Below are 288,358 nucleotides of genomic sequence, written 5' to 3'. Positions count from 1 at the left end.
CAATGCGGGCTCTTTTTTGGTTCCATGTGAACTTTAAAGTAGTTTTTTCCAATTCTGTGAAGAAAATCATTGGTAGCTTCATGGGGATGCCATTGAATCTATAAATTACCTTGAGCAGTAGGGCCATTTTCACGATACTGATTCTTCCTATCCATGAGCGTGGAATGTTCTTCCATTTGTTTGTGTCCTCTTTTATTTCATTGAGTAGTGGTTTGTAGTTCTTGAAGAGGTCTTTCACATCCCTTGTAAGCTGGATTCCTAGGCATCTTATTCTATTTGTAGCAATTGTGAATGGGAGTTCACTCATGATTTGGCTCTCTGTTTTTCTGTTATTGCTGTATAGGAATGCTCATGATTATTGCACATTGATTTTGTATCCTGAGACTTTGCTGAGGTTGCTTATCAGCTTAAGAAGATTTTGGGCTGAGACAATGGGGTTTTCTAAATATACAATCATGTCATCTGCAAACAAGGAAAATTTGACTTCCTCTTTTCCTAATTGAATACCCTTTATTTCTTTCTCTTGCCTGATTGCCCTGGCCAGAACTTCCAACACTATGTTGAATAGGAGTGGTGAGAGAGGGCATCCCTGTCTTGTGCCAGTTTTCAAAGGGAATGCTTCCAGTTTTTGCCCATTCAGTATGATATTGACTGTGGGTTTGTCATAAATAGCTCTTATTATTTTGAGATACGTCCCATCAATACCTAGTTTATTGAGAGTTCTTAGCATGAAGGAATGGTGAATTTTGTCAAAGGCCTTTATTGCATCTATTAAGATAATCATGTGGTTTTTGCCTTTGGTTCTGTTTATGTGATGGATTACATTTATTGATTTGCATATGTTGAACCAGCCTTGCATCCCAGGGATGAAGCCAACTTGGTCTTGGTAGATAAGCTTTTTGATGTGCTGCTGGATTCAGTTTGCCAGTATTTTATTGAGGATTTTTGCATCGATGTTCATCAGGGATCTTGGTCTAAAATTCTCTTTTTTTGTCGTGTCTCTGCCAGGTTTTGGTATCAGGATGATGCCGGCCTCATAAAATGAGTTAGGGAGGATTCCCTTTTTTTCCATTGATTGGAATAGTTTCAGAAGGAATGGGACCAGCTCCTCTTTGTACCTCTGGTAGAATTCGGTTGTGAATCCGTCTGGCCCTGGACTTTTTTTGGTTGGTACGCTATTAATTATTGCCTCAATTTCAGAGTCTGTTATTGGTCTACTCAGGGATTCAACTTCTTCCTGGTTTAGTCTGAGGAGGGTGTATGTGTTCAGGAATTTATCCATTTTTTCTAGATTCTGTTTATTTGCATAGAGGTGTTTATAGTATTATCTGACGGTAATTTGTATTTCTGTGGGATCGGTGGTGATATCCCCTTTACCATTTTTTATTGCATCTATTTGATTCTTCTCTCTTTTCTTCTTTATTAGTCTTGCTAGCAGTCTACCAATTTTGTTGATCTTTTCAAAAAACCAGCTCCTGGATTCATTGATTTTTGAAGGGTTTTCTATGTCTCTATCTCCTTCGGTTCTGCTCTGATCTGAGTTATTTCTTGCCTTCTGCTAGCTTTTGAATGTGTTTGCTCTTGCTTCTCTAGTTCTTTTAATTGTGATGTTAGGCTGTCAATTTTAGATCTTTCCTGCTTTCTCTTGTGGGCATTTAGTGCTATAAATTTCCCTCTACACACTGCTTTAAATGTGTCCCAGAGATTCTGGTATGTTGTGTCTTTGTTCTCACTGGTTTCAAAGAACATCTTTATTTCTGCCTTCATTTCATTTTTTACCCAGTAGTCATTCAGGAGCAGGCTGTTATTCAGTTTCCATGTAGTTGTGCCGTTTTGAGTGAGTTTCTTAATCCTGAGTTCTAATTTGATTGCACTGTGGTCTGAGTGACAGTTTGTTACAATTTATTTACTTTTGCTGAGGAGTGTTTTACTTCCAACTATGTGGTCAATTTTGGAATAAGTGCAATGTGGTGCTGACAAGAATGTATATTCTGTTGATTTGGGGTGGAGAGTTCTGTAGATGTCTGTTAGGTCCGCTTGGTGCAGAGCTGAGTTGAAGTCCTGGATATCCTTGTTAACATTCTGTCTCATTGATCTGTCTAATATTGACAGTGGGGTGTTAAAGTCTCCCATTATTATTGTGTGGGAGTCTAAGTCTCTTTGTAGGTCTCTAAGAACTTGCTTTATGAATCTGGGTGCTCCTGTATTGGGTGCACATATATTTAGGATTGTTGGCTCTTCTTGTTGAATTGAGCCCTTCACCATTATGTAATGGCCTTCTTTGTCTCTTTTGATCTTTGTTGGTTTAAGGCCTGTTTTTGTTTTATCAGAAACTAGGATTGCAGCCCCTGCTTTTTTTTTGGTTTCCATTTGCTTGGTAGATCATCCTCCATCCCTTTATTTTGAGCCTACATGTGTCTCTGCAAGTGAAATGTGTCTCCTGAATACAGCACACTGATGGGTCTTGTCTCTTTATCCAGTTTGCCAGCCTGTGTCTTTTAATTGGGGCATTTAACCCATTTACATTTAAGGTTAATATTGTTATGTATGAATTCGATCCTGTCATTATGATGTTAGCTAGTTATTTTGCCCATTCGTTGATGCAGTTTCTTCCTAGCATCGATGATCTTTACAATTTGGCATGTTTTTGCAGTGACTGGTACCAGTTGTTCCTTTCCATGTTTAGTGCTTCCTTCAGGAGCTCTTGGAAGGCAGGCTTGGTGGTGACAAAATCCCTCAGCATTTGCTTGTCTGTAAAGGATTTTATTTCTCCTTCATTTATGAAACTTAGTTTGACTGGATATGAAATTCTGGGTTGAAAATTCTTTTCTTTAAGAATGTTGAATATTGGCCCCAACTCTCTTCTGGCTTGTAGGGTTTCTGCCAAGAGATCTGCTGTTAGTCTGATGGGCTTCCCTTTGTGGGTAACCTAACCTTTCTCTCTGGCTGCCCTTAACATTTTTTCTTTGATTTCAACCTTGGTGAATCTGACGATTATGTGTCTTGGGGTTGCTCTTTTCGAAGAGTATCTTTGTGGTGTTCTCTGTATTTCCTGAATTTGAATGTTGGCCTGCCTTGCTAGGTTGGGGAAGTTCTCCTGGATAATATCCTGAGGCGTGTTTTCCAGCTTGGGTCCATTCTCCCTGTCACTTTCAGGTATACCAATCAAATGTAGATTTGGTCTTTTCACATAGTCCCATATTTCTTGGAGCATTTATTCGTTTCTTTTCACTCTTTTTTCTCTAAACTTCTGTTCTCGCTTCATTTCATTAATTTGATCTTCAATCACTGATACCCTTTCTTCCACTTGATCGAATCAGCTACTGATGCTTGTGCATGAATCACATAGTTCTCGTGCCAAGGTTTTCAGCTCCATCAGGTCATTTAAGGTCTTCTTTACACTGTTTATTCTAGTTAGCTATTTGTCTAACCTTTTTTCAAGGTTTTTAGCTTCCTTGCCATGGGTTCAAACATCCTCCTTTGGCTCTGAGAAGTTTGTTATTACCAATCTTCTGAAGCCTACTTCTGTCAACTCGTCAAAGTCATTCTCCATCCAGCTTTGTTCCGTTGCTGGTGAGGAGCTGCAATCCTCTGGAGTAGAGGAGGTGCTCTGGTTTTTAGAATTTTCAGCTTTTCTGCTCTGGTTTCTCCCCATTTTGTGGTTTTTCAGCTTTGGTCTTTGATGATGGTGACCTCCAGATGCTATTCCTTTCTGCTTGTTAGTTTTCCCTTCTAACAGTCAGGTCCCTCAGTTGCAGGTCTGTTGGAGTTTGCTGGAGGTCCCCTCCAGACCCTGTTTGCCTGGGTATCACCAGTGGAGGCTGTAGAACAGCAAATATTGTGCAATAGCAAATATTGATGCCTGATCTTTCCCCTGGAAGCTTCGTCTCAGAGGGGCACCTGGCTGTATGAGGTGTCAGTCGGCCCCTACTGGGAGGTGTCTCCCAGTTAGGATAAACAGGGGTCAGGGACCCACTTGAGGAGGCACTCTGTCTGTTCTCAGAGCTCAAACACCATGCTGGGGGAGCCACTGCTCTCTTCAGAGCTGTCTGACAGGGACATTTAAGTCTGCAGAAGTTTCTGCTGTCTTTTGTTCAGCTATGCCCTGCCCCAAAAGGTGGTGTCTACAGAGGCAGGCAGGGCTCATTGGCTGAGGTGAGCTCCACCCAGTTCAAGCTTCCTGGCCACTTTGCTTACCTACTCAAGCCTCAGCAATGGCGGAGGCCCCTCCCCAATCCAGGCTGCTGCCTCGCAGCTTGATCTCAGACTGCTGCACTAGCAGTGGGCTTGGGACCTGCTGAGCCAGGTGCAGGATATAATCTCCTGGAGTGCCATTTGCTAATACCATAGGAAAAGCACAGTATTTGGGTGGCAGTGTCCCGATTTTCCACCTACAGTGTGTCACAGCTTCCCTTCTGTATGTTTCATTTCTTTGGCAGGATGATGGGTACCTGAGTGTTGGCTATACTATTTCTTATACCTTATGGTACATCTTATGTATTTTATAACAGTTTAAAAATATAGAATAAATGATTACATGAAATCATTTTAAGGAATGAAATGGAATGGAATTAGCTATAGCCAGAAATATAATGTTTACCTCTTGATGGTAAGAATGAAAATGAGATTTTTCTTCTCTCTACTCTTCACCATTTGATAAGCAAGTACTATCTGGAACATATATAATTTATTTACAAATAAGGAGGCACCAGTCAGAGCCAGGAACTACAGAGACAACAGACATATAGGATAATGTGTCCAAAGGAAGGACAAAAGTGCACCCTTTTTCACTCCCAACCAATAAGTCCCTTACTCTGAGAAACCACTGTCTCAATTAGTTTGAACTGACCAGGCCCAGAATGCCACAGGAATTTTCTGCAGCTCCTCTGAGCTCAATTCAGTTAGTCAAAAATACGATGAAGGCCTACTGTGTGCCTGACACAATAGAGAAGTCTTGCCTTGTCTTCCTCCAAGCACCTACTCATCGCAGACTAAAGGCTCAGTTTTTTCTCTACCAATCTGCCCCCAGTTCCTTCCATAACTTCCACAATCAGGCCATCCCTGTCCTGAGATAGGACCTAGTGATTCAAGACATACCTGCTTCTACCTAGCAATGCAGTGCAATGGGAGCTGACCCACAGGCCTTATTCCCATGTAAAGGGGCACAGGGAGCTCCACCTGATATCACACTACTATGGGCTCTTTTGCAAACCAAATAAAATACTCCAAATACCAGCTGCTCGCCTCCATTGGCATTCATGTTTAGACTTCATCAATTTTACTCAACTGTTTATTGTTGCTAATGAGTTTAGAAAGAGAGTGTTCTGAAAACAGCCAAAAGGTCATTGAAGAACAGAAGGAAAAAATTAAAAGTGTGCACTTCCAAACTTGCTCTAAGGGAAAAGCCACTCACCAACTAGCCCGTTTATCTCACTGAACAAACGTTTGTATAGGGCTTACCATGTGCCATGTACAGCCCTTAGTGCTTCTCAGATATTAACATGTTCAGTCATCATAACAACCCTGTGAGGTATCCATGATTAGTATCCTTGTCATGTTATCAATGAGGAAACTGAGGCACAAGTTCACATAGCTGCCAGGTAGTGGTACCAGGACCCAGGCCCACGCAGCCAGCCTTTAGAATCCCAGCTACTCACCACAATGCTGGGCTGCTGCCCCCATGCAAACGAGCTTGTAAGGAGTGGGAGTTGCTTTGTCAATGGCCAGACAGAAATAAACCTCTATATTCCATTATTTTTTCCAGGAAATCACTGCTTTTTCACGAATCCAGAGTTTTCCAACCTGAACCCAGTAGTAAGACCCATCTCCTCTCCCTAAGGACTCACCAAAGATCATGAGGCTTACCTGTCCTAAAACCACTTACTTACCCTCTCAGGACCCAGCCCCCACACCTCACCAGTCACCACCTTTTGTTCAAGTGGCTTATTCTGGGGAAAGGTTGAGTGAGGAAACTAGTTCTCGGTACAAGAATCTCCAGTCAACATCAGAGGAGGAGGAAGCGACTCTTGCTGGGAGCTGCAAGTGCTTAATAAAGTTTTCAAGATTCAAAATCAAAATAAGAGCCTAATACCTGACTTGGAATTTTTGCCAGAATATCAAATGTTTTATTACTGAAAATACATACTTTTTTATGATAAGTGGGCAATGGGCATTCTCATACACTGTTGGAAAGGATAAATCAGTACATTTCAGGTGGGAATGTTTGGGGAAAATCTGTTAAAATTTTTTTCAATGTGTATACTCTAACCCTGCAATTCCACAGCTCAGAATATAAACACACTCACATAGAACTGTAAGTCACAGTGTTGTTTGCAATAGAGAAAATAATCAGGAAAAAATTTAAAATCCATAATTAGGGGTCCAGTTAAATAAATCATAGCATATCTAAACAATTGAATACTTCACAGTTCTGACGAACCTTAGGTAGATCTAGTTGATATGGACTGGAAATATCTTTAAGATACGTTATCAAAAAAACAAACAAAAAAGACTCACAAGAGTTGTTGTAGCATGTTCCATTTGTATAAATGTTTCAAAGCATATGCCTGCATACACATGGGGAAATTTTTTTAATTTTTTAATGTTTAAAAGACTACATGAGAAGCTGACAGTAATTCCTATGGTTGAGTCATATAGAGAGAAAGAGTTTTATTTTTCATTTCATACCTTACTATGTTTTGAGTTTTCGGGGAGAGGAGGTTGTCGTTGTTGTTGTCATTGTCATTGTCGTGGTTGTTGTTGCTGTTTGAGATGGAGTCTTGTTCTGTCACCCAGGCCGGAGTGCAATGGCATGATCTCGGCTCACTGGAACCTCTGCCTCCTGGATTCAAGGGATTCTCCTGCCTCCTGAGTAGCTGGGATTACAGGTGCCTGTTACCAAGCCCGACTAATTTCTGTACTTTTAGTAGAGACGGGGTTTCACCATGTTGGCCAGGCTGGTATTGAATTCCTGACCTCAAGTGATCCACCCGCCTCAGCCTCCCAAAGTGCTGGGATTTCAGGCATGAGCCACTGCACTCAGCCTTGAGTTTTTAACATGTGTATATATTAGCTTTAGCTATTGTTTTAATTTTAAATAAATTTATCTGACTTGTTTACAAATAAGTAGCTTTAATTGTATTTTTCAAATATATATAGATATATATTATGTACACATATATATGTGTGTACTATGTATGTATGTACATATACATATTTAGACTAAGATAGTAAACAGAAAAAAGATGTGTCATTGGTTCTGCACTAATAGAGACATATAAATATTACACAGTATTATTGTCAACATTAATGATACTGATTTTTAAAACTTGAATATACAATTCAATTTCTTAAACATTCTTTCTACTTATCTTCCTACCACCTCTATCCATTTTGTTTGCACTTTTCATTAGAAGGACAAAATGGGTTTTTTTTTGTTGTTTTTTTTTTTGCTTTGTTTTTTGAGACGGAGTCTTGCTCTGTCACCCAGGCTGGAGTGCAGTGGCACCATCTCAGCTCACTCCAACTTCTGCCTCCCAGGTTCAAGTGATTCTCTTGCCTCAGCCTCCCAAGTAGCTGGGACTACAGGCACTTGCCACCACACCCAGCTAATTTTTTGTATTCTTAGTAGAGATAGAGTTTCTGCATGTTAGCCAGGATGGTCTCGATCTTCTGACCTCCTGATCCACCCACCTCAGCCTCCCAAAGTGTTGGGATTACAGGCGTGAGCCACTGCGCCCGGTCAGGACAAAATGTTTTTAGTGGATAATATAAAGCACAATCCAACTGTCACAAATTTCAAATAAATAATTCAAATTAATCATGCCACAAGGTATCCATTATTATGGAGGGTTTTTGAAGAATAGGAGTATTCAAAACAACAATTGATGACTAAGTAGAGGGGCAGTTATAGGAGGAAGACAGAATATTTAGGCAAGAGGTGAAAAATTGAAAAGAAAAAACTGGAAAAGAAAACAATTCTGTGTCTGCAGTGAAGATTTGTGAGAAGTAAATGTAATTACAAGGGAAGCAGTGCTTCTCTGTAACTGAAACTTGACAGGAAGGACATTAAGATATGACAGGGTTTGAATAGACTAGATTTGGAAAGGTAGAATCATAAAGCTGGAAAAAACTCCAAGAGACTTCCCACGGTCTTTAAAAGAATAGCAATTATTTGATGATATAAGACACTGAAAAGATGTTAGGTGAAATTATCTATTAAACATCATGGGATTATAAATCTACGCCCTGGGTAGATCAGTAAAAGCAGTCTCAGTTAAAAGTGGACAAAACTGGATCTCTCCACCGCATTTTTTAAAAACCTCTTTGAATAGGATCATACATTTACACACACACATGCACACACACACTTACACAAATCAGGGTGACCAATCATCCCAACTTACCTGGGACTGAGGAGGTACCTGGAATTCAGGACTTTCAGCTCTAAGACTAAGATAGTCCCAGGCAAACCAGGAATAAGTTGGACACCCTAACACAGAAAGGATAGATAGAAAGATAGATGGATGGATAGACAGAAAAGATAAGTAATGAATACAGATAACCTTAGAGACATGTCTCTGAAATGTATTGTGGAGCATTATAAAATAAAATTAAGATTCTTGCTGTAGTATCTATTACTTTTAATAGAAACAATAGAAATTCAACATAGCCATTAATTACACCATTTCCATATTGTGTCCCTCGAAGCGAAATGGCATGGGTTAGTGAGACTTTGTGTACTCTGCGGCTAGAAGAAAACTCCTGTAACATGCCAGTCAAGATGATTCCAGTGGAGTCTACTTAAGATCTAATTTTATCCAAATCGATAGTGGAGTTAGAAAAAAGGCTGTGCAACACTCCTATATTAACCGTTTTGATTATATTATATTAACAGTAAATGTTATACAAACTAGATGTTCAGTAACATCTAGTTTGTAACATCTAGATAGAGCTGATGTTTCATAGTATTTTTATGTTTTCTTTAAAACTAAGTAGGGCAATTTCTGGGATATGAGAATTATCAGAGTTCATTCACTTATTCAAGAAATATTTACTGAACATCTAGTTTGTATAACATTTACTGTTAATATAATATAATCAAAACTGTTAATATAGGAGTGTTGCACAGCCTTTTTTCTAACTCCACCCTGCCAAAAAAAAAAAAACTGTAATTTTTAACCCAATTTCCCCTCCTCTTCATTCCGAAAGAAAGACTGATCTACACAGCAAAGGTTTGGAAAGTGAGGTGGAAGAAAAGAACAGCAGCCAGCTGGACTGAGGAGGAGGTTTGAGGTGACTTGTGGAGCTGGAGATTGCAAGAGAATTGGGTGGGAAAGGAAAGGGGATTCTAAGAAGTGTTTTAGTGAACTACATGTGTGAATCCCTTCCACATTTTTTGGAAATGCAAGTAAAGGATCTGAGCTATTCTGAGTTGGTGATTACTTGACTGTTTATTGGCCATTCCAAGAATGAGCTACATGGGTGCTTTGTTTATAAGGGTTACATCAGAAACAAAACACTGTGATTCTCATGGGAGGTAGGGAAACTGAGCTGTGGGCCAAGTTATTCCAGAGGTGAAAATTTCCCCCACTTAGCGACCTTGTGTCCTCTTAAGCTCCCCACCTCCTTTTGTTTCATAGCAACCTCTGCCAAAATTATTCCATGTTGTAAACATATGATCAAAGAAGCAAGTATTACTTATTTGCATTTTATTTCTGGTTTACAGAAAAGACATTCTATAAGATGATTGCAGCCCGATGTTCTTCATACCACAGTGAATACACGTGTGTTTTGAGGAATTAGCTCATCAATCTAAGTACCAGAGCACAGGCATACTGGCATCTCAAATAAATGATTTTCACTCAGGTCCAAGGGGTGAAAAGAACAAAAATAAAATGGTACAACTTATTTAAAATGTAAACTGTGGGTTTCAGATCAGGAAATGCGTGCCACAGTATTTTTTTTAATTGTCTACAACTTTTTCACATCAGCAAATTAAATTGTGTTGAAGAAGGCAAATATGCTACACGATTTAAATCGCAAGACTAAGGATTCAACAATACACATCTGCATAGATTCAGAGACATGCAAAAGAAAAGGAAGCTAGAAACTATTTGGCACAACTCTCTCACTCATGCTACAAAGAAAAAATTGAGATCCTGGGAATTAAACAAGTCTTCTACAGCCACACAATTCCAGAGGCGATTGTAGTACTTGAACCCCAGTCTGCTGACCCAGAATCTGTGTCTCACCATAACAGGTCACATCTCTCACAACACTTTCAATATATTTTTCTAAGGGATTATTTACATTCAACTTAGATATTTTTATTTTAAGAATAATTTCATCATAATAGAAATTAAAACAGACTGCAATTGAGTTTTTCTTACAGAAAAAGATAAAAACATATTAACTGGAAGTGTCTTTTGCCAGACTCTGTATTTAACAAGAGCACTTGATGAACTACTGACAGAGATCTAAAAAGAAATTAAATCTTGAGGATTAAATAACGTAAAAAAATTACAAAGTTGGAATGAGGAAAGCCCTTTGAAATGATACAAATTTCAAAAGCTGTAAAGAAAAAGATAAATTCGCTTACATACAAATGCAAAAAGACTGATAATGACATACTTTTTTATTTTTTATTTTATTTATTTATTTATTTATTTTGAGAAGGAGTCTCGCTCTGTCGCCCAGGCTGGAGTGAAGTGGCGCGGTCTCGGCTCACTGCAAGCTCCGCCTCCCGGGTTCGCACCATTCTCCTGCCTCAGCCTCCTGAGTAGCTGGGACTACAGGTGCCCGCCACCACGCCTGGCTAATTTTTTGTAGTTTTCAGTACAGACAGGGTTTCAGCGTGTTAGCCAGGATGGTCTTGATCTCCTGACCTCGTGATCCACCTTCCTAGCCTCCCAAAGTGCTGAGATTACAGGCGTGAGCCACCGCGCCCAGCCGACATACCGTTTTCTATATCAGACTGATAAAGATCATTAGGTTTAAAGAAATAAAATGTGAGACAGTGTTACTAGATGTTGTTGGTAGGAATATAAACTGAAGCAACTTCTTCTCAGTGAAAACGGACAATATCTGAAATTAAATTATATGTATAACATTTAACTCAACAAAACTTCTTTTAACCTCAACTTGATAAAGAGCATTCACATTGAAGCTATAGTTAATATCATACTTAATGGTGAAAAAACTGAATGTTTTTCCCCTAAGACCAGGATCAAGGCAAAGAAATCCACTCTCACTATTCTTATTTAACATAGTACTAGCAGTACAATGATGTAAGAAAAAAAAATTAAACATACAGATTAGAAAGGGAGAAATAAATATGTCCATATTTACAGATGACATGCTTGTCCAGAAAATCCCAGGGAACATAGAAAAAAGAGTGAGAGAAGCAGAATGTGAATTTAGCAAGGTCACAGGATACAAAACCGACACATAAAAATGAATCACATATGTATATACTCACAGTGAACATGTGAAAACAGAAAAATGGAAAAACAAGGCCATTTATAATCATCACAAAGAAAATGAAATTTTTAGACCGAAACTTAAATTTGCACAGGATCTTTATGCTGAAAATTACAAAATGCTAATTAAAAGAAATCAAAGGAGATTTAAATAAAGGAAAAGAAATACCATGGTTATGAATTGGAAGAATCAACAAAGTAAAGATGCCAAGTCTCCTTAGGCAGGTAGAGAGGCTTAATGCAATTTCTATCAAAATCCCAGCAAGATTTTGTAGATAAAAAGAAGCTTATTCTGAAATTTATAGGGAAAGATAGAGGCCCCAAAATAGACATAGAGCCTAAAACAATCTTGATCAAAAGTATAAAGTAGGAGGAACTATTCTACCCAATTCAATTTTAAGGCTCACTGCGCAGCTACAGTAATCAGAACAGTGTGGTATTAGCTGAAGAATAGACACACACATCAATGGAACAGAATAAAGAACCCAGAAACAGACCCAAATGAATATGCCCAAACTAATTTTTTATATTTCTATCTTTGGCATATTTAACCATCTGCAAAGCACATATCATGCATTACTTCTTAAATTATTTGCATTGAAATATAATTTATATATCATAAAATTTATTCTTACAAATGATACATCAGTGGTTTTTACTATGTTCAGAAGTTATGCAACCATCATCACTATCTAATTCCAGAATTTTTTTTTTTTTTTTTTTTTGAGACGGAGTCTCGCTGTGTCGCCCAGGCTGGAGTGCAGTGGCCGGATCTCAGCTCACTGCAAGCTCTGCCTCCCGGGTTTTTACGCCATTCTCCTGCCTCAGCCTCCCGAGTAGCCGGGACTACAGGCGCCCGCCACCTCGCCCGGCTAGTTTTTTTTTTTTTTTGTATTTTTTAGTAGAGACGGGGTTTCACCGTGTTAGCCAGGATGGTCTCGAACTCCTGACCTCGTGATCCGCCCGTCTCGGCCTCCCAAAGTGCTGGGATTACAGGCTTGAGCCACCGCGCCCGGCCTAATTCCAGAATATTTTTGTCACTGTAAAAAGAAACTCCATACCCATCAGCAGACACTCCCCTTTCCCCCCTATTCCTAGCCCCTGGCAACCACTGTCTATAGTCTGCCTCTATGGATTTGTCTATTCTGGATATCTCATGTAAGTGAAATCATTACAATTCGTGACTTTTTGTTTCTGACTTCTTTCATTTAATGTTTTCAAGGTTCAGCCATGTTAAAACATGTATCAGCATTTCATTCCTTTTTATTGCTGAATTATATTTTACTGTATATAGATATATATGTTTTGTTTATCCTTTGATCAGTTGACAAACATGTGGGTTGTTTCTACTTTTGGGCTTGTTTTTTTTATTTTTTTATTTTTTTTTTTTTTTGAGACAGAGTCTTGCTCTGTCGCCAGGCTGGAGTGCAGTGGCGGGATCTCAGCTCTCTGCAACCTCCGCCTCCTGGGTTCAAGCGATTCTCCTGCCTCAGCCTCCCGAGTAGCTGGGCTATAGGTGCATACTAGGCTTTTATGAATATTACTGCTGACAACACTCACGTACAGATTTTTGTATAAACATGTGTTTTCAGTTCTCTTGGATATACACCGAGAAGTAGATTTGGTGGGTCATATGGTAACTGACTTTTTAAGGAAATGCCCAACTGTTTTCCAAAGCAGCTGCACCATTTTGCATTCCCACCAGCAATGCATGAGGTTCCAGTTTCTCCACATCCTCTCCAACACTTGTTATTGTCCATCTTTTTCCTTATAGCCTTCCTAGTGGGTGAAGTAGCATCTCATTGCAATTTGGGTTTACATTTTCCTAATGACAAATTATGTTGAGCACCTTTTCATGTGTTTATTGGCCACTTTAATATCTTCTTTGGAAAAATGTCTATTCAAGTCCTTTGCCCGTTTGTTTCAGAAGAATGACCCACACTTGGAGACTAATTAATGGTCAGAAGAAAGGGAAGGTATTTAGGCTACATCTGAAACTTCAATTAGGGCGAGCAATATAAACTTGCCCTTTTTGCAAGTCAAAAATTATTGAACTTTGTCATCTTAAAAATGTTTCAAATAGGAGATTCAGCAAATAGTAATTCTATTGAGCAAGATACAGTAAACAAGTGGAACAGCTTGTTTGGGAGTTAAGACATGATTTTTATTAGACAAAAGAATTGAAGGTTAATTTCCAACTTTCAAAAGGCAAGCTTGGAGAGAAACTTTGGCAAGTGTGAGTATTCTCTACTGCCTTTCTTCTAAATCCAAGATGGCTTCAGAAAAGGTTACAGGATGAACTAAGAACTCAAGAGAAGGGTCTTTCAGAAGCAAAGGATGTGTATCTGCCTAGGGGCAGTGGCTCATGTCTGTAATCCCAAAGCTTTGGGAGGCCAAGGTGGAAGGATCATTTGAGTCCAGGAGTTTCCATACCAGCCTGGGCAAATAGTGAGACCCTGCTTCTACAAAAAATTGTAAAATTAGCTTGGCGTGATGGTGTGCACCTGTAGTCCCAGCTACTCAGGAGGCTGAGGTGAGAGGATCATTTGAACCTAGGAGGTCGAGGTTGCACTGAGCCATAATCAGGCCACTGCACTCCAACCTGGGCAACAAAGCAATAACCTGTCTCAAGAAAAAAAAACAAAAGACCTGTATCTAATGCTCACCGTTTTTCCCTTTTCCTCCTAGAAACAAAGCTAAACTCCTTTCCCTCTCCTCCCTTGCAGTTCGATGTGGCTGTCTAATGGAAGTGATGTGTGGCATTCCTGGACCTGGCCCATAAAACCTCCCATTCATTCTCTTCCCTATCTTCCAAGTCAGTGCAGAAGCTCCATCAGAGGACACCAGGCTGGAAAGTGCCTGTGTCCCTGAGTGACCACAGTGAAGGCTACCCAGCAACCAAAAACTAACCATGTTAGGCTTTGCTTGAACAAAAAAAGTAAACTTCTATTGGGGAAAGCTATTGTAATTTTTGAGGTTAGTTTGTTACAACAGATAATCTACCTGACTGATAAAAGATCTTTATTAGAAAGCAAATGACTTTGGGAAACCATTTCTTTGCCACTGTGCATTGGTATTGCCTCCTTCACAGTCACCGCGGGAAGAGTAAATCTATAGTTATGTTCCAGCAGCAATTTCCTCTCACATGAGTGTGCTCTTAGGGTTTTCTGAGCACAGGCCACTCTCTTCCCTGTCAGAGTCTGATCAAACTGACACATTACAGCATTTTAACGAAATTCCTAAAAACAATAAACAAATACTTTTCAATGTAGGATCCTCAGAAAAACAAATTAGATACAGTATACCACACAGTGATTTCATAATTCGCTATATCCATTTCACTGGTTTCACAGCAGTAAACTGACCCATGATGGCTTCACTGTCTTTTATCATCTCTCACAGGAAGAAATGAGGACATATAAAATGCTCCTCAAATGTAAAATGTGAAATGGGGACTATTTCCTCCTCTCTCACCTTCTCAAAAGAATACCCTGCTCCTCCCCCAGTCTCCTCATCTCTGTAAAATGGCACCACTATCCGTCGGGTGGTTTCAGTCAACCATCTAATAGTTATCTTTTAAATTGTTTTCCCTCACTGCCACATTTCCAATTCATCAACAATTGCTATCAGCTCCACTTCTGAATCATATTCCAAAAATCTCCATTTTTCTGCCTCTCCACTGCCATTACCTTAGTCCGAACCATCCTTCCTCACCTAAAGCTGCAGTCACCCCCTGAAAGCTTCCCACCCTTGAACCTCCACATTCATTCCGCAGGGAACAGCCCAAAAGTCTTTTGAAACACAATTACAAACTGCCATCAGAGAATACTGTAAACACAAATAAACTAGAAAATCTAGAAGGAATGGATAAATTCCTGGACACATACACCCTTCCAAGACTAAACCAAGAAGAAGTTGAATCCCTGAATAGACCAAAAACAAGTTCTGAAATTGAAGCAGTAATTAATAGCCTACCAAGCAAAAAAAAAAAAAAAAAAAAAAAAAAAGCCCAGGACCAGACGGATTCAGAGGTACAAAGCCTAGTTCTACCAGAGGTACAAAGAGGAGCTGGTACCACTCCTTCTGAAACTATTCCAATCAATAGAAAAAGAGGGAATCCTCTCTAGCTCATTTTATGAGGCCAGCATCATCCTGATACCAAAACCTGGCAGAGACACAACAAAAAAAGAACATTTCAGGCCAATATCCCTGATAAATATCAATGGGAAAATCCTCAATAAAATACTGGCAAACCAAATCCAGCAGCACATCAAAAAGCTTATCCACCACGATCAAGTTGGCTTCATCCCTAGGATGCAAGGTTGGTTCAACATACCCAAATCAATAAACGTAATGCATCACATAAACAGAACCAATGACAAAAACCACACGATTATCTCAATAGATGCAGAAAAGGCCTTCAATAAAATTCAATACCGCTTTATGCTAAAAACTCTCAAAAAACTAGGTATTGATGGAATGTGTCTCAAAATAATAAGAGCTATTTATGACAAACCCACAGCCAATATTATACTGAATGGGCAAAAACTGGAAGCATTCCCTCTGAAAACCAGCACAAGACAAGGATGCCCTCTCTCACCACTCCTATTCAACATAGTATTGGAAGTTCTGGCCAGGGCAATCAGGCAAGAGAAAGAAATAAAGGGTATTCAATTAGGAAGAGAAGAAGTCAAATTGTCTCTGTTTGCAGATGACATGATTGTATATTTAGAAAACCCCAACATCTCAGCCTAAAATCTCCTTCAGCTGATAAGGAACTTCAGCAAAGTCTAAGAATACAAAATCAATGTGCAAAAATCACAGGCATTTCTATACACCAATAATAGACAGAGAGCCAAATAATGAGTGAACTCCCATTCACAATTGCTACAAAGAGAATAAAATACTTAAGAATACAACTTACAAGGAATGTGAAGGACCTCTTCAAGGAGAACTATAAACCACTGCTCAAGGAAATAAGAGAGGACACAAACAAATGGAAAAACATTCCATGCTCATAGATAGGAAGAATCAATGTCGTGAAAATGGCCATACTGCCCAAAGTAATGTATAGATTCAATGCTATCCCCATCAAGCTACCATTGACTTTCTTCACAGAATTAGAAAAAAAATAAATTTCATATGGAACCAAAAAAGAGCCCATATAGCCAAAACAATCCTAAGAAAAAAGAAAAAAGCTGGAGGCATCCTGCTATCTGACTTCTAACTATACTACAAGGCTACAGTAACCAAAACAGCATGGTACTGGTATCAAAACAGATATATAGACCAATGGAACAGAACAGAGATCCTCAGAAATAACGCCACATGTCTACAACCATCTGATCTCTGACAAACTTGACACACACAAGCAATGGGGAAAAGATTCCCTATTTAATAAATGATGCTGGGAAAACTGTCTAGCCATATACAGAAAACTGAAACTGGACCCCTTCCTTACACCTTATACAAAAACTAACTCAAGTTGGATTAAAGACTTAAATGTAAGACCTAAAACCATAAAAACCCTAGAAGAAAACCTAGGCAATACCATTCAGGACATAGGCATGGGCAAAGACTTCATTACTAAAACACCAAAACCAATGGCAACAAAAGTCAAAACTGACAAATGGGATCTAATTAAACTAAAGAGCTTCTGCACAGCAAAAGAAACTATCAGCAGAGTGGACAGGCAACCTACAGAATGGGAGAAAATGTTTGCAATCTATCCATCTGACAAAGGGCTAATATCTAGAATCTACAAGAAACTTAAACAAATTTGCAAGAAAAAAACAAATAACCCCATCAAAAAATGGGCAAAGGATATGAACAGACACTTCTCAAAAGAAGACATTTGTGCAGTCAACAAACATATCAAAGAAAGCTCATCATCACTGGTCATTAGAGAAATGCAAATCAAAACCACAATGAGACCATCTCATGCCAGTTAGAATGGTGATAATTAAAAAGTCAGGAAACAACAGATACTGGAGAGGATGTGGAGAAATAGGAACACTTTTTCGTGGTGGTTGTTGTTGTTGTTGTTGTTTTTGAGATGGAGTTTCACTCTTGTTGCCCAGGCTGGAGTATAATGGTGCAATCTCCGCTCACTGCAACCTCCACCTCCTGGGTTCAAGTGATTCTCCTGCCTCAGCTTTCCTGAGTAGCTGGGATTACAGGCATGCACCAACATGCCTGGCTAATTTTGAATTTTTAGTAGAGACGGGCTTTCTCCTTGTTGGTCAGGCTGGTCTCGAACTCCCAACCTCAGCCTGCCTCGGCCTCCCAAAGTGCCAGGATTACAGGCATGAGCCACCGTGTCCTGGGAGGAATGCTTTTACACTGTTGGTGGGAGTGTAAATTAGTTCAACCATTGTGGAAGACAGTGTGGCGGTACCTCAAGGATCTAGAACCAGAAATACCATTTGACCCAGCAATTCCATTACTGGATACATACCCAAAGGATTATAAATCATTCTACTATAAAGACACATGCACACATATGTTTATTGCAGCAGTATTCACAATAGCAAAGACTTGGAACCAACCCAAATGCCCATCAATGATAGACTGAATAAAGAAAATGTGGCACATATACACCATGGAATACTATGTGGCCATAAAAAAGGATGAATTCATGTCCTTTGCAGGAACATGGATGAAGCTGGAAACCATCATTCTCAGTAAACTAACACTGGAACAGAAAACCAAATACTGCATGTTCTCACTCATAAGTGGGAGTTGAACAATGAGAACACATGGACACAGGGAGGGGAACATCACACAGCAGGGCCTGTCAGGGGGTAGGAGACTAGGGGAGGGATAGCCTTAGGAGAAATACCTAATGTAGATGATGCGTTGATGGGTGCAGCAAACCACCATGGCACGTGTATACCTATGTAACAAACCTACACATTCTGCACATGTATCCCAGAACTTAAAATATAATTTAAAAAAAGAAAGAAAGAAAATCTTAAAACCTTTGATGATTGTAACATACAGCAAATTTCAGATTTTTTAAGGTGTTACAATTTTACCTAATATTTTCAATGAAAAATATAATTCAGTGAATAAACCAAGAGTTTAAAAAAAAAAAAAAGGCTTCAAGGGCTTCTATTGTATTTGGACTACAACACCAATGTTTTTATCATGGCCCACATGATGCCATCTTGTCCAGCCTCTGCCAACTCTCCATTCCTGTCTTGTGCCACTGTAGCCCTCAACTACTATGCTTTAACCATCGAATTAACAGACACGTTTATTGATTTTGAGCAAATATATTTCAACTTTGCTGGAATCAGCAGAAGGAGGGTAGTATGCTGTCTACATCCAAAAGAAATGATTATCCTAATACCTTCCATCTCTGTCCTTTTATTTAAATCTAACATTTATATTCCTTTATTTTTGCCTCATAGATAAAATAGGAAACTGGCAGATACCACTTTTCTTTTCTGACAATTGGAAAACTGAAATATGCAGAGAGATCATAATGCATAAAATGGCCATGTCTACCTCAACTTAAGTGTGAATTAAGGATTAATGGAATATCAGGGTACAATTCATCCTACAGAGTTATATTAAGTCAGCATCAAATATATGCCCCATTTTGCAAAAACTCTTAAGAACCTAGAATGTTACATCTCTTAAATTCATTTTTAAACCGTGCTTTAAATGTCTGTGTCATCCTCTAATATCCCTGAAAATTGTGATATTATTCCCATTCAGGGTTATCTCCACTGAGAAAAATTTTATTTGCATTGTCATTATGGCAAAGAAGGTCTTGAAATACATAAACCACCTGGGTCAATAAGAAACTATCACTAGTTTTTCCTAGTGTCAAATGTCTAATTAGGAATCTTTAACAATTCAAAACAAAAATAGAAATTCAGAAAATCAAGTGGAATATGTTTACCAATATGGGTCAAGATTTATTTTTGCATGGACGCTAAAATTACTTTGTAAAAGAGAATTTTCATTGTACTTTCTCATTTGCTAGTAACCACAGACTTTCCTAAAACTTGGGAGAACTAAATTACCCAGACATGCAGAAAATACTGATGACTTACAACCATTTCAGTTCAACCAAAATAGTACTAAACTGATTTCCTATTGCTTTGGGGGAAAAGTATATACCCAAATAAATTCATGCCCAAAATATTTTATAAAATAGAAGTACTCTGGTTTGAATGGGGGTAAAAATCCAGAGCTCCACCTGCTGAGCCATCTCCTCACACCAGGTTTTCTAAGAAAAATCTAAGGCTTATAAGATTCACTCTTTATAATCCCTAAAAGTTGCTGGAATTTTACTTTGGATCCTGTTTAAAATGACAGATTTTATAACACAAGTTTAAGAAGCATCAGATGTTTAATTTTGTTTTTGACTTACAGTATTAGTTCTATTTCTATTACTATTTCAATGTGACTATCTTTCTCTCTATCTCCTTATACTATTTACTCTGCTTTTAATCTGCTTCCAGGCACTACAACTGCAGTGACAATGAGTTTCGGATTCCTAAAACACAAAGGAGAAAGAATGCATATTTGAAAGGACAGATTCAGTATTTTTACATATTCAATATTGTTTTTAGGAGGATGACTTTGTTTTTAATCAAATGAGCCATATGACACTACCCACTGTAATATACGACTAGACAGTGCACTTGGTAATGACAATAAAAGTCAATGGTTTGAGGCCAAACTCCCTGGTACTGAAATAAGAACAACAATAACAGAAAAAGGCATGTGAACACAGCTTCCTACAGCTTTCTACAGATTTGGGGATTTCACTATTTTATATCAATAAATCTAAAATGGAAGAGGGTATATCACAACAGAAAAAATAATGTTATAAGTTTCAAAGGAACATAGAAATAGATAAATCAAATTCAAGCACAAGAGAAAACCTTGCCAGGCGCGGTGGCTCACGCCTGTAATCTCAGCACTTTAGGAGGCCAAGGCAGGCAGATCACAAGGTCAGGAGTTTGAGAACAGGCTGGCCAACATGGTGAAACCCCTTCTCTACCAAAAGTACAAAAAAAAACTTAGCTGGGCATGGTGGTGCATGCCTGTAATCCCAGCCATTTAGGAGGCTGAGGCAGGAGAATCACTAGAACCTGGGAGGCGGAGGTTGCAGTGAGCCAAGATCATGCCATTACACTCCAGCCTGGGCAACAGAGCGAGACTCCATCTCAAAAAAAAAAAAGAAAAGAAAGAAAACCTTAATTGCATGCCTTGTGGACAAGATCATTTAGAGCACCCTCTCCACTAAGCACTTCCATTCTTTTCAGTGGATACATAACAGTCTTCATCACCTTTACCCCCACCTGGATGCAGACCTGCCTTAGTGAGCGGCCTGGGTCAGTCTGGGTCAGCAGACGTTTTGTGTAGCATAGATCTAAAGAGCATTGCTCAGCCCAATTACACCCAATACCTTCTTTATTAAGAGAAATTTTCTTATGTCTCCTTTGCTATCCTAAAGTAAAATTCATTGATAATATAACCCTCTGATGCACATACTTTATAAGGCTCTAACAGAGATGTAAGGAAGAAATAAAAAGCAATTTATATTTTAAGAATATATACTTGAAAATGTAAATGCTCAGTCAGACGTGATGTCTTAGTCCTTTTGTACTGCTATATTGGAAAACAGAGACTGGGTAATTTTTAAAGAACAGAAATTTATTTTGCTCATAGTCCTGGAGACTGGGAATTCCAAGAGCATGGCACTGGCATCTAGTAAGAGCCTTCTTACTGCATCATCTCCTGGCAAAAGGCAGAAGGGCAAGAGCAGGAGCAAGGGGTGGGGGGGACAAACGTAATTTTATAACAAACTTATTCTCATGATAACAACATTAATCCATTTATGAGGGCAGAGCCCTCGTTACCTAACACTTTCCATTAGACCTTCCCTACAACGCTGTTGCATTGGGAATTAAGTTTCCAACACATGAACTTTAGGGAACATATTCAAACCACAGTGGCTCACGCCTATAAACCCAGCGCTTTGTGAAGCCAAGGTGGGAGGATCACTTGAGGCTAGGAGTTCAAAACCAGCTGGGCAACATGGGGAGACTTTGTCTCTACAGACAAAAATTTAAAAATTAGCTGGGCATGGTGGTGTATGCCTGTAGTCTCAGCTATGTGGGAGGTTGTGGTGGGAGGATAACTTGAGCCCAGTCTTTGAGGCTACAGTAAGCTGTGATCATGCCACTGCAGTACAGCCTAGGTGACAGAGTGAAACCCTAGCCCTACAATTTTTTTTTTTTTTTTAATGGAGTCTCACTCTGTCTCTCAGGCTGGAGTGCAGTGGCGTGATCTCAGATCACGGCAATCTCTGCCTGCCGGGTTCAAGTGATTCTCCTACCTCTGCCTCCCGAGTAACTGGGATTACAGGCATATGCCACCACACCAAGCTAATTTTTGCATTTTTAGTAGAGATAGAGTTTCACCACGTTGGCCTGGCTAGTCTTGAACCCCTGACCTCAGGTGATCCACCTGCCTCGGCCTCCCAAAGTGCTGAGATTACAGGTGCGAGCCACCAGGCCTGACCTAAGTTTTTTTAAAGCACAAAACTATATTAAAATACCTAATGAAGCAAAGAGGAAATATATTCTTTTGATTGAGTTATTAATAATATAAACACACTCCTTCCAGGATTTTCAGAATTTAGAATCTACTTTCAAAGTTTGTAGGGGTTGTATCACTTAGAAACATATTCAACTTCCAGTAACACATTGAAAAAAGACCTAGATAAATAGAAGCCTGCGTCTCTCTCATGAAAAAAATCCAGAGATATACACCAAGGGCTGAAATGATGGCTCCATAGTCATCAGGAATGAGGCTCTTTCTATGTTTCTGCAGGGCCATCTTTAGCACATAGCTTTTACCCTGAAAATCATCTCTTACTTGTAAGATGGTCACTGAGGCTCCATTCATCAAACCCATGATCCAGATATCAGGATGAAGAAAGGGGCAAGGACCAACTCACACATTCTAGCTGATTCGTACTCCTTTAAAGTACTTTTCTGGCATTCTCACAATACACCTGCTTACCTCTCATGGGCCACAACATCTTTCTGCAAGACAGACTAGGAGATAACAGTTGCATATCTGGGCACATGGCTACATCCAACAATACAGGAGTTTTGTTAATATGGAAGAACAGGAATATGGATGTTGACTTGGCAGTTCATTTGCTCATTACTTAGAAATTACAGATTCCGGCTGGGCACGGTGGCTCAAGCCTGTAATCCCAGCACTTTGGGAGGCCAAGACGGGCGGATCACAAGGTCAGGAGATCGAGACCATCCTGGCTAACACGGTGAAACCCCGTCTCTACTAAAAAATACAAAAAAACTAGCCAGGCGAGGTGGCGGGCGCCTGTAGTCCCAGTTACTCGGGAGGCTGAGGCAGGAGAATGGCGTAAACCCGGGAGGCGGAGCTTGCAGTGAGCTGAGATCCGGCCACTGCACTCCAGCCTGGGCGACAGACCGAGACTCCGTCTCAAAAAAAAAAAAAAAGAAAGAAAAAATGAGAGAGTAAGAAAGAGCAGAAGAGTGGAAGAGCAGAGCATGAAAGAGAGGGGGAGCTATCCAAGGACAGTCTCTGCTGTCTGTGGCTCCCACCTCCTGCCACTCCCTGTTACTTAGGAAGTAGTTCCAGCCAATTTCTTGCCCTTTTCCCGTTATTTTTTCTATCTGGGCCTTTCCACTGCTAACCAAAAAGGAAAAGGAAAATTTGATTTCCACCAAAAATCAAAACTATGTGATTTTACTAGGATATTTAGTCTATCCAGATAAATATATCTCTTCTCAGTAGTAATGAGTATATTACATTAAGTGGTATTTATTTTGTGCTGGCAAACACAAAGAATAACTCAGAGTTTCTACTCTCTCTGTAACCAGCAACATCCCGCAAGTTAAGCCTGTTTTTCTCAGATGGAGAAATATTCTCAGAATAAAATGGCTTATCATTCCAGTGTTTCACATTTAAATTGTCTGAAGCTTCTTTTCCTTTTTTCAGCTATTGAATGTTCAGCATCTGCAGATTCTAGTTCCAGAGTTAGATCAGCCTGGAGAGCTTCTAATTTCTTGAACTCTCAGTTCTGACCTGATTCCTGCCCCCAGGGAAATATAATGTAGCTTCTGGAATCTTTCTAAACCACACAAGGACTGTTGTGGAAGGACATTTCAGTCATCAGAGTTTATGACTCAGAGCTTTTGATCATCTAAGTTCCAGTATCTGTTTTTAAACTGTCTCTTGCTCAGAGTTTAGGTCTTCAAGTTTCTCCCTATTTTACATTATAGAAACTAAATCAAAGGATTAATAAGACAAACAATGCTTGCAAATATAAAGTGTTATTGCAATGTTAGATTATGATAACAGGGTATTTTAAGGATGACAAGAATAAATATAAGGGGAGAGAAGGATCCATGAATTTGGGGCAGTCATTTAGGAATTAACCTAATGTTTATTGTCTACTATATGCCAAGCAATTTCACATACATTCTCGCATTCAATCTTTTACTCTATGGCATAGACATTATCTCCATTTTAAAAGAGAAAACTGCAGTTCTGAAGGGTTAAATCCCTTGCCCAAGAGTCCCACTGCTAGCGGGTGCTATAGGATTTGAACTTAGGTTCTTTGACTCCCGGTTCAAAATTCTTTTCACTGCATAACTTTTGCTGAAAAGACTAGCACAGTCCCTAGTTAGAAATTTGCTATCCATTATCTATGACCCACTTCTAGGGTTTACTAAAATAAATAGTTCCATTCTACTACAACCTTGAAAGTGTCTCAAAAAATGAAATTGAGAGGCTCCCCCCTTCTTAGAATGGTCTCACTTAAGCAAGAACCAAGAAAGGTGGAATTTGTAGAGATGTGTAACGGCTCCCAGGATCCTTTACAAACAGGAATAAACCCCTGCCTAATGCAGACTACTCAATGCTCCCTCCTTTTGGACTAAATGGGGCTCTTTTACCGAGGAAGCGCTAATATGGCATCAGTCTATTAATGGGAAAAGCATTTACTTTAGATTAAGAAGAGTGTAAAGCAGTAGGGAGGGGGGCTTTATGGCTGGCTATTAGGGATGTTAATTAAATATTTATAATGTCTAAATTAGCATAGTGAAAGCTCAATTCATCAATTTGTTCTGGTCTGTTTGTGAGGGGAAAAAAATAACTCCAAATGCCCCTGAAGAAAGACACTACGTGGGTCAATAAGAAGATGACTGAACAATTTATTATGATTGTGGTAAACTTTTTATTTGATTTTATTTAAAGGTACTTGTTGCAGCACCTCACCTTAAAGACCATTTACCACAGTCAATATACTGGAGGGCCATGCATTATTCATTGTTATCCAATGAAAATTTTTCTAAGGTGCTTCAATGCTGAATGCCTGATTGATTAATTGATTGCTTGATAGTTACTTCCAAAAAGTAAGGACTAGATTTAATGTTTAGAACCAGGCGCTGGAAGCTAGAAGCTCTGAGTTCTTCCTCTATTGCTAACTAGCCTGCTGAAGGACTTAGATTTCCAAGCCTCGAAATGATATCTTCCTAATATAGCTGTTTTCAGGCTTCCTGGTTAATAATTAAGAGGACTAGTTGGATCTTCCACTGAAAACTGCTAGGTGTGTGGCTGCTTCTCCTCAGATTAGTGCGGAAAAGCCAAGCATATTAATACCTAAATGCCCACAGCATGTGGGTATTACATACATGCTTAATGAATGTACTTTATGAATTCCATTAGTTACAATTACTTTTACCTCATTTTATTATAGGAATGTCTCAAAAGGGAAAAGCCAACTGTCTAACTTATTTTCAACTGTAAATGAGACTGGCTGCAATGGAGACTTCATCACGAACACATAAATGGAGTTGTCTGTAGCTAGCAGAGTCTCATCACCATTCACACACATTTGGGTAAACACAGTTACGGGAAAACGTCGGGAATATTTTACAGACTCTCTCCACACTGGCCCAGCAGTTTCACGGTCATATTTAATAAATGCACTCCTTTCCCCAAAACTAAAAATTTAAAAGTAAAACTTTCTGAGGACTTTTCGTTTGTTTTGGCTATCATGAACGTTTTTCTATCTTGTAGGTATTTTGTCTGCTATTCCTATGAAGAAAGGAGAACAAAAAAAATTTTTGAACCCTCTTTATAGAGGTGCATCTAACTTCCCTCTCTTACTTTCCCCCTTTGGACAATCTGGCCTTCTCTAGAGGGAGGGCTGGCGTGAAAGGGTTAAAGGTTCTCTGGTCAAAATAGCCCAACAGAAGGAGCTGGGCCCAGAGCTGAAATCTAAGTGCTAATGACCGCTGCCCTTCACCCCGCTGCTGTCCACCGGCCGGACCTGCGGCCGGGTGGGGCCCCGGACTGGGAGAGAGCACAATGTTCTGCATTTAACATTTGAACTTCTCCTATCCGAGGCAGCAGGCCGTTTTGTCCTGGGGTCGCTGACCCTGGCTCCCCCATCAGCTGCCCTGAAACCTTAATTGAATGACAGATGGTCATTTTCGGGGGCGCCAGAAGCTGCGGGCGGCCAGCGGCACGGGGGCTGCGGCCCCAGGCCCCGGCAGTCCTGCCCGGGCTCTGCCAGCAAGGGGCGGGCGGCAGAGGTAGCAGGCGCCATGCGGAGCTGGCCCGGCCCGCGGGCGCGACGGGGTCTGCGGACGTCGGGCTAACGCCCGGCAAGAGCACCTGGAGGAAACCCCGGCCTAAGAGGCCGCGCGGGCGATCACTGGGTCCTAGCGTCCCTGCCAATTCCCAGACCGAGGGCCAGACGCAGACTAGGCCAGAGCTAGGCCACCCAGGAGCCAGGCCCGGCCTCCGGCCCTGGAAGGCGGCAGAAAAGGGACAAAACCTCTGTCTTTCTAGGCCGAAAGCATGAGTTCCAGCATCCCGGGTCCCCACGCGTCGTGGTCTGGGGCCAAGACCGCTCACAGTCGGCGCCCAAGCCCAAGACGCCCATCCTGGACCTGGGCCTCCAGCCAGGACCCGCGCGCAGGTCGGGAAAAGGCCAGATTCCGCGTGCTGCCTACCCTACGTGCCCAGCAGCGCCTTCTCGTCAGTGCCATGCCCGGCCGGAACCCACGTGGGCCTCCACGTCCCGGCGGGCCGCCAGGTGGGCCCTGGCTACTGGCCACCCCGCCACCACCCGGCTGCCCGGAGCTTTCTGAGCTCTGGGGTAAAAGATGGGCGCCCCAAAAGGCCCCCGGAGGCACCGCAGCCCAACCGTTCTGCCTCAGCCGCCTGCCGGCGCCCTAGTGTCCTATTTCTTTAAAATAAAAGCTGCGAGCCCTACAATTACTGGGATTACAGTGAGCGGGTATTGATCCGCAGCCGGCATTGTAGGATCAAGCAGGCGGGCGGAGGCAGACATCGCCGCCCCAACCCCCAGCCGCCGACGCCTCCGCCTCGTCCGGCAAAGTGAAAAAAAAAAAAATCTAAATGTTTGATTTCAAACGCACCATCAACACCTGCTGCAAAAGAACGAGCCCCCCCCCCCCCCCCAACACACACACACACACCCTCCCGTCCACACCTCCTCCCCTCTCCGCCCGTGGGCCTCCCAGGCCCTAGCGAACTACGCCACCACCTTCAGTCTTTTATTTTCTTTTTTTTTCTTTTTTCTTTTTTTTTTTTTTTTAATTACTGAGGGAAAATGTACACATAAGCAAAAAAAAAAAAAAAAAAAAAAAGCCGCCCCTGCAGGCGCGAGCGGGGGTGGCGAGGAGGCAGACGAAGGCGGTAATGCAACCCTAATGCATAGATAGCTGACATCAACTTCCGTCAGGCAGCTCCTGGAGATCGAACCTTTCGATTGTAACTGGGACAATTTGCATAGTGATTCCCTTTCAGAGCTTTCCCGGGTCCATAACAAGCCCAGGCAGCTATTCAAATGCAAGTTGCATCCCCAAATGCGAGGCTGGCCTGACCAAAAAGAGCCACTCGGCGCCCGGGAGAGGCGAGACTCGCGCTCGGGTTCTCAATCCTTCTCTTTTCTCCTTTCTTTTTCCCTTTCTCCTCTCCGGTTCCTGATTTAGCTGGGAGCTGTTTATTTATGGCTGCAAATGTGTGTGTGCAAGAGAGAGAGGGAATTGATCTTTGCCTGGACTTAAAGATGGAGCCGAAGGAGCTGGAGGGAATTTGGGCTTGTGCGTCTGGCCCAGACCCTGCGCGCCTAGAGGGGCCATTGGGCGCCGAGCCTGACGTCTATCCTCCCCGCACCTCTCACCCCGCGACCTTGCGGGAATCCGCGGGCCCGGATGCTGCCCGTCTGACCCTCCTGCCCCAGGCCCCGGCTGCAGAGAAAGTCTTCGGGCAGGAGGCCATCCTGTCTCTGTCTTTAAAATGAGCACAATAAAAGGTATCACCTGCGAAGTGTGCGGATTACTTTTTTTTCCTGTGCACGGGGCGTGTTGTGGGGGTGCGGGGTGACTTATAGGTTCGGGGGGAGGGAGGAATTAGGGGGCTTGAAATTCAGTTCCCTGTTTCTCTATTTATTTCTCATTTGAAATTATGCAGATTGACTCTCCTTTCCTTCCCTCCTAGGGGGCAAATCCTCGAACGCGAACCTGATCTCATGTCACAGAAGCAACTTGCCATGAAATCCGCTAATGCGCCGCGACTCGCCCACCAGGGTAAGCCAGTCTCACAGGCGTATGAAGGAGCGGGGGCGTTGGGGTGGGGGGGAGAAGTAGGGGGCGGTAGACCGGAGCAAGGGCTCCGGGGGCCTGGCCACGCTGGTCCACCGCCGCGCTTGTGGCCATGCAGACAGGGTGGAAGCCAGGGGCGGAGGGCAGTGGCCGCGTCACGGCCCCGGGAGCCGAACGGGGGCGCCTCCTCCCAGCCTGCCAGTCCCGCCACGGCAGCTAACAGTTCCTCCCCGCGAGTTTAAAGTAACAAATGAGAGGGGGGCCCCCCGAGCAGGGTGTAAATAACACGGGCGTGCCCCGAGCTAGTGGCCACTACGCGAGCACGCGTCTGCGGTTTGTGCGTTTCTCCTGCCAGGCAGCGTGCGGCCGCCAAACTGCACCTGCGTTTGTTAGCCTTGTAGAAATGGAGCTCGCCGGATTCCCTCACCCGGAGAAATCCCCAAACTGAAACTTAACTACACTTTCCTGGGCTGGTTCATGGTTTCATAATCTCCCAGGTTTGCTGGCTGTCTCGCCAAATCCAAGCTAAACCTGCTATAAACACAGGCCACTGACTTTGCAGCACTGACCGATAACTCGGTGGCAAAATCAGCTCCTCTGGTCAGAGGGCATTAAAGCAGCGGCTGAATTCGTGTTTGTTTTTTTGAAGTGGTCAGAAAAATGTAGTCTTCTTAAACCTACAAAAACAGCCAAACACATTTTCAAATGTGCTTTATTTGTATCGGTTCGATTGCTGGAAGCTGTCTGGCGGTGAGCTTTTCCGTTGCGTGTGGTTTATGCAGAGCACCCGGAATGTTTTTCTCATCTTTTACGTCTTGGTATCTTTTAAAAATGTAGAATGTGTCTCTGTTTCACAGTATGTTCCTTAACAACCAGATATGTAAGAAAACGTTTGGGATTGAGTGGTGAGAAAAGCAAACTGGAAAGTGCAAATAAACCCAATCCAAATTGAAAACAAATTAAACATGAAATGATTATGAAAGAAGATGGGGGAATTAACTTGTCTGGAAAAATCGAGTTTAGGGTCTGATCTTTACAGATTTAATGACAACACAGAACAAATTCAAAGGAATTAACTCTATTCTTTTGCCCTCTTAGGCATCTGGGTCAGATGCACATTTTGAGGCATTTCAAAGGACAAATCAGCTTTGGGACACTTGCATACTTTTTTGGTAAACTGCAACCAGTTACGTGACCTTTAATCCTGGTGGAAAACAATTTAAAATGTATTCCCGGCTTTAGGAAACAAAAGAAAAATTTTAAACCCTGGCAGTTAAATTATTACTGGTCTCTACAGGGTTAATTTGATGTAAATCATCTACTCTCCTGAGGCAGAAGGTGGAGGCCTGGCATTCTGGAAGGGTCAGTCAAGTGGTGACAAAACTCTCTACCTTGGGGTTTTGAGGGGTATTGGGTGGCTCTGAACCTGGCTTTGGGTTTGTTACATCTCTCGCTCTCTTAAAACAGTAACTCAAGATGTAAGTAAAAGTGTTTTCATTTTTTATTGATCCCGCTAACATCTTTCATTATCCAGCATGTAGCCACAGCAAATTATTGCTCATTTGATACTGAGAATTCTATTGACCATCGCTTTCGTTGGAGAAAGAATTCTAACTACTCGGCTGCTCTGTCATCAGTCAGAGCTAAGGCTGAGGACTTTCCACGACTAAAACCAAAATAAATTGAGCCTTCTGCCTCCAGAAATTGATAGAGATGTGTTCATTACATTGGGCCACATGAACATGCATAGAAATCTGCTTTTTACTCTCCCAGCCTTGCCCCTACTCAGGCAATAGGTCAGCCCCTTTGGAACAGAACTGTCTATTTGAAGGACTGGGCATTCGTTTGCTTTTCCTGTATCCCTTCTGGCAACTTCTTTCCAGCTCTGGCCAGGTTGGGGCAATGAAATTAAGCAATGGGAGACTCCTCCTCAGTCCTGTGGTCAAAGCCACCTCGACTTGCTTAAGCTTACAGAAATCATTAAAATCTAAAAAAAAAAAAAAAAAAAAAAAAAAAAAAACCTCCTAAAATGTCCAGATAAGTGACTTTACGGTCTGGATATAATTTCCTAAATTAAACTGCTCCACCCCCATCAAGACCCCACATAATCAGAGAGCTAAGTTGGGAAGTGAAGGTTAAGCTCTGAGATATGCGCCTGTTCTCTCTGGAAATGGGCGTCCAGCGGGAATGACAGGCCTGGGCGACTCGTGCACTCACACTAGCCCAAGCGAAAAGGAAGTCTGGGCCTAGAGAAGGCCTGACCTTTGACCCTTGGCCCGACAGCTCCGGGGCGCTAGAGTCTGCAGAGGGAGGCGGATTGGGAGACAAGGCTAGAGAGGGCCCCGCAGGGCAATAGGAAAGGCTGGGTTTCTTCCCCGGGAAGCTAGTGGAGGAATCTACCTTGACACAGAAAGGAGCTGGAGCTGCCCCACAGCAGGGACCACCCGACGCCCGACCCTCGGGCTGCCTTCACCATCCCAGAGGCGGCCAGGGCAGGCCTGTCTGTTGGAACCCACGCTCCCTTGCCGCCTCCCTTCCAGCATCTGGGGAAAAGGCTCCCTGACTCAAGGGCGTTCTGGCCCTGCACGACAAGGGCGAAGAGAGACAAAAGTCGAACCCAACAGCAGGCGGCGGCTGAGCTGGCGGGTCTTGGGCCACTGCTAGTCCAGCGTTGGCGTGCAGCGGGGCCTGTCACATTTACAAGTAACAAGGGACCACGTCCGCTTCTCCTTAAGCCCTGGACCCCAAGAGGAGGCCAGGACGACCTTGCAGGAGCCATGCCCCCTGGGGATTCTATGGAGGAGATGGTTTGGTTGGGTTTCATTTGCACCAATACCAGGAGATGAACCCTCTCGGTTTGGTTTCAGAACAAATGGAGGACCAATTAACGCCTGTACAAATTAGTCCCTGGCGTGTGCAACCCGCCGAACGACACCAGTTCCAAATCCGAAGGCTCATTTAGGGGCTCTCAGGGACCCGGCTTGGTAGTTATTTTTCCAGTGGTGCTGTTAAGTGTGAGTGAAGGTATTTGCACTCTCGCGGGCCTCGCTCCGAGACCCCTGGCGCAATGGGGAGCCACTTTGTTCCGGAGGAAGGCAGCGGATGAATGGGAGCCCTGGCTGCGCACGCTGTACCGTAATCCAAGAGCAGCAGCAGCAGCATCTGAAAGACGCGGGTAGTCTGATCCGGCCTGGGGAGGGGAAGGGGAGTGTAAAATGAGATACACACTGGATTTTTTTAGTTTTTCCTTTTTTGTTTTTAACGTAGATAAATAACCCCATCGTCCGTGTAATTAGCCCGTTCCCAATGAAGTCATTTTCCTCGAATGCACTCTCTGCTTGCCACACTGGAGGAATCCAGCCCACAGAGGTTTCGGAAACCCAGTTTGAGTGATTCCAGCCTAGACTGAAACCCTGCGAACCTCCCAGGAAAGAGAGCCCGGCCCGGGCCAAGCAGTCGGACACACACACACACACACACACACACACACACACACACCCCGGCGGTGTAGCTCTTCACAGGATGGAAGGCTGGATGCGGATCTGGGAGGCTGTGGCTAAGCGAACCAGGAAGACTGTGAGGGAAACCAATACAGCAGTGTCATCTTGAAAGTTATTTGGAAGAACAGGACCTGGAGTCTGGGTTTGAGTCAAAAAATTATGAGCAAGGGACAGATTACCCAGTATTTCTTTGGAGCCAGACAGAACTGAGACCTGCCCAGCTGAACCAGCTTGGTTTGGATTAGGAAATTATTCTCAGACACAGTAGCACACACATCCTCTGACAGCGAGCTCACTCCTGGGCAGTGGGCTTCTGGCTCTGCCACTGCTCTCCACAACCACCCTACAGGCCTCCTCCAGGTTTTGCCAGGCAAATGAAACGAGCAGAACTCGATAGTAAATTATTTTGTTCAGCTTTCTCTCTTTTTATGAAAATAAAAGGCAACACTTTGTCATTTTTAATCACATAAGCAGACAATAAATCTAATTTTGATATTGATTATTTTCCAGAATCCGGTGATTTTTTGTAGTGGCTGTTGTGTTTCCTTTCTGAAGAACGGCTGTTTTCTTGTAGACAGTGTGGCAATGAGGCTGCCTCTATGCAGGCTGGTGCTTATCTGAAACACGTTGTGGACTTTGAAGCCAGATAGCTGACAAGGGATTCTTCCTGAGTGGCAGGAAGTTTGGATTTTGTCTGAGACAGTGATTTGAATGGGCCGCCCCGGTGCCCTAGACTAGATGTAAGGCTTTGACAGTGCTTTTAGGGGTTACAGCATTTGAGATTGACAGGTTTAAGTTTTTCTCAAAATAAAATCAAATAAATAAAAATAAAAACAACCCCCAAATCTTGCTGATGTCAGGGGCCCAGATGGCACCATGGGAATATTACTTAGCAAGAGGAATGCATCCTCCACGGATGTCAGAAACGTACCAGGCTCAGGAAAGGGGCAGGACCCTGCACGGGGTAAGGACTGAAGCCTAGCTGAGAAACATTAGGAAAGGCCAGTTACTGGGAAAAGGTCCCAGGAGCTTAGGTACCGCCTCTGCATCCTGAGGCTTACCTGGCGCTCTCCTTTCTTTCTCCTTTTTTTCAGGAACAGGATTAGTTTGTTGTGTCAAATGGACTGGCACCTTTCATATGAAAGTCTGGAGGTGCAGAGACCTGCACGAGGCTCCCCTGTGGAGAAGGAGGGAGGGGATGAGAGAAGAAAGCTAGGGAGAAGGAAAGAATAAGATAGGGGTGGAGAAAAAGAAAGAAAAAAGGAGGGAGAGGGGAAAGAGAGAAGAAAATAAGAAAGGAGTGGTAGAGAAGGAAGAAAGGAATGGAGGGAGGGAACCAAGGAGAGAGAAAGGAAAGCAGGTAGGAAAAGGAAGAGAGAGAAAGGAAGACTGGAGGGAGAGAAGGAAGAAAAACAGATCTTAAAAGACCTAATAAAAAAACACAAAATTACCAGGTCTTTTCTAGGAAATTGTAATTGCCCTGGTGGACCACCTGGGCCTTTGCGTGCAGTACCAGACGGCCTCTCCTCCCTTCTGAGGCACAGAACAAATGACAGCCCGGGCGTAAATTAAAAGCCCCTCAACTTCCCACACCAATCCGAAAGACTGAACTCAGGGCACCCCGGACCATACCGCCAGGCCGGGACACCACCGGCTACCCTAGCATTGCCGCACCGCCCCCATCCCACCGCGGCCAGGGTTCGCCCCACTCCCTCACCCAGCTTCGCCTCCAAGGACCCAGGACCCTAGCTCGGGGGAGGGGACCTGGCGGCTCTACCCCCAGCAGTGGGGGATGGGACCTCGGGCCTGAGATTGACCCTCGGGGTCGACCTTTCCCGGGGTCCTCCGGATTTAGCCTTTCTCTCCCCCACCCCCTCCGTTTCTCCTCCTCCCTTTCAGTGGCCCTCAACTAGGGGAAAACGGAGAGTGGGTCGATATTTGGGGCCAGCGGGTAAGTGGGGGCGGCGCCTGTGCGGAATTACAGGAGAACTGGGCCCAGACCTGAGCGCTCACTCTCCTCTAGCCCGGGAACAGCTAGCCTGGAATGTCCTGCGCTTGCTGGGAGCCTTATGCCAAGGCCCAATTAAATCCTGGGCCTGGTAAAGAACCCACGGAGGCACGGGGGACGGGGGAGGAGGGTGAGCGCCTTTTCCGGTTTTCCTACAGTGTTTAGAACGGTTTCTCTTCATATAAAGCCTTCCCTCTCCTGCTCAGGCACCAGGCACCGTTTGCATTTGGGGGATCCCGAAAGCCTTGGCCAGATGGGCAGGAGGCCACAGTGCAGAGTCCGACCTGGGACCCCAACGAGGCCACAGCATTTGAGCAGGTGCCAAGAGAACCCGTGAAGAAAACGAACCCAAATCCTAGACCGCTGGTCACCACTAACCAGGCTTTCTGTCCCCGCCTGGACAGCAGGGACTAACCCTGTCCCTACCCCATTCCACCAACTTCCCAAAGCTTCTGCGACCAGCGCCCCAGAGGGCTCTTCCGGCGGGGACGGAGGAAGAGGGGCGGCAAGCCGGAGGCTGCATAGGCAAGCGGAGCGCCCCCCGCCCCCCAGCTCCCCGTGGCTTGGGGTTTTCGCGGTCTCCCCAGCTGGAGCCGGGGCCGCCAGGAGCCGAGAGCGTTAGGTTCAAATGCATCAAGGCTCTGAAGTCATTTATCCGGTTTCATAAATAATTTTCTTATTACACTTAAGCCCGATTCCTGCCCCCTTCCCGTTTTTATTGCGGGGTTTCAGCGGCTAAAAAGTTTCTAAGTCGGGTAGGACGTTGTTTTCCTTTTTCCATCATTAACATCATTAATATAAGCTATCAATAACCCTGTCGTTGGGAGCCGAGTTTCACGGTATTGATCCACGCAGCTATTCATCTCTGCCATGCAAGACACGGAATAATTTTCGCATTACAGTAGCTTGGATTTGCTTTTAATTCATATTTAAAGCTGCAACCGGCTCAGTGGAGCGCTCTGCGAAAGACTAGAGGCGCCTAATTAATAATAAGTTAGAAACGAAGGAAGGCACCAGCGAATAAATAATTAATACAGACATCTATGTCTCTTTGAATATTGCTCCTTTAAAAATTTAGACTTACCAGGACCATACTATAAGTCTGCAATTTATATTGTGGGGATGATTTAAGAAAGCTATATTTTTTTCCTTGAAATACAATACTAAATTATTCACAGTGTTTTGCAAACCTAAGTTCCTTCATTAGCCAGCCCTTCCGGTCTGTTCCTTCCAGGTGGAAAACACCAATTTTTAAAAATAATCAAAATCAGAATCATAAACTTTCAACAATAACTGCCAGCTGAGATTAGCTGCAGGTGGCAGCTACGTGAGAGCAGAGTGTGGGGTCTCCTGCCCTAGGGAGGTGCTGGTGGCTGTCACACAGCGGAGATTGTTAGGGAAGGAAAACAAAAGCATAAGTCATTGGCCAGTGACTTTGGGCATTCGCTGGTGCTGGAAGGGACGAAGTTTGAGGTAAACTGGAGGTCTTCAAATGGCCCAAGAGAAAGGAGGATGGCATTTTGAATGTCCCAGATTCCACTCATGGCTGAAAAAAAATAAAATGAAAGAAAGAAAAAGAAAAAAAAAAAATCGGGAGTTTTAGAGAAGGGCTGTTGACAGCCAGCCAGGATTGGATTCCAGACTAGCCAGGGGCTGCCAGTAGACTAAAGGTGAATAACAAAATTCGAGGGGGTAGGAGTGACTGAAAATCGGAGGAGGTTTTTGTGTGAGGATTTGTTTGCAATGTTGTTAGCAATATTGATTTTTTTTGTTACTCAGATTAATGTATGTTAAACAGGAAAATACAGGCATTAGTCAAATACATTATAATCATCTATTGTTGAGAGCGAAGTTTCTCAGGTGGGTGATGGAGACCAGGGACTGTGAGGCAGTTCTGGGGGCGCATAAACATCCCAGGCTCAATTTGGGGCAACCAGAGCCCCAAATGTGGAAAGGAAGACGCAGTTTTACCTCCAGCACACTCCCCCTCGCCCCCTTTTAGAATTACAGCCTCTTATTTAACCAAGGCACTACCCGAGTGCATCAGCCTCCAACCTTGTCCTCCCTGCTGAGCTAAATAATTACCAGAATTAAGGAGTGGAGATGTTCTTGGCCACTCGGGTGGCCCAAACTTCCACAGTCCCACCTCCAGGTCTCTTGGCCCTGGTAAGCATCCTTCCAACCCTGTGGAGCCTCGATTCAGGGCTGGGGGGCTCCTGCAGCCCAGTCGTGGTGGCCTGAGGACCAGGCATGGCGCACAACCAGACTGTCTATACATACACAGGCGTCCACACCTGTTAGGCCTGAAAAAGACACCGGGTGAGGAGGGAGGCGCAGGAGCAGCTATTCAGAAGCACCTGGAGAACCTCCTAGCTGCAACCCCTGGACCTTGGAAGCTAACCTGGCCCAGAGAAGCATGCATCAGCGAGTGCAGTCACTACAAAACAGTCAGCTGGGAAGCCCCCCACGAATTCTCCCCCACAACGTCCTCCCTCCCGCCCTTAGACCCAATTCCCCCGAGCCCCACAAACGGGTTTTAGGGACCAAGGCTATACTCTCAGCTTTTCCTCTCAACCCCCGTCCTGCACCCTGGGTCACTGCATTTACCGGGAGAGACTCAGGCAGACCCCCGCAGGTAAAGGTATTTTCCAAGCTCCACAGAAGCTGAAGAGCTCGCATAGGATCCCCTCGGGTCTTGGGCTGGTTCAGGAAGGGGTAGGAGAGTGAGGGTCGGCGCTTGGCGACTCCCTAATTCTACGCCCAGATGGCTCTTAGTCCAAAAGGCAGGGGCGCTCGCCCAGAGTCCTGGGTGTCCGACAATCAGAAGCCGGTTCTCGTGCCAGCCACGGGGGTAAAGAACTGGGGGATGAGGAGACCGAGACTCGGAAGGCCGACAGGGCCGGAAGGGCAAGAAAACAAGGTAAAGTGTGGAAAAGTATGAAGGGGAAGGAGGACTGAAGAGGGAGGCAAAGAGGAGGTTAGGCCTGGAGAAAGCAAGAGCCCCGACCCGGCCTAGCAGGCCCCGGAGGGAGTCTAAGGCAAGGGGTTGGGAGCCCGGAACACCGGCGTTTCATTTTTAAATCTTCCAGGTGTCTGCGGGTCAAATAAAGACAAGGGCAGTAACGATTATTCTGTTAAATCTGCGGTACTTGACTGCGCAAACACTAATTGATTAGACACCAAAATGATTTGTTTAAAGAGTTTTCCTTCCCAAGTGCAGCTGCTGCTCTTGGGCCGGGGCCGGCATTACCCGGCATTAGCTAAGTGGACGGCAAGTTCGGCCGCCCAGTCCTCAGTTGCCGTAGGGTGGGGTGGCTGATCCAAGTCCCGTGGATCTGAGGCTCCCGGATGGCCAGCGACCCTCGGCTTCCGCCCTTCCCTGGAGCCAGCTCCAGGACTAGAGAATGCTGCGCCTGAAGATCGTCCTGGGCCGACTTTGCCCTCCGTCCCCCCGTTTTCGGGTCGCTTGGAACGACATCAGTCAGTGCAAGAGTTCTCTCGTCCTTCCCCTTGTCCTCTCCAGCCCCTAAACTTGGCACTCTCTACCCTAGCGCGTGGCTAATGGAACTCAGAGCCCCAGCGGGGAAGGCACCAGAAGAGGAGCATTAACCGCCACCCCAAATCCGGACAATTCAACGCCCTCGTGGCCTGAGCTGGTGTCCTTGGTAGACTATTTCAATTATATGAAGTTATGACCAAGAAAGAAAACCTACTGAACTGTTGGCTGGACGAGGCCAGCTCCTCCGGAACTGGGCTGGCCCTGGCCAGCGCGGGGTCCTGCTGCGGGAGAACACCCCAGGAGCCTGGAACCCCTCCCTCAGCCCTACGGCGTCAGTATACCCTTTCTCCCTTCAGCGCTCTTGGCTTGAAGCCGTGAAAGAGCCCTCGCGGAAGTAGGCGACCGCCAAAACGGATTCCAACCCAGAAGAAGCCGCCTCTAGTTTACCGGAGGACCCAGGAGAGCAAGCGTTTTTTTCCCTCAGCGCAGGAAGTAAGCAGAGATACGAGCGGAGTGGTCTGGTGTCCTTGGACGGCCGCCCAGGCAGCCCTCGGCAACTTCCAGAACCTGGCAAGTCGGTTGCGGATGGCATGAGCTGACAGCCCTTTGCCAGAGCATCTTCTCTTTGGGATATGGAAGGGCAAGAAGTAGATAAAACAGAGTAAAGTGCAAAAAAAAAAAAAAAAAAAAAAAAAATACCCAATTTAAAATATTTTCTTGGACAAAAACTATAACTTGAGAAAGAAAAATGGTACCGAACGTATGAATAAAATAAGCTAAACAGAGTATCAAACATTGAAGCAACGGGCCAGCATAATTAGCTACCACTTCCGTGGTCCCCAGAGAGTGAAGACATTGAGTGATTTTTAAAAATGGTTTTCAATAGTAAATCACCAGGCCACCCCATTCTGAATTTCTTGGTGTTCTACTCTAAGCCTACAGCAATTTTCTGAATAAAATTTCTGTAGAAGTGGAACCGGAGAGCTTGCCAGGAAGCACCCAGGACCAAATCCTTCACTTTCCAGTTATCTAGTGCTCTACTGTAGCCAGACACCAAAGAAATGGTTCCTTCCCAAGAGTTTAAAGTTAGACTAGCTACAGGCATCAGAAATGCTAGTGAGCATGTCCTGGGGTTCTAGCCAAGGAGTCAGCCTCCCCCTGGATCCCTGGGTAGAAGAATTTGCCCTGACACCCAGGATCTCGCTCTTTGTGGGTCCAAAAAATGGGAAGTAGACATTTCATGGTTCGGAGGAGCTAGAAACATTTCTTTGGAATGGTCCTGAGAACTGGGACTGGGCCATATGTTACATCTCTACTACTCACAAAAATAATCAAAGCATTAATTCTGAAACCGATGGAAGGTTTTCAGAGAAGCTCATGTGGCCAGCATTTGGAGGAATGGTTTTATTCTCTTCGCACTTTTTCTTTGCTGAACCTGGTAGCTCTAGCCTACCCAGCATAAGAAGGATTGCCCCTGTCCATCCCATATCCCAGGTTCTCCTCCTGACGTTTACAAAATAAACATCCTCAATTCCTTGTTTTCACGCTGAAAATATTGTCAGCAACAAGCATCCAGTCATAGTCTTATTTCCTTTTTTCTTACATATATACATGTATGTAATTTTCTGCTAGTGGTTGACACTATTTTTTCTTTAAATTTCCTGCAGCTACTCAAAATCTAAGCAGCTAAAAACAAGTTCTCCCCCTCAATCACACACATTGACCTACACCTACCAAGTTTCCAGGGACTCCTCTGTGGGCTCTAATTCCTTCAATCCCCGTGGTGTACCTAATGGGTGCCAGGCTTTGTTCTGGTCACTGGAAGGGGGAAAGAAGGAAAGGGACAAAATGACAAAAAGAAGTCCCAGCCTTCCAGCAGTTAACAATCTCTCTGGTGCCCCTCCTCCCTCCATACATACAAACTCACCTTAACTAGGCCTAAGAAGAGCATTCTTCCTACCCATCACATTCTTGGTAAGAAGAAAACTTTTGAGAGGTCAAATAAGAATACAGTAATGTGTTGTTTCTGACTGAGAAACCACTGTAACTCAGTCAATTAGGGAAGAACAATGGTTAGATAAACGGTGTGAATAGCCAAGAAAGATTAGGGAGATGTGCAAACCAAAGCAAACCCTGCACATACAATTTTTTTAATGTTTTAGAAAAAAATCAAAAATTACTGAGCAAGCCCAACACATATGGTGCTTCTTCAGGTCTTTTCCTTGGCTCCTTCTTTAGGGACCAACACAGAGCCAGCCCCCCTTTCATAAATGCCCTTGGGGGAGGGGGAAAGTTGAGCCCACCTGATGCCAGCCTTCTTCAGGTGGACTCCAGAGGCTCAGCTGAGTGCCTCATGTAAAGGAGGGTTCCCAAGATCAAGTTCCTAATTAGCTACACAAAGAGAAAACCATGAACAATTTGTGCACTTGGTGGTATTTACTTCTTTCTTTCTTTTAACAAACTGCCTTTTGGGAAGAGAGTTGTCATAAGGGCAAATCAATCATTTCAGTGGGATTAAAATATTGGGGGGCGGGGGACAACTGTTTAGGTGAAAGACTGCCTGCTACTTTAACCCATTGTTTGGTCTCTTATGCTGTGGGAAATGAGAATAGAAACAATTAAAAACCAAAGATGCAGATTTCCACCAGCATAATGTAATCTACTAGGCAGGAAATATATGTTTTGTGCTTGTGTGTACGCATGTATGAATAGGTAGATATAGATACAAGTTTAAAGAGTTAATTGTGTTTTCTGAGTTTCTTTACATCGGTGTATTTTACCCAAAATACACCTTCTGTGGGAGTTCCTAAATTCCAAAATGTTCTTTATGCAAGTAGACATGAAATCCATTGAGATGAATTATTTGCAGGGCCTCCATATGCATTGTTTGGACAGGATGGGAGTGTCTCTGGTGATAAAACTAGCCAGATTAACCAGTCCCAAGACATGGCGCTTTCAAGGAAGTCATGTTGACTGTATCCACTGAACTTGACCTACCTGGATTAGGATGTTGCCCTAGTGGTAGCAAGGACCTGGGCAAAGAGATAGGCCTACTCATTCCTGAACCGGTGGGGACTTTTCCCAAAGGGTTGGCCAGTCCAAACTTTTGCCTTGGGAACCCAACTACCACCACTGCCACAGCCTTGGCCTCTCTGAGGGCTTAGGAGCATTTGCAGTGGAAACACCACGGGTGGGCTGCAATTTGGAGCCCCAGCAAGCAAACCTACAGTCTGAGTCTGGCCCAGCACAGGCTACACACACTTTATTCCATATCTGAGTCCAGATACCCCGGCTCTGAGAGGCTATTCTCATTGTAACCACCGCTTGCCTGGGGCTGAGGCTCGGCGCTGACCCGGCCATAACTGCCACGGGCTGGACAATGGGCACATCTGTCCTTTCTCCGAGGGATGAAAGCACCTAAGCGGACACGGCTCTGCCTTTTGTTGCAGATTTTTTTTTCTTTCTTTTGTAAATGAAAGAAAGCCGCGGCATGTGGCGGCCGGGTGTACGTCTCAAACTGGGGGCCTACGCAAGCGTCCCCACCAGGCCCAAAGACCAGGTTCGATTCCGGATTGGAGTGTGACTGTGGGAAGGGCGAAATTACTCCCGAAGCTGAATTGATTTTCAAATCTGGAGGCTTCTCTCGGGGACGCCGGGAAAAGGGCGTCCCTACGAGCCAAGCGGAGACCCGCGCGCCGGCGTCCACCCTGCCTGCGTCAGTACTTCTGGAAAGCAACCGCCTCTGGGTGCTTTAGCAGGAGGGCCTTGGGAGTAACCGGAGGAACCGCCTGAGCCTCCACTGCCCCACCAGCACCCGGAAGTTAACACGGGTACCCACCAGGGCACTCCCTCCGCTCTCCCTCGCCCCCCTCCACAGGCCGAGTCATTGGCGAAGCGGACGCACAGCCTTAATTATGAGCTGAGCGGGAGAAGGAGCCAGGCGGCGGGGGACAGTGAGGTATGGTCCTAACTGGGACTCTAGGCACTGAGTGCTCCTCTCCCCAGGGCATGGATGAGAAAGGGTGGGCAAATATGTATCTGGGAGAACGAAGGGTGCCGGGTCAACGGCCGCCAAACGGACCCAGCTCTTTAAGCAATTTGCACCCCACCCCACCCCAACCCCCACCCCTCCCAATAGGCCGTGTATTCAGGGGTGGGAAAACGCACTCCCAGCAGCCCCCCGGGAAATAAAGCTTAGTGGGCCAGAGCCGACGGGGTGATAACACAGTCCCCAGCTCCCAGGGCGACCTGCACCGGGAAGCAGCAACTGGAGAGAGAGGGGCGATGTCTCCCCAAGCATAGCACACCAGCCGCTAGGAGCCGGACAGGAGCGTCCCGGGGCTGGGAGGAGAGAGCCCACCCAAGCAAGGGAGGCGAGCCAGCCAGGCGCGAGTCTCCTGGGATTGCAGCGGCGGTCCCAGGTCGCGCTCTGCGCCAATCTTTCGAACGTGCGCGCAGCTCCCTGGCCATACCGCGCCGCTGGGAAGGCGCTGCGCCCCCCTCCTTCATTTGTACGGGACGTCAAGGGCCGGGCTTGCGGGGACTGAGGGGGCGGGGCCTGGCCTTGCGCATGCGCGCTGCGCCTGGCGGGCGTGAGGGCGGGCCGCGGCGGCGGCGGCAGCGGCGGCTACCGAACCGCGGCCACAGAGTCTGCAACAGTAACAGAGCCATGGCTCAAGCTGGCCAGCGGCGCTGGCAGGCAGCAGCCGCGGCAGGCGCGCGGGCCGCGGCAGGGGAGCCGGGGGCCTCGGAATTTTAAGAAAGAGAGGGGCGAGAGGTGGCCGGGGCGGGCGGGCTGGAGCACTGCGCTCTCCCAACGGCGCGGATCCTTTTTGGAAATTAATATTAAAAAAAAAAAAAAAGCCGAGGACGCAGAGGGGAAGGTGGGGGGTAAGAGGGAAGGAGACACACACACACACACGCGCGCACACACAGACACACACACACGGAGAGAGAGAGACAGAGACAGAGCCCCACAGTGAGAGGAAGGAAGGCAACAGTCGCCAGCAGCCGATGTGAAGACCGGACTCCGTGCGCCCCTCGCCGCCTCTGCCTGGCCACATCGATGTTGTGTCCGCCGCCTGCTCGCCCGGATCACGATGAACGCGCAGCTGACCATGGAAGCGATCGGCGAGCTGCACGGGGTGAGCCATGAGCCGGTGCCCGCCCCTGCCGACCTGCTGGGCGGCAGCCCCCACGCGCGCAGCTCCGTGGCGCACCGCGGCAGCCACCTGCCCCCGGCGCACCCGCGCTCCATGGGCATGGCGTCCCTGCTGGACGGCGGCAGCGGCGGCAGCGATTACCACCACCACCACCGGGCCCCCGAGCACAGCCTGGCCGGTCCCCTGCACCCCACCATGACCATGGCCTGCGAGACTCCCCCAGGTATGAGCATGCCCACCACCTACACCACCTTGACCCCTCTGCAGCCGCTGCCGCCCATCTCCACAGTATCGGACAAGTTCCCCCACCATCACCACCACCACCATCACCACCACCACCCGCACCACCACCAGCGCCTGGCGGGCAACGTGAGCGGTAGCTTCACGCTCATGCGGGATGAGCGCGGGCTGGCCTCCATGAATAACCTCTATACCCCCTACCACAAGGACGTGGCCGGCATGGGCCAGAGCCTCTCGCCCCTCTCCAGCTCCGGTCTGGGCAGCATCCACAACTCCCAGCAAGGGCTCCCCCACTATGCCCACCCGGGGGCCGCCATGCCCACCGACAAGATGCTCACCCCCAACGGCTTCGAAGCCCACCACCCGGCCATGCTCGGCCGCCACGGGGAGCAGCACCTCACGCCCACCTCGGCCGGCATGGTGCCCATCAATGGCCTTCCTCCGCACCATCCCCACGCCCACCTGAACACCCAGGGCCACGGGCAGCTCCTGGGCACAGCCCGGGAGCCCAACCCTTCGGTGACCGGCGCGCAGGTCAGCAATGGAAGTAATTCAGGGCAGATGGAAGAGATCAATACCAAAGAGGTGGCGCAGCGTATCACCACCGAGCTCAAGCGCTACAGCATCCCACAGGCCATCTTCGCGCAGAGGGTGCTCTGCCGCTCCCAGGGGACCCTCTCGGACCTGCTGCGCAACCCCAAACCCTGGAGCAAACTCAAATCCGGCCGGGAGACCTTCCGGAGGATGTGGAAGTGGCTGCAGGAGCCGGAGTTCCAGCGCATGTCCGCGCTCCGCTTAGCAGGTGAGCCGGCCGAGGAGCTGGGCGCGCGGGAGATAAGGTACACGAAAGCCGAAGGGACCAAAGGAGGGAGGGTAGGAGAGAGGGCTGGGTGCGCTTCATTCCGCCCACCCCTACCCCCAGAAGGGGTACTCCCTGTGCCTGGAAGGGCCAGCACAGGGCTGTGGGAGCAAATTTCCTACTCTAGGGCTCAGTGTGTTGGGCTGTGGAAGGCTCCGAGAGCTAAGCGGCGGGCCCTCGGCGACTGAAGAGGCGCATTTGCGCTCAGGTACAGCGAGGGAAGCTCGTACGGCCTGAGGCGGAGAGAAATCCCCGCACGTGGTGAGACAATCTGCGCCACCTCTCAGTTCAGCGATCCGGGTTTGGGAAGAGGGAGGCAACGCGTGCGTGGAATCGCACGCAAATGTTCCTCGCAGGTACCTCTGACACATCCCAGGCGCTGGGCTGGAGCGTGCCGGAGCTGCGTTGAGGTTTAGCTGAACTGGCTGCTGTGATCCCCTCCCGCGCTCATTCTTTTGGCGCTGGCTGGAGTGATCTCAATCTAAGAGTATGGGCAAAAAGTTTCCAAGCCACTGGGCGATGGGTATGTAGCACAGACGAGGTGTAAGGGTTAGGACGCTCTCTGCGCATGAAATTGGCTGTGGAAAGGAGAGGGAGGCTGACCGTCCCAAGGTCCCAGTGAGAGTTGCAAAGCAATAGCCAAGTCCGGGGACCGCCTTCGCTGCCGACTCCCTGAGGACTTTGCATTTTGTTTTTTGATTCCTCTTCGCGATTTTAGTCTGAATCCCCGTGCGGGAGGGGGATTTGGGGGTGGGAGTGTGTAAATGACCCCCAAGTCTGCGAGCAGAGGTCTCCTGCCCAAAACCCCAAACCCCGGGTGTTTCTGAGTTCAGCGGGAAGGTCTCCTTGGCGCCGCGCAGACACCGCGCCTGGCTCCCCTAGACCGCGGATAGGCGGAGAAGACGGCTGAGCCCAGCCCGAACCCCACCGGGGATTTCAGGAGGATTCGGCGACCCTTGAGGGTGGAGAACATGAGGGGAGGTAGAGCTAAGGACAGCGGAGGGTGGCTAGGGTTTGATGAGATCCGGGCGGCGGTTGCCAAGTTGATTGACTCCTGGTTCATGCCCCCTTCCCCCCGCCCCAACTCCCTAACCCCCACCTCCTTCTCAGCCCGGCGCCCGGGCCTGAGCCTTGGCGAAGAGAAAAGGTAAAAGCCGGAATGAGGGTTTGTTAATTAACTGATCGTTCTCCATTAATTCGTCCCTGGAGAACGAGAGACAGTCAATCCGCTCTGAGCCGGGGGCACTGAGCCGTTTCACAGTCTAAAATCAAAGCGTGAGGCCAAAACCCCCTCCCCCAACTCGTGCCTGCCAATGAGAAGCTAGGGGGTGGCAGGTGCCGACCAGCCTGTGATTCGTGCCCCGAAGCGACCCAAAGCGTTCTTTGGGTTTGGGCCCTCCAGGCCTCCGGTCCCAAAGCACCGCGCTGGCTGAGACTCTGCCCTGCCAGGTTTTCCAGCCCAGCCCTGCCTTCGTTCGCCCCAGGCAAAGTCCTCATGCAGGTTCCTGCTGGGCGCCCCAGCGAATCGCAGGCTCCTGGGTTTCCACTCTCTAGCCCTTGTGCTAGAGAGTGAAATATCTCCATATATCCACCAGTGGGCTGTCCGCAAGCAGCTGAGGTTCCGGAGGGAGTGGGCGAAGGGGCTGCTCCTCGCCTTGACAGCTTCGTCTCTCCAGAGCCCAAGGTAGTGCCTTTTCACACACCCACACCACCCCAGAGCCGGGCTTCAGGGCCTCTTACCTAGGCAGTGCCCGCTGAAGCCAACGAGTGGGGCAAGGGAATGTGAGAAGAAGATAGAAATGGAGAAGGCTACCCCTCCAGGAAAACTCGGTCCCCATCCCCCACCCCCGCCCCCTGGAGGCTCTTGCTCTGGACTTCAATGTCCCTCCTCCCCCCACTGCCTGCTGTCGCCCCCTGGAAGGACAGACGGACACGTTCTGTTCAGAGACGACCTCTGAGCCATGGAAACCTGGCCGCAGGAGCGCCCTCTGACCTCCAAGCGTGGAGAGCTACAGAGCCGAGCTCAGGGGACGGCACTGTGGAGGGGGAGGGAGCCTGAGGGCTGGGACCCGCACGCTGGAGGCGCAAACCTAGTGCCTGGCAGGTGTTCGTGGCACCCAGGAGGCTATCGAAGGAGCGCCTGCCTGGGCATCCAGCAACCTGTGGAGAACCATGCAGCCCTCGGCCCCAGACCCATGACCTTTTCCTCGAAAAAGTGAAACATTGGAGACTCCAGCAGGGCAGACATTTGGCACCAAACACCCAGCCCACTGTGTCCTGAGACCCTGAGGAAGCATGTCTATTACATTTTTGTTTCCTTAACTTAAAATTGATGGTGGAAAGGGCTAGGATTGAGGGCGCTGTGTTGGTCCAGGAGGGCCTCCTGAAAGGAACCAGGAACAATCTCTTCACAATCTATTTTTAAGTTACTGAAGAACGAGCCTTCTCATTAACATTTCCATATTGTAAAAAGAGTGGGGTTATTTTCTGAACTTTCCAAATGATCTCTAGCGGGCCGAGTGTAAGAACCTTAAAACGAATTGCAGAGCGCCTTGGCCGTTCCTACAGGACATTAGTGCGCGCCCCCCACTACCAGCTCCCATGTGGGGAGGAGCCCCTGGCAGCTTTCCTTGCTGTTGCGCTCAGAGACCCTCCCCCAGTCTCTTTCCAACCACCTTGCGAGGTCAGGGCTCACTGAGCCAGGTTCCTTCGCTCCGCAGCGGGAGAGCGGTGGCTTCTCCACGCCCCTCTGGCCTCCAGGTGCCGGCCGCCTGTTGCAGAGGGTCAAAACCCTCTGCTCGTGGCGCTGTGTTTGAGAAGGCGCCTTCCGGTCACGAAATAACAGCGGCTGGTGGAAGAAGGGCGACAGGAGAAAATTCCCACCAAATTAACTACCTTTTAAAAATCAATATATGTTCCCTCCATGTACTACTTGCTGCTGCCCCATTAAAGAGCAGAGCGACAGGGTTCTCGCCGCGTCTCCTCCTGGATGAGGCGGGCGGGTGGGTGGGTGGCGCGCCTCTGACGTGGGCACCTATCAAGACGCAAGATTAGTTTCCAATTAAAGATTCCAGAGAGCTTCGGCCGTGTGGCGGGGGCTGCCGGCTCAGAAAGAGACTGCGACACACAACCACCAGCAAGCGCAGCACCGCGGACCCAGAAGAAGGCCGGGCGCAGGCCCGAGGTTCGGGCGGGGGTGGGTGTTGGGCACTCCGATCCTGTCCGACTTGGAGGGGAGGAAACCTCCAAACCCCGCGGGGGCGTTGGCGGGGCCTCCAGCACCCGGACTGCGCCCCCTTCCCGTCCGGTGTTTGCCCCAGAAAGACCTGAAGGAGGACCTGAGCCAGGGGGGAGGGGTTCGGTCGGGAGGCGGCCATGAGAAAGTCTCGCCCAGCCCAACCTGGGCTGTGTTTGCCCTGAGTGGCCTTGCGGCCTGGTTGATTGATAACTGGCCCCCTCACAAGTCCATTTGCTTTTTTGTTAATATTTATCCCAGGGGTGACATTTCAAATGTCCCCCCGCTTTTCTGGGCCTTGGGAGCCAGGCAGGAGTGCGGGGCCCTAGGCAGCGCCCTTCAATCCTTGAAGACTACTGGGCCGGGAGAGAAGCCAGGACTGGGCGTGTGGGACGCAGGAGCTGGAAGGGTTTCTGGGCCCAAGAGTTGGGGGAGAAGGCGTCAAGCGCAGCGATTTCCTCACGCTTCGCGTCTTGGCCCTGCGGGTCTGGTGCCGCGCAGCTGCTCCCAGCCCGCTGCGGCGCGAACAAAGGGCCGGCAGGGCGCGACCGACCGTGTCCGCCTAGGAGCCCGGGGCGAGGGGCGCCGCCAGCGGGGAGCGCCTCCTCCGAAGGCCTGGGATGGCCTGCTGCGGAGACCAAGGAGTCCCAGAGCCTGCCAGGCCGAAAAGTGGCAGTGCGTCCCGGTAGTCGGCTGGGGACCCTCACACACACACACACACACACACCAGCAGATTGTAAAACCAAAAGGTCTTGCTCTTGCGGACAGTCACCAGAAGGCTCTGCGTGGTGCCTGTCTCACGGCCGGTGTCTGTCCCCCCCGAGGGTGTGGGACCATAGTTCCCTCTATGTAATTCTCTCAGTGTAACGGGCATAAACCGGGCTGAGGAGAGGGGGGTGCCCTTGGAGATAAGAAGTGGGCTTGTGGCAACGACTGAAGCAGGGGAAACCTACTTCTGGGGCTTGAGAGGGGCTGATGGCTGTTGTGTGGCGACCTTGGTGTCAGCGCAGCTAGGATGCCTGCCAGAGACAAACTCCACTACCTGTTCGGAGGTATGTGGCTATCCCGTCTGGGGGTGCAGCCCCTATAGCCTTGGAAGCATCCGGAGAGGGATCCCGGTAGTTGGGCGACCCGCCTGACCCAGGGCACAGGGGTTGCTAGAGACCCAGCCCCGACATCTCCGCTTACAACCGACACTTGGGTCGGACAGTGCCAACAATAGCACGGTTGTGTTGTAGCAGCAGAGGACTCAAATCCCAGGATGCGCCTCTCCTTATCTGCAAGCCTCGAGCCCTCCGCGCTCCCTGCTTCCCTCCATTCGGCTCCCTTTCTTGGGGTAGCCGGGCTGTGCTAGGGGAGCGGCGCGCGCCCCCTGCGGGCAGTCGGGGCCGGGCGCCCCGCGAGCGTCAGTGGTTCAGCCCGCGGCGGAGAGAAAAGGGATGCTTGCTGCGTCTTTGTTTTTAGAACGTCGTTGTCCTAGTGAATTTCAAAACAATAACTATTTTGATAGAAAGAAAGTGTGAAGGAGGAAGAGAAGGCTATCTAGAGGGTATGTCGAGGTCCCCAACAATGCCTGGGTGTTACCCAATTCATGAAAACAAAATTTTCATCCCCCGAAGTACACCCCAGCTCTAACCTCCCCAAACAAGATGAGTACTTGGATTTTGTATCCAAAGTATGCTTTTGTTGGCATGTTTTCATTTAAGAAAAGCGGGGTCAGAGTAGAGAAGGTGACCCTGGCGGTCCGAAGTCGGAGGTTGGAGCTGAGGGATATAATACCCGGCAGATTGGCGGTTCCTTTGTTTTGTTGTTTCCTCTTCCTGCAAACTGGCCCGAGTCAGGAGGCAGCCTTGAGGCCTTGAGCTGGGAAGTCTTTGTTTCCTCTCGTGTGGGGTGGGTGAAAGGGCCTTCGGAGGCCGACTGGCCTGGAGCCCTGGCGCGGCGTCAGGACCCTGGACAGGGTCCCACCGCCCTGTCGCCTGGTCCCATTTCTCTTTGCCCCTGGTAGGCGGATAGAATGTCTTTCGGAAGTCATAGTAAGAAAACAAAAATTAACAGCTAAAGTTCCGAAGTTTATAATGGCGTAGGGCCCAGTCAGGAATATACACTGGCACAGTGAGGTAATCGAAAAGATCAAACCTATCCTCGTCGATCGGGTGGTTGATCTTTTTGTCCCTCCACGCGGCTTTGTGTGAGTATCTGAGGGCACGTGCACACCTGCTTATAAAATCGGAATTCGCGTCCCTGTGGGTGTGACAGGGGTTGGATCATTAAGCTAAAACGTTCAATTCAGTCCCTTTGATCCGCGCTGGGGAAAATCTATAGTCATCTCTAATCTACGAGGTCTTTAAGGAGGTTGTTACTCGAGCTGTTTTGATGTCATTATTTCCACATTCATGGCAAATTCAGCTAATCAAACAAATGCTGCTACCCCAAGTTATCAGAAGAAATCGTTCTTACAGAGCATACCAATAAAATTTATTTCTGATTTTCTTGTAAGACAGAAAATCCTCAAGTCTAATAAAAGTGGGTAATTAAGAAGGAGGTTCTCCAGTATCCTGCTCCTCAGCTTGAGGCCTTGTTCCTCAAGTGACATTGCTCGTGCTCTTTGTAAAGTCCATATATTGGAATATTTAAACACTGACTTAATATTTTAAATCAATCTAGGAGTCTTGATGGGTTGAATGAAAAATGACTAGTTTCATTTCAGTCCCCATTAAAACAGCAGAATTTCCACACTCTTGGTAAAATTGAACGGCCCCCAACCTAAGGTAGCAACAGAAGGAAGGTGTTACTGAAGTTGTGGTTGTTAGAGGGTGCATTTCTTATAATGCTGGAGAAAACATTTAACAAATATTTATTAAATAATATTCTCATTGTGTCTCTATTTAAATAAGATGGATAAGCATCTTTGGGAGAAGCAAGCCACATTATTTCTACATGAAAAATGTCAGTCTCATAGAGTCCAGTAAAAAGAAAAAAAAGTATTTCCTATGTGAATGGATTTAGTGCACAATCATAAATTCCTACCTTCTATCAATAGGTTTGTATAGGTTCTTATTTTAGCATAAGTATGTTAATACTAATGAAGCTTAATTTCCTCCTGAGATAATAAGATTGGGCTAGGCAACTAGACCAATCACAAGACAGTCTGATTATTTTGATACAAACATAAAAATTATTTATCACAGGGTCTTGCTATAGAAGCATCCACATTTGTCTCTTCCAAGAGATATTACAGTATCATAAAATTGGAACAAATTAACTTCTAGAAATTTTCTTCTCTTAATAGCTAATGGATGCTGGGCTTAGTACCAAGATGATGGGTTGATCTGTGCAGTAAACCACCATGGCACATGTTTATCTATGTAACAAACCTGCACATCCTGCGCATGTACCTTGGAACTCAAAATAAAAGTTGAAGAAAAAAAAGAAATATTCTTCTCTTTTAGATGAGGCAATTTAATAAGACAACAGCTGGACAGAACTAGACCCTAAAGTACAACCCATCTCATTTGTCATAGTAACTGATAAGGAAGAAGCTTAAGTTTTTTGTGCACATTCTATTTGTTGGGTACTGTGATAGGAACATAGATGTTCTCATTGAAGACTCACCATTTATACCAGTGGTTCTCAAATCTTACTATACATTGGAATCACTTACAGACCTTTAAAAAACTGATGCCTGGCTGCAGCTTCAGATATTTGTATGTAATTGGTACAGGGCGTGACATGGGCATTGGGATTTTTATAAACTCCCAGGCGATTTTGATGTGCAGCCAAGTTTGGGAACCATTAGTCTATGTGGTAGTTACCACTTTTTTCCCTGTTGGTCTCTTCAGTGAAGCTAAATAATTTACTTGTGATAACACGTCTGAAAAACAGTGATGCCCTGAGCTCAGCTTTCCCAGTTCAAAGCCCAGAACCTTTTATCCTCCATCCCATGCTTCTGTTGCCAGGACAGACGCACCAGGTTAGTGGAGCAAGAATGTGGAAATAACTGATTCGAAAGTCTCTACATAATAAAGCTCTTGAAAATAGAGAAAGTGTGTCTTTCATTTCAGACTCTCAAAGAGAGTCACTTAAGAAAACTTGTTTCTTTTATACTCAAGACTTGTAAAAGAGATTTTTTATTATTCTTTTTTTGAAGAAGCAGCCAGAAAATGCAACGAAGTGCCAGAGGTAGATGTGGAATCCCAGTCTCCCCATCCATTTGTTCACTTAAACAATTATTGATGGACAAGACCCATCTCATTAGATGTGCCTGTAGGTGGAACTGGTCCATTTTGTCCCTTGCCTTGGAAGGGGGCCCAAGGGCCCAGATCTTCCCATACCTTCAGGCATTGGCATTCTGATCTGCACTTGGACAGCAATTACACTTCTTGGCTCCACGTCAGTGCCTGCCTTGCTATTTCAAAGCTTGTCCGTAACTCGTATTTTAGGGCTCTGCACTAAAAAGTAATAAATTGACCAAAACTCAGTATATAGGCTGGCAGTTGTCTAGAGGGCATCTTGCAATTTCTGTCAAACACTGCGTGTTTCCAGTCTCCATGTGTTTCTCATCTTCCTTTGCATATGCCGCCGTGGGATACTCAGAATCGACGGTTTCTGAAATCACTGCTTTCGTTTTCACATCTGGTGATGATCTCATAGTCCCAAAGAGAGGTTATCGAAGGAACGCAATAAACTATATGCTTTTTGCTTTCTTTCCTGTTGTCTTCTAAAACGGATCAATGGGGAAAATTAAATAAACAAACGAGCGAAGCGCGCCACCTAGTGACCTCTGTGTTCGCTGCAGCTTCTACGACTGAAGTGCGTGAGAGGAGTGGCTAACGCGATTCGAGTATTGATGGAGTCACAAAAATCGTTCATTAAGGCAATTTAATCTTTGCTATTAAATGTCTTTTCAATTCATTTGGGGTAATTAAGATGCAGTTAAAGTGATTAAATTCTAATTACTTATGCTAGACAAAGACATATTTGTCACACTAATGCGGTTAACTAAGGACTCAGAAAGAAAGTTAACATTTACTTCAAATGATGCAACTGGAAAAATCAGTTCCTCTCTTCATCATTAATCCAGTGAGCTGGGTGATTATGTAATGGCACTACGAGCTCATTAAAAGGGGAAGTGCTGATTAAAATGACTGCTCGGAGGAAAACTGGAACCAGAAGTACCTCAGTACTGTTTGGTCAGCATTCCTGCACAAAATTGCTTGGTGTTCTTTCCCTCCAAGCCCCCTACCCCAGAGTAATAAACAGCTCCTGAGTTTCATCCTGACATTAAAAAAGGGCTGCCCCACAGAAAGCTTTTAGCATCTGCCTGCAGACGTTGTTAAACCAAAAGATATGTTTAAATGGTAAAAGGCGACTTGGTGTAGAGAGGACCAGGCAGATGGGAAGGGATAGGGAGGAAGAGAATTCCTGAAGGACACAGCTCCAGAAGGAAAATTTCCACTACAGGCTTCGAAAGCCCCCTTTGTTCACACCAACACCCACCCTGTTAGGAGGGACTCCTTCACCTCCCCAGCTCCACATTCACTGTCAGATGGATGGAGACAGATGCCTCTGCCCTGGACTCATACCACACACGGTTATTATGCACACTCCAAAGAGCGCTAAGTACCTCTGCTGTAGATTGCTCTCTCTTCAGCATTTTCCCACATTCACATGTGGATTAGAAACCATCAAGTCACTGAAGCTATTTTGCAATAATCTCCATAGGTCATTCCCAGAATCTTAGTATAGCCTAATTATGAGTGCTCCTAAGGGGAAGATGATTTTAAACTAAATGAATTTAAAGTTTTCCTTACTCACAAAAATGGCTTTTTAAGGAAGTGCCTAGTCTTTGCCTGGTGGTTATGGGGAATGATCCAAGGACAAGAATGATCAATCAGATAATTGGGGACTGTTTTTCCCCCAGGAGACCAGTATCTCTTAGTATAGTTAAATTTGTATATTGAAGCTGTAATTGTGATTTATTTATCCCATCGAATAATATCACCCCTGTTTATAACCAAAGAAATGAAAGTTATCAAATTTACATCACTTAAGTTAAACAAGTATTTTCTTTTTAAATAAACTGGTCGGCTGGGCACAGTGGCTCATGCCTGTAATCCCAGCACTTTGGGAGGCTGAGGCGGGCAGATCACGAGGTCATGAGATGGAGACCATCCTGGTCAACAGGGTGAAGCCCTGTCTGTACTAAAATACAAGAAAAAAAAAAAGTAACCCAGGTGTGGTGGCCTGCGCCTGTAGTCCCAGCTACTCAGGAGGCTGAAGTAGGGGAATCACTTGAACGTGGGAGGCAGAGGTTGTAGTGAGCCAAGATCGCACCACTGCGCTCCAGCCTAGGCGACAGAGTGAGACTCCATCGCAAAATAAATAAATAAATAAATAAAATAAACTGGTCAGTTATTTGAATATTTACAGAGTCATTGTTAATGTAATGGATCATATTATACCATCTTCAATTACAAAAAAAAAAAAAAAAAAAACCCTCTCTGGATTAAGAATCAAGTGCCCCGGAGAAAGGTTCCTGTAGTAATTAGCTCTTAGATATTGTCAAGTAATTTAACCTTTCTGGGCCTCAGTCTCAATAAATGTGGAATGAAGGATTTGGCTTTAGGGTCCCTTCCAGGTATCACATTCTATGGTTGATTGCCTTCTATGATGACTGTGTATCTATCCATGGGGGAAGCTTAGTTGAGACCCTAGTCTCTTCTAAGTTTAGTGCCGTGTCTGCAGTTTCAGGACTCAACAACGTGTAAGGCTCAGGGGACCAGTCCCTTGTCAGGTGGTCAGGAGTAAATTAACCTATCCAGGCAGGAGCTCTGCCTTCTGGCTCCAAAGTGCTGCAGCTTGAGATTCCATTGCTTGTGTTCAAGACAAACGTGTTGGCAAGGATATGGGTCATTAGGAACTCTTAACCACTGCTGGTGGAAAGGAAAGTAAATTGGCACCTTGACTACAAAAAAAAATAGTGTCAATAACTTGGCATCATCTTCTCAACCTGCACCTACATGTATCTAGCAATTCTACCCTTTGGCATATCTTATAGGTAAATTCATAAATGCTCTTAGAGACACGCAAAGACTGTTCATGTCAGCATTATTCCTAAGAGCAGAAAAACAGAAAAAGTCTAAACGTTCACTGACAAGGAATGCATAAATAAATCATGATATAGAAAAACTATTTTTTTTAAAAAATGAGTAATAAACATAAATTTAAAGGAGTAGTTACCTCTGATAGGGGAAGGCAGGAAGATAAGAGACAAGAACACCAAGTAGCTTCACAAGGCTACTAATGTTCTAGTTCTTTTGTTGAGTGGTGGGCTCATAGCTGCTCATTTTGTTACTGTGCTTCATATCTTACATATATGATACATATTGTTTGGTGGGCAGTGATTATTTATTTTTAACATTAGGGAGGTAAAAACATTGTTTTTGTCTGATTCCCCAACCCAAGCAATTCAGACCAAGCAAACCTCAAGACATACTCTATTGTCATTTAAGCAGGTTTTAGCTCCATACTAAATGTCAGCTCTCATAGGAATTATATTCAGCCAATGTTAGACAGGAGGATAAAATAAGTAAAAGAGAGAATTTCGTTAAATATGGAAAGAAGAGTTAATTCTTTCACACATTTGAGCTCCTGCTGTAGCAAGTTCCATGCTCAGGACTGGGAATGGAATGTATAACACGCTTTTTCTTTGGAACTCACAGTCTAGCAGGGAAGAGAACAAATAGCTGTTTACATGTTTCGTGTGTGTGTGTGTGTGTGTGTGTGTGTGTGTGTGTTTTCCAGGAAAGACAAGTTTAAGGTGTGATGAAGGGACAGTTTTGAAGATCTGGAGGATGAGTAGGACTTGGGACAGAAATGGAGGAAGAGGTTTCCAGGCAGAGGGAACAACAGCATGCGTGGGGGCCCTGGCTAAACTCCTTTTGCAGAAGAGTTCTTAGGTTGGAATTACTATGAAGCTAAAAGCTTGTTTCTTCCCCAGCACAGCTGAGTGACACAAAACATTGCCATCAATTACAAAAGCATTCTCCAAAGCTGTGGTTTTCAGTGGTGGGAAGCCATGGACTGAGGATTTCACATTCCTCTAGAAGAGCAAATCAGATTGGAGGGGGAGAAAGGGGGAGAATATGTGCCGCTTAAAAAGTTTCCCAGGTGATTCTAATATAAATTCAAGTGGTGAATTAGAATAATGGCATTGAGAATTTAAGGGCAGACGACTCTTACTTTTACTCCCTTTTCTTATTTATTTCTGGAATAACCTATAGCTCCGTAGCTTACTCTGTGTATAACTGTGTGTTTGTGTGTGTTTATAAAATCTTTTACTTCTTTTGATCTTTTTGAAATCAAAAGTTCACTCAAACCTCAAGATCCTTAGAGAAATAATTGATTCAACCTGCTCCTCCATCTAAAAAAGTTATTAACGTTCTATAGGTCCTCACTACTCAAAGTGTGGCTCCCTGAACAGCAGCATCGACCTCACGTGGGAACTTGTAAGAACTGTAGACCCTCAGGTTCCACCCTAGACCTACTGAACCTGAATCTGCATTTCAACAAGACCCCCAGGAAATTCTTGTGTCCATTAAAGTCTGAGAAGCACCACTCATGGCCATGTTATGTCACTCAAAAGGTCTATTTTCCTTCATTCACCCAAACACTGATCGGGTGCCTCCTATGTGCCAGGCACTAGGCTGAGTACGGGGGCACAAAAGAGGAATGAGGTATCTATTGTATCCTGGAGGAGCTCACAGGGAGGAAGCATGCAGGAAAATAAATACTGACAATGTCTCTGATCTGGGTAGGAATAAAGTTCTATGGGAGCAGGCAGGAAAACTGGAAAGAAGACTGAAAGGAGATGACAAAGGACCTGGTGTGTTTGTACAGCCCAAAGGAAGTTGTGACCTGTCGTGGAGTGAAATGATCAGATTTGTGTTTTTGAAAGCATGCTGGAGATGGAGATAATGGGAAGAAAAGTCGCAGGGGACTAACTAGAAGTAGCAATAGATTCTGAGGGTCTGATTATATGTCATTGTCAGCAAAGGTGGAGAAACTGGGTGGCAAAATTTGAAAGCTATTTCTAAAGTCAAGTAGACATGGTGGAGAGTGAAAATGGAAATGGAACAGTCTCCTTGCTTCTGGCATGGGAAGCTGGGTGCTTGGATATACCTTTCACTGCAGAGTGGCTATGTGGATGTCAATATAAAGATGGAATGTTTCAGAATAGCCCACCCTCTCAAACACATTGCTACGATAGGCGGGCTGTCTGGCTTCTGTACAGATTTGAGGTATCCAATCAGTTAGATTGTTTCTGTCTCACCGGAACCTGTTACTTACTGGGAGAGACACGATGTGAGCACGATGCTAATGAGGTGAAGACTGTGGGTCCTTTGGGTCCAGTTTTCACTTCCTGGTGTAGGTGGGCAATGGTAGTTATTCACATTCCAGCCAGCCACCTCCCTGGGTACAAGGAGCCCTGAAGAACCAGTGGAAGGAGTTAGCCCAAATCCATCCCTGCTGTTAGAGAAACAAAAGTAACTCCCCAGTAATGGTAGCTCAAGAGCTGTCTATCTATAAACAAAGAACACCGCAGAGTAGACAGAAGCATAGACATGTGGGTGGGGCAGACAAATGTTGGAAAGTCCTGGTTTGAGTCACTTACAAATCTGACTGTGATGGAAACTAATCAGTTTAAAGGCAAGCATATTTTCATATGAAAACACATTTTGCTTTCCTCCAATCTAGTTATTTTCACAGCTGTTCCACGAACAACAGATTTTTTAAAAGAATTGTTTTTAATTAATAAATATTTTGAACATATACTATATGCATATCACTTTTTTTAAGTTGGACAGCATGAAAATGTATACGGAAAAAAACAAGTTTTCCTCCCAACCGTGTTCCCTAAGTCCCCAAGTCCCCCTCCCTTAGAAGAAACCCCTGTTACCAGTTTCTTGTATATTCTTAAGATAGTCTATGGCTTTTTAAGTGTGTGTGTGTGTGTGTTTGTGTGTGTGTGTGTTCCTCTTTAAAAATAATCAAGGGCCTCTCCCATCTCCCAAAAGATAACTTTCTAGGGAAAGTACTAAATGGCTCTTACTTTTTTTAATTATTTTGCCAGAAAATTGCCTCCCTAGAATATGCTGCCCAGTGCAATTATCTGAGTAATGAAATTAAAAGAGAAGTAGCACAGGGTGACTACCCCTCTAGGTAGGTTGAAAATGCTCCCAAGTGCTTCAATGGTGGTCCCCTTATTCTAGCTCTATTTTTCTTTTTGAGACAGTCTTGCTCTGTCACCCAGGCTGGAGTGCAGTGGCGCAATCTCGGCTCACTACAACCTCCGCCTCCTGGGTTCAAATGATTCTCTTGCCTCAGTCTCCAGAGTAACTGGGATTACAGGTGAATACCACTGCACCCAGCTATGTTTTGTATTTTTAGTAGAGACAGGGTTTCGCCATGTTGGCCAGCCTGGTCTGGAACTCCTGACCTCAGGTGATCTGCCCACCTCAACCTCTTATTCTAGCTCTTTTATGAAAGACAATTCAATGTGTGAAAGATGTTCAAAATGCAAGCTTATAAAACATTCAATCTACCATACAGTTTCCTCTTTTAAAGTAATACCTACACTCAGACGCAACTACAATATCATTTTAGAGCACTACCTTCAATACAAGGGTGGAGATTTTTTCCAAAAAGTTAATTATTGTACCATTTATATGTATTTCTTTGAAGTCTGCTTTTGTCATGACATAGCCTTAGTAAATTTTTTTAACATTCGTTTGATACTTACCATGTTCAAGCACCTTGTATCTTATTTCTTAATTTATTTTTTAATTCCAATGCTTTTTTAAAAAGTAACTTCTGGCCAGGTGAGGGTGGCTCATGCCTGTAATCCCAGCACTTTGGGAGGCCCAGGTGGGTGGATCACCTGAGGTCAGGATTTCAAGACCAGCCTGAGCAACATGGTGAAACCCCGTCCCTACTAAAAATACAAAATTAGCTGAGCATGGTGGCGCTTGCCTATAGTCCAAGCTATTTGGGAGGCTGAGGCAGGAGACTCATTTGAACCCTGGAGGGGGAGGTTGCAATGAGCCAAGATCGTGCCATTGCACTCCAGCCTGGGCAACAAGAGAGAAACTCTGTCTCAAAAAAATAAAATAAATAAGTAACTTCATTTCTTGTTGTAAAAGTATTAGTATTATATACATCCTTTGAGCTGGAGCTGCAGGGTAAAATACTAATAAAGAAAAAAAAAAAAAAACAAGAATCACCCACAGCACCCCATACAGATAACCCTGTGTGTGTGTGTGTGTGTGTGTGTGTGTGTGTGTGTGTGTCCTTCTAATCTTTTCCCTATGGGATGGTACATACTACTATTTTGCAACTTTTTAAATTAAAAAATCCTGTTATTAAATTTATGGTAGAGTATTTGAAAATACACAAAAGAATAATGGAGACAATAAAAAAAAAACTTTGGTAATTCCATCATCCCTGTCCTTTCCCAAATACATCATGAATAGCATTCATTTATTCAACATATAGAGAGAGAGGATATTTGCAAGGTAGCAGAGGAAGAGGCAAAAGCTATCCCTTTGTTCCTGGAGCAGTCTATATTAGAAAATATTCTACAAGTCTTCTATTTCAGAGCTATGCTATGCTATAATTTATTTAACCATTCCCCTATCTTTAGGCACTTGGTCCATAAATTGGTTGGGAATCAAATTTTTTTGATTTTATAATATTTTAGAAATATCTTTATTTACATAGTCTTTCCAACAACCTTTCCTATCATTGGATGTTTCAGGTGTTTTCCAGGGTTTTTCATTTTGTTTTGTTTTTGCCATTATTAACTAATGGCACAGCAGTCAGCAAAAGCATACATGAAACTCTATCGAATAGTTTTTTTCCTCTTTCAAAAATAATTTTTCTTAAGCTATTATTTGAGAAATTATTTCTCACATTATTAAAGGAATACATTCTCCATGTAGAAGCTTTGGAAAATATGAAACGTTATAAACAATAAAACAGAATCAAAACACCCATAATCCCACAACTGAGAGATAATAGCTACTTATATATTGGTTTGTTTCCTTCTAGCTTTTTAAAAGTACACGTACAAAATACATCTAAAATTTTTATTTTTCACAAAATTGAAAAAACTGAATTTACAATTTAACTCAATGTCATTAAACATTCAAAAACATGATATTTAACATTTTTATTTGGAAATTATTTCAAATTTATAAATAGTTGCAAAATTAAAATCCTACAGAAAACATTGGTATACTCTTTACCCCATTAACATTGAGCAATTGACCAATTGTTAACATTTTATCCCATTTGCTTTATTATTGGCATGTGTGCTCTTGCCTTCATTCTCTCATGCACAGCCTTTCTTCACTGAGCCATTTGAGGGTAAGTTGCATATGTCATGGCCCCTTACCCCTAAATACTTGAATATATTTCCTAAGAATAGGGATATTCTCTTAGATAGCCACAGTTCAGTTTTGTGAATTGACCCAGTCGTGTCCTTTCTAGCATTGTTTTCCTCCAATATAGGATTCAGTCTTGAGGTTAGTAGTCACATCTCTTTTGCTGCTTTTAATATGAAACATTTCCACTATTTTTGCCTTTTACAATATTGACATGCTCTTTTAAAATAAGATTGTTCTCCTTTCATGTTTACCTGATGTTTCCTCATGATTAGTTCGAGGTTGTGCTTTCTTACCCAGAAAGCTGCATAGATGACAGTGTCGTTTTTTCGAGGGATCACATCTGAAAGCCCACAGTGTCTGTCTGTCCCTCACTTAATTGGTGAGTTAATTTTGATCACTCAATCAAGGTGATCAAGGTATTGTCTGATTTCTCTACTGTATAATCACTGTTTTATTTCCTTCCTTACAACTTATAAGCAGGCTATGGGGAAATGCTTAAAGATCATGCAAATGTCCTACCCTTCATCAAAATTCCCCATAGATTTAGCTGCTATTGATTCTTGCCTGATCTAATCTTTGTCATCATGGTTTTAAAATGATTTTCCCTCTCTAGGACTCCTGCCATGTTTAACGGTCAGCCTTTAGCTTTCTACAGTAAACAAGAGCCTTCCTTCTCTCTCACTATCCATTTATTATTGGAGTGGACTCAGGCGTTCCTTTTTTTTCCAGTGGCTTACAATTCATTACTGTATTTAACTCTTTTGGTGCTAAATTGTCCCAGATTTGACTGATGAGAGCCCTTTCATTCTGACTCCTGTGTGCCTGTGACATGCTCACATTTTCTTTTTAACTTTCTGGCATCATAAGATGTTCCAAGCTCATTTGGTACATATTCTGCCCCAATCCTAGAATGTACCACTTCTTTGATGAGCCCTGGTTTATCCTGGTAGGGAACAATGTTAGAGTCCAAGATGGCCTGGGCGCTAAGTGTGCTCATGGCTATTAGGGTGACTTTGGTTTTCTACCCTTTCAGACAAAGCCCGGAAACGGATACATATACATTTATTTACACACACATACAAATATACGTATACACATTCATACATACATAATATCCATGTACACATAAACATGCTTATATACATGCTCATGTACGTACTTCTAAACTCATTAGTTCATACTAGTACCTCCACCTCCAATTGCAATATACCCTCAGAGGATTTTTTCCTGCCTTCCCCCATTCCCTATTTACATATCTTTTCCTGCACAGTGAGGACTCTGGTACCCAGTCACCTACCTCTCTCCCTCTCTCTTTCTCTCTCTCTGTCTCTCTCTCACACACATTTACTCATTTGCGCAATCCTGTAATACATCTAAAATCATTTCAAAATTGCTTTGCCCATACCCATAAACTAAACAAACCTGTTTAAAACTGCTTTAGTTAAGATTCTTTTGCAGTTCTCTCTCCCCACCCCATCCGCCATATCCACACCCCAGCATCACTTGGGAGCTTGTTAGAAATCCTATGGAATCAGAAACTGGCTGGAAACTCTGGCTTGTTACGTTTTAACAAGCCCTGGAAGTGATTCTAATGCATGTTACAGTTTGATAAGCACACCCCAAAATATGCAGTTTGGGTTTGTTTTATGTGTATGTGTGTGTGCACTCCTGCCACGTGTTATTATGTAAAATAACACTTTAAACATGCTCTAAATGTAACAACCCTAAAACAAGCCCAGTACAAACTAATAGGGGTCCTGTCACAGCATGGGTGTGGAGGTGCAGAAATTAAAACAAAAACAACAAAAACCCTCCAGTTCTTTAGTTCATCTCTTGGTGCCAGCCCGGTGGATAATAAGGGGTGGCACAGAAACCTTGTTCTTCCTCTTTCTGGGCATGAGATACCCTTACTTGCCCACAGGGATGCCCTTCAGTCCCACAGCTCCCTCCCTCCCATGTTAGGCACTTGGCAGTAAATTCGGACAAGTCAAGATGAAGGAGGCCCTGTCAATTAGTGCTAAAAACGCACAGTCATTACTGTGATCTTTTCCTCCATTCTCACCCAACTTCCTCTTTCATCATAATCACAGAACAAAACCCTCTGCCTCCAGCAATGAACTCCGTGGACACTTCACACACATCTCGCTTTTTTTTTCCTCTGCCAGACTGTCTATGACAATCAATGCAGCTGGGTTTGACAAGCACAATTTCACTGTGGGGAGAGAGGATGGTTACCTGGGCCTTGCCCAGTCCCACAGAAAGACCCCACAAAGCAGGCTTTCCTGGACCTGAAATCACAGGAATTACCTGGTATACTTCTCAAAGCACAGATTCCCAGGCCACTCCTAAAATTCTGATTTAGTCAGCCTGTGTTTTTGCCAAAGTATGGAGTAATTCCTTTGATCTTGGAAAGGTCTAAAATACAGTCCTAGGAGCAAGTGGCTCTCCAATTTATTGGGCATTCAAATTACTGGGAAGCTTGTTTAAAATATCTGCTTGTGATGGATGCACCAAACTCTCACAAATCACCACTAAAGAACTTACTCATGTAACCAAACACCACCTGTACCTCAACAACCTATGGAACAAAAATTTTTTTAAAAATTGTGATTATCAAAATTACATCTATTAATACCTGCTCAGTGTAAAAAAAAAATCCAGACGTTACTTAACAGCATAAATAAGAATGCAAACAACATCTATAATCTCACCATTTAGGAAGAATCACAATTTATATTTTGGTATATATTCTTCTAAACTTTTTTCCATAGATACACACACACACACACACTTGCTTTTTATGCAAAAATGAGATGATTCTATCTATGCAGTTTTGTCGTCTGCTTGTCCTTTTTGTAAGATAGGATGAATAGTTTTCCACTGCAATAAATATATATCTACATCATTATTCTTAATGGCTATAGAATTTTCTACTATATTTATTTGTTCATTTATTCAATAAACGTTCATATATAGACCAAGCACTGAGCTAGATTCTGGGGATGTAGTCATAGGTAAGCAAGTCTTTGCAAACACAAATTTACCATAATTCATGAATTAACTCCCTATAGTTTTCACCACTATAAAAGGATCTATGATGAATGTGTACGTATATTTTTGAGCACTTGCCTGAAGATAGCCTTAGAATAAATTCCTAGAATTGTTAATTACTTGATCAAAAGTAAATATATTTTAATATTGATGTAAATGTAGATTGTCTTTCAGAACAGTTGTTCCAACTAATGTTCCCATCAAAAGTGCCTATTGCTCCTTATTCTTGTCAGCATTGAGGATTACTAAGGTTTTAAATCTTTGCCAATCTGTTAGACAAAAAATCAAAATAAATGTTCTCTCTCTCTCATAAACTGAGAGAGTTCATATCCTTTGCTGTGGATGTTCGTTTATTTCTGAGTGATTTGTATAAAGAAATTATTGTGTATTTTACAACTGCTTCTCAATTTTTGTCTTTGGATTTGGTTTGTGGTATTTTTAAGCCATATTAAAGTTCATTTTTTTCCACGTTAAAAAAATTAATTAGAAAACAAAATATCTGCTTGCGAACCTCACTCTCAGAGACAGTAGGTATAGGATGAGGTTCCAAAATGTGCATTGTGAACAAGCCACCCCTTTGTGCTCCCAGGCGATGGTGATATATTTGGGCCACACCTTTAATGGAGTTCACGGTCGGGACTCTCAGCCCTTGTTACTCAGAGTGCGGTCCTGGACCAGCAGCTAGACATCACCTGGGAGCTTGTTAGATGGTCAGAATCTCAGGGCCTACCCTGGCCTGCCGAATCACAATCTTCCTCTTAACAAGATGTCCAGGTGATTTAAGTTGGAGAAGACTGATTTAGAGGAGTGGTTCTCAGCCTTGGCTAAGTATTAGAATCACCTAGGGAGCTTTCAAAAATCCCAGGCTTAGGCCTCTGCGAGACTGAATAAATCAGTATCTCTGGAGAAGGATCCCAGGCACAAGTGTTTTTAAAGTTTCTCAGTGGTTCCCATTTACAGAGAAGACTAAAAACTTCTGAGGGTCCTTCCAGTCTCTCCCATTGCAGAATGCAGGCCAGCCCTGAAGCCCAGGAGAAAGAAATGATGTCCTAACCCATGGATCCAGGGCTCTATAATAGCCAGAGGTCCTACTCAAAAAGCCCAATGGCTTGGCAGTTGCCAGAAGAAAAAGAAACAAAATGGGATAGCATTTCACCTTATTTACAAAACATTCTTTGAGTCTTTCATCCCTTGAATTTGAACTTCTTCAAGACTATTCTGCTGGGGTCATCTCATGAATTTATTGTTAAGGTTTCTACCACACAGACTCTCTGGATATTTGCTGACATTATCCATAAATCTGATCCTTATCTCCTCTCTATTTAAGGCAGATATGGACCAGTCACCACCCAGACTTAGCAAAAACGGACACAGACAGTACACCTCTGCCCTCTGGTACTCAGTGGCCCCACCTGAGCACCTAACCTTGGGAAAGGGGGGCTGATTTCTTACTCCCAACTAATTTCAATGTCCCACTCCAAATGAATTTCCTCTGCGCCTTCTGCTCCTCCAGCTCTGTTGCTCCAGCCTGCTCCTTACCTGTCCCTGAGCTCCCTTCAGACCCAGTCATAGGAGTGGTGGCAATACCAAGGACTCAGCCAACCTTCACTGACTCCCCAGTTAGTGACATTTCAGATATATCACCATATATTCCCCATATATATCCCCATATATTTCTGATATAACATTTCAGAAATATCCCCATGGTGCCATTAAACTACTGCAAAAATCACTATCCAGTAAAGGTATTAAGGCTGTCTCATGGAACTTCATTCTATGTACACATTTTCAAAACTTAAAAGACTTGTGTCTTTTGCATGTCTATTTTCTATGGAGCCATATCCAACTTTTTTTTCCAACAAGAGTGCTGAGTATGCCGAGGAAATAATCCATGGTCTAGTGTTACGGACTGTGTGAGAGAGATGGGTAGGTAACTGATTATATTGTGGGGAAGGTGCTCTGTGGGCACAAAAGACAACAACTCTCCGTAGAAGGGAGAGGGGATGGAGAAGGCTTAGCAGAAAAGAAGATGCTCGAGGTTGGCCTTCATTGCATAGGGAGTTTTTGTATGGAAAAGAGAAAAGGAAGGACATTCTGGATGCAGGAAACATCTTGGGCAAAGCAGTGGGTGTGTGGAGGTTCGTACCTAGGAATGACTTCTGAGCAGTGTGGCAGGAGTGATTGATATTGAGTGGGCAGTAGTAGGAGGTGACATGGGAAACGTGGTTGAGGCCAGAGTGTCAAGGTCCTTGAATATCATGGGAGATCAGCCGCCAAGGGCTTTCATCTTGGGCTTTTGGGAGACCCCTGTGAAACTAATTGTACAAAATGCGTGTCATGGGAAGAATAGCATTTACAGTTTGATTCTACGGACAACTTTCCAGAAAAGCAAACTAGGAAAACTTCACTCATTGGAAATTAATTAGAGAAAATGTCTGATGACTTAGTGAAAACTCAAGATTGTAGGTTTTTAAAAGAAATTCTGTTTTATAACTCTCAATTACTGTAAATACTATAAAGTAACATATACATCTATTAATTAGAAAAACGAGGTCGATAAGCTAAGACTTACAATTCACAATAGGCATAGATGAGGTAAAAATAAGCAGGTAATTCATCAGGTATGCTTTTCGTTTTGACTGTTTTGTGGAATCACCATTATAACTAGAGCATCCATATCACAGATTTCCTATTATTGGAGGCAAACTATTGAGAGTCTTTTTTAAGTGAGGGGTACTGATGTAATAAAACTCCAACTGATCAGCCATTACCAGAAGTTTAGGAATTTAGAATTCTTAAAGAATTTAGAAAAATCCTTCTTTAGTTTTAATTTTTAGTTATGGATGCATAATAGTTGTATATATTTATGGGGTACATGTGATATTTTGATACAAGCATACAATCTGTAATGATAAAATCAGGGTAACTAGGGTATCCATCACTTCAAGCATTTATCATTTTTTCATGTTCGGAACATTCCAATTCAACTCTTTTAGCGGTTTTGAAATATACAATAAATTATAATTAACTGTAGTTGCCCTATAGCGCCACCTAACACTAGATCTTATGCATTCTATATCACTGTATTTTTGTACCCATTAAGCATCCCCTCTTTATCCCCCACTCCCCACTACCCTTCCCAGCCTCTGGTAACCATCATTCTACTCTCCATCTCCATGAGTTCAGTTTTTTTTTGTAGCTCCTACCTGTGAGTGAGAACATGCAATATTTACCTTTCTGTGCCTGGCTTATTTCACTGAACGTAATACCCTCCAGTTCCATCCGTGTTGCTGCAAATGACAAGATTTCATCCTTTTTATGGCTGAATAATATGTATATATGTATATGTACCACATTTTCTTTATCCATTCACCTGTTGATGGACCCTTAGATTGATGCCACATCTTGCCTATTGTGAATAGTGCTGCAATAAACATGGCAGTGCAGATATCCCTTCAATATACGGATAGAAATCAAAATTCTTGAGCCAAACTTGCAGAAAAGAGCCATATTGCCCTTTGCTACAGACCAAACTAGCAGGTGCAAGGCTGCAGCTTCTCACTCCCCTCCAGTTCCTTTGAAGCTGCAGTGCAGGGGGAGAGCTTCATGGAGGGAAGGGTCAGGTTGATGGGTGTCTCTTCCTGTGAGTATGAAAACTGATGAGCCTGTGCTCAGGAAAATGTGTGCACGTGAGCGTGAATGGCCAGCAAGAGGACGATGCCAGTGTCATTGGGTACTAAATGCATTCTTTCGACAAGAATTCTCAGCTACTATTCTAATTCAGGTTTAGCCTCTATCACAGGGAAAACAGAACAAGGAATGGAAGACAATGTTTGTGGAGAGAAGAACTGAGATAGTCTAGAGTCACACCAAAATAGCTGTTGGCAGGGTCAGAGAAAGCGAAAGCTGGTATGGTTCTGTTTCCCCGCAGTCTGTGCCTGAGGAGGAGCGGGGCCACACTTCCCGATGTCCTCCAGTGCTGTCATGGGGGGCCTGCGCTGGCTGAAATCCCAGCTGTACCATTTTGCTGTTGGGGTGATGTGGGCCAGTCCCTTAACCTCGCCGAGCTTCAGGCTGCTCATTCATCGACTAGCGAGAATAACAGTATCTCCCTCGTGCCCTTATTGTGAGGTCTGGTAAGGTGATTCATGAATGGGGCTTAGCTCAGGAGATGCTGTCCACCCCTCCTAGGCCCAGGCAACCTTGTCCAGGGTTCCCATCTCTCCTGGGATGCAGCTGTGGAGCTTCACCTGGAGAAGACAGGTCCATCACCACATTTGATTCACTGGCTCAGGAAGGACTCCAGGCAGCAGACTATGGGATGACAGGATTCTGTCCTGGACACCTCCGCTAGGGAAGCAGACCAGGGGCAGGGAGAGGCTGCAGTGACTTCCCTGGCCTGGCTTTTGCCAAGGCCCTCTGCTCCCGCTCTTTCCTTTTCCACTGGCTGAGCTGCTTCCTTCAGCTTCTTCTCAAAGCTGATACACACAAGGAAACAGCCATCCCATGCTCCCCTGCACCCTTCCTGACATGAGGCTACGCCAGCCCCTCTCCCAGGCCAGCATGGGTGTGCTGTCTGCTATGCTACCAGAACTCCCTTTGTCTCAACTTCCATCCAGCCCACTTTCCTGGAAGGCCAAACTGCAGTCCTTTCAGCCACAGCAAGACAGGTCTGGCTGACAACTGACAACTGCTTGGCTGACCAACTGCTGCTGCTCTTTGGGTGTGAGTCCTCTGAGCTCCACTTCACCCGCTGCTTCAGCTTCCGCCCCCGTTTCACCATCCTGGGGAAAGTTTCCATGATGTGTTCACTGTTGCTGCCCTCTGCTTCCAGGGTCCAGTGAAGCTGGAGGCCCAAGTCCCCTGCTAACCAGCCCACAGGCAACTTGCCTAACCTCTCTGACAGGGTTTCACCTACAAAAACAAGAAAGAATACCCATTTCTACCTAACCTGAGTTTCGTGGGGATCACATGGTAAGGTTTTATGGAGGTGTTTTAACCCCTGTAAAGCAAGACACAAGGGTGAGTTACGGTGATTATTCCCCACTGGGAATGTCTACTCTTTGCATGTTCTTGTTAGAGCTTCCATGTGTGTGGCCGGAAGAGTTTCCATAGTTGCTCTGGCTACCCACAGAGACAGCAAACACAGCTCATGTCCAGCAGGTTGTTTGGGCTCCGCTTCCCTCTGCTGGCCGTCAGTTTCCAGACAGTCTGGGCGGGACTTTGCTTCCCATGCAAAGACTGTCCTTGGCCATATCAGTTAGAGCTCACTGGTGTTGCTTTGCGAATGGCACATTGGGCTGTGCCCTCTGAATTTGCCACTTAAGAGCTCCTTTATCCCCCAAACAACTGGGGATGCAGCTTATAAAAACATACACAGCACAGTAAGATCACTCAAGGCAAGGCAGATAACATTCTGACCTAGGACTCCTGGAGTCTGAGCTCTAATCCTGACTGTCTCAGTCAATCCAATGGCTCTTTAATCTCCACAGTGTAGGTACTGGCCTGGAATACAGGCTCAGGAACAGTCCTGCCACGTTTACTTGCATAGCTCCCCCTTCATGTGTCTCTCCCCACCCCCATTGCATTTTACCGAAATCTGTTTATTTGTGTTCTCACTTGTCCACATATATTGTCTCTAAGAGTTTACTTTGAAAAACAGCTTCAGCTGACAAGAGAGGGTCTTCGGGGCTGAATGCACATGAACTACCTCTTGTCCTTTGCCACAGCCCAGAAAACGGTCTCTCTCAGTGGCAGGTAGGGGTGAGAGCAGAGGGCTCACCCCGTGTGCATGCCTGGCTGTCGCTGCTCTTACAACTTAATAGAGATGTAATTCACATACCATAGAATTCACCCATTTAAAATTATCCAGTCAGTCACAGAACTTTTCAACCACAGTCAATTTTAGAACATTTTCATCAGCCCCCAAAAAAGAAGCACCTTACCTATTAGTCACTCCCATTTCCCACCACCACCCCTTCAGCCATAAGCAACCACCAGACTGCTTTCTATCCCTATGAATTTTCACATTCTGGCCCACATGCTTTTTGATATTTTTGTTCCCTACCCCTGAAGCCCCAAGCTCTCCTGAGCAGGGTTGGCAGGGATGTCATGGCCAAGCCCATCAGGAATCTGGGTAGCAGCCCTGGGCTGGCTCTTGAGAACTTCAAGACGTGTCTTGCCTTACCAGCACACCACCATCTGACCCAGAGGCACTGGAGCAGCAAAGGGGCTGAGGGCCGCCTGGACGTTTCTCTTCTAAATCCAGGCCAGACCCCCCTCGCGTGACTCAGACATCACAGGCTTACCTGTGCAAGAACAGTTGGCCCTGCAGGCTGCTGAGGGGTTGCAGTTTTCAGCATCTACATCAGCCTTTAGGGTGAAGATGCTGCATCTCCAGCAGGCCCTTATGAAAATGCCAAGTTGTCTTTAGATGTCAAGGCAGTTTCATGGTGTTCTGGACATCTCAGCCCTTCCCCTTTACTGCTTTCTAGCCCACTTTCCCTGCGATGATGTTAGGACAACATACTCTAGGGCAGCTATTTCGAGGGGGAAAATACTTGGCTAGAGTCCAAGGACTCACAGAGAGCAAGCCACATATGAGTGGATAAGCTGCCGGCACACAGCTCAAGCCCAGCTCTGTGGCCATTGATAGTTGTGTGATCTTGACCAAGTCCCTCACCTTCTTTGAGCTTAGTGTCCCCAGCTGCAAAATGGAATATGATGGCTTCTCTCACCTCACAAAATGGTACTAGGAATTAGTAAGATAATATCTTTTATGGTTTGAATGTGTCCCCCAAATTTCCTGTGTTGGAAACATAATCCCCAAATTCATAAAGTTGGTAGTATTTGCAGGTGCATATCCACGGAGCTGGGCCAGAGCTTGCATCTTCTGAGTCCAGGCTCATTTAAGAAGTTGTATCATAAGTTCATCTGGCTTTATTAATGCCTCCCAGGCCAAAATGTCTGTGCCCACATATTCCCAGACAAATTCTTCACAGACTTTTGCATAATTCAATCAGCACTTCATATGTTGTAAAGTCCTTTGTATCGTTAAGTCAGGAAAATGGATATAAGTTGGTATACAAATGCTTGAGTGACAACTGATCCTAAGATGTTACTATATACTATGTTTTATAAAGTGTGTTCTAAGACAGGGCTTCTTAAACTCTAGGTAGTGAAGGACTAGTTTGTTGGTTTGTTTCTAACTTCCATCTGTCCTGAATGAATAATTTTGATAATACAATAAAAAATATATTACTAGAAAAATAATCACACATTTGAATGTTGCAGCAATGTCAAACTGCCATAAACATTTCTAATTGCTTATTCTCAATTTTTTATACTGACCTTGTTGCAGGTCAGTAATGGTTCACAGACCAGCACAGGTTTGCCAATCCTGTGGCACACAAAGTCATGCTCTGACTTTTACCATCTTTCAGGCCTACTTCTACCTCCTCCATAGTACTCACTTCCGGTGACCTCACCCATAAACATCAAAGTCTGATACGAGCCCCTGCTGCCCTTTGCCAGTGCATCCTATAGATCTGTCTGCTTGCCCACCCCCATGGAGGTGACTCATAACGGGTCTTCATCATCAGTACTATCTTTCACCAACAATGGCCATCTCCTTCCACTTAATCCAGTTCACTGACAAGTATTTCTCTATTTTTAATGGAAACCGTACCCCTACATAAAAAATATTATATTCACATAAAACATGTGTGTTGCTGTTCCCCAAGCAGCACTACCTCTTGTCATACTCCTTCTCTCTCTCTCTCTCTCTATATATATATATATAGAGAGAGAGATATATATATAGAGAGAGAGAGATATATATATATATAGAGAGAGAGAGAGAGTGTATATATATATATATATATATATATATATATACACTCACATGGACTCTCATAACCTCCAATTGGGAGTTTCCTACCTTACGATGGTAAGGTAGGAATTACGACGGGTAATCTCTACTCTGAAATCAACTCCGTGGAAATTTCAGCTCTCACAGCTATGGTCTGGTGAAAGCTTCTAGAAGTATGACTTGTTTCTATAGGTTGCTCCTCCTAGCCTCCTCTGGTCATTCAGTGACTCTCAATAAGCTTTAGTCTACTCTCCATTTTACTGATATCTCTGATTTCTTTTTCGGCACCTCCAACTTTGGCAGCATTTCCTCCAGATCTAATCACATCCACTTATTCGCAGACATACCTCTGTCCCATACCCACATGGATACTGATCTGCCCTTACAACCAGGCCCTAGGCCAGGGTGTCCTGGAGATACAGAGTGAGTCAGCCAGGGTCCCTGCTCCAAGAGAACCTCACTCCCCAGGTTCTGGTATTGTAACGTCTACGGTACTTGAGGTCCCGGGGCAGGAACTTCCAAACTGCATTTCCCCAACATTAATATTGTATAAGACATTAATCGACAGTCTCCACCAAAAAGGGTTCTGGGGTCAAACAAATTTGAGAAACAGAATTAGGTGTGCTTACATATATTATGAATCTTGAGGAAGAGGCAATATATAATAGATTTTTTAAAAATGTCCTTGATCTGCAAACCATCTTTTCAACGAACCCGTGTTTGAGAGAGTATCATTCTTCTGATGCCATTTGGGAAATGCTGGCTCAGGGGTAGCTTCAGCAGACAGTCCTGCCAAATGCCAAGGACCAGACTGAAGTCATTCAAACATACAATCTGGCTAGATGGAAGATGAATATCTCTTTCTGATTTCCCTTAGCTCTGCCTTTTGAATGATAAATAAGTCAAGTCTGCACCCAGTGCTCTGTTATTTACTTTCCCGTGGGTGTGTGTTCTGTGTAATTTACCATCTAGAGACCTAATGACTTCCAAGTCTATATTTCTAGCCCAGACCTCTTCCCTGAACTCCAGATCCCATACATCCTGCTGTCTGCTGGACAACCACCTATTGGAGATCTTTAACAGAATGTCCAGCAAACACATCCAATGCAATTTGTTCCATACAGAAGTGGTTACTACCCTCATAAAACTCACTCTCCCTCTGTATTTCCTAATGGCCCCATTGCTATCATCCAACCAGAAACCCGGCAGGTGTTCCAGACTACACCTTCTTAGCCAAGTACTCAGTAAGTCTTCTTGATTTGACCTCCCAAGAAGTTCTTCTCCATTCTCAACTGCCATTGTCTAATTATGGGTCCTCATTACAGTGGTTTTCTTTTCTTTTTTGGAGATGGAGTCTCGCTCTATCACCCAGGCTGGGGTGCAGTGGTGCGATATCAGCTGACTGCAACCTCCGCCTCCCAGGTTCAAGCAATTGTCCTGCCTCAGCCTCCCGAGTAGCTGGGATTACAGGCGCCCACGACCACGCCCTGCTAATTTTTGTATTTTTAGTAGAGACAGGGTTTCACCGTGTTGGCCAGGTTGGTCTCGAACTCCTGACCTCAAGTAATCTGCCTGCCTCAGCCTCCCAAAGTGCTGGGATTACAGGCATGAGCAACTGTGCCTGGCCCTACGGTGGTTTTCTGACTTCTATTTTAGGTCTGTTTCTCTGCAAAACAGACTCTGAGTTTCTGAGATGCACAAGCAGAAAGGTTTTTGGAGCAAGTTAAGGAGAATAACTCCCCTGGGGGTGGTGAAGGAAGTAAGATTGGGCAGAAGGAGGAGTTGAACAGCAATGTAGGTGCAAAAATACCCTCAACCAATTATATGGAGTGCTCTTGAACCAGATGACTCTTTAGAGTTGTCTCACTTGATGCAAGGGGTTGGGTTGAAGGTCCTTAAACCAACTCATTTCCACTCTCCTAGACCACCACCTTCCATAACCGTATCTCCTACACCCCCCCCACCCACCTCCACTAGATATGGGCAAACCCCCACCCCACCCCAGGGTGGCATAACCTTTGGCCAAGGGCGATTCCAAGAATGGACCTCACCTGAGAGCCACCTGTCACCAACCCTTCCAGCAGCTGGAGGAACAAGTGCCTCAGTCCTGAAGGGGGATCTGGGTGGTAGACCACAGCACCGACTGTAGCATTCTTGTTCCTAATCTTGCTGCTTTCCAGTTCTCCCTCCACAACGCCACCAGAGGGGTTTTTCTAAGCCCAAATGTAATCACACTACACCCTTACTCATACCTCTCCATACCTCCTCCTTACTTACGAGATGATTCACATCTGATCTCTGTCTAAGCACGAAGCCATCTCCCACAGCCTTTCCTTCTTGTGTGCCCTCTTGCCTCACAAATACCAATCTACTAATACTTATCAATCCTTCACAGTGCTGCTCCCTCTGCAGGGAACGAGCTTTCCCACTCTTCCCACTCCTCTCATTGGCAAGCCTCCATTTATCCTTTAGGGCCCATCTGAAGCACCTTCTCTATAATGCCTTCCTGAATATCTTCAAGCAGTAGACTCTATACACTCTTTTTACACTCTTGTAGTTAATTGCTTATATGCAGTTATTTGCTTAAATCTGGCATCCTTAAGAGCAAAACCTGCATTGTAGTCTTTTTATTTATTTATTTATTTATTTATTTTATTTTTATTTATTTATTTTTTTTTTTTTTCAGATGGAGTCTCGCTCTGTCGCCCAGGCTGGAGTGCAGTGGCATGATCTCAGCTCACTGCAAGCTCCACCTCCCGGATTCACACCATTCTCCTGCCTCAGCCTCCCGAGTAACTGGCACTACAGGCATCCGCCACCGTGCCCGGCTAATTTTCGTATTTTTAGTAGAGACAGAGTTTCACCATGTTAGCCAGGATAGTCTTGATCTCCTGACCTAGTGATCCGCCCACCTCGGCCTCCCAAAGTGCTGGGATTACAGGCGTGAGCCACCGCGCCTGGCCTTGTATTCATTTTTAAGTCAATGAATCAGCCATCGGCATCAGTATTGTATGAGGCTGTGTCTACAGGGGCTGACTCAAACTAACTGGAGTTGACTTTAGTCATTTTTTTCTGGGACTTAATCTGGGTGCCCAGTGAGGGCTGTAGGCCCCTGTGAGGAGGAACTCTATTTGGAGACTCACCTGGCTCAGGATGTATATAACGCGAGGCTCTGAGGGAGTTGGGCGTTTAATAACCCTGCCCATTAGGTTGACGCCGCCCCCCATGGTGGGCAAGAAGCATAGCAAGTGACCTACAGGACATGTTACAAAAGGCCATAAGGCCTGCCTTGCCTACAAATCTCTCTTTCATGACTGAGCCCTCCCTTCATGTTCATTCTGAAATTCTCACTCCTATATTTACTAATAGTTGGATCAGTGGCCCCGTAAGTGGGGTGAATACACTGCAGCGCCTGGGCAAGCAGATGCATCTCTAGAAGAGAATTTCATGTCTATTTTTATTTTATCCCTTTAAAAATTTTAATATTGTGGGCTGTGGGCAGTGGCTCACACCTCTAATGGGAGGCCCAGGTGGGCAGATTGCTTGAGCCCAGGAGCTCAAGACCAGCCTGGGCAACATGGTGAAACCCCATCTCTATAAAAAATACAAAAAAAAAATAGCCGGGTGTGGCAGCATGCACCTGTAGTGCCATCTACTCCAGAGGCTGAGGTGAGAGGATCGCTTGAGCCCAGGGAGGCAGAGGTTGCAGTGCACTGAGATTGCACCGCTGCACTCCAGCCTGGGCAACAGGGTGAGATCCTGTCTCAAAAAAAAAAAATGTTTTTGTATTGTGTGTGTTTTATAATGTGCACAATACAGTAGTCTACTAACACATGTATATGATTTATAAATAAATAATATAAGGGAATATATACTCAGAACTTTTTTTTTACTAAGTAGCACATTGTTTTAAAAAATTGGAGCCCTCTGGATTGGACTGTAAAGCCTTGAGCCCTCTCCAGCCTTCACCTATGAGCTCTGCAGCTGATCTGTTGCTGAGCTAATTTCTACCAATGGGCACCTAAAGTTTTACAGGAACTCTGAAGTCCAGGATCTACCCAGCTGGGAATGAAAGGGAAGGGGAGGCTGAGGAGACCACAGAGGCTGAATCTAGCCAGAGCTGGTGAACCATCAGGTAAGGAATTGAGAACCTGGAATACACAGATGCATGTGGTGAAACAGAGGGCAGCAACAGGCAGGACAGCAATGGGAGGGATGCGATATGGAAGAGTGGCAATCCCTCCCTCCACCACGAAGCATGCCCCATCCATCTTCCACTATGGTGGGGATGAGAGATACAATCAGCCAGATATAAAGGTGGCAGTGGCAGCTCTAGAACACCTACATACGGGGCTAGGAGGCAGCAATCTGATTGCAGTGAGGGCATAGGAGCCTTGTCTTAAGGCTGCATACGCATATCAGAGCACCTGGGTTATGTGGTTATTTGTGGATGGTTGTGGGGATTGATTGATGGTGGAGATTGGGTGGAGGGGTGGTGTGCATTGTTACCAGTGCAGCCCTGAGAGTCCTTTAGCAGGTGGAAACTAGTGAGCCGCATTAGGATGGAAAGAGAATTATGGCATCTAAAATCAGGAGAGACCCTGATCTGGCGCCAAACCCTGGGGCCTGAGGGCTGCATTGGGATGATATGTTAGAATAGCTCTAGCAGCCAAAAAGCATCTTGGTAATACAGGACCAAACATGCATGGGTAGGGAATGGGCCCCTCAGTGGGAGACCAGGTAAGGGATGAGGGGGACTCCAAGAGCATGGCTTGCAAAAAGGAGGCACAGAGAGAACCCAGAGATGAACATGGCTAACTTGGCAGGTTTAGTCTCAATGTCGAGGAAGAGTGGTTCACACCTCCACAGTTCCCGGTTCCACTAGAAAATCGGTAGAAGACTGATGGCCACGATAAAAAACTATATACTGAACTTTCTTATATACAGATTTTCCTGGAAAATAAAAAAGATCAGAAGGGAAACAAATGCAATTCCTTTCTACTATGTTTTCAGACTCTGATTAGGCTCTTAATATTCTACGGGCAGCAGACTATAAACCCTTTGAGGGCTACAACTGCTTCTTGCTGACAAGGCATTGCATTTGTAAAGTTAGCATAAACTTTTACGTACACTATTTCATACCACAACACGGCAAGGTGGGTATTCTTATATGCATTTTCGCAGATAAAGAAACAAAAGTTCAAAGTGATAAGTTCATTTAGCCAGAAACTTACATTCTACAGGTGAGGAATCTGAGGCCCAGATGGAGTTAACTGACTCACCCAGGACAAAGAGCAAATACTCATCAAAGCCACAACCCACGCCCAGGCCTCACAGAACTTCACCTATATCCCAATTCTCCATTCTCTTATTACACTTTCCTCCCAGCCCCCCATGGTGCTTAAAGCAGAGGTCAGCAAACAGAAAGCAGGCCATGAGGAATGGCTAACAAATTTTTATGAGCTCTGTCTTTCTTACTATTGATTCTCCCCTAGATCATTTGTTCTAACATCTTCTGTGTTTCTTCACAGCATGTAAAAGGAAAGAACAAGAACATGGGAAGGATAGAGGCAACACACCCAAAAAGCCCAGGTTGGTCTTCACAGATGTCCAGCGTCGAACTCTACATGCAATATTCAAGGAAAATAAGCGTCCATCCAAAGAATTGCAAATCACCATTTCCCAGCAGCTGGGGTTGGAGTTGAGCACTGTCAGCAACTTCTTCATGAACGCAAGGAGGAGGAGTCTGGACAAGTGGCAGGACGAGGGCAGCTCCAATTCAGGCAACTCATCTTCTTCATCAAGCACTTGTACCAAAGCATGAAGGAAGAACCACAAACTAAAACCTCGGTGGAAAAGCTTTAAATTTAAAAAAAAAATTTTTAAAAGACCAGGACCTCAAGATAGCAGGTTTATACTTAGAAATATTTGAAGAAAAAAAAAGTGTTATTTATAGTCCAAAGAAACCAAAGACTTAGCTCACCTGCATTCTGACTTTGTTTGGAGACACACACTTCAGCGGGGCGGCGACTTGGCAAGACAAATGATGAGCAGGAAAACACCACTGGATCTCACACCTTCAATCCATGACCATCCTCGCTGTGCTTGGCTGTTTAGTGGTTTGGAGCATAGTGATTTTGAGCCATTGAGCGGACATCTTTTAAGATCGAACTTTCTCATCTGTTCTACCATGCCACGAAGGTGTATGATGTCTCAGTACTGTGTGTGAGTGTGTGTGCATGTGTGTGTGCGTGCACGTACATACACACGCACACACACACACACAACCACCACCACCAGTGGTTAGAGACTTAGGCAGAGCTGGTCTTCAGAAATGGTTGTGCTATAGGAGTGCAACCAACATGGTATGGGGTTGTCTGAGTTCATTGGATTAGTGATTTTGCTCGTCTAGCCTAGCGTTTGAACCTGCCAGGCCCGCAACCTAAATGCAGATTCAAACCCAGCAAAGAAAATTTGAATGACACCTAAACCAGTGCATTCTCTTTGTTTGTTAAGGAATGTTCAGATATTTTTTAAGAAATGAAACAAGAGTCCATCCATTTAAAAAATCACCTAGGTACCAAAGAACACACTTAATATTATAGTGCAGGTATTTTATTGCAATGATTTTAATAACCAAAGCTATTTTTACACAAGATACTATGTAAAGTTATACGTATGAACTGATCTAGCTGTAATACACATGCCACATAGAATCATGACTATTATTTATGACTCTTGAAGCATTTGAAATATGAGTTTTCAGAACTGGCAAGAAAGAATGTAGCTTCAGGGAAGCAATTAATATCATGGCAGAGAGGTCGATGCAGTACACGTGTACATCCAGATGGCACACTCCTTTTCAGGATCCATAAATGTCACTAAAGTAGAGAGATAGACATGATTCCATAATCTGTTCCTAGCTGAGAAAACCTGAGGATCTTTCCAAAGTAGGACCCCATTTTTACACTAGAAAACTAAGTTTAACAGGGAAAGTAACTAAATTAGAAAATTCGTTCAAAGTAATGCTTTTTATAAAAGGTCACTAAATGAAGAACTATCCTTAGATTAATTGACTTATATTTGCTTTATGCATTTGGCACCAAAAACCTCTTTTAAATACTTTACAAATACAAATAAAGTAAAAAAAAAAAAAAAAAAAAAAAAAAAAAAAACATTATTATTCAAATGAACTATTCAGTACTTATAAGTATCCTAAAAAGTAATCAAACTAACTTATTGCCAATTCCAGAAATTTTATCACTTGGACATCAGTAAAACAGCAGAAATGGTAAAATTGGTGGAACTGCATAGAAAAAGCCAGTGTTCTGGTGGATGACAAGACTTTTGATCTATTGGTATTAATCAATTTATTGAACTAAGAATAGCCTCCAAAGCATTCTGCATTCTTTCTTGCTACTGCATTAAGCTGGAAATTTTATAATATAGATTTTGCTCTCTAACAGGGACAGATTAAAAACTAGACCTGAGCTTACAAATACAAAATTTTAAATCTCTATTTTTCCAAATCACTTAACCAGAACTGTAGAAATCAAAGCCAAAAAAAAAAAAAAAAAAAAAAAGAAGTTGTATTAGTGGTACCCCAGCGAATCACTAGATTCCCAGAAAAATTCTCTCTGAATTCAGTTGGACTGTAACTTATGTAAGTGGATGCCTATTATGCCATTAGGTAAAGAATTGGATACTCTTAGTTAATTACCACCCCTACTTAGAACTATAAAATTAAATGTTATCCTAATGATAAGTTGTTTTATTGAGATTCATTAAAAATGCCAAAGAATAAAACTGAACCATCTTGACACAAAACATAACTCCTTAGCATCAAATCTCAGCACCTTGTCTAGGTCTGTAACAGGCAGGCAACTAGAGAGGTGAAGCAAAACGAACAAGCCATCTATCTGTGTCTCCTTCATGTCTGCTGCCAAATGAGAAGAGGAAACCAACATATACTTCTCTTTTGATGAAATACTGCATTTGCCTTGACATGTTTTGTCTTTTTTAAAAATTTTCACCCATAATTCCAGCTTAAAAATTTCCCTTCTAAATATGGCACAATTATAGTTCAGCTATTGAAAGAGACCGTTTAAATGGCCACCCTTCAAGATTTACTAAAAAATAGAATCTTGTCAATGACGTAAACAAAAAGGAAAAAACTGATTAACATTTTCTCTCTCTCCAGGAATGGAGGGAGCCGGGGATACAGCTACATAATGTATTTATAATTTAGGAGGGAGGAAAGCCTTGTTTATCTAAAACGTGATAATTCTAAATGCAGGGAAATTCAAGCTGTGTCTACACACAATCTTACCAAATTCAATACTCCAAGAAAAGAAAAGCAGAATTCAGACAACCATGTTTTTTATTTGTTGTTACTATATGTTAACCCCAAAATCAATCCAACACGCATGTTACCTTTTTTTTTTTTTTTTTTTTTTTTTTGAGACAGAGTTTCACTCCGTCACCCAGGCTGGAGTGCAGTGGCGTGATCTCAGCTCACTGCAAACTCTACCTCCCGGGTTCAAGTGATTCTCCTGCCTCAGCCTCCCAAGCAGTTGCAATTACAGGCGCCACCACGCCCTGCTAGTTTTTGTATTTTTAGTAGAGACAGGGTTTCACCATGTTGGCCAGGCTGCTCTTGAACTCCTGACCTCTGGTAATCCATCCGCCTCGGCCTCCCAAAGTGCTGGGATTACAGGCATGAGCCACTGCACCTGGCCCATGTTGCATTTTTGACCAATTATTTTGGTACTGTGTAGGCACAGTCTCATAGAATATTGCTTCATTTTCAGTATCCCACCATAATGGTTTTTTAAGAAACTCACCAGTTATCCTGTTTGCTAACACCAAAGATAACTTTCATACCAGCATTGAATTTGCACCCATTATGCAATTTCAGGGCTTAGAGATATATTTTCTCATAAACAGATGCACAAATCAGAGCCTGAAAAGCAATTTTTTTACTCGACTGTTTAAGCATACTCACATCGTTTGCTTTTTAGAAATCGTGATGGACAAAACTCAGCTTCTCACAAGCAATACACTTATTACATCATGTATGACCGATTCTTTACTTGCTCCTGAACTGGAATATAGAAAAAAAACACAATGCTTCCATTCCTATTGAGTGTAACATTAATTTCTGGCTTGAGTTTTTTAATCTACATTCCACAGAGCCAATCATGTGCCATTTGTTCACCCATCATTTCTCAATTCTTTTGCAAAATTCACCAGAAAAAGGTATCTATCTTACTGTTTTATTTGTATGTGTGTTTATTCCAAAACTGCACTTAAAGTAATCCTTTTTTTTTTTTTTTTTTTTTGGTAGAATGGAAGTTAGTCTGTTTCTGGCCATAAGTCATTCAGGTCCTGTCATCACTGGAAGCTTTCCTGTAGAGGGCAGGGAGGTGTGACATCTGGACACCCCAAAACCCCAGACGTCAATAAATGTTCAGGTAAAAGAGCTCTGGATGTCAGGAATTGAGTATTCCAGTCCCCGGATGCACCTGGAATAGACTCCAAAGACCAAAGAAAATGTGTGGGAAATCCAGAAGTTCTAAATGAACATGTCACTCACTGTGCCCCCGCAAAAAAAAAGCGAAATTATTTTTCCAGGAAAATATAAAAGCACTACACTACTTTTGGATTCATTCCACTCCCATTGCTACCCCAGGTGAATGACCGTAGTTGCAGGTTAAATGCAAACTTTGCTATACCAAAGAGTCCTAGGACATTTTCACATGAGCTGTAAAGGCATTTTCCCTAAGAAAGGTCCTCCCTTCTTTGTACATAAAGGATGAAAACTATGCATTTAGCAAACAAAGAGAAAGCACTTCTCCTTTTTCTATCTAGTTGTTTAGGGTGCATTCAAACACCAGAGGCTGTTTTGAGACGTGTTTGGCCTTCTGGGTTATTACTGTGGTGTGGTTAGCTTTACAGTACATTTGGTAACTACTTCCTAAATAGTAAGGACAAAGAAGCAGAAGGTAAAAAAATAGCTACTTCCACGTGTAAAAAAAAAAACAAAAAACAAACAAACAAAAAAAAAAACAAAAAAAAGAAAGAAAAAAAGAAAAAAAAGTGTAAAGATCTACTATTTATAGTGTGAACCAAAGACGCTACCTCACTCAATTTCCATTGGTGATTTTAATCACATTGATGATACCAAAGAATACCAAAGATATTTTCATGCACGGTCTCAGTCTGCAGAGGGAACTCCACCCCTTCCCTTCCCCCACCACCCTTCCTCACTCTTCACTCAGTGTGTAAACTTGTCTTCATTCTTAATAATGATACGATAATGACAACAACAACATTAGGAAATACTACTCTTATTACTGCTAGTTCTACTTGTAAATCTCTAGGCAAACATGTTGCAAACTTTGTAAACTCCTAGGACGAGTGCCTTGCTTGAACCAAAGTGTTAAACCGCTGTTGACCTCTTTCACCTTATACTCTTTGAATACCTCAGCCTCTTAGAAAGGCCACTAATGAAAAAAAAAAAAAAAGGAATAATTATTCACCGTGGTGCTTTTTCCGTGCAACCATGCAATGAAACTTTCTTTGATACCAAAGGATGACTTTTTTTTCCCAATTTCTTGCTGATAAACCAAAGCTCCTCCTCCTCGTTCCCTCTCAAGTTCCCCCCACCTGACTTCACCTGTCCCTCCACAGGCAGGCCGTGCGTAACTTTTACCAATTCCTCCAAATACCTCATAGTAATAACGTTTTAGGGTTATGTTGTATAGAGAGTCTATGTGATAAGGCAGAACTTACTAGTTTGATAATTGTTAAGGTTACTTTAAAAAAAAACTTTATAATTCTTATTTATTTTGTAGTTTGTATGTTTGGGATGTCCCCCCTCCCCTTTGGTTTGGGGTTTATTTTCTTGGCAGAACTGCTCTGTTGCTCAAGGAAGACTTAATTTCTGGAAATGTTCCCCCCGGTGAGTTAAGGGTTGTGTAAAAAAGCAAGAATGGAATAAGAAATGATTTTTGTTTTGATGGTTACTTATGAAGTTTTTGTGTTCCGTAGAAAATTTGTTTCCACAGGGTAAAAAAAAAATACATATATATATATATATATATAAAATCTCTTTTTTGTGAAGCTGGTTCCTATTTTTCTCTATAACGTGCTGTGATTTTTTTTAATTTAATTACATTTTATATGAGCTTATTTAATCATTGCTTTAATTTATGACTGTGTAGTTTTTAAAATGTATATAGTAGAATCGAAATGGCCAAAGCTTTATGTTACAATCTTTTTGTTCTCGATGCTAAGATAAGCTGAAGGCAAGAGCTTCTCTTAACTGCAGGGTGTATCTTTAGCTTTTTCTTAGTAGGTATTTCAATGTGTGCTGTAAACACTGCCAGGTCCCCCCTCAGAAACTTGTACATGCCAAAGTGAGTGTTTCAAGATAGTCCTTTTTGTCATTTAGAAAGAAAGGCATTATTCGTGTTCTTCCTTTAATTTATTAATTTTTTTAGAAAAGATTACTTTGCAGGTAAGACCTGAAATTCCAAAGAATTTAAGACTTTTTAAATATTTCAAAGCACCGGCATTTGTGAGATACTTTGCTACTTTTTTTTTTTTTTTAACCATTCGCACGGGTATGAGAAGTAGAGTGTAAAAACTCAGAGACAAGCTAACTTGAATTTGGAAATCCTCTAGGTTTTCCCAAGTTTCTGAATTGCTTCAAGGCAGGGGGCAGGGCATGGAGACACAGTTCCTTTTGCAAAGCTGAGAGGAGAGTGTAATGGCCTCATGCCCTTAGACAGAAAGTCAAGGCTGGGGAGCAGCTTGACCCAGCCCCTTCCCCTCTGGCCAGTCCACAGTAGATGCAAAACACCATTGCTTGGCCTCAATTATCAATAGAATTTAAGGGAAAAAATCAAAGTTACACATCCCTCTCCACATCAGTTTCTTGGAATCTGCTACTCACGACTGCCCCTCCTCTCCCTACACATCCCTACCAAAGTCACAGGAGTCATCCTCAAATGTCAGGGTCCTGGGGTGAATGTACTCCATGCCTCTCTGAGTTTGTCTCCACTCACTCTTCATCTTCCGACTGGTTTCTTTTCTGCACTAGAGATGATCCCTGCCCTCAGCTCCCTTCATGGAGGCAGTTCAGATACTTGGCCCTACTTGTGATGAGCACACACACGGAATTCTCAACTGACAGTGGCATCCTCAGAAGAGTCGGTGCCCACTATTTTGTTTTATTATGCTGAAAGAAGTTGCTCTGACTACACGTCATAAACCCATAGATGTAAATACTTTCCCTCTCAACATACAAATTTTGCCTTATTTTTTATTTTTATTTTTCCCCTCCACAGGGGTGTTTGTGATAGGGAAGGAAAGAGAGGGCTTAGACTTCAGGTCAAATGTTACATTTTCTTAGGAACATTTTTATACTCATTATGTGTTTTAATAGGGCAATAAATCTGCTTTGGGTTGCAGGATCACTCAGTGTGCTGTTGGAAAGCATTGACCAATTATTTGTTTTTAATACCAATGCTGTGCGATGAGTTATGGAAACCTAGGACAATTGTTGAGCAGTGAAGCGCTGAGCGGCGTTGTATTCACAAGGTCACATCCGTTTCCATGTTAGTCTCGATTTGTTGTGGTATGTTCTGCATTTATTACATAATCATTGTGGGCTCATTTTAGATTTGCTATCTGAACCAAGTGACAAGTATTTTTCAATACAATAAAGTTGAAAACCTTGTCTTCCACTTGCTTTGGTAGTTGTCTTCATATCTCCCTGTGCTTATTGTCCTGTCTGAATCAGCCTATCTGTCACTCACTTAGACCTATCCCTTCCCCCTTTTTCTATTTTCACTACACTTTTGACCTTAGCTATTGTTTGAGTGTGACTCAGTTTCCCTGTTCAAGTTAGCTTGATGGTTTATTACGTAAGGAGGGTGCCTAAGACAATCATCAGGTAAAAATAAAATAAAATAAAAAAGATCAGTAGAGTAGAAAATCTTCCAAGAGCAGAGGGAGTTCTTCCTTAACAATGAAAAAAAAGACAAAAAAAAAAAAAAAGGGTAAATACATAATTAAATAATTAATTAAAACCCTAACCATGAGGGGCTTAGAAGATTTTTTGATAAAAGACAAATGTTGCTGTCATTTTCTTTGTCAATTAGAAAACAGTGGTAGTTTCTACGTTGCATCTACATTTCAGACTAAATGATTATTGTACCCAGTTATGGTTGTTTGCTAATATTTTGTCTCTCTCTCTTTCTCTCTGTCCAATGCTTCTTCTGTATTTTTGTGTGTAGCAACAAAAACGTGTAATGCATTAGGCATTATTCTGGTTTGTTTCTGAGTATCTCCTGTACTGCATTAAGGTTTCTTTCATTTATTTTAAGCTTCGCTACTGTTCTCACTTTATGCCGTGCAATATCATCTGCTGTGTTTGCTAAGCAAAAAAGAAAAAAAGAAAAAAAAGCAAGTGATGATGCCATCATGCTTTTCAGTGTTAAAATGTTTCAGCATTTATGTAGTCACCAAAATGTAGTAAATAAAATGTTGGATTTTCCAGCACTTTAAATTTAGACAATTCTTGCCTTCTTTTGTTTTTATTCTACCTGAAATCCTAAGCAAGTAGCTCATCGATTTTCTTTGGAGGAAGGGTGAAACGGAGAGGACAACACACTTGAAAACAAAAGCCAGTGCCATGGTCAAAGAAAGATTAATTCAGGGAAAATAAAGAGATGTTGTCTAGTGGAGCAAAATAATGCTTTTAAATGAAAGTGGAACATTCTATTTCTAGAGATTAGCCATTTATATTAACCTGATTGACTCTCAGAAGAAGTAAAAATTATAATTAGAGAGGATCGTCCTTAAAAGGCCTCTCCAGTAAAATAACTTGTGTGGGTATTTGTGTGTCTCAGAAGCTGGGGGGCGGGGCAGGGAAATTAAGGTCCTTTTTAGTAGAATGTAGTAACCAATCAAGAGGCCTGGCTCAGGCAACAGGGAAACCAGGTTTGGCTTTCCTGCTGTGCTGATTACTAATTGCAAGACCTTGGGCAAATTACTTAACCTCCCTCAGTCTGTTTCTTCATCTGTAAAATGGGCATAAATATCTACATTACAGGGTGGTTGTGAGGATTAGACACTAGAAGTAGGTAAAGCTTAGCCCAGTGTCTGGTATATAAATCCTCAATAAATCTTAGCTATATTAATTATCAGCAAATTAGATAGATGATTGATAGATGGATGGATGGAAAGAAGATAGATAGATAGATAGATGATAGATAGATAGATGATAGATTTAGAGACAGGGTCTTGCCCTGTTACCCAAGCTAGCATCAAACTCCTAGGTTCAAGTGATCCTCCTGGGCTTCAGCCTCCCTAATAGCTGGGATTACAGGCTCAGCAAATATCTTAAAATGCAGATTTTTTCCAGTTAAAAAAACTATTTACGGCCGGGCGCAGTGGCTCATGCCTGTAATCCCAGCACTTTGGGAGGCCGAGGCAGGCAGATCACGAGGTCAAGAGATCAAGACCATCCTGGTCAACATGGTGAAACCCCGTCTCTACTAAAAATACAAAAAAATTAGCCAGGTGTGGTGGCGCATGCCTGTAGTCCCAGCTACTCGGGAGACTGAGGCAGCAGAATCGCTTGAACCCAGGAGGCGAAGGTTGCAGTGAGCCGAGATCCTGTCACTGTACTCCAGCCTGACAACAGAGGGAGACTCCGTCTCAAAACAAACAAGCAGACGAACAAAAAAAACCATTTTCTAAGGTGTTTCATTTTTTAAATACAGGAGTAGGACTGTTTTCCCTTTTTAAATTATTTATTTATTTTGAGATAGGGTCTCCTTTTGTCACCCAGGCTGGAGTGCAGCAGCGTGATTACCACTCACTGCAACCTGGACCTCCTGGGCTAACGTGATCCTCCTGCCTCAGTCTTCCAAGTAGCTGCAACTACAGGCACATGCCACCATACCCCACGTGTGTGTGTGTGTGTGTGTGTGTTTTGTTTTTTGTTTTTTGTGTTTTGTTTTTGTTTTTGTTTTTGTAGAGACAGGTTCTTGCCATGTTGCCCAGGCTGTTCTTGAACTCCTGGCCTCCCAAAGAGCTGGGGTTATAAGCATGAGCCACGGTACCCAGCCTTGGCTACTTTTAATGAAGGTGATATTAATGTTCTTCTACAAAGCTTTTTGTGGACATTTTCTAAAAAGTTTTATTTTGAAATAATTTCAAACTTACAGAAAAGTCGCAAGGATGCATAAAGAATTCCTGTGTACGTACTAGCCAGATTTAACAATGCTTTATATTTTGTCACATTTGCTTTATCATTCTCTGTGTATATGTTTACATAATTATTTTCCTGGAACCTTTGGAGAATAGGTTGCATATATCATGCCCATTTATCTCTCAGTACTTTCACATGTAGAGTCATGAATGGGCTTTGGGGCATACCAGTGGGATGGTGGGAGGTATGCTGAGCTCTGCCCCAAGGATGATTAATACCGATTTCAATGCTATATAAACATTTTGTTTATAATGTTCCTATATAGCTCTGTTCCTATATGGCTCTGTTCTGTCTTGTGATGATCAGTTTTATGTGTCAACTTGACTAGTCTCTGGTCCCTAGTTACTCAATCAAACACTAGGTGTTGCCATGAAGGTATTTGGTGGATGTGATTGCTGTTCATAATCAGTTGACTTTAAATAAAGGAGAAGACGTCACACAGGTGTGAAGAGCAGTCCAGATTCTCAGGAACACATTGCAACTTTCCAAAGCCCTCAATGGGGTAAAGCAAAAAGTATATCTGAGACAGGTCTCGATCAATTTAGACGTTTATTTGGCCAAGTTTAAGGACATTCCTGGAAGAAAAAAACACAGAATCACAGAAGCAGTCTGTGGTCTGTGCCTTTCTCCAAAGACGAATTTGAGCACTTCAATGTTTGAAGGGGCAAAGTGGACTGGAGGGGAAAGAGGGAAGGCATGGTCATCCACACGTTGCAAGAGAAAAGGAACGGTAGGGGAAGAGTCAATTATATATTCCTCTCACTCTCAGTAAATCAGCACATCATATAAGATAACGTGAACATAGAGTAGCTACCTGTAAAGATATTTAACCTTTTATCTGTAGCTATCTGGTTAGGAACAAAAGAAAAGGCAGCTTCTTGCATGACTCAGCTTTCAGATTAATTTTTTCCTTTTGGCCGAGTGAAGTGGGGTCCCAAGTTTTTACTTCCCTTTCACATTTCATATCTCATTCCCCAAATTTTCCTTTAAGATTTTTGGTCAGCTTTTGAGTTGGTCTCAACTGTTGTCCCTGGCTCCAGCAACTGCAATATTAAACAATCATCCTTGATTGTTTTTGTTGTTTGGTTTTTTGGTGGGGACAGTCTTGCCATATTGCCCAGGCTGGTCTCAAATTCCTGGATTCAAGCAATCCTCCTACCTTGGCTTCCCAAAGGGTTGGGATTACAGGCATGAGCCACCACACCAAGCCCCCTGATTGTTTTTGACAAATGCCTCAGGAATTGATGGAAACTGAGTTGAGACAGGAATAATACAGGGTGGTCACAAGAGAACAGAATATTACAGGCAGTAGTTTCACATGACTAAGCAAAAGGAAACTATCAGAATAGCTGCAAAAGTTAGGGACTGAGCCAGGGTGTGAACCAAGCTGGCTAAGACTGACTGGACCCAACATGGCACCGGATTTGACCTCGGTTTCTCCTAGGAATTCATTATATGCTCATTAACATACTCAATCACATGCCCACCAGTACCATGACAGTTCTGGGAACACCTGTATTTGGTGTAAAAATGACTGGCACCAGAGTTCCAAGAAATCTCTACCTTTTTCCAGGAATCTTCATGAGTATTCCACCCCTTTGGTGAAAGAAACCCATGAAGATAGAAACCGCAAACCCCACTGTAAGACTCTCTCTTGAGTATGCACACTCTCCCCCTTTTTTTTTTTTTAGTTTTCCCTTTACAATAAATCTCCGCGCTTTCCCTGTTTTCTGACTCATCCTTGAATTCCTTCTCACGATGATGTCAACATCCTGGACACTGGCTGGGGTCAACGTGCCACCTGCTTTTGGGGGCCTCCCTCAGCCTACTGGCATCAGAACCAGGTAAAATGTTTAAAAGCCCTGTGAATGGAGGTTCCCAGAGAACTTCCTGATAAGTCAAAGAATGGCAATGATCTGAGAATGGTGTTTTGAGAGAGCATCAAACCTTTCTGCCCTCCTATTCCCCCTCCAGAGGTGGCAGAGCTGTTCGTTCTTAAGGAGACTGCAAAGCTGGGGAAGAGGGTGTATGAGTCCATCCTCACACTGTTATAAAGATAATACCCAAGACTGAGTAATTGATAAAGGAAGCAGGTTTAATTAACTCACAGTTCCACATGGCTAAGGAAGCCTCAGGAAACACAATCATGGCAGAAGGGGAAGCAAGAAAGCAGGCACCTTCTTCACATGGTGGCAGGCAAGAGACAGAGGAGTGAAGGGGGAAGAGCCCCTTATGAAACCATCAGATTTTGTGAGGACTCACTCACTATCATGAGAACCGCATGGGAGAACATCCCCCATGATCCAGTCACCTCCCACCAGCTCTCTCCCTAGACACGTGGGGAATATGGCGATTACAATTCAAGATAATATTTGGGTGGGGACACAGCCAAACTGTTGAAACAGCTCCATTGTCTGGAGTAAATACCTGGAGTTCATTGTCTCACGCCAAGAAAATTAAGGACGCAGTCACACACAAGGAGTGGGTTTAGGACTGCAAAGTCTAATAGACACAGAAGAGGAAAGGGAGAGAAAGCTTTCTCATGTTGAGAGAGCAGGTCTGATTGATTTTGCAGAGAGGCTCCAGGAGGCAGTGATCGTTTTACATAGGGCCCGGGGGATTGGGTTGACCAGGTGTGTCATTTACATAACCTGTGAAGAAACTGGCCCTCCCAGCCTAATCGTTTATTATGCAAATGTGACTTCTACCTGGCTGTTGCCACGACACCTGCACACGTGGCTTTACCTGGCTGCTGCCATGAAACTGGCACATATGGTGACAAGGAAAGGGAGCGGGAATCACCATATTGAATGTACCTGGCTTCCAGTTACACCCGCTGTCATTTACATATGCAAGCGTCTAGCTTGCATATCTATGCTTGCAGCTTGATTTTTCAGGATACTTTCTGCTAGTGAAGAAGTGGTTAGGAGGATGCTTTTTATTCAAGGAAAATTCCACTGAGAACTCTTTTACCTGCTCTAACTGACTAAAATAATTTCTTGGTAACTCCTGTATTACCATATCAGGGGTTGTAGGAATAGCCCAAGTTAAAATGTCACGAACCTGGCTGTTCTTACTGAGATTCAGGCTGTTTTTCTTAAACATTCCTCCAACTGTTGCAAGCCTTTGGATAATTTCCAGAGTTCTGAAAAAGTTGATTTTGACCATTTTTGCCAGTGTTCTCGTCGCCTTTGTAGAGGAGATGCTTTTCAGACTTCCTTCTCTGTCATTCCTCTCTGCCCAAGGATGAAAGCACCAAGCTGATGTTCACATGCCCTCTCAGGAAGGAAGCCAGCAGCCATACATGTTAGTGGTTCAGAAAGCTTCAGAACTCAAAGATTCTTTTTTTGAAACAGAGCCTCATTCTGTCACCCCAGGGTGGAGTGCAGTGGCACCATCTCAGCTCACTGCAAGCTCCACCTCCTGGGCTCAAGCAATTCTCCTGCCTCAGCCTCCTGAGTAGCTGGGACTACAGGCGTGCACCACCACGCTCAGCTAATTTTTGTATTTTTAGTAGAGACGGGGGTTCGCTATATTGGCCAGGCTGGCCTCTAACTCCTAACCGCAAGTGATTCACCTACCTTGGCCTCCCGAAGTGCGGGGATTACAGGCATGAGCCACCGCACCCACTCTTTTTTTTAAACTTTTGTAACTTCTTCATAATTGCTACTTTTGTCATGCCAAGTCTATTTCTCCACAGGGTAAAATGCCAAGGTCCTGAGGTCCTGGGTTGGATACTTCTGATAATTGGGTAGTAATTGAGTAATTGTGCTCAGGAAAGGCGATTTCACATGCCCTTTTCTGAGTTCACACATTGAGAATAACATGGTGTGGTCTGTGAGGTTCCTGAGAAAGCTGATATATATACACACACACACACACACACACATATACACACACACATATATATATTGTTATACAGTGTAAATTAGCACAATTTGTACTTGTCAATTATACCTCCAGAAAGCTGTTTTTTAAAAATTATGGGGCATGTCAAAGGGCACAGAAGCTAGCTTGAAAGAGCTTCCAAAGCCTAAGCTTGGATAATTTGAACAACAAAATAAATAATGATAATATTGGATTATAGTCCACGGAATAAAATATGCATGAGTCCATACTGAGTTAAATATATAATTGAATAGATAAATAAATGGGGGAAAGGGACAGCTCTTCCTTAGAGTAGAATTCCTGTTTTAAAATGTAGGAGAGATGAAAATAGGTAATCACAACTACGCAAATGAATACCACATTAATTATTGCTGCAGGCAAGAACCATCCAGGAATTCTAAAGTCAATAGGTAAAGCATGGTAAGAAATAGGATATTTGCATTATCTCAAAGCATTTTCCTGCAATACTTATTAATTACAAAGGAAAAATAGCAACGTTAAACAGGAGGAACTTGACAGTCCCCCGCTTAACCAAGAGATGAAAGTTAGCAACACTACTAATAAATCAGATGTATCAACATCATGCATCCCCTTATATGATGCACTAAGAACATGGTAGTATTCTCCCCAAGGACAGATTACCTCAACCTAATCATGAGGAAATAGCGGAAAAACTGAGGGACATTTCACAAGACAACTGACCATTACTCTTCAAAGTGTGAAGGTCGTCAGGTGCAGTGGCTCACGTCTGTAATCCTGTAATCCCAGCACTTTGAGAGGCCGAGGCAGGCAGATGGCTTGAGTCCAGGAGTTCAAGACCAGCCTGGGCAACGTAAAAAAATACTCTGTCTCCACTATATATATTATATTATACATAATAATATTATATATTATATATAGTGGGGACAGAGTTTTATATATTATATATAATATATACTTTATATATTATGTATTGTATCATATATTATAATTATATATTATATTATATATATTATACATATGTATTAGCCGGGTGTATTAGTCCATTCACACACTGCTATAAAGATAGTACCTGAGACTGAGTAATTTATAAACAAAGGAGGTTTAATTGACTCACAGTTCCCCCAATGCTAGGGAGGCCTCGGGAAACTTACAATCATGGCAGAACGGGAAGCAAACACATCTTACATGGCGGCAGGCAAGGGAGAGCCAGCAAGGGAAAACTGCCTTAGAAAACCATCAGATCTTGTAAGAACTCACTCACCATCCCGAGAACAGCATTGGGGAGACCACCCCTGTGATCCAATCACCTCCCACCCAGTCCCTCTCTCAAGACATGGGGATTATGGGGATTACAATTTGAGACTAGATTTGCGTGGGGACACAGAGCCAGACCATATCACCAGGTGTGGTGGCATGCACCTGTGGTCCCAGCTACTCGCGAGGCTGAGGTGGGAGGAGCTCCTGAGCCCAGGAGGTCGAGGCTGCAGTGAGCCCTGATGATCGTGCCACTGCACTCCAGCCTAGGTGACCCTGTCTCAAAAAAAAAAAAAAAAAGTGTGAAAGTCAAGAAAGATGGAGGAGCCGTCATAGATTAGAGGAGTCCAGGAGACAAGACAACTAAATATAATAGAAGATAATGAATCATTGGATCCTGGATAAGAAAAAGAGCATTAGTGAGAAAGCTGGCAAACTTAAAATTATGTCTGTGGAGTAGTTAACAGTATTGTACAAATGTCCAGTTCCTGCTTTCAATTATTGTCCTGCAGTTACTCTTAGGAATGTTAATATTAGGGAACACTGAGCAAAGGCCAAGCAGAACTTCTTGTACCATTTGTGCAACTTTTCTGTAAATCTAAAACTATTTCAACATAAAAAGTTTTAACATTCATTAAACAACTGTGTCAAAATTCGTTTTTCCCTGAAAGGTCAGTTGTGAACTCTTTCTTTGCCTGATAGGTTGCTAACAAAATTATGTGAAAAGCAGCAATCCAGTCATTTGTAACACAGGCACCTTGGGCCTTAACCTTTTCCAAACCACAGCTCTTTAGTAATATACAGGTTGACCAGTAGGTGGCAGCACTTGACCAGTTTACCATCAGCAAAACCCAGGGAAAAAGGGAGCAGAGAGAGGGAGGTAAAACAATGAGATACCCGGAACACAGGAGCAGAAGGTGACAAAGTCATGATTTGATGGACAGTCACTATAGGGAGATGCCATTTTTATGGGGATTTACATGATGAGGCAGATTGGAATGAACTTGTAAACAGTGATGTAAGGTTTGGAGGTAAAACTACCAGCCCACACGCCATCCCCACCCTATCCCCTACCCTGTCTATCCCCTAGCCTGGGGCATCAGGAAGGAGCTCTAAGCATTATCTCTGGGTAATCACTGGGTGATTAATACCACACTGGTGAAAGAACAATAAAGGGCGACTTGCAAATGTTTAACACTTTCAAAAAATGAATTACAAAGAAATTATAAATTATATGCTAGTATAGGAAGTTCCATCATTTAAAATATATTTTAAAAATAAAACTACAACCAAATTATATATTTGTGTATATATCTATGTACGTATACTGGAGACAATCTTGCTCTGTCACCCAGGCTGGAATGCAGTGGTGTGATCACAGCTCTCTGCAACCTCAAACTACTGAGCACAAACGATCCTCCTGCCTCAGCCTCCCAGGTAGCTAGGACTGCAGGTGTGTGCCACCATGCCCAGCCTCCAAATTTATAATTTTTTGTTGTGGGCCTGGAAGGAGCTTCACTCAATTCTCTTCGGTCTTCTCTCACAAGCCCCAGATCTGCTCACCATGTACAGTTTCCCGAGCCTGTACCTGACCACAGTTATCTCAGTTATCTGTTAGTTGCTGAGCCCCAGGGAGGCCAAGAAACTTGTTTTTGTTGTTTTTTTCCGTTTGTCTGTTTGTTTATTTTGTCACCCAGGCTGGAGTGCAGTGGTGTGATCATAGCTCACTGCAACCTTGACCTTCTGGACTCAAGCTATCCTCTCGAGTAGCTAGGACTACAGGTATGCACCACCACACAAAACTAGTTTTAGGCCGGGCGCGGTGGCTCAAGCCTGTAATCCCAGCACTTTGGGAGGCCGAGGCGGGTGGATCACGAGGTCAGGAGATCGAGACTATCCTGGCTAACATGGTGAAACCCCGTCTCTACTAAAAATACAAAAAACTAGCCGGGCGTGGTGGCGGGCGCCTGTAGTCTCAGCTACTTGGGAGGCTGAGGCGGGAGAATGGCGTGAACCCGGGAGGCGGAGCTTGCAGTGAGCCGAGATCACGCCACTGCACTCCAGCCTGGGAGACACAGCGAGACTTCGTCTCAAAAAAAAAAAAAAACTAGTTTTAAATTTTTTTGTAGAAATGGTCTCACGGCCGGGCGCGGTGGCTCACGCCTGTAATCCCAGCACTTTGGGAGGCCGAGGCGGGCGGATCACAAGGTCAGGAGATCGAGACCATCCTGGCTAACACTGTGAAACCCCGTCTCTACTAAAAATGCAAAAAATTAGCCGGGCGAGGCGGCGGGCGCCTGTAGTCCCAGCTACTCGGGAGGCTGAGGCAGGAGAATGGCGTGAACCCGGGAGGCGGAGCTTGCAGTGAGCCGAGATCGCGCCACTGCACTCCAGCCTGGGCGACTAAGCGAGACTCTGTCTCAAAAAAAAAAAAAAAAAAGAAATGGTCTCACTAAATTGCCCAGGCTGGTTCCAACTCCTGGGCTCAGGGGATCTCCCACCTTGGCCTCCTGAAGTGCGGGGATTACAAGCATAAGCCACAATGCCTGCCAAGAGACTTATTTAAAACACCAAGATTAACAAGTACCAGAGCTAGGACTTAAAGCCAAGATGTTGAATAAGTCTATTCCCCCTTCCACAGTGCAGAAACACATTCCAAACTCATGTCTTTTGTCTGTGAAGGACAGGCTCAAAGGTGACAAGGATCTGAGTTGCATTTCAGCAGCAGATACCAAGGATTCCCTGATAAAGCTGAGTTTGCCAACTAGGCCGAACCCTCCCAGCCATGACTAAGACATATGAAATATTAATATGTATTTCAATAATGTTTCATATTCTGATTTTCCTAGGCTGGGAACTTCTGGTCCTCGTTTCTCTACCCCCCACCCCCCAACTAACCTTTTCTTTCCCCCAGTGGAAGGATAATGGTTGTGAAATGTAAAACCCAAAGTTTCTGACCAGAGCTTCCTGAAGCTTTTCCCAGAGTGACCTCAATCACTAGGCCTCAAAGCAAACAAACAAACAAAGAAATCTATTTAAAGATATCCTTTCTACCACTCCTAATCCATAGCCTACGGCTAATGGAGAGATGGGCATGTGGTGCCTGCTCAGAGAGCTCCCCAGCGCTATCAGAATACTCAGTCAATGCTCACTGCCCAGCAGGCTGCACCTCCTCCCAGCCCACTCAGCAGAGCAGCCGCTTGGAAGGATGTGTAGGACATGGCCTTCTGAATCAGCCAGAATCCAGCAGGGATCCCTGGGGCCTCGGCTTGAGGGATATTAGGACAGACAGGAATGAGCTTAAAGAGGCAGTTCTAATGGGAGCTGTTCCTGACTCTCAGGTCCAGGCTCAGGTTGGGGGCCACTGAGGGCAGCTGCCTCTATAGGAACCTCAAGGTCTAGTCCAAATCTTCCAGCCCAGGAAGCTGGAGTGCCCAGATAATAGTTGGTTCTTCTCACTGGTTCCTCCTGAGGAAGGATTCTTAGAAAGGGGAGACTCAGACAGGATTCTGAGGTTTCTATGCTTGGAGGGCCCTGAAGCCCCAAGTGACTTACCTCTGCCTTCCCACCCAACAGGGAGTCTTTATTGTTCTCTTTAATTCATAATATACTGAGACCCAGAGTGCAGGTTGTAGTCCTGGGACACGCTTTTTTTTTTTTTTTCTTTCTTTCTTTCTTTGGAACTTCTTGCTACATCTGCAGCTGAATGTGATAGGATCTGGGTAAGAGGGCTTGAATACTGTGATGCAAGAACCCTGGCTTTACATAACACATGTCCTGCCCTGCTGATGGTGCAAAACTTAATACAAGAACTCAATACCCACAAAGAGGTAACTCAAGAAAGACAGCCGTGTATGGCTGCAAACATTTTGATTAGCTGTAATTTCCTCTCCACACACCCCATCCCAGTTGTTAATAATGACACTTGCTTCTGAGCAACCAACACAAAAATGAAAACGTAGCACAGCCATGTTTATCCTGGTCTGGTAACCTTTATTTTAAGAACTCAAAGTTCAAGGGGAGGAAAAACACCATTTTTTTAACTTCAGGGTACATCTTTTGCAAATAAAACTTTTTTTAGAGTCAAAATAACATTTTTACATTTAGCCAAATGGTATGATTATAATCCTTTCTGCATAAGGATTTTCTGGGGAAGAATTAAATAAAATAATTATATTCTTTAATGTATAATTCCTAATTAAAACTCAAATTTCCCAAATTGTCCTGAAAATGTCCTTTATACTTGGTTTGTCTAAACTAAGATCCAATACAAGATGATACATTGCATCTGTTTTTTAATGTCCCTATAGTCTCTCAATCTCTAACAGTCTCTTTCTGTCATGCTACTGACTGTTGACACGGCATCAGTTGACCTGCCAAATGGCAGGCCTCCTGGATGTGTCTAATGGTTTCTTAGTGATGTTATTTAGCTTTTTCTCTATTCTTTCATGTTTTTGTAACCTGGAAGTTAAATCTAAAAGTTTGAGATTCAGGTAAAAATTTCTAAACTGACAGAATTCTAAGTGTATCTTATAAATGGAGAAAGTGTCACACGGAAAAGCTGAGTGACATAAATGATAATTATACAAGTTATATAAAGTATCAAACATGTATGAAACTGGTACTGCTCAATTAGACCACATTTATCTTAATCTCATGAAACACAAAACCTACTTACTTATTCATTATATGGATGGAGTCTACTTAACTCCAACCTTAGAATCAAGTAAGTCACAAACATGAAATGTTTTATATAGAAATCAGAATGCTTCAGGCTTCTACAGGAAACTCCCCTGTGTTCTCCTGGGAAATGGATTTGTCTGTCTTTATTTTTAACTTACACCCCTACCCTGATCTCACCCCTCGTTCTGGGCAAGGTCCAACCCCTTCTACTTTCACAACTGCTCTGCCTGGTCTCTACCTGCACCCTAAACCCATAAGGGACAAAAGCAGGAGTAGCAGCAACATATTCAGGTAGAAGAAGGCTGGCTGTGTGAAGCTCTACCTCGCTCTCAAAGTTTATAAGCACTTCTCATGGTGAAACTTAACTTACTCCCAAAATATTTTACCAGGTTTCATTGACTAAAGACTGTTTTATGAGCTTACGTCTTACTAAAGCAAGCCACCTTAAGGTGACCTTGGCATTTTTTTGTTTGTTTGTTGAAGGAAATATTGAGCCTCTCGATCATCCTTGAGCCAGGTCAGCTTCTGCCCTCTGTTGTGGTGACCACGGAACACAGGGCAGCTGCTGAGAAGGATGAAATCCCTCTCCAAGTGCTAAGTTACCCTTGGAGCAAAAGCAAGGAGGCAAAAAGAGGGAGGGCTATAAAGGGGCATATATTATACATATGCCTGAAAATGTACAGAATATTTCAGGAAGCCCAGATAAGGCTGCTGAGTATGATTGCTGGGAGATGGGGGTTGGAGAGACGGGGAATAACTGGGGTACTGAGGGTACTGGGGAGAAAGAAGACTAATTTTAATGTATACTCTTTTTTTTTTTTTTTCTTTAGAGACAGGGTCTAACTCCACGGTACAGGCTGGAGTACAGTGGTGGAGTCATAGGTCACTTCAGCCTCCTGAGTAGCTGGGACCATAGGCACGCGCCACCATGCTGAGCTCATTTTTGCTTTTTGTAGAGTCAGGGGTCTTGCTTTTTGCCCTGGTCTTGAACTCGTAGCTTCAAGTGACCCTCCTGCCTCAGCCTCCCAAAGCGCTGGGATTACAGGCATGAGTCACTGTGCCCAGCTATACACCCTTTTGTACTATTTGAATTTTGTTTTACTATATGCACATATGACTTTTTCAATAACCACAAGTTGTTTTGTTTCATACATTGATGGATAATGTTACCATTCTTGGGAGGATTACATTCGAACATGACTTCAGCTAAAGGAATCTGTCCCTGATAGAATTTCAGGTGGCTGGCCAAGTGGGGTGGCTCACATCTGTAATCCCAGGACTTTGGGAGGACTAGGCGGGAAGATCACTTGAAAGCAGGAGTTCAAGACCACCCTGGGCAATATAGCAAGACTCTGCCTCTTTTTTGTGTGTTTTTTTAGGGAAAAGAATTTCAGGTGGCTGACTCTCTGGCTATTAAGGCAGAGGAGGTAGTTTTTGCTAGAAGAAAGTCCTTCCCAATATTTCTGAAGTCATGATGACAGTTCAAGAAGGAACCAACCATGCTTCTGGGAGAAATTGTTTGGTGGGCTATACTTGTATTTGGGCAGGTCTCCAGCAAGAGAATGTCCTAGTCAAGCAAGTGTGGCTATGGCCTTTACTGTCCCTCTACAAGGTGAAGCCTACTCTCTCCCCCAGCCAGAGGAGAGAGAGGTATTTTTAACCTTGGTGTTGGCTTACACAGGGTTTCAGGTATTCTCCGGGGTGTACTATGAGACAAGAAAGCCACGATATAACACTTAGACTCATTGGCCCTATCTCAGTGTGCTGGTTTTATGCACCTTGGAGAATTGGACCACAAAAGCTGTAATAAGTGAAAACTATTTATTTTGCTTCTCCAGGCCGGGCGCAGTGGCTCAAGCCTGTAATCCCAGCACTTTGGGAGGCCAAGACGGGCGGATCATGAGGTCAGGAGATCGAGACCATCCTGGCTAACACGGTGAAACCCCGTCTCTACTAAAAAATACAAAAAACTAGCCAGGCGAGGTGGCGGGCGCCCGTAGTCCCAGCTACTCGGGAGGCTGAGGCAGGAGAATGGCTAAACCCGGAAGGCGGAGCTTGCAGTGAGCTGAGATCCGGCCACTACACTCCAGGCCAGGCGACAGAGCGAGACTCCGTCTCAAAAAAAAATAAATTAAAAAAAATATATATATATTTTGCTTCTCCAGTAACCCTTTGGCTATTGTCTTTCTTTTGCTTCTGAAGCAGAAGTGCAGCGCAGCGGTGGGTTGCTAACCTTACCCTCACATCCTTAGGGAAGGGGATAGAAAAATTACCTCCATAGCATTTGCCTTAACTAGACCAGGAAGAGAAACCAGATTTGGGTCTATTACAAAAGAACTAGAATTACAGGTAGGTTATTTAGGTTCTCTTCAGAAGGTGGCATGCGTTAGTCATAAGATCTAATGGCGCATGCATGAGACAAACCAAGTCAACAGGAAATGGATCATGCCGTCTGTGAGGAGAGGACAAAAGTGGAAGCATGTGTGCTATGCAGAGCCTTTGTAGATTTGGGGAGGGTGGATTTTTCTCTCACCAAAAGAAGGAGTGGAGGGATGTTGATATGCAGAACTGATTAACAGAAGAGGATGCAGACACTTAAGTAAATATATCCCCACAAGCTACCAGCTGAGCAAGTGCCGGGCTAGAAAGTAACTTGAGTTTAGACCCATTTGGAGATAACTGTCCCTTCCATAAAGAGAAAAGAAGGCTAAACTTAAGCAGGTAGTGAGTTTGGTTAAAAAAGAAAGGCAACAGGATGATACGTCTACAGAAACCACCAGCATTCTGATTACAAGACTATGCAATCCTTTCAGAAACTGGAGCCTGTTCAAGAATCTAAATCAAATTCAGTCTAAGTTTTTGGGGTTCAAACTGGTCTAAGAATAATCCTGACCTCCTAGCAGTCTCTCAGTCAATAAAGAATAGGCTTCTCTTATATCATGGATATAGAATACACCTAGTTGCAAGGCAGGGACAGGGGATACAGTTTATAGCTGTCCAGACTCCAAATGCTTGTTGGAACCCCTCAAGAAGCCCTTTGGGGCTGGGAGGGAGGAGGGCCACTTCCAGATTTCTGAGTCACCTCAAAAAAGTAGCCTTGGAAGCCGACACCTCTCTGCTGTGGTCTCTGCATTTTAAATCTCTATTCTCCTCTTTCTACCCCTTCAGCTTCCTAACTACTCATCGTCCCTCTTCTTCCTGACTGGGATTCATGTGTTAGTTTTTAAAAAATGAAACCCCAAGAATTGCTTGAACCCGGGAGGCGGAGGTTGCAGTGGTCCGAGATCGCACCACTGCACTCCAACTTGGCAACAGAGTGAGACTCCATCTCAAAAAGAAAAAAGAAAGAAACTGTAATATAATAAAATTGTTGGCCGGGCGCGGTGGCTCAAGCCTGTAATCCCAGCACTTTGGGAGGCCGAGACAGGCGGATCACTAGGTCAGGAGATCGAGACCATCCTGGCTAACACGGTGAAACCCCGTCTCTACTAAAAAATACAAAAAACTAGCCGGGCGAGGTGGCGGGCGCCTGTAGTCCCAGCTACTCAGGAGGCTGAGACAGGAGAATGGCCCGAACCCGGGAGGCGGAGCTTGCAGTGAGCTGAGATCGGGCCACTGCACTCCAGCCTGGGCGACAGAGCGAGACTCCGTCTCAAAAAATAAATAAATAAATAAAATAAAATAAAATAAAATTGTTATGACCATGTGGCTATATGACCATTAAATATTTGTTTTGCACTTCATTCCTTTTTATTTCTTCAGCAAAATGAAACGACCCAATTAATTGCAGAACCCTGAAATCTCACTAATTTTTAAAATCAGAATTCATTTACAGACTCTGATCCCTTATTGTAAGTGACTTTATGTAGTTATGGTCTAATAACTATTACCAAACAGACTTAACTAAACAATCTTGGTTCTTCTGCCCTGCTTTTTAATTGGAAGAGGAATCTGGAAACCATTACCAAATAGAATGCAAATGAGTCCCAACAGGTGACTGTGTTTTCCTTTCCGGTTTGAGGCAGTGCAAGATAAACTTAGTTTCCATTATTTTTGCTGTTTCTCAGGCAGATCAGAACTTGCTAAATAAATGAGGATTACTGACCTGATGCCTTCAATTTTCATTTCCCTTCAGGGGTGTTTCTGACCAATAATGAAAGGTCTCTCATTAACTACCCAAAGGCTCCCTGTGAATCCGGCCTGAGATGTGATCTCTTTGTTGTTAAAACGTGTTTGGGACCGGGCGCGGTGGCTCACGCCTGTAATCCTAGCACTTTGGGAGGCCGAGGCGGGTGGATCACGAGGTCAGGAGATCCAGACCATCCTGACTAACTTGGTGAAACCGTGTCTCTACCAAAAATACAAAAAACTAGCCGGGCGTGGCGGCGGGCGCCTGTAGTCCCAGCTACTCGGGAGACTGAGGCAGGAGAATGGCGCGACCCCGGGAGGCGGAGCTCGCAGTGAGCCGAGATCACGCCACTGCACTCTAGCCTGGGCGACCAGAGAGACTCCGTCTCAAAAAAAAAAAAAAAAAAAAAAAAAAGTTTGGACCACTTAACATCCACAATCACCTCTATGGTTCATGCAGTCTTTTTAATGTCATACTAACAAGGAACAGGTTTCTGACTCCTGGTTTTTTATTTTATATTCCCTCATTCCAGAAACATGAAATCAGCACACACTGTGTCTAGGATTGTCCTATGAGCTGCATGAGGGAACAGGTGTAAGAACTGACCTCTGTTTTCAAGGAAATAGTTGGTAACTAATTTTTTTTTTTTTTTTTTTTTTTTTTTTTGAGACAGAGTCTTGCTCTGTCTCCCAGGCCTCAGTGCAATGGCGTGATCTCAATTCACTGCAACCTCCCTCTCCAGGGTTCAAGCACTTCTCCCGCCTCAGCTTCCCCAGTAGTTGGGATTACAGGCACCCGTCATCAGGGCTAATTTTTAATTTTTGTAGAGACGGTGTTTCACCATGTTGGCCAGGCTGGTCTAGAACTTCTGACCTCAGGTGATCTGCCCACCTCGACCTCCCAAAGTGCTGGGATTACAGGTGTGAGCCACAGCGCCCAGCCGGTGACTAATTCTAAGGTAGCCTAAGTGACAATAAATAATGCATTAAGGAAGTGCTAAGAGTTTAAGGAGGGAAGTACTCCCGTGGGAGAAGATTTCTCAGGAAGATATCACAGAAGAAAGAAGAGTGAAATCAGCACTTAAGGAAGCAGTGGACTCTAAGGCACTTCAGGCAGTGTGGCAGACCAGATACTCTGAATACATACCCCAACAGAACAACTAGACCTGCATGGAAACATACTTTTATTTGCATCCGTGAGCTTGTAGGAAGTAAGAGGAATTTCCCAGGGGCAGGGATGAAAATATGAGCTGAATCGAAATGAGGAATAGTAGGTATACAGGAAAGCTGCAGTTACTCTAAGGGCAAACCCTAACGAACTGCCCTATGGAGGCTGTATTAGTCTGCTTGGGTTGCCATAACAAAGTACCACAGACTGGGCGGCTTACACAATAGAAATGTATTTTCTCACAGTTCTGGAGGCTAGCAGTGCAAAATGAAGGAGCTGATAGTGTTGGGTTCTTCTGAGGCTGCTCTCCTGGGTCTACAGATGGTGGCCCTCTTGCTGCCTCTTCCCAGGGTCATCCCCATGGGCACACCTCATTGGTGACTATTCCTCTATAAAGACACCAGTCACATTGAATTACAGTCCCACCCCAAGGACCTCATTTTAAGTTAATCACTTCTTTAAAAACCTTATATTGGCCAGGCGCGGTGGCTCAAGCCTGTAATCCCAGCACTTTGGGAGGCCAAGATGGGCAGATCACGAGGTCAGGAGATCGAGACCATGCTGGCTAACATGGTGAAACCCCGTCTCTACTAAAAAATACAAAAAACTGCCCCCACTTGTTCATGGCTTCTAATGCCTCATGACTTCTCTCCAGTGCTTTCTCTGGGTCTCTCTCCAATTCAACACCAGTTCGCTCACTCAGCATCTGCTCTATGGCCTCATGTGAAAAGTCTCCAAGAGAGAGTGTGACGGGTCCCATCACCACCATGTTGGTCAAAGGGCTTAGGTCAGACCGGCCACAGGTCACTGCCCAGTCTTCAGATGGCTGCCTTTGGAGCAGGTGTCCAAGCCTGGCCTGGTGGTTTGTACCTCCATGGCACAAGTTATGGCAACCTGTATATAGGGAATGGGCTGTGGGCCTGAAAACAATTTCCGGCTCCACGTAAGTGAGCTAGATAATGATCAGGACACTTGCACAGTGCCCATTAGAGTCTGCATATGTGAAGATGGGGTATTCTGGATATGGCTTGTTATACAACAATGGTCAGTTACATGTATGTATGCATTTCATTTAATACCTGAAGGTTTACTTCAGGTATTGAAATAGGAGATAATAACAAAAGAGTTATTATTACTACCACTAGTACTAGACATATGAGATGCTATGTGGTTAAGACCTCAGGCTTTGGAATTAGACTCCCTGGGGTCACATCCCCAGCATTGTCACTTACTGGGTGTGTGACCTTGGGAAAATTACTTAACTGATCTGTGCCACAGTTTCCTCATCTATAAAATGAGTATCATAAGAGCTATCTCATCAGGTTATTATAAGAGTTAAGTCAGTTAGCATATTTAACTCACTTAGGATAGTGCCTGCATATAATCAGCACTACATAAGTACTTGCTTGTTTTACTTTGAGTCATGAGTTAAACAACTAGATACCCGCCCATGCATTATATCTGCCATCTTGGTCTCTCTGATTTATGCTTTATCATTGAATGTTATCTCACACTGTTTTAAAATTCTTTCTTGCTGCTAGTGTTGGCTCTGTAATAAAATTTTATACTTTAATATGTATGAAATAAATATTTTCTTACTCAGAATTTTTAAACTACTTCCTTTGTTTTCATCTCACAGCCAATTCTAGGACTTCCCAGTGTGATCAACTCAAAGATAGGAATTCTGGAAAAGGAAATAATTCTTATCATAATAAATATTCTATTTACTCCCCTTGTTCTTACATTTGTCTCAGGATGTTTGTTACATTGTCAGAGTTTGATTGATTTCCCTCTGGAAAATGTCAAGTTCTCTGGAACATTTGATGTCATTATTCAGAAATGAAGTAGGTGTTACATGTTTATTAAAAGTAATCCACAAGAGTGATTCAGAAACTGAGAGGCATACATTGATATTTTTTGACTCAATAATCTTGCTGGCATGCCTACATACTTGAGTTTGAATACTGGTTCCAATTAATCTTTTACACAGTAATCAATAGTTAGTAGGGTTTTCTGTAAGTATTGAAACTATAATGTTAATGTATAAGCAAACTGTCATGATGTCATCATATTTTGAGACTGCATACCCTAATTATGGGACATAAATCTACACAGCCACAAGCCAGTAGATACGTCAAGCAGTGGCTCCATCACTCCTTTGACATGCAGTCAGCCTATCCCTGAGCTGAACCACAGATTGTCCTTACCCTGTCACCTCAATTATCTTTAGTAGCTTTACCCTCAAGGATTTGGGTTTGGAGCCTGTACAGAGCTCCACTCCTCTCCTTTAGGGGTCAACCATGGAGCCAGGGGAGTGATCCTTAGACCAGCCTTCCTTCCCAAAGCCCCAGAAGAGAGAGGACCATCTCATGCCTCCCTAGTTTCCCTTTCAGATGGCCAAAGGCACCAGCAGGATGGCCAACCTTCCAGCACATTCTCTTTATGAGTATTATTGCCATGCCATAGAATCAAGTGCTTTCCCTCTTTCCCACTGAACCAGGTACAGGCTAAAATGCCACGACTGATAGGAGAGAGGAAGGCAGGGAATTTCACATCAGATGGCTCAAAAGGTCAGGGCACATACTTCCAAATTAAAATTAATATTGTAGGGGCTATGGAGATGACACTTTAAGACATTTTATTCCTCTCCATCTGTATACCCATGATGAAGTTCTTTTAGATTAGGAATGGTAGCATTGTCGACTACATCAGTAGTATGTCATTGTCTGCTGACGATGTACTACTGATGTTGCAGACAATGCTAGCATTCCTAATCTAAAAGAACTTCATTGTAGAGAGCTACTCCTCAGTCTACATGTGTCCCATGATCTCCAGATGCCCCATGATCTCCAACACTTGAAATAGGGTCAAATGGAATGATGGTGCCTTGGTGCCTCCCAGCAAACTCAAATATTCACGCTCATACAATGTGCAGGAACATAATCCTGTGACCATCAACATCATCATTAAAGCATTTTATAAGCCCCCTTTGTGGACTCAATGTAATCCCCAGTGCTAGGGAAATACCAAAAAAGACAAGAGATTTTCCTGCCCTGAAGAAAAGTATATATCTGATTAGAAGGCCAAGACTAGCAATATGAAGTACTTTGAAATCAGTGTAAAATAACATTTAATCAGAAACTGTACCTTAAATCAGACCCAAATGGCAGATGCAATGCATTCTGGAGTACATGGCCCTGGAAAACGTAGGAAAGTATTTACTCTTTATGGACCTCATTGCTGAATTTTTTTTTTTTTTTTTTTTTTTTGAGACAGGGTCTCACTCTGTTGCCCAAGCTGTAATGTAGTGGCATAATAGCTTACTGTAATCTTGAATTCCTAGGCTTAAGCAATCCTTCTGCCTCAGCCTCCTAAAGTACTGGGATTACAGGCATGAGTCACAGTGCCCAGCCTCATTGTTGAATTGTTTATTTTGTTTTTAGGCAGAAACAAGCTTAATCTCTTACCATCCTTTGCATCATCCTGTGACACGTAAGTGTAATGAAGTATGTGGCAGCACTTTGAAAAATTCTTAGTACCTATTCAAATGTAAGGCATTATCATTACTGCTGTGATCATTGCCATTATGATTATTAATATAATACCTGGAGTTCAGAGAAGGGAAGGATCCTGGTACTCAGAGAAGCCTGCCCAGAAAACCTGAGTACTTGGGCCAGCTTCAAAGGAGGTGCAGAATTCAGAAGGGGTGTGAAGAGCCCTGTCTTGGAAGCTGGAGAGAATAGCAGGAGCAGAGGCAAGGAGAGATGTGTGAAAGGTATGAGGTGCCACGTGGGTACCAGCTTGGCTGAGCAGAAGGATTGCCGAGGGGAGGAACCAAATGCCTATGTGGATGGATCAAAAGACTGGCCAGAGCATATCATCTAGGTGGAGCATGGCATGAGTTCTATAGCCAGAAAGGAAGGGGCTGGCATTTTCTTCGTTCAAGGCTAGGGGTTTGCTTAGAAAAAGGGAAGTCTACTCCCCAGTTCAAACGTTCAGACTACTAAAATGTTTCATTCTACTCCTTCTCCCGAGCACTGTCCCATTCTTCCAGGTGAGTGTATTCTTTTACTTAAGCTTTGGTTGTGTACAGCCCAGAGCTTGGCAGATAGTACCCCATTCTTACTACTAGTTGGATTGAACCATACTACCGGCATTATCTTCCGTAAGCACTACTGCTCCCCAATTCCTTTAAGTGACCAATGACCTCATTCTATGCCAATCAATGGTCACTTCTGTGTCTTCATCCTCCTTGACCTCTGCTGAATCTGTGCCTGGTCCTTACTCATTGTACTTTTCATAGAAGGCTGTATTGTCTCCATGGTACTGGGAACGATTCTATCTATCTCTGATTCCCAGACAAATAGCTTCAGAATTCTGCCTGAAATTTAAACCAATGAGGTATTTATTCCTGTAGACTTAGTGTTCTTTTAAAATACAAATGCATTTGGCCAGGCGCAGTGGCTCACGCCTGTAATCCCAGCACTTTGGGAGGCCGAGGCGGGTGGATCACGAGGTCAGGAGGTGGAGACCATCCTGTCTAACACGGTGAAACCACGCCTCTACTAAAAATACAAAAAATTAGCCAGGTGTGGCGGCGGGCACCTGTAGTCCCAGCTACTCGGGAGGCTGAGGCAGGAGAATGGTGTGAACTGAGAGGTGGAGATTGCAGTGAGCTGAGATCGTGCCTCTGCACTTCAGCCTGGGCAAGAGAGCAAGACTCCGTCTCAAAAAAAAAAATACAAATGCATCTGAGGTAGCTAGAGATCTAAGACTCACAATTCATTGTTAATTATTTTAATTAATTTATTTTTCTTCTACCATCTACCTATGAGCCACACTTGAAGGAATGAAGGAATGCCTGTTTTGGCAAGTTTAGGTGGAAGCAAAGGTCATCTTGAAGATAAGGGAGGGTTTTACTTAAATGAAGAGCAGAAGGAGGACATTATTAAAACTCAACCTTGCCCTCTAACACATAGCCACATACGCCCACTCCTCACCAAGGCTTTTCTCCTCCTGACTGACAGCCTCAGGGGGGAGACACCTTTTATTCTTAAGGACAGTTTCAAATAAAAATAAATATAAATTACTTTCCTTTCTCCAGGGAATCCCTGGCTCCTTTCCGGGACTGATCTCAAGAGTTCCAGTGGCAAGTGCTCAAACCACAAATTACATCTGCCTCCCCCAGCTCATCCACCGGTGAGTGGCAGGGAGTGGATATTAGCCAGAGCTACCCTGATTACAACTTGAGCTCATTTCGAAATCTAACTTCCAGAACCCACCTATTCTGGAATGTTCTGAGAGGATAACACTGAGCCACATGACAGCCGAGGGAACACTTCTCCCTTTCTTCTTGTGTTACATCATCGGGCCCTAAAATAGTGCCTTTTGTCCACACTTTGTCCTCGCAGAGAAGCAAGAAAACTGCTTCCAGCTCTGCCCTGTGGGGAGGAGTGGCGATACAGTCAGGCAGATGGGAGCAAAGGTCAAGCTGCCTGCTCTCTCTCCCTAGTTGAGACCTGCCCGCATGCAGTTCTCTCTAATTTTGTTCCCTTGCATCCAGCAGAGCAGGATGAGGGCTCAGGGCCTACCTTCTGGAGGCTGATGTCCCACGGCTCACTTCTCTGTGTTTAACAGGGAATGAGAGTAGAGACTCCCTTTCCAGCATAGGCAGGTCAAGTGTGCTCTGAAGAAAACTCTCTCTATGCATAGGTAGAAATGATGGACCAAACTCGGTTGGTAGTAGCCCTATCCAGGCCACAGTGCAGGCTGTGTTCTCTGGTCCAGCTTTACTGTGAGTAAGCATGCATTTTGATTTCCATTACACTTGTGTGCCTATTTTTCAACTGATTGAGAACCAGAAAAAAGGAAGCATGTGATTGCCTGGTGTTCCTAAGATGTCAACAAAGACTGAGGGGAATGACTTAGCAAGGAATTCTACTCCCTTGCTTCTCCATGTCCTCTGAAGAAAGAGTGAGAATTTACTCTGATACATTTTCTTTTTTTTTTTTTTTTTTTTTGAGACCGAGTCTCACTACATGCCCGGGCTGGAGTGCAGTGGCACAATCCCAGCTCACTGCAACCTCCGCCTTCTGCCTCAGCCTCTCAGCTACCTGGGATTATAGGCACCCGCCACCACGCCCATCTAAGTTTTGTACTTTAGTAGAGATGGGGTTTCACCATGTTGGCCAGGCTGGTCTTGAACTCCTGATCTCTAGAGATCCACCCCTCTTGGCCTCCCAAAGTGCTGGAATTACAGGCATGAGCCACCGTGCCCGGCCATACATTTTCTTAGTAGCCATATTGCCCCCACCTCTACCCCTAGCTTTTACCACCCCTATTTGAGACCTTGGGTTTACCAAATGCATTCTGTGAACTGCAAAGCACATAAAGTTGGCGATGAAGATCTTGTCACCCATGGTTATATCCTGCTCCAGTCCCTTTCAGTGTCTCTTGAACTCTGATTTGGGGTACACTGTGGATACCTGGGGCATCTGGAATGCTCTAAGGGCCTTTAACCTAAGATGCACTTAATTCTATGTGGTTTACCTGGCATAGTTATCAATATTACGAGAAAGAGTGAAACAGTTTAAAGATCTCTACTACGGAAAAAACCATCTTGGGAATTCTATGATTTATTATTTATTAATGGAAACTTTCATAAGACTAAATAAACATTTTTATCTTTCAAGTAAGCATTTAATGGATTACTTTCAAAGAAAGACATGTTTTTATTTCTCATATTATAAGTGAGTTTAGAACAATAACTCTAGATTTCAATTACATTCTCAGAGTTATCTGGCACAAATTGATGTCTCACAAAAGCAATGAAACAAACAAAAAAAAACATGCCTTTTCTGACTGGATTGTTGGCTATCTATCATGGCTATGTTCCAACCACAATAATTATAGTCCATCTACATATTTCTTTCCTATGATCCAGTTGGATTAACCTGTAATAGAAAAAGTCATATTTTATACTTTTGAGGGCTCAGGCTTAGTCAAATCTCACCCTATTACACTCTAGAAGTGGACTGTAAAAACTAGTGACAGACCATGCACAGTGGCTCACGCCTATAATCCCAGCACTTTGGTAGGCTGAGGCAGGCGGATCACTTGGGGTCAGGAGTTTGAGACCAGCCTGGCCAACGTGGCAAAACCCCGTCTCTACTAAAAATACAAAAGTTAGCTGGACGTGGTGGTGTGCCCCTGTAATCCCAGCAGCTCAGGAGGCTGAGGCATGAGAATCGCTTGAACCCAGGAGGTGGAGTTTGCAGTCAGCTGAGATCATGCCACTGCACTCCAGCCTGGGTGACAGAGTGAGACTCTGTTTCAAAAAATAATATAAAATGAAAAATAAAAATTAGTGATGAAGCAGTTTCAATAGCCCTATTTTGCAGCTGATTGAATTCTTAGCCATAAAGTTTACAGAATCAAGTTCATTCGTATGACTTAAGGTGACAAAATATTTAAATAGAAATCACACACTTTCCTAAAGTATGTTGCTCTATGATATTGCTGTAAATGAACATTTCCTTCTTTTTTATTTTTATTTATTTATTTTAGAAATGGAGTCTCATTATGTTGCTCAGGCTGGTCTGAAACTCCTGGCCCCAAGATATCCTCTGACCTCAGCCTCCTAAAAAGCTGGGATTACAGGTGTGAGCCATTACACCTGGCCTGAATAAGCATTTCTAAGCAAAAATGTACTTACATTTCATGCATGAAGAAAATGCTTAAAAATATGCACTATTGTGAAAATACATGAATGGGTAACAATTCTGTTTAAAACTATTCGGAAAAGAGTGTTGCTCAGCCAGGAAAAATATTGTAATGCTAACACAAACCTTAGAAGATTTTCCTGTTAGAGGATTTTCCCCAGCCCCGCCGACAACCCAGGATTGAAAGTTTGGCATCTTCTGTTCCCTCCTTCCTTTTTTGTTCTCCCATGGCTTGTTAGTTTCTAAGTACCATGAAGTCCCTATGTGACCTTCCCGATCGCTGACCCCTTTTACTTCTTTGGTCACAGTCCTGTCACCATTGACTGGGACTTTTGCAAGAGGCTTCTAACTGCAGTCCCCTTCTTAGACCCAGGCAAAAGGAGCCCCTGTCCTGGCCATCGTCTGGCATTGCCTCTATTGGCAAAGCGAGGATACTGCAGAGATAAGGGACATGCCACTTCCAGTCTAAGCACCCATTTCTAGACCATGACTGGAACATCATTGTTTGGATTCTGAAATTCCTTGTCCAAACAGTCCTGAGCCTGCTTCCAGAGGCTATGCCGGCCTTTTCCTGGGGTCCAGCCTTCTGGCAATGAATGCTGCAAATCCTTAGGTCTAAAGGGTAGTCTGGAAGGCTATTTGAAGGGGATGTGGTTATGCAGTTTGGATGTAGGAGTTCACCTCCCATATATGAGAGAGGCCTTCATGGTGCTACATGGTATCCAGCAAAAAGAAGGGAGTGGGCTATGGGCACAGCGCCAGGGTCTTGGAGCCAGGTTCAGCTCTCTCTATGATGCTACATTTTGTGTAGGATTCTAAGAATTTTTCATTCAAACACAGAAGCTGGGCTCCGCATGCACCTGTAGTCCCAGATAGTTGGCAACCACTCCCAATGTATGAAATATAAGAACACTTTTGCCTAGAAATGCTTATTCAGCCCAGGTGCGGTGGCTCACGCCTGTAATCCCAGTAATTTGGGAAGCCAAGGCAGGTGGATCACTTGAGGTCAGGAGTTCGAGACCAGCCTGGCCAAATAGTGAAACCTCATCTCTACCAAAAAAAAAATATATATATATGTATATATATATATACACACACACACAAAAATTAGCTAGGTGTGGTTGTGCACACCTGTAATCCCAGGTACTCAGGAGGCTGAGGCAGGAGAATCACTTTAACCTGGAAGGCTGAGGTTGCAGTGAGCAGAGATCACACCACTACCCTCCAGCCTAGGCAACAGAGCAAGTCTCTATCAGACACACACAAAGAATAGAACATATTTTTTTTTAACACTTGGTAAACCTTATTTACAACTTTTAAATATGTAGACATAGGGTGTGTGGGCCTCAGTATTCTTGCCCTGAGCCTTACAAATCATAGTGGTCAGCCTGCCTAACAGGTTTCCCAATACCCGGAATTTTTTGAGACAAACATTAGATTTTCCAACTCCTAAGTGCAATGAGAGGGCATCTGTCGTATGTTAGGTTTTGTTTTGTTTTGAGATGGAGTCTCACTCTGTTGGCCAGGCTGGAGTGCAGTGGCGCGATCTTGGCTCACTGCAAGCTCCGCCTCCTGGTTCAGGCTATTCTCCTGCCTCACATTATTCTCCTGCCTCAGCCTCCCGAGTAGCTGGGACTACACGTGCCTGCCATCACGCCCAGCTAATTTTTTTTTTTTTTTTCCCAGTAGAGACACAGTTTCACTGTGTTAGCCAGGATGGTCTCAATCTCCTGACCTCGTGATCCACCCACCTCGGCCTCCCAAAGTGCTGGGATTACAGGCGTGAGTGCGTGATCCACCACGCCTGGCCATATCTTAGGTTTTATCTCTAAAAATCTTTGGAAATGTGCTTTGAGGTTTTGTCCTCAATGATTCATTTTGATAAAACAGGTGGGCTGGGCGCGGTGGCTCACGCTTGTAATCCCAGCACTTTGGGAGGCCGAGGCAGGCGGATCGCAAGGTCAGGAGTTCGAGACCAGCCTGGCCAATATGGTGAAACCCTGTCTCTACTAAAAATACAAAAATTAGCTGGGGGTGGTGGTGGACGCCTGTAGTCCCAGCTACTCAGGAGGCTGAGGCAGGAGAATAGCTTGAACCTGGGAGGCGGAGGTTGTAGTAAGCCGAGATCGGGCCACTGCACTCCAGCCTGGGAGACAGAGTGAGACTCCGTCTTGAAAAAAAAAAAAAACAGGTGAAAAGGAGAGGTAAAGAAAGACAGTGGCTGGTTTAAATGACTAATTACACTGGGGAGTCCATCAACATCTCAAGCCAATCAAATTACTAAGGAGCCCAGAGTCACGATTCTATGGGCTGAGAGGGCTGCATATTAGCAGAGAGCAATCAATTGCCTATGTTTGCATAATGCTCCACACAAAGTTCCTCCAAAGTGCTTTCAAAAACATTACCTCATTTGACCCTCACAACTATGCCATAAGGCAGCTAGGGTACAATATCATTCTCATTTTATATATGAGAAAACAGAGGCTTGGAGGAGGTGTGTGGGTTAGTAAGTTACCTAAAAATACACAGCTAATAAATGGAAAAGTGTCTCATAAGGCCTGATTCCAAATTCTTGTTTCTGAGGGACACAGGATCCAGACTTATTCTAAGACATACAAATGCGCTTTTTAATATTTGGAAAAGCTACCTTAGGAAAGTACATGTGGCTTCCAGTTCTGATTTGGCATTGACCAGTGTTTCTTGGGGAAGTCGTCCAACAGAGATTAAGCCTCAGTTTCCATCTTTAAGATAAAGGAGTTAAAGTAGATAATCTCTAAGGTTTCCTTCAACTCTCCGGTTCTTTTACAGTGTATAGCCCAGATTGCTTTTCACATTTGTGAAAGCGGCCTTGAAACCCAGGCAACACAGTCGTGTTATATTAATGAGCTTTTATCAAATGGCCCCAGGTGTCCACCATCCCAAGTTAATCAGATTAACTGGCACCAGTTTAATCAGAAGCTAAAAATGAATGCTGGGGACAAAATGGCAAACCAATGGTATTTTGTTGTTGTTGTCATTGCTATTTCCAAATATGTTTTAAGGACAAGACCACAGGGCAGTATTTTCCACAGTATACTAGTTCCAAGAGATATTTATAGGATCTCCTTGTAAAAGGAGTTTTCTGTCACTAGGTTGACAATGTCAAACAAGTTTCTTTTGTGGAGATCCTTTAATACTCATATGAATTGATAATTATTAATTTCTGGGAGGAAAATGTCCCATCTCCAGGAACTAGTGCTTCTCAGAACACAGTTTTAGGAAACACCATTATAAAGCATTTTAGATCCACTGATTGTTGCTAGTATCTCAGAGTTTATCCCAAAAGAAAAGTGTAGCTTGTGAAGATGGCTGTGTGTACTAAACATGTCATAAGATGATAAGATACAAGTTAATCTGATTAACTTGGGATGGAGGACATCTGGGGCCATTTGATAAAAGCTCATTAATGTAACAGGACTGTGTTGCCTGGGTTTCAAGGCTGTTTCACAAATGTGAAAAGCAATCTGGGGTATAGACTGTAAAAGATATTTGTTCATCTTCAATAAAAATTCAAGAAGGTACCTGTCTACATGGCAATTCGTACTTCAAATACTTCAAATACTTCAAATACTTCCCTGGAAGATGATATACGTTATACATTGCCCAATCAAATCAACCATGGTGATTGGTAAAATGATGCAGGTTGTTTGAAAAGTTCTAAAAGTGCTCGTCTCAAAAAAAAAAAAAAAAAAAAAAAACCCAAAAAGAATTCTAGGCTCTATGACTGGGTGCTCACCCCCTACTAGCACTTCTGGTATATGCGTTCATTTCAATCTGTGAACAAACATGTGGTTTCTTCTTTGTTTATCTCTTTTAAAATATAATTTCTTTTTTTTTTTTTTTTTTTTTTGAGACGGAGTCTCGCTCTGCCGCCCAGGCTGGAGTGCAGTGGCCGGATCTCAGTTCACTGCAAGCTCGGCCTCCCGGGTCCACGCCATTCTCCTGCCTCAGCCTCCCGAGTAGCTGGGACTACAGGCGCCCGCCACGTTGCCTGGCTAGTTTTTTGTATTTTTTAGTAGAGACGGGGTTTCACCGTGTTAGCCAGGATGGTCTTGATCTCCTGACCTCGTGATCCGCCCATCTCGGCCTCCCAAAGTGCTGGGATTACAGGCTTGAGCCACCGCGCCTGGCCTTAAAATATAATTTCAATTGACTATTAATGTAATGGTCCTCTTCCCTTTAGATGAGAAGCCTCCTTGAGGGAGCCCTTCACTGTCTTGTTGTGTCTCCAGTACTCAGTGCCTGGCACACACCAAGTATGCAATAACATTGAGTCAGTGAATGAATGGTGTCCATTCATTTAGTCACTACACACACAGTAAACACCTACTATGTTTCAGGTACTGATTCTAGAGGTGTGGATAATGTCATGAGCAATACAGAGCCAACTCGTGGCACTTACAATCTAGTGGGGAGAGGGTAATGGAGACCAAGTAAATAAAAACACTCAATGATTTCAGGTAGTGTTAACAGCTACGAAGAAAACAAAACTGTGTACTCTGATAGACAGGAGAGTCAGGGAAAACCTTAGAAAGACTGTAACCCTGTGAGCTGAATGAGAAGGAGCCAGATATTTAAGTAAAGAAGCAGGGAGGGAAGTGAGATGAATGTTCCAGTAGCAGAAATAGTCAGTGCAAAGGCCCTGAGGCAGATCTCATTTGGCTTATTTAAGCTGTATGACACATCAAGAAGACAGTGTGGCGGGAGCATAATGAAAGAGGGTCACATGGTAGTGGAGGAAGCTGACAGGTTGGCAGAGGCAGACTAGGGAGGGCCTTGTAGCCAGGAGAGAGACTGGATTCCAGGAGGTACGCAGCAGCAGACTGTAATAAGAGCCCAAGGAGCTGATAGGCCCCAGCCTATGTTTCAGGGACCTAAAATCACATAAATACACAAACAACAGGAACAGAAACTTGACTGCTTACAGCTGCCATCTTCCAGGTGCTAACTCACACCCATCCACCGGGCCTCGAAACTTTGGGACACCTGACCTTCCTCTGCCTTGCTTTGGGATCAGCTGCCAGCAATACAGCCCAGCAGGGACTGGTCAGCATAACACTTGCTCTAGACATTTGTGGTTCTGTGTTCTTGCAGGGCAGAGATCAACTCATCAACACAAATGTCATGGTATTAGGTTCAACATAATTATAACAATAAAAAAGCATCCTGAGAGGAATCAGGCTGCAGTATTGGGAACCAGACCTTAACAGTAAGCTGACTTTGAGTTAGCTAGGCTGCAACAGTCCAAGGCCCGCCTCCTTCAACAAGCCTGGCCTCCCTAATGGGCGAGTCTCTCTAATTAGCTTCCCTCAGGTCTCCTCCCTTCCCCCAGACTCCACCCTCTACCTTGCTCTATTTACAGAAGGCACAGCGAACAGTCTACTGCTGCTGCTGCTCCGCCTATAGACTTTCAGATCATCTCCCTCTTCTGTGTGAGGGAAAGCTCCTGGCTGGTGTGGACACAACCCAATAGGTATGTGTCTGGAGAAAGAGGGGAGTGGGAAGGGGTGATGGGAGTAAGGAGATAAGAGATAGGAAGTGGTGTGTGGTGAGGAGGGAGGAGGGCGAAGGGGCTAGCAAGTGGAGGGGGTGGGAGAGCGATCTAGAGTATTCAGGAGGCATGAAGTGGAAGCTGCGTGCAGTCTTGGGAACCTATGAGTGAAAGGGACTTGTATGCATTTTATGTTAAAAGGTCAGTATGAAAAATACTCTGCACCTTGTAGTTTTTTAACCAGTATTGTGGTCCTTTAAGAGAGATGGTAGAATTAGAGCTTTGGGGTAAAGTTCAGCAAATATGAGAAACATTTATGTAAACTTCTCATTCAGCAGTAACCACTCTACTACATTAAAGCCAATGATTTTGCAATGATAAGTGACAGCAAAAGCCAATGATTTTGCAATGATAGGCGACAGGCAGGTTAATAAATATTAGGAAACAGACTCTGGGCCAGTTTCCACGACAAATGTAAAACTTCAAAATGATCAGTCGTGGGTTTTGGGAGGTGAAAGGGAATGTAGATATCTTCTAATAAAGAGAGGGCAGAACTGACCCATTTGCCTGGATGTGCTTTGTTTGGTCTGCCTAGGTTCACCTTTCTTTTGTCTTTTCTTTCTTTTTCTTTTTTTTTTTTAACATGAAGACTTGCAGACAGGGAGTACTCTCCATGGGTCCAGTCCTTACCACCCCTTCATCATTATTCACCTCCACATCAGCCAGCTTCTCTAAATTGTGTTACCTGATTAGGCTCTGGAGGCATTTGGGTTTGTGATCACTGGTTAAGTCAGAAACTTCATCCTACCAGCGAGGAAGAGAGATGATTCCCACAGTGTGCTAGTAAAGCAACTAGCAATAAACCTTATTCTACCACAGAGGAAGGGAGGTAGCCTCCACGATATGTTAGTAAAACAATTAGCTATCTGTAAACAACTGGATAATATTGTGAGTGACTTAAGCGTTTTGGTGAGAGCCTCTGAGGAGAATTTGTTTTTGACCAACTGAAACAGAAAAAAAGTACCCAATTTTAAAGGGATGCTGGGTTACTTCTTTCCCAATGTGGTTTAGCAGAAACTGTTTCTTCAGTCCCAACAATTTTGCAAGGTAGATTTTACAAATGCAGCTATTCTCACTTAACAGGTTGAAAAACAAGGCAATAGAGAGTGCCTTAATTCAGTAATCATACCTTGATTCAAAAACCACCCCCCAAACCTTGACCTCCGTTATAAAGTCAATCTGATAAGCAAACACATCTTCATAAATCACACAAGTAGGAGAGTTTGTGTCCTACAGTTTAATAACGATGATCCCATCAAGCATTTAGGTGCCTTAGAAATCCTAGAGTTGGGAGTGGGAATCCAGAAGCCGCCTTGACACTGGGGCTAGATCCAAAAGTGCTTTTGGAACCTGAAGGAAAGTCCCTCTCCTCTTCTCCCGCCATTTTCTGCTGTGAGAGAGGAGGGTAGGGTCGTGCGGACGAGAGAGGAAGGAGGCTCTGAAAGGACTAAGCTGTCTGGTTGTGGAACCCGTCTCCCAAGATGCTGAAAGTGTGGTTGACCCCAGCCTTGCCCAACCTCCTTCCCTTCATTTTGTTCATTTTTCATTTTGTCCTATTTACTACAGTTCTAATTTAATATTCAGTGCAGTTTTCCCCCGGTAACTTCACTCTCCTTTCCTGAAGTCCCGGAAAACCATCCCCAAGCCTCCTGAGGTTTCAGCCCCTGGTAATAAGGTTTCTATGACAGGAATGGTGTGGATTTGAGACTGGGATTTTCCTGGCTATCCAAAGCAAAACGGCATTCAGGGGCTCACATAGGAAAGGCAATTGAATTTAACAATACCATTTTGTATCTTTGAGTATTTCTCATTCTCACAAACATACTTTTATTAAACTTTGGCTTTAACGTACTCTCTCCCTCTCTCTTCCTCCTTCTCTCCCCTTTTCCATGATTTTACTCTTTTTCTGAATTACTCAAGAGTATGTGGCAAATATCATGTTCCTTCAGTGTAAATTTTCTAAGACCGAGGATATTCTTTCATGTAACCACAAAATAGTAAATTTCAGAAATTTAATATTGATCTATTATTTTTATCTAACCTACAGTCTATATTTCAATTTCACTTGTCCAAACAGTAATACTTTTCTCCCACCAACATAGGATTAAATCATGGCTCTTTCACTTCCTTTAATCTGGAGTAATTCCTCAGCCTGTCTTTGTCTTTTATGACAATGACATTTTTGAAGAATGTAGGCCGATCGTTTTATGTTCTTGACGGGTTTATCTGGTATGCATCCCTAGTTGTATTTTTTCATAGGCGATTTTGTTCCCTTCTCAGGATATCATTTCTGGAGACGTGATATCTGCCTCTATTGAGTGGTGTTAATTTTAATTATCTAGTTGCTGCCTATTTTTTCCACTGTATATTTACTACTTGTTCCTTTGCAATCAGTAAACAATTTGTGGAAAGACAATGAGACCATGTAAATACCCTGCTCCACATCAAACATTTGCCCCTAGATTTAGCATCCATTCTTGGTTCAAACCAATGTTTACCATGATGGCTGTGAAATGGTTAACTTTCCGATTATATCACCACTGCCTCTACATTGATCAAATGACATTCTGTTGTAAGGAAATCTTTACCACCATTTGTTTACAGTTTTATTAATATATTTCACATACCATACAATTCCCCCTTTCAAAATGTGCAACTCAGTGGTTTTTAGTGTAGTCAGAATTGTATGGACATCACCACAATCAATTTAAGAACATTTCAGCACCCCAGAAAGAAACCCCATACCTGCTAGCAGTCATCCCCCCATTTCCCCCAGCCCTAGGGAAACACTACTTTCTCTCTCTACAGATTTGCCTATTCTGAATATCTTGTATCAATGGAATAATATAATGTGTAATCTGGCTTCTTGTACTTGGCATGATGTTTTTGATTTCACCCATTTTGTGGCATGTGTCAATACATCGCTCCCTTTTATTGCTGAATTATTCTCTGTATAGACTTATGAATTCCTATTTTTAGGCAGTGAGTTATAATCATTATTGTACTTATTTATTTATTTATTTTTTTGATGCTCAACTTCCCCAGATTTGGGTCTTTCAAGCTAGTTTTTGTTTCCTTTTGACATGTCCCTATCACTTTTTTGGAACATTTTGTTTGTTCTTATAAGACAGCCTACCTGATGAACATTTTTGCCTCCTTCCTTCCTAGTGAAAACCTTCGTTCCCAACAACATCATTGCATTCATTTGCCCAGTCCTGCAATACGTATTAAATAATTTCTGAATTGCTAAAGCCATGTCGTCATGGAAAGCTCATCTACTAACCAGAGTAAAAGATTTATTTGTAGTTCTTTTCTCCATAGACTGAGGCTAGTCAAGTTCCTGTGTTCACAAATTGGTTGGATTAATTCTTTTTCCCCCTTCGTTGTGGCTTTATTACTCATTTGAGAGAACATTGTTTTCACTGGTTCATTTGTTTGTATTGTTACAGTTTTCACTCCATCTTGCCTTGGTTTTATTTTTTAATATGTAGAACATTAATATCCTTCCAAAAGTGAAAACTAATAAAGCATGTATACTTATAGAAGTATAATTCCCTGACCTATCTCCCCTAACCCATTCCTTTTGCACGCTTCGAAGGTAACTAATTTCTTTTTTTTGTTTGTTTCACAGCAGTTTAATATGTAATATTGAAAAACTGGAAGCGACCCAAATGTACATCAGAGAGTAGATAAATAAATTATGGCATATTAATACAACAGAATGCCACACAAAACCAAAAACTTCTATACATAACTGATCCTGTAAATCGTATATAATATAGAGTAAAAATCATATAAAAATTATATTTTACTCAACGTACACAAAATTCAGAAACAGACAAAACTATGGTGATAGAAGTCAGAATAGTGGTTAGCTGGGGGTGAGATGCTTGGGCTGGGGGTGTTGGTGCTATTGACATTAAAGATAAGAGAGCCCTGTTCTGGTACTGGGAATCTATTTATTGAGCTGAGTGGTGATCACATGTGTATATACTTAAGTAAGAATTCACTGAACTATATGCTTATGTATCTTTTGCAGTGTACCTGTTATACCTCATTTACAAATTAAATTGATATAATGCTGCAATATGTACTTTCATCCGCACAATTTTTCTTTTTTCTCTTCTTTCTGGGTAATTTCTTTTTATTTTATTATACTTTAAGTTCTAGGGTACATGTGCACAATGTGCAGGTTTGTTACCTAGGTATACATGTGCCATGTTGGTTTGCTGTACCTATCAACTCATCATTTACATTAGGTATTTCTCCTAACGCTATCCCTTCCCCAGCACCCCCCACCACAACAGACCCCAGTGTGTGTGTGATATTCCCCTGCCTGTGTCCATGTGTTCTCATTGTTCAGCTCCCACTTATGAGTGAGAACATGCAGTGTTTGGTTTTCTGTCCTTGTGATATTTTGCTTAGAATGATGGTTTCCAGCTTCATCCATGTCCCTGCAAAGGACATGAACTCATCCTTTTTTACGGCTGCATAGTATTCCATGGTATATGTGTGCCACATTTTCTTTATCCAGTCTATTATTGGTGGACATTTGTGTTGGTTCCAAGACTTTGCTATTGTGAATAGTGCTGCAGTAAACATACATGTGCATGTGTCTTTATAATAGCATGATTTATAATCCTTTGGGTATATACCCAGTAATGGGATGGCTGGGTCAAATGGTATTTCTAGTTCTAGATCCTTGAGGAATTGCCACACTGTCTTCCACAATGGTTGAACTAATTTACACTCCCACCAATAGTGTAAAAGTGTTCCTATTTCTCCACATCCTCTCCAGCATCTGTTGTTTCCTGACTTTTTAATGATTGCCATTCTAACTGGCATGAGATGGTATTTCATTGTGGTTTTGATTTGCATTTCTCTGATGATCAGGGATGATGAGTATTTTTTCATATGTCTGTTGGTTGCATAAATATCTTCTTTTGAGAAGTGTCTGTTCATATCCTTTGCCCACTTTTTGATGGGGTCGTTTATTTTTTTCTCATAAATTTAAGTTCTTTGTAGATTCTGGATATTAGCCCTTTGTCAGATGGATAGATTGCAAAAATTTTCTCCCATTCTGTAGGTTGCCTGTTCACTCTGATAGTTTCTTTTGCTGTGCAGAAGCTCTTTAGTTTAATTAGATCCCATTTGTCTATTTTGGCTTTTGTTGCCATTGCTTTTGGTGTTTTAGTCAGGAAGTCTTTGCCCGTGCCTATGTCCTGAATGGTAGTGCCTAGACTTTCTTCTAGGGTTTTTTTTTTTTGTTTTTTTGTTTTTTTTTTTTTTTGAGACGGAGTCTTGCTCTGTCACCCAGGCTGGAGTGCAGTGGCCAGATCTCGGCTCACTGCAAGCTCCGCCTCCTGGGTTCACACCATTCTCCTGCCTCAGCCTCCCGAGTAGCTGGGACTACAGGCGCCCGCCACCTCGCCCGGCTAGTTTTTTGTATTTTTTAGTAGAGACGGGGTTTCACCGTGTTAGCCAGGATGGTCTCGATCTCCTGACCTCGTGATCCACCCGTCTCAGCCTCCCAAAGTGCTGGGATCACAGGCTTGAGCCACCGTGCCCGGCCTCTTCTAGGGTTTTTATGGTTTCAGGTCTTACATTTAAGTCTTCATCCATCTTGAGTTAACTTTTGTATAAGGTGTAAGGAAGGGATCCAGTTTCAGCTTTCTACATATGGCTAGCCAGTTTTCCCAGGACCACTTATTAAATAGGGAATCCTTTCCCCATTGCTTGTTTTTGTCAGGTTTGTCAAAGATCAGATGGTTGTAGATGTGTGGTGTTATTTCTGAGGCTTCTATTCTGTTCCATTGGTCTATATCTCTGTTTTGGTACCATTACCATGCTGTTTTGGTTAAAGGTAACCAATTTATTTATTTTCTGATATGTCCTTCCTCTTTTTCTTTTTGTGCAAAATAATGAACCTATGTATGTTTTCTTTCTTCCTCATTTGCTATAAAAAGGTAGTATACTATGGATATTCTTTTGCTTTTTGTCTTTTTTCTCTTAATAATATATCCTGGAAGTCACACCAAATTAGTTCAGAAGACATTCCCGCCCCCCAATTTTACACAACTATATAATACTCTATTGTGTGTATGTACCACATTTAATTATTTTTCTTTCTTTTTTTAAAAAATTATACTTTAAGTTCTAGGGTACATGTACATAATGTGCAGGTTTGTTACATAGGTATACATGTGCCATGTTGGTTTGCTGCACCCATCAACTCGTCATTTACATTAGGTGTATCTCCTAATGCTATCCCTCCCCCAGCCCCCAGCCCCCGCCAGGCCCCGGTGTGTGTACCACATTTTATTATACTAGTCTCCTATACTAAAATGAGTAACCTTGTGCATATGTATTTTCAGATGTTTGGAGGTATATCTTTTCTAGATTTCTAGGAGTAAAATTGCTGGTTGATGGTTAAGCAACCATCAGGTAGGTTTGTTAGGTATAGCAAATTCCCTTCATATGAGATGGGTTTCTCCACAGCCTTGCTAACAGAATGCACCATTTTGTCAAACTGATGGACAAGAAATAGTATCTTAGGGTAGTTTAATTTGTATTTGGCTTATTATTAATGAAATTGATCTTTTAAAGGCCATTTTTGTGAACTTTATTGAAGTATAGTTGAAATCCTATGAACTGTATAAAATTTAATCAGTATACAATCAGTATAAAACATTTCTATCACCCCTAAAATTTTTCCTGTGGCTCTTTTAAATAAATTCCTCCCTCCACCCCTGTGCCCAAGGAACCACTGATTTGCTTTTTGTTATTTTAGATTAGTTTGCACTATCTAAATTTGTATATAAACATCAAACCATGTGTATTCTTTTATCTGGTTTCTTTCAGCGTAGTGATTCTGAGATTCACCCGCATTGTTATGTGTATCAGACCCTGTTCTTTTTTATCGCTGAATACTATTCTATTGTGTGAATATGCTACATTTTGTTTCTTTTTTTTTTTTTTTTTTTTTTTTTTTTTTGAGATGGAGTCTCGCTCAGTCGCCCAGGCTGGAGTGCAGTGGCGTGATCTCAGCTCACTGCAAGCTCCGCCTCCTGGGTTCAGGCCATTCTCCTGCCTCAGCCTTGTGAGTAGCTGGGACTGCAGGCGCCCGCCGCCACGCCCGGCAATTTTTTTGCATTTTTAGTAGAGACGGGGTTTCACCGTGTTAGCCAGGATGGTCTCGATCTCCTGACCTCATGATCCGCCCGTCTCGGCCTCCCAAAGTGCTGGGATTACAGGCGTGAGCCACCGCGCCCGGCCTCTGTTTATCTCTTTACCTGATAATGGACATTTAGGTTGTTTCTAGTTTGGGACTATTGCAAATAAAGTTACTATGAAAATTTGTGTACAAGTCATTGTGTAGACATATGTTTTTGTTTCCCTTGGGTAAGTATCTGACAGAATAATTGTTTATTATGGGTGAAACTGAGCATTTTAAATGCTCATTAAATGTCATTTTTTAATGTCATTTTAAATGTCATTTTTCTATCTTTTGTGATTATCCATTCATGTGTTTTGCCCATTTTCCTTTTTTTTTTTTTGGAAACATTTTTTTTTCAAATTTTAGATTCAGGAGATACATGCATAGGTTTGTTACCTGGGTATACTACATGATACTGAGGTGTGGGGTACAGTTGATCCTGTCATTTAGGTACTGAGCATAGTATCTAACAGTTACTTTTTCAGCTCTTGTCCTCATCCTTCCCTGCCCCTAGTAGTTCCCAGTTTCTACTGCTGTCATCTCTAAGTCCATGAGTACCCCAATCTTTGGCTCCCACTTATAAATGAGAACATGTGGCATTTGGTTTTCTGTTCCTGCATTAATTTACTTAGGATAATGGCTTCCAGCTGCATCCATGTTGCTGCAAAGGACATGATTTTGTTCTCTTTTTATGGCTGTGTGGTATTACATGGTGTATAAGTACCATATTTTCTTTATCCAACTCATTTGTTGTTAGGCACCTAGGTTGACTCTGTATCTTTGCTATTGTGAACAGTGCCATGATGAACATGTGAGTGCATGTGTCTTTTTGGTAGGAAGATTTTTCATTTGGATGTATACCTTATAAGAGGATTTCTGGGTTGAATAGTGGTTCTAAGTTCTTTGATAAATCTCCATAAGTGCTTTCCACAGTGGCTGAACTAATTTACATTCCCACCAACAGTGTATAAGGGTTTCCTTTTCTCTGCAGCCTTGCCAGCATCTGTTGTTCTTTGACTTTTTAATAGACATTCAGACTGGTATGAAATGATATCTCCTATAAAATCTTGTGATTTTGACTTGCATTTCTCTGATTAGTGATGTGGAGCATTTTTTCATGTGTTTGTTATTTTTCTGTAAGATTTTTCATCTTCTCTTTTTTAAAATTTATTTTTTTAGTTGAGATGAGGTCTTGCTATGTGGCCCAGGCTGCTCTTAAACTCCTGGCCTCAAGCGATCCTCCCACATTGGCCCCGGTCTTCTCTATTTTTAAAGCTCTTTCTGTATTAGGAACATTAGATCTTTATCTCGAAATGGTACAGATATTTTCCCCCTATTTTTCATTTGTATGTTAATTTTACTTGAAGTGTTTTTATGCACAATTTTAAATTCATTTGATGGCAAATGTATTGTTCTTAATGGTATCTGAATTTTCAATCATAGTTAGGAATCTTTTCCTTTTTTTTTTTGAGCGACAAGGCTGTTTATTTCGTATTAATTAGGAATCCTTTCCTTCGGCCCACATTATGGAGAAATTTGCCTGTTTTCTTTTTTTTTTTTTTTTTTTTTGACGCGGAGTCTTGCTCTGTGCCCCAGGCTGGAGTGCAGTGGCGCGATCTCGGCTCACTGCAAGCTCCGCTCCCCGGGGTTCACGCCATTCTCCTGCCTCAGCCTCCCGAGTAGCTGGGACTACAGGTGCCCGCCACCTCGCCCGGCTAATTTTCTCGTATTTTTAGTAGAGACGGGGTTTCACCGTGTTAGCCAGGATGGTCTCGATCTCCTGACCTCATGATCCGCCCGTCTCGGCCTCCCAAAGTGCTGGGATTACAGTCTTGAGCCACCGCGCCCGGCCTGTTTTCTTCTATTAGTATAGTTTTACCTTTTATGTTTAGATTTCTGATCATTTGAAGTTTACTCTGTGTATGGTGAAGAAAGGATCTAATTTATCCTTTCTAAATGGGTAGCTGGTTGTACTGAGATCTCAAACATTTATTTTTGTCCTAGTGATTGAAGAAATCACCTCTATGATTTACATATATATATACTGGAGACAGGGTCTCGTTCTGTTGCCCATGCTGGAGTGCAGTGGCACCATTACAGCTTATTGCAACCTTGAACTCCTGGGCTCAAGTCATTCTCTTGCCTCAGCTTCTCAAGTAGCTGGCATTACAGGCTTGTGGCACCATGCCTGGTTAATGTTATACTTTGTAGAGACAGGGCTCAACCTATCCTCCCACCTTGGCCTCCTGAAGTGCTGGGATTACAGGCGTGGGCCACCAGGTCTGGCCATATGCCATATTACTATATGTTCTTTTTCTATTATATTTCATTTGTTGGTCTACTTCATGTTTTAGTACAACCTTGTTTTAAGTATAGAGGCTTTGTTGCATATTTTAACTATGTGGTAGGACTAGTCTCTCTCCCCTTCCCCTCAGTTAATCTTCCTTTTCGCATTTTTAAGGGATTCTTGTATGTTTTTTTCTCTATATTAACTTTATCAACCTGTCTAGCTCCAAAAAAAACATCTTGTTAGTATTTTTGAGATAATATTAAATTTATAAGTTAACTTAGGGAGAACTGACATTTTGATGATTTGGTATTCTAACCAAGAACAAGGGATATCCTTCCATTTGTTAAAGTATTCTTTGGTTAAATATATGTTGAGGTAAATATATTAAAAAACTGAACCAGAAATTACTTCCATGACAGAGGTAAAAAACAAGTAGTTTATTTTGTTTGCTTTCCAATAAAGGAAAGCAACAACTTAAAAACAATAATAACATACTGCTTAATTATCTTTAATTGTGCTGAGGAATTACAGACATCTTGGTCTGCAGCATTCAAGTTTACTAGACAGCACTTCCTTAAGTGTGCTCTAGATAAATATGAAGGGTAGTTGCTTCTAGGTATAGAAAGTCTAGTCACAACAAGGCTTTTTTTGAAGTGGTCTTGGATCCTGTTGAGAACCTGAAAGCTATGGTTTGAAGTGGTCTTGGATCCTGTTGAGAACCTGAAAGCTATGGACGATTTCCCTCAAACTGCATAAGCTTACAATATTTTTTGCAGGGGAGCAGAGGGGGCAGAGACCCCCCTTGAAACCAATACTTAGATACTAGTTTTGAACTCCTACACTGTGGGTTATATATTATAGTCTTACAAACCTAGAGAAGGGTAGGCAATAACTTTACACATGGACAATAATACATATTATTCATGCCTCCCTATTTCTTTTGAGGGGTTCATAACCTAAATTTGTTGGCAAGCAAATTTTAATTTGGTATGTAAAGTTTCACCAAGAAGATCATAGAGTTGTTCCTGTAAAGAAAAAAAAAAAGTAGTAGAAAAGAGAATTAGCATCTACCTTCTTCCTCCAGTGATGGTCAATCTTTTCAGTTAATTTCATGTTAACAATGTAAACTTTAGATTTGAAAAATATATACATTGAAAATACAGTAGTTGATGGCATACCCATGCATATTCTGAGCATTAAGGAAAAAGAAGCTGTGTTGTGATTAATCTTCAGGTTTGGAAATCTCACTCTAGAGCTGAAAAATCTAAGAGACAAAGGCAAGAAGGCAGAAGACTGAATTGCTGCTGATGCCACTAGTATCCTTCAGATTTCCTCAAGCACTAAATCCGAATGCTACAGTAAGGGCCAACAGTAAGACACGGGCATGGTGCTCCTCTGCAGGCTAACCTGGGCACATTCCCATTTGATATCACATTCTAAGGACTTGCACAGGATGCCTGCTGGGGAGATAAGGCTGGAGGGGGCAATATGTGTGGACAGATTATAAAAGGCCCTGTTTACTACCACAGAGTTTAGATTCTCCGAGACAAAAGGAACCCTCAAAATGGAATGGCATGATAAGATCTGGTTTTTTTGAATGAGTTACTCTGTTGGAGAGTGAAATGGGAGGGTGAAGAGGCCTTCTGAGGCAAGAAGACTTACTCAGGAAGCTGTACAAGAACAATAAAGGCCTTAAAAGGCTGTGCAGGCACAAGATAGGATTAAAAGGATTTGGAGATTGGACCAGGAGCAGGACCCATCAAGGATGACCATATTTACTTAACAAGGATGTGGGAATGTTGGAACTTGGAGGTCCCTTTCCTTCTAGCCAAATAATCTTCAAAGACATTTTTCCATCTCCTGCCTGACGACAACAGGAATAAAATGTTCTTCAGTCCCAACTGCCACCACTGTGAAGGCACAGACAAGAAAGAGGAGAGGAAGTAGAAAGTAGATAGTAAACAAAACAGGTACTGATGGTTAGGAGGCTAACCTTGTCACGGTACTCAGTGATTTCTGAGCCATTAGTGGCTTAACCTAGGTTTTTATTGGTCCGAGGCTGGGGCAAGCTTATGCTAGCACTGTGCATTTATGCAGTGCTTTTATTTCCAGTATCTGTACTTCTATTTTCATTCTCCATTTTATTCATCCAATAATAACTTTCTTATTTTCATTGAGTCAACTGGCAGTATGTTCTGGACTATATTAAAACCGTTTTCCAAAGTTTTGCCATGGCTCGAGTTTCCAAAATCACCACCACTTCAGCAAATTTGGCCAAGTTTATTTATATTGTTTAGTGAGTAACAACATACAAATGGTAAATGAAGACAGTACAGTAATCTTAAGTGTGTAGCTTGAATTTTTACTTACGTATACATCTGTATAACCACCCTCTAGATAAAAGTATACAACATTTTCTGTACTGCATGAGATTCTCTTGTGTACTTTTCAGTCTGTTCCTTGAAAGGTTAATCACTATTCTGACTTCTATAAACATCTTTTCGTTGTGCTTATTCTTAAACTTTGTATAAATGAGTCACACACTAGAACTTGTTTGTGTCTGATTTCTTTCACTCAACATGGTATCTCTATGTGATTTCTTCAACTTGTTGGAGCTGATTTTTTTTAATGTGCAATATTCCATTATGTAAATCTATTACAATTGAGCATTTGGATTGTTTCATCTTTTGGATATTATGAACAAAGCTGCTGTGAATATAATGTACAAATGAGAGAACATAGCACTAATTTCTTTTGAGTATAAAGAATGGAATTGCTGGATCATAAAGCAGATGCATGTTATCTCTAGTAGAAACTCAGTGGTTTTTCAGAACAATTGTATTATTGTGCATGTTCCCCCAGCTACGAATAAGAGTTCTACATCCTTGGGCCAGGCATGGTGGCTCATGCCTGTAATCCCAGCACTGTGGGAGGCCGAGGCAGGCAGATCACGAGCTCAGGAGATCGAGACCACCCTAGCTAACACAGTGAAACCCCATCTCTAATAAAAATAGAAAAGAAAATTAACCAGGTTGGGTGGCACATGCCTGTAGTCCCAGCTACTTGGGAAGCTGAGGCAAGAGAATCACTTGAATCCAGGAGGCAGAGGTTGCAGTGAGCCAAGATCACGCCACTGCACTCCAGCCTGGGCAACAGAGTGAGACTCCATCTCAAAAAAAAAAAAAAGAAAGAAAGAAAGAAAAGAATTCTACATCCTTAAAAACACTTAGGATTGTCAATCTTTTAAATTTGAGCCTTTCTGGGAGTGGTGGTAGTGGTTTCTTGTTGTGATTTTTAACTTGCGTCATCCTGACGAGTCATATGAAGCCCTGGTGAGCTTTATTTCATTATTTTGACCATTTGGATATCTATCTTTTCCAAGTTTCTGTTCAAGTCTTTGTCTAATTTTTTATTGGGCTGGTTGTCTTTTAATAATTTGTAGAAATCTTTTTTTTTTTTTTTTTTTTTGGTAATAGTAGTTCCGAATTGTTTGTTAGATATATGTATTGCAAGTATCCTCTAGTCTGGTTTGCAAACATTTATTTATAAGCAAATATAACATTATGTTCTTAACCTAAAGGTTATAAGAAGACTGGGGAAAAAATTCTAAGGTATATTTTGGCATATTCTTATGCATTAAAGAAGTGAGTCATGTTTCAGATAAATTTTTTTAAAAAGTATTTAGTTCATTTCAACTAGCCATTTATGAAGCATCTGTTCACATCTTCTAAGGGTTCCAAGATATGTAAGATAGGTCCTCCCATGAGGTGTTACTGTGGAGAAAGAGAGGCAAGTGGGCAACCAAGACTGCTGTAAGATGTGAAAAGCGGCGTATAACATGCTACAGGAGCAAGGATGAGGGAGAAACTCATTTGGCCTGAGACGGCAGTATTGGAAGAAGGGAAGTCTTTGAAGATGGAGCAAGAGTTTCCATGGTTGTTCAGGCTTTGCAGGAAAAGGGAACATAAGAAACAAATGCCCAGAGGAATGAAAGGGCCATATGCCAAGGAGCAGCGGGTGTGGTGGTCAGAACATAGGATAGGAGAAAGAAGGAATGATTTGTAATAAAGCAGAAAAAGCCAAGTGAAGATGGGAGAACCTTATTAGCATTGTTAGAACTTCAGACTTTTATCCTGTATGCTAGCCAGACACCTCAGGATTTTCAAATTATGGAAGTAATAAGATCAGGTCTGAATAGATTAAATATGATTAGAACATGGGTTTTTCATCTTTTCTGGCCTTGAACCCCTTTGGCTATCTGATAAAGCCCATGAATCCCTCAGAATATAATTTATATTAGGTTAAATATCATATATTTAATCTTTGTATAAATTAAAATACATAGGAATTAAAAGGAATTCAATAATTTTGAAATATAAAATAGTTCTTAATTGTGATACTTGCTCAATTATTAGCACATTTAAAAGAATCTAGTGGTAGGTCTAATCATAATTTCAAAGTAATGCATATAAATGATACCTTGAGATATGTGTCAACTTTAATCATGTTATGAAAATATCTAATTTCTGTTGGTAACAGTCACTGGTACTGTGGTTTGTTGCTTATGTTTATAAGCATAAAGGAAATGCTAAATTTCAGTTGGATGTAAATGAAAATAAAAGCAAACTTTTCTAGAATTCACAAGGTCACAGACCCAGTGAATCCTATGCATATATGCCAAGCTAGGACCCTCTGTAATGAGAAGGACACCCCAGCTGATAGGATAGATTGGAAGAGGGGGTAAGTGAAAGGCAGGGAGGCCAATTAGGAAGCTGTTTCAATGATCCAGATAAGCCTGAATGGAGGCTGTTGTGGTTGGGTAGAGGGCAGTGGCTAGTATTTGGAAATAGAATCCAGGTGTGTATATTGCAGGGTGTGTAGGGGAATGGGTGGGGAAGCGGGAGGGAGGAATGGCTAGAGGAGTTCACTGAGGTTTCTAGCTTGGGTAAGACAGAGGATGGCAGACTAAGCCACACTAGCTCTTACCTGGGTTGCAGGAATAGCCTACTGTTAGTTAGTTTCCATGTGTCTGCTCTTGCCCCACTATCATCTAATTTCAACAGAGCAGTCAGAGTGAACATTTTAAACATAAGTAAGACCACATAATGTCTCTGCTTAAAGCCCTGCAATGACCAGTCCTTATGATAGTCCCTAAAACCCTATGTAATCTAGGCCTCCATCCCCTCTCCAACCTCATTTTCTACTGTCTCCCCACCCACATTCATTGAGTTCCAGCTGCAATTGCTCTTCACAAGCATATAAGGGAATGCTCCTGCCTTGAGCCTTTGTGCCGACTGTCCCTTGGCCTGGAACAGTCTTCCTCTAGATAGCCACATGCTAACTCCCTTAACTCCTTCATGTCTTTGCTCAAACCTCTTCAAGTCTTTTCTCCCTTAACCTCCTTCCGATGATGCCTACCCTGACAACCCTATCTGGAAATGCCTTTCCCCAAATCCCACTTACTCTGCTCAATTTTTTCCTGCCTCTCATATCTCATACCATTTATTCATTTATTGTCCCTCTCAGTCTACATAGCAAAAATGAGTCCCTGCACACTCATAGGTGCATGAGGACAAGATTATTTTTGTTCACTGTTCCAAATATCAACAACAGTGACTGGTGCAAAGTAGGTGCTCAATAGATACAGTAAGAATGAATAGGGAGGATTTTAATCACAAAGGAAGAAAAGGCAGGAGAGAAGTAGAAGCTCTCAGGGAAGAAAGAGAATGTTGTTGATTTAATATTGATTTGGAAGGATCTGTCAGTCATCCTGTAGATGTAGACAGCTGGGTAGCCTGGAGGGCAGGAAAGGATGGTTTATGCTAGAAATGTAGATTTGGAAGCTGATTGGCACAAGGGAGACAGATAAAGCGTGGACTTGTTCAGAGAGTACTTTAGCCTGAGCAATTTGGTGGTAAAATTAATATTTAAAAAGTAGTCAGGGCCAGGCATGGTGGCTCACATTTGTAATCCCAGCACTTTAGGAGACCAAGGTGGGTGGATTGCTTGAGACCAGGAGTTCAAGACCAGCCTGGCCAATGCTGTGAAACCCCATCTCTACTAAAAACACAAAAATTAGCCAGGCATGGTGATGCACACCTGTAATCCCAGCTTCTTGGGAGGCCGAGGCATGAGAATTGCCTGAACTCAGGAGGTAGAGGTTGCAGTGAGCCGGGATCACACCACTACACTCCAGCCTGGGCTATAGGGTGAGACCCTGTCTCAAAAAAAACAAAACAAAAAACAGGAAAAAAAAAAAAAGAAAAAAAAAAAAACAAAGAATAATGGGGACAGTATGGTGATTGTCCCTGGGAAATCAGTGAGACAAAACATATTTTAAATTTAAATTTTAAAATGTGTAATAGATTTTTTTCTTAGTACTCTGGCAGCAGTGCTGTTGTAAAACAGTGGAGTTCTATGTATATCATAAACGTTCTATTTTGGCATTGTGTGTATTTTGTATTTTCTAGCTTATCTGATAATAGGGCGTGAGGTCGAATTTTCATGAGTTCTTTTTTTTTTTTTTTAATTAAAAAACTAGATATGGGGTCTGTCTATAGTCCAACTCCTGGGCTCAAGCAATTCTCTCACCTCGGCCTCCCAAAGTGGTGGGATTATGGTCGTGAGCCACCACACCCAGCAAATTTTCAGAAATTCTTGAGTCTCAAAGTAGAAATGGTAATTATTTGTTTTAATTCTGAGCAATCATATATTAAAACATACTCAGCAGGCCAGGAGCAGTGGCTCACGCCTGTAGTCCCAGCACTTTGGGAGGCCGAGGAGGGCAGATCACTACAGGAGTTTGAGACCAGCCTGACCAACATGGAGAAACCCTGTCTCTACTAAAAATACAGAATTAGCCAGATGTGGTGGTGCATGCCTGTAATCCCAGCTACTCGGGAGGCTGAGGCAGGAGAATCATTTGAACCCAGGAGGTGGAGGTTGCAGTGAGCGGAGATCGTGCCATTGCACCCCAGCCTGGGCAACAAGAGCGAAACTTCATCTCGAAAAACAAACAAACAAAAACTCTCTCTCTCTCTCTCTATACACACACACACACACACACACACACACACACACACTCAGCTGAGGGATTAAGTGGACCATATAAAGAGATTCACATGAAACATTACAAAATTCTATGTTGTATATTTGGAGGAAATGTATAAAAATGCAAAGCAGTCACACCTTATGGTGCGCTTAACCCATTAATTTAGAGAACTTGAGCAAAAGAGAAGAGAGAGCGAGGTATCAGAGAGAACAATTTAAGTAGTTCAGACACACATATCTGCCATTCCACTCACCTATTGTCTTCTACATAAGTATGAGAGGCAAGGCTAGAAGTGGTTTTTCTATTAAGTTGGTATTAGTTTTTATCTGTCTCTCTTAGAGTAAGCATTTCACTGTGCCAAGTGCAATTCTAGTATTCCACATAAATTTTTGGAATTAATTTGTTAAACTCCATTAGAAAATATTTTGGAAATCTTGACTGAGATTACGTTGACTTTATGGATTGAGAAAGGACAGACAAGATCTGTCTTCCAATTTATTTAGATCTTTTATGCCATTTTTCACAGGTCTTTAATGTTTTTAAATTAGATTTATTTCTAAGTGATAGTATGGTTTTGTTTTTGTGAATAGACCCCATCCCTTAACATTTTCTACCCGGTGATGATATACTAGAAGCTATTAATTTGTAAAATGTTGGTCATATATCCAACCGCAGTACTAAATTCTATTAGTTCTGCTAATTTAACTATATTCTCCAAAATAGTTTGTTTTGTTTTGTTTTTTTTTTTTTGTTTGTTTGTTTTGAGATAGAGTCTTGCTCTGTCACCCAGGCCGGAGTGAAGGAGCATGATCTCGGCTCACTGCAACCTCTGCCTCCTGGGTTCAAGCAATTCTCCTGCCTCGGCCTCCTGAGTAGCTGAGATTACAGGCATGCACCACCATGCCCGGCTAATTTTTGTAGTTTTGGTAGAGACGGGGTTTCTCCATGTTGGCCAGGCTGGTCTCAAACTCCTGACCTCAAGTGATCCACCCACCTTGGCCTCCCAAAGTGCTGAGATTACAGGGGTGAGCCACTGCACCATGCCCAAAATAGTTTTGTTTCAATCTTTCCATTTGTATGTCTCTTTTGCTGTTTTAGCATATTGACTAAAACTTAAAGTGGCAAAAGATATTCTTGTTCTCGACTTTCAAGGAATGCTTGCTTTGAATGTTTCACTATTAGGCGTGATACTTACTATAAGGTTTGGTAAATGCTCTATAAGAGAGTTTTGTGCCAGGCATGGTGGCTCATGTTTGCAATCCCAAGGTATGGGAGGCCAAAGCATAAGGATCACTTGAGGCCAGGAGTGCAAGGCCAGCCTGGTCAACAGAGTAAGACTCCATCTCTTAAAAAAAAAAAAAAAAAAAAAAAAAAAAAAAAAGGCCCTGTGCTGTAACTCACACCTCAGGAGGCTGAGACAGGAGGATTGCTTGAGTCCAGGGGTTCCAAACTGCAGTGAGCCTGATTAAGCCACTGCACTCCAGCCTGATCAACAGAGTGAGACCCCATCTCTAAGAAGAAAAAGAGAAAGTTTTCAGGCTGGGTACAGTGGCTTGTGCCTGTAATCCCAGCACTTTGGGGCCAAAGCAGGACAATGGCTTGAGCTCAGGAGTTTGAGACCAGCCTGGGCAATATGGTGAAACCATGTCTCTACAAAAAATACAAAAATTAGCTGGGCGTGGTTGTGCATACTTAAGATCACAGTTACTCAGGAGGCTGAGGCGGGAGGGTTGCCTGAGCCTGGGAAGCAGAGGTTGCAGTGAGCAAGGATCACGCCACTGCACTCCAGCCTGGGTGATGGAGCAAAACCCTGTATCAAAAGTTTTCCTTTCTTTTTAGCTCTCAAAAACATCTTAATAGGAATGAATATTAAATTTTGTCAAGTGTAGATTTTGGCATAAAACAATAATTTGCTTTCTATTTTCTTCACTCAGATAGTATGGCAATTTGTATTAATACATTTTATAATTTTGAAGCAGTCCTACATTCCTAGAATAAACTCTTGGTCATGATGTAATATTCCTTTAATACACTGCTGGATTCTGTGCTGATATTTCGTATTTTTCTTTCTATGTTTATAGTTGAGATTTATTTCTTATGTTTTTGGGGGGATGGAGGACTACTTTTCATTTTGGTTTATTAGGATTATGTTGATCTAAAATGAAATGGGAGACCCTTTATCCTTTTCCTTTGCTCTGGTCAGCTTATTTAAAAAAAAAAAAAGGCAAGATCTGCTCTTTGATGGTTTAGTAGAACTTTCTCAAACTCTTCTGGGCCTGGTATCTCTTCTTGGAGTGGATCTTTGACTCATTTTCCAATTTCTTTTTCTTTTCTTTTTTATTTATTTTTGACACAGGTCTTGCTCTGTCTCTCAGGTTGGAGTACAGTGGCGTGATTAAGTCTCACTGCAGCCTTGACCACCCGGGCTCAAGTGATCCTCCCACCTCAGCCTCCTGAGTAGCTGGGACTACAGGTATGCACCACCATGCCTGGCTAATTTTTTAACTTGTTGTAGAGACGGAGTCTCACTATATTGCCTAGGCTGGTCTTGAAACCCTGGGCTCAAGCTACTCTCCTGTCTCAGCCTCCCAAATCTTTTCAGTTTCTTAGATGATGATCAATCTATTTGGGTTCTCTACCTATTCTTGATTCCATTTAATAGTTTATAGTTTCCTTAAGGCCATCTATTCATTTTAGTTTTCAAATTTGAATGTACAAAATTACATATAAACCTGATAATTAAAAGTTACCTGCTGTAGCCACAGTTATCTTTCTAATTTCCAATGTTGTTTGTGTTCCCAGAGAGTTGCAGACATTTAAACTGCAGCCTATTTAATTGAAGACAAGAAGAGAATTTCCACAGCAGTACTATAGCAACCAATAAGACTAAGTCTTATAAAGCAATTAGAAGTTCAGGTGTTTAGGGATTTGGGTATCTTGGAAAGAAAGCCTAAAATGTTTGAATGATAAAATATAAGAGCATTTTTACTCTCTTGATGCTCCACTAAAATAATAACTAAAGAGTCCTAGATGGATAAGCAGAGATTGACTAGGTAAAAAAAAAAAAAGCCCTAGAAACTCAGAAGCGTTTAACAGGGTTCCCTCAACTCTCCACTCCCCCTGGGCCATCTTATCTCTACTGGGAAAGACATTCATTCTTAATTTTAGTTGGTCTAAGAAATATAACATTAAAATCCTTTGCTTGACTATTGAGTTACCAGCAGGATCATCACAGAATGCATCAATGTCAATTCCTTCACATTTCAATTTCACCAAGCCTCAGATTCTATCTTCTCCATTTTTCTTCATCTAGTTTAATGAATCACCTGTATCTTTATTTTCAGTCTGTTATCTTGGGCAATCCATGCCATTAATTTTCAGTTTATCTTTTACTTAGGATGAGGAAAAATGGCCAGACTTTTTATTCCAGGATTCACTCCATTTACAGGTGGCACATTACCCCTGTTGCAAAATGCTAGCATATCAATGTCATTTTCTCCTCTTCTTCTGTTGGATTCTGCAAGTCTCATCTTGTTACAGTACTATACTTCTGGCTCTACTTAGGGGCCATGTTCTACTTAACAGTTTATGGTTTTGTCAACCTTCTTTCTGTTGTTCACTTTGTTTCAGATGTGCTAAATTTTAGAAAGCTCTGAACTAAGCTGTACTTTGATATAAATATCCTTAGATTAAAATGTTAACACATGGGTTTTAATGTTACATCCTTATTCATGTAATATATTCGGAAACCATGAATATTTAAAATGAAAGCAAACAAATGTAAATCACATGCTTCTGACATACATTAAGTTTAGGTTTCTCCGTATGTATTAAGACCCAAGGAGTCTAAATATTCCAGACTAGACCATAGCACAATCCAGGCAGGAGTCATGTCAATCTTATTCACTACTAAATTCCTAATGCTAGTACATGTCTGGCACATAGTAGGTTATCAGTACTTATTATTGATTGAATAAGTAACTGACATAGATATAGGGAATCTAATTCAATAACGCATTAACTTCTTCACTCATGATTTGAAAGTGATGTAAAATTGTATTAGATATTTTCAAGTTTCAAGTATCAGAGATGTTTAGGTTGCCTTTGTTACAAACTTGTTTATTGGAAAGATTCACGGAGCCTTAAAAGGAACACAAAAAAATCTCAACAGGTATACAGTCAAGTTTCACAGAAAAATGGACCATCATTGCCATCATTCAGGACTGGCAGTACCTCCAGCAGCCTAACTATAGCTTTTGGCTTAGGAGTACTTGGTATCCATTCAGAACCCTCTGTTGTTCCTTTCTCCATTGCTCATTGTTAGGGAGGCTTCTGTGTCTGCTCCAGCTGCCACTAACTCTGCATGTCTGATGCACATCACTACCCTCCCATCAGCACCATCATAAAGAATATGATTGGCCAATCACTAACCATGAGAATGTACTTCTTCCGTTGGGCTCAGTTCTCTAGCACTGAGCAACTTTGTAGGCTGCTTGCCAGCCTATAGAGTGTTGCCTTCAGGTCAGGTATTGATTGCTGGTTCAGCCACTTCTGGCCAGGGGAGTTAGGGTCACATGGCCAAAAGGGAGCCACAAATGAGGCAGGTACACTGAGGCACCTTTCATGGCTTAGTGCTACCTTACTATTAAAGGTAATAACCAGGGGCTGTCTTGTGTCAATAGCTAATCATCCAAATAGCTATACTGATTTTATTTTATATTCATGTTTCCATGTCTTCATAACATCTTTGCTATGTGAATTTCATTGGCTAGACAAGGCATCAATACCCAGTCACGTTTCCAAGAATCATGGTACATTCTGATGAAGAGACAGAAATGAGCCATGATTTACTGAGAGGAAAATGTCATGTATATAGCACACTGCAAAGAAATTCAATACACGTATATTTTTGAATAAGAGCTAGGGACATTTTTTAGTTTTTCACATGTGACTGCCTACAAATCAAACATTTCTGAAGTATATTACTCTCAGAAAAACAATTTCTGCAAAACCTCTGCATGTTGGATTTTGCTGGCACACATCGAGATCATGGACAATGTTTTTTGGGGGGATATAGTACAAACGATGTTGAATTCCCAAAATATGTGCCTGGGATAAAACTAACTATTCTCAGAATTATATGTATCGTAATAACCTGGTATGAAGTAAGGATTTGATTCAAAGCAATGGCACTGTGAATTTCCCAACTGTGGGTTATTTTCTGAATACACAGTGAGTTCAACTGGGCCCAGGCTACCTTTCTCCATCTGTAAAGTGTTTCAAAATTGTTCCTTCTCTTTTGGGTGACATGATTGCCAGATCAAAAAGATATTTCTCAGTCCTTGTCTTATTCGACTTTTCCACAACAGCCAACATAGCTAAACACCCTTTCCTTCCTGATAGACCATGGCACCAATATGTTCATCTACTCCCATGCAGCAGCCACCGTTTACAGGCTGATGGCTTCTGAGTACTATACCTTCAAATGAGACCTCATCCTGAAATTCCAGAGCAGAATCTTTTTCTGTCTTCAGAATGTCTGTCTAGATGCTATGGGTTTTCCAACAAAATGCCTCTGAAACTAAGTTCTTTTGGTCCTTTTCTCCCCCATCCCCATCTCTCAGTGGCCAATCTGATCATTCTCTTGTATTTCCTATCTTAAAGTACATGGTGACCTACCAACTATTCTGAGGAGGATTGATGACTGACCTCTCTTTCCCTACAGCCAGTCACCACCAGAGTTCTATCAATTCTACCTCCTAAAACTCTCTCCAGTCCATCTTCTCTGCTCCATCCTGCTGCCATTGCTTTAGTTCACATTTACATGAGCTTGAGGTTGGATCACTGGAATAACTTCTTTGCTACCACCTCCCCCACCATTCTCTTCCCATCTCCATCTTCTGTTGTTGAAGCAATCTTTCTGAAACAATCTATTTGTTAACCTTTTATAGCTTTCTGTCATCTACAAGAAATTCCAAATTCACTACTATAGTTACTTTGGTTTGCTGTTGCTGCAACAATGATGCATAACAAACCCTTCCAGAAATTAGCAGCTTTAAACAATAACTTATTCTTATGAATCTATGGGTCAGCCATGATGGTTCTGCTAATCAAAGTTGGGTTGATGTGTGAGTCAGTTCCAGTCCCTTCCATGTGTCTTATTCTCCTGGGAACAGCAGGTTAGCCCAGGCATCTGCTTTTCATGGTAATGGCAGAGACAACAACAGAGGAAATAGGCAAGATTTCTTAAGATTTAGCTCAGAGCTAGTATACTGTCCCTTCAGCCTCATTCTCTTCATTAGAGCAATTTATGTGGCTGAACCAAGAGCTGGGACATATACTCTGACCTATTAGTGGGAGGGACTGCAGTTACCTGCCAAAGGCATGGATGTGGGGAGGAATGAAGACTGGGGCTAATGCCAAAACACACACACACACACACACACACACACACAGAAGCAAAACCTCTCTCTAATGCTGTACCTATTGCTTATGTTTAACCTTCTTGAAACTGACCTTCCAAAACGGCATCTTGATATGTTCTAACATGCCTCAGTGACATGCTGTTTCATCTGTGAAGAATAGCTTCCACCATCCTACCCCACTTTGCCTGTCAACCTCACTCTTTATTCTCCAAAATATAGCTAATATGTTCTTTTCTTTCCTTAGCAGCCTCCTCTCCTAGAGAGAATTAACTTTTCCTTCTTTGTGCCACGTGTTTTCCTTATGCATGAATATTTTTGCTGTTATCAAACGAAACTGCAATTATTTATTAACATGACTGTCTCCCTTCTAGATTGATAGAGCTTTTTGGGGTAAACACTTCCTTTTCTAGTCTCTGTATTTCTAGGGCCCAGCAAAGTATTTGCCATACAAAGTTCAATGAATACGGAATTGAATTAAACTTACATTATACAGAAATGACATTTTGGAAATAAAGACCAATTATTTTGAATTGCAGGTAAAGAATTTGCCTGTGCAATTTGAAATAAGAAGGCTAATGTTCTCTTTTCTCTGAAGCATGGCAGCATGAAATTATTGAGAGCCAGGCATAGCAGAGCTTGCCTTTAACCATGGCTACTAGGGAGGCTGAGGTAGGAGGACTGATTGAGCTCCCAGGAGTTAGAGACCAGTCTGGGAAACACTGCAAGACCCCATCTGAAAATGCAAAAGGAAAACTGAGATATATACAATCAGCAAATAAAGGAATAGCTCCTAGAATTCTCTATGCCTAATTGAGCTTTGAGGTTCTGATAGAAGCAGCAGAAACTGGATTTATCAAAAAGGTACTACAGGTTGTTTTATCATGCTCTACTACATGTGAAGACTTCAGTCTCAATTATGAGTTTTCCCATTTGTGAAAAGGGGTTAGGGAATTTCTGTAGTTTTTATGCATTCTTACAAACCTTTTTCTTTTTTAAATTGAGACAGTAACCTTAGAAAATATTTCTCTTACAAATCTTTTTGAAGGGTAGAACTCTGTTCAAAAATCCTTTTCTGAAATACCTGATCAGTTTATATTGCACATTTTGAAATGGAGATCACTGTTGCTGTTTATATCTACTTTTCAAGTCCAATGTATGAAATCTTTTTAACCATGAAAAGTACTATTGTGGAATTCTCATTAGGATGCAATGAACTGATATATTCTGATGAAAAGATGTAAAGGATCAGTAACTTCATTTATAATAAACAATATCTCTACCAGCTCATGAAGAGTGAAGCTGCTTAGAGTGAAGCCTGCCCATCACTGCTTCTGAAAATAGCTCACACTGTTTGGGTAGGTAGTTCTGTGTGGGACCCTCTAACAAGTATGAAGAGAAAATTAGTTTCTATGAAAACTCTACTGAACCTAAAGTGGGTGCTGTGGCTCATTTGTGTAATCCCGTGGGAGGCTGAGGTGGGAAGATCACTTGAGTGAGTCCAGGAGTTTGAGACCAGCCTGGGCAACATAGCGAGAACTCCTCTGCCCTACCCTGGCAAATAAGTTAAAAAATGAGCGGGCACAGTGGTGATGGTGGTGGGTGGCTATAGGCCTACCTCCTCCAGAGGCTGAGGCAGAAGGATAATTTGCCCACAGGAGTCCAAGGTTACAATGAGCTAAGATATTCCACTGCACTCCAGCCTGGGTGAGAGAGTGAGACCCTGTCTCTAAAAAACAAACACCTGTAATCCCAGCACTTTGTGAGGCCAAGGCCAGGCAGATCACTTGAGCCCAGCAGTTCAAGACCAGCCTGGGCAACATGGCAAAACTCCTTTTCAACAAAATATATAAAAATGAGCTGGGTGTGGTGGCATGTACCTTTAGTCCCAGCTACTCAGGAGGCTGAGGCAGGAGGATCATTTAAGCCTGGAAGGCAGAGGTTGCAGCAAGCCAGGATCATACCACTGCACTCCAGCCTGGGCAACAGAACAAGACCCTGTCTTAGAAAAACCAAAAAAAAAAAAAACTCTACTGAATCTAGCCTGTTTTCAGAAGGGCTGTTCACCATTGTTCCTACTATATCTAGGTTGTGCCCTTACCATTTTGTGATGCATTCAAGTCTCATTAGGGTGCGCTGAACCCTTGATAAGATAGGGCAATTAAATGCCACATGACACATTTAAAAAAAAAAAAAAAGAAAAAGAAAAGATTAGGGCAAGCAGCAAGTTTCCTTAGCCCAGAATTTGTACCACTAAAAGGCATCACTTGGTTGAGGAACATGGCTGATTTTCACATGACTTCTGAGATGCTGGGTAAGCCACTGAGTCCCACAGCAAATAGAAATATTATGTAAGCTACATATGTAACTTTAAATTTTCCATTAGCCACATTTTGAAAAATTAAAAATAAAATATTTTTAATTTTTTGAATTATGAATTTGAATAATGAATTTGAATAATGAAAAATTAAAAAAAAATAGGCCGGGTGCGGTGGCTCAAGCCTGTAATCCCAGCACTTTGGGAGGCCGAGACGGGCGGATCACAAGGTCAGGAGATCGAGACCATCCTGGCTAACACGGCGAAACCCCGTCTCTACTAAAAACACAAAAAATTAGCCGGGCGAGGTGGCGGCGCCTGTGGTCCCAGCTACTCGGGAGGCTGAGGCAGGAGAATGGCGGGAACCCGGGAGGCGGAGCTTGCAGTGAGCTGAGATCTGGCCACTGCACTCCAGCCTGGGCGACAGAGCGAGACTCCGTCTCAAAAAAAAAAAAAAAGAAAGAAAAATTAAAAAAAATAAAAATAAATTAAAAATTAAAAATATTTCAAGTACTACCATTTCAACATGTGATCAATATTTTGAAAGTATCATTAGGGATATTATACATTTTTTTCACACTGTCTTTGAAATCTGCTATATATTTTATACTCACGGCACATTTCAATTTGTAGGTTCAGTTCTCATTAGAAATACCTGATGTGGAGCTAGGCACGGTGGCTCCTGCCTATAATAACAACACTTTGGGAGGCTGAGGCAGGAGCTCTGCTTGAGCTAGGATCACACCACTGCACTCTAGCCCGAGTAACAGAGCAAGACCCTGTCTCTTGGAAGAACTTTAAAAATTTGGGGGAAAAAAAAAAAAAAAAAAGAAAATCTGATCTGTATTTAGATTTCCTAAAATCTGCAGTTAAAAAATTAGATTCACTTCTTGGCCTTTTGGCTGAGATCAAGTGTAAAAAAAATTAGATTCATATACTCAGTTGTTCCAAGCATACTTAGCTTTAAAAATGAGTTCAATTATTGAAAATTTGTTTGTTTGTTTGTTTTTAGAGACAGGATCTTGCAGTGTTGCCTAGGTTGGAGTGCAGGGGCACAATCATAGCTCACTGCAGTCTTGAACTCCTGGGCTCAAGTGATCCTCCTGCCTCAGCTTCCTGAGTAGCTAGGACTACAGGCTCATGCCATCATGCCTGGCTAGCTTTTTAACATTTTTATAGAGACAATGGTCTCCCTATGTTGCCCAGGATGGTCTGAAATTCCTGACCTCAAGCAAGCCTCCCACTGGGCCTCCTAAAGTGCCAGAATTACAGCCATGAGCTACCATGCCCAGCTGAAAAGTTATATTTAAATTAATTAAAATTAACAATTCAGTTTCTCAGTTTCACTAGTCACATTTCAAGCACTCAATAACCACAGATGACTATAGTTACTGTATAGGCCAGGGCAGTTCTAGAGAATAGTGACAGCCTTGAATCTTTGTGCCTAGGCTGGTGCTATTCAACAAGACAAAGGATTTGGAAGTCAGTCCATCTGCCCTTAAAATATAAAAGGAATATGCAGTTTTAAGATCATAAATATGTGTTCAGAAAAAAGACAGATGGTGTGTGTGAGTGTATGGGTTCTAAAAGACATTGTGAGGTGAGACTTTGGGCCCTGAGAGTCCAGAAGGGTTTCTGTAGTTGGGGGTGGGGATCTCGTGTAGGGCAGAAGCCCAGTGTCAGGAAGGTGCAGGGTTTGGGTGGAAAATGAAACTAAGAGACCTTAACAAATAGTGGGTAAGAACATATGCTCTCAAGTCATGCTCACTAGGTATGAATCCTGACTCTGCTACTGCCTAACTGCTTAAACTTGGGCAAATTATTTAACTTGCCCTTTCCTGTTTATTTGGTTATAAAATAGGGATAATATTTCATAGGGATGTTGTATTAAATGGACTAATAAATATATAAATCATTCAGAATAGTGCTTATGACTTAAGTACAGCTGCTATTATCTGAGGATGACCATTTGCTCTTTGGGGTGTACATATAACAAACTAACCAGAGCTATTTGATTTAGAACTTTTATCTTAAAGTACTAAGCCTAAGTGTATAGCAACCAATTTAAATTCTAAATGCAGAACCATTTCTCAACATTTCTGAGCCATAATTTACCCACTTGAAAATTCTGAAATTATTTAACTTATTTCAGAATATTATAGTAGAAATTAAATGAGCCTATTCAGGAAGCAGTTGCCTTCTACTTATTATGTATAGCTTTGGGAAAGTTACTTGTTTCTCTGAGCCTCAATTTCCTAATCTGAGAAATAGTTATCACCCTCTTTGGATCAAATACATAATATATGTAAAATGCTGAGCACAGTTACTGTCATGAAAAACGGCCATTATTATTCTTTAAAAAGACATTAAGTCTTGGTGGCTTAGAGACCTCCAGAAGCTTAGCAAAATGGTCAGATTAATTAAAGGTTTATCCACCTTGAAGTTTAGAGGCCCTTGTGTTTCTAAGCCCTGAGACACTTATGCAGGCTGGGACCAGAAAGAATACATTTTTACTTCCTTATACCTGTGGTTTTAGAGGGTAGACAAACAGGAACCTCAAAAAAGAATAAGCCAGACAACCAACTTATGTGAAGGTAGAGGGTTGTTTACAGAAGCCAATGCCTTAGCAATGACTCCATGATTTTTCTCTTAGAAATTAATTGTACTGAATTTAAGCAGATAATGAGAAACAATTTAGATATGGAAAAGATAGCTTGCATTTCATCTTGTTTCAACAAGTACTAAAAGTACACAGTTTGTTTTTTTATCTTTGCAAGAACAGATTTATTTATACATTTTAATTCTACTCATCTTTATTTCTACAATATTTCATGGTGAATAAGATGTACTGATTACCATCTTTAAAATAATGTATCTTCATTTGATTCTCAACCACTTATTCATGATTATCCTCTAGCTGTGGGTCATAGAGTTGTTCTTTTAAGATACTAGAGAGATCTTAACACTTTTCACTCATTTACTGTAACTTTTACAGAATTAAAGATCTTCATGTTTGCATAACCATTCAGAACCTCCATTCTCTTTCTTAGTCACATGGTCATCTTCCCTGTGTGTCTTCTGCCTTCAAACCTCTCCTTATCAGGACACTAGTCAATGGATTTGGAATCTACCCTAATGATCCACCTCATCTTAACTTCATTACTGTACATATATCTAAGTTCACATTCACAGATGGGGGATGAGAGTAGGACTGCAACATATGTCTCTCTTTTTTTTTTTTTTTTTTTGAGGGGAGAACACATTTCAACCCACAATGGGTTGCTACTATTATGAGACAACATATAATGTATACATTGCCACATTGCCTCAAAAGTATAATGAAAATGTATCATTTACAAATGAAATTTGTGCTACCCACCAATTTCTCACCTCTAGCTTTATCCCACTAGGGAGAAAATGCCAGCCAGTATTAGACGTGCAGAAGATAGGCATGCACAAGAAAAGCATATTAGAGAATACAAAGGTTAACACTGAGCTCCTACTTTATATCCAGTTCTTTGGTAAGTGCTAGGGATACAAGAAAGAAAAAGGTACCAATCCCCGCTCTGGGGGAGCTCATCCTGGTAGTCTGGACTGGTTCCATGACTTTGGTCATAGTAACAGCCTTGTATTCATAAAGTGAGCAAACCAGTTATCCTCATCACCTTAATAAGTAAAAGAACTTAGAGACAGTCATTACAGATTGATAAGACACCACCCATTTCAACAAAATCTGTAAAAGTTGAGGGGATGAAGATGAGTTGCTGAAGATGAATTAACGTTTTTTGAAGTTAGTTACTCATATATGGCTTCGGAACCCTAGGGGAAAGCAAAATGGAAAGCAAATCAGATGAAAAGAGGGTAAGGTTCTTGCCAGCTATCTTGATTCCCTTGCTTACCCTTACCCTTCACCAACATTTGTTCTGCTTACGTGCTCTGAGGTGTGAACAGAGCACCTTAGAGTGAATTGCCATTTCAAGTCATTATTTCCAAACATTCTGAACATGTGCTACATAATCATAAGATAAAAGAAAGCAATAACTATTGTCAGAGTCTAAACACCTCAATTTTATAGGTGAAACAAAGATTTTAGAATATGACTCGATTAGGGCCATGTAACTGTAATAGTACTGTAAGCTCCTTGAGAGTAGTGACCCTATCTGGTTTTGGTGACGTTTATATTCTCAGAGACTTGTATGTGCCTAGCAGGTAGTATTCAGTAAATGCATATTATGGAATGAAACAATTTGAATAATGAGTCAGAAATACACCTTTTTAATACTTTTTCTACTGCCATGATGATTTCAAATTTTTGAACAGGTTTAAGATTCTAAATTTAAAAAAAAACTTCAGGTTAGTCTAACAAATGTTGACATCATCATTTACACATGTGCTGTTAAAAATTATTTAAGAGAGAGTAGTTTGTGCTACACACTAATAGTCTTGGCTTCTGCTCTCAACATTTCCTGATCTTTTTACCTCTTTTGCATTAGATAGAGGAAGAAAGAAGCTAAACCAGATTTTGCTGCCTGTTCACCCAGTAAGCCTTTTACAATAGCTGTTATTTGGTCCCAGCTGTTGTGCTAAATTTAGGTTTTTGGCTTATCTGTAACTGTTCTGTCTCCCATATCCAAGGTTAATTGCAAAGTGATTGTAGAACAAGTAAAACTTCAGTTCATTTTTTAAAAACTACATAATACAGTATTCAATAATATCAAAGTCAAATCCACTGGGATTTAATATTTGTAGCATTTTATAGATTAAAGAACTGTTGCCATTTGTCAGTTTCATCTTCATGATGCCAGAACATTTCGGAGAAAATGAAATGTTACCCTCCTGAATGTTCTCTCTGCTCTGATTAGATACAATCGTGGAGTTAAGGTTAACAATTTCAGTTGTACATGTTATTTTACTGTACATATCTAAGCAGTAGAAAATGTTGCTTTTTAAATATTTCATGCTTTTTTCATAAGAACTTTATCTGAGGCCCCCCAAAAAATAGAACTGTCAATCTTGCACTTTATAAAACTCTTCTGATGTGAAAATAATAGGCTCATTGTAAAAAAAAAAAAATTTAAAACAGAAAGGCACAAATAAAATTGCCTTAGACTTGTCCTAGTACTTTCCTGTTGTGATCCTTTTATGCAAAATTATATCTAAAAAAAAACTTTTTCTAATGAAACCAAGAGCCTTGCAAATTTTTACCTGTCTCCATTTGGGCTCATGCCCCAGATGTACTTTGTCTACAGATTGAGTAGCTAATAGCTGCAGCGCTTGTTAAGATTGGGTTTTTTTAAGTACAGCAGATTCTTGTCATCTGTTTGTGTTTAAATGACGACAACATCACAACACGAAATGTCATCATGTCACATTGCTATAGCACAACAACAAAATTACAGCTCCCCAACAATAACATGCTGTCAAAGTGTCCTCCTGCCCATGAGTCAGTGTTTTAGAAGTTATGAAGATTATTTTTAGCACAGCCAGTGTCTTGGAAGCTTGGGTTCTGAATCCTACTAAAATCCTTAGTGATTTGGGAAAATCTAGGGTGGGGGTGGGCTTCCTGTTCTTAAATTATCCCACTCCCTGACCCGCATAGCTGCCCACCCTCCTGTCCCGGCCACATTACACCCGGGTTCCATTATGCACTGCAATCCACTTGGGGCTCGATCACAACTCTGCGCCAGCATCCCGTGTGGAGGAGGAGGAGGAGGAGACTATAATTATCCTCCACGTCTGGGGCAGGCCCTTGGATGACATCTCCCCAGTTACCCTGCGCTCTAATAGCGCAGCTCCGATTCCTAGTCTCAGAATCCAGGCGCGCCTGGGCCGGCTGGGGGAGCAGCCGAAGTGCCTGGGACCTCTCAGGCTTCCCGTATTCCGCCGGTGCCTCCCGGCCGCCATCTCCAGCGCCGTCGCACCCGCCGAGCACCTGCACCGAAAACCCGGTCCCAAACTAGCGCCCCGGGGCGAGCGGCGGCATTGCCATAGCAACCGGGCGCCAGGGCCGCGGAGGCCGCCGGGGAGGAAGTGACGAGCGGGGTGGGTTGGCTGTTGTTGGGACACGTGACCCAGGCAGTGTTTTGACAGGGCAAACAGCAGAGAAAGAACTGGCCGAGCGAGGGGGACGGGGAGCCCGGGCGCCAGAGCTAGAGACAGCGGGCGGGCAAGGAGCTGGCAGAAGCTCTGGGCAAGAGGGCCGGCTGGAGATACGGGCGGGGGAAGCCCGGGGGCCGCGGGGCTCCGGTGCCAGTCAGGCAGGGCGAGGGGCTGAGCGTAGGGAGCGGAGCGAGGCGGTGGCTGAGGCGCGGGTGGATGGCCACAGGGGCGCCGGGGAGCCGCTTCGGGCTGGTAGTCTCGGGTCCCCACGGTCCCCTGAGGCAGCCCCTGGGGCCGCTGCGCTCCACACTCCGCTCCCGCCGGCCCTGCGCCTCTCGGAGCCTGAGGTCTGAGGTGGGAGTGTGATGTGAGCCGCTGGGCGAGCGGTGGAGAGAAGTGCCAAGAGGAGGCGGGATTGGGACGAGAGAGGAGAGCGAGTTAGTCAGCAGAGGTCGGCCGAGGGAGCCGAGGAGCCGGCCAGCCCGAGAGCGCCATGAAAACAACTCTCCGGCAGGGAGAGGGGCAGGCGCGGCGCTCGGTGCGGCGGGGCTGAAGGAAATCCGGGGCCGCGGCGGGACGGAAGGGGCTGCGCAGAGCAGGGGGCAAGCCCCCGGCTGTAAACACCTCCCCCGGAGCCGGCCGCGGAGGACTGGTTGGGAGTTGGTAGGGTCGCCCCGGGACAGCCCGGAAGAGTTCGTTTGGGGCTGGGGGCTGGGCAGGAGGAGGTGACTCGGGTTTCTGTGTAAACTTGGCCGCGGTTGCCGCAGGAAGGCTAGCCAGAGGGTAATTACACAGGTGAGGCCCGGCGGGGCGGGCGGAGCGCTCGGGAGGCGCAGGGGACTGGAAGAGTTGGCTGCGCCCAGGCACCAGGTGGAAGAATTTCCATACCAGCCCTGCGGAGGTGCCTCTGTTCCCAGAGGCGTTTTTGTACGAAGGGGTTAGTTTGTGTTGCTCGAATCTTTTTCTTCTTCTTGCCTGTACCTCCAGGTTATAAATAGATCCCGCTTTGGTTCAGAGACTGTGTGTCAGAGAAGGACACATTGGCCTGGAGAGCACAGAGGCAGGGAAGAGGGTGCTCGATCCGGAGGAGATGGGGGAGGCGGTGCAGAGAGAGTTTTGCTTTTTTCAGACCAGCCGAGGGTGCTGTCACCGCAGTTGGTGCCAGGAAGAGGCCTAACTTAACAGTAGTTTACTTGCAAGGTCCGGGTATTAGAATAGGGCCAGATTAATTTTATTTTTATCTCTTTCAGCATTTTGAAAACGAAGCAGAAGCCGTAGAATCAGCGGCGAGCCTGTTGAAAGAACCCACACGTGCATTTCACAGCACTCTGGGTGAAAATTGGATGTGAAAATGAAGCCAGACCGAGGTAAATTATTTAAGTAGGGCTTGTTCCCCCACCCCCTTCTTTTCTATGCCTCAATTTAGAAGTGTTAACCTAATTCTGCAGTAGGATCAACTATTTCTGTATCATATGTAATTATCTGTTTTTGTGACAGATTCCAGCTGGTGAGGTAGAGAAAGGCATATGGAAGAGAAGGTTAAGCTTTTTTAACAAAAGTGCTTCTGAAACAGTAGCTTCAAGAGAGATTCTAGTGTATCTCAAAATGAAAGTAAAGAACGGTATTTGTATCTGTTGCCACAATACAGGTATTTTAGAGTTGTACTTGCTCGTTTTTAGGCAGTCAATGAACTTCAGCTTTCAAGAAGTTCATAAGCTTTTTAAACTTGAATGTGAACTTGATAAAATGAAGAGAAAACTTAAGATTTTGAGTTGATAAGTATTATTTTATTACTACTTTGATTAGTTGATTTTTGTGCTTTAAGCAAACTCCAAAAGTTTGCAGAGTACTCCAGTATTCAGTATACCAGCATATGGACAGTTTGGGCCACTGAAATCCCTAGTGATAAGTAAATGTCACTTCCTTTTTAAACCTGTATTTTCAGGATTTGTAAGAATATTATATACACTGTTTTTCAAGGATTTCAAGGTAATTGTTTAATCAGTCTTCTGATTAATGGCAAGAACCAATTTTAGAAAATGTTAATATAATAATGGTTAGTAGTGAGAGCTTTTCCGTCAGATATGAGTTTGATTCCAAGGAACACTGTGAAGTGGGGATTATTTTATTTGGTAGGGGGCTGGACTAGATGACAGATTTCCTTCCAAATCCAAGTCTTTAGGATTGCAAATATTAATTTATCCAACGAATTAGATGCTTATTTTAAAATTCATATATATTAAACTGGTTATTTTTCCATATATTTTTTTCAAAGTAATTAGACAAATTCTCTGGGTAAAATAGGTCTATTGAAATGCACCAGAAGGAATTGGAGAAAACCGTACTTAATTCAGTGAGTTAAATTAGTTTTAGGTGTTGGCTATGATATACAATTAGGCAGCAGCTATGTGTGTATCAAGTATTAGGAAGTGTATTGCTCATGAGCAGGTTCCTTGTGTAGAATATACCAAGTTTAGATTTTTAGATTACATCAATGACTTTGGAAAAATGGCACCAAGGTTAGTAATTGAATCTCAGAATAAACAAGCAAATAAAATCAAAGTCACTATTTATTTTGAATTGTTTTGAAAAGTTGCTTTACAGTCATAAGCAGTTTTTAAAATAGTATTTGCAGCCAAAATGAGTGTTAAACACAATAAAATGTTTAGTTGTGTACTGATACAGATTTTTAGGGCAAACAAATTTATTCATCAAGATTTCCAAAGAAGTTTTCACCTTAAAAATTGTAGCTTTCTTTAGCATTCTCAGGTAAAGATGATGGGATTGTGAGTTTAGTATTGTGATTATATTCCATAATAATAACATAAACCTTTAGACCCATGGCTTTTTTTGTCTTTTACTAAGACCTGTGTAAGTAATCTTTTACTTAGCAAACTAGTACAGAAATACTGAAATAAGCTTTTCACAAATGTACTTACCCTTACTGTGCGCAATGTAGTGTTGTATTTTCTATTCTGTTTTACGTTTTGAAAAATTGCTGTCACCACCCATTGAATTGATTTCTTCACCAATTAATGGGTCATGATGACCTGCAATTTGAAAGGCACAGTTATGGACACCTCTTAACAAGAAAACAGTTACACTTAATTTTTTTTTTTTTAAACTACATTGGTATCTAAAGAACTATCCTATATAAATTACTTTTCTGGATAATTGAAACTTTTTAAACGTCAAAATATTTTCAGTTGTAATCATGATATATGGAGACATTTTAAAAATGTTCATGCTTCTGGTTTGAGTTTTTTTTTTTTGTCTCTAGTTTAAACTATCTCAGCCTATCTTTTTTATTCTGATTTTTATGTTCCCTGGATGTCAATAGTTTTTGTTAATATATTTATCCTTGCCACCTTTTAATTTTCCTGCTTTTAGTCTCTAAGCTAGAGAATTAGATAACTATACTTAACACTAAGTTTTCTATAAGATGAACATAAATAGGAGAACTTCTCAGCTACTCATTCAGAATGTGAGTAAAGTGTGAATTTTAATGTAGAGACTCAGATACTAGTTTCGTGGGACACAGCTGTACGTCAAAGAGTTAAAGTTTCTAAATAAATATAATAGCCTCTTATCCTACATGATTGGGTGTGATGGTTGGCTAACAGTAAAAGTCTAAGGTGGGGGTCAGGAAAAAAAGCTTAATTCTTTTTCTATTGACTGTCTGTTTTTATGGAAGGTATGGGGAGCATTGGTCAGTTCTGCTCTCTGTACCCTCCATAAAAACAAACTGATAGCCAATAGAAAAAATTATCTGAAGATCAGGAGTTTCTACTATATTTTCAAATAAGATGTTATGGTATAGCATGATAGCTACATTTCACAATAGTCGATAGTATTTCACTGTAAAGGTAAAAAATTTAATTTTAAACAATAATATAACATTACTTGGGTAACACTGCCAAAGATGAGTCTTAGATGTTGTCATTAGCACAAGCTTTTGTGTTTTTATACTTGTTCCATTATTTGCTTGCTCTCTAATCTTCATCACATAACCTCTAAGGGTCTCAGTTTCCTTATCTGTAAAATGGGAATAATTCCAACTTCTCACAGTTAGAATGAAATATGACAGTGCTTGGCACATAGCAGATATTAAATAAATAATAGCATTTATTATGCTAAATAAACACTATAGATGCTTATATATTGGTCAGTTATAAGATACACTCAACAGAAGAAATAATGAAATGTTTAATAACCTAACGCTATTTTGTTTTGTTTTGCATTCATAGTGTTCAACCTGCTAAGGCTCGAGCAGATTAATAATTTTTCAATATATAGTTATCTGAGAAAATATAAAAGCTACAGAAGGATACTTGCAGTATATGTATAATGTGTTTCTTTATATTGTCATTTGCTATTACAGTTATGACTTCTATATGTCAAGGATGACATGGGTGGACTAAGCTTTCTGAAATAATTAGATTTTTAAGTGATGTTAACAGCTGACTAGAGCTGGGCAGCTGGAAAATTTAATGTTATTCCACCTTTGACTCAGGGATGTACAAGTTTGGACCTGGTTCTAGATCTGTGTGTATATTGAATACCTGGTGTTTCAAGAGAAGTCTAAAGTGTGGTCCATGGCCTGTTGCGGTGACTCATGCCTGTAATCCCAGCACTTTGGGAGGCTGAGGCGGGTTGATAGGTTGAGCTTGAGACCGAGACCACCTTGAGTTCAAGACCACCCTGGGCAACATAACAAGACCCTATCTCTATTTAAAAATAAATGTGGTCTTAGTGTAGAAGTAATTAAAAACATATTAGGTTATGTTGTAAATGTATTTCTAATTTTGTATTTTTGATATCTGAGCTTATCAAAACTGCTATGAAAGATTAAGACCTATAAAATAAATCATCAATAAATTAGTAATTTAAATCTACTGTTACAATTCATATTCAAAAACATTGTAGGCTATTGATCTTTAAGTTAAAACTATTAGTACAAAATGTGTTCCACAAACAAAACACCACACTATTTTGGGGTTTTTGTTTTTGAGGTTAAAACAGAGAAGTGCTTAGTTTTTTCCTCCATATTGGCTATATTACAAATTTAGACATTAGCCTTAGAATTCCAGTGGTTTATGAACTTAACTGTAGCATAATGCAACCCTGTTAACCTCAAACAATTCACTCCTAGGCAGGTGAAATAGGAGGAAAGAAGTGTTAAGGACTAGAAAAATGTAGCAAAGCAATTAGGTGCATTGCTTGCTAAGAATAGTTCATTGTTAGTTGATGTAAGTCAAACAAAAGAAATGGCAGATGTTGGAGAAGAAATATTGACTAGATTAAATAAAGCAGCCTTTTGCTAAATTCCCAGGTAGAGGTGGTGGTGATAATATGAATAACAATAGCTAATACTTGTTCATACTATGTGCCAGGCACTGTCTTAAGTACTTCACATATATAACTCATTTAATCCTCACAGATACTCAAGGAAATAGATGCTGTTGTCATCTCTGTTTTATGGATAAATGAAACTGAGTCACAGAGAGAAGTTTGTTAACTTACCCAAGGTTACACAGCTAATAAAAGGGCATGCTCAAATGTGAAGTGAACTTGAGCATATGCTCTTAAGCTCCCTGACTGGTAGCAGTAACTAATGTTAAAATACCATAAGATTTTGGGACCAAAGTGGTTTAAAAATACTTGAGGAAAACTCAAAACAGGCATTTGGTAAGTATTGTGATCTTGGAAAGCTGTGTATCCTCTCTGCCTCAGCTTTTATCTTTACAATAGGGAAAGTAATAGTACCTCAGCTCATGGTTATTTTGAGGATTAAATTAATGTATGTGATGTGCTTAAAACAGTGGCTGACACTTAGCATTCAAATATAAACTATTATTTTTGGACATTTTCTAAAGAAGAAGCCAGTCAGTTAGTGAAAGCTGAGGAAGACAAAAGAAGGGGGCTAATTCAGCTGCATGTTTTGTATATTCACTGTGATCTCAAGTTAAAAGCTGGCTACTGTTGGTCTTTCATCCATTTATGTTGATGAGTCTTGACATCAGTAGCTGTCAAATAATCACTGGCTTGATACAACTTCTGAGATTCAGATACTAAAGGGGTTGACATAGAAATACCCCATCTGTGTTTTTGCCTGTCATCCAGTAAGAAGGAAATGATTCAGTGGACTAAACTCTGTCATTTCTTTGAAGAATGAGAAAAAAAGATAATTGGAAGGCAGAACTGAGAGGCAAATGTGTATATAAGGAGAGTGACTTAAAAATTAATTTTCCCTTCAAGAACTGAAGAAACCCATGGGGTCTGAGCATTCTGCGTTGTGAACAAATGTAGAAAAAAATTAGTTGTTAAAGAATATTTATATTTATTCTTTTGCCTTTCTCGCCTTTGGATCTAATTATGAAAATGTTTTCACCCTTTTTGAGGCTGGGGATTTTAAAAACTGGAAATATTAAACTCAGACTAATAATACTGATTTTTTTTTCGATAATGAAAAGGCAAAATTGTAGTACTTGGAAACAGTACTTCTTAGTAGGTAAACCAAAGTCAATTTGTTAATAGTTAATTCTGTCTTGGCTCAAATAGGTGAAAAATCAGAATAGCTCTTCACGTAAGACTTTTTCTTTTTCATGAGGCAGGGTCTTACTCTGTCACTCAGACTGGAGTACAGTGGTGCAATCATAATTCACTGTAGCCTCCAACTCCTGGGATCAGGAGATCATCCTGCTTAAACCTCCAGAGTAGCTGGGACTACAGGTGCACACCACTATGCCTGGCTAATTGTCTTATTATTTATTTATTTATTTATTTATTTATTTTGAGAGATGGGGTCTCACTATGTTGCCCAGGCTGTTGTCACTCTCATGGGCTCAAGCAATCCTCGTGCCTTGGCCTCTCAAAGTGCTGGGATTACAGATGTGAGGCATTGCACCTGGCCCAGACTCTTACTTAAGTAAAACAGGATGGAATAGGTAAAAAATGCCTAGATAATCAAAAATATTAGACTAAGAGCCCGTGTGTAATACCACAATTCCTAGTAATGATTTGAGTTGAGATTTCTCATATTTCCCTTTCCATGTAAAAGATACTCATCTCTTCCCCTTGTTTACCATATCCAGCCCCACTAACTGCCTTTTAGGTTTTTAATTACCACTCAGGATCCTGTATGCGCAATTCCTGCTGCCTAGAAAGCCTTTCTCCCCAGTCATCACATTGGCGGCTCCATGTCATTCTTTTGTTATAGAACTTAACTGTCATTTTTTCAGAGAGGTTTTCTGTCACTACCCTATCTAAAGTGCTCAGTGAATGTTAATTGCTGCAATTTATTAAATGAGATATCCCTTGTTATTCTGTGTCTGAGCAGCCTGTATTTCCTTCATAGCATTGACAACATTTTGTAATTTCTTTTGTTTATTGTCTGTCTCTACAGCTAGATTTTAAGTTTTGTGAGTCCAGAAACCTTGTCTCTTATTCACACCTGTATTCCCATCATTTAGTAAGCAGTCTTGTACATGGTAGGTGCATAGGTGTTTAATACATATTTGTTAAATGAAAGAAGACTTGTATGTCTCAGTGTCTGTGGAGCAGATAGGAATAGGAGCAGCTGGGTAGCAATCTTTGACTGTTTTACTGATACCAGCTGAAATTCTGCCAATTTAGGGATTGGTTTGAGTTAATGACTGTTAGGTTCTTATCACAATTTTATACACAATTTTTTGGAAATACATTGAAGGATACTGTCCATAACTTACTTAAATAAAGGTTATATTTCGCTAGGCGCGGTGGCTCACGCCTGTAATCCCAGCACTTTGGGAGGCTGAGGTGGGTGGATCATGAGGTCAGGAGATCGAGATTATCCTGGCTAAGATGGTGAAACCCCATCTCTACTAAAAATAAAAAAAAAAATTAGCCAGGCGTGGTGGCGGGCACCTATAGTCTCAGCTACTCAGGAGGCTGAGGCAGGTGAATGGAGTGAACCTGGGAGGCGGAGCTTGCTGTGAGCCGAGATCACCCCCCCCTGCACTCCAGCCTGGGCGACAGAGCAAGACTCAGTCTCAAAAAAAATAATAAAATAAAATAAAGATTATATTTCTTAATTAATCATATCTTATGGAATTAAAACACTATAAAATATCTTCAAAGTAGGCAAAAGCCGTTTGGTGACAATGGTTTCCAGTTTATATACATCTGACTAACAGATGATTCATGCACAAACATTTGCTAGAAGCTCTCTGACGTCCACCCCCTGTGCTGAATTTGCTCCTGTTGCTGTTTCTGAGAGAGAGGGAGAATGTCTGTATGTTCAAATTGGTAAACCTCAGGTTTATGAGTATAAGAAAGTACAAGTCGGATAGAGTAATAGGAAAAAAACTCAAAGGATTTATAGTTTAGATTTGGGACCCATTCTTGGACTAAGTCCCAAACCTGTTTTCTTATCTGGAAGATGTAGCTGGCCAAGGGTGTTGCTTGAGAGCTTCAACTAAGATAATGTGTCAAAGAACATAGTAAGCTGTGAAATGCTATATAAATGTGGACTGATTTACTCTGTGGGCAGGATTATTTGTATAGATGAGCAAAGGGCCAGGTCTTCCCAAACACAGCCAGCTGCATCTTAGTTGGTGCTATTCACACAGTATGAGGATTTTATAACTTTTAGTTTCCTCTTGCTATCCTGACAGAAATTATACCAAACTAGAGATTCACTTGGATTAATAAATGTATACTTAGTTATACATTTTTCAAGGATGGTTGAAATGATGGTCATATTTTAGTTTAAATGGTTTCCTTTTAGCAGCGTACTATAATGCAAGAAAAGTTAAGACACTAAGCTTTTAGGATCGGATTTAGATTGAAATTCTAACTTCGGCACTTACCAGCCAAATGACCTTGAAAAAAATTACACAGCCTTTCTGAACAACGGTTTTGTCTTTTTGCTCTAATACCATCAACCTTAAGCCTTGTGGGAAAGGTAAACTGAGAACATATGGTTTGGCACTTAACATATGCCTAGCACTGGGTAGGGATTGCTAAGTGGTTTCCTCTGCTAACAAGAATACACAACTTGGAACAGCTGCACTGAGGAAATGAGTGTTTCAGAACTCCGTTTTGAAAACTAGTTGTAACAAGCATAAAAGATCAATGGACACTTATTATGTCACTTTCAACTTTGTCTTCTGAAATATACAACCACATAGAAAAAAATCAAAACCAGCATTGAACTACCCAATCTTTAATGCAGATGCAATGGGAGAGGGAAAGTAGGTAATTCGGAACACAACCCACTGTTTCTGGGTGATAGTAGACCATAATGAACAGTTTAGAGCAGCATCAGGGCGGAGAGTGAGGCAGAGGTGGGAACTAGAAAGAGGCTGATGGAAAATACAGAGCGGTGAGATGTTGCCCAAAATTGCTTTTTTCTTTATTTCAGAGTATTACCTAGGATTGATACAGTGCTTGGAGCATGGGCCTTCTGCTTCTGTGACCCAGAATTTAGATTTGTTCCATGATGCTGCAAGATGGCCATTATAGGTTAAGAAACCTTTGGTAGTCTCTTCTGGGAATCTAATCATAACTTATGTTGCTTGTCAGTAATATTTAAGCCTAAATAATGGTCAAACTTAAACATATCCCTTTTGGGAACATGACCAATCTGTATTTGGGAATAAACAAATTAATATTTAAAGTTTTCATATTTTGGTTTCCCACTCTACCAAATGTATATTCCTGAATGGAATTAATTTAGCATCAGTATCTGAAATTAGGCTATTTATAAAACTTTATCCTAACATCTAGAAAATGCATTTACATTTTCCATCACATTAGCAATTTTCTTTTGTGAAGAGAGATCATGGTTTGTGAGAGAGATCATTATCTAGTTGGCCATTTCTACTTAAATTTTTAACAGTAAGAGAATGCACAATTTTAGCCCTTGATATTGACAAACTTCTTTTTGTTTGTTTTGGTCTTAAAATAACTTTAAAGGTCTGTATCATATTTGGTATGTTTGACAGAAGGATGCTGATATACAAAAAATTATTATTCATTTTATAAAAGAACTGACCATAGGGTTTCTCTAAGTTACCATACTTTGCTTGCTGTACCATTATTATAATTAAAAATTTCAAACCCACTGAGGAGTTGAAATACTACGATTAACATCCATTTACCTTTTCATAGATTAATTGTTAACATTTTACAACTTTTGTTGTATCTCCATATAAGTAGGTGGGATAGGTGGGTGGGATGGATAGACATGGAGTTTTGTTGTCTATTTTTTCTATTTTTAATGCAAAGCCTTTTTGTTTATTATTTCAAACTGCTACTTTTTTCAGTTGACACATTGCAATTGTATATATTTATGAGGTCCAATATGATGTTCCAATACATATATGTATTGTGTAATAATTAAATCAGGGTATTCAGCATATCTCTCACCTCATGCATTTATCATTTCCTTGTGGTGGGATAATTCAAAAGCCTCTTCTAGCTATTTTGTAATATACAATAGTTTAGGGTTATCCTCAGTCATCCTACTATGCAGTAGAACACCAGAATTTATTCCTCCTATCTAATTGTAACTTTGTATCTGTTGATCAACCTCTGTCTATTCTCTCCTTTGCCTTCCCTGGTTTCTGGAAACCACTGTTCTACTCGCTGCTTCTATGATAACAGCTTTTTTTAAGATTCCACAAAAGTGAGATCTTGCAGTATTTGTCTTTCTGTGTCTGTCTGATTTCACTGAACACGATGTCCTCCAGGTTCATTTATGTTGTTGCAAATGACAGTATTTTATTCCTTTTGTGGCTCTATAGTATTCCATTATGTGTATGCACGTGTGTGTGTACCACATTTTCTTTATGGACAGAGATTGATTCCATATCTTGGCTATTGTGAATAGTACTGCAATAAACATGAGAGTACAGATATCTCTTCAACATGCTGATTTCGTTTCCTTTGGATATACATGCCCAGTAGTGGAATTGCTGGATGATATGGTAGTTCTATCTCTGATATGTTGAGGAACCTCTGTCCTGTTTTCCGTAATGGCTGTAATAACTTACAGTCTCAGCCATGTGTAACTGTTCCCCTTTTCTCCACATCCTTGCCAACATTTGTTTTCTTTTGTCTCCAGCCGTTCTAACCTGAGTAAGGTTGTATCTCATTGTGGTTTTGATTTGCATTTCTCTGGTTATTAGTATTGTTGAACATATCTTCATATACCTGTTGGCCACTTGTGTAAGTTGCAGACATCTTGACACTTCAGCCCCACATACTACATGTATCCAGCAGTATGCTAGAGCTGGCAGGTACTGGCTTGCAAAAGCTGATTGTGTACATTTCATTTCAACTCTACACCTAGTTGGTTACTTGAAATCAGCCATGGTAACGGTATTTATACCATGGAAATTGGCAGTGCTACAAACCAAGGCCTTTTTTCCTTTCTGAGCCAGTTGTTAAACATTTACCACCACACCACTGCATGTGTCTTCTAAAAATAAAAGTATTCTTCTGTATATCTGCAATACAGTTACTACATTCAAGAAATCTAATACTTTTCATAGTATTAATATCTTTTTTTTTTTTTTTTTTGAGACGGAGTCTCGCTGTGTCACCCAGGCTGGAGTGCAGTGGCGCGATCTCGGCTCACTGCAAGCTCCGCCTCCCGGGTTTACGCCATTCTCCTGCCTCAGCCTCCGAGTAGCTGGGACTACAGGCGCCCGCCACCACGCCCGGCTAGTTTTTTGTATTTTTAGTAGAGACGGGGTTTCACCATGTTAGCCAGGATGGTCTCGATCTCCTGACTTCGTGATCCACCCGCCTCGGCCTCCCAAAGTACTGGGATTACAGGCTTGAGCCACCGCTCCCGGCCTCATAGTATTAATATCTAATGTACAGTCTATACTCATGTTTTCCTTGTTGTTCCAATAACATCTTTAGTCATATTGCCTTTTAAAGTTGTGCATTGCTTCCTTTTACAGAAATTGAGTTAGACCCTGATGTTAGACAACGTTTACAAAAGTTTTGGAGTACACCATAAGAATATGATAAAAAATTAGATCATGTAAATAGAACAGCTAAGTAATATTTTAGTAGATTTTTCCTCTAGCTTTTAAATATTATTTGGACAAAATGGATTAAAGAGAAAAGTGAATGTTATTGAAATTCCAGATTTTATTCATCGATAACACATTAAAGAATTATATTTTTAAACCTAAAGTCTCAGGCTGACTGACCTCATTTCCTAGTGATTTCCAAGGTTCCCTGCAGTCTAGCCATATTGGTCTTGTTATTCTTTAGTTACTACAAGCACATTTGACACCTTGAGGCCTTTATATTTGATATCTTCTCAGAATATAAGTCTCATGGCTCCTTTTTTTTTTTTTTTTTTTAACTTGACTTTCTGCCATCAAGGAAGCCTTCTCAGACCATCCTTCGAAGAGTAAAACTAATTTATTCTCCCTTTACTCTTCATTACTCTTCCTCATAGTTCTTAACATTGTTTAACCTGATATTCTGTTTCTTTTCCCCTCTCCCCAACAGGAATATAAGCTTCATGAGGGCAGGGAAGGGATTTGGTGGCATTTGTTCACTGCTGCATTTCCCCATACACAGACAGGTACCTGGCATTTAGATGCTCTTCAATAAGTGTTTACTGTTGAATGAACACTTGCATGCATTTTAATATCTTTGTGGTGTAGCATAAAACTTATTACTTGACAACTTTATGCATTCTCTTTTCTGAGATGTGTTAGTTTAGTAACCCTAAGATCTAATTCTCCACTGTCAGTTTTTTGCTTCTAAATGGGAATGTTTATGCCCACTTCACAAGGTTATTGGGGGATCAAATGAGATGATATACATGAACTCCCTATATACAAGATAGAGTGCTATGTAAATATAAGCAGCTGTTCATTCTCTAAGCATTTATGTTTACATATCAGCTATTGTGCGAGGTTCTGGAAACATACAGATGAATAAGTCATCAGGGTACTGTGTGTGAGTCTGGGGGGCAACTAGAAAAATTCTTGACTCCTTTGGCAATGTCCCTTGCTAATGTAGTGTTTGTGGTTTGAGGAATCATGACCTCAGATGTATTGCTTCCCTAAACTAAGACATTAACATCCTTCAATCTTCTATCCTCTTAAAAATTACACTAGTAATATGAGTCCGTCAAAGAAGTACAAAATATAGATAAGCTAAAAGAAAGGGACAAAATAATAGTAATGCTCCTATTCTGTGATTAGACAGTTCACGTTTTGGGGGTGTGAGTGTGTGTATCCTTCTAGTCTATAAATGTATGTACATATTAATAATATATTTTTTAATTAAACCATATATACTATTTAGCAAACTATTTTTTACCTAATATAATTTGTGTATTTTCATGTCATTATTCTTCCATTATGGTATCTTTAATGGTTATATAGCTAACTTTTGCATGCCTGTGTTATTTGGCCAATTTATACTTCTTAATGTTTTAATTTTTAACTGTGGTAAAATGTAGATAACATAAAATTTATCATCCTAACCATTTTCATGCGTACAATCTTTTTGTTGGATACTTAAGCTCCAAGTTTTGGCGAATACAAACAGCACTGTAACAAACATTCCTATAGTTTAAATCCTGGTGTATTTCCTTATTTTTTCCAGACAAAGTTCTAAAAGTAGAATTACTTGATCACAGTATATACAAACATTTTTTGATTATTATAAAATCACACTTTTTGATTATGGTAAAAAAGTGCCAATTTTTGGTCACCAACAGTATATGAGAATAAAAATAGTTTTTCCCCTACCTGACACTCTTGTTAGCTTTAGTGTATGAGCAAAACTCACACAAACGATTCTAAATTTGATTTCACATTATAGATATTCTTGAAAGAAAATGGCTAATTACTATCTGATTTGTATCTTGTTTTCCTCCACGTACAAATAGTAGACATCTTTTCATTCTCCAACATTATATGCCCAACCTAAATTCTAACTGAAATCTTCAGTCTCCCCTCACCCCCGTAATTTCAACTTTTATTTTAGATTCAGGGGGTACACGTGCAGATTCATTACATGAGTGCATTTTGTGATGCTTGGGTTTTGGGATACAGATGATCCCATCACCCAGGTGGTGAGCATAGTACCCACAGGTAGTTTTTCAGTCTGCACCTGCCTCCCTCCGTTCCCCTTGTAGTCCCCAGTGTCTATTGTTCCCACTTTTATGTCCATGTATACTCAGTGTTTACTCCCACTTACAAGTGAGAACATGCAATATTTGGTTTTCTGTTCCAATAGATTTTTCTTTTGGTCAATTTCTGGCTGGTATTCCTTCCCCTGCACCCCCCTCCCCCACCCAGAGATAGGGTTTCACTCTGTTGCCCGAGCTGCAGTGCAGTGGCATGATCATAGGTCACTACACCCTTGAACTCCTGGGCTCAAGTAATCCTTCCACCTCAGCCTCCCAGGCAACTAAAACTACAGGCGCACACCACCCTGCCCAGGTAACTTTTAAATTTTTTGTAGAGGCAGGTCTTGTTATGTTGCCGAGGTCTGGAACTCCTGTCCTTGAGCAGTCCTCCTGCCTCAGCTTCCCCAAGTGCTGAGATTACAGGCATGAGCCACCATGCCCACACTCTAGATGGTATTCTTGATTTGACTTTCAGGAATTGTTGTGTGGCAGTTAGGGCAGTGGAAAGAACATAGGTTTGGAGCTGGACAACTCACTGTTCAATCATCAGCATCATTACTTACTAGCTGGGTGAGTTTAGGAAAGTTAAACTCTCTATGTCTTAATTGCCCGGAAATCTGTAAAAATGGGAATAGCAATTCTTTTCTCAAGGTTTCTGCGAGGATTGAAAGAAATAGTACATGTTAGCATCCAGCTCAGTGCCTGGGCACAAGGTGGGCACCAGCTTTCTATGAAAACAAGTTGTCACACTGAGGATACAGGGCCAGTATCCCCTAAATCTACTTTTTCCAACTAGGATTCTAGAACTGTAACTATAATAAAGTTTACTAACAGTAGTACTTACATCTAGAAAATCTGTGGGGGATAATGTCTGAAGTCTTTAGTGCTGTGTAATTATACGAGAATTTGCTGTCATGACAGTTGTGCTCAACTGCAGATGCTGTCAATCCATGGTTTCCTACTTTAGTAAGGAGCACAAGGCAGAGTGGCCTTCTGTGAAGTTAAACTCTGGCATCGATTTCCTTTGTTGTTGATTCAACAGTGTTTCAGCTTACTCTAATCTTGGATAAAAAGAGAAACGTATGCCTGCTCTGGATGGATAGAATTCAAATTTGCTGTGCAATGAATTTGAATTTTTGTGGCATTCATTTTATGTAGATACGTGTGTCTATTTGAACTATAATATTTCCCAACTTCTTTGATATCTCACTAAGGAAAGTTTTGGTTACCGAGGTGGGAGGATTGCTTGAGCCTGGGAGTTCAAGACGAACCTGTATGACATAGGGAGACCCCATCTCTACAAAAAAAACTTAAAAATAAAAATTAGCTGGGCTTGTTGGTGCATGCCTATAGTCCCAGCTCTTGGGATGCTGAGATGGGAGGATCACTTGAGCTGAGGATTTAAGGCTGTAGTGAGCTATGATAAAGCCATTGCACTCTAGCCTGGGCGACAGAGTGAAACCTTGTCTCAAAAAAAAAAAGTTTTGATTAAATAGTTAAATTCATGTAATGTGTGTCATCTTAACAATATGTACAACTCTTATTTTTAGTTTATCTTGCAACAATTAGGTAATCTGAAAAAAGTGATGGTTTTGTGCACATGATCATTGGGCTAAATTTTTTCTTTTCATTCAGTAGTATTTATTGATGAACCATTCTGTGGTATGACCTCTGAGATATGTATTATGTTCTCTGCCCTATAGAAAATGTAATCCAAGAAAGAAGATAAGTATAATGCAGGACATTTGAGAACTGAATGAATGATAAAAGTAATGTTTATCAAAGGTCATAGGGAATGATTAATTCCAGCTGGAGAAGTTAATTTAGGGCTGGGACTGTCTTAGCAGAGACAGCAGCTGAGTTGATCCTTAAAAAACTGGTATGATTTGGATAGATAAAAATTTAGAGATTGGGGCAGGGAAGGGAATGGAAGGAAGAACATTCTGATCAGAGGGAATGAGTTAAGGTGTGAAGATAGAGTTCCGATGTTTAACGGACGACAGACAGACTAATGTGAATGGGAAGGGTTGCTTTGGAATAGGGAGAGATTAGAGTTTTGAATGTTAAGCTATAAGGAGTTTGAGCCTCATTCATTTGCTAGTATCAGACAGTCTTAAAATCAGTTTTTAGCTCTCAAAATTACATTATGGCCTGCTGTTATAAAAAATACCTAACACACATCTACTGTTAGCTAAATCTTTTTCTTCTCCATTTATTTTTCCCTTTGCCACCATTCTTTGTTTATAATGTATGAAGGATTTGTGTTTTATTTTACAAAAATTCTTGGGAATGTTAACATGGTACACAATACTAACAATACTGTATCTATTGTTTTATAATACTCTTTTTGTCAGAGTAGTAAGCTGCACTATTTATTTTAAAATAGCTGTGTGTTATAACAAATGGAAGAAAAATACAGAGTAAAACTGGAGATTCCATTTCTCATTCCAGATAATTGCTGGCAGAAGTTTGAATTCTATTAGAGGCTTTCATACCCTTCAGCTTCATGTAAGGTCTGAGAATGAAGGAAGTCCCCGTGATACTGATAAGCTTTCCTAGCTGTGTTAGGAGTAGAGATGTATCTTCTTCTCTCCCCAACCAGATAAACACTTTCACACTAAAGCTTTAAAAAAAAAAAAAGGTGATCGTAAGAGTGAGGTTTGTTCAGTATTTTGTGGTAGACAGAGCACTAAGAAGCAATCTCAGTTTCCTAGTCTTAGTTTGCCACTATCTGTGTGAATAATCACCAACCTCTTTGACCACCAGTTGCCTCATCTGATAAGAGATTAGATTAGATCATTTTGGAGGTTCCTTCTAGGTCTAAGGTTTGATCATTCATTACTCCTTTTTTTTTTTTTGGCCTGGCTTGTAAGGTTTCTGATGGCATAACTCCTTTCTTAAATATTGTTTCTCTGAGCGTGTGTGTCATTAAGTTGGCATACTAACTTTTCAGAAATTGAGGTAAAGAGCATCCCTGTGCCTCTGAGTAGTTACTGTGTTGATTGAATGCAGGTTCTGCAGGCACACTTCTGTGGTTCAGGAGGTTGTAGTCTAACCCTGGCGTGTACCTTTTGTAGTAGCTTATGCTGCAGAATTTAGGTATTTACCAGGGTACTCTAAGTTGCTAACAACAACAACAAAATTCAGGTTACATAGTGGTACATATTAAATCCACTTTTAAAAGTTCAGGATGTGAAAATAATTTTGTTATTCTGAAATTACTCACAAAATCACTCTGTCACTAGAAACCACAGTTGGAAAGATCCTTAAAGTGTGTGAGTTTCTTTCATTTTTACAGTTGGGAAAACATACGACCCGGAGAAAAGCAATCTATCCAACTAAAAAAGTAAAACTCAAATTCCCTGTTAGTTGTTTTAGTATTTTCTGTATTTGGTATTACTTCTAGCCTCTAGCAGAGCACAGTTGCCTCTAGGTTCTGGCACCAGAAATGAAATAATGATCATCTGGCTTTTATCAGGAAACTGGAAAGGAACAGACTAAGTGATTATATTTTGACATTGTTCTCAAAGTAATACATGCATACTCTTAGAAGTAAGTCGAATGGTAATAAGTAGACTCAAAGTGAATAAGACATTTCATCCTTGAAACTAGGAAGCTAAGAAAGAGATGGATATAAAGAAATAAGAAATTAGAAATAATTGTCAAATTTAAAAATCAGGAAATAGTACAAACTAATTATTTAGAAATATAGAGGACAATATTTTTTCTTTAGTTTCAATGTATAAAAAATGAGGCTAATGATAGTACCTACTTAAAGGGCTATTGTAATGAGGAAATGAGGTAGTCCATATAAGGTGCTTAGAAAATAGTATTTGGGCCGGGCACAGTGGCTCATACCTGTAATCCCAGCACTTTGGGAGGCCGAGGCGGGCGGATCACCTGAGGTCAGGAGTTCGAGACCAGCCTTACCAACAAGGAGAAACCCCATTTCTACTAAAAATACAAAAAAATTAGCTGGGCATGGTGGCCCATGCTTGTCATCCCAGCTACTCGGGAGGCTGAGGCAGGAGAATTGCTTGAACTTGGGATGTGGAGGTTGCAATGAACCAAGATTGAGCCATTGCACTCCAGCCTGGGCAACAAAAGCAAAACTCCGTCTCAAAAAACCAAAACAAAACAAAATAGTATTTGATTCTGAATAAATACTCAATAAATTTGCCTATCATTGTTAATAAATTAGCATCTCTTCAATATGTAAGATAAACACATTCCAAGTGCGCTGAGAGAAATATACAAAGGCTAAGAGAGTGGCTAAGTCAGAGCAAGGAGAAGTCCTCTTTGGTTAGAATGGTTAGGTAAGGCCCCTGAGAAAATGAGCAAAGGATGAGAAGGCACCAGTTGTGTAAGGGGGAAGAACATCCCAGGCCAAAGGAATATGTGCAAAGGTCCTGAATTTAGAAAGTCTGGCATGCTTTAGGAACTGCAAGAAGGCCAGCTACTATACGATAGTTTGTGCTTCCCTCATTTCTTCATTTTATACTGTCTCCTTCACTAGAATAATTGTTCTTCAAGGGCAGTGATGACATCTGACTTCTTCCCAGCTGTTTTCCTCACACCTGTGACAAGTTGACACAGAATTAGTATTTATTAGATGCTTCATAAAAAATTAAGTGCCTATTGCTTACTTAACAACTTTGTAAGTTCTAAGATACCATAATTTTATGTTTGGGCTTTTATCAGTGAGTTTCATGAAATATAAAATTCACGCTTAAAAAATTTAACATATTTAACTGTTTTATATCTCTAACTGTACCATTAAGTTCAAAATATTTTAATGGGCTGGGTTAAATGCTACATAGGATGGTCCTGGTTTATGCCTGTTGTCCCTGTGTCCAATCCTATTTCATAATGGTCTCCTTTCACTCTAAATGTGTTACCACTGTTTGGATCATGAATTTTACTCTTTAATTTTTTAATACATTTTTTTTTCTTTTTAGAGACAAGGTCTTTCTATGTTGGCCAGGATGGTCTTGAACTCCTGGCCTCAAGCAAACCTCCCACCTCAGTGGACAATGAATTTTATGATAACCGTAATAGTCATTTTACTGTTCTGCTAGTTCACTCAAATCTTGTCTTTCATTAACTGGTATATCATTCTGTACTTAGATAGCTTAAATATAGATTAAAATAGCTGATTTGCCCCAGCTGTGTTTTGTAGGATATTGCATCTAATATTTTGTAATTTACATGGGCCCTTGTTTGAAATCAAGGGATTGACAACATGGGATGCTTGTTTTGATTTAGTACAAAACACTTGAATTTTGTTTTAGAAATGATCTATTTCTAAAATATTTCTCCCAAACACCCATATTTTGACAAAATGTTCTTTTTGAAAGTGATATGAATTCTTATGAATATTTCCTTCTGCAATATAGTTGTGATTATATAGTCTTATTGGTTAAATATGACAACATTTTAGAATTTAACTGTTAGAAATAGTAAAACCATAGACATTTGGACCATTCTCCCTCTCTTGTTCACTGAAACAAGTATTCACCGAGCACTTTCAATGTGCCTGGCATATGTGCTGGAAGTACTGTGATGAGCAAGAACTAACATGGCCTCTGCCCTCAGAAGCTTGTAGTTTGAAAAAAAAAAACAAAAACAAAAAACAAAGTCCTTTCTTCCTGGGGCAACAGGTGAATCAGAAGCTGAGGTTACCCTGTGATGTTTTAGAAGAGGTGGGACTTGTGGGTAGAGGAGCTGGCCCAGAGGAATAAGAGAGTATCAGATGGCATGTACAAACTTACAGAAATTGTACACTCTACTCTCCCTTTCTTTTTTTGTTTATTGATACAGGTTCTTGCTCTGTTGCCCAGGCTGGAGTACAGTGGCTTGATTGTGGCTCACTGCAACCTCCAATTCCTGGGCGCAAGCAATCCTCCTGCCTCAGTCCCTGAGAAGCTGGGACTACAGTGTGCACTACCATGCCCAGCTGATTTTTAATTTTTTTTTTTTTTTTTTTTTTTAGAAACGAGGTCTCACTGTTGCCCAGCCTGGTCTTAAACTCTATCCTCAAGCAGTCCTCCTGTCTCAGCCTCCTAAAGTCTGGAATGATGAGCATGAGCCACCATGCCTGACCTCCACTATCCCTTTCTATTTGTGGTGGTCTCCAATATTTTGAGTTTGAATGGGAGGGGGGCATGTATGTTTGATGGTTTGTTTTGTTTTTGTGAATGAAGAATGAAAAATTATTCCCAGTAAGTGCAAGCTTCAGTTGAGGCGCTCAGTTTATGAGGTCTTACTGTTGTTTCCTCTCTTAGGTGCTGCAGTTAAAATCTTCCTGGTCTAAAATGGTAAAAACTATTGAGGTATTCAAATAAGTACTTTATAAACTGAAATTGCATTGAAAATGGAGAGCTCTCGTAGAAAGGTTGACTCTAGCATTTATATAAGGGAAAAGACAACTATTGTTTCCCTCTACACAGAAAGCTATATTCAGTAGTTATAGCATTTGTACGTTGTGAATCCTTAGGGATCTCTGAACATCTGTGTCTTTAGTAGTGTCACCTCTAGTAAAAGAGGGCCTGTAGAATTGAGTGGTGACAGCCTGTGATGTATGTGAATTTTGGCTGTAAGTCTCTAGTGACTATTTTCTCCAACTCTATTTAGTACAATTCTACCTAATTTCAGCTGTTGTGCTTCCAAAGTCTATGTTTGTTGAATATGATATGATGAAAACCAGTATCTATTTGGAGACAGTGGGATGGATGGTAGTAATTGAGAGACAATGTCAGATGGAGCAATGGCCTTAGCATTTTTTTGACTGCAATCCACAATTAGACATTTCACATGGCTGCCCCATAACAACATCCCTATCAACCCCTGCCCCAAAACAAGTTATTTACCAATCTTGCTATGAGCAATGATGACTGATTTTTTTTTCTTTTCTCTACTTTATTTAAAAAGAAAATGATAGTCTCAACCCCTTATATTAATTTTATAGCACATTAATTATACAGATTGTTTTAGCACTTAGAACTAAAAGTGTTCAAGATTTGATTTTGTTATCTTCTCTGTGTAAGCTTAAGTTGCTGACTTACTCTGAGTTGTCATTTTATTGATTAAAACTGGGATAGTAATAGTATTTTACACTATTTTATAACTTTGTTAGAATGACATAACCTGAGCGAAGTGGTTGTGCCAGGCACTTACTAAACACACAGTCAATGAGTAGGTTCTCTCCAAAGTTTGTTAGCTTAGGGAATTGGGAGGATGTCACTGACAATAATGGTGACTCTTGTTCAGAGGAAAACTAATTCAGTTTTAGACATGCTGGAGTTTGAGGTAGCCAAAAGAGTTTAGTCATATCACTTGGAAGAAAACCAACGTAAAATAGTTTCAAATAAGCAAGTTTTTAAAAATGTTAAATGCAAAGCAAACAGTATTAAAGCTTTGGGGACTTAATAATTGAGTCTCCTTAAGCTACACAATTGACTAAATACACATACAGCTTTTTCACTCAACCAGATTTTTGTTAACATTCTCCAGAATTTAAACTGCAGAATCAGTCATTTGTATGACTGTTTGTCTCTGTTAGCAGACATAATGACATGTATCAGTAATAGTAATTGTGGAAAAAAACCACAGCACTTGGAATTAAACCTAGAGTAGGTGATTCTTACAAGGTACCTACCTCAATTTCTATGATTCAGTTTCTTCATCTACAAAATATTATTTCACAAAGTTGCAGTTGTCAAAGGGACAGGTAAATATGGGATCCATTATCTTCATGGAAAAACTTGTCATAAAATGTTATATTATTATAATACAAATGTATGATTGGTTTTCAATCTAAGATTGAATCAAACATAGCATTCTTTGTAATAGCAGGAGATTAACATCCCATAATATATCTTTAAAAGAAGTATGCATAAAGAAAAACCCATATGCACCTCTGCACACATTTTATGTAATGATGGTGATATTAATTTACAAAGTATATAGGAGATTAAAAGTGAATTCTTAATACGTGATCTTGATTCTTATTAAATCTGACTTATGTGTGTACAAGATATTATTAGACGAAGTGTTTGTCTAGTAGCTTAGCTTATAAATAACCCCTGTTCTAGCTCATTTTAAACAATGTAGTATGAATGATGCCAAAAAACAGGCTAGAACATTTTCTTCTTTCCAAGATCTTAGATTTTGTAAACAAGGCACTACTCCTGGAACTAATCTAGGTCATCATAACCCAAAATCTTTTGAAAGATGAGATCCTCAATTAAGTCTCTTAGGTACTTTTTAGCATTTTAATTTTAAGAATGTGTTTAACTCTTAAAACGGTATATTTGGGTTGCTGTTTGGCCATTTGGTTTATTTGTACTTTGTTATAATGAATACAAGTCAGTGGGTAATCATTGCAGCAAGTATGATTACTGGGAATCTCATGTAAATGGCAGTCACTATAATGTATGGTTTAATTTATCCCTGAAGTGACCTGAACATCATATTTTGTTTTTTAATAAAAACTGATTTAATGATGTCATAAATTTCTCTATTTTCCAAAACTGTTAATGTTAAATTTTAACTATTGCTTAGTCTTCATTACAAATTAGTTATTCAGCTGTTACATGTGTTGTTAGATGTGACATTATTTAAGAAACTTAAAAAAAAAAATCAGCATCACAGAAATCTTTCTTTGGTCAAGAGTTTTCTCATTCCCGTTTTTATTAATACTGTATACAACTAATGTATGTTAATGTATTGCTGTTATTTGTTGTGTGCGTGTGTGTGTATGCAGACATATGGTTATGTCATGTAGACCTGATATCTGCAAAGGGAAAGAGGAGACTTCAGATTAAGAGCCCAAGTACTCACCTAGGTGGTTTATAGCACTTAGAGAAATGATTATTCCCACTTTTCAAAGAAATAGATTCAGACAGGTTAAATAATTTGGTAACACATCCTGTAAGTAGAAAGAGCTTGAATTTGTGGCTTTCCTCCTCCATTATGTCTTGCTGCTTTAAGGGGTCTTTCCAATCATGAGGTTGGATTTTGTACCAGTTTTAATCTGTGGGGATAACAACTACCTGAGGATCTGAGAAGAGTATGTAAAGGGATTAGCATCATGCCTGGCCCATGGGCCAGTAGGTAGTGGCTATTTAATATATATATAATATATATTTAGTAATTATTTTTATGTGTATATGTGTAGTAGCTATTTAATCATTACCTTTGAAGGGCTCTTTTTTCTATCTGCAATAATTTTTTTTGTTTAGAAAGTCTCAAAGATAGCATGATTAGCTCTTAAAGTATCTTACTATCAGTATATCTCAATTATTTCTGTTAACAGAAAGCATAGATGATCTGAAATAGTTATTTGAAATTTTTCCATTTTGTATTTGGAATATATAGTTTTGTTTTTAAAACTTTTGTAAAAGATCTACTATCCTATTTGTTTCCCTGCAGGAGCATGATATGTTTCCTGAACTGTCCATTTAGAGAACATACTTAACAATCATGCTAGGTGGGTTCTGGAGGAGTCGGGGAAGGAGGTTTGTCATGGTTGAGAATTGAGAATTGAGAATTTGGGACTAACACTTGTGTAGAAATTCATGTTATTCAGATTCTTAGTTTGTAGTCTTGAGATTTACAAAGTAGATAATGTGCCATCATTTTACAGCATACTCATTATTTAGTTTTGTGTACCAAGGTGAGCAAATTGGGGAAAAGCAAACTTTTTTCAAAAATATATGAAGTGCTGTTCTGAAATTTATTGGAAAACTAGCAACAGAGAGGGGAGCATTTCACTAAATAAAATACTGTCTCAGTTGGATTTAAGTTTTTTAAGGTGGCACATCTATTTGGAGTGTCTTTTATCATTTATAATTACATGTTGTGACTAAATACATTTAATGTTTTTTCTGTAAATTCTTTTTTTATATGACATCAATAGATTTATATTATAGATATATGATATCACTAGCCTTTAATTTTAAAGTTGAAGGATTATAACTGAAAGGAAATATTCCAAAACAACCCTGGGATTATATATTATAGGAGATAGAAAAAGGTTGATTTTGAAATATAAATTTATTAATCCAAAAAATTTTTAAATTTGATTTCCTTTAACTTCTAGTTGTGACTTATACATTTTATATTTAATTTCCTTATTTAAACAATGAAGATGGTCAAATAAGATGTTCTGCTTGTACTAGTCACCTCCCATGATTGTGAAATCTAATCAAATATTGTATAAAATATAAATGAGGCATGGTGCTAGGTAAACAAGTAGACATAGTACCTACCTTTAAAGCACTTACAGTGTGATGGAGGAGACTCATTAAACCAGTCATTTTGTAAACAGCCTTTCTACATTCTATGAACTAAGTGTTAAGGAAAAAGTACAGTGGTCCTGTGACTAGTCTTGGATTAGGAGTTGTACAGATGAGGAAACTGAAGCTCATAATGGTGTAATAATCTTATATGTGGTCTCACTGTTAGTAATGGCAGATTCCTGTTTTGAACACAGGTTGGCCTACCTCCAAAATCCTTGCTCTCTCTACCATGCCATTCTTTCTCTGAGTCACCTACCTCAGGCTTATTGTGTTTCCAAACACGTCTTGTTATTTCTTTTTTTTTTTTTTTTTTTTTGAGACGGAGTCTCGCTCTGTCGCCCAGGCTGGAGTATAGTGGCGCGATCTCGGCTCACTGCAAGCTCCGCCTCCCGGGTTCACGCCATTCTCCTGCCTCAGCCTCCCGAGTAGCTGGGACTACAGGCTCCCACAACCGCGCCCGGCTAATTTTTTGTATTTTTAGTATTTTTAGTAGAGACGGGGTTTCACCGTGGTCTCGATCTCCTGACCTTGTGATCCGCCCGCCTCGGCCTCCCAAAGTGCTGGGATTACAGGCGTGAGCCACCGCGCGCGGCACGTCTTGTTATTTCTTAGGGGGCTTAGCAGCTCTCCCTCTGGCTAAATGTGGAGCGAGTGATCAGATTCTTTAAAGTAATGAGATTTCTTTAAAGCAATAAACCTCTTCCAGGTTGTATTTCTTCTGTACTGTGGAACTCCAGGAATCCTAGAAGCTTCTTCAGGGGTAGAAATCTTATGGATTCTGGGTGTGAGATGAAATTGCGTGCTATTTGTGGCTTCTCACTTAAAAATAGCCTCATAGTGCTCATGGGGCACTTTAGTAACTCCAACATTTCCATCAGCCTCCACTCCCTAATGCCGAGACACTCAAGATAAACAAAGATCTGAGTAGTAAACGGCATGCTTCTGCTGCTGCCTCAGCCTACTCCCACAAACCTTTCCTGTATAGAAGTCCTAGAGCCACTACTGATAATGCATTTTATAGGAAGAATGCAAATAAAGAGTTCCATTGCTTTAAACGTTTGAAAACCACCATCCTAGTTGACGTGACGTTCAGGGAAAATACTTCTAAAGTGAGAAATTTTTATAATTCATCACATCTGTTCATCCCCTACTACTTTCATTGATTCTCCCAAACAACTTTGTAAGCTGGGGAGGGGTTTTTGCTGTTAAAGTTCGTGGAGACAGTATGAACTGGTAAACTGAAGCCCACTACTTGAAACCTGAAAAAAAGTCTATGCTTTTATATCTCTGGGTAATTTTATGATAACAAAAAGTAAATGAATTTAAGCTAAATGTCATTGTTCTATGTGTCCAGAGACATTTTACTATAAAGACCTAGTTAAATCTTGTATTGTCAGAGATTATTAAGTAACTGATAATTTTTCCTTTCTGAATCTTTTTCTAGTCAGTCTGGTAACCTGTTTCTTTAGCCTTCTTAAAAGGTACTGCATGCATTTGAGGAGAGACCATTTCAGGACCTATCCCATTTTAAATATGTAACAGGTTGTGCTTTTCTAGGAATTTGTGAAGTTTGTTGTAAAATACTTTATAGTTCTAGATATATGGAGGTTAATGCTTTATTCTGATTATTGTAAAGTTTTTTATTTACACATTTTCACAGGGTTTCATTTGGTAGACCTGATTTAATTTAAATGTGAAGTAATTGATTCCCTCCACAACCCTTCTTTGTCTTCAGTTTCATTTATTTCACTAACTGAAATAAATTTTTGTCTCATGAATTTCTCTGTTTTAAAAGCAACTAAAGAAACACATTTTAGGGGTTTACACTAGAATACTTTGCATCTTCAGTCTTCTGTTCTTTCCTTTCAAGTTGCCTAAACACAGCTGAGTTCATAAGACGAGCAAAGAAAACATGACAGTGCTGCCAAGTAGACAGGAAGCTGTAGTGGACCTAGTGAGCAGGGGAGGTTGAGCACACCCTCTGTCCAATCAGCTGTGAGTGCTGTTGCTATGTGCGCTCTTACTCTGCTGCCTTTGTGAAAAACCTTGCACGGAGGGAAGCGGAATCAGCACCCAACGCTGAACATTTGTTTTAACCGCTGCAGACATCTGGATCCCTCAGTTACTGATAGTATAGCTATTGATAGCCAGAAGGCAACTTCTTTTATACAAGGATTCCAGTATGGTTTTCAGTGGAAACAAAGGGCTTCACAGAGAAGGTGTGTAGTGAAGTGTTTTTAACGGCTTTATTTTTAAGCTTCCAATTTTCTGTAGCTGTTTACCAGTTGGTTGTGGTGCTTGTTTTGCATGGATTTTTAACAAATAGGTCTAGGAAAATTATCTCACTTTGAAAACCATTGAACTTAGAGAATTTTCTTTAGCTTCATATAGCCTGTTTTCTTTGAACAGCAGTACTGAAAAGATTATTAAAATGCTGAACTGAACAATGAATAGGAAGAAAAGAAACCAAATACAATGTGCTCACTTTAATGGGGAAAAAAATGTGATAGAAATGAGAATACAAGGAAGAGAATGTGCATTAGCCAGAAGCATTACTGTATATGGGGGCAGGAGGTGTTTTTTAAATTAAAGCTGTTAAGACAAACGTAGTTTAAATAAGCTGCCTATTTTTAATTGAATTCATGTTTCTGAATTTGACAAAGATTGTCAGAATTTAACTAAGTGAGATTTTTGACATAGTTTAAGTAATTGGTGTGCTAAAATCTTTTTGTAAAGCGTTTCTGAAAATCCTACCTCAAATTGTGCAATCTCTTAATTATTTAATCCATGGACTAGTTCTGTGCAGTTCAGGTAAAGCGTCATAATTCAACCGCAAAGTCAGCGTAGTGTTCTATTAAACATCCATATAGAAAACTGAAAAATAAAGGATTTTGAAGACAACATACAAGGTTAAGCTAGTATTTTAAAATTGAAGTAGACCTCCTAAATGTGATAATTGTATATCTGACTTAGTTAATACTTCAAATATAGTCAAGTCTTATTAAACTACACTAATATATGTGATAATTGAACAAAGTATAGGTTACCATTTGTTTATACAGGATCTGGAAAAATTGGTCTGTTCAACAGATTATAGGAAAGTTTTAAAGTGTTTTAATAAACAAAAGGTCTTTTTGTATCTTTCTCAAATACTGTGAAATTGAAGTTTACGTATGTGATTTAGCTAATGATTCTTTTAATTAAAGCAGAGCAGACTAATTAGCATATTGCCCATTTTACGAACAATCCGTATTGAGCTAATAACCAGTTTTTCCTTTGCTTTTTCGTTTTACATGGCTAAGTGGCTTTTAATTCACTCAGTGATGTATGTCTGATGAGTAAAGTTAGTATAAGCTCAGAGTTAATATTAGGGCTTTGTTATCTCTACAAACTATATAGTTTGGAATAGGATGGGTTTGTTGTTGTTCTTTTCAAAATATACCTGTCATTAGAAAGTCTTAACAATCAGTGTTAGCACTTCTGGTAAGGAGAGAAATTTCTTTTCTTTAAAAAGAACTCAAAATATATCCCATGCTTTTGTGCCTTTTGCTGATCTTTTTAACAATACTGTGTATATAATATTTGTATTAAAAAGATTTCTAATAATTGGTGAAAATTTACAAAATAGCCCTTAAAGATTAAAAAAGTGTTTTACGTAGACCTATATGTGGCTGCAGTTTAAAAGACTGGCATTTCTTAGATTTTCAAGTTTGTAAGGTGCAGCCAAAAACTTGAATTTGAAAGAAGTTATAAAAATTATAGCAAAATAAAGTTATGTTATTTGGACTTGGTGGCCTCCACAATATAAAGCACTCACTTCAAGAAGAGCAGCTGTGTGTAGAGGGGTAGGGGTATGACAGGGAGTTTGGAGTGAGAGGCAGACACAGCCAGAGAGGACTCAAGTTTGTTAAATACAACTAACCACATGAAGGTCAATCTAGTAATTTTCATTTTTTGAGCTGTAACTCTCATCAATTACTAATTTTATTTTCTAATTATAGAACCATAGCAACGAAAATTTTGCTTAAATTGGTTTGCTACCCATTTTGTGTTGGTTTATTTCGTAAAAATTAATAGAGCCTCCAAGAGAAAGGCTATTTCTCATTCATATGCTGCAAAAGATGGGGGAACATGAAATTGTAAAAAAGTTGAGTGTGCTGCTGTGTCACACAGAGGCTTTGCCATTGTGTTCAGGAGGAATATTATTGGCAGAATTCCAGACATTATTCCTGGGCTTAGCACCTAAAAATGTTTTATATAGTGGAGCATCTGAAAGTTCCTATTCAGTAGCAGAACTTCAGGGTAATTGAGCTTTATAATCTGGTCAATTATAATAACACTGCTAGCATATTTCAATTTTATTGTATTTGTCTATTATTTGACAATATAATTTTTATTGTCTTTGTCTATGTCATATTTTTAAATTGGCTCTTGTGCTTATGGAAAAATACTTCAGTTCTCAAAAACAGTGATTTCTTTTTTGTTTTTGCCTCTTTATAAGGAATAGCAAATAGAAGTGCTACTATTTACTAGATGCAGTGATTGCTACAATTGGTTTTAAGTAAAACAGATTGTTTTTGATTATTTTGAAATCAGGCAATAATATATAAATGTTGTTTTGTTTACAGTTCTTTAAAACATCTGTAACGTAAAAACTCAGATTGGGAAGGGGTAACAATCTGAGTTTTTCTTTTTCTCTAAGTGTTCTGTGAAAATCTTTTGTTGCCGGGCACGGTGGCTCACGCCTGTAATCCCAGCACTTTGGGAGGCCGAGGCGGGCGGATCACGAGGTCAGGAGATCGAGACCATCCTGGCTAACACGGTGAAACCCCGTCTCTACTAAAAATACAAAAAATTAGCCAGGCGTGGTGGTGCATGCCTGTAATCCCAGCTACTCGGAGGCTGAGGCAGGAGAATAGCATGAACCCAGGAGGCGGAGCTTGCAGTGAGCCGTGATGGTGCCACTGCACTCCAGCCTGGGTGACAAAGCGAGACTCCGTCTCAAAAAAAAAAAAGAAAAAATCTTTTGTTAAATCGTTCCTACTTCAGGTATTATCACAAATGTTTGATTTCTATATGTATGCCTTAAGTGCTATATGACACATGTTTTCCTTGAGTCTTCCTTGCAGAAATTTCATTACTTGTTCATAGTTTGAATCCAAGAAATACTCGCTTTTCATAGTCAGCAGGACCAAAAATTTGGTCTTGACAACTTTTTGTCAGGCATTTTCACATATCAACAGTGTTTTTGCATAAACTATATTGCTTTTGCAAGTATATAGTAAATCTTTTTTTTAATCTTCAGATGTTATAGTATCAAAAAATCAAAGACCTAAGTTTTAAAAATAAAATTGTTTGCAGTATTACTTGAATCTATTATATAATCCTTTGTGATGAGGCTCAGTTATAAAAGTGACAGCATGAGGACTATTGAGAAACTGGAAATACCTTTCTATTCTTTTCTTCACTGGATTCCTTGGTTTTACTCATTGAAAGGCTTCTGGACATCATAGGACTTGAAGAGAAGGTTTATAATAAGCCCAGGGATAGTAAAATTATAAATTTGAGGAAGTAGTCAAGATAATGTATAAAAAGTAATCAGCCCCTAAGGCTCATACACAGTTGGGCCTCAGATTTTGCTATAAGCTTCCTGTCATCTATAATATAATAGGGATACTATGTGAATCAGTTATGTGTATTCCTATTCCTTAACTTTGCTAAATATTTACCATTAAAATTTATGTTGGTTTCTGTTTTCTTAATATTTTGAAGGTGTTTTGCTTTTTGAGGTTCAAATTTTGGGTGGTGGGTACAAACATACAGTCAGAAGAAACCAGTTCTATCATTCAACAATATGATAGGAAATTATAGTTAATATTTATTGTATATTTCAAAATACCTAGAACAGAAGAATTGTAATGTTCCCAGCACAAAGAAAATATAACTGTTTGAGTGATGGATATTCCAGTTACCCTGATTTGATCATTACGCATTGTATACGTGTGTTAAAATATCACGTGTACCCCCAAAAACACATACAACTATGGTGTATCAATAAATAAAAAGGAAAAACAATTTTGGGTGGATTGCCTGTATAATTTATTATTTAGCTGTGTAATATTGGGCATAGGTTCACCTTCCGGGCCTTAGTATCCCCCTCAGTATCATGAGATGTTAGGATGATTTGGGGATTTAAATGAAAGAATGTGCGAAACTACTTAGACTCATTACTACTTATTAATTAGTTATTATAATAAAATGTGAGATTTTATTATAACTTTCCTTTTCTTTAAAATTATTGTACATTAGAAATGTGAATATGGTGAGTTTTCTCAGTGTTTTGAGAATTTTAAGCATAGTTTTTTAGACCTTTCCCTAAGATATACTTCTAGGTTTCTCAGTTTCCTAAGATAACTTCATTAACTGGAAAGCCATGAAGATATGGGGATTGGGACAGAAAAAGAAGACAGGGTTCATGGGTAAGTGCATGGCTAAATATCTGAAGAAAGGTAATAGTCAATAGTGATAAGGAAAGAATGAGTAAAATGAGAAGAGACATAGAAGGCAAAAGAAACATTTGTTCTGTTTGTAGTGTTTTGATAACATATTAATACAGTTTGATTATTGTAGTGTTATTTTGTTTCTGTTGTGTGTGTATGTACACTCATGTGTGTGCTAACACCCCCAGATCTCCCCCACCCCTCTGACCCCCGCAAATGCTGAGCTGATTGACTAGACTTGCTAAATCCCTTGGTGATTTATTTACTGGGAAGTAACTTGTTTCTGACTTTTCTTTTGAATTCCTCAGCTAGAACTGAGCTAAAGGTGACATTGTAATTGCCTTCCATATTAATGACAAGGGACAAGCCAGCTGCCTGGAAGGCAGAAATTAAATATCACAGATATGAGTGTAATTGTCTTGAAATATTAAAATTTAAGACTAAAAATCTAATGGTGGTGTGAAAACTCAAACTTCAAAGCCAAAATGCTCTTTTTTCACTTTCATAATTACACAAAATTTCAACATTTTTCAACTGACCACAGTATTTTCGTTGCTTTGAGCTGACATATGTTATTTTGGGAGAGAGGTTTAATCTGGGTTCCATTCTACTTTTCATATTTTCATTAAGGGTAAAATTTTTGTGATTTTTTTTTTACGTAAATTTATTTAGCCCTCCAATTTGCTGGAAGGTGCAGGTTAGCTTATTGAAAGAGAACACACAATATATAAAACAAAACAAAAAGTATTTTCCAAGTATACTCCATTTTATCACTGTCATTGCGTCCAGTAATATTAACCAATCAGCTTCTGCATTGGGCCCAGAGACTACTTGCAATTGACAAAAGGGGAAGAGAACCCTTTTAGATATAGGTATCCTAATTTTAACTGACTACATTGTATTGGTGTATATGTTTTTGGGTAATGCATACTTACCTTAAATCACTTCTCTCAAAAATATCCATGTAGAAAAAGAATGATTGCTGTATGTCAGCATCTTCTGCTGATCCTTTTGAGAATCTGCTTAATGCTATTAACCCCCTTGCTAGGGGGAAAAACACATCTGTGTTTATGTGCACATAATTTTGTGGAAAATACCAAAGAGGATCATAAATTACCTTAGGTTAAGAAATATTTTAAAACAAAATTTGTTTATAGTCAGAGTATAAAAGCATTAATACTTAAAAATTGAGGCTTAAAACGAACTGGATGTGACTTTCAGAATATATATGCAAGCAAAGTGTCACATGGTTTTGGTTTTTTTTTCCACTTCAAGGGATATGGTAAAATGTTCCCATATGTGCTCCATACATTAGTACCCTTGTAGATGGGTTTGCCCTGGACAGTACCCAGTATTCCTTCGCTGACTCCTACATTCTAGATGGGCTTCTGATAGAAAACCTAGCACAAAAGGACCAGCCTGGAATGCGGTGTTCAGGTCTTCAAAACCTTCATGCCACATCTCTGAATTGTAGACTGAGATTAGAGAAGACCTAATGACATCTCCTTTGGCCTTAGGCTGCCACCTGGAATCTCTTCCAGAAATCATTCTGCATGAGGAATGACAGGTCCACTGCTGTGAATGTCACCCAGTTCTATCTTTGTTCAAGAGAATCAAGCAGAACTGATCTGTGTGTGCCCAAGTTTCTCACCTCTTAATTAAAAAGATCTCTGTCTTCGTCCACTTTTTATTTCTCGAGGAGTTTTAGATTTCACACATACACACATTCAGTGGGAAATAGGATGTTGAGAGTACTAGAAGTAGGGGTCGTTCATATGGTTGGGAGAAGGAGGTTGAAAGGACAGAATGTATTTTGGGGGACCACCTATGTTGTAACCATTTTCCCATGAGGTAAAAATGTAAGACTAGGTTAAGTTTAAGAATAATTTTGGAAAGTTATGTGCCATTTATCTAGGATTAATGAAGCTGGGAAAAAATTAAAAAAACAGGATTAGAATAGTGGATCGTTGCCTTTTAAACACAGAATATTCCTATGAGAGTATAGGTAAATCTAGAATTTAGTTTTGAGAGACAGGAGTTTGTTTCTTTTTGTTACAATGTTTTCTCAGATCTTTGTCTCAGAGTTCTTTCTGTATGGGGTGTGGAGTGATAACAGCATATAATCAGGAATATTCCCACAAAGAATAGTGAAAAGGACAGTATTTTCTACTTGAGAGTCTTCAGGCCCTGAAACTATGATGAATTGTGTCTGATGGTTTACACAGAGCACGTAGAAATTAAATTGAATAGGATTAGTGCAGATAAGACAGAAATGAATTGAGGAAACCAGTAAGTTTTCTCGATAACACTGACTGGTTCTAAGTCATACATTTTAAATATCATACCCCCTGGGAGCTTTCTCTGATGTCCAAGATTGAGTTCCCTCCTAAATATTCCCATAGCACCTTGATCTACTCCTATTTTATTTGTTACTTACTTACTTACTTACTTATTTATTTATTTATTTATTTATTTATTTATTTATTTGAGATGGCGTTTTGCTTTGTCGCCCAGGCTGGAGTGCAGTGGCATAGCGTGATCTTGGCTCACTTCAGCCTCCGCCTCCCAGGTTCAAGCAATCCTACCACCTCAGCCTCCCAAGTTGCTGGGATTACAAGCATGTGCCACCATGCCCAGCTAATTTTTGTATTTTTGGTAGAGATGGGATTTCACCATGTTTGCCAGGCTGGCCTCAAACACCTGACCTCAAGTGATGCACCCGCCTCGGCCTCCCAGAGAGCTGGGATTACAGGCATGAGCCACTGCACCTGACCTCATTTATCACATCACCATGAATTAGGCTTATCTGTGCTCTCTCCATACGAATGCCCACTACTAGAAGGTAGCGACAGTAGCTTATTCTCCCATTGCCTCTGTAGAAGAGCTCAATCTCACTGACAGTTTTTAACACATAAATATCAAATACTCCTTTTTTCTACTCTTCTAGCCTTTCAAATTACTTATAATTTAGTTTTTTTTGTATAGCTTGAGTTGCCCTCAACTGCTCACATAAGCATTCAATAGGTTGCTGTGATCAATCTGTAATCCTTTAAATAACTGTTGAGGCCTATAAATTCTAGTAATCAATACAGAAATTAGAACTCAAAGTGTTCTCTACTTTTATTTTTTATTTTTGACAATTTTTGCCATTGATATAGAGATTTAGTGATTGCCTAATCACTTTAAACAAATATTTCCTTATCTCATTTAAGAGAATTACATTGATAAGATAGAAAAACAATTGGCAATTAAAATATGAAACCCAAGAGAAGAATAAAGTAATAGTTATCTGAGAAGGGTAACAATTAGCTTTCATCACTTTAACCAGAAATAAGCTGAAACTGAGAAGAAAACAGAATATGGTGAAACATTAAACATCCATTTGAGTGCCTACCTGTTCATGTCAAGCACTGTGCTATGCAATAGTAAGAGAGTTGATCTTATTCTTATAAAGCTCAGATAATGACTTAATTTTATTTGTGCTAAATTCTAAGAAGGAAAAGTATAAGGTGTCACAGGCTCTTCTAACAATGATAAAAAGCCATGAAAGAGGGTAATGGGATCAGATGAGATGGATATAATGAAGAATTATGTATGTAAGCTGAAACAGAGATCATCTGATTGTTTCTTACCCTAATTTTTTAATCTGAAGAATTGGATGAAGAGGTAAAGTTAAATTTTTCCTCCATAAGAATAGAAATTATGTTAGAAAATGTAGGCCAGGCGCAGTGACTCATGACTGAAATCCCAGCACTTTGGGAGGCCGAGGTTGGAGGATTGCTTGAGGCCAGGAGTTCAAAACTGGCCTGGCAACATAGCAAGACCATATCTCCAAAACTTTAAAAAAAAAAAAATGCCTTTCACAAGAGTAACAAACATCTAATTTTGAATAAACTTAACAGATGTATTCAGGAACTTTATAAATATTTTCAAACTCTACCAAATATTTTTAAAGACTTTCATAAATGACAAGATTTAAACCTTTAAAATACAGGGGTTTTTTGTTTGTTTGTTTGTTTGTTTTGAGACTGAGTCTCCGTCTGTCACCCAGGCTGGAGTGCAGTGGCGTGATCTCGGCTCACTGCAACTTCTGCCTCCCGGCTTCAAGTGATGCTCCTGCCTCAGCCTCCTGAGAAGCTGGGATTACAGGTGCGCACCACCACACCTGGCTAATTTTTGTATTTTCAGTAGAGACAGCGTTTTACCATGTTGGTCAAGCTGTTCTCGAACTCCTGACCTTGTGATCCACCTGCCTCGGCCTCCCAAAGTGCTGGGATTACAGGCATGAGCCACTCACCGCGCCTGGCTAAAATACAGTTTTTGAAAAGTTAGTTCCAAAAAAAAAAAAAAAAAAGTTCAAGGCCAGGTACTGTGGCTTACACCTGGTAACTCCAGCACTTTGTGAGGCAAGAGGATCACTTGAGCCCAGGAGTTCAAGACCAGTCTGGGCAACATAGTAAGATGCTGTCTCTACAAAAAGAAAAAAAAAAAAAAAAAAAAAACAGCCAGGTGTGGTGGTGCACGCCTGTAGTCCCAGCTACTCAGGAGGCTGAGGTGGGAGGATCCCTTGAGTACAGGAGTTCAAAGCTTCAGTGAGCTATGATTGTGCCACTGTACTCCAGCCTGGGCTACAGAGCAAGATGCTGGGTCAATTTTTTTTAAAAAGTTCAAGTGTTTTTTGAGTCACTAGCTGTAGTTTTTGGGAACAACCATTAAATCTGAAGATTGGAAAAGCAGAAAGCATGTTAAGAGAGTTAGAATATTCTCCTAATGCACAAAGTATGAATCACTTTCTGACCACAAAGTTTTTCCATGGTACGTCTTTATAAGGCCTGCTCTGAGGGGAATTGTGGAAACAGGAGGAATTCTAGTGATTTAGTGGAATACAGAGGGTGGGGCATCTTGAGGCGGTCCTGGGAGAGAATGAGTTTGGCAGGTGTGATGGGAGCATATAAGGGAGTGATGGAAGGTGAGGTTAAAAAAGTTAGATAGGACTATGTGTGGAGGCTCACATCTGTAATCCCAGCAGTTTGGGAGGCCAAGGCAGGAAGATTGTTTGAGCCCAGGAGTTTGAGGTTACAGTGAGCTATGATCAAACTAAACTGTAGCCTGGGCGAGAGAGTGAGACCTTGTCACAAAAAAATAAATATGATCTTTTTTCACCTGTCTGTCATTACCCCCCTTTATGCATCTAATGTCTGGCCTGTCTGGGAATGGGTGAGGAGTCAGATATGGGAGGTTGCTGAAATAGCAGTCGGACTTTAACATTGATGGCTTATTGGGAATAAGTGAAAGAAAGGAGGCATAAGTGATTCTAAGATTTCAAGTCACAAAAAGCAAAACAGCTATAGTTGGAACAAGCTTTGTACTCTGACGAACACCCCCATGATTATTTTTAGTTTGTGGCAGGCTAAATGTAACAGAGTTAGTCTGTGCTTGTGGCCAGACTGATACTAACAATAAATGGGATTGTAATATTTTGTAATTTCAAAATTTGGCTTAAGTAGAATTAGATAATTGGAAGTGGAAGGGGCCATCTAGTTTCACATACCTTCATTTTACATGCTAGTTTGCTGAGGCTCACAGAGTTTAATTGGCTTTTCCCAAGGTTCTCAGGTCTAGTTTATTACGAAGATAAAATTAAAATCCAGGTCTTCTGGCTTCTAGTGCAGCAATTTTCATACTTTTTGCAAGTTGCTTCGTATTATTTTCATTTGATTTTTGTTTTATTGAGAGATCTGTGAATTTCAGGATATATTACAACTGTAAATGCTGATCTTTAAGATCTGTTATTTAGCTATCAAAATCTAGGGGAAAGATCCAAGTTAAATATGGAATTTAAACAGATTGGCAAATTTATCTTCTAAACAGATGATTTCAGAATAACACAAAATAAGTAATTGCTTGATCATAATAGCTGTGCTTAGTTGACTACAGTTCTCATTGTGTGAGAAGCAGCTGAACTAAAACCAGTTTAATCTGGCTCTGAGAAATATTCTATACTTGGCTACCTGAAATTAATGATAATAACCACAGAGTCATCCAATAAAACATTAATTAAAATATTACTTTAGTGTTAAATCCCACTACTTGATTGTTATCTTTATCAAACGATACTGCCTTTGGCAGAGTTACTATTTCAAAGAGGAAACAGAGCAATATGAAACTTACTTTGTGGGGAAAAAAATCAGAAAATGTGTTGTTTCTGTTCTTACCAACCTTATAACAAGCTGATATCTTTACAACTTCCATTTACAATTAAATTATAATTTTCCGTCTCAAATAATTGATCTTCCTGTATTTGCACAGAGAGTAATGAATGAATTCAGTCATACAAACAGTTACAAGAGTGGCATTGCATGCCTCCTTCAACTGGTTTAATGACTGAAGGAACTGGTGGTTATTCTTTCTTGATGTGATTACATCATCTCATTTTCTTTTTGGCAAGCTATCATTCTCATACACTTCTGGTCCATCACCCCCTTTTTTAGAACTGACAATTTTCTACTTTCACGGAACGTGGTCTCTACCCTCCCATCATTGCTCCTTCAAATGATAGATAAGCTTCTCTTGGGCTGATCAAGATGGGAGCAGTGGAAAGGAAGAGAAAGACCCCATAGCACTGTAGGTGGGCTCTTGGTTACTATTCACACAGAGAGTGAAGTCAAACAACTTTCAGCTCAGTGCCTTTTGGCAGCCTTTCTCATAAAATATCCAGTGTTGATTCATCCCATTGTTTACAATACAGGTTTACTTTAACCAATCTTTATTTTTGATGGAAATATTTTTACTTTGATTAATGTACAAACTGACTAGAAATATGTAAGCATAAGTTACGAATACAGTTCTTATAAACAGCTGTACCTGTAGCTGTTTTATTTTTTCTTCAAATAAGAGGTTTGTGATAAATGGTTTCATTCTCCAAGACTGGATATCTTTTCAAAAGATGCTTAAAAGGACTGCAATAAACATGGTAGTACAGGTATCTCTTTGACATACTGATTTCATTTCCTTTGAATATATATTCAATAATGGGATGCTGGATCATATGGTAGTTCTATTTTTAATTTTTTGATGAGCCTTCATAGTGTTTTCCATAATGGCTATACTATTTGATCATTATACAATGTATAAATGCATTGAAACATCACACTGTTACCCCATAAATATGTATAATTATGTCAGTTATAAATAAAAATTTAAAAGAAGCTGAAAATCATTCAAATAGTTTACTCACTTTGTTTTCAGATCTAGTAGTATATATTGCATTTAAATCAAAATCTGATAAAACTGATAATTTTAGGATAATCATATTTAGTTTATTTTAAAATGTACATAGTCTACATATTAAATCTCTGATGTAAGATTGCTGCTTTTTTTTTTTTTTTTTTTTGAGACTGAGTCTTGCTCTGTTGCCCAGGCTGGAGTGCAGTGGCAGGATCTTGGCTCACTTCAACCTCCACCTCCCAGGTTCAGGTGATTGTCATGCCTCAGCCTCCCAAGTAGCTGGGGTTACAGGTGCCCGCCACCACACCCGGCTAATTTTTGTATTTTTAGTAGAGATGGGTTTTCACCATGTTGGCCAGGCTCTTCTCGAACTCCTAACATCAGCCTCCCAAAGTGCTGGGATTACAGGTGTGAGCCACCTCACCTGGCCCACACCATAGTTTAATTGGAAGCTTTTTTGTTAGTAAAAGATAAAAGAGTAATGTCTTAAAATTGACACTTTAGATTTGATTAGTTAGTTAACAATAGTAATTATGCATGAATGACTGTTACGTATATGATGGGCCTATTCCTGGAAGTACAGTGTGATGGTTAATACGTGGGCTTTGGGCAAGTATCTTAACTTTTACTGTATTCTAAGTATTTTGTGAAGATTAAATAAGAAAAAATATTCATCGTCTAGGCATGGTGGCTCACACCTGTAATCCCAACACTTTAGAAAGCTGAGGCTGGCGGATCACGAGATCAGGCGTTCAAGACCAGCCTGGCCAACATGGCGAAACCCCATCTCTACTAAAAATACCACACACAAAAAAAATTACCTGGGTGTGGTGGCAGGTGCCTGTAATCCCAGCTACTTGGGAGGCTGAGGCAGGAGAACCCCTTGAACCCAGAAGGCGGAGGTTGTAGTAAGCCGAGATTATGCCATTGCACTCCAGCCTGGGCCACAAGACCAAGACTCTGTCTCAAAAAAGTAAATAAATATTCATCACAGAATCTGGCATATAGTAAGAGCCTAAGAAGTGTTAGCCATTATGATAACATTATAACAGTGTTAAAACTGCATGATTGATCCACAGTTACAAACCAGAGAGCAGTTACCAGCAGTCTTCGATGTAAATGAAATAATTCAGCTGTCTTTTCAGCTATTTTCTATAGATAAGACCTTTTATAAACAGAAACCTGACTGGCACTAAATTGCTATTTCCCAGACTATTGTATTTATAGAATGCTAAAATCTGTCATTGTACAATATATTATACTACTCATTAGAGACTCTTATTCTGGCATATCTCTAAAATATAGAAACCTGATACAAATATTCAGTAGTCTAGTCCAGGGAAATTTTGTCCAAGAAACCCAGCACCAGAGGTTATATGAGAAACAAGGTTATTGTCAGTAGACTTTGAGAATGTCAGTTACTGTGAGAACTGTGCTTCCCTTAACCACTTAACAGTTTTTTTGCTTGTAGCACAAGTTCAGGAACAGATGATATTACAGAATTAGCACTTATCCCTTCTAGTAACTAATCTAGTCTGATTTTCAGGCCCTGAAGACTTGTAAATATATTCATACTTATCAGATAGTAAAATACTTAATATAAAAGATAAACTTTTAATTTAAGCCTATTTGGGTGGACATCTTTTTTTTTTTTTTTTGGGGGGGGGGGACAAAAAAGACTCATCTGAGCTTTGATACTTTTCTTTTTTTGCTTGAAGTCACTTTCAAGTCGCTTTCTCCAGTAATTTTTGGTTTTTTTCCTTCATAATCTATGCTTCCCAAGGGAGGCTTCTTAAATACAACTTTAGAATAAGTGAATAGATTATTTTTATTTCTTAAAACTGTGCAAAATAAGTATATGTTTTTCTGGCCTTTATAGAAGGTAATTTTTTAAAATTAGTAATAAGATTTGTTTTTAGAATAGTTTTACGTTCACAGCAAAACTCTGAAGAACTTTCCCATATATCCTCTGTCTCCACATGCACACAACCTTCCCTTTGAACTGATATCCACTCACCCCAGTGGTACTTTTTTTTTTTTTTTTTTTTGAGGCAGAGTCTCACTCACTCTGTCACCCAGGCTGGAGTGCAGTGGTGCGATCTTGGCTCACTGCAACTTCCGCCTCCCGGGTTCAAGTGATTCCCCTTCCTCCACCTCCCAAGTAGCTGGGATTACAGGTGCTCACCACCACGCTCAGCTAATTTTTGTATTTTTTGTAGAGTTGGGGTTTCACCATGTTGGCCAGGCTGGTCTCAAACTCTTGACCTCAGGTGATCTGCCCGTCTCAGCCTCCCAAAGTGCTGGGAGCCACCGTGCCCGACCCACAGTGGTACTCTTTTTTAACACCATCACCCAGAGTCCATAGTTTACATCAGGGTTTACTCTTGGTAAATAGGATATGTATTTTTTCTGGCATGTTATAGAAGATAGGTATTTTTAAATATATGGCTGTTTCTTAAATAAGAAATAATTTGAAAAATGGCATATTCTTCAGCAAACAAGTTTGTTGCTTTAACATTTCTTCGGCACTCATGGTTCATTCTAAATTAAGTGAAAAATAAAATTTCCTTGAGAAATTTATATCACATGCTATTCATCAAACCAAGATAACCTTATAAACCTTCTCAACCTGATAAAGAACATCTTTGAAAATCTATACCTAGGCCGGGCGTGGTGGCTCACGCCTGTAATCCCAGCACTTTGGGAGGCCGAGGTGGGCGGATCACAAGGTCAGGAGATCGAGACCATGGTGAAACCCCGTCTCTACTAAAAGTAGAAAAAATTAGCCGGGCGCAGGGGCGGGCGCCTGTAGTCCCAGCTACTCGGGAGGCTGAGGCAGGAGAATGGCGTGAACCCGGGAGGCGGAGCTTGCAGTGAGCCGAGATTGCGCCACTGCACTCCAGCCTGGGCGACAGAGCGAGACTCCGTCTCAAAAAAAAAAAAAAAAAAAAAAGAAAATCTATACCTAATATACTTCAGTGGTGAAATATTGAATATTTTCTTACTGAGATCAGAAAGAAGACACTCAAGCTGCTTTTATACCACATTGTATAGCTAGCCATTACAATAAGGCAAGAAAAAGAAGTAGAAACATAAAGACTGGAAAGAAGTAACATTACATTACAGTGATATGATTGTTTATGTAGAAAATCCTAATATTCAGGATACAGGAGTGACTGGGAGAGCTTCCTTCTTATAGGAAGTCACTGGTTATTAGCTGTAATAGCAATACTATAATAATAAATGTCTGCCTGAGAGAGTAAGGGAGGCTTCACCTCTGTTTCTACTAAGTGGCTTTTAAACTGCTTTAAAAAGTGTGAGAGTTTGGGCTCTTATTAGTATATAGTGGGGTCCATTATGGAGATTTAATCCAATATAATCATATTTACATTTTATAGAATTCTAACAAGAGAGGTAAAGATGGGTAAGAGATGAGATGCAGAGAGACCAATGAAAGAGATGATGGCCTTAGTAGCATTGGCAGTGAGGACTAAACTTGGCTAGAGCTATTAGGAGGTACAATTTATAAGACCCAATTACTAAGTTTTTGGCTCGGGTGATTGAGCATGGATAATGGTACATAGGAAGCTTCAGAGGAGGGGCAAATTTGGGGTTGAGAGAGCAGGGGTAGGAGTACAAAATGATGTTGGACTTCATGAATGCTACGTATATGTATCATTTTCCTTTTCCCTTTATTCCTCATTCTTTTTGTCTTAATTTTCTCCCTTTTTTTCCTGTCCCCCAACTTGACTTCACCATGCCATAGAACAGAAGATTTTTTTTTCTCTTTTGGGGTAAGATTGATAATTCAGTGTTTGATATACTTCACTTCTAATCATCATAACAATTAAAGCCATAGGACTTTGATGTTTAACAGCAAACAAAAATGATAAATACATGTAGCATTCACGAAGTCCAACATTTCCTACTCCTACCCCTGCTCTCCCAATCCCAAATTTATTCTTCCTCTTAAGTTTCCGTTAATAAGGTGGTTGGATAGTTACTGTAATTGCTGGGAATTCAAGGTACCATTTCTCCAAATGAGTGCCAACCAGAAGTACATACACACAATAATTGGTAGTGGAATACAGTACCACACTATTAATCTGAGCATGCATCCCCAGATTCCCCAAGTGTAAGACTTCTGGAAACCCCAGTTTATTCCTGGTACTTTAACTCCCTCTTTATTAACTGAGAACACCTGGCTCTAGGTGCAGGCCCCACCATGCCTCATCCAGGAATCTAGAGCTAAAGGCAAGACCACTTCCCCTGAGTTTCAGGAAGGAACGGGAAAACTCCCTCTTTATTAACTGAGAACACCTAGCTCTAGGTGCAGGCCCCATCATACCTTATCCAGGAATCTAGAGCTAAGGGCAAGACTACTTCCCCTGAGTTTCAGGAAGGAACAGGAAATATGGAGTCAAATTCCTGGCTTTTATTTAGCCTTGGTATATTAATCAGCTCAGGCTGCCGTAACAAAATACAATAGACTGGGTAACTTAAACAACAGAATTTTATTTTATCATAGTTCTGGAGTTTGGGAAGCCAAAGAGCAAGATGCCAGCTGATTTTATTCTGGTGAAGCACTCTTACTGGCTTGCTCGCATGGCCTTTATGTGAGCCTTCATCTTTTAAGAGAATATAAAGAACATAATATTCCTTTGTATTCTCAGTTGCACGGGATTAGGACCCTGTTGGTATAACCCCATTTAATCTTAATTACCTCCTAAAAGCCCTGTCTCCAAGTACAATCCCCTTGAGGGTTAGGGCTTCAACATATGAATTTTGGAAGGGACACAGTTTAGCCCATAGCACTTGGTAACCATTTCAGAGTTAAAGGTGGTGCAATGACTATCAAAATCACCAGTCATTTAGTTTCCAAATATTTTGAGATTTTCCAGATATCTCTTTTTGATTTCTAATTTAATTCCATTGTGGTTGGAAAACACTTTATGATTTAAATCCTTATTTTTATTTATTTTTTTCTTTTTTATTTATTTATTTATTTTTGAGATAGATTCTCACTCTGTCACCCAGGCTGGAATGCAGTGGTACGATTTCGGCTCACTGCAACCTCCCCTGCCCCCAGAGTTCAAGCGATTCTCCTGCCTCAGCCTCCTGAGTAGCTGGGATTACAGGCGCCTGCCACCGCACCCGGCTAATTTTTGTATTTTTAGTGGAGATGGAGTTTCACCATCTTGACCAGGCTGATCTTGAGCTCCTGACCTCGTGATCTACCTGCCTTGGCCTCCAAAGTGCTGGGATTACAGGCATGAGCCACTGTGCCTGGCCGATTTTAATTCTCACTGTGTTGCCCAGGCAGAAGTGCAGAGGCACAGTCGTAGCTCACTGCAGCTGCATACTCTCAGGCCCAAGCTGTGGTCCCACCTCAGCCTCCCAAGTAGCTGGGACTGCAGGCTCACATCACTGGCTAATTTTGTGTGTGTGTGTGTGTGTGTGTGTGTGTGTGTGTGTGTGTAGAGACAGGTATCGCATTTTGTTGTCCAGGTTGTTCTTGAACTCCTGAGCTCAAGTGATCCTCCCACTTCAGCCTTCCAAAGTGCTGACATTACAGGTGTGAGCCACTGTACCTCATCTAAATTCTTTTGAATTTATTGAGACTTGTTTCATGTCCCAGAATATGATCTATCATGGTAAATGTTTTGTGTGCATCTGGTAAGAATCTACATTCTGCTTTTGATGGTGGAGTGTTTTATAAGTGTCAAGTTTTCTATATTTTTAGTGATACTTTGTTAATTGTTCTATTGATTATTATTGAAACAGGGTATGTTGAAATCTCCAAATAAAATTGTGGGTGTTTCTATTTTTCCCTACAGTTCTGTTGGTGTTTGCTTCATATATTTTGAAGTTATGTTGTTAGGTGCATAAATGTTTAGGGCTGTTACACACTCTTGGTGATTGGCTTTTTTATCATTATGAAATAGACCTTATCACTAGCAATATCACTTTTTTCTGAAATCGATTTAATCTGATATTAATATAACCACTCCAGCTTTCTTTTGATTAGTGTTAGCATGGTATATATATTTTTAACACTTAACTTTTAACCTATTATTTCTTTATATTCAAAATTGACATCTGGCCAGCCACCGTGGCTCACACCTATAATCCCAGCACTTTGGGAGGCCAAGACGAGTGAATCACCTGATGTCAGGAGTTCGAGAGCAGCCTGACCAACATGGTGAAACCCTGTCTCTACCAAATATAAAATAATTAGCTAGGTGTGGTGGCATGTGCCTGTAATCCCAGCTACTCAGGAGGCTGAGGCAGGAGAATTGCTTGAACCCGGGAGGCAGAGGTTGCAGTGAGCCAAGATCATGCCACTGCACTCCAGCCTGGGCAACAGAGCAAGACTCTGTCTCAAAAAAAAAAAAAAAAAGAAAGAAAGATAGAAAAAGAAAGAAAAATTGACATCTTGTAAGTAGCATATAGTTGTGTCTGGCTTTAAAAAAAAAAAAAACTAATCTCACAACCTCTGCCTTTTAATAAGATGCTTATACCATTCACATTTAAGGTGATTGTTGATATAGATGGGCTTAAATCCACTATCTTACAATTTTATTTGTCCCATCTTTCTTTGTGCCTTTTTCTCTCTTTTTCTTTTTTACTCACTTTGTTGCCCAGGCTGGAGTGCAGTGGTGCAATCTTGGCTAGCGAGTCTCCTGCCTCAGACTCCCAAGTAGCTGGGATTACAGGCTTACGCCACTATGCCTGACTAATTTTTGTATTTTTAGTAGAGACAGTTTCAACATGTTGGCCAGGCTGGTCTCGAACTCCTGACCTCAAGTGATCTGCCCGGCCTGGCCTCCCAAAGTGGTGGGATTACAGGCATGAACCACTGTGCCTGGCCCCTTTTTCACTCTTTTTCTGAGCTCTTTGGATTTTTTTAAAATTCTATTTTATCTCATTTGTTAACTTCTTAGTTATACCTCTTGGGTTTTGTTTTGTTTTTTACTACTAGTTACCTTAGGGTGCACATTATTTTTAACTTGTTATAGGCTACCTCCAAGCAATAATATGCCACTTTGTGTATAGTGTAAGAACTTTCCATTTCACTTTCTTTGGGCCTTTATGCTATCGTTACACATTTTATATCTAGACTGTTATAAATCCCACAATGCATTATGATTATTTTTCCTTTAAATAATTATATTTAAAAGTGATTTTAAAACTTAGAAAAAATTATATTTACCTACATGATTTTGTGATTTCCAGTGCTCTTTGTGTAGATAATGTTATTTTCCTTCTGTCAGAAGAACTTCCTTGATAATGCGGGTCTGCTGATAGTGATTTTTTTTCGGTGTTTTGATGTCTAAAAAGGTATTCTGCTTTGTTTTTTTAAATCTAATTGATGGGATTTTTTTCTTTCACTGCTCTCCATTTCTCTGGAGCTTGCTTTCTGTGTGTTACTCTCTCCTCTTCAGTGCTTTAACTGCTTAGAACCTTCCCTTCTCATTCTTTTGCCATCAATTTAGGGAGACTGCTGGCCTCTGTGTGGCTTTCCCAGTGCTTCAGTCTGGAAACTTGCTCCAGACAGTAAGGTGGGGCAGTTGTTGGGCTCACCCGTTTATTTCCCCATCTGGGATAACAGTCCTGTCCTGTCTGCTGGTCAATGTCTGAAAACAGTTCTTTTATGTATTTTGAGTGGTTTAAAGTGTGAGAATAAATTAGATCTGTTACTCTGTCCTGGCTGAAAACAGCCCAGTGATTTTCACAGTCAGTTAGCCACCCCACCAGCCTTGTGGAAAAATTCATAAAAGGAGTGAATATAGAAATCAGGTTTTCCCTCCAGCCTATCACCTAGTAGGAAGATAAGGCTTATGGTAAAGTCCTGTCCTCTCTATGTATACAGGCCCAACCTGAATAAAGAGAAAAGGTTCCCTTCTCCCCTAACACATATCATTCCCATTTCATAAATGAAGAAATGAACTAACATGCCTGAACTTGCTCAGATTGAACTTACTGGATCTTACTCCCTTCTTTGTAAAATTGAATTCTACAGTAAATGTTTTACTTACCACAGTTACAAAATAGTTATTAAAGGACAATTTTATTTTCAAATCTTTTGTATGAATTTTAGTTATCACTTCTCCTTGGCCATCAGTTATGTTACATATAATCCCATTTCATTTCTTAAGGGGGGAAGATTTTATGCTTCATGACATTCCTTGAATAAAATATATTATGAATGAAATACTTCATGAAATCAGTAGTTTCTTAATTTATATTCTGGTCCTTTATATAAAAGCTTTGCTAAGAATATCTTCTGACTGTATGGAGCAGTAGGTTTATAGTCAGTTTTAAAATAAATACTTGTCAGCTACACTGGGCTTGCTATTTAAAGGTCAAATATTAACTGAAAACTAATCTAATAATTCCTATCATAGCAAAGTGTGCCAAAAATCAAAGGGCAGAGTTTTTTTTCCCCATAAATTTCTCGGGGGCAAGAATTATTATTTCACCTTTCCCAGAGTTACTCGGTATTTGGATTTATGCCTACTTGATCAAAAAAGCCTATTCTTTTCTCCTAGTTATGCTACAGTGTCTCACCATCACAGTTCCATAGAAAAGTATCAGATTTCAATATTTCAGGTATAAGATTAGTTATAATTTTGGAATCTTATTTAACCCTTAGTAAAATTAACCTTTATGGTGTTATTAAACAAACAGAAGAAATTATTATAAGCAACATGGTTCTCAAGCAATAGATCATCTCTTACTAGAGAAATAAGGATTAGGAGAACTACTTGCTTAAGTTGTAGTCAATATTTTTTTTTTTTTTTTTTTTTTTTTTTTGAGACGGAGTCTCGCTCTGCCGCCCAGGCTGGAGTGCAGTGGCCGGATCTCAGCTCACTGCAAGCTCCGCCTCCCGGGTTCACGCCATTCTCCTGCCTCAGCCTCCCGAGTAGCTGGGACTACAGGCGCCCGCCACCGCGCCCGGCTAGTTTTTTGTATTTTTTAGTAGAGACGGGGTTTCACCGTGTTAGCCAGGATGGTCTCGATCTCCTGACCTCGTGATCCGCCCGTCTCGGCCTCCCAAAGTGCTGGGATTACAGGCTTGAGCCACCGCGCCCGGCCTGTAGTCAATATTTTATGCTCACTAAATTGAGGCACTGTAACTTTTGAACAGTATCATGAACTAAAATTCAGATGAAATTAGTCTTTTCCACTTTAAGATGTTTTTAGTCAATGGGTATACAGCTACCTTCCTATAATGAAGGGAAAATTATTTAAGAAATACTGTCTGGTCAGGTGCAATGTATTCCCAGCACTGTCAGCCTATACCTGTAATCCCAGCACTTTGGGAGGCTGAAGCTGAAGGATCACTTGAGGCCAGGAGTTTGAGACCAACCTGGGCAACATAGCAAGGCTCCTGTCTCTACAGAAAAGTTTAAAAAAATAGCTGGGCATGATGGCACATTCCTGTAGTCCTTTCTACTTGGGAGGCTGAGGTAGGAGGATCGCTTGAGTCTAGGAGTTTGAGGTTACAATGGGCTATGATTGTTCTACTGCACTGCAGCCTAGGCAACAGAGCAAGACTCTGTCTCCAAAAAAAAGAAAAACAAAAAGAAAATACCATCATTATTCTTGGCTAGGTGTAGTATTGATTTATATAGCTAGCTTCCTCATAATGTAGAATTAATCACTTCCACAAATATTTCTGAGTGCCTATCATGTACCAGTCATAGTTTCCGGATGTTAGATCTGTGTTAGTCAGCAGAACTGACCAAAATCTCTGCCCCTGTGGAATTTACAGAAAGCAGATGGGTAATAACCATATTAAATAAGTAAATAATAACAGTTTGTAAAAAGGATTCACTTGCCAATAGAACTGATTTAAATTCTGCCACAAACAAGGAAGTCCATGACTTCTAGAGAACTACATTACATAATGCAGGTAATGCCCCAGTGAAACAAGTGATAATTGTACAACTTTATGATGGAATAGCTCTATTGCATATTTACTGACATTTATCCCCAAAGTAAATATTATGCTCATGTAAAAGTAAAGGACTGCCTATTCAATTTCAAAACACATTTTGGACTATGCAATTTATTGGGTCAGCATTGTGTTTTAGAACATTTTAGTTATCTGTCCTGCCAACAAGGAAATCTAACTTTTTGTCTGTAGCTTTCAGTTTGGGTGTTCAATTTGAGATATGTTGCTTGCTTTAAAACTTGTTTCTTACATTAAAAAATATAAAATGCTTTCTAGAAATTATATATATATGGCAAACTAATTTACCATAACACACAGGCTTAGGTGTTTGTCTTATTACTTGGATTTATCAGCTTTGTATCCTATGGAAAGTTAAACAATATTATAAGTTGAATATTATCTTTTTTCCCTTTATACCATAATTCTTCACCTTAATATTTTCATCAACTCATAAAATCTTAAAGTTGGAAGTTTTTTTTAAGAAGTGGTGTACTTCAGGCCGGGCGCGGTGGCTCAAGCCTGTAATCCCAGCACTTTGGGAGGCCGAGACGGGCGGATCACGAGGTCAGGAGATCGAGACCATCCTGGCTAATACAGTGAAACCCCGTCTCTACTAAAAAAAAAAAAAAAATACAAAAAACTAGCCGGGCGAGGTGACGGGCGCCTGTAGTCCCAGCTACTCGGGAGGCTGAGGCAGGAGAATGGCGTGAACCCGGGAGGCGGAGCTTGCAGTGAGCTGAGATCCGGCCACTGTACTCCAGCCCGGGCGACAGAGCGAGACTCCATCTCAAAAAAAAAAAAAAAAAAAAAGAAGTGGTGTACTTCGATGATTAAAGAAACGTAGAACAAAAGAGTTAATAGGGAGAATGTGGACCTCATGAAATCCAGCACAGTGATTATTTTTCACTAACTAGTACTGCCTTACAAACAGTGAGACCTTGGCAAGAGTGAGATGTTGTGCAGAATTCCCAGACTTCAGTTTTCCATATACATGCTGAAATTTTAAAAACAGGTTTATTTTGTCATACGTGAGACAATGTAAATTTTTTAAAATTATGAAGCATATCATACCTACAAAGGTCTTCGTTTTGATTTCAATTCTTAGTTACTTATCCTTCTAGTCTTTTCTGTTTTTTTATTTTTTAATTTTTTTAGACAGAGTCTTGCTCTGTTGCCCAGGCTGGAATGCAGTGGCGCAATCTCAGCTCACTGCAACCTCTGCCTTCCGGGTTTAAGCGATTCTCCTGCCTCAGCCTCTCGAGTAGCCAGGATTAGAGGTGCCCGCCACCAAACCCAGGTAATTTTTTTATTTTTGGTAGAGACGGGGTTTCACCATGTTGGCCAGGCTGGTCTCGAACTCCTGATCTCATGATCGCCCGCCTCAGCCTCCCAAAGTGCTGGGATTACAGGCATGAGCCGCCATGCCTGGCTTTTTTTTTTTTTTAACTACCCTTACCTCCACTGAGGCTTTTAGGGCATGAAAGGATTCTGTATGATACTATCATGGTGGATACATGTCATTAACATTTTTCCAAACCCAGAAAATATGACATCCTGAGTGAACCCCAACATAAACTATGGACTTTGAGTGATTATGATGTGTCAGTGTAGGTTCATCAAGTGTAACAAATGTACCACTCTTCTGGGGTTGTTCATAATGGAGGAGGCCATACAGGTGTTGGGGAGTGGGTGTAATCTCTGTACTTGCCACTCAGTTTTGCTATAAACTTAAAACTGCTCTTAAAACATCTTTATATGACCTCTAACATGATACTGAATTTTTTTAAAAACCTTTAGTTAAAAGCAAACCAACAAAACCCTTACCAATGACTTACGTTTGAATTGTTAAACAGCCAGGAAGGGAATGTGGACAGCACTTACAGATTGAAGACTTTCTATAATTAAGAATTTGAATTGGCGAGGGGAAGACGTTTGTTATGGCAGCCAATTTTAGTTTTCTGGGAAGAGAATGGCCTTTCAGGATTGTATAAAGGAGGAGATTTACCTTCCTTAGCTTCAGATTTTTGTGGTCTAGAAAATATATTTGTTAACAATTGAGTGAAAAATTAAGTAGTTGCATGAAATAGATTGAAATTTATTTAATGAAGTCATCAATTGTACTATTATTGAAATAGAGTTTTTGTTTTGTGTTATACTTTCATAGCAATTTAAGTAGTTAAAATTATTTTAATGGAAGATACATAAAAACTAATCACATGACATTCATTTCTTTGTCATGTAAGCTTTTAATCTATTCATAATATCATTTGAGGAGTTTAAATAACATTAAAATATGCCTTTTTAAAAGTTTTGCTATATCTAGGATAGTGTTTTTCAAAAACGATATCACACTGTAGTTGTTAAATTACTGTAGTAAATAGTTATGGTAACAAATTCAGATTGACAAGTAATTACTGTTTTACGTTTTGCAGTATTTACAAAAGTGAGAAAGGTATTAGTACCCATTTTATTACTTAGCTGTAATTGACTTAGAGAACGTCACAGAAAATCAGTGTGGCCTGAGTTCTGAGTACACAGCCCTGGCATGGCTCATATCAGAGGAGCATCTTCTGTGTTTCCAGAATTCTCTTAGGTTCTTTTTAAGTCTTTTGTCTAGAAATACTTGGATTTTAATGTTACTTAGATTCGTTGTTCCAAGAAGGTCAAAGAGCTTTATAAAATACTATTAATCTTAAAATATCTAAAAATCATTGAGTGAATATTTTATATTGATTTTGTTCATAATCATCTTAAGAGTGTGTGTGGGCCTGATAGAATGTCTGCAGACATGAAGAACAGCATTAGATATATCTAAGAGACATTTTAGAGCACTGGAAAGAATTAAATTCCAAATTCCCGCATGTCTTGTCAGTCACCAAGGCTGCTTTTCTTCCTTCATTTCCATTGGTGATTCTAGTTGTCGTAATTATTCACAATCGAGAATTAGCAATTAGAGAATTAGCCAAAGATTTTTCCTTTGGCTTCTGTGAGATTTAGTGTGATGAAATCTGCCTCTCAAAATTACTTGAGGTTGAAAGGGACCTACTTTTAGCATTTTGTTGAAGACACTATCAGATGGCAGAATTGGCTATTAAGTGGCATTATAAATTCTCTTGAGATGCTGATGGCTGAGGCCCAGGAACATACATGAATGTAATCATTTCAGTCCTGTGTGTGTTAACAACTCTTTATTAAAATCAGTGTGAATAAGTTAAATTCTGTTTTTAAAAATCATAGTAAAATAAAAGCAAAAGGACTTCTTATGTGTTCTGACCACCTTCAATCTGACATTTTTTCTCCCTTAATGTAGGGCTAATAATCTGAGTTTGCCTGTCTTATAATGTGTGAATTCTTCAGCTGGTCATACTTCAGGATAGATCAAAGTTGATTTACAAGTGCTAGTGCCTTTCAATAAGCTAAGCTAAATCACTACACTTTTATGCCTGCTTTCATTTTGCTTGTATATTTACTGAGTACTTCCTATGTGTCAAGCAGTGTCCTAGGCACTGGTAATAAAATGATGAATATTTAGACCTGGCCTCTTTGCTCATAGAGTTTGTAGTCGAGTTAGAGGCAAACAGGCTATTACAATAAGATAATTGAAATTACCTGAAATCAGTGATTAGAAGTTGGCAAATTTTCAGTTTCTTTATTGAAAAATGTGCAGTTTGTGACAGGGTACTCTTCAGTTAAGTTGTCTACCCTTCTCCTTCCCTTCCCTCTTAGATATTTTCTAACTCATTCACAGACCTTCTTTTGCAACTTTGAAAGTATCAGGTTTAGAATTTGGGTGACTCTGGCAAACAGGAGTCTATCAAATATGGTTGACATTGAGGAAACACAACTAATGTTATGCCTCATTGACAAAAATAGGAGTCAGAAGGGTTGCATGGGCAGAGAAACAAAGCATTCTGGCAGGAAAGCAGAATAGAGAACTGGAAAACCTAGTTAGAATTCATAGGAAAACTGGGATTGGGAATTAAATACCAACATGTTTTACAGTAAGGACACCGATCAAACCTCAAGAGGCTGAATAACTAGTACAGAATAGGCAACAAGAATGACCTTGACAGTAAACCAACAAATACCTAAAGCTTCATGTTCTCTCTGAACTCTTTCCATAATTCTTCCCTGAGCCAGAACTGGAGTTGAACTAATAACAGGGGGTGGAGTTTGGCACACTAGATGAGATTTGGAAATAAATCCCCAAATTTCTGACGTTTTCCCTACACGAGAGACATAGGTTTAAGGCCCCCTTTACCATTATGTTGCTGTGTATGCCTGAGCAAGTCACTTTACCTCTCTGAAGTCCAATTTCCTCACCTGTAAATTAATGAAAATATATCCTGAATTCTACAAAAAAACAAAAAAACAAAAAAAAAACCTCTTAGCCTTTCTCTCTCTCTCTCTTTTTTTTTTTTTTTTTTTCCAGCTTTCCCTTATCTTTTCTCCCACAGAAGCTGCTTATTTCCCTTTGATGATAAAGGGACCAAGCTTAGTTTTAATTAACTCTAGGTGTTTTTTAATGCACAAAGCAGAACATTAAAACACTTTATATATAACCAGATGTAATTGTACTGTTTTGCCATGCATTATAAGGATAATGTTTCTAAGTTGGATATCCTCTTGTTTCTGGAACCACATGATCTAGACTTTTCCCATAGTACTTAAATTGAGAGCTTTAGAAAGGGGAGACATGCGGAACAAAAGGAGTAACTGTCTGAATTCATGTAATACCAATGGGCTTCAAGATGATCCTCCACTTACTGGTAAAGTGTGTGGCCTTGGGCAAATGATTTTATAAATTTAGCATTCTCATCTGTAAAATGGGGAAAGATGTGTATCATAGCATTTAGTTTTATTTTAAATTTAACAAACACATGCAGCATTCTAAAAGTTACATAAATAATAATCCTTGTAACTGCCCTCTGAAAGTTGATACTATTATCCCCATTTAATTAGGTGAAATACTGAGGAAAGAGATGTTGTGTAAAATCCAAACAACTAGCAAGTAGCAGAGCTGGTTGACAGACTTCAGACAGACTTCAGAGTTGAGCCCTTTACTACTGCTCTATGCTGCTTCATGAGGACTAACTTGATAAAACAATTCACAACTCAGGTTGATGGGGATCATCTTTGTTTAATTGAATGTTTGGGTTTTACATGACAATGAATTTAATAGCCAATTTTCAAAGAGCTAGATTACCGTAAAAACATATAACTTGTTTTTTTAGATGGCACCTTATGATATTACAGTGTTTTAGTCATAATTTTGAACTTTGGTGGTTATTGTGTAGGTGTAGAGCAGAGATACTTGGTTGAATCTAAACAAACCATGCTCAAGTTCAGAAAACTGCTTTTAAAAGTCAGTCTGTGATAAATTTGTTATTTATCATACTTGATAAGTTGATCACTTGTCTTTTTTCATGATAGAGTGCTGAGGATTAAAATAAATAAATTTTGTTGTGGATTAACAAGACCAAGAATAGAGAGTATTTTCATATTAGAAAATACTGTTCTGTAGATGAGAATATTTATGTATAACTAATAATAAAATAATAGTGTACACATAAAATTGCTGTTTCACTTATAGCCGTGGCCACTGTTTTTCACACTTGTCACTAATGTCAGCTTTGCCTCTTATTCTCTGCTTGAAGACTTTTCATGGTATATAAAATGACTTGTACTAGGTATTGAGAAACTTGAATTGTAGTTCGCTATTGCCTGGTTTTTAGTATATTATTGAAGCAAGGAAGTTGATGTCTTTGTACCTTATTTTCCTCATCTGGAAGTAAAGTAGGTTAGGCTAAGATGATTTCTAAGATCCTTTACAATTCTCACTTAAAACAGGTACACATGACCAGGTGCAGTGGCTCATACCTGTAATCCCAGCACTTTGGGAGGCCAAGATGAGTGGATCACGTGAGGTTAGGAGTTTGAGACCAGCCTGACCAACATGGTAAAACCCCATCTCTACTAAAAATAAAAAAAAATTAGCTGGGTATGGTGGCAGGTGCCTGTAATCCCAGCTACTCTGGAGGCTGAGACAGGAAACTCCACTTGAACCCAGGAGGCAGAGGTTGCAGTGAGCCAAGATCGCACCACTGCACTCCAGCCTGGGTGACAGAACAAGACTCCGTCTCAAAAAAAAAAAAAAAAAAAAAAACAGGTACACATAACATATTCCTTTGAGACTGGAACACATAAATGAGAAGCCAAAAATATTTCAGTGATTGTGAAATTTAACCCATTAGTAGATATACGTCCATAACATGTTAAGAAAATTCTAAAAAAATGAATAGGTTGATATAACTAGAGAGCTGTCAAATCGTGCTGAATTTTTCCTGAATGTGGTTCATTTGCACTGATATGTCCTTTCCTTTTTCATGGTCACATTTGTGATTAATGCCCTAAGTTTTGGAGAAGTTTGGCTGAAGTTAACAGTACAGTCTGTCCGTGGAACAGAGTGAAATTTACCCATGAGAAGGTGAAATTCATGACCTTTGGTTGGTACACCAACACCCTACAGTAACCATTTATAGCCTAGATGGCTTCTGTAAATTCTGGGGAAGAGTACAAAGTAAGTCAAAGATCAGTGTGGAAAGGAGTTAGGAATGGGTTTTTTCATGGAAAAGAGTGGGAGTCCGGAAAACTTTGAGTTCGTGGGAAGGAGAGGAGGAAGTCATGCTTGATAGGTTAAAAAAAACAAAACCAAAAACATTTAAGCTTGAGAGGATTGTAATGGAATGGCTTTTTGGGAAGATTAATCTGCATTAGGATTCAAGATGGATAAGGAGGTGCCTAGAGTCCTAGACAATAGCTAGGAAACTTGTAGTAATTCAGGTATAAATTAATAAGAACCTAACTAGGTAACTGTTTTCAGGATAAAAAGGAAGAGTTTAATTCCGAGAAAAATTTAAAACAAATTAAAATTTAGTAATTTCAGGATTATACAGGAGAATCTCCTACCACCTGTGCCATAGACTTAGAAGGGAAGCAGTTAAAACTTCTTTTAGTCTCATTTTGAGATTTGGAAATAATTTTCTATGAGTGATGATATTGCATATTTAATACTTTTCTAGAAAGGGCTATTGTATTATATGAATGCCCATTGTGTTAAGAGAGGACTAAGAAAGTAGACTTTTGCATTTATCATATATACTCTGCAGAATAATAGACAGTGTATGTCACATTTGTCTAATCTTCCATCATCACCGCCTACTGAGCTCACTATTTTCAAGGTCACCAGTGACTTCCTTATTGTCAAATTCAATGGTCACTTCTTTGTTTATATTTTATTAAACTTCACCAGTGTTTGAGACCATTGATCATGCACTCCTGGAAACTTTCTATTCTCTCGAGGCTTCCATTATACCATACCTGACAGCTCGTTTTGTTGTTCCTCGTCTTCTCTAATTGTTGCAGTGCCCCCAGGGCTCTGTCATGAGTTCCCTGCTCTCCTCTATCTACATACTCCTCTAGGTAACTCTTGATTCTAAATACTATCTGAATGCCAGTGATCCCCAAAGCTATACCTACAACCCCAGACAACTATAATAACCTCCTAATTAGTATAGCTACTTTCATTCTTTCCCCCTATTCTTTTATCCACATAGCAGCCAGGGTGATCATTTTAAATGTAAATCGGATCATGCATTTCTCTAGTTAAAACCCTCTAATGGCTCCCCATTCCATTTGGAATAAAATCTAAACTTTTTACCCTATTTTCAAAATCCTTTATGATCTAGTCCCTGACCACCTTTCTAAACTTTTTTTTTTGACACAGGGTCTCGCTCTGTTGCCCAGGTAGGAGTACAGTGGTGCAATCATAGTTCACTGCAGCCTTGAACTCCTGGGCTCAAGCAGTCCTTCTGCTTCAACCTCACAAGTAGCTGGAACCACAGGCACATGTTACCACACCTGGCTTTATTTATTGTTATGTTATGTTATGTTATGTTATGTTATGTTGTGTTATGTTATGTTATGTTATGTTATGTTATGTTATGTTATTTTATTTTAAATAAAGACAGGGTCTCACTGTGTTGCCCAGGCTGGTCTCAAACTCCTGGGCTTAAGCAATCCACCCACCTTGGTTTCCCAAAGTGTTGCGTTTATGGGTGTGAGCCACCCTGCCTAGCTAAATGTCCATCTCTTACTGCTTTCCCTCTCTCCCCACTGCAATTTCAGCCTCATTCACCTTCTAGTTCCTGGGATTTGACCCATTCGTTCCCACCTTTGTCATTGCTCAGAATGCTCTTTCCCCTAATTTTTGAATGGTTAGCTCCTTGTCATTTAGATCTCAGCTGAAATGTTACCTGCTTCAAAAAGCCCTCCCTAACCACCTGATAGAAAGCATTGCCAGAATCATTCTCATATCACATCATCCTTTTTATAATTATTGCATAGTACTTAGCATCTGATATTTTATTAATTTGTTTTTGTTTTTCTGTGCCATCACAACAATATAAGCTCCAAGCCTCATTGTCTACAAAAGTGCCTGGAACCTGGTACTTTTATGGTATTTGTTGAATAAATGAAGTCTTAGTACCTACATAGTGGTTATGTTAACTGAGAGTCCCATTCTTTGAGCATAACCTCTTCCACTAATTCTTAATATCCATTCTCAGGTGCCTCATCTCATTTCCATATGTTTCTCATATGGAATCTCACTGACATTCCAGTTCTTACCTAATTTTTTAAAACATTTGTTTTTAAAAAGAAAAAGTGTTTCAGATACTAAGTTCCAGTTTCTCAATACCAGAACCAGTATACTGTTACCTGTGTGTGTCTTCACAAATGCCAGTATTAAGTAACCAAACTATGACCTACTTTAAGAAATAGTAGGCCTGGTGCAGTGGCTCATGCCTGTAATCCAGCACTTTGGGAGGCCAAGGTTGGTAGATCACTTGAGGTCAGGAGTTTGAGACCACCCTGGCCAATATAATGAAACCTCATCTCTACTAAAAATACAAAAATTAGCCGGACATGGTGAAGCGCACCTGTGATCCCTACTCAGGAGGCTGAAGCAAGAGAATTGCTTGAACCCCGGAGGCAGAGGTTGCAGTGAGCCAAGGTCATGTCATTGCACTGCAGCCGGGGTGATAGAATGAGACTCTGTCTCAAAAAAAAAAAGAAAGAAAGAAAAGAAATAGTAAGTGTATTCGTGTATTCTCATGCTGCTAATAAAGACATACCTAAGACTGAATAATTTATAAAGAAAAAAAGGTTTAATGGACTCACAGTTCCACATGGCTGGAGAGGCCTCACAATCATGGCGGAAGGTGAAAGGCACATCTTAAGTGGCAGCAGGCAAGAGAGAGTATATGCAGGGGAACTCCCCTTTATAAAACCATCAGATCTCATGAGACTTAGGAGACTTATTCACTATCGCAAGAACAGAATGGAAAAACCCACCCCCATGATTCAGTTACCTCCCACTGGGACCCTCCCATGACAGGTGGGGATTATTACAATTCAAGGTGAGATTTGTACAGAGCCAAACCATATCAGTAGGGGTTACAAAAAGTGGTAACTCATTAATTAAAAATATATGACACTGGGACTGCTTTTATTGCATATTATTTTTCAGTTAATAGGAGTTACTTACCTAATGCTAGTCAGAGAATAGTGATTTATTTACAATTTAGTATATGGGATTATGTGTTTGCTTTATGGGACTGATAATATTTTGTTGTATGTATGTCTGTCTGTGCTTATATATGCTTGTGATTCCACAGATACATAATCCTAACATTGTTCTTAAACATTAGGTTTTTACTTACATTGTAGATATGTTTCCTTGTCAAAAGTAGATATGTCATTATTTTAGATGTAACTGAACCACAGTATATTTAACCAGTCTCATATTGTTGAATATTTAGGTTGATGCCAATTTTTTTAAGTTGGTATAAACGTTTTCATAAACATCCTTGGACATTTGGCTTGGTGTACTTCTTCCGTTATTTTCTGGGGATAAATTCATAGAAGAATTTTTATTCGCAATACTTAGTTGTACATCATGAAGTAAAAAGGACACTTTTTATATTTATTTTATTTTTTGAGACAGAGTCTCGCTCTCTTGCCCAGGTTAGAGTGCAATGGCACAATCCCAGCTCACTGTAGCCTCAACCTCCAGGCTCAAGTGATCCTCCCTCATCTGCCTTCCGAGCAGCTGCAGGCGTGTGCCACCACATCGGCTGATTTTTATAGAGATGGGGTTTAGCCAGGTTGCCAGGCTGATTTTGAATTCCTGAGCTCAAGCAATCAGTCTGCCTGAGCCTCCCAATGTGCTGGGTTTACAGGCATGAACCACTGCCCCTGGCTGGACATTATTTTTAGATAAACTTTCTTAGCAGCAATTCCCCAGGCTGTTCCCAGGCCTCCTTTTCCATGTTAATTCATGGCATAAGAGGCCTAGGCTCCTTCTCCTTCCCTGGCAGGCCTTAGGGAAAAAACAGCGTATATAACAGCCTAGCAATGGGAAAGACACTCTTCTTTCACTCCCATTGAAGTAGCTTTGAGCCATCCTGGTTTGTTTGTTTGTTTGTTTTCCTAAATCAAGAAGTGTGTGTATATAATGAGTAGTGCTTCAGCTGGGCTCCTGGTTAGAGTCTCTCAAGAAGGAGTTAGTGGTTCTGGTCTCTCTCCTGTGGTTTTTCTGAAGAGCAAAGCACCATAAATTCTCAGAGTTGGACAAAACCTGAGAACAAGCCTAATTGAGCCACTCGCTTACATAAATCTCTTCAGCCACACCCTGGCAAGTGTTTATGAAACTTTCCTTGAACACCTCTAGCAATGAAGAATTTACTTCTTAGTCTGTTTCGTCTACGGATCACTCCAGTTGTTCAAAGTTTTCCCAATGGCTAAGTTGTTCACTTTTCTCGATGGACAGAACAGGTGGGGAATTTTAAGAAGCTGCTACACTCTAGAACCAGAAGAGCATGCAAAAGCAGTCAGTCTGATCATAGCTCCCAGACAGCCTAGTGCAAGCACAATCCTCATTGAGGTCTTAGGTAGAGGGACCCCCAGAACTGTGTTTTCATTGGTTAATCACTGGTGTCCAGTGATCTGTCCTTCATAGCATGTGAAAATTTATAACATACTTTCTGTTCTCTTCAATATTACATTTTATGTCCAATAATTTATTTTTCTTTTCTTTTTTTTTTTTTTAAGACAGTCTCTCTCTGTCCCTCAGGCTGGAGTGCAGTGGTGCAATCTCAGTTCACTGCAACCTCCACCTCCTGGGTTCAAGTGATCCTCCCATCTCAACCTCCCAAGTAGCTGGGATTACAAACATGCACCACCATGCCTGGCGAATTTTTGTATTTTTAGTAGAGACAGGGTTTCACCATGTTGGTCAGGCTGGTCTCAAACCCCTGACCTCAAGTGATCCACCTCCAGGAGTGAGCTACAGGAGTAAGCCACCGCACCTGGCCAAATAATTTATTTCTTCTAACATGCGAAACTGGTAAGAAGGCCTAGCAGTTTATATTAGTCTAGATTTGAAACATTTTTTTTTTTTTTGTAAAAGTAGACTTTTTCAGGTGCTCTAAAATCAAACTTTATTTCTAGTGTGAGCTGTGTCCTCAGAATATCAAATTAGATCTATTGAATTCTCTTTAGTCTGACATATTTCGCAATTATTGGTCATATTCTTCAGTAAACTCTGCTGTTGTGTTTAGAGGTTGACATTATAAAAAATTATGTAACTTTTCTTTAAAAAAATTTTTTACTGCCAATTTTCAAGGACAATCTATAACAATGTAACTGTTCTGAGCACTACTATGATTTAGTATTCTCGTTTATTAAAGTTAGACATTCTTGACAAATTTCTAAAAGTTGTCATCACATATCACTTGTACTTAGGTAATATTTTATGTGTTTCAAAATACCATTGTATAATCCATAGTATTCCTTTCAATACTTATGTAATAGTTACACCAGTAATTAACAGATAACTAGTATCATCTCTAATCTTTGTTTCAGATTTTTCATTTAAACATTTAACACCCTTGCCGGGCGCCCTGGCTCACGCCTGTAATCCCAGCACTTTGGGAGGCCAAGGCGGGCGAATCACGGGGTCAGGAGATCAAGACCATCCTGGCTAACACGGTGAAACCTCATCTCTACTAAAAATACAAAAAATTAGCCCTGTGTGGTGGCAGGCATCTGTAATCCCAGCTACTCGGGAGGCTGAGGCAGGAGAATGGCATGAACCCAGGAGGCGGAGTTTGCAGTGAGCTGAGATCGCACCACTGCACTCCAGCCTGAGTGACAGAGCAAGACTCTGTCTCCAAAAAAAAAAAAACATTTAACACCCTAAGTTCAGTAAGTCATCTGAGGGATTGCAAACTCCAGTCATGGTTTTGAAGTTTGTTTAGTTTGTCCCCCACAGAGACAATGACCAAAGCAACCAAATTTTAGTCCAATGTTACATTATTTAAAAGTGGCTTGGGGCAGTGGCTCACATCTGTAATCCCAGCACTTTGGGAGGCCAAGGTGGGAGAATTGCTTGAGGCCAGGAGTTTGAGGTTAAAGTGAGCCATGGTCACGCCACTGCACTCCACCCTGGGCCACAAAGCAAGACCCTGTCTCTAAAACAAAAAAGAAGAAGAAGAAAATACTCTTTTGTAACAGTTCAGTGTTTATCACTTTAAACTTGATAATTCCTACTGCAAGAGTTAGCCACTCCATTCTAGGAGCTTTGGAAATGTATTGCAGTTTTGCAGGCATGAGGATAACAAGTCATAGAGTCCTGGTAACATCTATTGTACCTGACATCCAAAATATAACTATTTTGGATCTAACTATTGAACCTGACATCCAAAAATATAATTTTTTTTTTTCTGAGACAAGAGTCTTGCTCTGTCGCCTTTCTTTCAGTCATTGCACTTTCTCCACCTTCTTCCCCACTTTGTATGTCCTTTCCTAATCTAACCTGTTAGTTTTGCAGAATTTTATCTCTGCAGAAATGATCAGGTGCTCTTTAGGATATGTATAGTGGTAGTGGTAGTGTTTAAAAAGTAGTTTTAAGAGACATCCTTGTTAAGAGTGAAGAAAAATTGGGCTGAGCGCGGTGGCTCACACCTGTAATCCCAGCACTTTGGGAGGCTGAGGTGGGCGGATCACGAAATCAGGAGATTGAGACCATCCTGGCTAACACAGTGAAACCCCATGTCTACTAAAAATACAAAAAAGTTAGCCGGGCATGGTGGTGGGTGCTTGTAGCCCCAGCTGCTCGGGAGGCTGAGGCCAGAGAATGGCGTGAACATGAACCTGGGAGGCAGAGTATGCAGTGAGCCAGTAATGTGCCACTGCGCTCCAACCTGGGTGACAGAGCAAGACTCTGTCTCAAAAAAAAAAAAAAAAAAGAGTGAAGAAAAATAGATGAGGGCAATGATGAGTTTTTAGCCAGGCTTTGGTATACAGTATTTGGGGAGATCATATACATTAATGCTCTGGGTAGAGGCCTGCAGATGAGTCATGCTTGATACCAAGGTGATAATGCAGAGGTAGTCAGTCAATTATGTGTTACAATTATGTGGATTTGGTTTTAAAAGAATTATGGGCTTTCTTACAAATTTTACATATTTATTTACTTATTTTAAATAATATTTATTTATTCAGAAGTGGAGACTATGTAATGTGATGTGAAAAATAAGATTAAAAGCTACATTGTATGAACCTAAGTTTGTTTTAAAAGTTGTATATATGCGGCCGGGCGCGGTGGCTCAAGCCTGTAATTCCAGCACTTTGGGAGGCCGAGACGGGTGGATCATGAGGTCAGGAGATCGAGACCATCCTGGCTAAAACAGTGAAACCCCATCTCTACTAAAAAATACAAAAAACTAGCCGGGCACGGTGGCGGGCGCCTGTAGTCCCAGCTACTCGGGAGGCTGAGACAGGAGAATGGCGTAAACCCGGGAGGCAGAGCTTGCAGTGAGCTGAGATCCGGCCACTGCACTCCAGCCTGGGCGACAGAGCGAGACTCCGTCTCAAAAAAAAAAAAAAAAAAAATGTATATATGCTTAAAACAAGGCTATTAAGTTAACAATAGATATCTCTGAAAAATGAGTTATTTTTGTCTTACTCTCTGAATTTTATAAATTTCTCAGTAAATGTGTTACTTTTTAGTTAGAAAATCATTATCTAAATTTTGAAATAGTCACATTTTTGGAAAGTTTTATTTTCCTCAATGTTTTAGTGTGCTCAGGCTGCCATAAAATACCATAGACTTGGGCGGCTTAAACAACAGAAATTTATTTTCTCACATTTCCGAAGGCTGGAAGTCCAAGATCAGGGTGCCAGCATGTTCAGGTCCTGGTGAGAGCTCTCTTCCTGGCTCACAGACAGCTGCCTTCTCCCTGTGTGCTCATGTGGCCTTTCCTTGAGGAGAAAGAAAGCGAGAGGGAGACACATGCGGGCTGTGGGAGGTGGGGGAAAGCAGGGAGAGAGGAGGTCACTTTCTCTTCTTTTAAAGCTACCTGCATTACCACCCTTATGACCTCATTTAACTGTAATTACCTCCTAAAAGCCTTATTTCCAAATAGAGTCACAGTGCCGGCTAAGGCTTCAACATATGAATTTCGATTCAGCCCATCACTCAGTTCTCATTTATAGACTAGCAATTTTTTTATTTTTGATGATTATCTTCTCTAATTTCATAACTATATTTTAGTTACTAGTCAAGGTGCTTTTGATTACAAATAATTCACTCAACAAGCTTAAAGGAATTGATTGCTAGGGATACAGAGTTCTCTCTCAGTAGGTTTATGAGGGACTGGAACATTGTCAGGAATCAGGCAACTACTTTTTCTGGCTTTCTGTGGCTACAAAGTCTCCTTTCTCTCTCATTCACTATGTAACTTATTTCATTCTCTTATTTTCTGTTCCATGCCCATGGCAGTCTATGGTCATTACATAGCTCCTGGGTATACGTTGCCTCAGTTTAAGTCATAGCAGATAGGGACAAACTAACATCTCTGAATCCTAACTCCAGTGTCTTGGGAAATAGACTGACCCAGGATGGGTCAGGTGCCCACTTTGAATCAATTGGCTTTGGTGGGGTTGGGAAACAGGGTCACACTTTTTTGTATATATAGTAGAGACAGGGTCTCCCTGTGTTGCCCAGGCTGGTCTCGAACTCCTGGGCTCAATGGATTCTCTTGCCTCCGCCTCCCAAAATGCTAGGATTATAGGCATGAACCATCACTTCCAACCAGGGGTCACACAACTTAAAGAAGGCTGCCGGTGTTCACTCTTGACAATGGCCACTGTTAAAATCTTGCTCTACGTGATCTTCCTAAAGCTCTTTCAGACAACTAGGCAGATGTTACCCTCATTTAATGGAAGAAAACAGTAAGTGACTAGTCTCAAGCAACGCGTCACTACTGTAGAACCCTTCCTCACCACTGTCTTCACCACATACCCCTTAGAACCTTTCCTCACCACTGTCTTCCACCACATACCCCTACCCAACTACTGGCCACCAGTCTGTGCTCTTATAGATTGCTAATGTCTGTACGAGTGGTTATCACAGTATGGTATGTATTTGGTTGTTGTGTCTGCTGCTCTGAGAATTTTTAAAGTGTATGATCCATGTATTTTTTAACCTGGGGATGTATGATAAACTGAATGAATTGACTGGGAATAGAACTAGAGCCCAGGTTCTGGAGCTAAACTGTCCAGCTTCCAAATTCAACTTTGCTACTTCCTAATTGATGATCTTGGGCAAGTTACTTAACCTTTCCATGCTTCATTTATCTGAAAAATAGAAGTAATAGTCCTCACCTTCTAGAGCTGCTCCGAGGATTAAATGAGTTGATGTGTAGAAAGTACTTCGAACTGACAGTGATAAATTACCAAATGTTGGCTGTCATTTTATATGTTCCAAATGGTCACTTTAGAGAAACTTTTCTGAATGGTCTTAAAATGCCAGTTCAATAAAGTTTACTTTAAGGCTTCTTCCTTTTCTGATAAGCCTTCCTGAAGCTAGAAAAGAGCATTCTTCATCATACCCTTCAAAGCTATTCATAATCTGGCTCCAGTCCTTCTTTTTGCATACTTTTCTCTATAAGAAATCTCTGCTCAAATTCACCTTCTCTCTTCCCATTTCATGCTGCATTGTTCTGTTTGTTTTTAAAATTCTTTGAATTGTAAAGGTTTCAAAACTAGGAACTATGTGCATATGACTCTGTGTCCCCCTATTACCTGAGGTATAATAGGCACTTGAAATATTTGTTGCTTAATTGGCAGAGATAAGAGCAACTTTTTGTACAACAAATTATACAACAAATTGAATAGTATGTGCACTTTTGTGTATGAACAACTTGTATAGCGGGTTAACAGTTTTTAAAATTAACTGTTAAAAAACTAGGAGCACGCGTGAGAAATATTTAAATTACCATAACTACATGAAAAAAAAATCTATAGATTAGATTGTTTGAAACTGTAATAACCAAAATACCACATTCCACATATTGCAAATCAGGCTTTGTGCCGCTGCTGGATAAGTATAGCATTTCTTCCTTAGCAATTGTTACTACTATATAGTAAAAGCACAGAGGACCCCATGACTGTGAATTTTCATGTCACAGAATTAGTGCTGTGAAACTAAGGAACTAGTAAAGGAAGGGAGGGGGAGAGAAAGAGAAACATGCAGTGGATCTATATCTTTTTCTAATATGTAAATAATAGCAATAGAACATCTTAGCTAAAAATACGACATAAGACATTTTAACCTTTTAGCTATTAGTGATTATTTGTGTGCAAAAACTATTGTACCTGACATCCAAAAATATAATTTTTTTTTTTTTTTTTCTGAGACAAGAGTCTTGCTCTGTCGCCTAGGCTGGAGTGCAATGGGGCGATCTTGGCTCACTGCAACCTCCACCTCCCGGGTTCAAGCGATTCTCCTGCTTCAGCCTCCTAAGTAGTTGGGATTACAGGCATGCACCACTGCACCCAGCTGATTTTTGTATTTTTAGTAGAGACTGGGTTTCGCCATGTTGGTCAGGCTGGTCTCGAACTCCCACCCTCGGGTGATCTGCCCACCTCAGCCTCCCAAAGTGCTGGGATTACAGGCATGAGCCACCACACCTGACCCAAAAATATAATTATTATAGGCTATAAAGTTAAAATAGATATCTCTGAAAAATGAGTTATTTTTGTCTTACTCTCTGAATTTTATAAATTTCTCAGAAAATGTGTTACTTTTTAATTAGAAAAGTAAGCCACCACACCTGACCCAAAAATATAATTATTATAGGCCAGGCGCAGTGGCTCATGCCTGTAATCCCAACACTATGGGAGGCTTAGGCGGGCAGATCACCGGAGGTCGGGAGTTCGAGACCAGCCTGACCAACATGGCAAAACCCCGTCTCTACTAAAAATACAAAAATTAGCCATTCATGGTGGTACATGCCTATAATCCCAGCTACTTGGGAGGCTGAGGCAGGAGAATCGCTTGAACCCAGGAGGTGGAGGTTGCGGTGAGCCAGATTGTGCCATTGCACTCCAGCTTGGACAAAAAGAATGAAACTCTGTCTCAAAAAAATAATAATTATTATTATTATCATAGGATGATAAATGTATTTCTAAACCTTCAGTGTTTTAACTAATGTTTATATAAATACAATTCCATAATTTTAACCAGTTCAACTAAAATTTGGAATTATCCATCATCTCCTCACTTCTGTATAGTTTGTGAATCAAGAGTTTAGTATATTTTGATTGTCTTGATTTTATTATTTTCACTCTTTGTTAAATGAATATTCTTAAATGTGTCATGTGACATTAGTTATTTTAGGCAGACCAGATGAGTTCTTACTAAGAGTACATTAAATTGAGGACCCTTTGCCCCTTTTTTTATATCAGATACTCTGGATGAATATTTTGAATATGATGCAGAGGAGTTCTTGGTCTCTTTGGCCTTGCTGATAACAGAAGGACGAACACCTGAATGTTCTGTAAAAGGTCGAACAGAAAGCTTTCATTGCCCTCCAGCACAGTCTTGTTACCCAGTAACTACCAAACATGAATGTAGTGACAAGCTGGCCCAGGTGAGAATCTTGTGTTGAATGCTTTATATCTTTTATATAAACTAGTTTATGTTCATCATCACCTTTATTTTATTACAATTATAATTATCACATTTCAATGTAAAATTGATCATAATCATAAAGGGAAAAAAATCCAAATCCTGGACCATAGCTAATAAACTTAGCTCTCAAATAAGGCTCTTGAAGGCATTGCAGGTAGTTTTGCTGATCAGTGGGGAGGTGGGCACCCAGTTTCATACCGGCCATCTCATAAGCTGGATTTAAGACTATCTATGCTGTTGGATTTTACTTTGTTTATTTATTTATTTATTGGAGATGGAGTCTTGCCCTGTCGCCCAGGCTGCAGTGCAGTGGCGCAATGTTGTCTCACTGCAACCTCCACCTCCTGGGTTCAAGCAATTCTTCTGCCTCAGCCTGCTGAGTAGCTGGGACTACAGGTCCATGCCACCACACCCGGCTAATTTTTGTATTTTTCGTAGAGATGGGGTTTCACCATATTTGCCAGACTGGTCTCCAATTCCTGACCTTGTGATCCGCCCTCCTCAGCCTCCCAAAGTGCTGGGATTACAGGCATGAACCATGATGCCCGGCCTGCTTTATTTTTAGAATCTCAACCCTGGCTCTTCCACTTTGTATTGTTATTCATTTGGTAAATTGATGTTGTTATGATTATTTTCCCCACATTAACCAATTTCCCTTTTGTATTCCTTTTTTTTAATGGTAAGATTTTTGTGTAACATTGTTCAAAATATTTTGGTGTAGGTAGCAAACAATTTGCTTTAAGAATTTTTCTCCCACTTATTAGTTTCTCAAATGTGATCCAAAATTTTAAACTTTAAAAATCTTGTCTATTTTGAGGCCAGGCGTAGTGGTTGGCCTGGCCAACACGGTGAAACCTCATCTCTACTAAAAATACAAAACATAGCTGGGCGTGGTGGCGGGTGCCTGTAATCTCAGCTACTCAGGAGGCTGAGGCAGGAGAATTGCTTGAACCCGGGAGACAGAGGTTGCAGTGAGCCAAGATCATGCCATTGCACTCCAGCCTGGTCAACAAAAGTGAGACTCCATCTCAAAAAAAAAAGATCTTGTTTATTTTGAGTGTTTAATGAAAATGAGTTTTTAATATTTTGGTGTTCAGATTTAAGAAGTAATCTTTCCTGTGAAATGATGAAATTAATAAAGTAGTCAAGGCTGGGCCAACTCAGAGGCCTGTCAGACATTGGATATAGCAGTTCTTTTTCCACAAGGTAGAGCAAAGATACACTCCTCAAGAAAATTTGCATTACAAATGTTCAATACAGCCGGGGCACAGTGGCTCATGCCTGTAATCCCAGCACTTTGGGAGGCCAAGGTAGACAGATCTCCTGAGGTTAGGAGTTTGAGATCAGCCTGGCCATCATGGAGAAGCCCTGTCTCTACTAAAAGTACAAAAATTAGCCCGGCATGCTGGCGGGCGCCTGTGATCCCAGCTAATTGAGAGGCTGAGGCAGGAGAATCGCTTGAACCCGGGAGGCGGAGGTTGCAGTGAGCTGAGATCGTACCACTGCACTCCAGCTTGAGCAACAGAGTGAGTCTCAGTCACAAAAAAATAAAATAAAATAAATGTTCAGTACTAATCATTGCACTCTAGAGCTCACTAGCATAGATCCATTATTAAATGAGGAAACCTAGATAGCATTCTGAGCAAAAGCTCTACAATAAATGACTCATTTCTCATACAAATGTCTACTTTACAATTATAATTTTCTATGATACAAAATTAGGTGGGTTTTTGAGACATTTTGCTTATATTCATTTTCTCTAAGTGCCGCCAAGCCAGACGAACTAGGTCTGAGGTCACATTGTTGTGGAAGAATAACCTTCCAGTCATGGTGGAAATGATGCTACTACCAGACTGCTGCTACAGCGATGATGGGCCCACCACAGAGGGAATTGATCTAAATGATCCTGCAATTAAGCAAGATGCATTATTATTAGAAAGATGGATCTTGGAGCCAGTTCCTCGACAGTAAGTTGTTGAACGTTAGTTCAGAGTTGTTCTTGGTAAATCACGTTTTCCATTACTTCCTATAAATTATTTTAATGTATCATGTCTTTTAATTCCTCTATTTATGTAATAAAATTGAGATAGTATTTATATTTGGCACTAAATATGAGTAAATGTAGTACTTACATTTAGTAGTTGTGACTTCAGGTGACATCATAAGTGCATTCCTATGCTCTTCAAAGCACAAATCCTGAGTGATAAGTTTATGGATATCAGCTTCTGCCATTCTAAAATTCAGTCATTTTGTACGTGCTTACATTTAAATTATGCTTTGTTACTTCCCTTAGGAATGGTGACCGATTTATTGAAGAGAAGACACTTCTGTTGGCTGTCCGCTCATTTGTGTTTTTTTCTCAGTTAAGTGCGTGGCTGAGTGTTTCTCATGGTGCTATTCCACGAAATATTCTCTACAGGTATGTCTAGGGCCAAAAAAAAAAAAAAAGGACAGTGCATATTCAAACACCTTGGTTAGCAACCGAATGGTATTTTACCTTTTAAATGGATTATTTCCTGCAATTCTAAATATAAATGGATAAAATTTACTGAGGTTTTTCAAAACAAGTTAGAGAGATTTAGATTGAATCAGTATAAATTTTGTTTGTTGTATTAAATTTGATATAGAATAATATCAAGAGAACTTTTAAGCTTACTTTAGAGAACCAATGGACTTAATGCTACTATTATAAAGTAGAAAAGTTTTCTGGGCTGCTGAATTTCTGTGTTTTACTTAATTTTTGGCATCTTGGATAATGTTAACAGGCTGTTAACAATTAGCTGTTTAGCTAATTGGCTTTTTAGGCAAATGGCCATGAGATAGGGTGTCTCTTAATCACCTTGCACGATAAAATTAGCTGAATCCATTTATGTACTAGTAATTACAAAGTCCTTTTTTTCTGTTTTAACAAATATTTTTAAATTATAATATTCTTGAGCTTTAATGCTTAAGTGATCTGTGGTCTTAAAAAGGTCATCTCTTCCAAGCATAAGCTATTGTATTACTTACATTGGTTTTATCAGAATTATATGCATGGTAAAATGGCTAAAAGTAAACCTCAGTGGTAATTAATGCAAACAAAAATAAGTGTATGACTGCTTTACATTTACAATAATATGCAATAATAAGGATATAACCTTTGTAATCCATTAATACAGTATTTTTCTGTGTGATTCTAGAATCAGTGCTGCTGATGTAGACCTACAGTGGAATTTTTCACAGACTCCAATTGAGCATGTGTTTCCTGTTCCTAATGTTTCTCATAATGTTGCCTTGAAAGTCAGTGTTCAGTCCTTGCCCAGACAATCTAATTACCCAGTTTTGACCTGCAGTATTCACACTAATATTGGCCTTTATGAGAAACGAATTCAACAACATAAACTTAAAACCCATCAGCACCATAATCCAAATGAAGCAGAACAATGTGGTACAAACAGTTCACAGCGTCTGTGTAGCAAACAAACTTGGACCATGGCACCTGAAAGTGTATTGCATGCAAAAAGTGGCCCAAGTCCAGAATATACTGCAGCTGTCAAAAACGTCAAACTATATCCAGGCACTGGCAGTAAATCTGACCATGGGACATCTCAAGCCAATATTCTGGGCTTTAGTGGTATAGGCGATATAAAATCACATGAAACATCAGTGAGAGCTTTAAAATCATTTTCAATGGTTGATTCCAGTGTCTCTAACCGCCAGAGTTTCTGGCAGTCAGCTGGTGAGACTAACCCTTTAATAGGCTCTTTAATTCAGGAGCGGCAAGAAATCATTGCAAGAATTGCCCAGCATTTGATTCATTGTGATCCAAGCACTTCACATGTTTCTGGACATCCATTTCATACTCAAGAGTCTAGTTCACTCCATTCAAAACTTTCCCGTGTTTCACAAGAAAATGAGAATGTGGGAAAAGGTAAAGAAACTTTCTCCATGTCTTTTGGTAATCCAGAGTTTACCTCCCCAGAAGACAGCAATGAGGGGAAAATTCGACTAAAACCAGAAACTCCTCGAAGTGAAACTTGTATTTCTAATGACTTTTCTTCTCATATGCCTGTTGGAGAGACTAATCCTTTGATAGGCTCTTTACTCCAGGAGCGGCAAGATGTTATTGCAAGGATTGCTCAACACTTGGAGCACATTGATCCAACAGCATCACATATCCCCCGGCCGTCATTCAACATGCATGACTCCAGTTCAGTTGCATCTAAAGTGTTTAGGAGTTCATATGAAGACAAAAATTTGTTGAAGAAAAATAAGGATAAGTCCTCAGTTTCCATTTCTCACACAAAATGTTCCTTGTTAGGAGACACCAGTGATGGGAAAACCTTAGTATCTAATAAATGTTTTACTTCTTTTAAAAATAATAGTAAAGAAAAGTGTTCTTTGAAACGTCAAACAAGAAATCAATGTCAGAACAATCCTAGTGAAATCATCCAAAGTACATATCAGGAAACACGGAACAAAAGTTCTAGTTTGTCGACTTCCTCAATTTTGTCTCAGCACAAAGAAAATAACTTAGATTTGACAAGCAGATTTAAGGAGCAAGAAATGAGCAATGGAACTGATAAGCAGTATTCAAATTGCAGCAGTATTGACAAACAGATTTGTACAAATAAGTATAAGGAAAAAATAATAAATGAGAACTATAATCCAAAATTATTTGGCAATCTTCAATCTGATGATTCAAAGAAAAATGACTCAAAAATAAAAGTTACTGTGTTGGAAATGTCTGAATATTTGAACAAATATGAAAGCATATCCTCAAATAAAGACTCAAAAAGGCCTAAGACATGTGAGCAAAATACTCAACTTAATAGCATAGAGAATTATCTCAATACAGATAATGAAGGTTTCAAATGTAAAAAGTCAGACCAATTAAAAAATGAACAGGATAAGAAAGAAGATCCAACTAATGAAAAATCCCAAAACTATTCTCAGAGAAGTATACAAGACTGTTTGTCTACATGTGAGCAACCAAAAAATACAGAGGTATTGGTAAGTAACATCTAATATGTCAAATATAATTCTGAAATATTTGTTATGATTTAAATTTTGTTCACAGGAGATCTAGTTATAAAGTCCCAAGGTTCCATTATCTATAGGACACACAATCTGATACAGCAATAAACCTACAGAACTAGTATTAACATCCTTGCAAATAACCCACTCTCTTAAGAACAAAAAGTAAATGGAGGAAATAAAGATCAGGCTGTTTAAAAACTAGGAAGTGGTACCTTTTTTTAAAGCTATTAATAGGACAGTAATTGTTTTCATGAGGTGTTATGTCTATTATTTAGGTCTTTTAGCTCTGTTCTCCGCCTGCTCCCCCATCTTAAAGGCCTCTTTTTCTTCTAGTCAGAAGCACCCAGGCCAGGCACAGTGACTCACAGCCTATAATCCCAACACTTTGGGAGGCCAAGGCAGAAGATCACTTGAGCTCAGGAGTTGGAGATCAGCCTGGGCAACATAATGAGAACCTATCTCTACAAAAAAAAAAAATTAAAAATTAGCTAGGCATGGTGGTACATGCCTGTAGGCCTAGCTATTTGAGAGGCTGAGGTGCGGGAATCACTTGAGCCCAGGAGTTCAAGGTTGCAGTGAGCTATGATTGTCCCATTACATTCCAGCCTGGGTGACAGAGTGAGACCCTGTCTCAAAAAAACAAAAACAGAAAAAAACCAACCAACCAAAAAAAAAACACAGAAGCACTCAGCTTTTTAATATTTGATCTGTAATGTCAACAGAATACTATATAATATTTATAAAATATTACTAGGATTTTGTATGTTGCTTGTATATAACGTTCAGTTATATTACATATTAGGTTTCTGCAAAAGTAATTGAAGTTTTTGCCACTGAAAGAAATGGCAAACCTCAATTGCTTTTGCATGAACCTAATAGGATACTTGGTTCTTTGTGGTACTTCACCATATGGGACAGGTAGGACAGTTATGAGGAAACTGGGACTCAAAGAGAATAACTGACATACCAGTAGCTGTACAAAGTCCTTAGTGATTCAACTGGCACCCTCACCCCAGTCTCTTGACTCCTAATCCAGGCTCCTTTCTACTACCTGACAATAATCAAGGACAAATTTGTGGACTATACAAGTCCTTGGTTCATCCCTCCTGTTGAGAAAACAAATTAATCCCTCCTGCTGCCCTTTTTTGTTTATTTCAGCACTTACAAACAATTCTTGGAGTGTAAACAAGAGTCAGAAATCAAATTTGTATTAGCTTAATGTATTATTTGTTAGCAGGTCCGACCCAATATTAGCGGTGTACCGATTGTGCTATGCCATTTGTCAGTTAATGACTTTCAAATTGTCTATAGGGAAATCACCAAGCTACTGGTCAAAACACCTGAGTTCTAGTCCTGGCTTCACAGTTTAGTCCTTGAGTGACTATATTATAAGTCATATTACTTCTAAAAACCTGTTTCCTCAATTTTACAAGACTCATGATTAATATCTTTTGCCTTAGAGCAGTGATAAACAATTTATAAATATTTTGTAGTCCTTAATGTACTATATACATAAAAGATATTTTAAGTTATTTTCATTTTATTTGATTTCCTACCGAACTACCTTTTAATTTCTAAAAATCATTAGGCTCCACTTTCCTTTACTTTTCCAAGCAGTATCTCAATTATATGGAAAACTTCTTAAGTACCTTGATCCAAGTCTAAATGACCTTGGTTTGTCTTTTTTATCACTCAAATTCGTTTTTCTGGACATTTCAAAATTATGCCATGTTTCCAGTTTATATTTTTCTTCCGAAGATCTCGCCCTAACATGGGGTTTAATCAAATGGTAGTTTCCAATTTTCTAAAAGCATAATTGTCACAAAAACCTACACTGGCCTTAAGAATATTCGGTTCTTTTGATCCTGTTATCTAATAGGGAGGCTTAACCCTGGCCATGGTATTTTTCAAGCCCACTAAAATTCATTTTTTTCATGTACCTGTTTTAAATATAATAAACAGTTTACTGTGTGCCCCATCTGAATATTTTACACATGTTGACTTACTTAATCCCTCTCACTTTGATATGAGATTGAGTGATTTTACTAACTCCAGTTTACAAATGAGGACCTTGAGCTAGGGAAATTACATAACTTGCCCAGGTCACAAAGCTAATAAATGGTAGAGCCAAGACCCAGAATAGTATTTTATAATTTTTATTCATGTAATTTTTATGAATTTCTGATCTTTGGGTATAAACTTGTCCAGTCCTTAAGAATTAACCTATTTCTTGTATCACATCAAAAACATAGTGCTGTGACTGCATTATATATAATTTTAAATTTACAGTGTTTCTTATATTTCTATATGATGTTCCACCAAATTATATCATCTGAAAATGGTTTTAATATTGACATAGTTTTATATTTTTCATTATACTAGTATTTATATAATATACTAACATTATACTAATTTTTCCTGTGAGTACAGTAGTCACCCCTTATCCATGGTTTCCTTTCCATGGTTTCAGTTTACTCATGGTCAACCAGGTCAGAAAATAGGTGAATACAGTACAATAAGATACTTTGAAAGAGAGAAAGACTACATTCACACATAACTTTTATTACATCATATTATTATAATTGTATTTTATTATTACTAATCTCTTATTGTACCTAATTTATAAATTAAACTTTAGGATAGGTATGTATAGGAAAATATATATATATTGTTTGGTACTACACGTGATTTCAGGCATCCACTGGGGTTCATGGGATATATCCCCTGAGCATAAGAGGGGACTACCATAGTAGTTTTTTCACAAATTGAAATAATCAAATATTAGCTTGCTAGATGATAAATTCTGAACAAACATGAACATATAAGGCATTTACATTTGGACATATTTTCTTTAGAACTTAATTCAACATATTACAATAACCATTTTAGACATTATTTTCCAATTGAAATATATATATTGTGTGTAAACATAAGATGTAGATATACAGGTTGAGCATCCCAAATTTGAAATGTTCCAAAATCCCAAACTTTTTAATTGCTGACAAGGTGCTCAAAGGAGATTTTCATTGGAACGTTTCAGATTTGGGATTTTTGCATTTGGGGTGCTTAACCGGTAAAGTATATAGGATGCAAGTATTCCAAAATTAGAAAAAAAATCCAAACTTCTAAACACTTCTAGTCCCCAAGTATTTTGGATAAGGGATATCCCACTTGTATATCACCAACTTCACCAGCAATACCTCAGAATGTGTTAGGAACGAGTCTAAAAATGAAAAAGCTGTCCACATTCTTTAAATGGTATTTAAATATTACAATTAAAATCTAATTATTTTCCTAACAGAGGACTACACTGAAACATTCAAATGTCTGGCGAAAACATAATTTTCATTCCTTGGATGGAACTTCAACCAGAGCCTTTCATCCTCAAACTGGTTTGCCTCTTCTTTCAAGCCCTGTAAGCATTTTTTTTTCTTATCTCATGCTTAGAACTTGCACACATCTGAAAGGTTTACAAATAATTTCATTCGAATTTTAATTGAAAAAATTTAAATATCTTTAAATTTCCAGTTATGAAACATTTTATTTTTTGATCACACATTTAACAGCTATGTGATAATACAGGGAAAGACAAAAATGTGAATAAAAATGAAATGTATTAGAGTTATAAAATTTCTCTGAAATTCTTTTGCCTAACATTTTAACTGTTACTAGACGTGAAAAAAGCAAAAACCATCAAGTGGATTTGTATCTTACTGAGACCACTAACTGGGTCATCTGCAAGTTAAATCTATTGCTGTTTTTGATTTGGAATCCCTTCACTTAATCATCTTGAGACATATAAATCTGTCCACTCCTCAATTACAAATAGATTTACAGATCTGAGTGCAGTGGTTAAAAGCATCACTTTGGAGTCACATTGACTTCCCCCTAGTTATGCGACACAGTCTCTTGGAGTCTCAGTTTCCTCATATGTAAATCAGGATGATAATGTCTACCTTAGTGTTGTGAGAATGGTTAGTATCATCCCTCTTTCATGTAAGCAGTCAGTAGTTAGTTGGTATGGCTACCATTTCAGTTAAACTTGAGGTAAGCAGTAAATTGTGTAGCAGAACTAAAAATCCTTTTAATTTGCTACAAACGTATTTTTAGTTGTATGTGTTTTTTAGTAACTAGAAAAATACAGTATCTTGTGTATGTTCAAAAAATAATTATTGGACAATAGACGCAGAATTTAAATGTATAACGTGGACCTCAGGCTTCTATTTTAGAAAAATTAAAGTCCAAACAACTTTTTAAAAATTCCAAATGGTTTTTGCTGTTTTTTTTTAAAAATTCTTATGGGTACATAATAGTTGTATATATTTGGCCAGGCGTGGTGGCTCAAGCCTGTAATCCCAGCACTTTGGGAGTCCGAGACGGGTGGATCATGAGGTCAGGAGATCGAGACCATCCTGGCTAACACGGTGAAACCCCATCTCTACTAAAAAATGCAAAAAACTAGCCGGGCGAGGTGGCGGGCACCTGTAGTCCCAGCTACTCAGGAGGCTGAGGCGGGAGAATGGCGTGAACCCGGGAGGCGGAGCTTGCAGTGAGCTGAGATCCGGCCACTGCACTCCAGCCTGGGCGACAGAGCGAGACTCCGTCTCAAAAAAAAAAAAAAAAGTAGTTGTATATATTTATAAAGTACGTGTGATGTTTTGATACAGGCATACAATGTGTAATGATCAATTCGGGGTAAATGGATTATCCATCACTTCAAGCCTTTATCATTTCTTTATGTTAGGAACCTTCCTATTTCACTCTTATTTTTAAATATACAATAAATTATTGTTAACTATAGTCACCCTGTTATGCTACCAAATACCAGATCTTATTCATTGTATCCAACAGTGTTTTTGAACCTATTAACCATTCCCACTGTATCCCTGCTTCCTCACAACTCTTCCAAGCCTCTGGCAACCATCCTTATACCCTTTATCTTCATTAGTTCAATTGTTTTTGTTAAGCTCCCCCATATGAGTGAGAACATGGAATATCTGTCTTTCTTGCCTGGCCTATTTCACTTAGCATAATGTCCTTCAGCTTCGTTCATATTGTTGCAAATGACAGGATTTCATTCCTTGTGTGGCTGAATAATATTCCATTGTGTATATACTACATTTTCTTTATTCATTCATCTATTGATGGACACTTAGGTTGCTTCCATATCTTGGCTGTTGCAAATGGTGCTGCAGTAAACATTGGAGTGCAGCTCTCTCTTTAATATACTAATTTCCCTTTTTTTTCCTTAAGATATATGCCCAGCAGTGGGATTGCTGGGTCATATGGTAGTTCTGTTTTTCGTTTTTTGAGGAACTTCCATAGTCTTCTCCGCAGCGGCTATACTAATTTACATTCCCACTAATAGTGTATGAGGGTTTCCCTTTTGTTCCATTCTTGCCAGCATCCATTATTGTCTGTCTTTTGGATAAGAGTCATTGTAACTGGAGTGAGACAACATCTCGTTATGGTTTTAATATGCATTTCTCTGGTTAGTGGCATTGAGCATTTTTTTATATACCTGTTGGGCATTTCCATGTTGTCTTTTGAGAAACGTCTGTTCAGATTTTTTTTGTCCATTTTAAAATAAAAACTCCAAATGTTTGACCTACCTGTGCGGTGATTTAAAATGCCCAAGAGATCAGGGAAAAATTTTTCAGCGTCTTGCTAGTGTAAAAAGCACCACAGACTTCTGGTCAATATGGTGGACTGAGTCAATATAGGAAGACACTTGGCCCTTCCCCCCACAGAGATTCTAGAAGAGGTATAATAACTTCCAAATGCATAACGTTGTGTAAGAGCAAGAAAGAAAAATTCCCAAGGAGTAACCTGGGTCAAATTTTGCTCCGCTAGGATATTTGAACCTAAAATAGCACTAGGGTTCAATGCCCCTGCTGAGACAGGAGTCAAGGCTGCAAGTCTGTAACAATCTTAGCTGAGACCAGATTCTTCATAAAGCCAGGCACAGGGAAGACTGGCCTTCTCTAAATGAGAGAGGGGGAAAAAATATCCATCTATTTACTCAGGGGTGGAGTACATGGGAGGAAAGGAAGCACCCGAAAGAAATTGTACCTAAATCTAAGCCACACATAGTAGGGGTTCTGAATTTATGCTACCTGTGAGATTCAGAGATGTCTAGCTAAGAAATAGCCATAAAAACTAAAGAACCCATGAAATCCATTTAGTATTAGTAGGGGAAACATGAAACTATCCCACATCTATAACCCAGGGCAGCAAAGATTTATTTTTATGGAAGATACCTCTTACTGAAGATGATCTTAGAGGAAAAAAAAATTACAGAGCACCTTAAAAGAATCAGCAGGAGCAAGAAATGGAAGGATGCACGTATAGGAACTCTGTTACCAGAGCAACTTGAGAGTTAAAAACTCTTTCAAGTGTTCTGGGAGAGAAATGAAGGCAAAGATAGGTAATTTAGATGAAAGAACATGGATTTGAACTAAATAGAAATTCTAGATACGAAAAATACATGAAGTGTATACACACACTTGCATACGCATACAGATGAATTAAACAGCAGACTAGGATCAACTCAATAGAGATTTTGTGAGTGGACGGACAAATATTTAGGAAGCACCTAGAATGAAGCACAAAGAGGAAGAGAAATAGTAAAACATGAAAAAGCCATAAAGAAAAGAGAATGAGATGTTCAATGTAAGTCTGGTAGAAGTTTAAAAGGAAAGACTAAATAGAATAAGAAAATGCAATATTAGAAATGAAGGTAGAGAACTTTGCAGAATTGAAGACATGAGGATTTAGATTGAAAATTTCACAATTAAGTTCTGACTACAGTAAATAACATGGTGCACTTGTACAGCTCTCCAAAATGTTGAGGTGGTTTAAATTTTCAGTGTCATCTGTCTCTTCAGTCACCAATTAGACCAGAGTCAGGTACACATATTTAATATTCTAGAAACGAAACTGTCTAACTTGTATGTTGTATATGATTTTACCTTTAATTAACATTTAGGTATTTTATTTTAGGATATTTTGAGCTAGGTGGTGTTTTGCTTTAAATGTAATCTGGTATACAATGATGGTTGAAAACCTAGGAGTGTAGTACTTTTCAAATCTATTCTCTGTAAAACATAGGATTTTTGGAAATGTTGCAGTAGGTGGAATGGGCAAAGAGTGGGCAGTGCTGGCGGGACCTCAGGCTCCTATCTGTATTTTTGTTTTTTTGTTTTTTTTCCTTTTTATTTTAAAGTTGGAAGTGTTTTCCACCTCCCCCAAAAATAGAGAAGTATATAAAAAAGCAAAATATTCTTTATACTATATATTGGAATTCCATGCAATTTTTTCCATGTTTTTCCAAACAGGTTTTGGAAAAAACTGTTTCTGCTTCTTAAAAAATCAAAACATAGTAAAAGTGCTTTTATTAATCATCTGTTTTTCCAACACTAGTTAATAAAGTAAAAATAAGAACAATATGTAATGAACAGCATGATTTTAAATAAGCTATTATAGGAGAAGTTGTAGTATTTCAAAGATACGCTTAAATTTCATTTAAAAACTCTTTTATCAATTCGAGAAAGAAATTACGGGTTTTTTTTAATATCACAAATGATCATTTTGACTTTAGGTTCCTCAGAGAAAAACACAATCAGGTTGCTTTGATCTGGATTCTTCATTACTGCATCTGAAAAGCTTCTCATCTAAAAGGTATTTATCTCAAAATTCATTTGTGTGTTTCAAACAGAATTTCACAAAATTCTGGTCTTTAACAATAAATAATGTTGATTCTAAAAATCAGAATTGTAACAGGAATCTTATTTACAGCATGATACCATGTACACACACAGTTATTAAGGATGAGTGTGGAAGAAATTAAGGCAGTGAGTAGCAACTATATAGTGGTCATCATAATGAACTCTTACATTGGTTTTAACATTTAAATGGTTTTATATATTTCTAGTTACTAACCTCTACTACCTTTCACTCTTTCAGGGGGGAAAAAAAAACAACCCTGGCCATTTTTTTCCCTGTTGGCAAATAATACTCTGATTATATTCTTTAGTGACAAAATTTTGCCCTTGTATTCTCATACTTTAAATAAGATTGATATAGAAGTCTGAATTATTATTTATTTCCAGTAGATGCCACTATGTGATATGTTCTAAATTCCACCTCGAAATCTTTTAGAATATGTGTATGTGTGTTTATAAAATATTGTAACAAAGATAAAATCTTATTGGGAATTTTAAACTTGAAATTTTACATTGTAAAATTTGGTAACATTAATATGGTAGTTTGAGTAGGATTGTTCAGATTTTCCTAATTTTGTACATAATATTATGTACAAAGTAATAATATTGTGCCTTGGCTTGGTGGCTCACACCTGTAATCCCCAGCACTTTGGGAGGCTGAGGCAGGAGCATTGCCTGAAGCCAGGAGTTTGAGGCTATAATGAGCTATGATGGTGCCACTGTACTCCAGCCTGGGTAACAGAGTGAGACCCTGTGTCAAGATTAAAAAAATAAAGTATTGTGGCTAATGTGTTCTTTTGCTGATTTGTTTTTCTAATAGTCCTCGACCATGTTTAAACATTGAAGATGATCCAGATATTCATGAAAAACCATTTTTGAGTTCTAGTGCTCCACCTATAACAAGTCTTAGTCTCCTAGGAAATTTTGAGGTAATGTGCTTTGAAACTGTTTTTTAAATGAAAATTTTATACCCTAGGTTCCAGGATGTCATTTTATGTCTTTAACTTTGGTTGTGAAAAAGAAATAAATAATTGTCTTTTTTCAAGCCTTGAAATCTTTTTACTTTATTTTCACAAGAAGGGAAGTCAGAATTGTTGGCACTGACATCTTAGATTTGGGTAGCTGGTAGTGGAGAAGAGAAGACCTGGTGAAATTAGGTTGGATTGAGGAATCTCGTACTTAAGCCAGGAGGATAGATTTGGCTACATCTTCTTACGTGGTAAAATTGGGTCTAGGACCCAGAGAAAATAATGGGGGACTATTAGCAGCCTCTTCATAATCAGGAAAGTTGATTTACAAAAGCAAACGGTTCTCTGTACTTTATTTGCAACTTCTTTGTAAATCTACAGCTATTCTAAAGTAACAAGGTTATTTTTTAAAAATTCAAATAAAGATTTCTGATGTGTTTACTCCCAATATTTTACTTGGGGTCAAGTAGAAATCATGGGTTTCAATTGTCTGTAATTAGAAATCAGCTTAACCTTAAACATGAACGTGTAAATGACATTTTTGAAGTGATTTTAACTGGTGAGTTTTTTTAGGGGAAAATAATTAAAATTTTGTGTTTTTAAGATAGTTTTACAGGGGTTGTGTTTTGATATATTAACCATTTGCTTTATAACTATTTTACTAGTGAAGCTATCTTTCAAAGTTTTAGTGGGAATGAAAAGATATTTCATGGTAAGTAAGTCTTTTCCATGTCACTTCCAAGGTATCAGTTCAAAGATGTCAAGCTTTCTATTCCTCTTTGTCATCAAATTAAAAATGCATAGGCCATTGTGAGGGTCAGGTGGCTCTGCAGCCTTTGTACTACAAGAAATTTTTTTATTGCTCCTTTTGAGGCATGCATGTACTGCAAAAAATGTATAAGGGAAAAAGAAAGCAGTCTGATATGTGAAAAGTTTAGAAAAGGGAGTGTGTTAGGCTGTTTTTGCATGGCTATAAAGAAATGCCAGAGGCTGGATAATTTTTAAGAAAAGAGGTTTAGGCCGGGCGCGGTGGCTCAAGCCTGTAATCCCAGCACTTTGGGAGGCCGAGACGGGCGGATCACAAGGTCAGGAGATCGAGACCATCCTGGCCAACACGGTGAAACCCCGTCTCTACTAAAAAATACAAAAAAAACTAGCCGGGCGCGGTGGCGGGCGCCTGTAGTCCCAGCTACTTGGGAGGCTGAGGCAGGAGAATGGCGTGAACCCGGGAGGCGGAGCTTGCAGTGAGCTGAGATCCGGCCACTGCACTCCAGCCTGGGCGGCAGAGCGAGACTCTGTCTCAACAAAAAAAAAGAAAAGAGGTTTATTGGCCGGGCGCGGTGGTTCAAGCCTGTAATCCCAGCACTTTGGGAGGCCGAGACGGGCGGATCACGAGGTCAGGAGATCGAGACCATCCTGGCTAACACGGTGAAACCCCGTCTCTACTAAAAAATACAAAAAACTAGCCAGGCGAGGTGGCGGGCAACTGTAGTCCCAGCTACTCGAGAGGCTGAGGCAGGAGAATGGCATAAACCCAGGAGGCAGAGCTTGCAGTGAGCTGAGATCCGGCCACTGCACTCCAGCCTGGGCCACAAAGCGAGACTCCATCTCAAAAAAAAAAAAAAAAAGAAAAAAAAAGATAAGAGGTTTATTGGCTCACAGTTCTGCAGGCTTTACATGAAGCATGGTGCTGGCATCTGCTTCTCATGAGGCCTCGGGGAGCTTTTACTTATGGTAGTAGGCACAGCGGGAGCAGGCAAATCATATGGTGAGAGCAGGAGCAAGAGAGCGAGGGGGGAGGTGCCATATGCTTTTAAACAACCAGATCTTGTAAGAACCTACTATTGCAAGGACGGAACCAAGCCGTTCGTAAAGGATCCACCTCCGTGACCGAAATAGCTCCTACCAGGCCTCCACCTTCAACATTGGGGATTACATTTCAACATGAGATTTGAAGGAGACAATATACAAACCGTATCAGGGAAGATAGTTAAAAATCAGTACACAGTTTTTTTCAGAGGATTCTATTTGTGCAGATATACATACATTTTTCAAGTGACTTAAGGAAGAAATAGAGATGCTCTGAGACTGTCCAACCCATAGGTCTTATTTATAACGAATTTGATGTTTTCTTAAGTAAATTACAGAAGATATTTCCTCAGCTTAGCGAATTTGACATTCTGTGCAATAAAGGATGGGGTTAGACTTGAGTCACTAAAATGACACATTAGACTTGTTTAGTGAAAACAGGGAAAGTCTTATCCCTGTAATGTTGTTGGGGGAAATCATCATCCTTAGACATTATTTGTGGGGCATTAGGTGGAGTCTGGAAATACATGGACACAGAATAACACCCAAATAGTCTAATAGCTAATAGTCACCTTTTCTTGCCACCATTTAGAGCAAGCTTGTCCAGCTTGGGGGCTAGGACAGCTTTGAATGCAGCCCGACACAAATTCATAAACTTTCTTAAAATGTTGTTAGATTTTTTTTGTGATTTTTATTAGGCTCATCAGCTATTGTTAATGTGTGGGTATATGTATATACCTATCTATATATAGAGAGAGAGAGAGATTTTTTTTTTTCTTTTTGAGGCAGTCTCACTCTGTTCCCCAGGTCTGGGTGCAATGGCGCAACCTTGGCCCACTGCAACCTCTGCCTCCCAGGTTCAAGCAGTTCTCCTGCCTCAGCCTCCCAAGTAACTGGGATTACAGGAACACACCACCATGCCCAGCTAATTTTTGTATTTTCAGTAGAGACGAGTTTCACCATGCTGGTCAGGCTGGTCTCGAACTCTTGACCTCAGGTGATCCACCTGCCTCAGCCTCCCAAAGTGCTGGGATTACAGGCATAAGCCACCATGCCCAACCAGTGTTAGTATACTTTACATGTGGCCCAAGACAATTCATATTTTACATATGCCCCAAGTCAATTCTTCTTCCAGTGTGGCCCAGGGAAGCCAAAAGATTGGACACCCCTGATTTAGAGTTTTCTACTGCAAAACCTTGTCATCATCCATTCAATTCATCTGTCCTGTGATTTTCTTCAGTCAGTTCAGTCAAGCATAATACAACCATTGGAAATGAGTTATTTTTCCTATATGAGGGAATCTTAGTGCTTTCTGTCAGTATAAAATAGCTTGTATATTCTAGAATTTTATATAAATACAGTCACACAGTATGTACTCTTAGGGGGGTGGCTTGTGGATTTATTTAACTCAGTGTCATTTTTTTAAGATAATCCGTGTTGTCCTGTGTATCAAGAGTTCATTCATTTTTAATGCTGTTGTATGGATAGACCACAGTTTGTTTATTCATTCACCTGATTTTAGACATTTGGGTTGTCACCAGTTTGGGGTTATTAAAAATAAAGCTGCTATAAACATTTGTGTATGAATTTTTATGTGAACATAAATTTTCATTTCACTTGGGTAATTACCCAGAATAGGAGAGGAGAGGAGAGAATAGAATAGAATAGAATAGAGTAGAGTAGAGTAGAGTAGAGTAGAGTAGAGTAGAGTAGAGTAGAGTAGAGCAGAGCAGAGCAGAGCAGGTAATAGGATAGATGTATGTTTAACTCTTAAGAAACTGCCAAGCTATTTTCAAAAGTGATTATACCATTTTAATTTGCATCAGCATTGTATGAGAGTTCTAGTTCTTCCACATCTTTACCAGTGTTTGCAATGATCAGTCGTTTTCACCTTAATTATTGTGGTTTTAATTTGTATTTCCCTGATGACTTGATGTTGAGCCTCTTTTCCTGCACTTATTTGCCAAATAAGCATATATGTTTTCCAAGTCTGAAGTTTGGCTGTACATTTTTGTGACAGTGTCTTTACAAGAGTAAAAGATTTTAAGTTTTTTGATGTCTAATTTAGTAACATTTTCTTTAATGAATCTTACTTTGTGATGTTGAATCTAAAAAAACATTGCCTAGCCCAAGGCTTCTTTACACTAGTACTGTTGACATTTGAGTTAGATAATTCTTCTGAAGGGCTGTTTGTGCTTTGTGGGGTGTTTAGCAGAATCTCTGGCCTCTACCCACTTGATTCCAATAGTACCCCCGTTTCCAGTTCTAGTAACCAAAAATGTCTTCATATATTACCATATATCCCCTGGGTGAGAACCACTGGCTCAACCCAAGGTCACAAAGCCTTTTTTCTGTTTTCTTCTGAAAGTTTGTGTTAGCTCATATGTTTAGATCTGTGATCTATTTTGAGTTGATTTTTACATGATAGGAGCTGTGCAGTCAAGGTTCCCTTTTTTATGCATATGGATGTTCAATTTTCTAGTCTTGAAATCAGGTAATGTGAGTCCTAACTTTATTGTTTTTTTCTCAGAATTGCTTAAACCATTTTAGCTCCTTTGTTTTTTCATATAAATTTTAGAATCAGCTTGTCTATTTCCACAAAATAGCCTGCTGAGATTTTGTTTGGCTTACTTTAATATAGATCAATTGGAGGAAAATTGACATCTTAAAAATATAGTCTTTCAGTCCATGAAATCTATTTATTTAGATATTCTTTTATTTCTTTCATCAGTGTTTTATAGATTTTAGCATGCATATCTCAGACATCTTTTTTTTTAAAAATAGGGGTAGGGACTTTTCTCTGTTACCCAGGCTGGAGTGTAGCTGCGTGATCATACCTCATTGCAACCTCGATCTCCTGGGTTGAAGCATTCATCCCACATCAGCCTCCCGAATAGCTAGGACTCCACACTTGCACCAACACACCCAGCTAATTTTTTAAAAAATTTTTGTAGAAATAGGACCTTGCTGTGTTTGCACAGGCTTTTCATAAACTCCTGGCCTCAAGCAGTCTGCTCACCTCAGTCTCCCCAGCTGCTGGGATTACAAGTGTGAGCCACCACGCCTAGCCCAGATTTTTGATATATTTTTGTAGATGTATACCTAAGTATTTCATGTTTTCTGGGATATTGTAACTTAAAAATTGTCAATTGTTCATTGCTAGTATTTTTAAATGTATGTGTGTGTGTTATCTATAAAAAATCAGTGATCTTGTTCAACTCATTAATTTCAGTAGATTTTTAAAAATAATCCTTGGGATTTTTCTACACAGACAGTCTTGTGCTCTATAAATAGGGATAGTTTTGGCTTTTTATTTTCATGCCTTTTTTTTTTTTTTTTCTTGTCATACTGCACTGAGTGGGGCCTAGCATATATGCTTGTATATTAAATTTACAAAAATCTAAATTATCTCAGATAGAGTCAACAACTAATATTGGTCATTTGCCTTAATCCATAAACATTTTTGTATGTGCCTCTCCTATGAAGATTTTTTGCATCTTCAGAATGGACTTCTTATTTAGGACACATTAGTTGAGTACTTACTATATGCTAGGAATACAAAGTTTAAATGATAAAGTTCCTGCCTTAGAGACGTTTATTGTCTACTGGAGAAGGTGGGCATATAATTTACCCAGATGGGTAAATAATTTATAAACTCAAGTAATTAGCATTGTGATAGAAGTTTCCTAGTACTTGTATATCTACTGTCTCTGCTAAAAAGGGATTGAGGAAAGCTTTACTGAGGAACTGTCATTTGAGCTTGGTCACAAAAGATGAGAAGGAATTTGCCGAGTAAATTTGTGCAGGAATCAGAGATTCTAGACAAAGGGAACTGCATGTGCAAAGGCACATGTGCAAATGTAAAAGAGCATGACGATGTTGGAAAGGATCAACTGGAGCTGGAGCATGGGACTCTGTACATGTTGGGAGAGATGAAACAAGAGGCATGGTGGAGCTTAAGTGCTGTGCTATGAATGTTGACCTCATTCTATAGACAGCAGGAAACAAAGTTTTTAAGTGGTAGATGATACTATAAGCCTTTAAAAAAAAAAAAAAGAACTCTGGCAGTACTAGAGAGGATACACTACAGATAGAAAGACTAATTAGAAGATGTAGCGTTAATTTAGAGGAGAGGTTATGAGGATCACCTAGGTCACTAGGATAGTGGTGGTGGTGGGGATGGAGATGAGGCCATGAGACTGAGAGGTAAAATCAACAGGATATGGATTGGATTGATTAGAGGGCAAAAAGGAGATATAGAAGGTTGATTGTGACCCAGGTCATTTGGCTTTATCTTTTTGATCAGGAGATTAGAATTGCTGATATGTCACTGTTTCGCATTTAGACTACACAAACTTTTAGAATCATGAGGCTTTGTAACCTTTCTTTTCAAAGAATTGAAGGAATGCTACTCACGTTTCATGATGTATGCATATATGTGTTGATATATGTATATAAAATAAAGCTTGTGAAAAGTTTTATATGTTTCTCATAACTGGGAAGATAACCACTAAATTGTTAAAAGTAGTTATCTCACTACGTGACCTCGGGGGAGGGATGGATAAGGGCTTCTGTACTATTTCTGTACTTTTAACTTTTTATAAATGCATGTTTTTATGTTTTAAAATAAAACTTGTCACATACTACAGTATTTATAAGAGAAGCAATTATTTCTTTGTTAGAATTATAAGTGCTTGACTTCATCTTTTAATGGAACTTCCATATATAACCTGTTAGGTTTTCAAGTGTTTCTCTGTGCCTAGCACCATGAATAGGCACTGCGAGGGATAAATACCTGCTCTGATAGAGCATATTTTTAAATTTACAGATATAAAAACAATGTAGTAAATAGTTAGGCCTAACTAATGCTGAAGTTGCAGGAGAATTCAGTGTGAGTTGGAATAGTGAGAGAAGACCAAACTGTTGTAGGATGGTAGAAGACTGATGGGAGATGGAGTTGACTTCAAGTCAGATGAAAAGCAGAAATAAGGACATGGCAATGGTAACAACCACTGTTCTAGTGCTAGAAAGCATAGTAATATATTTCTTGTTATCACTTCTCTGCCTTTAGGCTAAGTGTATATTTCTTTAAATAGAAAAAAAATGAATGTGTTAGCTTTTTAAATTGAGTTATAAAAATTATTTTGTCTTCCAGGAATCTGTCTTGAACTATCGTTTAGATCCTCTCGGCATTGTTGATGGTTTTACTGCCGAGGTAGGGGCAAGTGGTGCTTTCTGCCCCACACATTTGACTCTTCCAGTTGAAGTGTCATTCTACAGTGTTTCAGATGACAATGCTCCCTCTCCTTATATGGCAAGTATTTTTTATATTGTGTGTTTTCCTGCCAAATCAACCGACTTAATAACAAATTTCTTTAAGTGCTTTGGTACAATACTTGAAAGTATAAATCACTTCCTAAGAGCTGAATACAAACTAACATGCCAAAATATTACCTCACGACTTCTTTCTAAGCTAGTTCAAACAACAGATAACCTCTTTTACATTTAAGGATGGTACTAAAAACGTACTTGTTTCTCTTTGTCTTGAAAAAATGGTAAAAATTGATTAGTGACACTGTAATTCCATCGTGCTGAGTTCACACACATTCTCAAATGCTTACTGTGCACTCGGCCCTCTAGTCCTACAAGGCTTTGGTGACATAAGGCTTCTGTAGGGCCCTTTTACTCCTTTTTCTCCTGTTTGGTTTGGTTTGTCTTTGGGCCTATTCTTTTCTAATCCTAGGGTTCTTTTTTTTTTTTTTTTTTTGGATAAGCTCTCACTCTGTTGCCTAGGCTGGAGTGCAGCGGTACAGTCATAGCCCACTGCAGCCTCAAACTTCTGGCCTCAAACCATCCTCCTGCCTTGGAGCTCCTAAGTAGCTGGGTCTGCAGATATGCGCCACCATGCCTAGCTCATTTTTATGTTTTGTAGAGGCAGGGCCTCCCTATGTTGCCCAGGCTGGTCTTGAACTCTTGGCCTCAAGCAGACCTCCCACTTTGGCCTTCCAAGTGTTGGAATTACAGGCATGAGCCACCACAACTAGCCTAATCCTAGAGTTCTTTAGGATACTAGCTACTTCAGACTCATGCTAATGTCTTAATGGAGAGTGAAATAACTAAGAGGAGTTAGAGCAAGCTTGTCCGGCCTACAGCCCACATGCAACCCAGGAAGGCTTTGAATGTAACCCAACACAAATTTGTAAACATTCTTAAAACATTATGATATTTTTTGTGTGATTTTTTTTCTTTTTTTTAGCTCATCAGCTATTGTTAGTGTTAGTATATTTTATGTGTGACCCAAGACAATTATTCTTCTGCCAATGTGGCCCAGGGAAGCCAAAGATGGGACACCTCTGAGTTATAGTGTTGAGCCTTAAGATCAATTTATGATTTCACCTTTCTGATTGTTTTTTTATTCCAATGGCTTGTGGATAATATAAGCATTCATTTGCAAAAACGATACTGAGTACTAGTATATGATTAGTATCAGCCCTCTTCCAAAAGACAAAGAGAGGTAAGTAGCTAGCCATGCAGGTCTGTAAAAAGTTGACAGTGATGGTATCAAATATGGAGTCAAATCTGGGTTTTCATGTTAGGTGTTACTTTTGAGAAATGCAGATTACTGTAGGCATTGAATATTATAGCCTAGTCTTGCTGCTTGAATTTCCTAACTTACTACCTGGCCCAACTGCTTCCTCTCCTAACATGCCTGTCTCCAACCTTCTAGGTTTTCAAGGACATTAGTAACAATGACTTTTGTTATTAAATAAAAGCTGTAAAAAGGGACATCTATATAATTGAGAAACAACAGACAGGAAAGGAAGCTACTCTTAGGAACCTATATGTGACCTACTCATTATTGGCCCAGTTTCCTCAAGGAAAGCTTACTCCATTCTAAGGGTGAAGATTTTAGTCAAGAGCTTGATTAGTGTTTCACACTTTGATAGAAAAAGCATAGTGGTGTCTGCTTGTTTATTCAAAATTTTCTTTTCCCAACAACATTCACATCTGTGGGTCATAAGCGTGAAGATGCCCAGCATAGGTTATTATCGAATGAAGAGGCCCCCCTTCACAAACCTGCCCAGTTATTACATATGCTACCTGTTCATTTACCATAGAAAGATGTACCCACTTTCCCAGAATTATTTTGGAAAAAATAATTTTAGACAATTAATGAAATGGAAAGTACCACTGAGATAAGTTTAATACCAGAATAAATGCATATCATACTCAAATACTTACAATATGACAGTATATCTACAGCCTGTTTGCCTTACCAGGACATCAAGAATCTCATCAGTTTCACACCTTTTATTGGCATGTAGTAATAGAGGATGGAAAGATAAGGTCTAAAATACTGTGATCTGGCTGTGTGCAGTGGCTCATGCCTGAATCCCAGCATTTTGGGAGGCTGAGGCGGGCAGATCACCTGAGGCTGGCAGATCACCTAAGGCCAAGAGTTCAAGACCAGTCTGGTCAACATGGTGAAACCCTGTCTCTACTAACAATACAAAAAATTAGCTGGGCATGGTGGCACACGCCTATAATCCCGGCTACTTGGGAGGCTAAGGCAGGAGAATAGCTTGAATCCAGGAGGCAGAGGTTGCAGTGAGCCGAGATCGCATCATTGCACTCCAGCCTGGGCTACAAGAGCAAAACTCTGTCTCAAAATAAATAAAATAAAATACTGTGATCTGTCATTAGTGAACAGAGTCCCTGTTGGCCATTAGGATGGCTTGGAAACAAGATAAAAGGGTAAACTGGCTGAAAATCAGCTCAAATAAATATCTTAGATGGAAATTAATGAGCAAAAGGTAATTTGAACTATGCTTTTAAAAAGCAAAACGCATTAATCTTTCACCTTAGTTGATGTCTAAAAAATGAAGGATTGAGAGATAAAAGATTTTATCACTCCAGAAAGTACTAGAGATGTACACACAGATGATTGCAGATCGTTGAATAGATATTGGCAAGGGTATGAATCAGGTTACTGAATTTAATCTATCCTTTTGAGAATCTCTGATTTTCTTTTCTCTGACAACATTCTTCAGTCAACTATCCCGTTTATATTTTTCCTATGAAAAAATTAGAATATTTTCAAAAAATAGGCTGTATTTTTCTATTAAAAGTTTACTTATTAGGAATGCATTCTTTTTGCAGATGACCCAGTCCCAGTGTTTCCTGCTATGGATTAATTTTGTTCCTCAGGGAATATTCTCTATACTTTTGTAGTTGAGTCTGTTTTCAAAGAACTGATTATGTTTTGGTAAGACTATGCATATCACAGACCAGCAGGGCGAAGACATAAAACTCCTATTTGTTACTCTTATAATAACCTTGTTACTCTGATAATAATTTTGGGACCTCTTATCACAGATTATAGAAATGACTCACACGGGTAAAATTTTAGCACAGAAAATCCTATCTTTGTGGTATAGAGGTGGTATAGGATTTCTCATTAAATGATTCCTTAAAGATTAACTCAAAGCCATATAATATTATTCTCCCGTTGGGAGTTAGTGGTAAAAATGTTTTCCAAGTGTTATATGACAACACTTAGCTGTCTAGAAACTGTTGTATTGTGAAACCAGGCAGAAATATCTAAGGCAGGTGTGCCTGTGGCAAATTTATAATATGACTTTCATTATAATATTATCAGGGCCACGTATGATTTCCTTTCATTTGTAATTAACCAGATCAAGATATATTTCTTTCAGTTTTCCACTTATTTGTGCATATTTACTATTCCATAATAATTTGAGGAATTTTTGTATAAGATTTTGACCATATTTATTTTAACCCTACTATTCCATTTTAAAATCCCAGAAGAAAGGCCAGGCATGGTGACTCACACCTGTAATCCCAGCACTTTGGGAGGCTGGGGCAGGCGGATGCCTTGAGGTCAGGAGTTCAAGACCAGCCTGGCCAACATGGTAAAACCCCATCTCTACTAAAAGCACAAAAATTAGCTGGGTGTGGTGGTGGGTGCCTGCAATACCAGCTACTTGGGAGGCTGAGGCACAAGAATCGCTTGAACCCAGGAGGCAGAGGTTGCACTAAGCCAAGATTGTGCCACTGCACTCCAGTCTTTATGACCGAATGAGGCTCCATCTCAAAAAAAAGAAAAACAAAAATGCCAGAAGAAAATGTGTTTTTCTCTTTTGTGTTAAATATGGTAACTTTTCGTAGGTATTAATATGCTGATCAGTTAAAATGATGAAATTATTACAATAATGATGAATAATAATAAAATTCCAAATAATTTCCCAGTCCCTTTCTAAAATTCCTAACTTGCCAATGCTACTAGTCTTAACATTGCTTACAAATTGTTTTAAATTGTTGCCTTAAACTTTATGGTTTTTTTCAAAAAGCTATTTTTTTAAATAAATTGATTTAGTTACTGTTACTGTGTTCTAAAAACTATTGGAATTGAATGTATTAAAGGAAACAAGCATAAACTTGGTAGTAGTTGCCTTACCACTTTTACTGTATGTATTTGGTGGGGAGGCCGATGGCTGTCAAGGAAGAACGGTAGTATATTACATGTAGTTATGTGATTTTAAAGATACCTATTATTTAGGTATATTTTACTTTTTCTTTCTGAAACTAGGAAGAAGATGTGTATAATATTCCATACCTTTTTCATGTAAATAGCCACACTGTGCTCATTAAAAAAATGTGGTATACAGAGTACCTCATTAGGCATGTAGGGCAGATTGTAAGAGATAAATTGTTTAAGTTTCATTGCTGTTTTGGTTAGGGTTGCAGTTTGTTGATGTGCTTTTTTCATGCTTTAAATAACCACTTGACAAATCTGATTTGTCAAGAACCACATATGTGTTAACCTTAATGTGTTAATTTAATAATCTGATGTCAAGTGTTGTTCACTTGACGTTGAGGAATCCATATGTCAGAATGTGGCTTTCCCTTTTACCTTTATCCACTCCTTTTTACTTCCTAACCCTGGAACCCAACAGAGAGATGTCACCTAATAGGACAGTCCTGTTTTATATTTGCTTTTACATAAGTTTGGCATGTACAATGTATAATAATGGAATCATGAAATGTAGAACATACAGTTCTCCTTAACTACCTTAACTGCTTGAAAGAAAAGTATTATCCCAGTTAACATAAATGCATCAGCATTCATTTTTTAAAGCTCTTAAGTATCACAGGCTGGGCACGGTGGGTCACACCTGTAATCCTAGCACTTTGGGTGGCAGAGGCGGGTGGATCACCTGAGGTCAGGAGTTCAAGACCAGCCTGGACAACATTGTGGAACCCCCCCCCCCCCGCTGCCATCTCTACTAAAAATACAAAAATTAGCTGGGTGTGATGGTGAGCGCCTGTAGTCCCAGCTACTTGGGCGGCTGAGACAGAAGAATCGCTTGAACCTGGGAGGCAAGGGTTGCAGTGAGCCGAGATCACACCACTGCACTCCAGCCTCGGTGACAGAGTGAGACAGCGTCTCAAAAAAAAAAAAAGTATCACAATTACCACCAATAGTCATTTGGTTATCCTAGTTATTGATCATCCTGGTTATTGAGAAACTTTTACACATTCCGTCTGAACTTACCTTGTTTTAACAAATACGCTTTTACCCCATTGATTGGATTTTGCAGTAATGAGAACATCCTGAGAAAAACTACTTCATATACTGGAGCAGGGCTCCCAAACCTTAATGTAAATTGATATCATCTGGAGAATCTTGTTAAAATGTATATTTGACTTCATAAGGTCTGGGAAGAGGCCAGACATTTCACAGTCCTAACGAGTTCACAGGTGATGCTGATGATGCTCATCTGAGGATTGTTCTTTGAGTACCAGAACAACTGGAGGACTCCTAATGTCCTCTTTTAGACTTCTCTAATGAAATGACCCTCATTTAGCTTTAACCTTGACTCAAATCAGCTCTCAATCCATTGTGTTCTGATTTAGAATCAATTTGGATTCTTAGATTCCTTAACAAGTAAATGACCAAACAAAAGCAAAATACCTTAATAATATCCAGATTAAAACACAACATGATATAAGGTTGTTTCTGAAGAAATATTTAATTTTAGGAAAGTGAGATTTTATAGCTTTACTATAGAACATTCCACAGCCTGAAAGTTATTGATTTAACTTTCATTTTCCACATTTTGTCTTAAACATCTCTTATCCCATAAAGTAGTACCAGGCAGGAACTACAGACTTCCAAATTCCTTTTTTATTTTTTTTCTGTCTTTATTCGGAAATCCAGATATGTAACTTAACTCCCAGACGGAAGAATTGACTTTATTTTGGGCCAAGACTTACTTTCCTACACTTGTGACTTTTTACATGCCCAAAGACCAATAAATTACTTGCTTCTTCATTTCCCCTCTCCCTCAAGATACATGGAAAGGGTCCTGTTACCTTCCTTCATTTCCTTTTTAGTTAGGAACTCCTTACTTTTATTCCTATATCTTAATAGTAATTTTGAGTGCTGTGGCCATTGATGTTATATATTCTTTATAGTGACATCACCAGGAAGAACAGTAAAGTGTTTCCTTAGGGATAGAAACATAGAATGTATCTCTATTAATTCAATATGAATGTTTTTCCATAGAAATAGAATTCTGAAATTTTAATAAATTACATGAGTTATTTTAGTCTTTTATGTACATATGCATCAGTTTGTACTCAATTTGTCTTCTTTTATTTAAAGGGTGTGATTACTTTAGAGTCCCTTGGTAAAAGGGGTTATCGAGTACCTCCTTCAGGAACAATACAAGTGGTATGTGTTTTATAGCCTACAATTGCAATAATCATTCTCTCACATACATATAGAACTTAGCCCTTTCTCCTGCTACTGCTGCTGCAACAACTTTGGTAAGTAATAGTGGGGCTGCAGCTTTGTTTGGAGTTTCCCTGCTCTGCCCCAGGAATGACCATTTGGGGACCTCCATAAAAGGAAAGCATTAATAAGCTAATCAAGGTGAATACTTAAGAAAAATAGCATATGACAGTTTGCATAACTTCAATAGGGCTCTTTTCAATATATTTAGAACCTAATATTACTGGTGCCTTCTTTTTAATAAATCAGACTGAAATGAACCTATTTAAAAGGAGACCCCAAATATTAGAATTGCTTTGGCAGGAAAACTTGGGAAACAAAATTATTTCTAATAATTTCTAAAATTGATTTAATGAGATGACCACACAAAGCAGAAATATAGTCTGACAGATGTCAGGGCAGAGAAGGCATCATTCCTTTTGGTGTAGGCATTGATCTCGTTTTGGCTCAGGAGAGTCCTCCTATCTCAGAACAGTCTTTCATCATCCCTGGTCTAGGGTTCTGAGAAGAATAATCTGATATTAAGGCCAGCTTGAAATTGAGTTCACTCTAGATCTGACCCAGCATAATCCTGCAAGCCCTCAAATCTATTACAGAGTTTGCAGACTGAACGAGAGTCTAGCTAAGGCTTGCTCCTCATTCCCAGGATTTGATCTAATCCAGCAAGCCTTTTTATGACCTTTGACCTCAGTGTGTTCAGTACTTTGTCAGATCACTTTTACTCATCATTGTTCCAATACTGCAAGGAGTCTGTACGTTTGTTTATTTCCTATCACACAGGAATGAAACAGAACTATGTAATATGTGTACGTGTGTGTATATATATATATACACATATATAGTAATACATATTTATATAAGTTTTGCTGAGGAGGAATTACCACAAGAATACCACAAGTAAACCGATTTCTTGAAGTAAAGGAGTGACAGTGTTCTCTTGTCTTTGGCTATGTAGCTCATGAGAAAGTGTGGGTCAGCAGAAAGCTAGCTGTCAGTTGTGATCATAGTGAAGCATAAACTCGGAGGTAACACATTCACCTCTTGTTTGGACACTGCCAACTTTAGTGGTTAATTATAAGTATGAAATGTGGGTATGTCTTCTATCCTGTGTACAGTTTAACTGTGTATAAACATGATTTGAACTCCTGGCTTATGAGGTGTGGTTGTTGAATGTATTAGCCTTAATCTTAAGACTCACTAGATTTCAAAAATTGGATTATGATATTGATATATTTCTCATTTTGATTCAGTGAGTGATGTCCAGTGCCACGGATGAGCTTCTGAAAGCATGGGTACCAAGTTACCTATTGATGTGTTGGTAATTTGGTTAAAGTCAGATCAGCAGCTTGGGGTTTTGTTTAAAAATGAGTACTTTAAAAATAATATTCCTTCAATTATTCATAACCAAGCAACAATTGAATTTAATTCAGTCGTCACCATGGATACATATTTTGGTCTATAATGATATTGAGGATTTTTTTTAAAGCTTAGTTTTGCTACAGATTTTGAAATGATTCCATGTATGAGTAAATGAAGTATTAAGCCTACTTTAGATCTAATATTAATAGATCTAGTGAGCTTTGTTTTCTAAACTTGGGGAAATGTTCAGATAGGAAAAAGTCTCTTCTTTGAGCACCTATTTTAAATTTTATAATAATCATATGTCCTTAAGACATCAAACATGCTAATTTTACTGAGCTTGTATTTTTATTTGAAATATTCTATTTGGTATTAAAATGTGAGAAAAAACTCAATTTTGAGAAGTTTGAAGTTGATACTCTTTAGCAAAGCTATTATGTTTGAAATAATTGAACTGGAATATTTTAACCCAATAAGGATGTATTTTGCTTAAGCTAGTAGAACTATTCCTTAAAGTTACTCCTCTGAACAAGGAGTAAAATTTATACATATGAAATTTGTGACTAAAGATTTTGATTTTTACTGGACCTTATATTATTGTAAAACAAAAAATTGAACCTTTTAAAAAATACTGAATATTATTTCATAAACTTTTGAAATTATGTTAATTTTAGTCCCTGAAACTGAATTATATTCAGTAGTATTACCTTGTTGTTTAAAATCTTGTTTGATTATTGGCACAATCATTCTGAGTCACAACAAATCACTATTTTTAAGGAATAATTTCTATATTGTTTCTTCAGACCTTATTTAATCCTAATAAGACTGTGGTGAAGATGTTTGTTGTGATATATGATTTACGAGATATGCCAGCCAATCATCAGACATTCCTACGACAAAGAACTTTTTCTGTACCTGTTAAACAAGAAGTGAAGAGAAGTGTTAATAAAGAGAACATCCGACACACAGAAGAACGGTTATTACGCTACCTCATACATCTGAGGTAATGCTTCAAATTCATATGAAAATGTTACTTTAGAACAACTCTGAAATTTTTAGTTTTTTTTTTTTAAACTGTGACTCTAACTAGACCAGTGTCCCTTGGGACTTTGCTTAGCTTGGGGACTCTTGATGATGTGCCAAGATGCCGAAAGTACATGACATACCTTCCTGCGGTTGTTATTACTTGTTGAATTAAGGAAGTTTTCATTTATAGCTGTTTAATATAAAATATTTTATGCCAAAACAAATGCATCTGGGGCAATGAAACACATTTTCTAAACGAATACTATTTTAAAATATAATACGAGGACCGGGTGCAATGGCTCACACCTGTAATTCCAGCACTTTGGGAGGCCGAGGTGGGTGGATCATCTTCAGGAGTTTGAGACCAGCCTGGCCAACATAGTGAAACCCTGTCTGTACTAAAAATACAGAAATTACCTGGGCGTGGTGGTGGGCTCCTGTAATCCCAGCTACTCAGGAGGCTGAGGCAAGAGAATTGCTTGAACCCGGGAGGTGGAGGTTGCAGTGAGCTAAGATCACACCATTGGACTCCAGCCTGGGTGACAAGAGTGAGACTCCGTCTCAAAAAAAAAAAAAAAAAAAAAAAAGTAATGCGAGCCGTATAAATCATTCTATATTTTTCTTTTTTTTTTTTCCGAGACGGAGTCTTACTCCATTGCCAGGGTGGAGTACAGTGGCGCAATCTTGGCTCACTGCAACCTCCGCCTCCTGGGTTCAAGTGATTCTCCTGCCTTAGTCTCCCGAGTAGCTGGGACTACAGGTGCCCACCACCACACTCAGCTAAATTTTTGTATTTTTAGTAGACACGGGGTTTCACTATGTTGGCCAGGATGGTCTCAATCTCTTGACATCATGATCCACCCGCCTCCGCCTCCCAAAGTGCTGGGATTACAGGCGTGAGTCACCACGCCCAGCCAAATCATTCTATATTTTTCAATAGCCATGTTTAAAAAGTAATAAACAGGTAAATTAATATGTTTTATTTAGCTCAACCTATCCAAATTTTACTATTTGAATATATAACTGATATAAAAATTATCAATGAGATATTTAATATCACTAACTCCTTGAAATCAAGTATGTATTTTACACTTAAATTTGAGCTAGCTACATTTCAAATGCTCAATAACCACATATGGCTAATGGCTACTGTATTGGAAAGAGAAGTTCTTAAACTTCATTCATTTCTTCAACTGATGTTTATGGGCCAGGCGTGCTTCTAGACACTAGCAAAACAGCAGTGACAAAAATCTGCTCTCGTAGAGCTTATACTCTAGTCCTTCCATTATAAATATCTTTCCCTCTAACTTTTACTACCCAACTCATGGTTCAAGGTTGTGAGAAGCCACTTGTTTGCTCTTGAGGTCAAAGTTGTCAGTATACCAGGGGAAGGTTTTCAGCCCTGAAATCCTAGTTTAGCTCTCAGGATCAATGAGCGAATTGATTGGTTAAAAGAGGGCTCAGTAGACTTTTGCCTGTAACTCTGTTTCTAATAATTGTCTGATCCCTTCCATAGAAAGTCCTCAGTCACATCAGTGATGTTTATCTTAGACTAACTCCTTACAGTAAGGAGCGTTACTCATCAGGAGGAGTCAACTTTCATCTCAGGTCCAGGCAGAAGACTTCTTCAATCTGTTATTGCTGATGGTGACCACCTGCTATCTTTCTTTTTTTTTTTTTTTTTTTTTTTTTGAGACGGAGTCTCACTCTGTCGCCCAGGCTGGAGTGCAGCAGCCGGATCTCAGCTCACTGCAAGCTCCGCCTCCTGGGTTTATGCCATTCTCCTGCCTCAGCCTCTCGAGTAGCTGGGATTACAGGTGCCCGCCACCTCGCCCGGCTAGTTTTTTGTACTTTTTAGTAGAGACGGGGTTTCACAATGTTAGCCAGGATGGTCTCGATCTCCTGACCTTGTGATCCGCCCGTCTCGGCCTCCCAAAGTGCTAGGATTACAGGCTTGAGCCACTGCGCCCGGCCCTATCTTTCTTTATATATGCCTTGCAGTGGTGATCTGGAGTGAAAAAGCAGCGAGCTGTACACTCAAGTCCCATATATGAAAGTCTGTTAATTATTCTTCCCAAAGCACTATTTAATTAGTTCTTTCATCTCAGTCTTCTGCCTGTTGTTCTGTATGCAAAAGACATGTTCAGCCAGCATATTTAAACCAAACCTGATACTACCTGATGTAAGCCACATGAGAAATGTTACACAGATTGTGGGAATGAAAAATCTATGAAAAACAGACTTGGAAAACTTTTTTTAAAAGACATGGTATGGCCAGGCGCAATGGCTCACACCTATAATCCCAGCACTCTGGGAGGCCGAGGCGGGCTATCACCTGAGGTCAGGAGCTTAAGACCAACCTGGCCAACATGGTGAAACCCCATCTCTACTAAAAATACAAAAATTAGGCGTGGTGGTGGACGCCTGTAATCCTAGCTCCTCAGGAAGCTGAGGCAGGAGAATTACTTGAACCTGGGAGGCAGAAGTTGTAGTGAGCTGAGATCGCGCCACTGCACTCCAGCCTGAGCAAAGGAGCAAGACTCTGTCTCATAAATGAATGAGTGAATAAATGAATGACATGGTATGAAATTGCAGACTATGAGAATACCTCCCAACCTAGAAAAAGATTCAACCCTCTCTGGTTAAACTTGCATTTGACACCATTCCTCTTGAAGTTTAACAACCATAGCTAATTGTAACCAATACTGGCCAGAGTAAAAATCAGCCACCTTAGCTTTTATAATCTCCACATAATGACAGGACATTTTAAAGAAACCTTTTTAGGGAAAACGGTATACTTCCCAAAGAATGTTCTCCTTCAGTTTGGGAAGGTGAAAAACTTCAGAGAGGAGGGAAGAGTAAGCCCAGTCAGAGCCAGTCTGCTTTAACATACAGAGCTGTAACCACTACATCTTTCAGCTAGTTCAGGAGTAAAATCCACAAACCCAGAGAGTATTTATGCTATGCCAAGAGAAAAACAAAGAGAAGTTAACACTACAGGGTATGTTTGTCTGTTTGGTAGGTAAGTTAATGTGAGTGAAGATTCCAAATCCCTGCACTGTATTACAGATATTGGCAGTGGATAGAAACAGTTTCATATACAGTTTTGATAGCCATTTTCTTTTTTTTTTTTTTTTTTTGAGATGGAGTCTCGCTCTGTTGCGCAGGCTGGAGTGCAGTGGCCAGATCTCAGCTCACTGCAAGCTCCGCCTCCCGGGTTCATGCCATTCTCCTGCCTCAGCCTCCCGAGCAGCTGGGACTACAGGCGCCCGCCACCTCGCCCGGCTAGTTTTTTTTTTTTGTATTTTTTTAGTAGAGACGGGGTTTCACTGGGTTAGCCAGGATGGTCTCGATCTCCTGACCTCGTGATCCGCCCACCTCAGCCTCCCAAAGTGCTGGGATTACAGGCTTGAGCCACTGCGCCCGGCCTTTGATAGCCATTTTCATTTTACTGCTAACTTTTCTCTTGACTTTTGATGGTGGCTGGGTTTTACTTACCCTAGCCACTGTTGATTACAGTTTTTTATCATCTGCCCCAAATTATGGGAGACTAAGTTGTGTGAAATGGGTCTGTGGAGCTAGAAGATGCCAGGGCTACAGAGCCCAAATGTAATGTTATTGAGTAATGTGAGTGAACTGCCATGTGAACCTGCAGATGAGGAAAGGTGCGTGTACTGTGGAGTCAGGGAGGAAAAGTAAGATTCTATTTGACACTCAAGATTTACAGGAAGAAGCATCTCAGGCATTGAGGGAAGGAAAAGGAGTATGAGGTATTTAGGGAATGGTAAGAGAGCACGTTTAAATAAAAGCATATGCTTTGGTCTTTAGAAAAGACCTTAAATATCATGTTAAAGAGTTAGTGTTGACCTAATATTGTAGCAAGATTAGTTCTTCCTGCTTTCAAATTTTAATTATTCTAGTTTATTTTAAAGACTCATTCTCTGAAATGTTTTATATTTTGTTTGTTTAGGTTCCAGAGTTCTAAATCTGGAAAGATCTACCTCCATAGAGATGTACGGCTCCTGTTCTCTAGAAAGTCAATGGAGGTTGATAGCGGTGCTGCATATGAACTCAAATCTTACACTGAATCGCCAACAAACCCTCAGTTTTCACCAAGATGTTGATAAGGAGTGATGATTTAAAGTATTTACTCAGTACCCAAGTTTGAAAGTAAAAATTAGCATAGAATGGAGTGTACCAAATTAACAATCAGGAGAGTGGATCCTCTCCCGTTATCCTGGACCAGTTTTTATGAAAGGATTCCTGAAATGAAATCCATATATTCCATGTAGACTGGAAAAACTCATGTCCTAATACTTTTTCTACTGTTGAAACCACTTCATTGGACGTGTTGCAATAGCAAAACCCCCAGTTAGATTAGTGTTTACACATTTTATTTCTCAGTTATTTAATATTTAATGTTTTCCTTAATACTCAAGTGATGTTTGTCTCTAGTGTTCTAATGTAGCACAAATCCTATGTAAAATCATACTATGTATTTTTGACATTAATGTTGAAATCTGAAATATATGCACAAGTCTTTAATTTTGTGTGATGTGTTAAGTGCTGTTCATTTAAGTTATTGAAAATGAGAATAAAATGTTGAGCTTCTTTAAAATTAACACACTATGCAAGCATGTGTACTTCTTATATCTCTCATGTTTAGTTTTTATAACACCATATCCAGGTTGCTATCTCACACAGTAGCCCTTTAACGTATTGTATTAGCAGTGCAATGTGGACTAAGCTGCTTCACATTCCCTTTGCAAGTTCAGATCATCATGCCCATTCATAGCCAGGATTCCTTATCCCCCAAACAGTTCTATTTTTCCTTAATCACTACTATAGAGTCTTTACATTAAATTACTGTCCTATGCTAGATAATTTTCTCAAACTGTTAAAAGAATATGTACTTTGGAAACAAATTAGTATTTATATTGTAAATATATGCAAAAAAAACTAAGACACGTGTACTTGGCTTTTATTTGTAGATGAGACATTTATGTGATTGAGTGAATTAGCCATTAGGCATTTTCATTCTAGTTCTACAGCTGCAAAGAGGAAGGGGGAAGATGTCTTGAGTCTTGTTCCCAGTTTATCACTAAGCACATCAGAAGTCTGTCTTCCAACACCCTTGGAACAAACAGGGTGGTTTTTAGATGTTCGTGCTCAGACAGTGGGCAACAGCAGATTAAATAACAAGGCAAAAATACTAGGAATGCTGGTAGAAATCTATGACTGCAAGTTAAAAAAACATACCACTCAAGTAGGCCAGACCCAGGAGACCTGGGAATCTAGAACCTGGTAAGCAGTCTGGAATTGGGAAAGGGGAAAGTCTACTTTCGGACCCAGGCATTAGACAGACTGCTTAAGAGAATCTATCTGTCCAGGTGATGAGTATGTGGCTGCAGGCCAGCAGACTGTGGAATGGCAAGCAGATACCTCTTAATATATTTCTTTTAAAATATCAGTTTAAAAAGGCTATTTATATTCCATAAAACTAAAAAAATATATTTCAGTGGTGCAAATTTATGAAGATTGTTTTCAATCTTGAGACTGTGTGGAAAACAGATGGGACAAGGACCCAAAGGTTTGGATTGTAGTCCCAGCTCTAATGGTATCTAATGGAACTGACTCCAGGAATCCCCTAATGTTTCCAGGTCTGTGTGATTGAGAAAATGTGGCGAGAGTATGATTAATGTGCCTTCTCTTCTTAAATTCTGTTATGTAATTCTTGAAATAAGTATTTCAATATATAAATCTAGATATGCATGTGGTAAAAGTCAATATTGATAATTTTATATAAAACTTGGAAAACATCAAAAACATTTTTAAATTTCTTTTTTGACCTCTCCAGTAAAGTTTACCCAAAAAATAGTCACATACTTGTGTGCAGGTGTCTTTTTGCATGGATACCACACTGCAGTCTTTCCGGAATTCTTTCTAGTACATGGTCTTCCAACCTTTCTGAGCAGTTTTTAGAAACTTTGAAGTTGAATGGAACACCTGGGTACATCCTGTGCTTTCTTCCTGGTAAGTTTGTGCAGAGCAAGCACGTGCTGACCTTTTGCTCCTCTACTTAGGGCCTTTTTCACTTATGTTTTTCCTCTGTGAGGTAAAAATTACCCAGCGTCTGTTCTCACTTGCCCTGGCATTATCTCTATCACACTGGTTCTTTTTCTACCCTTGGTAGGCCAAGGCATTACCACATCTCTATTATCTGTATTCAATTATATCACTAGATTATATAACAGTTGAGTGTTGGCATGCACAGAAAGATACCAGCAGACAACCAACATTGTTACCTGTGATAGATACTAGAGATCTTACTGCAGGCCCAGTTGGCAGTGTTGCAGATCAATAAAATGAGTCATAACTGATAACTAACTCCCTTTAAAAAGGAACTACGGTTGGGAGGCCGAGGCGGGCGGATCATGATGTCAGGAGATCGAGACCATCCTGGCCAACATGGTGAAACCCCATCTCTACTAAAAAAAAAAAAAAAAAACACAAAAAATGAGCCAGGCGTGGTGACGCATGCCTGTAGTCCCAGTTACTCTGGAGGCTGAGGCAGGAGAATGGCGTGAACCTGGGAGGCGGAGCTTGCAGTGAGCCGAGATCGCCCCACTGAACTCCAGTCTGGGAGACAGAGCGGGACTTCGTCTCAAAAAAAAAAAAAAAGGAACTATGGATCACAAATAACCTGTGGAGATTTTCTTCGATTACAATGCTAAAATCTGTCATGAGAATTAAAATCGAAGTGATGAAATGAGGTCTGGCTGGAAAATACCCAACAGAAGGTTCTCCCCTCTTGCCATTTTCCCTCACCAGATCTGTCATTCCCTGAGGGCTAACGAAGGGGAAGATTTCTCCTTCAAAGGCTTCATCTTTGAAATCCTCACTCTTTCCTAATTAACTTTGTGAATAAAGTGGTGATTCTTTTCTGACTTAATTTATAAAATACATGTCTATTATAAAAAATGTTCACACCATATAAGTATATAAAGTAAATGAAAAAGTCCCCTCCCTCAAGTTGATCTTTGCAGCTACTGCTTTAACAGGGCTGGTGACTGCTGAAAATTTGGTATGTGATACACCATATGGTTTACTAGACCTAGGAAGACAGGATCAATCTAAATGGAAGTAGGCTTTTCATATTGGTGAGCATTAACTCTAAATCCCTAGACTATCCCTATATAGCACTGGAATCAGCCCATTCTACTCCATCATAGGCTATCTGTGGGAGATACGGCAAAAATGTGGACATGGGGAGAAGGAAGAGAACATATGAATGCTTGCAATGTGCTAGGCATTGTACAGGCAGTTTATATGTCACTGAGTCCTTAAAAACCATGCTTCAGAAAAAGAGTGAAAATTCTACAGTTATTCTCCAGTTAAAAGGGGGTTTGAAGCTTGCCCAAGGTCATACTGGCAATAAGTAGAAGAACCAGAATTCAAATCTGAGTTAAAGAGTGTCTTTTTCACTCTACTACACTGATATTTTGCCTTTTTTCCTCATTTCCATTGTATTTTTCCACCAGAAATATACTTTCCATCAATAGTCTTGGAAGTAAAGATAATAACTTTCCACGTGGTAAGTGAGGTATAGTAAGGAAATGCCTACCTCAAGTGTCCAATTTTTTTAAAACCTACAACTTTGGGAATGAATATCCTAATGCAACTCAGAGGCTATTCAACGTAATATACTGTCAGGAGGCATGAGGTAAAGACTCAGTTTTTCAGGTCTCTTCCAGATCCCCTTTTACCCTATTGTTCACTGTATTGTTTTGTTTTGGTTTTGGTTTTTGAGATGGAGTCACGCTCTGTCACCCAGGCTGGAGTGCAGTGGCATGATCTTGGCTCACTACAACCTCTGCCTCGCAGGTTCAGTTGATTCTTCTGCCTCCACCTCCTGAGTAGCTGGGCACTGCCACCATGCCCAGCTAATTTTTGTATTTTTAATAGAGACAGGGTTTCACCATGTTGGCCAGGCTGGTCTCAAATTCCTAACCTCAAGTGATCCACTCACCTCTGCCTCCCAAAGTGCTGGGATTACAGGCGTGAGCCACCACACCCAGCCCTTTATTTTTAATTTATTCAAAATTTTCCTGTTCCAACCACTAAGTCTAGAGAAGTGGGATCATCCACTTTCTAAGTTCCACTTTCAACACGCAAGTTGTTGAAACTGCTGTTTACAGTTATCTGACCTGTTTATTCAGTTAATAATCTCTGGGCTTTGCTCACAGAAATCACCATTCATCCCAGGATTTTTGGTGTTCAGTATCTCACTTGGTTTCCCTGAGTTGATTTTCCAGTCTCTTCCTCTCATTCAAAATGTGTTCTGTTTTTGGTGTTTGCTACACTCTGATGATGCAGGTGGACTTCCTCTCTCAATTGTTTGAGGATTGAATGGAGGGAGACATTACTTCATCTCCTTACTCCTATAAACTCTTGAACTAGGCCAACTAAACCTCAAAAGGAACCCTGTTCTTTTTAAAGCTTTTATACACCTATCAAGTTCCAAATCAAAAAAATATTTTGTGCGTGTATGCATCAGAATCACCAGGGGAACTTTGGTTAAACATCAATTCTTGGACCTTGCCCCAAACTTAATGAGAATCTCTGTCTAAAGGGTCACTCTGTGATTCTATTCCCTATGGCTAATAGAATTAATTAAAAATTCAATTCCTTGGTTACCCTAGTTACATTTCAAATGCTCAATAGTCATATGTAGCTAGTGGCTACTGTATTTGAGAGCACACATATAGAACAGTTCCATCACACAAAGTGCTATGAGACAGCACTAATCTAGAATACACACATACCTTGGAGATGTTGCAGGTTTGGTTCCAGACCACAACAATAAAGTAAGTCATACACGTTTTTTTATTTCCAGCGCATATAAAAGTTACATTTGGCTGAGTGCAGTGGCGCACTCTGTAATCCCAGCACTTTGGGAGGCTGAAACAGGTGGATCACCTGAGGTCAGGAGTTCAAGACCAGCCTGACTGACATGGTGAAACCCCATCTCTACTAAATACAAAAAATTAGGCATGGTGGCGCATGCCTGTAATCCCAGCTACTTGGGAGGTTGAGGCAGGAGAATCAGTTGAACCCGACAGGCTGAGGTTGCAGTGAGCTGAGATCATGCCATTGCACTCCAGCCTGGGCAACAAGAGTGAAACTCCCCTCAAAATAATAATTTTAAAAAGTTCTGTTTATACTATACTGTACCTTAGAAGTGTGCAATAGCATCATGTCTAAAAAGTGTGCAATAGCATCATGTCTAAAAACACACCCTAAACAAAAAACAGATGATGGGGCTGGGCATGGTGGTTCACACCTGTAATCCAAGCACTTTGGGAAGCTGAGACAGGTAAATCACTTGACTCCAAGAGTTTGAGGTTACAGTGAGCCAAGATCACTCCAGCCTTGGTGACAAGTGAGACCCTGTCTCTAAAAGAAATAAAAATAAAAAATAGTTTATTGTCACTTGAGCCCAGGAGTTCAAGGTTACAGTGGCCTATGATGGCACCTCTGAACTCCAGCCTGGGTGACAATGTGAGACCTTATCTCAAAAAAAAAAAAAAATCAATCTATTGCTAAGAAATACTAACAATCATCTGAGCCCTCAAGAAGTCATAATCTTTGCTGGTGGAGGATCTTGCCTTGTTGATGGCTGCCAACTGGTCAGGGTAGTGGTTGCTGAAGGTTGGAGTGGCTGTAGGAATTTCTTAAAATAGACATCAATGAAGTTTCTCATCAATTGACTCTTCCTTTCACACAAGATTTCTCTGTAGCATACAATGCTGTTTGATAGCATTTTACCTACCCACAGTAGAACTTGTTTCAAAATTGGAGTCAGTCCTCTCAAACCTGGCCACTGCTTTATGAGCTAAGTTTATATAATATTTTAAAACCTTTTGTTGTAGCAATCAATCTGAAAACGAAAGCAATTATGTTTACAATAGCTACAAAAAAAGTAAAATACCTAGGAATAAATTTAAGCAAAGAAGTGAAAGACCTCTATGAGGAAATTTATAAAACACTGATGAAAGAAATTGAAGAGAACACACCATGAGCTATCCCTTGCTCATGGATTGGAACAGTTAATATTGTTAAAATGTCTATACTACCCAAATTGTGCTACAAAACTATAGTAACCAAAACAGAATAGTATTGGCATAAAAACAGACACGTAGACCAAAGGAACAGAAGAGAGAACCCAGAAACAAATACACAGCCAACCCATTTTTGACAAAGATTCCCAGAACATACACTGGGGAAAGGACAGTTTCTCTAGTAAATGGTGCTGGGAAAATGATATCCATATGTAGAAGAATGAAATTAAATCCTTATCATTTACCATATACAAGAATCAAGTCAAAATGGATTAGAGATTTAAATGTAAGACCTAAAACTACTAAAAAAACACATTGGATAAATGCTCCAGGACATTGGTCTGGGCAAAGACTTTTTAGGTAACACCTCAACAGGTGTTGCACAGGCAACAGGCCGGGCGCGGTGGCTCATGCCTGTAATCCCAGCACATTGGGAGGCCGAGGTGGGTGGATTACCTGAGGTCAGGAGTTCGAGACCTGTCTGACCAACACGGTGAAACCCCATCTCTACTGAAAATACAAAAATTAGCCAGGCACGGTGGCTCATGCCTGTAATCCCAGCTACTGGGAAGGCTGAGGCAGGAGAATTGCTTGAACCCGAGAGGCAGAGGTTGCAGTGAGCTGAGATCGCACCATGGCACTCCAGCCTGGGTGACAGAGCGAGGCCCTATCTCTAAAAGAAACAAACAAAAAAAGCACAGGCAACAAAAGCAAAAATAGACAAGTGGGATTACATCAAGCTAAAAATCGTCTGCATAGCAGAGAAAACAAATGAAGACAAGAGAAGCTACAAACTTTGCAAACTTCCATCAAACAAGAGATTGAATATATAAGGAACTCAAACAATAGCAAAAAAAAAAAACCCAAATAATTCAATTTTAAAATGCACAAAAGACCTGACCGGACATTTCTCAAAAGAAGACATATGGCTGTGTCCAGTGGCTCACGCCTATAATCCCGGCACCTTGGGAGGCCAAGGTGGGCAGATCACTTGAGCTCAGAGTTCAAAACCAGCCTGGACACCACAGTGAGACTCTGTCTACAAAAAACTACAAAATTAGCTATGCGTGGTGGCACACACTTGTAATCCCAGCTACTTGGGAGGGTGAGGCGGGAGGATTGTTTGAACCTGGGAGGCGGAGGTTGTAGTGAGCCAAGATCACACCACTGCACTCCAGCCTGGACAACCAAGTAAAACTCTGTCTCAAAAAAAAAAAAAAAAAAACTTTTTAGTTAAAAAAAAAAAAAAGGAAAGAATTCAGATCCTTGGCCAAGTACAGTGACTCATACCTGTAATCTCAGCACTTTGGGAGGACAAGGTAGGTGAATCACTTGAGGTCATCAGGAGTTCGAGACCAGCCTGGTGAAACCCTGTCTAAAAATTAATCAGGTGTGGTGGTGCATCCTGTAATCCCAGTTACTCAGGAGGCTGAGGCACGAGAATCGCTTGAACCCAGGAGGCACAGGTTGCAGTAAGCCACTGCATTCCAGCCTGGGTTGGCAGAGTGAGACTCTGTCTCAAAAAAAAAAAAGAAGAAGAAGAAGGAAAGAAAGGAAATCAGTGTGTCAAACAGATATCTGCACTCCCATGTTTACTGCAGCACTATTCACAATAGCCAAGATATGGAGTCAACCTAGGTGTACATCAATGGACGAATAGGTATAGAAAATGTAGTATACATACATAATGGAATATTATTCAGCCATAAAAAAGAATGAAATTCTGTCATTTGCAGCAACTGGATGGAATTTGGGGTCATTATATTCAGTGAAATAAAACAGACAGAGGAAGTCAAATGTAGCATGTTCTCATTCATATGGGAGCTAAAAAAAAAAAAAAAGTGGATCTCATGGAGGTAGAGAGAGGAATGGTGATTACCAGAAGCTGCGAAGGAAGTGGGGAGAGGAGGATGAAGAGAGGTTGGTAATGAGTACGAATGAAGTTTTTGTTGTCATTTCAACAACATTCACAGCATCTTCATCAGGAGTAAATTCCATCTCAAGAAACCAGTTACTTTGCTCATCCATAAGAAGCAACTCTTCATCCATTCAAATTTTATCATGATATTGCAGTAATTCAGTCACATTGTCAAGTTCCACTTGTAGTTCTCTTGCTCTTTTTGTCACATCCGCAGTTACTTCCTCCACTGAAGTCTTGAATACCTCAAAGTCATCCATGAGGGTTGGAATTAACTTCTTCCAACTTTCTGTTAATGTTGATACAATGACCTGCTCCCTTGAATCACAAATGTTCTTAATAGCATCTAGAATGGTGAATTCTTTCCAGAAGGTTTTCAGTTTAGTTTTCCCACATCTATAAGATGAATCACTGTATATGACAGCTATAGCTTTACAAAATGGATTTCCCATTAAGACTTGAAGCATTTTGGGAGGCCAAGGCAGGCGGATCACCTAAGGTCAAGAGTTCCAAACCAGCCTGGTCAAGATGGCAAAACCCCATCTCTACTAAAAATTAAAAAATTAGCCAGGCGTGGTGGCAAGTGCCTGCAAATCCCAGCTACCCAGGAGGCTGAGGCAGGAGAATCGCTGGAACCCAAGAGGCAGAGGCTGCAGTAAGCTGAGATTGCACCCACTGCACTCCAGCCTGGGCAACAGAGCAAGACTGCATCTCAAAGAAAAAAAAATGGACTTGAAAGTTGAAATTATTCCTTGATCTTTGGGCCACAAGATGGATGTTGTGTTAGAACGCATGAAAACACATTAATCTCCTTGTACACCTCCTTTGGGGCTCTTAGAAAAGTGCATTGTTAATGAGCTATAATATTTTGAAAGGATTTTTTTTCTTTCTGAGCAGTAGGTCTCAATAGTGAGCTTAAAATATTAACTAAACCAAACTAAACCATGTTCTAAACAGGTGTGCTGTCATCCAAGCTTTGTGGTTCCATTTACAGAGCACAGGTAGAGCAGATTTAGAACCTTAGGATTTTCAGAATAGTAAATGAGCATTGGCTTCAGCTTAAAGTCACCAGCTGCAATAGCCCCTAAGGAGACAGTCAGCCTGTCTTTTGAAGCTTCGAAGTCAGGCATTGACTTCTCTCTAGTATGAAAGTCCTGGATGACATTTTCCAACAGAAGGTCATTTTGTCCACACTGAAAATCTGTTGCTCACTGTAGCCCCCTTCGTCAATTAGCTTAGCTAGATCTTCTGGATAACTTGCTGCAGCTTCTCCATCAGCACTTTCTACTTTACCTCATACTTTTATGTTATGAAGATGGCTTCTTTCTTTAAACTTCACGAACTCACCTCTGCTAGCTTCATACTTTTCTTCTGCAGCTTCCTCACCTCTCTGATACTTCATAGAATTGAAGACAGTTAAGCCCTTGCTCTGGATTAGGCTTTAGCTTAAAGGAATGTTGTGGCTGGTTTGCTCTCTATACAGATCACTAAAACTTGGACTATATCAGCAATAAGGCTGTCTCGTTTTCATATCATTCATGTGTTCACAGGAGTAGCACTTTCAATTTCCTTCAATAACTTTTCCTTTGCATTCGTAACTTGGCTAACTCTTTGGCACAAAAAGCCTAGTTTTTGGCTGTCTCAGCTTTTGACATGCTTTCCTCACTAAGCTTAATCATTTCCAGCTTTTAAAAAAAATTTAATCTATTTATTTGTTTATTTTGAGATCAGGTTATGAGACTGGCTAATTTTTGTATTTTTGGTAGAGATGAAGTTTACCATATTGCCAAGGCTGGTTTCAAACTCCTGGACCCAAGCAATCCACCAGCCCCAGCCTCTCAAAATGCCGGGATTACAGGCATGAGCCACCGCACCTGGCCATTTCTAGCCTTTGATTTAAAGGAAGATATATGCAACTCTTCCTTTCACTTGAACACTGAGAGGCCATTGTAGGGTTACTATTTGGCCTAATTTCAATATCGTTGTGTCTCAGGAGGGGATAGGGAGGCCCAAGGAGAGACAGACAGGGGAATGCTGGTTGGTGGAGCAGTCAGAGCATACACATTTGTCGGTTAAGTTCACTGTCTTATTTGGGAGTGGTTTGTGGTACTCCCCCAAAATTACAATAGTAATATCAAAGATAACTGATCACAGATCACTATAATACATGTAATAATAATGAAAAAGTTTGAAATATTGCAAGAATTACCCAAATGTTACACACAGACACAAGGTGAGCACATGGTGTTGGAGAAATGGCGCCTATAGAGGCTGGAGGCAGGGTTGCCAGAAACCTTCAATTTGTGAAAAACGCAGTATCTAGAAGTACAATAAAATGAAGCCCCAAAAAAGAAGGTATCCCTAGATGGCAGTTGAAACTATGAATGTCCAGTGGGCCCAGTGGCTCAAGTCTGTAATCCCAGCACTTCGGGAGGCTGAGGCAGGTGGAGCACTTGAGGCCAGGAGTTTGAGACCAGCCTGGCCAAGAAAGCAACACCCCATCTTTACAAATTATTATTATTGTTAGTATTATTTGAGACAGTTTCGCTCTTGTCGCCCAGGCTGGAGTGCAGTGATATGATCTCAGCTCACTGCAACCTCCACTTCCTAAGTTTGAGCAATTCTCCTGCCTCAGCCTCCCGAGTAGCTGGGATTACAGGTGCCCACCACCACGACCAGCTAATTTTTGTATTTTTAGTAGAGACAGGGTTTTACCATGTTGGCCAGGCTGGTCTCGAACCCCTGACCTCACGTGATCCACCCACCTCAGCCTCCCAAAGTGCTGGGATTACAGGTGTGAACCACCACACCTGGCCTACAATTACTAAAAATACAAAAATTAGGCAGGCATGGTGGCATGTGCCTGTGGTCCCAGCTACTTGGGAAGCTGAGGCAGGAGAATCACTTGAACCTAGGAGGCAGATTACAGTGAGCTGAGATCGTGCCACTGCACCCCAGCCTGGGTGGCAGAGTGACACTTTGTCTCAAAAAAGAAAAAAAGCTATGAAGGTGGAAGTTATTTCCTGGAGGCTGTATAAACCTAGAAGAGAAGGGGATCCAAGTACAGAACTGTTAGAATCCTCCCATTAAGAGGCAGGTTAAGATTCAACAGGGAGGTCAAGTAGGAGGAAATCCATGAGACAATAGTATCCTGGAGATCAAGAGAAGGGAGTTTTGAGAAACAGGGTGCTGGGGACCAGTGTGCAGTTTTACACATTAAGGTTCATAATGATGCAGAGTGGTGTTAGTTGGGAAAGAATGACTTTCCAGGCAGTCCTCATAGTGGAGCGTTGCCCATGGTGAATTCTCCATTTTACCAAAGTCTGCCCTCCAGAAATTCAAACTTCCCCTCCTGCGAGTGTCACTATCAGAAACAGATTCTTTTTATCCAAGGTCACATAGCCAATTAAAAAAAAAAGACCAGGTGTGGTGGCTCACGCCTATAATCCCAGCACTTTGGGAGGCCAAGGCGGGTGGATCACTTGAGGCCAGGAGTTCGAGACCAGCCTGAACAACACGGTGAAACCCTGTCTCTACTAAAAATACAAAAAATTATCTGGGTGTGATAGTAGGCAACTGTAATCCCAGCTACTTGGGAGGCTGAGGCAGAATTGCTCGAACCCAGGAGGCAGAGGTTGCAGTGAGCCGAGATTGCACCATTGCACTCCAGCCTGGGTGATCTGTCTGAAAAAGAAAAAGAAAAAAAAAACCTTTTTTTTTTTCTTTTTGTAGAGACAGAGATTCGCCATGTTGGCCAGGCTGGTCTTGAACTCCTGAGCTCAAGTGATTTGCCCACCTTGGCCTCCCAAACTGCTGGGATTACGAGTGAGCCACTGTGCCTGGCCACAGCAATTTTCTTGAGGCTGCATTTCATCATAAGTGTATGTCTATCAGATTTTAACCTAAGTTCACAAATACATTGATATAGGACATATACTAGAATGCCAGTCAATTTATTAATAAAAATACAATTGTTAAATGCTCCAGTTGGCCTAACTAGTGCATTCTTCTTTCTCTCTGCAGTTCTGCTTAAGGGAAAGGCAAATTTTCAGTATATTACTTTGTGAGTATAGAATGAGAACAAATATGTCGTTGATCTTATAGTTTCTCAGCTAGCCCAGCGTGAGACATTCGTAAGGGGTATCTTTGTCAAACAGTTGGCCTGTTGAACCATTTTACTTTCAATACTTCCTTGGCTGACAAACACCTTCCTTCGTTTCTCCAAAAGGAGTGCAATATTAACTCTTTTTGTTTTTCTAGTTGCAATTCTAGTGCAATTCTTCCTGTCTGAGATTCTACATCCTGGTTGAGTTTCGATGGTTTCCAAACTTATTATCCAAATTGCATTCATTTTCTGTGGTTTTTTACTAGTGTAACTCTTTGAGGGCAATTTTATTTCCAAGTTTCTGAAGGACATTTTGTTGGAACCGGCAAACATTGCCAGTAAATTCAGATATCAAGTAGAATGAGGATTCAATATGAAGCCGCAGGACTTGGCAAATGAAAGAGTCATTGGGGGAGCTCAATGCTAGCAGTTTCGGTAAGCTTGTGGGAGTGGACCCCCTGGGAGGGGACAAATGAATCTGAATTCCTTCGTTAGGTATCTAGGAAGTGCTGGACCCTCAGAGTAAAATATAAGTAATTACAGACGAGATCCCTGCCCTGGTGTGGCTTATCTGAGCAGGAAAGGTGACCTAAAGTCACGACAATTGTCTAATGATACAGTTCGTGTTGTTGAGGAACTGTACAGAGCTGTGACGGCCTTTAAGAGGTGGCCTAGTGTAGAGGTTTAGGAAGGAAAGGTTCTGAGGCGGAGACGTAGGACTGGAGATGTGAAGGCGTGGCAGAATGGAGGAAGGAGCTTTGGCGTGCGCAAAAGACAGCCTGTGTGGCTACAGAGCGGAGAGCGAGGAGAACGGAACTAGGCGAGGCTGGTTAAGTAAAAAGAGTAAAATAAAAAGCTCCTAGAACGAGGGGGCCAGAGTGAGCAGGAAAGGGCGGGGAGAGGCGGTTCCACTTAGAAACTACAATTCCCAGGAAGCATTAGGGAGCCACAGACGGATGTGAGGTGAGGCGGGAGCAGCGACCTTTGAAGGAAAAAAGGAAGTGTTTGAACGACAGCGAGCGGGAGAAGCGGGGTCAAGTAGGTATGGGCGCGGTGCTGGAGGGGCAGGCGGGCTCCGGCGTGCGAGGGCCTTGGCCAGCGGAGCGCTTCGCGGCTCCGTGTCGTCATAAGGCGGCGGCCATTTTTGCGGGCGGAGGCGGCCCGGCGGGCGCTGGGAGAGCTGGGCCGGGCGGCGGGCGGGCCTGAGGCGGCAGGCTGCCGGGTGGCCTCGGCCACCGGCTAATCGCATCTTTTCCCGGCGTCTCGTCTGCAGAGGGAGCACTATGTCTGCGGAAGTCCCCGAGGCAGCCTCCGCGGAGGAGCAGAAGGTGAGTGCGCGGGGCGTGGGGCGTGGGGCGTGGGCCCTGGGCCCTGGCCGGGTCCGGGTCTGGCGGGCGGCCTGCTCCTGCCGGGCGGAGGGGCGCGCCCTGCATGCGGGGCCGAGGCGCAAGAGGCCGAGGCTCCTGCGCCCCACCTTTGGCTTCCCGCAGTCACTGGCTGGCTGGTGCGCCGACGAACTGGGAGTTCCAGCGTGCCCCGCGTTTACTCCGAATCGTGCCTTTTCTTTTTTTTTTTTGAGACGGAGTCTGGCTCTGTCGCCGAATCGTGCCTTTTCTAACACCTCCGTGGGTCGCGGTGTTCCTCAGTCACTTACATTTACGCGAGCGCCCAGGACGCAGTCTGGGCGTAGAGCCTAAAGTTTTTTTGTGAGCGTCAGTTTGCTTAGGAAGTTTGATTTTTTTCTCTGAAGAACTCTCCAACTACTTGTATTGTAAGCGTGCGGTTTACGCTAAAGGCAGCCTCGTGTGCGGGCCGCGATGTGCGCCGGGCTTGGTATTTCAGGACCAACCCTTGTAACCATGGTCAGTGGGTACAGTCCGCCTTCAGTGCCTTCACCTGTAAAGGCGGAATCCTGGTGCTTGCCTCCCACGGCGGGGCGAGGCCTAGAGGAGGTGAGTCACCTGCAGTGTTCAGCGCAGTCTGTGCTGGAAAAGGTTGCAGTCAATGGAACTCAGATATGGTACTCGACTAAAAATCGAAAGGGTGGAAATTTAAAATTTTACTCACGAAATTAATCAGGGTTTTATTGGAAACATAGGAATATTTTTTAAACGCACTTGTGTCTTCCTGATGTAGGGGAATAGGCCAGGAGTGTCAGTGTGGTTCAAATGATGAATATCAAGACTTTCTATTTATCTAGGCTAGTGTTTGTCTCTCCCATTGTAATTATTTCCACCGCCCTGCTCTCCTAGGTAGGTGTGACTGGCCGAGAAGTGAGAAAGGGCCGAGGTATCCTGTTTCCTAAATTGTTTATCAACAATTTTTCTTACAAATCAGGTTGTGTTGTCGTTAAATACGATTTTGGTCTACTGCTTGACCTTCGTGCGGGTTTCTACTTAATGTTGCGCTTATGTCCTAATTAAGTTGGGAATTGGATTAGTGTTCTAAGGCCATTCCATATGTTCTTAAAATTGTGTTAACTTCTCTTGAGTTGGGGGCTTCTGTTAGGATGTTAAAGTAATTGAAAAGCGAGAAAATAACATATAGCATAGGTAAAAGTCCAAGTTACCACATGATTTGAGAATATCCAGTGAAAATAGATATTTTTACACATTACCAAAAAAATGAATTTGGGGGCAAAAAATACAAATGTTAAAGATTGCAATCTTAAAAGGAGTATCAAGTATCACCTGCTTATTGTAAAAATACTTGTTGTGTTCATTATTGCTTGAAATTTAGGAACCCTAAAAAATAAGTCCCTCTCTGTGGTGTTTTGCCTTAAACACTGACATCAAACTTAGCATTAACTTCTGGTGCACAGTAGTGTGCTGTGTAATTTTCTTTGATAAGTTCTGTTAGTGTGTTGCCAAAGTATGCAGTGTTGATTTCTAGAGTGTAAATACTTTTACTTGGAAAAGCCTAATGTATCTTTTAACAGTACTAAGGGTAGCTTGAACGTTTTCTCTTATTGATTGTCTACATTAAACATTTATTTAAGGTGCTTTGGTTTTAGCTGCTGTCATTAAAATCAACCAGTGTGTTAGGAATATAATGTTCCTTCTTAAATTCAGGATTGACTGTAAATGCTAAGTGCCTGTGGCATGGATAGTGTCCCTAACCATGAAGAAAATGTGCACAGTCACTTCTGTGTTCCTGTGGGCCAAATCACCTGTTTCTTCTATTTGGAAGATCAGTTCGATGACCTAAAAAATTGAGTTATTGTCTGTGTACCCAATTGACCTTCCACTTAAAGCCAAAGTATTCAGCTAAAAATACCTTTATAGTTTACTGGTAGGTTGCCTATTGCCTATTGCCTCTAAAGAATTAAGGTAGATAGCTGGGCCTTGCGTGGAGTAAAAGCTAAGTCACTTTCTCTATCTTGAGTGGTGTGTGCTCCCTTGGTAAGAGAAGAAAACCAGATAGATTCCTATCTTGTGTTAGGATACAATTAAATATGTACAAACATAAAAAATAAGTATAAACTCTTATCTCTTAACTTGTGTACCACTCTAAAACTAAAACAGCCAGGCGTGGTGGCTCTTGCCTATAATTCTGGCACTTTCGGAGGCTGAGGCAGGAGGATTGCTTGATGCCAGGAGTTTGAGACCAGCCTGGTCAACAGAGTAAGATTCTGTCTCTATAAAAAATAAAAATAGGACCGGCCCGGTGGCTCACGCCTGTAATCCCAACACTTTGGGAGGCCGAGAGGGGTGGATTACAAGGTCAGGAGATTGAGACCATCCTGGCCAACACGGTGAAACCCCGTCTCTATTAAAAATACAAAAATTAGCTGGTCGTGGTGGCGGGCGCCTGTAATCCCAGCTACTCGGGAGGCTGAGGCAGGAGAATGGCGTGAACCCGGGTAGCGGAGTTTGCAGTGAGCCGAGATCGCGCCACTGCACTCCAGCCTGGGCGACAGAGCGAGACTCTGTCTCAAAAAAAAAAAAAAATTTAATTAAATTGAATTAAAAATAAAAATAAAAATTAGCCAGGTGTGGTGGCATGCCTGTAGTCCCAGCTGCTGGGGAGGCTGAGGTGCAAGGATCACTTGAGACCAGGAGTTCGAGGCTACAGTGAGCTGCTTTAAAAATATTTTTTAAAAATTTAAAAGGCCTGTGCTGTGGCCCACACCTGTAATCCCAGCTACTCAGAAGACTGAGGCACAAGAATTGCTTGAACCCAGGAGGCAGAGGTTGAAGTGAGTTGAGATCATACCACTGTACTCCAGCCTGTGCAACGGAACAAGATTCTGTGTCAATAAATAAATAAATAAAATAAAATTTGGCCGGGCACGGTGACTCACACCTGTAATCCCAGCACTTTGGGAGGCCGAGGCTGGCGGATCATGAGGTCAGGAGTTCAAGAACAGCCTGGCCAATATGGTAAAACCCCATCTCTACTAAAAAATACAAAAATTATCCAGGTGTGGTGGCGCACACCTGTAGTTCCAGCTACTCTGGAGGCTGAGGCAGGAGAATGGCTTGAACCTGGAAGGTGGAGGTTGCAGTGAGTGGAGATTGTGCCACTGCACTCCAGCCTGGGCGACAGAGTGAAACTCTGTCTCAAAAAAATAAAATAAAATTTAAAACAGATTAAATACAAGCAAAGCCAGTCTAAATTTTTGATTGTGTGCTTGGTATTTTGCTGAAATTAAATTTCCAATGTATTTGGAATATGACAGCAATTGTTAAAAGTTAAGGGATTTTTTGAGTTTGTCAAGTAAACACTCCCCTAGGCCATGTTGTGGCTCAGTTCCCCCTTTAAGAGTAAGCTATGAGGTCACTGAGTTTCCAGAGTCATAGATACAATCACATTTTAAGTTCAGCTCTATTCTTGTCTCATTTTCTTGGACAGTTGGAGTAACCTACTGAGTCTTGGTGCAAGAAAGCTCAGATGCAGAACCCACATAGCACTATTTAGATGCAACATGGTGATTCAGATGCCGCAGAATATGCTTATATTTGTGTTTAAGATAACCACTGAAGTGAAAACAGACATTTAGAAGTTTTGAGCACAGAGCTCATGAATCTGTCAACAGTAAGCTAAGGCATGTGTACTAGTCCTGGAGGGGAGAAGAGGCAAGTGGGAACTTAAAACAGATAATTCTGGCCCTGCAAGGTGGCTCATGCCTGTAGTCCCAGCACTTTGGGAGGCCAAGGTGGGAAGATCGCTTGAGGCCAGGAGTTTGAGACCAGCCTGGGCAACATAGAAAAACCCCATCTCTAAAATATAATAATAAATCTACACCTGTAGTCCCACTTACTCCAGAGGCTGAGGGGAGGATCATTTGACCTCCAGGAGGTCAAAACCACAGTGAGCTTTGATGGCGCCACTGGGTGACCAAGGGAGACCCTGTCTAAAAAAAAAAAAAAAAAGATGGTAATTTTAATTGCACTGTGAGCAGCTTTTGCTTAGGGACCCTGGCTTGTATATCTGCTCTCTCACAGCACTCAACATTGTGCTTGACATTATTTACAAAATGGTTGAATGGATTTTTCTCAGAACTTTTCTGTTGAAACCTTTGCCGACGTACTATTTCAAACAAATGACAATGCTAGTGCCACAGAGAAGAATAGACCATGGTAAGATGAAAACCTTAGCTTAGACCCACTTAAGATCTCTTGAACGAAACTACAGGGATGTGTGTATATATTTTTTCGTTTGTGTTGTGGCCTTAATTTTTTTTTTTAAGATCTCAGCAGGTTTTCTAGAGGTTGTAAGACTCACCAAACTAACATGTCTTGGAAAGGATACCTACAGTAAAGCTGTCAATGAAATTGTCAGGTAAAAGATACAGGTTGGTGCCTTTATGAGTGGTAGAAGAGGAAAAGAACCTTTATCTAAATTATTTTAATATATCAACTATAAAGAGATATAAATTGTTTTCTGATGCTTCCAGTATTTTAAAAATAGGAGTTCATACTGGTATTTTCAGGGGCTCTTTTGACACTACTTTTGGTTACCTAAAGGCTCAAGAATATTTTTGTTATGTTTGAGACAGGGTCTTGCTCTGTCACCCAGGCTGGAGTGCAGTGGCACAATGATAGCATATTGCAGCCTTGAACTCCTGGGCTCACCTAGCCTCCTACCTCAGCCTCTGAGTAGCTGGGGCTGCAGGTGTGAGCCACCACCACATCCATGTTTTCTGTTTCTATTCAGAGTGAACACAGCATGCACCTTTGGTCTTTGCAACTATCGATTCCTAACAATCTGGAGGTAAACGTCAGAAAAGTTTTTAAATGTTTCTCTTAGCTGTCTTAGCAGTTTGCACAGCAGTTTGTTAGGATTGCTTCTTTTGTTTGTGCAAGACTTTAATACTTAACAACTTCTAATCTTGAAGCTGTGTTTTACTATAACATAAAATATTAAAGATGAGCTGATGGTGAAATCCTCAAGTGTGGAGAAAGTTTCTTAGCTTTATAGCTTTATGGAAACAAGTACATTGTATTTTTTCATTCAGATGAATGAACTTTTATTGAACATTCATTAAATGCTAGACACTGGGCAAGCAAGGACTTAATAGAATGACAACAGTAATTTTCCATAGAGCTTGATACGGTATTGGTACCTTCCTGGCAATATCCCAAAGGATTTGTTGGCTTTCATTAATCCTTTCAGTTATTCATCAATCAGTGCATCGGTGAACATACTGCTGAGCAGATAGAGGAGAATTTGCTTAGAGTGATCAGATTTTTATTGCTGGTGTTGCTGTATAACTCTCCTCTGCCGAAGGCTGAAAAGTAGTATCAGTCATTGAGACATAATTATGCTCAGTGTATAATGGACTACAAAATAATCCTTAGTTATTTGAATGTCCTTTTTACGTGTATGTATTTATAACTTATACCCCACCTATTCACAGAAAGAATTTCTGATGTATTTCAGTTGTATGTTTCAGAAAAATGCACGTGCCAAGACAATAACTATTATTAAAAATACTGTCCTTAAGGTTTTAGTTTTTGTTTTGGATACATCGTATACATGTATCTGTGTGTAAACATATATCTGTGTTACCATATCCTGGGGTTCCTCTCCCAACTTGTAGACAATAGCCAGAAGTTCAGAATTCTGCCTTCTCCGGACCCCATTATCAATTTAGAAGCTACTTACCTAAGTAAATCCACTTACATTACAGCATCTATTTTTAAAATGTAGTAAAATTGCTGTGTAACACAAAGGCTTCTTGGAGACTAAAACTTCAAAACCAGATTTGAATTATAAAAAATACTTCTTCACGGTGGCTCACACCTGTAATCCCAGCACTTTGGGAGGCGGAGGCAGGTGGATCACGAGGTCAGGAGTTCAAGACCAGCCTGGGCGAGATGATGAAACCCCATCTGTACTAAAAATACAAAAATTAGCCAGGCGCGGTGGTGGGTACCTGTAATCCCAGCTACTTGGGAGGCTGAGGCAGGAGAATCGGCTGAGGCAGGAGAATCGCTTGAACTCGACACGGGGAGGGGTGGAGGTTGCAGTGAGCCAAGATCATGCCACCACCGCACTCCAGCCTGGGCAACAGAGTGAGACTCTGTCTTAAAAAAAAAAAAACAACAAAAAGAAAACTTCTTAAGCTTGTCATCCCCACCCCCTTTATTGGCCCTTTCTATTGTATCTTTTTCATTAATTTCTGCTTTTTATTTCTCCATTTTCTTTGGGCTCCTTTCTTTGTCTAACTTCTTAAATTGGATGCGTAGCTCATTGAGATTTAGCTTTCTTCTCTGATATAAGCCCTTGAGGGATACTTGCTATATCCCACAAGTTTTGGTATGTGTAGGGTTTTGTTTGTTTGTTTTTAAAGAAACAGGGTCTCGCTCTGTCTCCCAGGGTAGGTTTAAGTGACCCTCCCACCTCAGCCTCCCAAGCAGCCAGGACTATAGGCATATAAGCATCTACTACGACACCTGCCTAATTAAAAAAATTTTTCTGTAAAGGCCAAGGTCTTACTGTGTTGCCAGGTAGGTCTAGAACTCCTATTTTTAAAAATACTCATGCTTTCTTTTTTAACCAGGAGTTATTTAGAAGTATGTTTTTAATTTCTAAATATTAGAGATTTATAATTTTTTTATTGTTACTGACTTTAATGAATTGCAGTCATAGATGGTGGTCTGGAAGAAAATAGTTAAGATTTGCTTTATGGCCTAGTATAAGTCAGTTTTTCCATTTGTGCTTGTGGAAGAATATACATTCCCTAATTGTTAGGTGTAAAATTAAAATCAAGTATCTGAACTACTTTATCTTTTATAGCTATCAATAAGTAAGGAGTGTCAGTTGCTCCCTATAGTTCTGTCAATTTTTGCTTTATATATTTTCAGGCCATTTTATTAGTGGCACAGTCCAGCACAGTGGCTCACGCCTGCAGTCCCAGCACTTTGGGAGGCCAAGGCAGGAGGATTGCTTGAGGCCAGGAGTTCTAGACTAGCCTGGGCAACATAGTAAGACCATGTATCTTAAAAAAAAAAAAAAGAAAGAAAGAAAATGTAGGTGCACTGCGCTAGCTCTGTTTTGGTAAGGATTTGCCTGGTATGTCACCACCATCACCTACCCCTCAGTCTTTTTTACTTTCAACCTATGTCCTTGTTTAGATTTTTTTTAAATGTGTACTCAAGTGGTTAGATTTTTTTTTTTTTCTTTAATTCAGCTACTGGATTTAAATGGACAGTTTATTGCTTCAGTATGGTTATCGTGGTTATTCACATATTGGGATTTGTTTCTCCTTACCTTTGGCTTCTTTTTGATATTTAAATTTTTTTTAACTTTTCTTCCTTTCTTGCTCTCCCCAACACTCCTTTTTATTTCTGCTACTTAATTGGTTCTCGTTCAAGTTTTTCATGCATTCTTAACTAAACAAGATGTAAAAATTAAGATTATAAGCCCTATTCTAAATTATACAGGACCATAGAACACTTAAACTAAAAATATGGTACTGTTATAAAGTATTTTTTTTTCCTTTTTTACCTCTACGTGATAAAGACATTAAAATTACAATATTGACTTATCAGTATATGTATATATATACCAATTTCTTTCTTTAGTAATAGTCATTTCTGTCCTTTATCCCTTACATCCTAACCTGTTTAACCCAAAGTTTGACTAGTTTATGATTTAATCTTTTTGTGATTCTTTTTGGAAAAAATAAGTAACTATTTGCTTATCTCCCCTTTGTTTTCGTTCTAGCTTAAGTAAATGTTTAGGAATTCCCTTGAGGTCCAGAAACATGGAGTCCCATCAAATTATATTCTATTTTGCATTTTTGAACATGACTGTATGGATAAATCACTTATTTTACCTGCTTTTATCAGTGTCCTGTTGGGAGACAGGAGCAGAAACCACTTTGCATGTTTTAAAAAGGAAGGAATATGATTTTTAGGGAATAAGGTTACACATTATTAGAAGGAATAGAGGAACAAAAGAGAGGAAGATGATGTTTCCAGAGGTAAGGATTACAGAAAGCCTTTGACCCTGCAAGGATGAGTACTGTTCAGAGTCCATGATCGTCTGCCCCCATTGTCATGTAGCTGCTACTAGAGCCCCTGTTTATCTGCGATATGTCCCTCTGTAGGAGCTCACAGGGGCGACTGCTGTCTGCTATTGGTGGTGGCATCACCAGGAGCAGAATGGATTCTTTCTTCTCTCATGCCTTTTAATCTGGCATAGATGCCATTGACAGAACCTAATAGAAACTCAGTAACTGTCAGAATATTAATGCATGTCCAAGCACTTGAACTAACTTATCATTAAGGTCCTAGAACTACCTACCTCTGTAGAATGTTTCTGTAGGATTCATGAAAAGTATTGTGGATGTCTTAATGGTGTTTACCACATCAAAAAATCTAGACTAGGTCATCTTTTCCCCTTTTGGTGTTAAATCCAACTGAAATTCTGAATCCAGTTAGGAAGTTGCAGCTAGCAGGGGCTTTCAATTGTGCTATGTATTTGGCAAGAATGTTCAAGAAGACATACTATAAATTCATTCTAAATATAAATGATATTTGCAGCTCATAGATGCTGTTTTGCCCAAAACATTTTTTAATTTAATTGAGCATGCTTAATATGATATATCAATGTATTCCTTATTAAGAAAACAAGGGAATGCAGCTGGACCCAGTGGCTTGCGCCTGTGATCCAGCACTTTGGGAGGCCAAGGCGGGCAGATCAGCTGGGGTCAGGAGTTCAAGATCAGCCTGGCCAACATGGCAAAAAAAAAAAAGAAAAAAAGAAAATAAGGGAATGCCAGGATTGTGTACAAGGTATTTTCCTTTATGTGTCAAATGGAGGAAACCTGCAGAAACACTGGAAACTAGAGTAAGTTGCTACCTACATACAATTTTCCTTTGAAAAGTTTTTAGGAAATCAGGGAACTGTTAGACTTGGAGAACTATTTCAAATCAAAGGAAGAAGTGGAGAGGTCTCATTTCCTAGGCTCAAGAAAGCTGAATTTTTATTGGAAATGTAGGACTCCAGTAACACCCTTAATTTGAAGGTGCAGGGACTAAAAGGTGACAATTAGCTTGGGGTCCTTTTCAGCCAATATTATTTGAAGCCAGCTGTGCAGGGAAACCCAAGAGTAGGCCTCTCCTCCCACATCCACTTCTAAACTGCAGCACTGAGAACACCCTTGGGCTGCAGTAGTATCTGCAGTGAGGGCTGAGCCACAGTGAAGCTGTGCAGTGACTCAGCCCGCCTTCCTACATTAAACTTGGTAATCTTACATTTATGTTTATTTCTCTGGCTTTTGTGATGAATATGGTATGGTCATATCTTACATGGGGTTAGGTTCTAATGTTAGTAAGGGGAAAAAAATCACATATAACTAAAATCGCCCTTGACAAAATTCTAGAGAAGGCATAATCATATTGGAGACTGCCCCATCAATTCTCAGTTGAGCAGGTAGTCACTTTTATGTACAGTGTTTGAACAGATGGCTAGATGGCTAGGGTGATTCTTACTTTGAGTGCTAGCTGAGGTAATGGGCTTGTGTTGTACGGACTGAGATTTTAAACACTACAATGATGATGTACTTATGCTCTGCAAGATACCCAACGAGAGACTAACGTGGGAATGGCAGGTTTGCATCACATACCTCACACTTTACCTCTCTAGGGCATACCCTTCTTGAATGGAATGACTGGTAGACGCACCACTACTATTTAAATTCTCTGTTTCTGGCTGAGTGCACATAATTGAATGTCGTGCATGTCAAGTGAGTGAATGATGTGGCCACTGTAAAGAGATAACATAAATGGATGAATCTGCAGCATAAAAAGAGGCTCCACAGAAAACAGTATTTGAGAGCAGCAGCTTTTTTCTCAAAATTCTCCAAGACTGAAAAAGAGAAGATCTAACAACAAATGAAGAAGCAGTTCAGGATGAAATACTGATAATACATAAAATGAATGAAGCTGATGATAAAACATGTATGAGAGCTGGACGTGGTGGTGCATGCCTATAATCCCAGCACATTGGGAGGCTAAGGTGAGAGGATAGCTTTGAGGCCAGGAGTTCAAAACCAGCCTGGACAATACAGCCTGACCTGTAATTTTTCCCCTGTGGGTACAAAGGGAAGGGAAACAGGATCTTCATCTCTATTTTTTTAAATGTATGAATATTATAATATATGCCAAAATTTCATAAAGTATTTTTTTCCAATTCTTAGATAGGTAAATGGTTTGCTTTGACTATTCCTAAGTAACCTAGAAGGCTCAGGATAGGCAGATGTATGTGATTTGCTGATTTAATGTGCAGAAATGAGTCCATTACTTAGAAAATGTGCCTTGCCAGCTGCCCGGTTTGTCTATCTCAGGACAGCTCGCTCGCTCGCTCGCTCTCTCTCTCTCTTCCCCCCCTTTTCTTTTCTTTTCTTTTTTTTTTTTACCTTTCCTGTTTTGTTTTGAGACAGGGTCTCACTGTCACCCAGGCTAGAGTGCAGTGGTGTGATCATGACTCACTGCAGCCTCAACCTCCCGGGCTTAAGCAGTCATTTTGCCTCAGCCTTTTGAGTAGCTGGGACCACAGACACATACCAATGGCCTGGCTAATTTTTAAACTTTTCTACAAAGATTGGGTTTTGTCCATATTGCAGGCTGGTCTTGAACTACTGGCCTCAAGCGATCCGCCCACGGCTCCCCAAGTGTTGGGATCACAGGAGTGAGCCACCGTGCCCAGCCTGTTTTTCTTGATTCATTCTTCTGCAGTACTTGCCATGAAGTAATAAACACTCCTTCCCTATAAAATATAGCACTTTGAAAGAAAGCAGAATAAATCAAAACTGTTGTTCAAAGTGAATAGACTGAAGAATTGATAGTTCTGACAGGAAACAGGTTTTTGATATATTAAAGAGTAGGATGTTTGACATGAACAGAGTTTGTCATTTTAAACATGGGGGAGAGTTAGGCAGTGATATACATAGATGTGAGGATTGACAAAAACTGATGTTTCTCTTCTTTAAAAATATCAGGATGGGCCAGGCATGGTGGGTCATGCCTGTAATCCTATGACTTTGGGAGGTCGAGGCAGGATTGTTTGAGCCCAGGAGTTCAAGACCAGCCTAGGCAATATAGCAAGACCCCATCTCTATTATTTAAAATAATAAAAATATTAAAAATTTATTATAAAAAGAAACAAATCAGAATCATCTGTATTTATTCAAGAAAAATGTACTGATGAGTAGGCTGCTGTTAATTTTTAGTAAAGAATCTCAGTAACTTCAAATCATATATAATTTTAGATAAACAGAAAAAAATCCTGTATATTTTAACGGTATTAGGATGATTCTCTAAATATAGGCAAAGAACTGAAGAGTTCCATAGAAGGTGACTAACTATAAATGTATTATACATGACTGGAAAAGTAATGGCAAGCAAGACTTCAGAGCTGAGCTATCTTGATATTTTTATCCCGTGTGTGGGGTGTTACACATGCATCACAGCTATAATAGAGCTATCACATGGATCTTCTGAAAAACAAGAGAGAGATGTTTTAAAGGCTTCTGGGTTTGATTTCTTAGTCAGAAGCTGTGGTACTTGGCATTTAACAACTAGAATTCAGAATCCAGATTTTTAAAGGTGAATTATTTTAAATAACTGAGTTGTAATAGAGAAGTAATTTATTTGAAATTATTTTAGGAAATGGAAGATAAAGTGACTAGTCCAGAGAAAGCAGAAGAAGCAAAATTAAAAGCAAGATATCCTCATCTGGGACAAAAGCCTGGAGGTTCAGATTTCTTAAGGAAACGTTTGCAGAAAGGGGTAAGTTCTCATGGGTAATTTCCAAATACTTAAGCCCTACGAACTCAGTATGCTGACAGATTGTGAAATGAATATCTGTGCATATAGCGTTGTACTTTATCAGGTATGTACATGTATGTATATGTATCTGTAATGGGTTTTTCCAGTATTTTGCAGTTTATAAATAAGCATTATGAGAATGTACCACTCTTTAGCATTTTTAATAATAAACTATTTAAAGCATGTAGAAATAGTGCAGATATAACAGAACCCATGTACCCCTTCCCAGATTTAATGTTTATATTTTGCCATGTTGGTTTCAGTTTTATCTTTCTTAAGAAAGAAAATGTTGTAGATATAGTTGAAACCCGCCCTATATGTAAATATGAGCCCTTTCCCTTATCTCTCCAAAAGCAACCACTATCCAGAAGCTGGTGTTTATCCTTCTGTCCATATTTTGAAATTTACATCTTTTTTGCAGATGATTCCCACACAACATTCAAAAGCTTAAAATACTTATTTGGATGAAACGATCACTTATAAAAGCACAGCTGTCTCCTTTATGTAATATGTTTCACAGTCAGATTTACTCTAATACAATTTAAACATTTTCGTTTTCATAGTTCAAATTACTGAAGATATTATTTTCAAATTCTTGCCATGTTTTTTGTGAGGTAGACACCATTTTTTCTCAATAACGAGATTGAGATAATGTTGACCTGTTTGTTCCCTAAGAGTATTGTCCTGTGACCCCTTCCTTTGCCATAAAAAATTAGTTCCATCTTCAGCTTAAGCATATTCAAATTATTTACTATACAGGGAAGGATGAAATATTACTTACGGAAGAGAATTGTTGAATGAGATGCTAAATCATGTTTCTCCTTAAATACATTCATATACTGGTATTGGCTGCTTGCTTAAAAAACATGTGTGTGTGTATTAGCTCTAGTTACATATGGATTGTTTTAAGGTGGCAAAAAATAGAATGGTATTTTTAATCTTACATAAAAGAATAACATTCAGAGCTTTGAAATAGTAGGATGACAAGAAATAATTACACCAAATTTATAAAGATGTAAAACTCCTGTACCATGAAATATATAATCAAGTAGGGAAGTTATTACGAAAATGATAGTTAATATCTAAAATACATACAAAAACTTTTAAATATACAAAAGGGAACTTTTAAGTATATAAGAAAAACACTTAAGGTGCTCCTGGATAAAGGATTTTAACAGGAAATACAATAAACAGAAAAATGTTTATACATTATAGAAAATCAATGAAATGCAAATTACATCATAGTATTTATATAACTAAATTACAAAAATGTTTAAAATAATACCTGTTGCTAAGGTTGAAGTTGAATGAAACTAATACGCTCTTTGTTGTGTTTAAACATTAAAAATTATTACTCGTTTCAGAACGGGGTATGGATTAAGGTTTATAAAAATTAAATCTTATTTTTTTAGATTCTTATAATAAGTCTTATTAAATCTAAGGGTATAATTCAGTACAAGGAAAAAGTCTTCCAACTTGGAAGATCCTCCTTATAGCTTATAACTATAATTAGTAGCAGCACCCCACTATTCAACAGCAGAGAAATTATTAAATAAGTTGAAGTCAGTAAAATAGAGTATTATGTGGTTATTTTAGAACATAAAGATCATAATGTATGGGATAAATAGAAAAAGTAGAATGACAGCTGTGTTTTTAGTTATGAGATAAATTAATCTTTGGCTATTAAATTATTTTGACTTGATTATTAATGTTTAGGAAGTGTTTTCTTTGCTCATCTCCAGCATAACCTTGACTAATAGGCTTTCTTCCAATATTTGGGCAGTTGTCATTTTAATTTTTCTCTAGCTTCAATTATTTATTACTTTTTAAGTATCTTTAAGTCAGATATCATATACATTGTATCTTGGAGTTGGTGTTGTAGATATAGTTGAGAATGAAGAAAATGCCACTGAATCAAGAAATAAGTAGATAGAAATTGAGAAGTGAGCTCTTTAATGATTCTGTATTATAACAGAATGTCAGTGAATAAGTTCTTTATATGAAGTTTTGATTTTTTTAAAACTCTGGATCACAGGTTCTGGGTTTTAATTTTCCTCTGTCACTAGTTAGCAAACTTGACAAATTACCTTAGTATCTTTAAGTAGCTTCTTAATTTGGAAGGTTTGATTACATATGATGATGATTATAATAGGTCTCTTCCTGTGTTGTACTCATTAATGTTATTATGAGGTTAATGTTATTATTAGGCTTTTAACAATATGACCATGTATGCATGACTACATAGATGATCAGAACTGGGAGGGATAATAGAAGCTGTGTAGCCCATTTTTACACTTTTTATTTCTTTTTGTTTTTTGTTTTGTTTTTTCATATTTGTAGGGGTTGTGAAGTCCCAAGAAAAGAGAGCATCCAGTTGTAAGAAACATGGCTTTAAAGTTGAACATTATCAGTTTAGGTGATGACTTAGTGTCAGTGTAGTTGTAAATGCCAATGTAAGTATGGCCTGTAAATTTGGGTGAGAGAAGGCTTTTATAAGATTGTCATCTAGATCATAATTAATTTTTAAATGTTTTCGTTACAAACTCATGAAATTTTGGGATTTTTAAAGACAGCTGATATGATCATCATTGTTATCTGTGGATCCCAGTTTGAGAAACATTAATTTAGTTCACTTCTCTATCTTAAAGCATTAACTTCTTTCTCTGACATCTTTGTTGTATTATTGTCTTTGCTGAATCTCTGTTTGATTATTTGCTGCCTTTTGCAGTAAACTTTTCCTTTTTAGGCAATTCTAATTGTCAAGCATTGATTTTAGTTTTATCTCTAGTCACACTAAATTTAATTCCTTTCCCCCAAACAGAGTAGCCTAATCTACAGTTAAATGAGATCCCTTGTGATGAACTTTTGCTTACTGTAAAATTACTCACTTTAGAAACTGGGTTTATTACATTGGGGGGAAATCTGCCTAAAATTTACATGTGTGTTAAATTTCTCAGTATGTACTCTTGACGAAATAAGAAATTTGGCAGGCTGCTTTGTTCTCCTCTAGAGGCTACAAAATTCAGAAGTAGCTTTTTAATATAATACAGTGCATCAAAATTCTGAGGTTTTTCTGTCTGCTTGTTTTAAAACATACAGAAGTGAAGCTGCAGAAAGCTTTAGCTAGGCCTGGTCCAGGGTTCCTTGTTACTGTTCTGTATGGTACATATACAGTAATATATTAAAGCAGTTTCTATCCTTAGGCCTTTGGGCCATAGGCCAGGTCTGGCTTATCAAAGAATGGTGGAGGAAAGCAGCCAGTGAGACTTTCCTCAGGCCACTCAACAGTCTTATACTAAGCTGTGAGTTCCCAGCTATTTTGTTTTATCACATGAAATATCCCTGAAGATATTAGCATAAGATTCCATAAATATTATGTTTTTTTCCCCTTCACCCTTTGTCCAAGCCCTTGTTTCATACCTGGATTATTTCCTTGGCCAACCCAAGACTGAGATTAGAGTCCCCTTCTTTGAGCACCATATAGCACCGTTTGTACTTAAGGCAGTATTGTGATCGTTGATTTACTTGACTGTTGTCCCATCTTTGTATCTGACTCTAGCTCTCACATAGTGCCTCACGTGTAGCAGGCACTCAGTAAAGGTGGGCTCAGCATGATAGGTGTTAGTCAGAACCCAGGCAGATTTATGTTTTCACTCTGGAAGTCAAGTAGATTCGTTGTATTAAGGTTGATATTTAGCTCTCATCACAATTTGCATGTTAGTGGTAAAGGGCAACTAAAAAAAGCAGTAGTCATACTTCGTGTCTCTGTGAAAAATGGAGGAGGTATGGAGTAGGGATGTACATTTTAAGTAGTAATTTCTAGTGAGTTTATTTCTTTCATTACTCTAATATTTATATTTTTACCTTAATTTTTGGTGAACTGCTCTAGTTCAAATAAATATGATTAAATTCTTGCAGAAACACTTGCTCTAAATGACAGAATACCAGAAACTATAAGTAATAGTTTTAATAACTGTAATTATGGGGGGGGTAAGTTTGTTTTTGAGACAGTCTTGCTCTGTCACCCAGGCTAGAGTGCAGTGGCACAATCTCAGCTCTCTGCAACCTCCACACCCCAGCGGGTTCAAGCGATTCTCATGTCTCAGCCTCCGGAGTAGCTGGGATTACTGGCACATGCCACCACAACTGACTAATTTTTGTATTTTTAGTACAGTCAAGGTTTCACCATGTTGGCCGGGCTGGTTTCAAACTCCTGACCTCCGACCTCAAGTGATCCACTCGCCTTGGCCTCCCAAAGTACTGGGATAACAGGCATGAGCCACCATGCCCAGCCAAATTATGTGTTTTATTTATAAAATAATTTAAGCAAGTGTTTCAACCTGGTTGTTCCATTAATAAATGAAAGGTTTTTATTTCACTGAGTCTGGGACTTCCCAAATAGCTTAATATTATATTAGTCTTGATCGTTCTTTATTAGAACCAGAATGGTTTAAGAAAGCCTGAAGGGGGAGGTTCTTTTTTTTGTTTGTTTTTGTTTTTGGTTTTTTTTTTTTTGAGACAGTCTCACTCTGTTGCCGAGGCTGGATGGAGTACAGTGGGGTAATCTCAGCTCACTGCAGCCTCCACCTCCCAGGTTCATGTGACTCTCATGCCTCAACCTCTGGAGTAGCTGGAATTACAGGTGTGCGCCACCACACCCAGCTAATTTTTGTTTTTTTTTTTTTGCTTGTTTTGTTTTTTAGTAGAAACGGGGTTTTTCCATATTGGCCAGGCTGGCCTGGAACTCCTGACCTCAAGTGGTTCACCTGCCTTGGCCTCCCAAAGTGTTGGGATTTCAAGAATGAGCCACTGTGCCTGGTCTGAAGGGGGGCTTCTCAGCTGTTGACTTATGCTGGAACTCAGTACAGAGACTATTTCATCTAATTAATATTCCTGTTTAAATTTTTTTAGACCAACCTTATACTGACAGTATGGGGTTGCATCGACATCTTAAATCAGTAATTGCTAAGCTCTAATCTGAATTGTTCTTTGTTTTTTACTTATAGCAAAAATATTTTGATTCTGGGGATTACAACATGGCTAAAGCAAAAATGAAGAACAAGCAACTTCCTGCTGCAGCTCCAGATAAGACGGAGGTCACTGGTGACCACATTCCCACTCCACAGGACCTTCCTCAACGGAAACCATCCCTTGTTGCTAGCAAGCTGGCTGGCTGATTAAAAGGCTGAACTGCATGAATCTGCTAATTCCCATTATTTCTCCTTAATATGTTACTTATCTACTTTTTATTTCCTTTCATTCACTAAGTCATTTGAGACTGACAGCTTTGCAGGTAGCAGTAGTGTGTGCTGCTATTGTAGAATATACATGTGTAGAGTTTTTGATTAGTTTAACAGTGCACTGGTGAAGAGGACATGTTAGAGCAACATAAGTAAACTACTTGAAAAAAATTGTATATATTACCTAACTCCTAGTGTAGTACTGGTTCTAACAAGTAACAAGCAAGTTTTAAAATTTTAATATTTTGGCTTTCATTACTTCATCTTGATTATAGCTTTGTATGTTACTCTTATTTAATATAATCTCTATTGTATTGATTTCTTCTGTATTTACCTTTTGGATTTTGTAAAACAGAAGTTTAAGACCACAAGTTAGAAGAAAGGTCACATATTTCAAACACAACTAGATGGGGCTCTGAAAGATTTGTATCTCTGTGCTTGAACTTGAATGGCCTTAAACCTGTTTCAGCTTTAACAGTAGAATTTTACTTGGGCAATATTTGCCCATTCTGGTGTAACTTATGTGACTCTAGTGCTTAACAGCTGCCATTGAAGCTAATAATTCAGTTCTGTAGAGTTAGAATACCTTTTGTTGTTGAAGATGTGAATGAAGTATGCATGTGCATTGACTGTTGAATTCACTTTTGTGCCATTTTTGTAAATACAGTAGTTTTGCACAACCTCTCACAAATGTCTGTATTAATTTCACATACTTAAAAAGTAGATAATGTGCCAACCAGAAGCACAAGAGTTCCTACACAAAACTCTGTAAATCATCATAGCTTTTGTATAATGAGTAGTTTACAATCTCGGGCTTATAGAATACCAAACTGAAATCTTAGTTCAATCTGCCGTAGACTTAAGCTTTTCATTTATTACTAATATCCATGACATTCAGTGGCCTTGTGCAAATACGATATGTTGCTTAGGCATATCTTTTGTCCTATGCAGAACCTTTCATTTTGATTTTTATGAAAGTTGCAATTCATGTAATTTATATGAACTTTTTAAATGTAGAAACTTTTTACTTCCGCACTCAATTTTGGAGACACTAGAGTAAAAGGCTTCAGTACTCTGCATTCCATGCCCCCTGCTACCTGTTTTTTCCCCCTTTGTTCTTTGACTCAAATGGTATTGAGCTGTTTGTTGTATATGGAAGCATAGGTGTCTATATCCTTACTCTTTTATGTAACACAATAATGGCATTTTCCTTCTAATTTCTCAGTTGTTAACCTCTCTCTCTCTTTTTTTTTTTTTTTTAAGATAGGGTCTTGCTGTGTCACCTCAGCTCTAGTGCAGTACTGCAATCATAGCTCACTGCAACCTTACTCCTAGGCTCAAGTTAACTATTCTTGATCCTGTATTATTACTAATATTCTACAATTGTTTAAATAAAAGGAACTTCATAATGAAACAGTTCGGAATACTGGCTCAAGAACCTATGTCAAAATGAGCTGAATTTTGGTAAATTATTTTAGGAATTATGACAAGCTAATTGAATTAGGCTTTTGACAATGAGAGTAATTTACATGACAGGTAAAACTCCTATTAAAAATGTTTAGATATTTGCTTCTGTAGATGTCACTTTAGTAAAATACCAATTTAGTTTTACTTGTGGCTTATCTAGTTAGTAAGACCTTAACAGACTTTATTGGGACAAGTTTACTGCTCTTGTAGGAGCTCCTCTCACAAGTAGTTGTAATGCTGTAGCATGATACTCAGGATCAGCAGCTTGAGATGTTACTGTTTTTCTCTTCGTCTTCGACTTGCAGAGAGCCTCCCCTTTTTGGATCCAGGCATCTTTTCTGAATCCTGGTTCCATCAGTATACCTGCTCTCCTATGATCTCAAATCATACTCAATGGTGCCTCGAACATAGCACCTTCGGTTAAAGGCTGCCTAGTGCTCTGAGGAAAGCTTGCTGATTATCTTCCTTGCTGATTATCTTCACCCCAAAAGGCAGAAAAGCAACACAGTCACTCCTGTGCTCATTTGTAATTGTAAAGATCAGCTATATATATATTTGTAACGAGAGCAAGTATATACTCATTATAGGATCAATTTAAGAAGTTTAAAATATCCCAGAGTAGAATTTCTATATCTAGTCTTTTGGTTTTTTCATGAATATTTGCAAGTAATTACCATTAAATTCACACATGAAAGACTAATCTGAAAGATCAGACAGACCGTGTTATTCCTGACCATGATAGAACTGCTCCTGTGGTTCGGGACAAGTAACAAAACAACTGCTTGAGTTTTGTTTGTAAAATACACTATTAATATTTGACCTACCTCAAAACGTATTGAGGATCTGTGAAATGCTAAGTGCCCAAAATAAAATATTGCTGATTGTCTTTTTATTAAAAGTAAATTTCCTCATTAAGCCAACCTGCCTTCTGTAAGTCACAGTGCTTAAATCTCAGGACTTTTCATTAGGAGAGACCTGTCGTTACGGATTTGTAGATATAATTGCTTAGCCTCCATTATTGGTGCTTGGGATAGAGAGGTTTTAGATTTTTCTGTTTTTTTGTTCTGCCTCAAAGCTCAGTTTATTGAAGACATTTGTAAGCTATTGTGTCACCACTTCAATCAAGATTTTGACTAGTGAGCTTAATTGTCCATTTCTTATTATTTCAAAGTTACAGTCTGAGAAATGGCTAATCTTAATAACTGTCCTATCATAAATTAATGTTGGAATAAACTGAAGTTGATGATAAATACGTCATGAAAACTCAAGTCTGAAATAAATTACTTGTTTTATGTCCAATAGCTACTACATTTGATAGAACAGTTTTGAGGAACATTTCATTCTTGAACGCAACATCTGACATGGTTCTCAGCAAATTGGAATAGTAAGGATTATTGGGTTGTTTTGATGAGTGGAAGCAGCATGTTTGTAGCATACAAGTTATTCAATAATCTTGTGCTGATGACCTAAAAATATGTCTTAACCGTCTAGGAAAGCCTGGTGAAGCCTTTACTTGTTACTACTTCAACAGTTGGAATTAGTTGCTCTTTTTACTTGATGAAACAAAACTATACCTCTGAATATTTATGGATACTTTTTACTAAATCAGGTTTGTGTTCTTAATCCAAATTACTAAAGTTTTATGGAAGCTGAAATGTAATACAGTAGTATCCCCTTATCTGCAAGAGATACATTCCAAGACCCCTAGTGGATGCCTGAAACCTCAGATAGTACTGAACCCTTTATCGACTATGTTTTTCAATCTGACAACCAGGGTGGCTACTAAGCGACTAAGGGGCAGGTAGTATACAGTGTGGATAAGCAGGACAAAGGGATGATTCACATCCCAGGCAGGACAGAGCAAGAGATCATGAGATTTCATCACTCGGGATGACTTGTGATTTATTTTATTCTTTTCTGAGATGGAGTCTCACTCTGTTGCCTAGGCTGGAGTGCAGTGGTGCAATCTCAGCTCACTGCGACCTCCACCTCCTGAGTTCAAGCAATTCTCCTGCCTCAGTCTCCCAAGTAGCTGGGATTACAGGCGCCTGCTACCATGCCCAGCTAATTTTTGTATTTTTAGCAGAGATGGGGTTTCACCATGTTGGCCAGGCTGGTCTCGAACTCCTGACCTCAGGTGATCCACCCGCCTTGGCCTCCCAAAGTGCTGGGATTATAGGCGTGTGCCACAGTGCCCAGCCAGCTTGTGATTTAATACATGAATTGTTTATTTCTGGAATTTTCCACATATTTTTGGACCAAGGTTGCCTCGGGTAACTACAGAAAGTGAAATTGCAGATAAAGGGGATTACTGCTCCTGTGCTCTAAAATTGGTGTTTGGGTGATCAGGAGCAGGTAGCCAATGGGAAGAGCACTTCTGAGTGATACCTAAAGCAGTTTCTTTGGTGGCCTTTTCACATTCTCCAATGTTCAAGCATATTTTCCACTTTCCATTTTCTCTTTCACCTCATTTTGCCTCGCCATCCCCCATCCCTGCTTATTTCTTAAGCCCATCGATGGCACTCATTAAATTGTGTTTAGGGCTAATGAATCATTGTTCCTTAATATTGTTTTCAATATGCCACAATTTAGGACACATTTAAAATTTTCTAGAACAATAACCTAATCAATATTGACTAATTTGAGCCACATTCCCAACTCAAACTCAGCACACACTGCCAGTCTTCCCCAATATCTCCTTTCAATTCCCCATTACACCTTATAAAGTTGGAATCAAAGATATCTCATTCTGTCATTGTTAATCTAAGAATAAAAACACTGACTTGAATACAGTTTTACTAAGTTTCAACCTTCTAAGTAGATAGGCCTCTAGGTATTCTGCAGATCACTGGTGGTCTTGATAGCTATTAATATATGTTTGTATTATGTTATTTTTCAACTAAATCGCAGTCGAAAAAAACATTTAATATTATGCCCTTGGATCTATTACTGCATCACTAGCACTTGTGATGCAGTCGGACACTTCGCCTGTACTGAAAGGGCCAAGAGTAAATGCCTTGTTTTGTTTTTTTGTTTTGTTTTTTGTTAAACATGTCTATAGAGTTGGCAGTTAATGCTGAATTTGTCAAATACCCCTTCCAAAATTATACTTGTATTTAAAAAATAAATGGATCTACCTAATTTCTATTGATTTAATTTGCAGTTTTGTCTTATTAAAGTGGTATGTTTTTCTGTGTATTTTTTCTGAAGTTGATCTGTCTACATTTCAGCTATTACTGTATGCAGAAAGAAATTGACTTGTAATCTTTGATTTTTTTTTTTTTTTTTTTTTTTTTTTTTTGCTTTTGTAAAGGCTTTGTACTTAAGGTAGGATTAAATGTTTGCAGATTGTGAGTCTTTTTCATCTTATTTGTAAAACATTACAGAGGAGGGGCTTCAACTTGGCTGACTAGAGACATCTGGTACTCAGCTCCTCCACAGAGAGCCACAATAGTGAGGAGATAACACCTCAGCCAGATCATTCAAGAGAGAACTCAGGAATTAAACAGAGAAAGGACAGGAAACACTTAAGGGAGGAGAGGGAAGCAAGGCAGCCTACTGGGCCAGGATCTTCTGGGGGCCTGGAAAGGTTAGAGTGACTCCCAGAAGTCCACATTCTCACCACAGACTCCTGCATCCTAGCCTCAGGAAAGCCTCTAGACCCTCGCAGACCCCAAGACTAACATAGGGAGCTGCCTGGAGACCACAAAAGATCACTGCTCCAGAGAGAGAGCTTACACTATCCCCCCACCCAAAGCCCTAAGCAGCTACAGCAAGGCACCATATTGAGAGCTTAGCCCCCACCAAACTGCATCCTGCCGAGAGGCCCTACAGCCCTTGCATCTCCACATCTCTAGAACCTCATTGATGTTCACCACCCAATAGCCACCACCACAGCTGGCTGCTCCCTACAGGGCTGAAGTGCCCAGCCATTGGCAAAGACCTTGCTGCCCCAGTAGTAGAGCTGGCATGCATTTTCGTGTGCCCCGAGGACAAACTCCACTGCCTGCGGTGGCCTGATGCAGGCTGCTGCAACCAGGGCCGATGCACGAGTGAAGCGCAGGCTCATAGTCTCCTGGGTGTGGCTGCTGCAACCGAAAACAACCTTGCCCTCTACAGTATCAGAGCTGCAGTGTAGCCACTGCCCCGCCACCACTACCACAAGCATCCTGCTATAAGCCTGAGGATCACCCTTCCCCTGCCTGCCACAGTCAGCACCTGCACACACCACTAGGAGGCTTGAGAACAGGTCCACTCAGCCTGGCTCCACATCCTGTGTCCAAGCATGCCATTCAGGGACCTGGGGACTGCCCAGCTGAGTCCACCATTGTTGACATCTGAGGACTCCTGGGGGCCTGATGTCAGTCCTGTTGAACCTGCTGCTACCACCACAGTGGGCACCCACCTAATATGCCACCTGTGGGCCTGGGGACTGGCCCAACCCAGCCCATCGCATCAGCTGCCAACACCAGCTCATGATATACAAAACAACCAGAAATAATAAAATCACAGAAATAAGCCCTCATGTATAATAATATTGTAAATGGATTACAGCTTTCCAGTTAAGAGGTAGTGGCTGAATGGATTCAAAATCATGACCCAACTATATGCTACCTACAAGAAACTCATCTCACTTGTAATGACACATATAAGACTGAAAGTAAAGAGATGGAAAAAGATATTTCCATGTAAATGGAGACCAAAAGCATGCAGGAGTAGCTATATTTAATCAGATTAAAAAAAAATTTAAGTCAGGCCGGGCGCAGTGGCTCAAGCCTGTAATCCCAGCACTTTGGGAGGCCAAGACGGGCGGATCACGAGGTCAGGAGATCAAGACCATCCTGGCTAACACAGTGAAACCCCGTCTCTACTAAAAAAATACAAAAAACTAGCCGGGCGAGGTGGTGGGCGCCTGTAGTCCCAGCTACTCAGGAGGCTGAGGCAGGAGAATGGCGTAAATCCAGGAGGCGGAGCTTGCAGTGAGCCGAGATCTGGCCACTGCACTCCAGCCTGGGCAACAGAGCGAGACTCTGCCTCAAAAAAAAAAAAAAAAAAAAAAAAAAATTTAAGTCAAAAACGGTAAGGAGAGAAGCACATTATAAAAAGATAAAAGGGGCCGGGCGCGGTGGCTCAAGCCTGTAATCCCAGCACTTTGGGAGGCCGAGGCGGGCGGATCACAAGGTCAGGAGATCGAGACCACAGTGAAACCCCGTCTCTACTAAAAATACAAAAAATTAGCCGGGCGCGGTGGCGGGCGCCTGTAGTCCCAGCTACTCAGGAGGCTGAGGCAGGAGAATGGCAGGAACCCGGGAGGCGGAGCTTGCAGTGAGCCGAGATCGCTCCACTGCACTCCAGCCTGGGCAACAGCGTGAGACTCCGTCTCAAAAAAATAAATAAATAAAAATAAAAAATAAAAAATAAAAAAATAAAAAGATAAAAGGATCAGTTTTATCAGGATATAACAATTCTAAACATATTCACTCAACATTGGAGCACCGATTAATAAAGCAAGCATTATCAGATCTAAAGAGAAAGACACTAATGCAATCACAGTGGAGACTGCAACACTGCATTTTCAGCATTAGACAGGAAATTTTAAAACTGCATTTAAATTACAGGTTAGGTTTAGTGGCTCACTCCTGTAATCCCAGCACTTCAGGAGGCCAAGGCAGGTGGATCACTTGAGGTCAGGAGTTTGAGACCAGCCTGGCCAACATGGTGAAACCCCATTTCTGCTAAGAATACAAAAATGAGCCAGACATGGTGGCATGCACCTGTAATCCCAGCTACTCAGGTGGCTGAGGCAGGGGAATCTCTTGAATCGGGGAGGCAGAGGTTGCAGTGAGCTGAGCTCATGCCAATACACTCCAGCCTGGGTAACAGAGTGAGACTCTGTCTCAAAAAAAAAACAAAATAAAAACAAAAAGCTGCACATAGACCAAATGGACCTAACAGACATTTACAGAACATTTTATCCAACAGTTACAAAATATATATTCTCATTAGCACACGGAACATTCTGCAGGATAGATCATATGTTATGACACAAAGCAAGTCACAACAAGTTTTTAAAAATCAAGTATCTTTTCAGACCACAGTGGAATAAAACTGGAAATCAGTAACAAGAAGAACCTGGGAAACTGTAAAAATACAGTGGAAATTAAACAACATGCTTCTGAATGACCATTGAGTCAAGGAAGAAATTAAGGAGGAAGTAAAAATATTTCCTGAAACAAATGAAAATTGAAACACAACATACTAGCCAGGCAAGGTTGCTCATGCCTGTAATCCCAGCACTTTGGGAGGCCAAGGCAGGAGGATCACTTGAGCCCAGGATTTTGAGACCAGCCTGGGCAACATGGTGACACTCCATCTCTACAAAAAACTTTAAAAACTATCCAGGTGTAGTGATGCACATTGTAGTCCCAGCTATGTGGGAGGCTAAGTCCGATGGCTTGAGTCCAGGAGGTTGAGGCTAGAGTACTGCCATGATCAAGCCACTGCACCTCCAGCCTGGGTGACAAAGACAAACCCTGTCTCAAAAAAAAAAAAAAAAAAAAAAAAGTGGTTCATGCCTGTAATACCAGCACTTTGGGAGGCTGAGGCGGGCGGATCACCTGAGGTCAGGAGTTCGAGACCAGCCTGGCCAACATGGTGAAACCCCGTCTCTACTGAAAATACAAAATTAGCTGGGCGTGGTGGCAGGCGGCTGTAATCCCAGCTACTTGGGAGGCTGGGGCAGGAGAATCACTTGAACCCAGGAGGCGGAGGTTGCAGTGAGCCGAGATCGTGCCATTGCACTCCAGCCTGGGGGACAAGAGCAAGACTTTGTCTGAAAAAAAAAGGCAGAAAGAAAGAAACACACAACATAGCAAACCTATGGGATACAGCAAAAGCAGTGCTGAGAGGTGAGTTTATAGCAATAAACACCTACAACAAAAAAGTAGAAAGCTTCCAAATGAACAATCTAATAATACACCTCAAAGAACTAGAAAAGCATGAACAAACCAAGCTCAAAGTTAGCGAAAGAGGCTGCGTGAGGTGGCTCATATCTGTAATCGCAACACTTTGGGAGGCTGAGGTGGGAGGATCACTTGAGCCCCGAAGTTTGAGACCAGCCTGGGCAACACATTGAGACTATCTCTACAAAACAATTTAAAATTAGCCAAGGGCCAGACATCACTGTATCCCACCTCACGCCTGTAATCCCAGCACTTTGGGAGGCCATGGCAGGTGAATCACTTAAGGTCAGGAGTTTGAGAACAGCCTGGCCAACATGGTGAAACCCTATCTCTACTAAAAAATACAAAAAAATAGCTGGGCGTGGTGGCGTGCACCTGTAATCCCAGCTACTCGGGAGGCTGAGGTAGGAGAACTGCTTGAACCCAGGAGGTGGAGGTTGCAGTGAGCCGAGATTGTGCCACCGCACTGCAGCCCGGGCAACAAAGTGAGACTCTGTCTCAAAAAATAAATAAAAACAAAAATAACCCCAAAATTAGCCAGGCATGGTAGCATACATCTGTGGTGCCAGCTACTTAGGAGGCTGAAGTGGGAGAATCCCTTGAGCCCAGGAGGTCAAGGATGCAGTGAGTCATGATCACACCACTGCACTCCAGCTTGGGTGACAGAGTGAGATGCTGTCTCAAAAAAAAAAAAAAAAAAAAAGTTTTTGGTTTTGCTTTTAAATGTAGGAAAGATTTGATTATGGTTATAGGCAAAACAAAAAGTATGAAAGGCAAACCAAAGACAGAGGAGGCAAGAGGGCAAGCGCTGGGATGACCAGCCTTAGCATGTCTTTCAGTCAGTGGTGAGTGACTAGAGGTCAGGTGGGGACAAGGGACAGTAGAGGACAGTGCCTGCTAAATGACCTGAGTTCCATCCATAGGAGAAAGGTTGGTAAGGTCATTTTCCAGGGTGGGGTATGAAGGGAAGAGGGTAGAGGTTTGAGAAGTGTGCTGAGGGTTCAGAAGGGTCTTTAAAACTTTGTAAAAGCATTTAAGTACGTTGACAGATCCAGAAAGGATCTCAAAATGTAAAAGTAGTTTCTTTGGGATCATTGCTTAAATTCGTAACTACCATAACTATTTTTTTTAAGAGAACAAAATGCAGCAAATGCCATTAAGCAGGGGCTCAACCATAGGGTAAAAAATATGATATAGAATGATAGAACTGAAAGTTGGTTCTAAATTGCCATTACACTTCATTTTCTGCTCCTCTCATCTTTTTCATCAAATATTGTTCTTGCATGTGATTCTGAAGTGAATAGCACAGAAGGACATTGTGAAAACCCAAGAATTACAAAATATACCTCTCTGCCACCAAGTTTAGCTTTCAAGAGGGAGAACTACTTGGAACACTCAAACCATTTTGTGTTTTTGGTTTTTTTCTGGTAGCTGCCTCCATACCTCTCAATAGTATTTTATACCACTGTTTCTTGTTTTCTTAATTTAACTTTAGACACATATTAATGGGGGCCAGGTGCAGTGGTTCATACCTGGAATCCGGGACTTTGGGAGGTTGAGGTAGGAGGATTGCTTGAGGCCAGGAGTTCAGACCAACCTGGGCAACATAGTGAGAATCCATCTCTAAAAGAAAAACAGAAAATTTCCAATTAGCTGGGCATGGTGGTGTGTAGTCCTAGCTACTCAGAAGGCTGAGGCAGGAGAATTGTCTGAGCCTGGGAGTGTGAGGCTGAAGTGAGATATGATTGTGCCACTGCACTCCAACCTGGGTAACAGAACAAGATCCTGTCTCTAAAAAAATACATATTAATAATATTAATAATTAATTAATGGCTTTCCAGACCAATAGATGATGATCTTGCTCACAACATTTCCCACCTCCTTTTTTCCCCATCCTTCTTCCAGTGTCATAATATCACTATTTTTGATTCCTTTATAGGCTTCCTTTATAATATTTAATAATACAGTTTTATCTTTCTTATTTCATTAGCTGTAGACAGTGTTTCTTGGCTCTCTATTGTATAAGATGGCAATATTAAGGCCCTTATTATTTCTCTTTGACTCTTTACCCTTCTCTTAAGTTTTGTCATGTGTGTTTTTATAATTACATTATCAAGTTTGATAACATTTGCATTCTGTCTTATAACCATTATTAGTAGTTCCTCTCACTATTTTTAGGTTGATATAAGTCACTGCAGATCAGTTTATACTGTCTGGCATTTCCCCTGCTTGCACTCATTCTCTCTCCTGCCACCCTGTGAAGAGGTGCCTTCTGCCATGATTATAAGTTTCCTGAGGCCTCCCTAGCTATGCAAAACTGTGAGTCAATTAAACTTCTTTTATTTATAAATTACTCCGCCTTAGGTATCTCTTCAGAGCAGCACGAGAATGAACTAATACAGTAAATTTGTACTGAGGTAGTGGGGCACTGCTATAAGAATACTGAAAATGGCCAGGCATGGTGGCTCACGCCTGTAATCCCAGCACTCTGGGAGGCCGAGGCAGGCGAATCACAAGGTCAGAAGATCAAGACCATCCTGGCTAACACAGTGGTTGAGCCCCTGCTTGATGGCATTTGTACACTAAAAAAGTACCAAAAAAAAATTAGCTGGGCATGGTGGCGGGCACCTGTAGTCCCAGCTACTCTGGAGGCTGAGGCAGAAGAATGGTGTGAACCCAAGAGGCAGAGCTTGCAGTGAGCAGAGACTGCACCACTGCACTTCAGCCTGGGTGACAGAGTGAGACTCTGTCTCAACAACAACAACAACAACAACAAAAAAGAATACCAAAAATGTGGAAGTGACTTTGGAACTGGTAACAGGCAGAGGTTGGAACAGTTTGGAGGGCTCAGAAGAAGACAGGAAAATGTGGGAAAGTCTGGAACTTCCTGGAGACTTGGAGGGCTCAGAAGACAGAAAGAATGTCGGAAATTTTAGAACTTCTTAGAAACTTGTTGAATGGCTTTGACCAAAATGCTGATAGTGATATGGGCAATAAAGTCCAGGCTGAAGTGGTCTCAGATGGAGATAAGGAACTTGTTGGGGACTGGAGTAAAGGTCACTCTTGGCATGCAAAGAGACTGGTGGCATTTTGCCGCTGCCCAAGAGATCTGTGGAACTTTGAACTTGAGAGAGATGATTTAGGGTATCTGGTAGAAGAAATTTCTAAGTGGCAAAGCACTCAAGAGGAAGCAGAGCATAAAAGTTTGGAAAATTTGCTGCCTGACGATGCAATAGACAAGAAAAACCCATTTTCTGGGGAGAAACTCAAGCTGGCAGCAGAAATTTGCATAAGCAACAAGGAGCTGAATGTTAATTACCAAGACAATGGGGAAAATGTCTCCAGGTCATGTCAGAGACCTTCATGGCAGCCCCTCCCATCACAGACCTGGAGGCCTAGGAGGAAAACATGGTTTCCTGGGCCGGGTCCAGGGCCCCCTGCTGTGTGCAGCCTCTGGACTGCATCCCAGCTGCTCCAGCCATGGCTAAAACAGGTCAAAGTACAGCTCAGCCTGTTGCTTCAGAGAGTGCAAACCCCAAGCTTTGGCAATTTCCCGTGGGTGCACAGAAGTCAAGAATTGAGGTTCGGGAATCTCCATCTAGATTTCAGAGGATGTATGGAAATGCCTGGATGTCCAGGCAGAAGACTGCTGCAGGAGCAGGGCCCTCATGGAGAACCTCTGCTAGGGCAGTGCAGAAGGGAAAAGTGAGGTCAGATCCCCCACTCTGAGTCCCCACTGGGGAACTGCCTTCTGGGGTTGTGAGAAGAGGGCCACTGTCCTCCAGACCCCAGCATGGTAGATCCACCAACAGCTTGTACCCTGTGAAGAACCACAGGCACTTAACACCAGCCTGTGAAAACAGCTGAGAAAAGGGCTATATCCTGCAAAACCACAGCGGTGGAGCTGCCCAAGGCCATGGGAACCCACCTCTTGCATGAGTGTGACCTGGATATGAGACATGGAGTCAAAGGAGATCATTTTGGAACTTTAAGGTTTAATGACTGCCATATTGGATTTTAGACTTGCATGGGGCCTATAGCCCCTTTGTTTTGGCCAATTTCTCTCATTTGGAATGAGTATTATTTACGCATTGCAGGTATCCCCAAGGAACTAACTAACTTGCTTTTGATTTTGTAGACTCATAGGCAGAAGGGATTTTCCTTGTCTCATATGAGACTTTGG

General features: G+C 40.7%; 3 protein-coding genes and 1 non-coding gene across 24 annotated transcripts; all 4 read left to right on the top strand.

Annotated features, from left to right (window-relative positions):
- The first annotated feature begins 27,345 nt into the window (after positions 1-27,345).
- Positions 27,346-32,143, top strand: LOC107130210 (uncharacterized). The gene is made up of 3 exons (XR_001492065.3): positions 27,346-27,855; positions 28,041-28,129; positions 31,412-32,143. It is a non-coding gene; the product is annotated as an uncharacterized protein (transcript).
- A 9,662-nt stretch (positions 32,144-41,805) lies between these two features.
- On the top strand, positions 41,806-83,595 carry ONECUT1 (one cut homeobox 1). Its single transcript, XM_005559607.5, has 2 exons — positions 41,806-43,355; positions 75,549-83,595. The coding sequence occupies exons 1-2, from the start codon at positions 42,251-42,253 to the stop codon at positions 75,839-75,841; spliced, it is 1,398 nt and encodes a 465-aa protein (XP_005559664.1). The 5' UTR covers positions 41,806-42,250; the 3' UTR covers positions 75,842-83,595.
- A 29,955-nt stretch (positions 83,596-113,550) lies between these two features.
- Positions 113,551-245,701, top strand: ATOSA (atos homolog A). Of its 18 annotated transcripts, none has more exons than XR_012414983.1 (14): positions 113,551-113,639; positions 132,631-132,747; positions 146,363-146,479; positions 211,131-211,315; positions 213,121-213,323; positions 213,650-213,775; positions 214,536-216,348; positions 219,677-219,790; positions 223,976-224,055; positions 224,920-225,028; positions 232,032-232,190; positions 238,566-238,729; positions 240,857-241,056; positions 245,050-245,701. XR_012414983.1 is itself a non-coding variant. In XM_065547943.1 (14 exons), the coding sequence occupies exons 3-14, from the start codon at positions 146,464-146,466 to the stop codon at positions 245,201-245,203; spliced, it is 3,228 nt and encodes a 1,075-aa protein (XP_065404015.1). In that variant the 5' UTR covers positions 113,551-113,639; positions 132,631-132,747; positions 146,363-146,463; the 3' UTR covers positions 245,204-245,701. The 18 variants fall into 18 exon arrangements, 13 of the variants coding, with proteins under 13 accessions (XP_065404015.1, XP_005559661.3, XP_073851926.1 ...); XM_065547943.1 differs by having other exon boundaries at positions 238,566-238,634; XM_073995826.1 differs by lacking the exons at positions 113,551-113,639; positions 132,631-132,747 and adding exons at positions 145,114-146,049; positions 157,629-157,704 and having other exon boundaries at positions 238,566-238,634.
- Positions 245,702-258,209: 12,508 nt separating this feature from the next.
- Positions 258,210-278,476, top strand: ARPP19 (cAMP regulated phosphoprotein 19). 4 transcript variants are annotated; one of them, XM_015452432.4, is made up of 4 exons: positions 258,210-258,261; positions 258,497-258,551; positions 270,345-270,467; positions 275,513-278,476. In XM_015452432.4, exons 2-4 carry the CDS (start codon positions 258,507-258,509, stop codon positions 275,681-275,683), a joined length of 339 nt encoding a protein of 112 aa, XP_015307918.1. In that variant the 5' UTR covers positions 258,210-258,261; positions 258,497-258,506; the 3' UTR covers positions 275,684-278,476. The 4 variants fall into 4 exon arrangements, with proteins under 4 accessions (XP_015307918.1, XP_015307917.1, XP_065404013.1 ...); XM_015452431.4 differs by having other exon boundaries at positions 258,210-258,265; XM_065547941.2 differs by lacking the exon at positions 258,210-258,261 and having other exon boundaries at positions 258,495-258,551.
- Positions 278,477-288,358: the final 9,882 nt, after the last annotated feature.

Source organism: Macaca fascicularis, chromosome 7, assembly GCF_037993035.2.
Source record: "Macaca fascicularis isolate 582-1 chromosome 7, T2T-MFA8v1.1".
Taxonomy (NCBI): Eukaryota; Metazoa; Chordata; class Mammalia; order Primates; family Cercopithecidae; genus Macaca; species Macaca fascicularis.
Note: the sequence above shows the minus strand (reverse complement) of the source record. Positions and strands in the feature narration are given on the sequence as shown.

Coding starts and splice junctions, on each gene's coding strand:
- ATOSA (XM_005559601.5), top strand. CDS start 171,751: ATGGTTTTCAGTGGAAACAAAGGGCTTCACAGAGAAG. Junction 211,316..213,120: donor GTAGTGACAAGCTGGCCCAG/GTGAGAATCTTG, acceptor ATTTTCTCTAAG/TGCCGCCAAGCCAGACGAAC. Junction 219,791..223,975: donor TGCCTCTTCTTTCAAGCCCT/GTAAGCATTTTT, acceptor TTTTGACTTTAG/GTTCCTCAGAGAAAAACACA.
- ONECUT1 (XM_005559607.5), top strand. CDS start 42,251: ATGAACGCGCAGCTGACCATGGAAGCGATCGGCGAGCTGCACGGGGTG. Junction 43,356..75,548: donor GTCCGCGCTCCGCTTAGCAG/GTGAGCCGGCCG, acceptor GTTTCTTCACAG/CATGTAAAAGGAAAGAACAA.
- ARPP19 (XM_015452429.4), top strand. CDS start 259,041: ATGTGCGCCGGGCTTGGTATTTCAGGACCAACCCTTGTAACCATGGTC. Junction 259,176..270,344: donor CGGGGCGAGGCCTAGAGGAG/GTGAGTCACCTG, acceptor AAATTATTTTAG/GAAATGGAAGATAAAGTGAC. Junction 270,468..275,512: donor GGAAACGTTTGCAGAAAGGG/GTAAGTTCTCAT, acceptor TTTTACTTATAG/CAAAAATATTTTGATTCTGG.